Genomic DNA, 276,037 nt, shown 5'->3' with positions numbered 1-276,037 from the left:
CACACACACACACACACACACACACACACACACACACAAGCTCAATTATAAAAGACTGGTAATAGCATTGGATAAAGTACAAGGAATGTGTAGTAGTCACTTTGAAAACAGAGGGGCAGTATTTTTGAAAAGTTTGACATAGGGATTGATGAGATAGCATGGCAAGCAGGAAAGGTCATTTGATGCCAGACCTGACATCCTGAGTTTGATCCCCAGGACCCACATAATGAGAAGAGAGGCAACTCCCATTACCTGTCCTTTAACCCCAACATGTGTACTGCGACAGGAATCTACACATACATATACAGTAATGCAAGGAAAAAGTAGTTCAGTACACGTGTTCTCTGTGACCCAGGATTCTATCCACAGGCATTTGCTAAAAAGCAGTGAACACAGGTAGCCACAAAAAGGCTCTCAAGGGGACACTCACAGCCATCCATTTGTGTTCATAGTAGTTATGATAGCCCCGCTCTAGTTAGTTTGGACTGTCAACTAGAATAAGCCCCAAACTAGAAACAGCACAAATGACAAACAAAGAATGGTATAAAATACAGGTGGACAGGGTGAGCAAACAACAGCTAACAAAAAAGACAACAGACCGGGGGATGCATCCATCACATGACACAAACACCGTCTCCACTCAGTGACAGAGTCGTGAGTATAGACATTTGCCCAGACGCAGTGTCCTGTACTCTTAAAATCTGTGCATTTTTTTTTCTCTACAGAAAATAGATTGAGGAGCTGGGCATGAAGCTTGGAGACAGAGCACTCGTATAGCAAGCAAGTAGGTTCAATTCCTCACAACAGGAAAAAAAAAAAAACAGTAGTAAGCCAGAATGCTTTTAAACGTAGAAGTGGCTTACTTAAGACAGTGATCAGCAAACGCACTTTTCAGTTTGCTGGGTGGCAAGTGTGGGAAACTGTTAATGGTGTTCCATTTGCCTTAATGCTCAACTCTTCAAGGCAGCACTTGAATCCAAATAATTGCTTTTCTCATCCTGCTCCGGTCCCCTGTGGAGGCAATCTGAGAAAGCTCCGCGGAGCTCATTATAAGCTCTGCACTTTCAGAGGCTTATCAAAATGGACAAGAAATAAGAGATGGAAGAGGTTCTTCTTGGGGGAGAATATTTTATTCATGCCATTAGACTCTGGGACTGTGTCTCAGGGCCGTAAGCGAGACAAGTGTTGGTGTGGCCTGAGGTTTTCTCCTGCACTCCAGCGTCTCTAACAATAGGCTTAGAGTGCCTTTGACTTTTTGGGTTTTTGGTTTATTTATTTATCTGGACAGAGTCTCAGAGTCTGCTGCCCAGGCTGTCCCCTTGTCAGCTTCCCAAGTGCTGGGGTTATAGGTGTGAGCCAACACACAGAGCTAGCACTCAATCTCTCCCACCCTAGTGAAGTGCTGGGGTCTAGCCAGAGCCTCATGTAAGTTCATAAGCTCTCTAGCACTCAGCTGAGCCTCCGCCCTTAGGTTCTCTTTGTATTTGTCAGTTGGTTTTAAGAAAGGAAGAATTGAGGGAGGAGGGGAAGAAGGAGGCAGTGGTGGTGCTCGCCTTTAATCCCAGCACTAGGGAGGTAGCCTTAGGTGGATCTCTGTGGGTTGGAGACCAACCTGGTCTGCAGAGTGAATTCCAGGACAGCCCAGGCTGCACAGAGAAACCCTGTCTCGAAAAGCCAAAAACTAAAACAAGAAAAAAAAAAAAAAAAAAAAAAAAAAAAAGAACAGAAAGAAAAGAAGAGTTGGTTTGAGCTCAGCCTGAAGGCAGCTGGTCACATGATGAGATGCCAAATCTTTTTAAGTTCAGACTCCATTTTAGAGAAGCTGACCTAAGTTTGAATTCAGGTAAACTAACAGGCTGGTATCTAGCATTGGTTTCCAAGTTGCCCCCAAACAAAGCCCAAGCCTAGCTCCAGCCTCTAGGCTAATCCCCAACAAGACTAGTATTTTTAGGCTGCACCCTCAACAAGACCAGCATCTCCAGGTTATTCCCCTAGCAAACCTACACCCCCAGGTTACAAGGCCACCTCCTGCCTAACGATCACCAATGCAGAGGGGAGCAGAAGTTAAGCTTATATGACTAACTCCCAGCACCAGCCAATTATGTTAAAGGGCACAGGAGCTTTCCAATTAGATGCTTGCACACTTACCCCCTGCTTGCTGCTTACTTAAGCCTTGCTCCATAGATATTCAGAGCGCCCCCAACCCCACCAAAACCATCCTTTGTGACTATAGTGTGTTGGGGTAGGGTGTTGAGCTAGCTTGAATAGAATAAAGACCCTGCTGTGAGGTGCATCAAATTGACTGTTTTTTTGGAGAATCACTAACATTTCCCTGGCACTACAGTTACACAGCTGGTCACATGAAGCGGCTGGTTACATGACTCCATGGGTAGGAATCTGGTGTCTGCTGTGGCTGTCTGGCACAGCTTCTCTTTTCATTCAGTCTCGGGCCCTGATCTGTGGGATGGAGCCACGCACAATCACGAGTTTTCCGTCCTCAGTTAGAGCTTTTTAAAAACCCCCTTCACAGAGATTCTCAGAGGTGTGTTTCCTAGATGATTCTAAATCCAGTCTGCTTAGCAATGAAAATTACCCATAACACAACCCCGGTCCCCACCTTATTTCCCATATTTTATACCTAACAGCCCTTACTGGCCCTGAGGTTGTAGTGCTGGGTTACCGTGAATCCATAATTTAGGTCATGTGATTGCACACAGTCGTCCCAATAAAGCCCAGGAGTGCTGGCGTCTTCCCTAATCCACCATAACCCACTGTTAGGTCACACAGTCTTAGATGAAGGAAGGAAGGAAGGAAGGAAGGAAGGAAGGAAGGAAGGAAGGAAGGAAGGAAGGAAGGAGTTGTCAAGCCCCCAGCATCTCCCTGCCTTGTTTCCTTTTCCCCTCAACACAGACCATCTGCAGTGTGGCTACAATGTTTTGCAGCTACTCTTATAAATTCTAAGATGGTTTTGTCCTCCCTGAGAGAACATGCCAGAAATTGTGCTGGTCCAGAGCCTAGACCTAGGGACAGTCCTAGCCCCTGCCTTGGTCCTTTTGGAAAGCAACCCTGAGGCCATGGTGCCCTTAGGATGTCTGGGAGAAAAGACCACAGCAGTCAGCTGTCTGAGCTGCTGACCCATACCCACCTGTGCACGCAGCCATGAGTGAGCCTACCCAGGAGCAGAAATGGCTTCACCAAAAGCAAACAATTGCTCAATCAAAGCAAATATATGTACACAAAAGCGTAGGTTTTTGTTAGATGAGTACACAGATTGAATAGATTAATGAAAAGCATTCAAGGGGCTGGAGAGATGGCTCAGCAGTTAAGAGCACTAACTGCACTTCCGAAGGTCCTGAGTTCAAATCCCAGCAACCACATGGTGGCTCACAACCATCCGTAATGAGATCTAATGCCCTCTTCTGGTGTGTCTGAAGACAGCTACCATGTACTTACATATAATAAATAAACAAATAAATCTTTAAAAAAAAGCATTCAAGAGATTAATATGGAATAAAGTGATGTTGTCGCGTATGGACCTGACATGACCACACCACCCCCAGTGATGGGCCAGAGAGAACTTTGGCCCAGTAATGGTAAGCAGAAAATCAGCAGATCACAGTGATAGCTGGGCCTGTGGTGTGGGTGATGGGCTGTTAACACTCCCTAGTGAGCAGAGATTCCGCCCTCTACAACCTCTTGCTTCCCAGCTGCAAGGTGGTCTTGGGAGCACCTAGAGTCCAGCACATAAGACAGAAGACGTTAACTGACGGACCCCACGATATATCCACTGTGAAGAATCACCCATGGTGGGGTGACTCATCTGGGTGGGGTGTCACCCATACTCATGGAAAGCCCAATAAGCATACTGGCTTCCCAAGCTAGGCTTCAGTGGATCCTTTATCTGTCTTGGTACTTGGTGTAGTAAACAGATATTTGTTCATGTGCCCCAGGAGAAGCAACGCAAATCATGGGCTTCAGTTACTCTGCAATGCCCACAGTACTCCTTTTGTATCACAAGCACTCCTTGGGATGCGATGTCAGGAGGGAGTGGGTGAAGTACCACGGAGTTGAGAGTCCTGTGTGCCAGGAGTCCAGCTTCCAGTCATGGCCACTGCCTATGGACATAAAGACTCTAAAGTTACTTTGTTCATGAAGCTTGGGTTTGACATATCCCTTAACATAACCCCTCCCCCAGCCGCCCCTCCCCCAGCCGCGTACCCCAAATGCTCACGTTTGCCACTCTTGGAATACCTATATTCTTAGAATTCTCAAATATTTAGGGAAGGAGACTTTTGCAAAGCTGACTTGCTAAAATTTTATAGCAAACCCTTCCTTCACACCTCTCCCTCCTAGAATACAAAGTGCTTGATATTCTACTAAAAAATAAACTGAACTCTGGTTCTCTTGTTTCATTCCTAGAACCACAAGGCTTTCTCCCACACAGTTCCCCTGGGTGTCGCCCCCCCCCCCCCGCAGGTGAAATCTGTGTCCTGTAGAATTGACAGAACTCTGAAGTCCTGCTCTGTGAACATACAGGACTCATTTTAGATTCCATCTGTCCCATGGCTTACTCCTCAGATGACCCTCTGTCAGGATCTGTGTCATCTCCTTCCAACATACTAATCGCTCTCTCAGCTTTCATTTTTATTTTTCATTCTTTATACAGGGCCTCCAGTTGTAGCTGTAACTGGCCTCAAACTCACAGAGGCCAAGATCAAGGTGTGTGCCACCATGCCCAGTGCCTCTCAGCTTTTGTGGGTTTTTGTAAGGAATCATACTCCTGACTGGGCATTGTGGTTCATACACTTAATCCCAGCACTAGGCTGGCTGATCTCTGTAAGTTCAAGACCAGCCTGGTCTACATAGTGCAAGAACAGCCAGGTCTTGTCTCAAAAAAATATTAATAATCATAACATCATCATCATTGTCGTCATCCAGTAACTCCTTGTCATGGATATATGGTCACCATTTAAGTAATTAGAGAGTCATTCAGAAAGGACAATGATAATGTTATGCCAGACTGTAGATCCTAAAGGGCAACGTTTAGGAAATGTACAGTAGAAATAAGAAGTGTTTAGAAACAGAGCTACAGATTTGCTCTTGCTTCTGAGTACATGTGAGCTTTTTAAAAACTTTATTTGTTTATTTTATGTATGAGTGCACTGTTGCTGTCTTCAGACACACCAGAAGAGGGCATTGGATTCCATTACAGATAGTTGTGAGCCTCCATGTGGTTGCTGGGAACTGGAAGAGAAGTCAGTGCTCTTAATGGCTGAGCCATCTCTCCAGTTCCACGTGTGAGCTTTTAAAGAGCCTAGTTTCTTACTCTCCGTTCTTGTATGAATTACCAAGCGATCAGGCTTCCCACAGAAAGGCTTTTTCTTTAGCTGCACAGAGACTGTGGCTGTTGAAGGGAGGAGTCAGGACCTCGGCTGTTAGCTCTATGCCACAGTATGGTCAGTCGTACCTTGAGGCCTCCGAGGAAAGCTGTGCCATTTCCACGGGCGCCGATATGTCGCCGTGGTATCACTTGTAAACGCAACCCCGGTTCTCTTTGTGGTGTCAGACTGGACTCAGTTATCTCAAGCCTGCTCTCTGCAGGGAGGGTGCACTGTGAAATGGGCCCGGATTGAGAAGCTAGACGCTGAGTTCCTAGTCTGAGGCTAAGGTTACATTTTTTTTTTCTGGTCTCAGTTTTTGTTGCATGCAGTAACAACTCACTCAGACCGAGTCCATGCCTGTGAATCGTCAGACAATGCTTGCAGTTAATAGGAAAACACTTGGTTTAAGACTGACATTCCCCGCAGACGGGAGCGTTAATTGCTCTTCCCCCACATTACAGCTGGTGCCTGACTGTATAATAGCTTTTCAGCGCACTGTATCATGGCTTTTACATAATTGAATTCCCAGTCATCAAACCTTTATAACCAGACTCCCCGCCCCCTTCTCTCAGTGTGACCACAGGGGTGCCCTCCTGGGCTTCCAAGGCCTGCTGCCACCTTCCCAAGATCCTTGAGTCTTTTTTTCTTATGTTTGAGCCTCATTCCCCTTATCCGATACCAGCTTCCGCTTGCATTAGGGACCACCACTTGTCTTCTCTACACTCCACATCTCCTCTGCCTCCTTCTTCACCAGTAAGCGTCTGCTGTCTGCTGTCCCTGCAGCTTTTCTCTCTCCCTGCCCCTGCCCTGAAAGTGTTGCATTCCAAGCTGAGCACAGTAGTGCTGGCCTTTGATCCCAGCGCTTCAGAGGCAGAGGCAGGGAGGTCTCTATGAGTTCAATGCCAATCTGTTCTACATAGGAAATTCTAGGACAGCCAGGGTTACACGGTGAGACCCTGTCTCAAAGAAGAGGAAGAAAGGATGGGTTGTATTCCAGGATCCCACGATGTTGCTGAAATTTCTCTGCCTTTTGCTTTCCAACCTCTGAGGATTGTTGTAAGAGCTAGCCTGCACACCTTAGCTTTTGTAGTATGGTGGGTTTTTTCCCTGGCGTCTCTGGCCATTCCTTTCCTGGCTGATCCCCCTCTCCCCAACTGCTAAACATGGATGAGCCTCAAGGCTCAGCTCCTGTCCCACTTCGGGCCTCTCAGAGTTTCTCCTTGGAATGGATTTTTTCAATTCCTGCTGCAGTCACCACTCACACGGCTAAGACTAGATACTGTTTGTCCCCGAAGTCTCTCCTCAGAGTTTCAGTCCCTCCTATCCAACTCCCTACTAGGCATCCCCATCTGAATGCCACACAGGCAGCCCCAGTCTAAACACAAACCGAACCTTTTACCAGGATTTTCCTGTCTTGGCAAATGGCATAAGCAAGCCAAAACCCCTGGAATCCCCCTTACATCCAACAGCTCCTGTCCATTTTGTCTTCAGAGTAACTGAAGAATCTTGATTTGTGTTTCCCCAGGCTGGTCTTGAACTTATGACTCTTCTGGCTTGAGCATTAAGTGCTGGCATAGCAGCCCCTCTACACTGTACTAGCCAGGATTTTTTTTTTTTTTTGAGAATTCAAACACACACACAAATATGAATATATTTACCCCCATTGTCCCCCAAAACTAGGGTTAACTGAAACACAAATGTAAGCATGTTGCAGAGCTAAATTCCAGTGGCCTCTGATTATTCTCAGGCAACAGACCAGACCCTTAGAAGGATGCCTCTCCACGGATAACCGCCTGGGAATTTGTGCTGGCCACGGTCCTATTTACTCCAGGTAGTCTTCTGACAGGTACCCCCAGGGCTTACCTCATGCAACCTTGAAAACTCCACTTCCCAGCCCACCCCACCCCATCCCCAACTGCTGAACAGAAGTTGCCGCTGGAGACAGACCCCCATACCTCCATCCCCCACGAGGGAGGTCTCTGGCAGACACAGCCTCTCCTTGGACATTTCTGCTCTTGCTGGTGCCTCTGTGTTCTTGTGGCCACTGTAACGAATTAGCACTGACTGAGAGACACAGAACTGCCAAAACTGACCCTCTCACGGTTTGGCGTCAACACTCCAAAATCCAGCTGGAAGGCTGGCTCCTCCTGAGGATCCCAAGGGAGATTTCCGTGTCTCCTGCCCCACCACTGGGGGCTGCTAGCCACTGTGAAGTTCTCTGGCATTGCCCTCAACCTGACCTCTCATTTGTGCCAGTTTTGTCCTGTTTTCTCTGTGTGTGTTTCAGCTCTCCCCTTTGTGTTGTAGAGATGCCATTTCTTGGATTTAGGGACCACTCTACTCCAGAATGATGTCAATTAGATTTTATTACATTTGCAGAGTCCCTATTGCTAAATGAGGTCACAGTCTCAGGTACCTGGTGTTAAGATTTTAGTGCATCTGGTTTTCAGGGGGCATTGGGGTGGGCATTGACATGAAAATGTATCATGAAAATGAAAATTTCTCATGAAAATGCACACACACACACACACTTTAAAAAAATTTAGGGCTGGAGAGATGGCTCAGCAGGTAAGAGCACCCGACTGCTCTTCCGAAGGTCCTGAGTTCAAATCCCAGCAACCACATGGTGGCTCACAACCATCCGTAACGAGATCTGACTCCCTCTTCTGGTGTGTCTGAAGACAGCTACAGTGTACTTACATATATAATAAATAAATAAATCTTTAAAAAAAATTAAATAAGATACTCTAGAGCAGGTAAAATGTTTGGGTGGATAAAGGCACTTGCCACAAAACCCAATAACCGAGTCTGATCCCTGGAACACATACAATGGCGGAGGGAGGGGGGCTAGAGAGATGGCTCAGCGGTGAAAAACACTGACTGCTCTTCCAGAGGTCCTGAGTTCAAATCCCAGCAACCACATGGTGGCTCACAACCACCTGTAATTAAAACAAAAACAAAACCTACGGGCCAGAGTGATCAGGGCAGAGCAAGAGGGAGAAGGGAAAGGGGGCCAGGGGGACAAAGGCAGAGGGAAAGAAACAATTGACAAAGTTGTCCTCTGCCCTTCAAACACTCTCTGTGACATATGCACACTCCCCCACATTCCTCAACGACAGCTGCATCAGCAGAGCCCACCCCAGTGTGGCTGACAGTCCACAGAAGTTGGGAACCTGGAAGCTCACTGCACAGCCTGCAGGCAGCTCAAGGGGCTGGAGAGAGTCCCTTTCAGTAGCTCAGTTGCTCTGAGCCTCTTCTAAGCAACTTGGTTAATCTTTGTTTCCTCCTGATTTCGGTTGGCTTGTCTTCGCTTCTTCCAGGCTCTCAGTCTGAGCTTCTTCTTAGCAGCTCATCTTATCTGAGAATCTTCTTTGCAAACTGGTCTTATGTGAGAGTGATTCACGGAGTCTTCATTGCCCGTGTACTTCTGTGGAGGGAGGGATCAAGTGAATCTGCTTAGATTCAGGGACTTCCTGAAACTAGTTTGAGTCATTTATGAGCTTGCTGCCTCGTAAATGCTGTATGGGAATATTTTATCTCTTCTTCTCACGTCTGCATAAATAAACACCCTGTCCTAAAATACCCCATTGTTTTACTTCCCTTTTACGTCCTGTTTCTTAAGTTTCCCTCCAAGATGGAAGGCTTTAGTCAGAGGAAACTACTACACTATCAAGGGACAGTGCTAAATGAAATGGCGCAGGTTTTAAAGGATCCACAGAAGCCCACAGCGCAATCCACCGTCAGTGGGTGCTTTTCCGTGGATGTCTGAGTGGTGGTGAAGCTAGTTTTTCTCTAAGTTCTGACCTATGAACTTGACCTATCTTCCTAAGAATCATGGGAAAGGGGATTTCCTCAGTGGATTACATTCTCAAACTCATTTTTCACTACTCAGAGACACGGATCTGGGATAATGCATTAATAGCCAAAGAGAGCTGGAGAGTGGTCAAAAGCACGCTTGCTGCTGCTTACCCAGAGGACCCAAGTTCAGTTCCCAGGATCTGGTAACTCCAGCTCCAGGGGATCCAATGCCCTCGCTGGATGCTGTGACATCTGTGCACGCGTGCACACACACACACACACACACACACACACACACACATAAACAAAGACACACACAGACAGACACACAGACATACACACACACACACACACACACACACACAGACATACATACAGAGACACACATACAGAGGCATAAACATTCATACACAAAGACACACAGAGACACACACACACACACTTTTTAAAACACGATTTTATTATTTATTTATTTTTGTTTTTCAAGACAGGGTCTCTCTGTGTAGCACTAGCTGTTCTAGAGCTCACTCTGTAGACCAAGCTGGTCTTAAACTCAGAGAAATCTCTCTGCTTCTGCCTCCACAGTGTTGGGATTAAAGGTATGTGCCACCACTGGCTGGCTAAAACCCTATTTTAAAAAAGAAAGAAAACAGCTGGGCGGTGGTGGCACATGCCTTTAATCCCAGTACTTGGGAGGCAGAGGCAGGCAGATTTCTGAGTTTGAGGCCAGCCTGGTCTATAGTGTGAGTTCCAGGATAGCTAGGGCTACACAGAGAAACCCTGTCTCGAAAAAGAAAAAAAAAGAAAAAGAAAAGGAAAAGAAAGAAAGAGGCCAGCAAATCTCCATGCCTCCGGTGAGTATCAGAGCTGGCGGCAGGGTGCTGAGCAATCATCTCTGTGACACAGGTGATTGTCTGAAGCTCAGCAGGCTAAGCCAAAGGGTTGCGACAAGTTCATTCCAGAATTTTCCGAGCCATATCTGCTCTGGGAAATAGTCAGGGGCTGACAGGCAGTCACAATGTTTTGACAGTGTGAGAGAGGTTGTTTGTTTGGGGGGAGGGACCTCTCTTTCTTTTCCCCTCAGCTGTTCCTTCACACTGAATGGCTTTGTTTTTAGCTGCTTTAGCCTCGATATGTAAAGGCTTAGATACTCTTGCCCTCAGGACACGGTTGTTATTTTTGGAGCAGAGGTGCTTAGCCTGATCTAAAACAATTTCTGCCCTTTGTGAGTTCTCCAGCCCTGTGTGCTTAGGCCTGAGAGTCTTCTCTGTCCCCCAGCCTTGCTTCTGGAGGCCGGGATATGGACCAGCCCCCCCTGGAACGTCACTGCTCTGGTGTCCCACAGACTCCTTGGCACCCACAGTCCATTTGTTAGATTGTGTGCTTGGAACAGCCAGACCCCGTGCTGTAGGGTGGCCTGCTTCCTGTCTTTGGAGTCATGGAAAATTCCTGCGTCATTCAGAGCCCACACTCCAAGTTCTCTCCCTCGTTGATTTGGCCTTTTCAGCTCACATCTAATCACTAATCACATCTAATCACTAATCACATCTAATCACTAATGTTTAGGGTCAGGATGACCCTCTCTGTTTCATTTTAATGGAAGGTGTGTCAGGTCACCCAGTCCTCAGGCCCAACCCAGCTTTAGCTAGAGGGTGTCTGCAGGCTACTAGGATGTAACCTGTAGGGTAGAGCTGCCGTGCTGCCTGGCTAGCCAATAGTAGTCAAGTTCTAATGGAAAAATCCTTGTCTGCCTTGATGGGTCCCAGTCGCAGACCAGCTGCCCCATGGTCAGTCCCTGCATGTTGGTTAAACTCAGGCAGCATGTGGGCCACTTGGTACACAGCCATGGGGACATGAGAACCTAGACATAATGCTCTCTACTCCGCTGGCCTGCAGAGCCTAGAGTTCATTGCACAGGCTGTGGACAGGTACCCCCCACCCCCACCCCCCCCCCGCCGCCGCCAGGAAAAGGAACAGGACCTGTCAGGCAGTCACATGACCTGGTCAAGGTCCATGCCATGGTTCCAAGACATCTTGGCCAATCCCTTAGGGGAATGTCATCAAATGGGGTGGAACTTTTTTCTGGTTAATTGTCCCAGTGGTGGTGTGAGAAGGATGCCGCTCTAAGAAAATACACATCTTGAAAAGCAGGCTTGCTCTTTGTAAGGCAAGAGCATCATGGAGCTGCTCAAGGAAGTCAGGAAGTGAGAGAAAGGGGCGGGAAGAAGAGGGAGAAGAAGAGAGGAAGAGGATGAAGGGAGGAGCAGGAGGAAGAGGAGAAGGAGAGAGAAGGGAAGGAGGAGAAAGAGGAGAAGGAAGAGGGAAGAGAAGGAGAAAGAGAAGGAGGAAGGTGAAAAGGGAGGAGGAGAAGGAAGGGGGATAGGGGAGAAGACAGCAGCTGGGTACCAGCAGCATCCTTCATTGTCCTACTCCTCTGAGCTGGCCCAATTCCTAGTCCCACCACTTCCTAATTAAGCCTTTAAATCATAAGGCCGCCAAAGGGACTGACCTCTTGATTATATTAATGCCCTCATGATCCAATCACTCCCCCAAAGTCCACCAGCTGGCAGCCACATCTTTACCACACGAGTCTTCAGGGGACAGTTCAGATCCAAATCAGAACGTGGATTTCCCTCCAGCGTGTGGCTTTTCGTATCTCATTGTCTGAATATGCTGTGTGTCATTTATCCATTCACCTGTCAGTAGCCCCTCTGGGCTGATGTGTGTGTAGAGGAACTATGAACACTCATGGCAGATGCTGTTCAAAGAGTTACTTTCATTTTCTTAAGCATGTGCTTAGTAAGGGTGTGGGGAGATTTTGAGTCAGATGATAATTCGTAACCTTTAAGGAACCTCTGAACTCTCTTCCACATGTCTGCTCCACAAGCATTTCTTCGTGTCTTTGCCAACTGTTGGCATTTTCTGCTTTGAGTTGTTTTGTGTCGGGGCACGGGATGCTCGCCATTCAACCTGGATCAAGGCAAGCTCGCCACCCCAGCTCTTTCCTTTTCTTTTCCAAGCAAGCAGTTGTTCTTCTGGACTGACCTTCACACTTTTCTTCCTCTTCCTCTTCCTCTTCCTCTTCCTCTCTTGGGCCATCTACTTTTACTTCTTCCTCTCAATTTCTTCCTTTCCTTTTAGGTCTTTGGGTCCAAGTGAGAAATACTAGTAAGATATATGACCATAAAAAACTGGACAAGGAACAGGAAGGACGAGAGGGAAGGGAAGCTGGAGAAGAAGTGGTTGGAGAAGAGAAACGAGGAGAGGACAGCTGTCTTAGAAACGTGAACAGCGGGCTGGAGAGATGGCTCAGTGGGTAAGAGCACTGACTGCTCTTCTGAAGGTCCTGAGTTCAAATCCCAGCAACCACATGGTGGCTCACAACTATCCGTAACGAGATCTGACGCCCTCTTCTGGAGTGTCTGGCTGTGGACAGTGCACTTACATATAATAAATAAATAAATCTTTAAAAAAAAAAAAAAGAAAGAAAGAAATGTGAACAGCCTTCATCTCACTGGCCTTTGCCTTGGAGACAATTCCCATCTCAGCCTGGTCATGACCCTGATGGATTATGGAGACCTGAAGCTCCCCATCTTCAGTGTTATAGACACACCGTGAGCAGCACCTCTATGGTACGACATCCTGTACCCTGACCTGAGAATATACAAGCTAAAACAAAAGCAGCCAAACATGCCGTTTTCCTCAAATGAGAAACTGCGTCCACCAGCTCGGCCTGTGGGTAAGCTTATTGTGCATTTTCTTGATTTATGGTGGCTATGGAAGGGCCCAGCTCAGTGTGGGCACTGTCGCCTCTGGGCTTATGAACTTAGGTATTACCAGACAGCAGGCTGAGCAAACCATGGGGAGCAAGCCAGTAAGCAGCACCCCTCCATGGCTTCTATTCCAATTCTGCCTCCAGGTTCCTGTCCCGAATTCCTTTGATGATGGACTGTGATATGGAGCTATAAACTATTTCCTTCCCAGGTTGCTTTTGCCCATAGCGTTTATTGCAGCAATAGAAACCCTAAGATATGAACCATTGTAGTAACTGAATGACACAGATCACTGCAACCCTGTAGACCATTAGTTAAGGTTTCTATTGCTGGGAGGAAACGCTATGACCAAAAAGCAAGTTGGGGAGAAAAGAGTTTATTTGGCTTATGATTCCATATCACTGTTCTTCATCAAAGGAAGTCAGGGCAGGAACCTGGAGGCAGGAGCTGATGCAGAGGCCATGGAGAGGTATTGCTTGCTGGCTTGCTTTCCCCCAGTGTGGTAGGCCTGCTTTCTTATAAACCTAGGACCACCTGCCCAAGGATGAAACCACCCACAGTAGGCTGGGCCCTCCCAAATCCATCATTAAATAAGAAAATGTCCTACAGGTTTGCCTACAATCCTTTTTTTTTAAAAAAAAAAAAAGAATTATTTGTTTATGTCTATGAATACATTGTTGCTGTCTTCAGACACACCAGAAGAGGGCATCAGATCCCACTACAGATGGTTGTGAACCACCATGTGGTTGCTGGGAATTGAACTCAGGACTTCTGGAAGAGCAGCCAGTGCTCTTAACCACTGAGCCATCTCTCCAGCCCCTACAATCCTGATCTTATTGGGGGGGAGTGGATTTTCTCAACTGAGGCTCCCTCCTCTCAGATGACTTCAGCTTGTGTCAATCTGACATAAAACTAGCCAGCCCAGGACCTCTGGTGAGGGAGCCAAGGAGAGGAAGGGATCCAGAGAGAGTGGTGGGCAGGCAGTGCAGGCTGCTGTGTAGAGGCCTCACCCCAGGTGGGATTCACAAATGGGGAAGCCCAGGACCCTCAGCAAGAGCACTCACTTTGTGGATGGTGTCACTCCTGGGCAGATTGAGTGAGCCATGGAGAACAAGGCAGTAAGCAGCACTCCTCCATGGCCTCTGCATCAGCTCCTGCCTCCAGGCTCCTGCCCGGCTTGAGTTTCTGCCCTTAGTGCTTTTGATGATGAACTGTTCTATGGAACTGTGAGTGAAGTCAACCTTTTCCTCTCCAAGTTGCTTTGGCAGTGGTGTTTCATCACAGCAACAGAAACTCTAAGACACCATGATGTCTTCTGTTTTGTTTTCTTTTCTTTTTTGAGACAGGGTCCCTCTATGTAATTGTGTTTGTCCTAGAATTCTCTATGTAGACTGGGCTGGCCTCAAACTCATAGAGATCTGTCTATCTCTGGTTTCCGGGTGCTAGGATTAAAAGGCATGTGCCACTACACCCAGCTACAGTGCCCCCTTTTTAATGTCCTAAAGGGCTCAGTAAAACTCAGAAGGTTGGGCCAGTGAGATGACTCCATAGAGGCACTTACCACTGAGCCTGACAACCTGAGTTCTAAGAACTGACACAGTCAATGGAATGACTGTGTGCACATGCGCGCACGCGCTCATACACACACACACAAACACAAAAAAACAAACTCAAAAGGCTCTCTCTGCACAGAAGAAGGGCAAGTGGAGGAGGCAGGCTTGTGTGGGCTACAGCACAAGAAGAGAAAGAGGCAGCCAAGGTCCAAGTCACTTGCTTGTGTGTGCACCCACAGAGGAGCTGAGACAGGAATGCAGGCAGTGGGAACCCTGGCACACGTCCTTGGGCTGTGTGATGCTGTGCAAAGCTGGCCTCTTGCTTGACCTACAACTTGGCCTACCACCGGACTGATGAAACCATTTTCCACCATGCCCTCACCAAAACACTACAGCTAGCCGGTCCTCTGTCTCTGAATTCTCAGTTCCTGGTTGGCAGAGTATATAGTATATATATTATAAAGCACCTCCCTTCCTTCCCCTCTCTCTCTCCTTAACGATTACCTATGCAGTACAGGGTGATTTTGAATTTGGGATCCTTCTACTTTGGCTACTTCTACTGATATAATTTTAAAGAGAGAGAGAGAGAGAGAGAAAGAGAGAGAGAGAGCAAGCAAGCTCAGATAAAAAGGCTAGGTATGGTGACATAAGCATGCAATTCTAGCATTTAGGAGGCAGGTCAAGAGTCCAAGGACAGCCCCAGCAACGGAGAGATGGCTCAGCAGACAACAGCACTGGCTTCTCTTCCAGAGGATCTGGGTTCAACTCCCAACCCCTATATGGCAAGCTCACAACTGTAACTGGAATTCCAGGGGGATCTGACACCCTCACACAGACATAACGGCTGGCAAAACAGCAACACCCATAAAATCAAAGTAAATAGATTATTAAAACAAATGAATAAGGGCTAGATGGATGGCTCCCTGGTTAAGAACTCTGACTGCTCTTCCAGAGGTCCTGAGTTCAATTTTCAGCAATCACATAGTGGCTCACAGCCATCTTTAATGGGATCTGATGTCCTCTTCTGGTGTGTGTGAAGGCAGCAACACCATACTCATATTCATTTTATGAATAAATAAATCTTAAAACAGACAAACAAAACTCAGGTTAAGTAGGTGATAAGATTAGAATATTATTGTGCCAGTCTGGTTTGATATAAACACTAACCAAAGGCTTAACTGACGCTCCAAGAAGAGGAGGCCCCCGACCACAGTGCTGAGGTCTCAGATCCAGCCACCCATACACAGACTAGACACAATTAAACGTGGCCATGGTCATCTTGACACTCACTCTTTGTTTCTCCTCTATGTTTGTTTTGTTTGAGACCATGTCTTACTCTGTAGCTCAGGCTGGACAATGATTCTCCTAAGTGCTCTGATCACAGGCGGGAGCCACCATGCCCAGATGACATTCATTCTTAGTATCTTTGTAGTACCACTGCCTGTGCCTGGCAGACGTGGACATGCACACATGAAACTAACACAAATTAGTTTTCAGTGACTCTGGAGAAATGTAATCAGAAGAGTGGAGACACCGGAGAGTACACACTGGGGCTTTTAAAACTCAGCATTCTATTTAGGGAACAGTGACCTTCAGATTTTATTCAACGTGAGTCATACAACCTTGCTATTTTGTCAGGAATGGGAGTAAATTTGGAGCAGGAATTTAGCAGCTTGCCTGAAGCAAAGAACTGACTTCTTATATTCAGAGGGACCATGGGAGGAAGAGGGTGGCCATTCTGTTTGCTCTGAAGCGCCTGTTATACAAGGTACAGTGCTGAAGGTATTAGTAAATGAATGCTTGCAAGGGATATTAAGGGATATTGAAAGTCCCTTTGACCTACTTTTTTTTTCCTTTGAGACAGGGTTTCTCTGTGTAGCCCTGGCTGTCCTGGAACTTACTCTGTAGAACAGGCTGGCCTGGAACTCAGAAATCCACCTGCCTCTGCCTCTCAAGTGCTGGGATTAAAGGCATGTGCCACCACTGCTCGGTGAATGTTTCCTTTGAAACATCTACTCCCATCCAGGTATGTGGGAGATAGAAGATCAGGAATCCAGGGTCATCCTTAGCTACATAGAGAGTTGGAGGCCAGCCTGGGCTACATGAGAATCTGGTTCAAGAAAAATGGAACAAAGGAGAATTTACAGCTCTTGCCAGGTACGGTGTTACAGCTGCTGGGCTCAGACACAGAGCCTTAAACTTGCTAAGTAAGCATGCTACCATAAGCTACAGCCCAGCTCTCAGGATTGATCTCAATGCCCCTTCATTCAAAAGGCATCCACTGGTCCAGTCACTCACACATCCAGCTTGTAGCATCTCCTGCCCAACAGGACCATGCACGATGCTAAGCAGGATGCTAAAACAAAACCCTGACCCACTGATGCCTATGGTGCTTCCATCCGATAGAAGAGACAACACTTAATAAGGCATCAAAGTAGGCTTGGCGTGGTGTCTGAGGCAGGAGGATTATAACAATTTAAAGGCTAGCCTGGGCTACAAAGTAAGACCTTGTTTCAAAATAAAAATAACACACACACACACATCCAATGAGCATCTGATAAACAACAACAAATATCAAGTGAACATGTGATTCTAGTTTCAACAAACAAGAGAGAGTTGTAGACCTGACTTCCTAAGGAGGGTTTGACTTGATAATAATCAGTAAGTCAGTCAAACAGAAATTGCTGTCAGGATTACAATGGATAGGCTTTTTTGCTTGGTTGGTTGCTTGGGTTTTGAGCAAGTGTTTGTTGTTGTTTGTGGGAAGCCGCCCTCACATTTGCCATTATAAGATGGCGCTGACAGCTGTGTTCTAAGTGGTAAACATAATCTGCACACGTGCAGGGGCAGTTTTCCCGCCATGTGTTCTGCCTTTCTCGTGATGACTACTGGGCCGATGGGCTGCAGCCAATCAGGGAGTGACACGTCCTAGGCGGAGGATAATTCTCCTTAAAAGGGACGGGGTTTTGCCATTCTTTCTCTTGCTTTCTTGTTCTTGTTCTTTTTCTTGCTTTCTTGTTCTTTCTCTTGCTTTCTTGTTCTTGTTCTTTTTCTTGCTCTTGCTTTCTCTCTCTTGCTCTTGCTTTCTTGCTCTTGCTCTTGTTCTTGCTCTCTTGCTCTGGCTCTCTTGCTCTCTTGCTCTCTTGCACTCTTGCTCTCTTGCTCTCTGGCTCCTGAAGATGTAAGCAATAAAGCTTTGCCACAGAAGATTCCGGTTTGTTGCGTTCTTCCTGGCCGGTCACGAGAACGCGTGTAAGAGTTGTTGTTGTCCTTGTTTGTTTGTTTGTTTGCTTGCTTGTTTGTTTGAGGCAGGGTCTCTCTACATAGCTGGCCTTGAATTTGTGATCCTCCTGTCTGGTCTCTCAGATGCTGTGATTACAGGATGTAGCACCCAGGCCAGCAACAGGTAGGGTTTCACTCGGCACAGCAGAGGCGTTTCCATCCCCAACAAGCATCCCTGAGTCAGAATCTGAGACAGATTTATTCCTAGGAGGTTTGGAGGAATGGTATTCTTGTGGGTTGCAGCCAAGGCAGGCTTGTGCAGAGCGAGAAGGTGACCCCCGAGTGAGGAGGCAACAAAGCCACAGCGAATCCCTCAGGGAACTGGAGTTGGACAGCTCCTCTGAGCTGTCCCAAACTGAGGTGGGGTTCAGGCCTCCAGATCTCTACAGGACCCAGCCAATGACCTCGAGAGGGTTCAAGAGGGAGGAGGGAGCTTAAGAGACAGTTTTCTGCTGGAGAGATGGCTCAGCAGTTAAGAGCACTGGCTGCTCTTCCAGAGGTCCTGGGTTCAATTCCCAGCAACCACATGGTGGCTCAGAGCCACCTGTAACTCCCATATGATGCTCTCTTCCGACCTTTGTGGGCAACAATGGTCCCCTTAGTGCACACGTGTGCATGTAGGCAAAACATTTGTATAAATAAATCAACTAAAAAACCCAAACCCCAACAAGGAGAGTTTCCTTCTACAGAGGCCATTCTTAGTAAAGGTGCAGATGTGAGCTATGGGCAATTAGCCTCACCAGAACTGTCAACATAATGTGCAGTGCTCAGTATGAAAAGAAAATATGGTACCTCATGTTTATATATATTCATAAAGGGATATATATGTACATATATATATACATATATATTCCAAGCTCCAGTTACTACCCAGCCATAGTGTCTATCTCTCATTTAATTTTTATTAAAGATAGGGTCTCACTTTTGAAGCTTCATCTTCCAGCTTCAGCCTCACCATTCCTGGGATTACAATTCTGTACCCACAGGTTTGGTTTATTTGTTATTTAATGTTACACTCCCTCAAGCTCTGGAATTTCCAACCAAATGGATGGAAGAACTTTCACAAGCGCCCAGAGCACTGCTCCCAACTCTCACCGTACACTACTTTAATGCCAAAACTGATTTAAAACAAAAACAAAAACAAAAACGGCTGGGAACTAGACAACCAAGAATTTACTCTGAAAGCCAAGGATTAGGTAACAGGTAGGACCATGTGTTGAGGCTCCAAGTCCTGGCCTTCTGCTTCATGCCTCACTGGATCTCACTTAAAAAACCATCAATTCAAAGAAAACTCAATAAGATGCCAACAATGGCTACACAGCATGAAGCTTCAGTGTAGGAAAATGTGGCTAGCTCAGAGCCCACAAGACCGGAAGCTGTTTTGGACCCAGGTGGAGGAGGCTGAGAAGGATCCAGAGTAAAGGCTGTGGGTCCAGCATCCACTACAGTGGGGATCTTGTGTGATGGGAGCAGTCAGAGCAGGTGCCTCTGCTCTTGGGAAATGAGGAAAAGCAGTAATGTGCAGTAAAGCATCTGGATTGAACGAGGGCGGGGCGGGGGGCGGGGCTGGGTGGAGCCAAGCCCAGTCGAGCCAAGCCTGGCATTGCAAGCCCTGAAAAGGATTTCCGTTGTTAGCACCCAGCAGCCATGTAAAGCCTTTAAAACGATTTAGCCAGGGGTTCCATCTATCTGCTTAGCGTTTTGCTTTGCAAAGGTTATCCCCAGCTGAAGTGAGAACCGATTAGAGGGACTTAGGGATTGCTGTCATTTGGAATCCACTGGCTTGGATCAAGAGGCGGTCAAGTAGGCAGATCACAGTGGGTACCTTCAGGGATTAACTGGATGGTTGCGGGGTTAAGGGTATTGGGAGAGTCTATTACCCTTGTCTGGCTGCATCACTGGCCCTGAGTATACATGAGAGAACCAGGAAACATGTCTGTGGTTTCATGAAGCCTCAGGAAAGGGAACAGCCTGTCAATCAGCCGGCCGTAACCATACCTTTTCTGTTTACTGACCAGAAATGTCTGAGTTGAGATCATGGGAGAGCCTCCTAACCCACCATGGGTACATGGGGGGGTGGTGGTGGTGGTGGTCACGTGATCGGCGGGCTTACAGGAGAGAATGGATGACAACCAAGTAGACATGCAAAACGCCCAAGGTAGACTGACAAGCAGGGTTGATCAAGGCAAAGGAAGGCACAGGTGAGCAATCTTCTCTGTCGTGGCAAGGCCAAATCTCCAGAAGGTGTTGGGCAATGTCTGGAGACAGCAGAGACATCATTGGTTGTCACTACTGGGAATCTGTGATCAGCATCTACAGGATGGGGGGCTGGGGGTGGGTAGAACAGCCCAGCCCTCGTAACACAAATAAGCCAGCCCACAGTGGCCAGGGGCAGCTGAAGTACCCTGAGCTGTGAGGCCTGTAGCCCCGACACAGGACGAAGAGCTCTGCACCTGCCCAGAGCATGGAGTACCAGGTATGAAGGGCTGAACATGGGGCAGTAGCGTTTGCCCAATGGGTTCTGAGATAGCAATGAAGGCTTCTAAGCAATGAGATGGGAAGCCAAGCAACCCCCAAGCTTGGACTTAGAACTATTTTTCCTAGTGTGTGTTCTCTCATTTTGAGACGGGGTCTCATCTAGCTTAATCTGGCCTTGAATTCTACATAGAACAGAGAATGACCTTAAATTCCGATTCTCCTGCCTCCACCTCCAGAGTGCTGGTATTTCAGGCATGTGCCACCACACCTGGCCCTTATTTAACTCGGCTCTGACTCTACCTGGCCGGAGACAGCATCAGATCCCCCCTGACTGAGAGACTTCACCCCTCCCTACTCCCATTTCAGATGCCAATCACAAGCCTCAGTTTGTTTTTCTCATGTGTTGTGAGTATGGGTGTTGTATGTGTGCTTGGTATATCTGAGTATGTGTGTGTTTGTAAGTGTGTGTGTGTGTGTGTACATGTGCCTGACCCTTTGTACTCCCCACAAGGAGACCAGAAAGGGATTCTACTCACTGTCCACCTTTTCCCTGAGACAGGTAACCCTAGAGCTAGACTGGCAGCAAGCACCAGGAGTCTCCTGTCCTTGCCCTCCACAGCACTGTTACAAATACACACGCCCAGGTTATAACACTGCTGGAATTTGAACTCAGATCCTCCCGTTTGCACAGTGAGCAACCTGAGGCCCTCCCCCCACCCCATCAAGTTGTTTAATCTGTGTTCCTGATCTTCCTACTGAAAGTTCAGTTCCCACCGCCCCTCTGTGGTGTTGATTAATACGCTCCAGAGGCTCCTGGGCTGGGAAGCGCGCTTACTAGTTATTAGGAAAGATAGAGTAAAAACTACAGACTGAGAGCTGCCTGGGCAAAGAACGAGGAACAAGGGGACCGAGAAACTCCCGTGCTCTGTCCCGTCCTGACACCTTCACGAGCCTGCATGGACCCAGCTTGCTGGAAAGAAGCTCTGGACTCTGTCCTTGGGCTTTATAGAGAGGTCACTGAAGCATGGACAATGAGTGGAAATATAATTGGACAGAGGGTGTGATCTAATGCTGACACAGGGGTGGGAGAGCCATGAGGCTGTCTACGCAGGTTGTTTCTTCCTCTGTGGATGAGGCCCAACCCTATCATCTACTATCAGGTAAGGCAGGAGAGAGAGAGGGATGTGTGTGTGTGTGTGTGTGTGTGTGTGTGTGTGTGTGTGTGTGAGGATGAGAGGAGCCCCTGTCCTCCATCTATCTTTGCAGGAAAGTTTTGAACCAGGGAGTGAGGAGAAAAAGGAGAGGTAACAAAATCATCCTCAAGGGAGAATCAGTGAGAGGGGCTTGGGATGGGACTAAGGAGGGAGTGAAGCTGAGGTCTGGAGAACGGGGACAGACAGCGACAGATCCCAGGAAGCTGTGGGAGACTGCGTGGAGAGGCTTGCAGGGAATGATGGGAGAGGGCTGGCATGGGACATACAGTCTAGGTGCTGGCATTTAATTTCATAAAGACACAGGTAGGAAGCCTAGAGCATCCTTTTGATCACATCCGGTAAGTGAAGCGTGGTCCTGGATGGAGGAGTAGAGTCCTTGAGTGGCAGAATCCTGGTCCTGTCCCCTGGCTGCTGCATGCCGGATGGTAGGCAAGCTGACTCCTCATGAGGGATGCCAGGCTATGGGACAGGGACTGGGCTGACATCCAGCCAGTCTCCCCACTCAGAACCCATCAGAGTGTCTTCCTGATGATCACAGTCCTGCAGTGGCACCGGTAGTTTAAACACCTTCTCTAAGCCTGGTCAATAATGCCTATCTGTCTAGTCAGGCTGATGAGATGATTAAGAAACAGGGCAGCCGGATATGGTGGCACACACCTTTAATCCCAGCACTCAGGAGGCAGAGTCAGGTGGATCTCTAGAGTTCAAAGCCAGCCTGCTAGTCTACAGAGCATGTTCCAAGACAGCCAGGACTACACAGAGAAACCCTGTCAAAACAAAACAAAAGCAAAAACAAAAACAAAAAAAAATCATAAAAAGGAAAGAAGGAAAAGGGGAGGGGGCTCAAGTGATAAGTGTATAGCCCCCTCCCAATTTGGGAGTCTGAGACCGGAGAATTACAAGTTCCAGGCCAGCCTGGGCTACTTAGTGAGCTCCTGTTTCAAAAAGAAAGAGAGGGAAGCAGGAGTCATTGGAAGAGTGGATGTCTAGGATGCACAAAGCCTTGGGTTCTATTCCCAGACTGGGTATGGTGGGCACACCTGTGATCCCAGCTCTTAGGGAATAAGACGGGAATACCAAAGTTCAAGTTCATTCTTGGCTACATTTTTAGATTTGAAGCAAGTCTGGACTACCGGAAACAAGGTCTCAAGACAAACAAAAAGAAAAAGCAGTCAATGACAGCCCCATGGCCACAGTTCCCACTGCTCTTTTGGCCAGTGGTCCCTGCAGTTGCATCTCTGAGACCGTGAGCCTCCAGGTCTGAGCTAAGTGAATGCAGTTTGCCTAATGTTCGGGCTGAATCTGGGCACCTACAGTTGTCTTACCTCCTCTCAGCCAGGAAATGCAAGCACGTGGGGTCCCACTTCAGTTTTATTCAGCTGAATTAGAGGCACAGTCAGAAATCTGTAACATCCTCGTGGGATGGGGGTGGGGTGGAGGACTAGAGAGGAGGGAGGGAGAGAGGGGAGGGGCAGTGTTGATCCACAGATCATGAAAACACTGAGGAACGCTCTCGAGTGAAAGCCCAGCTGCCTAGCTAGGCTATGCCACACCCTCTTCTTCAACATAATCAGTCTTAAAGGGTTCTGTTTGGTTTTCTTGTGTCACTGAAGTAATCAAAACCCAGGCATAGTGACAATTGGCTAACACCTGTTGAGGGCCCCCCGTGGGCCAAGATTTGGGAAGGCATCCAAGACACTGTTGGCGCTTTAATCTTCCCTAGGTAGCTTCAGCCTCAGAGGGGTTGAGCAGCTGGCTGGGGGTGTGACTGGCTAGAAACCTCTAGAGCTAGGAACTGAACCAGGACAAACGGATGCCAGGAGAGACACATTCTCCCCCCAGACAATCGAAGTAGTATTACGGACACCCTTTTGTGGACTCTTCGTGGGATTCTATGAAACCACGTCCTCTCAGGATTGTCAAAGAAAACAGGAAGCCCCTCTGGGGAGGCTCACCCCCCTGTTCCCCAAGCCAGGAAGTGGCTGGCAGAAAGAGCGATACGTAGCAAGGGCAGGAGCACCCGGGTTGAGAGCTTGGGGCCGTATCGGGCGGAGCCCTGAGCCAAGTCCCCTGGGGTCCCAGGGCTACATTCCTCTGAGGTCTGCGGAGGCCACTGCTTAAAGGCGCAGAAGTGCAGCTGGGAACGAGAACAAAGCGGCCAGACCCCCCTCGGAGGAAGGAAGGAGCGAGCCCCAGGAAGCAGCTGATAGCGCTAAGCTCAGCTTGTTTTTTCCTCTGCTCAACAGTTCTCCTGCCACGGCAAACAAAAGACGTACGTTCTGATTCCCTTCGGTGTTTGGATTGCGGCCGCAGACTGGATCTGCTTTGTGAAGAGCTGAGGGTAGCTTCTGGCTCGACCTGCCGCTTGATGGCAACGCTGTCCGCCTTGCCTGTCCCCAGCCAGGAGCCCCACGAGGGCATTGCTCTAGATCAAGGGATGAGATGTCGAGATTTCTACCCGTTGACTCGTGACCTTGGCATTGAAGGACCTGCAGCGTAGGCCTTAAAAACTGTTAAGATAGGAACCCTTGTTCCATGGAGATGCCCTGTCCCCGCTATTATCTCAGCCAAGGTCACAGCCCGCTGCTGTGCAGGGCCACACTGGGACTGGTGCCACCTTTATCCCATGGGTCAAGGCAATGGCAATAGATGTCAGGTTCCTGGAGGATCGGGGTCCGAATCCCGGTCTGTCCGCCTTCAAGGTCACCAGTAAGTGACAGGTGGGTCTAAGCAATCCCCTGAGCATGATGAACGCAGAGACTTTGTACTCCCGGGTGTGAGCGGTGAGGGAGTGGGCAGACCTTGTCAGTGTCCTAATCCATAGTCTCAGGACAGGGACAGGCCAAGATGCGACAGCAATGCTGGGCATGGTTTGTTTTGCTCCAGCAGGTGTTGAACGTGTGGCTATGCCAAAGGCCACCAGCAAACCCACACGAAGCAAACACAAAGCTTCCACTGATGGGTCTGTGGGCTGCCGATTCTTGTGGGCTTTACAGTGCGGCAACGGCAGTGCTGGTCACATGGACCGAGAGACTGTTTTGATGCCAGAGACTAATGCTCCGATCCGATCCGTCACCACAGGAGTTAAAGGAGCAGCCAAGAGATCAGCGTGGTTGAACCCCCGCTCTAAGCTGCCTGCCGTTCTCTCCTCCCCTCCCACTCTGAGACTGCAGTTCACATGCCGAAGACAAATGGCATAAAGGGCAGGCAATTAATTTTTTCAGCTGGAGACTGATGGAATGTGGGTGTTTGGCATGCACCTCTGTCTCCAGTCTCCTCAGGGAAATACCTCCCGGAGGGCCCTTCAAATTCCTCATCTGCCCTTTAGGACCAATATGTAATTCAGTCCTGAAAAATCAGTCGGAATGGGTCTTGTGTCCACTATACCAAGAGCCCAAGGACTGCACAGACGACAGGCCCATTCGTTTATTTGTGGTTTTGGTTTGTTTGTTTTTGTTTTCTAACCCAAGGTTTCATGTAGTTTAGGCTGGCCTCAAACTCACTATGTGGACAAGGCTGGCCTTGGACTTCTGATCCTCCTTCTTGTTGGGGTTACAGGTGTGTGTAACTGAGGGGACAGTTCGTCATGACTTTCCTTGGAGAGAGAGAAAGGTCGTCTTAGAATATACCTCAGGGTCTAGATTCCAAGTCCCCAGAACCTCTGTTGGGTTGGACCAGGCCAGCCAACCTGGTGAACAAAGGCAAGCAGAGCATAAAGAATTTACTGGATAGGATGCAGAGAAGCCCTGGGGACGGGGTGCACACCTTTAATCCTAGCACTCCGGAGGCTGGGGCTGGTTGATGTCTGAGTTCTAGGCCTACTCTGGTTGATAGAGTGAGTTCTAGAACAGCTAGGGCCACACAGAGAAACCCTGTCTTAAAGGGGGGGGGGTGGCTGAGGAAGGGGGGAACCATGCAGGGAAGTGTATTAACATAACAGCCAACAGGACCTGGAACTGGAGAAAAACTACTGCATCCATGTTGATAGAGGTATGAAGATGTCAGAGGTAAACATACAGGCTCAGGCTGAGCAGGGATAAAACTCAATAGTAAAACACATATCTAGCAACACGGGTTTAAGGCCCAGAGCTGCTGCAGCTGCTGTGGCGGAGGCCGAGGCAGCTGTTGCTGTTGAAGAAGAGGAGGAGGAGGAGGAGGAGGAAGAAGGAAGAGGAAGATGATGTAGGTCTGTTGGGATGGGCTGTAGCTGTGTGTTAAAGCATGTGTTAAGGCTTGCCTTTGATTCCCAGAAGCGTATTAACAAGGCAGACAGGCATGGTGGCGCATTTCGGCATTTGGAAAGCAGGAGCCAGAGGATCAAAATTTTAAAACAAGCCTGGGCTACATGAGACCCTTAAAAAGAAAACAAATAAAATGCATTCTTCTGTTGGAAACTTAGGAGGGTGACCTCAGGCAATCTTTAATGTCTTTTGATTCTGTTTTCTAAGCTGCAAGATGGAGCGGCAGAGGTGGGGAGGGCAACTGTCTTGTAGGGTCATTACGAAGAATAAATAAAAACAAGACTCATACAAGCATTTAAACTATTTAGCATGTAATAAGCACCTAATTGTATCCAGTATTGTGTTCAGTTTTTCCTCGTAGCTCACAATTATTTGCACATGGTAGGCCAGTGCCCTGCCACTGAGCTATATCTAGGCAAGTCCCGTTATCTTTTGGAGATTTACAGTGAGGCGCCGACGACATGATGACTAGTTTCAGGGTCGGGAAGAGTGAGGCCATAGAAGGAACAGGACTGTCCATGCTTGATAATCGTTGAAGCCAGGTGAAGGGTGCAGTCTGTAAATCAGGTGCTCCACCAGCCCTCCCTTCAGCAACTCGGGCCCTGCAGCAGAGGTCATGACCCACCACTGCCAGAAGCAGCGTCTGTAGAGTTCTGCGCTTTCCTATGCAGGTTGCACCCTGTAAAAGGTCCACCTTTCCTTGTTCTCTTTCATTCTGTCTCCCATTCTCTCTCTTTCTCTCTCTCTCTCTCTCTCTCTCCTCTCCTCTCCAGTCCCAGACAGCTTTTCCCTCTCTCCCCTCCCCCACTGACCCTCTTTCATTAGATCTGTTGCAGCACTACACCTGTTTCTCTGCCTTTATCCTAACAGTCTATTCTAGACAGGCTATTTTCAGAATGTTTAAAATTTCCCATAATAAAATGTTTGTTTTTTTTAGGTAGAAGAAGTATATAAAAAGTAGAAGTTCTCTTCCACCTTAAAGGGTAAAAGGACCAAAAGTCGAAGATAGGAGTAAAAGCAAACATAGAGATGAGGTTTAGACTTCTTTTTTTTTTTTAAAGATTTATTTATATATTATATGTAAGGACACTGTAGCTGTCCTCAGATACTCCAGAAGAGTATCATTACGGATGGTTGTGAGCCACCATGTGGTTGCTGGGATTTGAACTCGGGACCTTTGGAAGAGCAGTCGTCTCTTAACCACTGAGCCATCTCGCAGCCCTAGACTTCTTTTTCTTAAGATAGAATCTGACTGTGTAGATCAGGCTGCCCCAGACTCAGAGAGATCTGTCTGCCTCAGCATCCCCAGTGCTGGGATTAATCACTAAGTTTGGGATTACCAAAAAGTTGAAAATTGCTGGATGGCGGTGGTACACGACTTTAACCCAGCACTAGGGAGGCAGAATCAAGCCAATGTCTGTGAGTTTGAGACCAGCCCATCTACAGAGCAAGCTCCAGGACAGCCAGGGTTACACAGAGAAACCCTCTCTTGAAAAAACAACCAAACAAACAGAAAAGCTGAAAATAATAAATGAACATTCACTCAGCTAAGTTTAAAAAATAAAAAGTTTTAAAAGGAAAACAGGAAAAGAACAGGAGAGAGAAAATAATGAAGTCAGGTAAAGAAACTGGGTTTTTTGGCTTGAGGAGTCCACCAAAACCCAGCACCAGATATGTAAGGAACAGCACTGGGCCGGGCGTGATGGCGCACGCCTTTAATCCCAGCACCTGGGAGGCAGAGGCAGGCGGATCTCTGAGTTCGAGGCCAGCCTGGTCTACAAAGTGAGTTCCAGGACAGCCAGGGCTATACAGAGAAACCCTGTCTCGAAAAAACAAAAACAAAAAGGAAAAAGAAAAAAAGAGCAGCACTAGAATACACGACCAAGAAATGTCATGACCTGAGGCACTAGGCTGCCTCAGACACCTCCCAGCTGCCCTCTCCCTTGGACCATCTCTGTTACAGCTCATCTAGGTCAAGTTGCCTTCACTTTCCCAACAGGATGAAAAACGCTGTGTTGAATGCTATGTCTGATTATACAGACAAGTTACCTTGGGGCATAAACCCTTGGTTTACTGTTCAGGAGGTGGAAGGGACCTGAATTCGCCCTCCGATCTCTCCTATGTTTCCTTGTTGTGCCACCTCTAGAAGAGTCTCTCCAGCCTGATGAATCAGCAGCCAGCCCAGCTTTGCGTATTTGAATATATATTCAATTTGTGTATTTGAATATATATTCAAATACACATGAAAATTGCCATATTTTCACACTCAGGATCTGTGAAATATATACACTCAAGAGTTTTATCATTGACACTTTTAGTCACTTTATTGAGCTGTAATTTTAAAATATCAGCCTATGGTAAGTCTGGTTTTTTGTTTTGCTTTAAAAAAAAACAAAAAACAAACACACACACACACACAAAAAACAAAAAAACAAAAAAAACCAAGCTGGGCAGTGGTGGCTCATGCCTTTAATCCCAGCACTTGGGAGGCAGAGGCAGGCAGATTTCTGAGTTTGAGGCCAGCCTGGTCTACAGAGTGAGTTCCAGGACAGCCAGGGCTACACAGAGAAATCCTGCCTTGAAAAAAAACAAAAAAATAAAACAACAACAAAAAAGTTATTTCTCTACTGCTGGTTAAATGAGCCCGTTCAAGCCAGATTATATTATATTAAAGGCAGGTTTATTGGGAAGTTCACTCGCTCTAAGGACAGAGGACAGGGAAGTAGACAAGAGGATGGGGGGAGTAGAGGAGGGAGAGAAACAGAAAAAGGTCATGTGTGCAGAAAGAGGAGAAAGAAAAAGAGCAAGAGATCAAAATGTCTGCATTATATAGGGGGTAGGTTATGCCAGGTAGGGACTCGGAATGCTGGGAGAAGCTGGAGGCCAGGTCTGCTTTAGTATGTAAAATATGCGCCTCAGTCCCTGGGACTGTAATCATAGAGGGTTGTGAGCCACCATGTGAGTGCTGAGAATTGAACTTGGATTCTCTGGGAGAGCAGCCAGTGTCCTTAACTGCTGAGCCATCTGTCCAGTTCCAAGTCTCTTTAAACAAGCATGAAGATGTGCAAATGCTACCAGAACCAATGTTAGGTCATTCCTTTGCCCCACCGCCAAGAAATCATGTACCTTTAGCAGTCCCTCCCACTCTCTCCCCCTCCTAAGCAACCAAAAGTCTACTTCCTGTATCTGTGGAATTGTCTATTTTGGACATTTGGCATGACTATGTTTATATAAAATACAGTCATTGTTGACTCGCTTCCTTTGTTGAAAATAAACACTTTCAAGGTCCATCAATGAATGGCATAGCAATTACCGGGTACTTTGTATAACCACACAATATTGTGTCTTCTGGCATTAGTAGACAGCTTGAGTTGTGCATCACCATCTATCTGTGTAGCCATCCTCCATCCATTTAAGCCACCCTGTGCATTTCCCTTTCCAGTCAAGCCCCTGCCCCTGTTCCCTACTCTTAGCATCGTCCACTTGCACACCTCTCAAAGCTAACATCACACTACTACTCAAAGGCACAAAAATGTGGTGAGCTGGTATCTTCGGACATCTGGCTTCTACGGTAGGTGGAACAGAGAAATGTGGAGTGGATATTTCTTTTCTTTTCTTTTAAAAGATTTATTTATTTATTTATTATATGTCAGTACACTGTAGCTGTCATCAGACACTCCAGAAGAGTGAGTCAGATCTCATTAAGAATGGTTTTGAGCCACCATGTGGTTGTTGGGATTTGAACTCAGGACCTTCGGGAGAGCAGTCTGTGCTCTTAACTGCTGAGCCATCTCTCCAGCCCGGAGCAGATGTTTCTATACTGGCAGATAATTTATCAGTCTTATCCACACCTTGAACTGTAACGGGTCCCCAGACCTTAGCACAATTGACTCCATGATGGAAGCACCATTCAGGCCACAAGACTCAGCAAGTGGACAGCACCGCCTGCCCAAACTAAAACAAAGACCGGATCCATCAAAATCTACAGTTCTGCGGAGGTCTCTAAATGTACTAACCTTGTTTTTAGACTTCTGTAGTTTCACTTCTGGCTAACAGTTCTTGTTAGTAGAAGAATGTCAGCCCAGGATATGACTTTTTGTGCTGAAAAGCTCATCTTGAAAAAAGCTCGGGGCTAAAAAAGGATCCCAAACACCCAGTGCTGTTGCCACCTAGCAAATAAAGACTTTCTGGGGGCTGAAGCCCATGTCTGAGCAGTCTGCTCTGGTGGATACCCCACCTTACAACTCCAGACTTCACATCCATCATAGCATGCCACAGACTTACAGAGTTTACATTCCAGAAATACAGATCCCTCAGAAGGTCTCTGGATATTTCCCACATTTCCCCTGATTCTTGCAATGCTGATTGCCTGGACAGCCTTTCAGGTGTGACAAGTCCACACTCTCAGCGTGATCCATGTCTGTGAAGTACCCTTAAAGCACTCACACTCACATGCATGCATGTGCACCCCCCCACACACATACACACACTCTCTCTCTCATACACACACACACACACACACACACACACACACACACACACACCCCTTTCTATCCCTGCTTCAAATTCCATTTTGCCATTCTACTTTATTGGATTGACCTTCTGACCTGCCTGGCTCTCCACCAGTGTAAATTATCAAAGGCAGAGTGAACCTTCTATGTCCTGGTGTCCTGGGAACTCATTGCGGAATATGGCTTAATAAATGCTTGCTGCACACTGACCTGGAAAATATCTACTTGCTGTTGTTTACTTAACAATCATTGTGTTGGACATGCACCAAGGAAAACTCTGTGCTAAGTGTCTGCGTTTGGATACAAAGAAAAATAGGGCCATCCTGGGCCTCAGAGATGCCCACGGGAATCTCTTGTCTGGACAAATGCAAAATCAGACGAAATGCCAGGATGGCAAATGTAAACTGGGACTGTCCCAGGCAAACTGGACTATATGTCACCCAAATTATAACCTAGCTGTGGTGACAACATCAGTGTCATCCTGATTCATGTCCCCTTTAGACCTAGTCACTGCCAGATTTTTTTTTTTCTTTTTCTTTTTAATGTGACAGGTCTCACTATGTAGCCTGGCTGGCCTGGAACTCTGTGTATACCAGGTTGCCCTGGAACTGACATATCTATCCATCTCTGCCTCTTGAGTGCTCAGATTAAAAGTATATTTTTAGAGAGAGGCTTTCATGCAACTGAAGCTGGCCTTGAACCCATGATGGATGGCCTTAGACTCCTGACTCTCTTGCCTCTACCTCCCAAGTGCTGTGTGCACATCACTATATCTGGTTTATGTGATACTAGAAATCATACATGTTAGGCAGGCCACAGTTCCAGCTTTTAGAGTTGTTTAAAAAAATATCCTTTATGTGGTGGTGGTACATGCCTTTAATCCCAGCACTCAGGAGGCAGAGGCAGGTAGATCTCTGAGTTCGAGGCCAGCCTGGTTTACAGAATGAGTTTCAGGACAGCCAGGGCTACACAGAGAAACTCTGTCTCAAAAAAAAAAAAAATCCTTTATTAATTTGCTGAGGATGTCATACAATATATTGTGATCATATTCATCTCCCACACTGTTCTCATTAACTCCTCCCACTCTACCTTACACCCTACTTTATATCCAGTTAGTTAGTTAGTTTTATTTACATCCCAAACGTTGCTCCCCCTCCAGGTCCCTCACTTACAGGTTCCCCCACTTCTTCTCTGAGAGTGTGGGCCTCTCCTTCGGCTTCCCCCACCCTGGTACATCAAGTCTCTGCCAGACTAGGTGAATCGTCTCCCACTGAGATGGAATGAGACAGCCCTGGAGACCAAGCTGCATGTCTGCTACATATGTGCCAGGGGCCTCATTCCTGCCCCTGTATGCTCTTTGGTTAGTGGCTCAGTCTCTGAGAGCTCCCAGGGGTCCAGGTTCGTTGACTCTGTTGTTCTCCTTGTGAAATTCCTATCCCCTTCAGGGCCTTCAATCCTTCCCCAAATTTTCCATCAGTGTCCCAACCTCCGTCCAGTGTGTGGCTGTGGGAATCTACATCTGTTTCAGTCAGCTGCTGGGTAGTCTCTCAGAGGACAATTATGCTAGGCTTTTGTCTGCAATCATAGCGGAGTATCATTAATAGTGTTTGCCCATGGGATGGGTCTCTAGTTGTGCCAGTTAGTGGTTGGCCATTCCTTCAGTCTCTGCTCCATCCCTGAATTTCTTTTAGACAGGACAGATTTTTGGTCGAAAGTTTTGTGGGTGGGTTGGTGTCCTTATCTCTCTATGGGGGTCATGCCTGGCCACAGGAAGTGGCCTCTTCAGGTTCCATATCCCTACTGTTAGCCATCTTGGCCAAGGTCACCTGCATTGACTCCTGGGAGCCTCTCCTAGAGGCTCTTTTTTATTTTTTGAGACAAGGTTTTACTATGTAGCTCTGGCTAGCCTGGAACTTGATATGTAGTTTAGGTTGATCTCAAACTCAGAGCTATATCTGCCTTTGTCTCCTGAGTTTGGGGATTAAAGGTGCTCATAACCTGGATCCCAACTTCTTTCTTTTACCTTAAAAACAAAAAAAAAAACAAAAAACAAAAAAAAAAAAACCCACTGTCTTAGTCAATTTTTTTTTTTTTTTTTTTTTTTTTTGGCTATGAGGAGACACCATGACTCAGGTGACCCTTAGAAAGCAAGATGGCATGCATGATGCTGGAGAAGTAGCTGAGAGCTACCTCCTTATCCACAGACAGCAAGCAGAGAGTTACTGGGTCTGGTATGGGCTCTTGAAACCTCAAAGCCCATCCCCAGTGACACACTTCTGAGGCTATGCCTCCTACTCTTCAAACAGTTTCACTCCCTGATGCCTAAGCATTCAAATATATAAGCCTCTGGGGGCAGATTCAAACTGCCACTCACACCAAGTTTAGTTTGTGGCTCCTGTAACTCCTGGGTGTCAGGCCATTCACTGGGACATGGTCTACTTTCCAGAGGCCACATAGCTAAAGAAAACTGACTCTCTACCCAAGAAGCCACCAGCTGCCCATCGTTCCCCAGTGTGGAGTGGAGGGTCATGAACTCATTCTCCTTCCATGAGCATGCTGACCGGTTTGATCTTGTACAGATCGTGTGCAGGCAACCACAGCTGCAGTCAGTTCACGAGGGCAGCAGCTCTGTCATAGCCAGAAGACACGGCTTGGCTTCGGTCTTCACTGACCTCTGATTCCTAGCTTTTAGGTTTTTAAGATGAAAAGAAACGGCGAGAAAGGATTTAATGCATCCCAGAAACCTGTAAATGCAGGAGGCCGAGGGCTTGGCTCAGCTGCAGGTAACACGGTCCAGACATCTGCCTTGGCTCCGGAGGAGACCACGACATATAGCAAACAACATCTCATTCCGATGAATTTTTACAAAAATACAGTGTTGGAATGAAAGTGTTGGCTTTCTCTTTCACAGAGCAGCTGTTCCCTGTAAGCTTTTCCAGAAACGTCACAAACAGTTTTATTTGAAACAGTCACAACAACAGACGCTTTCTGTGAGGGCTTCGCTCGATGAAGCTGCTGCTGGCAATGACCCAAGAAAACATTTTTTTTTTCCCTAAGGAAGTTTGTCAATATTTCATCTTGTAGGACCAAAGCATACTGGCTTGCTTTCTCTTTTTCTCTTTTCTTTCTTCCTTCCTTCCCTGATTGGGCTAACTGGGTAGCCAGTAAGCTCAGTATCTAGTATGTATCAGTAGGGTCAGAGTTGTTATTATCATTATTTAATTTCAATTTTAATTTTTTTGGTTCTTTTTAGACAAGGTTTTCTGTGTAGCTTTGGCTGTCCTGAAACTCACTCTGTAGATAAGGCTGGTCTGGAACTTACAGAGATCTGCCTGCCTCTGCCTCTCAAGTGCTGGGATTAAAGGCATATACCACCGTCACAGAGCTGAGTTATTTTTGTAAGGCTTCAATGTTTTGTTTTGTTTTGTTTTGTTTTGTTTTGTTTTGTTTTTTAAGATCTATTTACTTATTATATGTAAGCACACTGTAGCTGTCATCAGACACTCCAGAAGAGGGAGTCAGATTTCATTAAGGATGGTGTGAGTCACCATGTGGTTGCTGGGACTTGATCTCAGGACCTTTGGAAGAGCAGTCAGTGCTCTTAACCACTGAGCCATCTCTCCAGCCCCTTCAGTGTTGTTTTTGAGTCAGGGTCTCACACTATCCAGTGTGTTAATTACTTTTCTGTTGTTGTAGTAAAACGCCACGACCAAAAGCTACTTCAGTAAGAAAATGTTTGTTTTGGCTTATGGTTCCAGAGAGACAAAGTTCAATATGGCCAAGACGGCAGAGCAAGAAGCAAGAAGCAGTAAGTGGTTCTAGACCTTCAAAGCCAGACTTCACTGGCATCCTTCCTCCAGCATGGCCATATCTCCTAACGGTTCTATAACCACTCCCAAACAGTGCCACCAACTGGATGCAAATGTTAACTATATGAGTCTATTGGGGAGCATTTCTTATTCAAACCATCATACCCAAGCTGGTCTGGAACGCTACATAGTTAAGGATGACTTTAACCCTCCTGCCCTCCAGTGCTGGGATCTCTGTGTACAGGTGCTGGAGGCTGAGCACAGAGCCTCATGTGTACTATGCAAGAGTGTAACTAACTGAGAATACCCTAGCTTCTCTAAGGAATTAAAAGATTAGTCAGGCATGGTGGTATTCCTTTAATCCTAGTACTTGGCAGAGGCAGAGGCAGAGGCAGAGGCAGAGGCAGAGGCAGAGGCAGAGGCAGAGGCAGAGGCAGAGGCAGAGGCAGAGGCAGAGGCAGAGGCAGAGGCAGAGGCAGAGGCAGAGGCAGAGGCAGAGGCAGAGGCAGAGGCAGAGGCAGAGGCAGAGGCAGAGGCAGAGGCAAAGGGGTGTTTGTGAGCTTGAGGCTAGCCTGGTCTATATAGTGGGTTCCAGGCCAGCCAGGGCTATATAGTGAGATCCTGTCTCAAAAAAAGAAAAAAAAAAGATTGATTTTAAATTGTGTATATGTGTGTATCCAGGTGAGTGCAGATACCTGAAGAACTGAGAAGGGTACCTGGTTCTCCTGGAGCTGAAGATACTGATGATTGGAAGCCACTCAGCCTGGGTGCTAGGAATCAAATTTAGATGCTCTACAAATGTAGCATGTACTCTCCAGACTCAGACTTCTCTCCAGCCCTCAAAGCAGTCAGTTGTATGATTAAATTGTCTTTACAACTGAACTGGAATGTGAGAAAAGTTGCAATGTACATTGTTCTGTTAGAATGTTTCTTATTAAGGCTCCAGCTGTGTCGCCCAATCACCTTCCTCACAGAGAAAAGTCTGGTGAACCCAGAAAACGCCCCATGTCTTCAAAACGATCAACTTCTCTCGCCTGGAAGCCAGTTTAGTTGACGGGGCTGCTTGTGTCAGATCTTTATGTAAGACATACATGTCACTGATGCACCTGCGGAACTCTCCAGAGTTTTGGGTGACGGAATTCCATGACCAAGGTTCGTTCTTCTAGAGATTTGCTGCAGGTGCTTTCCCCATTGAGTGCCAGGAGGAAACAGCAGAAGCGGATCTCTGCAGAACGGAATGACCCCGCCGCTGTGCCGTCAGATTGTGGGAAGAGCAACCCACTGAGTCTGGAGTGTATTTGTTATTGTAAATTGTCCTCTGCCAGGCAGCAGCAAGCAGTGGGAGGAGGGAGTCTCCGCTGACACAGTTCTCCATGGTGCCTTGCTTGTTCCTAATGAAGGGCTCCCCAAGGAAGGCCTTCCAAATGAGGCCTGAGAATCAGAGGGACATTCCTATCCCAGGACAGTAGGAAAAGCAGGTGAGCTCACTACCAGGACACACTTCCCTCTTTCCCCAATGATGGAAGTCGGTGAGGTCAGGGTTTTCATTAGAGCCAGGAGAAGGAACCTGGTTTGTTTTAATAGTGGAAAGCAGATGTCTCCCATCTCCCTGCCTTCATGACTTACACAAAGCCCTGAGAGCAGAGAACAGGACCTTTGTGATGTACCTGGAAAGTGAGCATCTCCGATTCTTAGCAAACACTCATTTTACTGTCCCTTTGTGTTTCTCTCGCGTCTTCCAATCTGTCATCTGCTTCTTTGCTGGAAAAAGCATTTGAATCTGGAAATAGATGTTCTCCCCTCAAAAGTGTTCCAGAGCTTTGACAGCCCTAGTGAGGAGGCAGTGAGGGTGGACTTCCGTTATGGTCCTCTTTGGACCCCACCTCCTGTTTCCCTGGTAACGCCAGACAAATAAATTACCAGTTTTGCCACTCCTTGGATTCAAAATATCATAAGAAAAATTGGAGAGGTGGGGGTTGGGTGGGGGTGGTTTTAAACTTTCATTTTGTCTCAGGCGAATCTCCATAAATTTGAGGCCAACTGGGGCTGCAGAGTTGGCTCAGTGGTTAAGAGCACTGACTGCTCTTCCAGAGGTCCTGAGTTCAATTCCCAGCAACCACATAGTGGCTCACAACCATCTGTAATGGGATCTGATGCCCTCTTCTGGTGTGTTTTTTAGACAGCTACAGTGTACTTATGTACATAAAATAAGTAAATCATTTTTTAGGATTTATTTACTGTATTTATGAGTACACTTTAGTTGTTTTTAGACACACCAGAAGAGGGCATAAGATCCTACTACAGATGGTTGTGAGCCACCATGTGGTTGCTGGGAATTGAACTTAGGACTTTTGGAAGAGCAGTCAGTGCTCTTAACCGCTAAGTCATCTCTCCAGCCCAAAATAAATAAATAAATCTTTAAAAAAAATTTTTTTGAGGCCAACCAGTTATACAGTGTGACCCTGCCTAAGTAAATAAATGAATAAACAAATACACAGATAGATAAGCAAATAAATAATATTGAAGGACTACCAGTGTTGCCCTGCACAGACAGATAGATAACATTGAAAAAATCTGAGCTTTGCTGAGACACAGTAAGAGAAAGCTACTATCTAGTCAAAAGAACAGACTCTAAGCTCTGTCTCTGTTCCTAGGTAGAGCTGACATTCTACATTATGCAAACCATGACGTAGGATTGTCTTCGCTTTTGAGAGCTAACCCTACTGGACCTGTCTATCACCTGTCCTGGAAGGCCCCTGCCACCCTGAAGCCATGCTACAGAGACGGGAGGAATACTTATGCGTAATGGGATGTCCCCTCCTAAAAACCTCACTCAAGTCATGCAGACTCCTGCTGAGCTTCCCTCACGGGCACTGAGGCTCTCAAGTCCTCTCCCGGGTTATGCTGAAAAGTCTTTTCCTTCTTTTCTATGCTGGCTAAAGCCTGGGCATGCTTTCCCAGAGTCTCTCAAGTTCTCCACCAAGCACCAGCTCTGCTGTGCAGCCGCCCGTCTGCTATCTGGTTGCTTGGACCCAACTGCGGTAGGCATGTCTTCCTCGCTTTTCTCCCTTTCTCCCTTCTGGAAACTGCTGGGATTTACAACTTACCAGCTCTGTTGTTTTTCTTTCGAACTCTAATAAAACTGTCCCTGAGTGTTCTAGTTTGCTCTCCGTGGCTGTAATAAACACTCGGACTAAAAGTAACTAGGGGAAGAAAAAGTTTACTTCAGCTCCACGGAAAGCCTCGAAGGTGCTCTTCTTGCTGGCCTGCTCACAGGCTCGTCCTGCTTTCTTTCTCGTCCTGCCCAGGCCCACCAATCCCAAGGGTAGTACCGCCCACAATGGGCTAGTCCCACCCATATTAATTAACAATCAAGAGTTTTCGCCTCTGGTGATGGCCCACACCTTTGATCCCAACACTCTGGAGTCAGAGGCAGGCAGACCTGGAGGATGAGAGGCAGAGTCCAGATGTTGAGGCCAGCTTGGCCTACAGGGTGAGCTCCAGGACAGCCAGTACTATGCAGAGAAACCCTGCGTAGGTGCATATGAAGACCAGAGCAGGTAATAGAAAAACAAAAACAACCAAACCAAACAAAACGTAAAACAATCAAGACATCTCCACAGATATGCCCACAGACCAATCTGATCTGGAAATTTGTCTGCCAAGATTTCCTTCTCAGATAACTCCAGAATTGGACTCTGAAGGAAGCTCCGATGTTCTGAGAGAGAGAACCCCTATCTCCCTGGTAACAAAAGGGATGGATTATAATATTTTGGCAATATTTTAGATTATAGACTAACTTCAATTTAACCAACAGTTTCTTTTCCTTCTTTGGAGATAAATTCTTATCACAATAGTCAAACATTTAAAATCCGTTTATTATTTAGAAATAGGGTCTCATTTAGTAAAACTGACTTCAAACTCTACATCCAAGGATGACCTGAATCCTGCTGACTGTCTGGAATGCTGGGATTCTAGGCCTTCACCACCAACCCAGACTTATCCATTTTATCTTTCCCTTTTTGTTCATTGCTTTGGTGTGTGTGTTTGTATTCGGTAGTGAGTGGGTGCATGTTAAGGCCAAAGCAGGTGGAAGGTACCGTGCTCTATCCCCCCCTGTTCCCTGGAGAGGGGGGACCCTTTCTGACCTCAGAGCTCCCTGTTTTGCAGCCTGGCTGGCTGCCCAGCAAGCCCCATGGAACCTCCTTTCTGCTTACCCCTGCACCACCCCCAGCACTGAAGTTACAAGAGTTTACAGCCATCTCTGTTTTTATATGGGTGCGGGGGATCTGAACTCAGGTTCTCATGACTGGAGCAAGGTCTCTTACCCAGAGAGCCAATTATGTCTTAAGAAAGCTGGGTGGTAGGGTGAAATTAAATATAGATAACCAAAGACAAGCAGCCCAATTTAAAAAATGAATGGAAGTGGACCGTGGATGAGGCTTAGTTACTGGCCAGCTCGCTTAGCACACAGGAAGCCTTGGGTTTGATCCCCGGCATCACAGCGTGTGATTGGTTGAACTCTTTGTCTCTTGTCAACGTGACACTATTGGAGTCCCTTGGGAAGAGGGAACCTCAGTAGAGGAACTACCTCCATCAGCTTGGCCTTCAGGCATTACTATAGGGCATTTTCTTGACCAATGATTAATGTGAGAGGCTCCAGCCCACTGGGGACAGTGTTCCCCACCCCTGGGCAGGTGGCTTTGGGGTTGTATAAGAAAACAGGCTGAATACACCATAGAAGCAAACCAGTAAGCAGCGTTCCTCCATGGCTTCCCTCAGTTCTTGCCTCCAGGTTCTTGTCTTGACTTCCTACCTTGCCTTGTCTTGACCAAGGACTGTAACCCTTAAATCAAATAAACCCTTTCCTCTCCAAGTCGCATTTGGTCATGGTCTTTACTATAGTAAAGAAGAGTGGTGAGTACCTGTAATCCCAGTACTTGGAGGCGCACCCTACGTGGTGAGTTCGAGGGCAGCCTGGGCTACAGAGAAAAAACCCTGTCTCAAAGAAAAAATTAAAAAATAATAAAAGATGTAGGCAGATGTCTCATCAAAGGATAGAAGTGGTTTTTAGAAAGGGATAAGAGAGGAGTGGGCTGGAGAGATGGCTCAGAGGTTAAGAGCACCGACTGCTCTTCCAAAGGTCCTGCATTCAATTCCCAGCAACCACATGGTGGCTCAGAACCATCTGTAATGAGATCTGATGTCCTCTTTAGTGTGGCTGAAGATAGTGACAATGTACTCACATATATAAAACAAATGATTCTCTAAAAAATTGTTTAGAAAAGAGAGAGAGGAGTGTGGGAGGGGGTGAAATGAAGTAATTGTAACTTAAATTTAAATAAAAGAAGTTAAATAAAAATTAAAAATTTAAAAGAAAATATATTTTCTGTTGACTTTGGTGGTATTTTTAGGTTATAAACAGAATAAAGTCAATCAATATGCACTATAATATAGTCAATAAGCATTACTTTTTAAAAAAAGGAATCATTTTCTTAAAATTTTATTTTAGGGAGTTTTGTTTGTATGCTTGTTTGAAACAAGGTCTCATTGTGTAGTCCTGGCTGTCTCAGAACTCACAATGTTGACTAGACTGCCCTGGAATTCACTCTGTAGACCAGGTTGGCTGGGAACTCCTTTTGTCCCCTGCCTCTTGGTTTCTGGGACAAAAGGCATGCACATCCCCCCCCCCCACACACACACACACACTTTATTTATTTTTTAAAAGTAAAAAGCTTGGGAGGCAGAGGCAGGCAGATTTCTGAGTTCAAGGCCAGCCTGGTCTACAAAGTGAGTTTCAGGACAGCCAGAGCTACACAGAGAAACCCTGTCTTGAAAAACAAACAAAAAACAAAAAACAAAAAACAAAAACAAAAACAAAAGTAAAAAGTAACAGCAAGATGGTCCCACAAGTAAAGGCACTTGCTGGCAAGCCAGACCACCTGATTTTAATCCACGGAGCTTACATAGTAGAGAACCAACTCCTGCAAGCTGCCTTGTGATCTCCACACACAAAAATACTCATGTACGTACACACACACACACACACACACACAAAATGTAATAAAAATAAAAAAACATTTTCTTTTTAGATGTATTTATTTTATGTGTATGAGTGTTTTGCTACATGTATGTAAGTGCCTACATGTGTGCAGAGCTCATTGAGCTCAGAAGACGGCATCAGATCCCCGGGGCAGGAGTTACAATGGTTGTAAACAACCATGAGGGTGCTGTGAACTGATCCTGGATCTGCAAGAGCAAGAGATCATAACTGTTGAGCTGTCTCTCCAGCCCTGAAATAAAATATTTCTAAGTAAAAATGAACTTATCTTTGTATAGAAATGCTTAGTAAAGCAGATACAAACAAGGTGTGTTTATATAAAGAGAGAAGGACTGTGTTCTGTGGGGGTGTGGTAAGGTATGGGGGAAGTGGGTGCCTCAATGAGCCCATGCCAAGGCAATCCTTCCCCCTGAGGGACCAGCTGCATGATGGACGGTATAGTATAGAATAGAGTTTATTTAGGGCATGGGAGGGGAGTTAAGAGGGTAGTAGAGGCAGAGAGAAAGAGAGAGAGAGAGAGAGAGAGAGAGAGAGAGAGAGAGAGAGAGAGAGAGAGAAGTAGAGGAGTAGAGGCTGGCCATGAGCACGTGAAGGGGGGAGGGGAAGGGAATGGGGAAGGGGCCAGGGGACAGAGTGAGAGCAAGAAAGGAAGAGCAAGAGGGCAAGAGAGGGAGGAGGGACAAGTAGCCCTTTTTATAGTGGGTCAGGCCTACCTGGCTATTGCCAGGTAACTGTGGGGTGGGGCTTAGACCAAACACTAACACAAGGGACATATCTTTTATTATTATTATGTTTATTATGTTTATTTATTTCGTATGTGGGTGAATGCTTTGCCCTACCACATGTGGAGATCAGAGGACATCTGGTTCTCTTCTGTCACGTGGGTTCTCAGGGTCAAACTCAGGTCACCAGTCTTGGCAGCAAGATCCTTTACCTGATGAGCTCTCTTACCCATGGGTTTCTTTTTTATTGCTTGTTTGGGTTTGTTTTCTTTAAGAAGTTTTAAATTTATTCTTTGAGAGCTTCATACTTGTATACAATGTATCACTATCATATCCACCCACACTACCCCCAAATTCCTCCAACATGTCTTTCTTCAGCCCACATCTCTTCTTTCCCTACTCTTCTTCCTCTTCCTTTTATAACTAAGTCCAGTTAGTGTTGCCCTCCTGCTAGAGGCCTTGGGGCCATCCATCAGAGTCTGACAATGGTCACAAGCCTGAAGAAAAATGATTCCCCTCTCTTAGCAGCCGTGGACTGCCAATCACTCCTCAGTTAGGGGCAGAGCCTCATGCATCCTTTCCTATCCATTCTGGAATGTTGGCTGGCTTGATCTTGTACAGGCAACCATAGCTGCAGTGAATTCAAGAGTACAACAGCCATGTCATGTCCAGATCCGCATTTCACAGACTCCTCCCCATTCTCCAGTCTCTATGTTCTTCCTGCCTCCTCTTAGGTTATGAGCTTTGTAGAGGTTTAGGGCTTAGCAGTTCAACAGTCACTTACTGTCAACACTTTTGACCAGTTATGGGTCTCTGCATTAACCATTGCCCATAGCTTCTCTCTCCAAGGTGAAGAACAGCCCAGATCTAAGGGTGTAAACATAAAGATTAAGAAGACAATTTGGTGGCATGTGCACTTATCAAAGCAGCAGTAGTAACCTCTCACTCAGGGTCTCTGACCTCCTTAGCCATGGGCTTTTTTTTCTAATGAAATATTATAGAGTTACTATAACAATTTTCAATATCTTAAAAGAAATCAGACACTTTTGCTGAATTCTTGGATTATGTAGGAAAACAACTATAGATATTTCTATGTAGTCATCCTTTCAATAGATCTTGGTGCCTGGCTTGTGTCAGCCTCCATTTTGGTTTTGGGAGGTATGCTGGGTTGTGTCTCTTTGGAAGCGGTAAATTAGAAAATTCTTTAATGGCCCTTCTGTGAGGCAACAAATCTTTATACCTCTCTGAATGGACATGAATTCTAAATTTGCACATTTCAGCAGTTTCTACACAGAACATGTCTTTATATATAAATATGTGATTTAAAGCAAGAAGGGAGCCATCGTAACTGAGTGGGGTGAAGCACATGCCTGGGCTGACTGTGGCCACAGCCAGTCCCCACTCCCAAACGCCTCCCTTCCCCAGAGAACATGGTCCTGGGTCCTGGGCATAAGACCAAGACTCCGAATTCAAGCAGAAATCTCCCTGGACATAGCTAGCAGCTGGCACTCAAGGTTGGGCCAAGTAGTGATTGCACAATTCAGAACATGAACTATCTGGTCAGAGGTAAAGTTTTTTTTTTTTTTACTACAACTCCGAGAAATAAAATGAAGGACAATGTGGCCACCTTCCACACGCTTTAGAACATTTTTTATGGGTAGTTAAAATGTTCCTTTTAATGAACTAGTTGCAATTTGACATGAGTAGACACTGGAGACTGAAAGGCCAGCTCTCAAAAAAAAATTTTTTTTTAAAAATTTACTGACTCGTGTAATTTCAAAATGAACTCCTTCAGTGGAGTGACCTTGAACCACATTACAATTATAGGGAAACATTTGTGCTTGAACAGAAAACAATGCATGGTCTTCTAGAAACTTCAGAGCACTTTTCTATAAAAGGCAGGTTAGTAGGGCTGGGGAGATGGTTTATTTGGTAGAATGATTGCTGGTACGAGGATCTGAGTTTTATCCTGAGCACCCATGTGAAAAGCCAGTGCCATGACATGGTGGCCCATGCCATCAATCTCAGTAGACAGAGAGAGTTGGAGACAAAGGCAGGTGGGTCTCTGAGTTCAAGATGAGCCTGGTTTACCGCCAAGGTACATAGAGAAACCCTGTTTTCAAAAAACAAACCAAAGCTAAACATCCAGCTATAGCAGCCTGGGCCACCATGTGGTTGCTGGAAATTGAACTCAGGACCTCTGGAAGAGCAGTCAGTGCTCTTAACTGCTGAGCCATCGCTCCAGCCCAACATTCTTTTTTAATATTTCCTGAAACAGAGAGTGATTGAGGAAGATAGTGGATGTCATTCTCTGGCCTCTGCTTGTGTGAGTGCACACACACACACACTCACACACATACACGCTCACACATATACACATATACTGACACATTTACACATACACACACTCACACATAAATACACACACATAAACACACACACACACACTCACACACATACACGCTCACACATATACACATATACTGACACATTTACACATACACACACTCACACATAAATACACACACACACACACACACACACACACACACGCGCGCGCGCGGACACACGGACACACGGACACACTCACACTCACAAGACCAGATAGTAAATATCTGAGACTTTTTAAATGACAAGTTCTTATCTCTATTTCTGTAGCATGAAATGGCCATGAGCGATGTTTGAAGGACTGAGTATGGCTGGGTTCCAGTAAAACTTTACAGAACAAGGCAGTGTAGCTGGAGTTGATCCACACAGTAGCTTTCTACTTCTAGTTAGAAATTAACCTGTATTGGGATGTGCTTTAGTTTGTGATAGATTACCTAGCATAGGTGAGGCTCTGGGCTCAATTTCCAGCATGAGAGAGAGAGAGAGAGAGAGAACTCTTATTATTAACCTGACTGGGATATCTGGTTCTTTGGGTGATGTTCTACAGCCAATAGAAACACAAGTGAGTCTCATCGAAAACCCGCCTCTGTGTTGGTCAGCCTGGGCTTTCACAGACTGGGTTGCTTAAACAACAGAAATTAGGAGGCAGGCATGGTGGTACATGCCCGAGTCCTAGTTTCATTCTGTTGCTGTGATTTAAAAAAGAATCTGACCAAGAGCAACTTAAGAGAGGAAAAGGTTATTTCATCTCACCCTTCCAGGCACAACCCATCACAGACAGAAGTCAGAGCAGGCGCTCTAGACAGGAATAGAAACCATGAAGGGATTTTACTTGCTGACTTTCTCAGGCTCATGGTCAGCTAGCCCAGGGAATAGTTCTGCTCACAGTGGACTAGGCCCTCTTACATCTAATGTCAATCAAGACAATTCCTCATACATATGCCTACCAACTGATAAAGACAATTCACCCATCCTGGCTTTCCTGTCAGACAACTTTAGGCTGTATCAAGTTGTCAGTTAAAGCTAACTAGGATGGTTTCTAATCCCAGCTCCTGGGAAGTGAAAGCAGAAAGAACAAGAGTTGGAGGTCCTTCTCAACTTTGTAGGGAGTTTGAGGCTAGTCTGAGCTACATGAGACCTGATCTCAAAAACAAAAGGTGGAGAGATGACTCAGCAGTTAAGAGGGCTTATGGTTCATTCAGAAATCGAGTTCAGATCCCTGCAACACCAGTGAGACAGAGAGAGAGAGAGAGCGAGGGAGAGAGAGAGAACAGACACGCACAAAAAAAATCTTTAAACAAACCATAGACGCCTTAGCAAGGCCCTAGGAATGAGCCTGGCTTGAGAGACTTGACATCTGAGATTAGGGCTGGCTTCTGAGGCCTGGCTCCTTGCTTGGTCTTCTCCCTGTGTCTGCTCAGGATCTTCTTGTTCTGTGCAGCCTAATCTCCTCGCTTACGTTGGGTTAGGCCTCACTGTACTGACATTACTTAATTACCTCTTCGAGATTCTAGCTTCAAGTGCAGCCATTTCTGAAGTACCTAGGATTGCAACGTCAACCCTGGGATTTTGAGAAACACAGTTTGACCTCAAGACATCACCAAGCCAATTTCAGGTCAATTTACTCATGCATTTCATCATTGTTTTTCATGATTGTTTACTTTTACATTTTCGAGGTTATTGTAGCACTCTACAATTGGCTTCTATATTGAGTTAAGCCAAGCCTTTAGTATATGTTCACTTCAATTTCTGTATAGCAGTCATGACTGTATCTCTATTTGAAGGATAGCTAGGCACAACAGCCTAACATATCCCTATGAGGTCACAGAAGCCACGGCTTACTTTTGAAATCTTATTCCAAAGCAGAAGTTCTTAGCTCTCTCTTTCTGTTCTCATGAGACACACAGCAAAAACAAGAGCCCTTCAACAGAAGGGTAGAGGTTGGGGATAGTTGGTGACCACAGAAGACAGTCAGCATTTCCCAGAGGTCTTGGGTGAGGTGCATGTGGCCAGCTGACAGTTGTATATTTTTAAACTGGCCTGCCCCTCTGCCTTGCCAGCTGTCTAGTCCTTTCCTGCTGCTAGTCCCTACACGTAGCAAGAAAAGCAGTTGGGGTGAAGAAAGCAAGGGGGGAGAAAGCCAGGAGCCAAAAATACAAGGAAGATGTCAGTGGCTCATCCACTAGGAGTGCAAAGTGTGCAGAGCCCCAGGGCCGTGGTGTAAGCTGCATTCCAGGCACACCCAAGGCAGGTGTGGTTCCTGGGTCTGCTAAGCTTCAAACAAAAAAACCGCAGGGCGACCAGCTAAAGTAGAGTAGCAAGGAAACAATGAATGAGGCTTTTCTGTGTGTGTGAAATGTTGCATGGGTCACACTTAGAGAAAAAAAAAAGCCCTTCATACATAGATCAAGTAAGATTCAAGTTCAGTGCAAATGCAGAGGACGTTAATCCAGTTCTGGCACTGTGCCCTGTGGGAAGCCAGTCCTTGCATGCAGTTTCTCAGTGTTATGGTAGTGTGTGTGTGTGTGTGTGTGTGTGTGTGTGTGTGTGTATGTGTGTGATGTAGTTATCCATTCATCTGTGCATGTGAGTGGGCACATGCAGAGTTCAGAGGTGATCCTTTGAGAGCAGTTTCTTTCCTTCTGGGGATTGAACTCTGGTCACCATGTTTGGCAGCAAGCACCTTTACCTGCTGTGCCATTACGCCACCCCCATGCCCCCCAGCTTCTGGCTATTTTAACGGCAAATCCACTGGCATGGTTTCTTTCTTTCTTTTTTTTTTCCTAAAGGAAGTTGTCTGGTTGGTGCGACTGACCTCTCCTACTGCCAATGCTTTGGGCAGAGCCCGTCTAAGAGCGCATGCTTCATGGTAGGTGTGACACTTGGTCTAAGAGCACACGCTTCATGGTAGGCAGGGACTCGGAGCTTTTGAGGACACCACCTCCATGCTTCCAGCCACACTGCAAAGACCTGCTGCCAGCATTTTCACAGAGGAAGAGTGCAATGCTACAGAAGTTTGCTACCTGCCCCAAGACTGAGAAAGAGCTAAAATAAAGCCAAGTCTTTCTGACAGGGCTTGGGCACCCTAAGTCTGTGCATCTTTCTTAAAATATCTTCCATGGAGGAAGGGGCGGGGCTCAGCTTATAGGGTGCCTGCCTGGCATGCTCAAGGCTCTGGGCTCAACCCCCAGGACCACCTAATCTGGTCACGGTGGGACATGATAACTTAGGAGGTGGAAGCAGGAAGAGGATTATAAGGTTCTCGCCTGATTCACAGAAAATTAGACACCTGTTTCTTGGGCTGAGACCATGTCTAAACAAACAAAATAACAACAACGACAACAACACATCTTCTACAGATCAGACTTATTGGGCTAAGAGCAAATAAATGCTTGTTTTGAGACAAGGTCCCGTGTACTTGCTATCCAGTGTGAATAATCTTGAACTGTGTTGAGTTTAATCCATCCCAGGCTGGCCTGGGAATCACTATAGAGCTGAGAATGACCTTGAACGTCCAACCTACCCATCTTTGCAAGTGTTTGTATTACAGGCTTCCACCACTGTGCCTAGCTTCTCCATCGCTGGAAAGAACTCCCGCCGTAAACTCAGCTGCATTCTCAGTCCTTGTTCCTGGACTTCCAATTCTTCTGTTTCCAGCTCCCAAGTACTGGTGTGCCACTGTGTATCCTTTACTCAGTGTCGGGAATTGAACTCAGGGCTTTGGGCAGCCTAGGAAGACACTAGCGTAACCGAGCGATAGCCTCAGCCTCTGGTTTTTGTTTTTGTTGTTTGAGACAGGGTTTCGTGAAATCAGAACTAGCCTGGAATACCTGAGCCACCTGTTTCCTTTTTCCAAGTGCTGCTATTAAAGGTCTGCACAGCCAATCACAGCTTTACTGCATTAAAAACAACAACAACAACAACAACAAAAACCAACAAAACAAAACATTAATTTATCTTCTCACAGTTCCTCTTCCCAGTTTTAATAATTTGAGGATTTTATATATGAATACTATATTTACACCTTTTCCACCTTCTCTTGTCCTCCTGTGTCTTTCCTGTACCCTCTCAAACTCATGAGACCTTCTATAATTTAAAAGTAGTTTCTCACACACACACACACACACACACACACACACACACACACACTACTGAATCAAGTTACTGTTGCCTACATATAGGGCTGTTTAGGGCTGACTGGGAACCCTATCATAGGGCTCATTCCTTAAAACACCCTATTCTTCCCCTCTTTCAACAGCCATTTACTACCTCCAGCTCTTTTTCTAAGCATGGAGCCTTGTGAGATTCCCCACCACCACCACCCCCGCCCCCCCCAACGTGCCCCCTCTACCTTGGCATGTTGACTGGCATGTGTGGTCTTGTGTAAGCAACCATGTCATTGGAGTTCATGGGTGCAGCTTCCCTGCCACACCCAAAAGTCGCCATCTTACAGGAGACGTCCTGGTCCTCTGGCTCTTTCAATCTTTCTGTCCCCTCCTCTGAGATGTTCCGCGAGGTTTAAGCAAAGGAGTTGTGTTCTAGATGTTCCCGTTGGGGCTGAGCGCCCAGTGAGCATTTACTTTGTGTCGTTTGGTCAGCTGTGGATCTCAGCCGTAGCCCCCATCTACTGCAAAAGATGTTCCTTGAATGAGGGATGGAAGCTGCACTTGGGTGAATGGGTCTGTGTGTGTGTGTGTGTGTGTGTGTGTGTGTGTGCATGTGCGCGTGTACGTGCTTACACATGCGGGTTCGTGTATACACAAACTCACACACTTACAAAAGAACAGCTTTGGGGATCTGATTCTTTTTTTCTGCCATGTGCCTCCAGGGATGGAGCTCCGTCTGTCCGTGTTTGTTTGTTTGTTTGTTTTTGTTTTTGTTTTTCCGAGACAGTGTTTCTCTGTATAGCCCTGGCTGTCCTGGAACTCACTCTGTAGACCAGGCTGGCCTCGAACTCAGAAATCCACCTGCCTCTGCCTCCCGAGTGCTGGGATTAAAGGCGTGCGCCACCACGCCCGGCACGCACCACGCATGTCTGTCCGTCTTGTATTCACTGGGCTATCTCTCAGGCCACTTCCTGTAATTTTTTTATCTAACGCTTGTTATGTTTTAGTTGGTGCCAAATCCAGTTTCCTCTTTAGAAGAATTTCTTGAAGCTTCTGATGTAGAGTATTTGTCAGATTCAGGCTTGTAAACCCTCACAACACCCCCTCGAAAGTGGAAAGTTACAGCCAGGCTGAGAGACACAATCCAGACTGGGGCTGGCAAGCGTTGGTCTAACGGATGCCGGAAGGAGGAGGCTGATGCCACACAAGTCGTGACCAGTCAGGCGGCAGACAATGGTGAGAACAGCTCAAGCAGGAATGCCATGCCCTTGTCTGCACCCCACTCCTGGAGGGGGTGCCCTCCAGGCCTGGCCTCTTTGCCTGCTGGAGTTCTTGTGCCAGGCTTATAAAGGCGAGCTGACTCAGTATAAGGCATTGTCTCAACCTGTGGGTTTTCAGCATCGTTAGACTGCAAGTCTTCTTCAGCAACATTTAACCCCCTGCTTTCATGTCCTATCAATGCTCTGTCCCTCCAGACTGGTATGTGGCCTGGAGTCTATCATCAGGTCTTTCTCTCTAGCTACATCACTCACTCTTGGTCATTTTGCTCACAGCACTCATCTACTATGTGTAAGGATGACAAAAAGGAGAGAGAGAGACACAGCTGTTTGACTTTGGAGCAGGAACTTAGAAAGATCAAATCTGGGATTCGCTGAGAAGTGAGTCCTAGACTAATCAGCTCAAGTGATTGGCCACAGATGTCTCACTAAGTTCTTTGTACACAACACTGGAGACATACAGAAGGTACAGACATCCTTGATTGGGGGAATTGCTGTCTGCACCCCTTAATGAAGAAGCCAGCAATACTTCACAGAGTTAGGAGACAGAACAGGGGGAAAAGTAGAAATGAAAACATAGGCCCAAATCCAAGCCTTGCACGAAGGCAAAAATTCATAATCTCAGAACAAATACCTGGGAGGCAGCCACAGGAGGACCACATTTTGAGGGCTTCTTTGGCTGCATACGAGTTCAAGGCCAACCTGAACTACCAAACAACAACAAATCCAACCAAAAGGAAGCAAATTCCAAGTCCCAGGGGAGATATGAGGGTAGTTTCCTCTGGAGAAGATTGCAGGATGTTTAACTAGAGCTTCGATGTGTGGAGAAAGCAGTATGTCTGACACTTGGCCACTCTAGACACTGTGCTGCCCTTTTCCCTCAGGTGCACCGTGTCAGGGCATGGACCATTCTAAAGGGAAGATGTGGGTAGACTTGTACCATGAAACGCAAATCCTACACCAGCTTTTGTTTTCCTGGAGAAGTAGGTTATTTGGTTGGTTTTGTTTTTAATTTCTTGTGGTGTGTGTGTGTGTGTGTGTGTGTGTGCACCACAGCACACATGCCAGAGAAAAACCTCGTGGAGATGACTTGCTTTCCACCACGTGAGCCTCAGTCTCAGGTGGCGTCTGCCCTGGCAGCAGGCACCTTTGCCCACTCCAAGGCCCTGTTTGTTTTCAAGACGTGGTCTCCCATACCCTTGGCTGGCTCAAACTCCTATACAGCAAGGGTGATCTTGGACTTCTTTTTCCCCTCCCTTCACCTCCCCATTGTGAACTACCATGCCCACTGTAAGGGATGCTAGGGATCCAACCCAGGGTCCCACTCACGCTAGGCTACTGGGACGTATACATCCCAGCCCAAGAGGCAGCCTTCGAAATATGCACTGATTTGTCAGTTGTGCCTCTGTTCAGATTCTACCTCATGCTTTGATTTTTATCAGCAGATCACCCACCGGTGATCCAGGCCTAGGAGAGAAAACAGATAAGGAGTTGTAAGCTATTGACCACAGCTATTGGTTTCCAAGCATCAAGGCAGACATGTCCTAGGGATGTCCATAGAAGTGCAAGGGGATCAATAAACACAAGACAGAGTAAGGCATGAAAGCCTTGGGGCAAGACACGGCTGGAGGAAAACAGGCCCCAGCATCAGTAGCTTCGCCACGAAACCATTCTAGGAAACCATGGTGGTACCCAGCTGCAATCCCAGAGTTCAGGAGGTTAAAGCTGAAAGAGCACAGGTTTCAAGCCAGCTTAGGCCACATCTTAAGATGCTGGCACCAAAACCCAAAACAAAAACAGTCTATCTCCTGTCCAGGAGTGCTAGAAAGCACCTTTAGTCAGTCCTCGGCAATACAGAGACTAAAACACTCACCCTGAACTTGAGATGATCCTAAGCTGTTCAGTGAATTCCTGGGCTATACCGTGAGACTCTGTCTTAAACGTATGAAGGAACACGGGCCTGGAGAAGATGGGCCAGTGACTAGGAGCACTTCTAGGAGCACTTCTGGCTCTTCCCGGGGCCTGACCCTTCCCCAGCACCCACATTAGGTTCACAACTGCCCATGACTCCAACCCCAGGGGATTTGACACTCTCTTCTGGCCTCTTCAGGCACATATGCACCCATGGCATACTCTCACACTAACACATACACATGTAAAATCATGTGAAACTTTTATTTAATGCCAAGAACTTGAATGATTGTTTGGTAGGCTGGGCTCACTAAATGAGATGAGTTTTTGTTTTGTTTTGCTTTTGTTGCGATTGTTTTGTTTCGTTTTGTTTTCGAGACAATTCTCGCTCTACAGGCCTGGAACTCATAGTAAGCCTCTGGCCTCAGCCTCCCTGGGCTGGGACTACAGGCGTGCATCACCACAGGAGGCTTCAGTGTGTGCTTTGCTGGAAGTCGCTTTGTCTTAGGTGGATCTGGGGTCTTACCCATTTATTTCTCCACAGTTATTCCTCTATTTCTTTGGTTATTCTGTAAAGAAAAACTATGGATTTTACCTCAGAGCAAACCATCTCCCCTGTTTCCTGACCCTGAATTTGATCTTGACCCTGGCCTAGCCCAAGTACTTTGGTGTGGGAAGGAACGACAAAGAGAATTGAAAGGGTTCTATGACAGCTGCCACTTCCTCCTGCCATGCAGGTGACACACTATGGCAGGCAGTGTGGACTTGCCTATAGGGTGAATTTCTGCCTTACTGTGGGATTATTGTAACAATGAATGTCCTAAGCCCACTATTCCCCTTTATCAGTGATTGGTCTGGGTGTAGTCATGGTGTCTTAGTTAGGATTTTGTTGTTATAAAGAGACACTGTGACCACATGACCACAGCAACTCTTTTTTTTTTTTTTTTTTTTTTTGGTTTTTCGAGACAGGGTTTCTCTGTGTAGCCCTGGCTGTCCTGGAACCTCACTTTGTAGACCAGGCTGGCCTCGAACTCAGAAATCTGCCTGCCCTCTGCCTCCTGAGTGCTGGGATTAAAGGCGTTCACCACCATGCCCGGCTCCACAGCAACTCTTTTTTTTTTTTTTTTAATTAGGTATTTTCCTCATTTACATTTCTAATGCTATCCCAAAAGTCCCCCATACCCTCCCCCCCACTCCCACTTTTTGGCCCTCCACAGCAACTCTTATAGAGGCAAATATTTCATTGAGGCTGGCTTGAAGTTTCAGAGGTTTTAATCTAGTATCATCATGGCAAAAAACCCTGTGGTTGCATGCAGGCAGTCATGGTGTTGGAGAAGGAGCTGAGACTTATATAAATTGAGCAGCAGGTGTAAGGGTCTGAAAATTGCTGAAGGGAGACTCCAGGGTCAGACAGTATTCAAAGACCAAGAGTGTTCGTTCTGCAGAAACAACCCACGTATGGGGGTCAACCCTTTTCCAAAATGGCGACCCCAGATGAAGGCACACAAGCATTCTTATAGGGAACCAGGGGAAGTTTCTAGAAGGATTAGATAATCTAAAATTTCACTGGTGGGTGCTAGACCACGAGTGGTCTGTGGTGTGCAGTCCTATGTCACGAACATTTAACCATAGGATGACATAGGGCTGCCCAGCACAGATGGACCATTCTGAGATAAGATATCTCCCCATTTTTGTGACTATCTCCAGGCTGTTCTTTGGGAGGGGGTTTTATAACCTTTTCTGGATTTTATGGTCTGTTCCTGGAGCTGGTGCCTTACAGCCGTTTTTTTTTCAAAATCAGGCCTGGCCCTTAAATGGAGACAAATGGGGTCCTTAAATGGAGACAAATGGGGCGTATGCTGTTCTTCACAGGCAGCAGAAGGAGACTCTGAGCCACACTGGGTGTAGCTTGAACCTATGAGACCTCCAAGCCTGCCTCAACGGTGACACACTTCTCCAACAAGACCTCACCTACTTCAGCAAGGCCACATCTCCTAGTAGTGCCACTCCCTAAGGGCCAAGTATTCAGCATGAGTTTTTGGGGACCACACCCATTCAGACCACCACACATGGCAAAGGATGCTCATCAGATGCTATTGAGATGCTTTCTGAATGGTTTTTGCTGTATTTTGTTTTTCTTAATCTGGCATACAGATAGGTGGCAGCCACTTCTTCTTCCTTCTAAATGCATTTTCATAAGAGGTCAATGATGCCTGGCCCTGCAGACATTCAAGATCACAAGCGACGTACCTGCAGATAAGACCAGTATGCAAGGAAGGAAGCAGGTAGGCAGCATGGACCAGCCTGGATTTCAGATTCCATTCCTGACCTACCAAACCCACTTAAGCCAAGAAAATTCTTACCCTCTTCATACTTCTGAACACTATAAGCTTTAATATTTGTAAGTGTTATCTAGCCCAGGTTTACTCTAATCTTCCATCATCTTTCCTTTTCTAGCAAATTTGGGGATTGCAGGCATGTCTCACACCCAGTGTCTTTACAGTTTAAATGAACACTGGTAGCTAAATCTCTGAGTCTTTGAGGTCATTTAAAGAATAAAAGTGGGTTATGGTATAGCTCAGGGTAGGATGTACACACACACACACACACCTCAGCACTCATGAGTCTGAGATAGGAGATAGATGGATGGATGGAGAGATACGTAAATAGATAGTCTTAAAGGGTCTTTTTAATTTTATTGCATGAGTAAGTGTGTGTGTGTGTGTGTGTGTGTGTGTGTGTGTGTGTGTACATGTATTCAGATGTGTATGCCAGAGGTCAACTTCAGGCATCTTTCCTCAGGCTCTAGCCTCCTTGTTTTGTGAGACAGGGTCTCTTACTGAGATTTGCTAATTAGCCAAAGCTGTCTGTCTAGCAAGCCCCAGAGATCTGCCTCCCCAGCGCTGGATTAGGAACACATGCCACCAGACTTATTTTGTTTCTTGGTAGTTTTTTTTGTTTGTTTGTTTTTGGTTTTGGCTTTTTCGAGACAGGGTTTCTCTTGTATAGCCCTGATTGTCCTAGAACTCACTTTGTAGACCAGGCTGGCCTCGATCTTAGAAATCTGCCTGCCTCTGCCTCCCGAGTGCTGGGACTAAAGGCATGCACCACCACCGCCTGGCTTCTTGGTAGTTTTGTTTGTTTGTTTGTTTTGTTTTGTCTGTTTTGTTTCAAGATAGGGTTTATCTATGCAGTCCGGGTTGTCCTGGAACTTGCTGTATAGACCATGCTGTTCTCAAACCCAGAGATCCACCTGCCTCTGCTTCCCTAAAGCTGGGATTAAAAGTGTGTGCTTGCTAACACTGCCCCATTATCTCACTCATTTCTTTCCTTTCCTTTATTTTTTTTTTTAAACTATTTATTTATTTATGAATACACTGTTCCTCTCTTCAGCCATAACAGAAGAAGGCATCAGATCCCATTACAGATGGCTGTGAGCCACCATGTGGTTGCTGGGAATCGAACTCAGGACCTCTGGAGGAACAGCCAGTGCTCTTAACTGCTAAGCCATCTTCCAGTCACCCTCATTAATTTCTTAGTGAGTGCTTACAACAGTCATGGGTGTGCCCATGTGTGCATGCTTTAGCTTCTGCAGAGGTCCGAGAATAATTTAACTGTCATTCACCTCCTTTGAGACAGGGTTTCTCATTGCCTTGGAGTACACCAGTTGGGCTAGCCTGGCTGCTGGCCTCAGTGATCTTCCTTTCTCTCTCTCCCTGGTCCTGAGTTTGTAAACACGCACTCCTGTGCCCAACCTGTATGTGACGGCTGGGAATCAAACCCAAGCCCTTGCTCCTCCAAGGCAAGGGCTTCATTGGCTTTATTCATTTTTAACAGGAAAATGCAAACTGTGTAACTCTAGACTTTAAAAGTCAGCTTGGATCTTATATGTTCCGACTCTCTCCTTTCATAGACCAGAAAATTTAGACCTTAGAGCACACAGATAACTAAAAGCTACAATTCTGGCTGATTTCTGCTACAGGAGAGTTGTTTCGCCTTCCCGGTCTTGACAGTCTGTACCTAATATTTGTTGAGAGTTTCTTCCTTGATGTCTACGAGCTGACCGTTTGATCTCTCCCCACCCCAGGCCCCAGGCCTATAACATTGGTACAGTCCTAGTCTCATTTCACATACAAGTTAAGGGGCACTGAGAGTATGGGAGTGAGTTATCCAAAGGGCACAAACACATTGAGAATCCCATACTATGTTCTGGGCAGTTTTCCAAAGCCAGATGTAGTATTGTCATTTTTACTTGTTTGCGACAGGACTCATGTAGCCCAGCCGGCCTTGAACTTGTGACTCCGCTTCAGTCTCCTAACTTGCTGGGATTCCCAGTGTGTGCCAATACTCCCGGCCCATCCCTTAGTTTTTAATTGTTGACAGGTTTCCTCCCAACAGTTCTGAGGACACAAATGAGGACCTCGTATGTTCTGAGAAATGTCTATTGCTGAGCCCTGCCCTTAGCCCCTGAAAGAAAAATATCCTCTTAGGTTCCTTTCAGGCCAGGCTGGTTCCCACCCAGTTTTCCAGTAACACATGTGTGACTGGAGTCTTGTGCCTTTTTACACCGCCCACCCCAACACCTACCCGCTAGGCCCTAATGGAAAGATTCCAGTCTAACTCGGTGAATAGAAAACTGTCATTCTCTGAGCAAACTATGTCCTGGGCACCTTTGAGAAGCGTTCAAGTCCTCTCTGCTGAATCTGGTCAGAGTTGAACATCTAGACTGATGGCCCTACAAATGACAAGACACCCACTCATTTTGTGTTGTGAACAGTGCGGGTTGACTGCTCTTCCTGGGGTCTTCCTGTCTGGAGCGAAGCACCTGGGTTATTATTGGTTAAGACAATGAAAGTGCCCTCCATAGCAGCAAGTTGTTGCTGGGCTTTGGAATAATTCAATTGCAATGGGTCCTCTAAGTCTCTCAGAGCAAACCAAAGCAGGTTTTAAAAAAACTTCTTCCATCCTGATGTCCCTAAAGGTTGCAACACATACTGACCCACATGGCTGCCCAGGGGCCACTGTGGCTGAGCTACCGAGCTGGCCAAGGGGTCATGGCTGTGATCCTCCAGGGAAGGGCTGGCAGAGACACTGCTTATAACAAAGGCCTTTCATTGCTGCTCCTGCCTCGGTCCAGGCCTAACCTACACTTAAAATTCTGAAAGAGAATACGGTCATTAAAGAATAAGACAGCCTCAGGCAGATTGCAATCTTGGAATAATTGTATGTGTGTGTGAGAAAGGAGAACCCCACCTCGTGAATCATCCAACAATTGTTCTTTGTTGGTTTGTTTTTTTCTTAGCTTGTTTCCTTAGTTTTTTCAATTACCTGGTGTTTTGTTTTGTTTTGTTTTTCCCTGCATGAAGAAAAACTCTTCAAATTAATCTCCTCTGATGCCAAAGCCTGAACAGCAGCATAAGCCCTGAGCTGGGACCAGCAAGGAACCACCATGATGTGTTCTGTGATGTCTGAGACTGAGCTGGAGACAGAGATCAGGAACAACCTGGACTTTCTCCCCAGCCCTGGTGGACCTGCCACATGGTTCCCTGGCCACAAGTTCAGGCAATTCAGTCATGTCTAAGGGCCACCAAAAAGGAAATCTAAGAAGGGTGTTAGAAAAGAAAGGAAAGGAAAGGAAAGGAAAGGAAAGGAAAGGAAAGGAAAGGAAAGGAAAGGAAAGGAAAGGAAAGGAAAGGGAAAGGGAAAGGAAAGGAAAGGAAAGGAAAGGAAAGGAAAGGAAAGGAAAAGGAAAGGAAAAATGGGACAGAGAAAACCCTGAACACACCAATACCAAATACATTTTCTCTCTCTCTTAGATTCTAACAGGACAGCTCAGCCTCCTGTCACCCTAAGTAGCCTAGGCTAACCTGCATAGCCCAATTGGTAAATTCTCCTTACCTAGGTGTGCATTTGAAGGACTATTTGTTCATTTGTTTGTTTTCAAAACAGAGTTTGTCTGCATAGTCCTGACCGTCCTGGAACTCAGCTCATAGGCTCAGAGATCCACTTGCCTCTGCCTCCCAAGTGCTAGGATTAAAGGTGTGCGCCACCACCAGTTTAGTGGCTTTTTGGCAGATCTTGTGATATTAAACATTATTGTTCCATCTCTATGTGCAATGCTAGTCTTTAGCACCCTGATTTCTGGGGAATTGGGCCTGTTGCATGATTACAGCTTGCTCACGCTTTTGTTCCCTGAGGCCTGTGCCTATCAATGTTTCTCTTTCTTCAGCTTTCCACAGGCTTCGCCACCCCACGGCTGTTAAACAAAAACCTATACACGACTGTTTGATTTGGACTCAGTTCCCAAACTAGGCCTCAGCAGGTAAACTAAAAATGGAGTCACTCGTGCCCCACTTACTTTCCCAGCAAGCAGAAACTACGCTATTTATTCAACCTTCAGAGAAGTCAGGATTAGAGAGATCTGAGCCAAATTTCCCGGCCAGGCCAGTTTTAAGAGTCAGGACAGTGAAGTTCCCTCTGCCTTAATCCTGACACCAGACAAGCAACCTGAGGTAACTTGCTGCTTACCCACCTGTCACTTTTCCATTGTTCCCCTCCGTGTCCCTGACTTATAAGGAAAGCAAGTTTCAAGTGACCAGTCTACTTCCTGCTTTCTTTAGGCATTTTCTGACTTTACACAACTCACCTGTCAGGGCTGGGGTTGCGACACACTTGGCGGAGTTCTTACCCAGCATAAGAGAGGCTAAGTTCACACCTGACACTCCATTAACTGCATGAGATGGTCCAAGCCTGCAACCCCAGCCCTTCAGAGAGAGACAGGAAGACAGGAATATCAAGGCTATCCTTAGCTACACAGCTACTTGGAGGCCAACCTGGGGTATTTTAAAATGAACAACTTCTTCTACTAGCCTTGCCGGAACACTTAATTGTATTTTATGTAATGAAATGTTGCCCGATTCCAGACTCAAAACCAAAGCTCCGTAGGCTTGTAAAAGTAAACTATAACTGTGTCCTTTGAAACTCCATTTTCTCCCTGGGGACAGAGCAGGGGCCTTGACTTTCTGCAGGCCTCTGCCTCCCGGTTCTGTTTTGGAAGGTTACAATGTTGCATCTGCTGGAATCTTTCCATCATTTTCACAAGTGCAATCGGTAGAACATTTGTCACCAATATTTGAGGGCCAAGTGTGTCTCTGAAATGTGTTCTGAAAACTAACTTGCTCATACATTTAGAACTCTGGAAAATATAAATATGGCTGGCCTGTGTTCTGGAGCTTTGAAAAAAAAGTAATTAAATCAGAGAGAGAGAGAGAGAGAGAGAGAGAGAGAGAGGAGAATGGGCATGCAGAATTTAAATAATGGATCATGTTGCTACTTTTTGTGCCAGAGGCTTATGCATACCCAGAGGCGAATGAGCTAGGTGGTTGTAGGCTTATGTTTTTCCAAAACCTACTTTAATAAGTGTGCTTAAATGCTTTAACCTCCCTTCTAGCTCACCACCCACTGGAGATAGCGGAAGGGAAAGGTTAATAGGGCAAAGGAGGATAGGATGTGGGCCTGCTCAGAAATAGCTCTTTGGAGCAAATCCAATCTATATTGTCAGGGTACCAGCGGCTCAGTTCTCACAAATTAGCAGTGAGTGGTAGCTGGATCCTCTTGCTCACACCATTTAGGAATCAGCAATGGCAATTCAATCCAGAAGAAACTGCGAGGCTCTGCCAGAGGAATTGGCAAGAAGCTGCCAGAACACACCAGAAGTTCTTTGGTGTATTTCTCTCTATGAAGTCCTGACCAACAATGATCAGCAGAGAGTAGCAAGGCAGACCAATGCCGTAGCACTGTCCACGGTCTGTTGGGTAACATTTATAGCCTACCCAAACATCCCATGTTCTCTTGAGCATCTGCTCTAGCAAAACATCGCATGCCCCTTTCCAGGCGGCTTCCAGAAAAACACCACCTGTCTGTTCCCAGCAAAACATCCTCTCATAAGACAGTTTCCAGAAAAACGTCAGGCGACACAACTGAGTCTCCAAAGAGATCAGAAATTTCCACTTCAGGTGGTGGCATGCATCTGTAATCCCAGTTAATCGGGAGCTAGAGGCAGGAGGATTGTAAATTCAAGGCCAGTCTGAGCAGTTTAGTGAGACCCTCTTTTCTTTCTTTCTTTCTTTCTTTCTTTCTTTCTTTCTCTCTCTCTCTCTCTCTCTCTCTCTCTCTCTCTCTTTCTTTCTTCGATTTATTTATTTTATGTATATGAGTACACTATAGCTGTACAGATGGTTGTGAGCCATCATGTGGTTGCTGGGCATTGAATTCAGGACCTCTGTTCGCTCTAGTCAGCCCTGCTCTCTCCGGCCCAAAGATTTATTATTGTATCTAAGCACACTGTAGCTGTCTTCAGATACACCAGAAGAGGGCATCAGATCTCACTACGGATGGTTGTGAGGGCACCATGTGGTTGGTCAGGGATTTGAACTCAGTACCTTCGGAAGATCAGTCAGTGTTCTTAACCACTGAGCCATCTCTCCAGCCCCTGAGACCCTGTTTCATAATAAAACAAGCTAATGATGTAACTCACTAATAGCTTAGCATGTGTAAGAGACTTGATTTAACCCCCAATAAACACACATGTACACACACACACACACACACACACACTCACACATACACTCCTCACACACAGCACATCCTGCGCGCATATGCTCCGTTGGCTTTTGTCTGTAGGCAATTATATTCATCCTTCTTCTTATCTTCTACCAGCTCTGTAAACCCCTGCCATTCTCAACATAGAAACACCCACTTCCCTTCCCTTCCTGACACACTAACTTAGCATCATTTGAACCTGTGTCTCCCAAATTTCTGTTCCCAAGTGCCAAATAAAGTTGTTTATGTTTGAAATCTCTTAACTTCTAACTCATCTATACAAGTCATTCAAAGATAAAAGTTTTGGCTTATTCTCTACATTTATTCAGTTAGTTAATTATTTGGAAGGGATACATATGTCTAGGTGGAGGACAGAGCATATATCTCCTGAGAACTGGCTCTTTCTGCATAGCATGTGGGCTCATGTCGGCAGACTTGGCAGCAAACTCCTTTACCCACAGAGCCACCTCAAAATCCCTAAAAGCTTGCTTTTGAAAAGTTTAGATATTCCAGGCTACATTTCCAGAAGGTCAGGAGTCTTGCAAACAGCCCTTATCCTTGGTAAGTAACCCAGCTGGTTGGAGGGAAGGATAGTGGGAAGTGGGAAGCACACAGCCTTAAGAATCAGAAGTTAAGCCGGGCAGTGGTGTCATACTCCTTTAATCCCAGCACTTAAGAGGGAGAAGCAGGCGGATTTCTGAGTTCGAGGCCAGCCTGGTCTACAGAGTGAGTTCCACAGCCAGGGCTACACAGAGAAACCCTGTCTCAAAACTCCCCTGCCCCCCCCCCCAAAAAAAAAGATTCAGAAGTTAAAATCCCACCTTTTACCAGCTGTGCACTCTTGGCCTTGTTACTTTGTGGCTCTTAATCTGCATGGAAGTGGAAGAAACACACACTATTGCTAGATTATTGTGGGTTTTTGTATGTGTACATGTATGAATGTACCGCTGTGTGTACATGCATGTGGAGGTCAAAAGACAATCTTGGGTCCCTCAGGGGCCATCCACTTTTTGGATGGATTTGAACACAATGGTACTGTTGGGAGATACTGGGAGACAGGAAGTGGGCAGAGCTGGAGGAAGAAGCACACAGCCCTGGATGGAAGGAAGGACTGATTACTAAACTCAGTTTTCCAGCATCCTCAGGTTCCGTCCACTCTATTTGCTTCCAACACATGGGAAAATCTGTTCAATAGAGCATCCTCTGCCCCTCTCCGACATGCCTTTTTTTTTTTTTTTTAATTTATTTTCTGCTGGGCTTAGATTTCTGGGGTCAAATGATCAATCCATTTCAACCTCCCGAATGGCTGAGAGCACAGGTTTGCACCCCCAGAGCTGGGTGTCCTCTTTAAGCTGGAACAGTTCTCTTTGGTCTTTGCTGCCCTGTGTATTTATCCTTTATTATCGGCTTCACCCTTATCAGAGCTTGAAGCCAAATGCAGGACCTCCCCCATGCCAGGCAAGTGCTGTTCTGCTGACCCACACCTCTGACCCTGAGTGTAAGTGCCCTGAGGTGGCCCAGTGCTGTAATGATGTTGTGTTGTCCGGGTCTTTCTGTTTTTCTTTGACCTTCCTTCTGTGACTTGACACAGATTTACTGTCATCAGCCACAGTGAACAACAAGGGGAGACCTGGAGGTGTTGTAGCCTGAGAATGTGCCAATGTGTGACTTGCCTGCCCCAGAAAATACTCACCTTTTCTAGACATATATGGACACAAGAATATAAGCTTATGATGAGACATATAGCTTCTCTGAACTCTGAGGCAGGAGGATCAACTGAGAATCCTAAGACTCACCCAGGAATTCAAGTTCAGTCTCAGCAGTGTGAAGAGATTGCTGTATAAAAAGGAGAAAAAACCCACAAAGATATATGTATATATAATATATCATACATATCAGTATATATCATATATTACTATAAAAATAAAAATACACAAAGTTTAAGCTACAATATATCATATATCACAATATCACACACATATATATGTATATGTATATGTATATGTATATATATATATATATATATATATATTACAAAATGTAAGAAAAAAAGGATTGAAATATTTTAAATTAAAAATTGCATGTAGGTGGGCTTCAGTGGCACATGCCTTTAATCCCAGCACGCAGAAGGCAGAGGCAGGCTGATCTCTGAGTTCAAGGTCAGCATGATCTACAGTGCAAGTTTCAGAACAGCCAGGGATACATACAGAAACCCTGTCTCAAAAAAAACCAAACCTTGCTGGGCATGGTGGCACATGCCTTTAATCCCAGCACTTGGGAGGCAGAGGCAGGTGGATTTCTGAGTTCAAGGCCAGCCGGGTCTACAGAGTGAGTTCCAGGACAGCCAGGGCTACACAGAGAAACCTTGTCTCGAAAAACCAAAACCAAAACCAAAAAAAAAACAAAACAAACAAACAAAAAACCCAAACCAGGGCTGGTGAGATGGCTCAGCTGATAAGAGCACTGACTGTTCTTTTGAAGGTCCTGAGTTCAAATCCCAGCAACCACATGGTGGCTCACAACCATCCGTAATGAGATCTAACACCCTCTTCTGGTGTGTCTGAAGACAGATATAGTGTACATAGATGTAGTAATACATAAATCTTTTAAAAACAAAAACAAGACAAAACAAAACAAATTGCACATAATTTACTCCCAGGTCAAAAAATGGCTCATCGTGTTCTCAAAAAAAAAAAAAAAAAAAGTTTTTCTGTATGAAAAGGGGAAGGGCAGACACAGAAAGAGGCAGGAAATGAAGGAGTCACAGCTGCATGCCTCTGCCACCACCCAGAGCCACCAGACCTTCCCTCTACAGCGAACTGTACTTCCTCAGAGAGGGAGCCACAGCAAGTCCTTCCTCCTTTAAGTTGCCTTGGCAAGTATTTGGTCACAGCAACAAAAAGAGTAGTTTCGCAATACACTCCCCAGGAAAAGAGAAAGAGGAAGAACGGAAAGGACAAGAAGAGGAACTGAGAAGGGGAAGCAAGAAGGAGAAGTGAGAAGAGGACACGAGAAGGGGGAAATGAGAAGAGGAAGTGAGGAGAAGAAAGAAGGAAGAGGAAAGCAAGCAAGCTGATTGTGGTGTCTCGTGTCTGCAACCCAACACCAGAGACTGAAGCAGGAAGATCGCTGAAAGTCTGAGGCCAGCCTGAGCCACTTTGTTCCAGGCCACATGGAGATACAGTGAGAGAGAGACAGTGAGGAGGGGCTTGCCGATAGCACTCAGAAGCCCTCTCATGACCCTGTCTGCTCCTCTATGGAATTCACTCTCTTTTTATACTGCACAATCATGTCTGTGCCCTGTAGCTGCTTCTTGCCGGCTCCTGAAATCTTGCATAAACGGTGGCATTCAATAGGCCACCTTCTGAGTCAGGCCTTTTTCAGCTAATGATGTATTTGCAACAGCTTCCACGTTTGGAGCAAGGGTAGCTTGGGGTTTTCATCTCTGTACGGTAATCTATGGTGTGAAGGAGCCACAGAAGATTTCCTTGTTCTGGGACAACACAGAGCTTCCAGTTGAGACCGTGATGGGAAATGGTGCTTTGGCAGTTCCTCCTGTGCTCAAGCAGAGGTCATTTTTTTTTTTTTTATACAAACCCACAGGTGTTTTCTATCTCTCTACTTCCCAGAAACAATGTTTTCCCTCCAAACACACCCTTCCCCATTCCTTACCACCTTGTCTGTGGTTCCGCTGGAAATATTAAAACCCTGCTGCACAAGCCAGGGACCTTGGCTAAGTAGAGAAGGAGGGGGTCAAAGCCTTCCCGGAGGCCTCCCTTCCTCTCTGCTTCTGATTTCACTTACAATAACAATAGCAACACACACACACTACTTAAAAGCGCGATAAGAGTCTTATTCACTTCCTTCAGGTTTGTGGGAAATGGAGGGGAAAGTGCTGGGTTTTGTGGTATCCCTGATAATTGGGCCTGGGCTTTTAGAAACCTGGAGCTGGGAGAGAGGGGTCCAGATTGGCAGAGGGGAGGGGCCAGGAGAGGCGGTGAGCAGCCCATATCCAGGACCTAATCTATTTAGGTAATTTTAGAGAAGATCATGGAGCTGCAGCCCATGCAAGACAGGGAGCTGGGTGGGCGGGCAGCTTGCTTGCTGCACGGCTGGGCTCCTAAAAACTGTGTCTGAAGGAGCTGCAGGCAGGGTGCCCGAGCTAACTGAGCCACAGTGTGTGTGGCGGGCTCTCTGACCTGCCGGCTGTTTGTTGCTGAGCTACTGATTAAGGCTGGGTAGAGTAAGACCTCCCTGTAGGGACTGAGCCAGCCCCCTCACCCGCTCACCCCGACTCTCTCTGTAGCCACAGGCTTCCGGGGGTCACCCAAGAAAGGAACCACCCAACCACTAGGGCTTGTTTTGTGTTTGCAGTGAGTGCCACTCCTGGGTGGGTGGTCTTGGGACGTATAAAATAGCCAGCAGAGCAACTAGGAGTTGCCAGTCGTCAGTGTTCCTCCATGGTCTGTCTGTATTTCAGTTCCTGCTTCCAGGTTCCTGTCTTGAGTTAATACCCAGACTCCCCTCCGTGATGGACGGTTGTCTGCATATGTAAGATGAGATAAACCCTTTCTTTCCCAAGATGCTTATGGACGGTGTTTCATCAGAGTCATAGGAAGCTAATTAGAACATCTTTTGACCTCCACACACCCATAGTGGCTAGCACAGCACTCATAAGGCCTCTGTTTCATCCTTGTACTGCACACACACACACACACACACACACACACACGAAAGAGGAGAGAGACTTTAAAAATTAAACAAAGCAAACATTACCTTTTATATTCTCTTGGCCGGACCGGTTCACAGGAACACAGACCCCCCATCTATGCTCAATATGAGGAATGTCACATAACTTAACTTGCAGCCATCTGAAATACACCATAAGTAGTAAAAGGTAAACTGTGTATTCATATGACACAACAATACACAGCCAAAACAACAACAGAAAATGATTGTGTAATCTGATGGGGCTGGTTGTGTGGCAAGAGGAGAGCCGTTTCCTATGTGAGCTGTTTTCTCCCTGGGAACCTGCAGCTAGGCCAAAAGCTATGAGGGAGAACTGGAGGACTAAAGGGTCAGAGGTGGCCAGAGTAGCTTATGGGAGGTCCTTCGCCAGAACTCGGCAAAGTCTGACCTGAGGTGTCATTTGGTCATTCATTTCAAGAGCGGCAGGTCTGTCTGGATGCTTATCTGGTCCACCTTTGGCTGAGTACAGAAGGGACTTCAGCCCCCACCCCCTCACCTCCCACCCCGTCCCCACCCCTGGCTTTGCCAGATTTGGAAAGAGGGCAGGGGGTAGGGGTGGCAAAGAACTGAAAGCATGGTAAACAAACAAAAGAAAACTCAGAGAATAAAGGTAGTAACGTCTGAGACAAAGAAGGGAGTGTGGTCACCACAGAGCTAAGGGTTAGAAAAGGGGAGCTGGAAATACACAGAGAGCAAGGAGTTAGTTGAGGAGGGTGAGGCCGAGGTAACAGAGTGGGGAAGGTTTCCTGGTTGTCATAGTGTCTGATAGTGGGATGGCTTACTAGGTACACATCCATAGAAGCTGATCGATGTACAGAGAACCGCTCCAGCTTAGGCACACAGCAGCACACGGGTTTATTTCTGGCTTTCCAGTTGGTGTTGTGTGAGTTTTCCACTGATGCTGCTCCAGGGCCTCAGCACACACCTCTGGCACTCTCCATCTGGCTAGCAGAAAATGTGTGGGCAGGCAGGGGACAGCCTATTTCCTTGTCCAGAACTCAGCCACGCGGCCACACCTAACCAACGAAGGAAGAAGAGAGAGGAACAGATCCAGTGAGCAGTGTGGCCTCTGACACAGGTGAGAGGTCAAGATTGGGGGCAGGGGGCAGCAGCATGCAGTCACAGCCAAAGCAGTGGCAAGCCTGCTTGTGTAGATTGTGGAGTTACCATGAACTTGCAACAAGTGAAATCCAGAGAAGTGACCTCAGAGTTAACAAAGAGAAGTACTTCATAAAGAGCCACAATTAAGAGTCTCTCTCTACTCTCCCTCTCCCTTTCCCCCTCTCTCTCCCTCTCCCTCTCCTCCTCCCTTTCCTCCCCCCTGCCTCACCCCTGGGGTGTGTGTGTGTGTGTGTGTGTGTGTGTGTGTGTGTGTGTGTTGCTGGGGATGAAGCCCAGGCCTTGTGAGTGTTGAGTAAGTCCTCTACCATGGATCTACACCCCAAGATCCAAATGAGATCTTTGGATCAGGAAATATGGATAGCACCCCACTTTTAAGAGAGGAGAGAGTTCAGGCTGTGCAGTGGCTTCTGGGGAAGTGTGTCCTCACCAAAGGGTGGGGTGCACTGGGCAATGTCAGACAGGTTACTCACTCATTCTATCTGGGGTTCACTGTTTTACAATAGGGATAACAACAATACTGTCCTTAGATGGTTGCATAAAATATGGAAATACCTGAAAAGTGTTTGGCATGCATGCCATAACATCTTAGTGTTGTACTAAAGCATGCTGGGTCAGGTGAGATGGCACAGTGGGTAAAGATGATTGCCACCAAGCCTAACAAGTAGAATTTGGTCTCTAGGACCCAATGGTAGAAGAAGAAAAGACTAGATATCACAATCATACTGTGGCATACACACACACACACACACACACACACACACACACACTGAAACAGAGAGCAAGGGGTGGGGACAGATTCTCCTTTTCTGTTTTTGTTGAAAAAGGGCCTTTAAAAAAAAAAAAGAAATGATTTATTTATCTTATGTATATGAGTAGTACTCTGTAGCTTTACAGATGGTTGTGAGCCACCATGTGGTTGCTGGGATTTGAACTCGGACCTTCGGAAGAGTAGTCAGTGCTCTTAACCCCTGAGCCATCTCTCCAGCCCTTGAAAAGGGTCTTGTGTAGCCCGGCACGGCCTTAAACTTGCTAGCAGCCCAGGATGCCCTTGAACGCCTGATCCTCCTGCCTCTCATCACAGTGCTGGGACTGTAGGTATCGTAACCATGCCAGCTCTCCTTCACCTGTCGTCTTATTCTATCTACGTACTTTCCTCTGTACGAGCCTTCACTGGGCCTTCCCCTCAGAAAAATGAAAGCTGTGTTAGCCCTGCCTGCACTTTAGGACATGATTCACAAGTGAGCATGTCACTTCCACCTAAACTTGGGCTGCTACTCAGAGCAAAGGTTCAGTTTTGACATCCTGTAGAGAAGTTCATTGAATTTTAGACTTTAGTTTTTAAAAAAAAGAAGCCTATATCTTCTATAAATAAAACGGGAATCTCATTGTAAAAGGGCAGGAGGAAAAAAACGCTTTGTGTTAGAACAGGGAAGTTCTGGACGGGGTGTGGTTACTTTCCAGATTATAGTTCTTGAAGCTGTTCCCCCCGCCCCCCACTGCCTAACATGGACGTGTGTGTGTGTGTGTGTGTGTGTGTGTGTGTGTGTGTGTGTGTGTGCGTGTGTTTATGAGCAAAGGAAGAGTGAGCTTGGGCGTGTTCTCCAGTGTGCTGTGTTGTTTAAAGCCATCTCCTGAGAGGTACCCAGGCTATCAAAGGCTTCCTGTGATAAAGGAGACCTTAGCACTAAGTGGCAGCAAGGGACCTCCTTCCAGTAGAGGTTCAATTAGCACTCGCTGTGACTGTCGCTATGCAGAGGGGACAGTGTGCACACCACTCTTCAGCTTCATCCAGCCACTGCGGAGCTCATCAGAACTCCTGGTGCCATGGGGCTGTGTTATGCAGAGAGCTGCTGGTTCAAGTCCAGCCCCGGAGAGGAGACAGATGAATCTTCTGCCGCAGGCTAAATAAAAACCAGGGGAAGGGAGGTGACAGGAGAAAAAGCAACGCATGGTAAGTATGCAAAAGGCCCTGGATTTCACCCCCAGTACCACATTAAAAGCAAAACAGCAGGGCTGGGTGTGGTGGTTCATGCCTGCAATTCCAGAATGTGGGAGGCAGAAGCAGGAGGATCATGCAAGCTCAAAGCCAGCCTGCGCTACATAGTAAAACCCAAACAAGGGGCTGGAGAGATGCCTCAGCAAATAAGGCCACTGTCTGCTCTTCCAAAGGACCCGGGTTCAATTCCCAACACCCTCACACAGAGATACAGGCAGACAAAACATCAATGCACATAAAAATAATTAATTAAAAAGGTTTTAAAAAACAAACCAACAGTAAATAAAAAGAAACAAAGCAACAGCAAAATAGCTTGGTAGAAATCTTCATTATCACATTGTTAAAACAAACAAACAAAAAAACCAAAACAACTCTTGTGAGGGCCAGATGGCTCAGTGGGTAGAGGTGCTTGCTACCCAGCCTGACTACCTGAGCCTCAGTCCCAGGATCCATGTGGTAGGAGAGAACTGACTCCTGCTAGTTGCCCTCTGACCTCCACAAACGCTTTGTGCCCCAAGAATACCCTCCCATTTTATCATTAAAATAAATAAAAATGAAATAACAGCATAGGTGGTATGAAGTGGTCAGGGGAGGAGGTAGTTGGGGGAGGGAGGTTTTAGTGAGCAGAGGGATGGGAGGGTAGATCAGAGGAAGTGGGAGGGGAGGGATACCTTACACTAAGGATGTTTGAAAAGGTCACATGGTTGCATCTGAAGTCAGCTACAGTGTACTTATAGGGAAGCCTCCTATTTTATATTACACAGTAGAGTTTGATTGGAGTTAAACTACACAGGGTGAGCTATGTTCCTCCCAGCAGTCTTTAGTTGCTAAATAAAAAGCCCAGTATCTTTCTGAGTTGTTGATCAGAGGCATTTTGGACACCCCCAGAACAGTACAGGCTATCGCCATTGCTCCTGGCTGCCTAAAACAACTTGATAGTAAGGTGTTATTGCTGGAGACATCAGACACATTGCTCACAGGATATGGAGAAATCAAGTTGGTATGGACCAGGAAGCTCCTTCCCTGCTCGCTGTACTGGGAGATTCTGTGTAGGCCATTGTGAGGGAAAGACATCAAGTCTTACCTAGCTGTGAACTCTATGAATTACAATAATGACAGTGCAGTAAGATGTGCCCATAGGCACACAGTGGCACAAATATTACAGGGGGCATCCAACCACTTTCTGGTTGGATGTAAGTCCTGACTACAGGAAGAAGCACACACTATTTTCTACTATATGGACATAGTATAATTTCATCTTTCTCTGTTCGTGGACTAGGGCAGCACTCAGACCTCATCTGAGGCGTTGCTTTGTACAGTACAGGAAGGTTAGCAAGGGAACTCCTAAGTGGTCAGAGTGGAAAGAGTGAGTCAGCGGACTTGAGTTCAGTCTCAATTGGGACATCTGTATCACACACATGCCAGCACTGAGGAAGGAGACTGTTAGAATTAGAGGTCAGGAAGGACCAGATGAAACGGTATCTTCTGAACAAGCAGGACTGCTGCAGTCTTGGACCATGGCAGCCTTGTTGCCTATGCTAGATCAAGCCAGTGGAGAGATTCTAGCGTGGAGTGGAAAATGGTTCACAAGTGGCACCACCCACACTGAGGAGCTATGGACGGTTGATGGCTTCTGGGAGAGGGAAAGTCTGTTTTCTTTAAGAGTGTGACCCCCATAGGTTGATTATGCTCCAGTGGGTAGCCACACATCCAGGAGTATATGGGCAGCACAAATAGAACACCGTGGGTTGTTTAGAAAAAAAAAAGAGAGAAAACAAAGCAAACAAAAATGGGGACATGGCGTTGGGAGTGGAGGTGGGGTAGAACTGGGAAGAGTTAGGGTGAGGAATGGAGATGAATAAATATGATTATTATGATATGATATTGTATTGGGGGCTGGAGAGATGGCTCACATGTTAAGAGCACTGGCTGCTCTTTTAGAGGTCCTGAGTTCAATTCCCAGCAACCACATCGTGGCTCCCAACCATCTGTCATGGGATCTGATGCCTTCTTCTTGGATGTAGGTTATACACAGAGATAGAGCACTCATATACAATATACATAAAATAAATCTTTAAAAATATATTGCATGAGATTTTCAAAGAATTAATACAAAGATATTTTAAAAATTAAAATCTCTTATAAGTGAGTTACTAGGTTGCCAATCGGGGTATTTGACCCTTCGTGATGATTTAAGTGTTTCCGTTATCCATCAAGTCTAGTATGCTGAGAGATCTGACAAACAGAAGGGCAGGGTAGGATTGCTCAGCATCTCCCACTTAAAAAAGAAGTGAGAATGGAGTCTAAAGAATTCTTGGCATCTTCTGAACATGAAGTGTCTTAACATTCTGTGGTACTTCATAGCACCTCCATGTAAATTCCCTTCAAACCATGTCAGGAAGGTGTTCTTATTTATAGATGACAGAGAGATGTGTTGCTGTGGGTTGGTTTGGTTTGATTTGAGTGGGTAGGTCCTCCTTAGGTCACATAGTTCTGAGAGGTTGGCAGGGGCTGGCTCAGAGAGGTCTCCTTGATGTCATATCCTGTGTTCTTGCACAATGCCTACCCTGTCCTGTTATTAAAAACTAAACCAAAAGGACACTAAACACTGCTTCCTCTTCTTTCTCATCTTATGATGGAACTTGTGTGACCAGTGATTTGTCCCAAATAGTACCCAGTTGCTCAACTAAGAAGAAGCCACAGCCTCCAGTGGCTCTGGGTATCATTGGGCTTGTGAGTCTAACGCAGATAGAAGCAAACTGCTTTTCTGTGGCTTTTATGGTTCAATATTATTTCAGTATAATCCTGGTATATTCATCATCACTGACTTAGAACATAAGAAGACAGGTTTCCGGAGCCTGGGCACTTACTTAATTTGAACTTAAATTTAAGAACTTGGCAGGGAGGTAGAGGCAGGAGGATTAACGAAGTGAAGTCCTGGACAGCCTGGCGTACAGAGCAAGACTGTCTCAAAAAGCAAAGCAAGTCAAACACTTATTATATGCCCATAACCCCATAATTGGATATGGAGGAGGAGGGAGCAGTTTCTCATCCTTCGCTACATAGTGGGGGCTTTTGTTGGTTTGATTTGTTTTTTGCTTTTTGGTTGTTTGGTTGTGTTTTTGTTTATTTGTTTTTGTTTGTTTTTGAGGCTATCCTGGAGTGTGTGTGCCTCAAAAGGGGAAAAAAAAAAGAGGAATAAGAAGCTGGCATTAATCGCTTCCTCCTCCTCCTTTTCTGAGAAAGCAGTAGTTCTTATTTACAAAGTCCCATTTTACTGTTTAGCCTGAAGTTCAAGAGCCCACCTCATCCAGCCTTGAGCCACTATTCAAAGTTTTATTTCTTCTTTTCTTCTTCTTCTTCTTCTTCTTCTTCTTCTTCTTCTTCTTCTTCTTCTTCTTCTTCTTCTTCTTCTTCTTCTTCTTCTTCATGTTTTTCGAGACAGCGTTTCTCTGTATAGCCCTAGCTTTCCTGGAACTCACTCTGTAGACCAGGCTGGACTCGAACTCAGAAATCCACCTGCCTCTGCCTCCCAAGTGCTGGGATTAAAGGCATGTGCCACCACTGCTCAGTTCTTCTTTTAAAGATTTATTTTATTTATATAAGTACATTGTAGCTGTTTCGAGACACACCAGAAGAGGGCATCAGATCCCTTTACAGATGGTTGTGAACCACCATGTGGTTGCTGGGAATTGAACTCAGGACCTTTGGAAGAGCAGTCAGTGCTCTTAACCACTGAGCCGTCTCTTCAGCCCTTGTTTGTTTTTCAAAACAGAGTTTTACTCCATAGCCCTGGCTGTCCTGGAACTCACTATGCAGACCAGTTTGGCCTCGACCTCACGGAGATCTACTTGCCTCTGCCTCCTGAGTGCTGGGATTAAAGGTATGTGCCACCACCACCTGGCCAAAGTCCTAAATAGGTCTCTGCCCTCTCCTGCAGGTACAGCCCCTTGGGCTGGGTGCTATCCTTTCACCTTCAAACAATAAACTTCATCTGGGTGCGGTGGCACACTTCTGTGATCCCATTCATCACTTAGAAAATTGAGGAGTTGGACGGATTGCAAGCCCAAGACTGCCATGGGCTACGACGTAGTGAGTTCTGGGCCAACCTGATTATATCAGTGACTTTTCTAATGGTGACTGTGACAAAACACCAAGGCCACTTATTAAAAAGAAAAAAGATTTTACTCAGGCTCTGGTTCCATAAGGTTGGGATCTACAATGGCAGGGACATCATGACCATAGGCAGCAGACATGGTAGACAGGACTGGAAGCTGAGGGCTCACATTCTGATCCAAAGCATGAAGCAGAGGGTGAACCAGGAATGATGTGGGGCTTTGAACCCTCAAAGCCTACACCCCAGTGATGCATCTTCCTGCAAGGCCCCACTCCCTAAACCTACTCCAACAGCACCAGACCAAGCTTTGCGGTCTCTGAGCCAATGGCGTGATTCTCATTCAAACCACCACACTGGTCTACAGAGCAGACTGTCTCAAAATACCCAAACTCCTACCAGCCTACAGAGCTTTAATCCAGCTACAGCTCTAGAGCTCAAGCCCTCTACAGAAAGGAAGGATTCCTCCTTCCTGACCTTGGTGGTACCAAAGGTTTCATTTACTGTCTTATTGTGTTTAGTAACTAAATGACTATTCCCAAAGGGTTGTAAGTCCCTGGAGGTGTGTAGCTAGTCTTTTGTTTGTTTGTTTTGAGATGCTGGGGATTGGACCTAGGCACCTGATAGGCAACCACTCTACCACCAGGACAGTCTTATTGTGTCAGTCAGGCTGGCCTTGAAGCCATCATCTGCCTGCCTGTCTCTGTTTCCCCAGCTTGTGACTAACTGGCTCTGTGTGTCACCTAAGAAGCCTTTCTGCTGGAAGGGGATATTATCTGTGTTATCTATGGTTGTGTGCCTGATTTTTCCCCCCTGTGGTGTCATGTCTATACTCCAGAGATCAGCCCATTATCCCTGACTCAAGGATAACACCTGGTGAAACAGATTGGCTGTTTGAGAGGAGTGATAACAGTGGTGGCTTTTTCTGAGAGCGAAGAGGGCAGGTGGCCCTCCATTCTTTAGGAGTTAGGCAGCTGTGAGCTGCTGGGTGAGTCTGTTGGAACCAAATCCCTGTGCTCTGGAAGAGCAGCCAGTGCTCTTAACTTTGCAGCAATCTCTTAAATCCTAGGTATTCTGGCTTGTTTTTGTTTTTGACAGCCTCATGAAGACCAGGCTGCCCACAAACTGACCTTGAACTTCTGACACTCCAGCCTGCACCACCCAAATGCTGTGATTATAGATATTCATTACCAAACCTGGTGTAGGAGATACTGAGAGTTAAACTTAAGGCTGCATGATAGACAAGGACTCTGTCAGTTGATCATCATTCCAGCCTACAGTTTTGGTTTTTGAGACTGAGTCTCATGTAGCCCAGATTGGTTTTGAATTTGCTGTGTAGTGGGGCCAACCTTGAGTTCCTGATCCTCTGGCCTCTAGCTCCCAGTGCTGAGCTAATAGGCCTATGTCATTATGACTGCCTCAATGCAATTATTGGCTTAAGCCAGGATTATCAAATGACGTTAAAACCTATATGGATGGCTTTCTAAGGAAGCCAGACCAATTTTCCTGAAGAATCCTGAATATCCTCTTTTAGGCTTGTCTGTTTCTCCACATAGATGTTAAGCTAAATCCTCTATTTCATTTCAATAATATCTTAATAATAATTTAGTTACAACCAAATTCAGTAGTTTTGGTTAAAACACAAATGCATGATGGTGTGCACTTTACACTGCATGGCTCAAGCAAGATCTAATGGATAACACTAATAAAGGTGCTGAGGCCATCAGCTGTCACAGGTGCCATACTTGCTGTATAGACCAGGCTGGCCTCAGACTCACAGAGGTCTACCTGCCTCTGCCTTGAATGTTGGTCTACACAGCAAGTTCCAGGGCAATCAGGGCCTAGTAAGACCCCCGTCAATGAAGGAAGATGCCATTATAGGTAAAATGATAGTTTAAAGCCATAATTAGGAGGAATGCCTTGTTCATAGCCTGCAGAAACCAATTATAAATGACATTTGACACTTAAGGGGCTGGAGAGATGGCTTAGTGGTTATGATCACTTGTTCTTCTTTTAGAGGACCCAGGTTCAATCCCCAGCACCCACATGGTGGTTCACAAGCATCCATAATTGCAGTTCCAGAGGATCCAATGACTTCTTCTAGCCCTCACAGATAACAAGTATGCATATTGTATATATACACACACAAAACACATAAAATAAAAATAAATACATCTTGAAACATTCTTTTTTTTTTTTTTTTTTTTTTTTTTTGGTTTTTCGAGACAGGGTTTCTCTGTATAGCCCTGGCTGTCCTGGAACTCACTTTGTAGACCAGGCTGGCCTCGAACTCAGAAATCTGCCTGCCTCTGTCTCCCAAGTGCTTGGATTAAAGGCATGCGCCACTACACCCAGCTGAAACATTCTTAAATAAATAAATAAACAAGACAGTTGAAGTTAGGCGTTGTGGTGCTCACCTTTAATCCCAGCACTCTGGAGACAGAGGTAGGTGGATTTCTGGTCTACATAACAAGTTACAAACCAGCCATGAATAAGTGAGACCTTGTCTCAAAAAAAAAAGGACAAAATAGAAGTATTAAGTATGTATTAAAAGTATTAGATAGGGCTGAAGAGGTGGATCAGTGGTTAAGAGCACTGACTGATCTTCTAGAGGTCCGGAGTTCAATTCCCAGCAACCACATGGTGGCTCACAACCATCTGTAATGGGATCCGATGTCCTCTTCTGGTGTGTCTGAAGACAGCTACAGTGTACTCATATAAATAAAAATAAATCTTTTTTTTAAAGTATTAGATAATTTTTAAAAATAGTATTAATTTTATTAGATGAAAAAAATGGCACCCATTGCTGAGCATTAAAACCTAAAAAAATAAAGAAAAAATGTTATTTTGACTGTATTGGAAGATATTTTTTGCTTGGTTTGGTTTTAATTTATTATTGTATCTTTTATGTGCAGGGGTGTTTTGAATGCATATTTGTCTGTGCCCACATGTATGCAGTGCCCATCGAGGCCAGCCAGAAGAGGGTGTCAGATCCCCTGGAACTAGAGGTACAGATAACTGTGAGTCACCATGTGGGGGTGCTGGAAACTGACCTCTGGTCCTCTGCAAGAGCGGGCAATGCTCATAACTGTTGAGTCATCTCTCTAGTTAGCCCCATTATTCTTATTTAGAAATGCATATTGGATAGGAGGATGAGGCAGGAGGATTGACATTAAAAACCTGCCTTGGCTATACAGTGTTATGCTGCCTTTTTTAAAAAGTGAAGGAAAGAAAGACCTGTAGACAGGAAGGTTGGGGGTGTGGTCAGTGGGTCTGTACTTTTCCAGTGCACTCAAGACCTGGTTTCATCTCCAATACCCCTCCCCACCCCAAAACAGAGAAACACACATACGTGTGTTTAAGGCTCTGTAAGAAGTGTGCAATAAAAGTTACTTCTTACATTTCATTTATTTATTTATTGGTAGACACGTGCCAAGTTTGCGTGTGGACAAAGGACAACCTATGGGCGTGAGTTCTCTTCTTTCACCATGGGGGACCCAGAGATCAAACTGGATCACCAGCACCTTTACCTGCCAAACCATCTTACTGGACCTAAGTGAGTTCTTATTCAATAGATCTTAGGCAAGCTGCCACCCTCACTGCTGCGTATATCATGTGGAATGCGGGCCGAAGGGATAGCCATGTCTGGAACATGCTGGTGTGGAGCGGAAGGGAAATGGAAGATGATTAGATCTGGGGAGAAGGCTTGATCAATAAAGTTCCTGCTATGTGAGCATGAAGACCTGAGTTCAGGTCCCCAGGACTCATTTGCAGGCGTGGCTGAATGTGTCAGTGTGTTGGTCACCCTGGCTCTGAGCAGGAGAGTGAGAAACTGTTTTCAAAAAGTCAGCACCGTGTGCTCAGGGTCACACTCAGCCTGTGCTGAGACCCTGTCTCAAAATTTTTTTTTAATTTTAATTTTTAGTAATTATCTCATTTATTTTGAGACAGGGTTTCTCTCTGTAGTCCCGGCTATCCTGGAACTTTCTATGTTTCTATTTCTATTGAACTCAGAGATCTGCCTACCTCTAAGTGCTGGGATTTAAGGTGCCTGCCACTACACCCAGCTTTTTAAAATTTTTAAGGTGGAGAGCTGTCACAAAAGTCCCCTAACATCTCCTTCTGCCACCCACATGTGCACAGGCAAACCCCTTCATTTTGTCCTTCAAAAGGCAATGAAAGATAATGGAGCCCCACTTTATTTTTTTAGGGTTTTACTGGTTAAAGCCAGGCACACGGTGAAGTCTAGCATCGGTGAAGTAAAGAAGTGTAAGCTTCCCACAGGGAGGGGCAGTAGAATTATCTGGAAATCAACGACAAGCAGAACAAAGCATCCCAAACTCAGACATAGCAACATTGTTTATTAGGGAGAAAATTGCAATGTTAAATCCAGATGTTGGAAAGCAGCGAAGACTAAAAAGTAAATGAACTTGGCTTTAACCCCTGGACCCGGAATAGCAAACAGGAGAAGGAAGGAATTAATAGAGCAAAATAGATAATATCAAACAGAAAACCCAAAGCAGAAGGTCTAGGTTGTGTGTTCTGATAAGATCAGAATGTAGAAAGCCTTTGGCAACTATAAGCCAGAAAGAAAAAAGGCACACTGGCATGCCAAACAAAAACAGCATGCCAAGATATCCAGCCCCTTGAGATACTGTGCCCCCCGTATTTATCCCAGTGAACTTAAAGTTTTGGATCACCAAGAAAAATATAAACTACCAAAAAGGATTCAGGAAAGGCTGAATTTACCAGCAAGAAACAAATAATCCAAAATGTATCTTCAAAGAAAGGAATTCCTTCCCCCCACCCCCACCCTGGTTGGGGGGGATGGGGGGAGGTAGCGTGCCTGTAATCCAACTGCTCCGGAGGTGAAGGGGAGCGGGTCAGAAGTCTAAGATCATCTTTGTTTACAAAGTGAGATCAAGACCAAGCGGGGCTTTGATAAGATACTCAAGTTTCACCACTGTTTAAGGAAGGCATGGACCTCATCTGATAGGAAATGTCTCTTAGTGAGGGATTGTCTCATTACTGAATGTCTCATTAGTGAGAGATGGAACGCTCCTTAAGGGTAGGAATAGCTCTTACCTCAAGCTGCCACAGGACCAGGAGCTGTCAGTGCGCTGAAAGTAATCAGCAAAATCCAGCTAGGCAGTTGCCTTTGCGAGGGCTTCCTGTAGCTTTCCTGGTCATTTCCTCTCTGTCCCCTCACGTAAATTTGCCTTTTACATGCTGGTGACCCTCATAGGCGGAGTCTCGCCCCTGGGTACCTTTCATACCAGGAAGGGAAGAGATTTCTCCATAACAGTTACAGACGCTTTGCTGGCACATTCTATCTGTCCGTACTTTAGCATTTGCTTGCCTTGCTAGACATCACACACCTGAGCCGTATGCTATATGAAAATTTTCTCCATCAAAGAAACTAGCCCATCACTCCTGTATTCAGTTCTCAAGTTCTCACTCTGCCATGGGCAGAATGCTAACACATCCTCCCCCCCCCCCTTTTTTTTAGAGGGTCTCACTATGAGGCTCTCTGCTGGCCTTGAACTCACAGAGATCTGCCTGCGTCTCTACCTCCCAAGTGCTGAGTATAAAGTCATGCGCCACCATGCCGAGCTTGCAAATAGATTTCTCTTTTCTTTTCTTTTTAAAACTAGAACACAACATGAACGGCCTCTAGCCCAGCTCCCAGCAGAGTCGTTGTTCTGCATATGAAACCTCTGGAGTCCAACCTTAACCTGGACTGTCAAACACTTCTCTCTGCCTTCTTGTCTTCCAAGTTCCTATCGGAATGGCCCGTTAAGCTTGATTTTTAGCACTTTGGGGCTTTTTTATTTTATGTATGTGCATACACTGTAGCTGTCTTCAGACACACCAGAAGAGGGCATCAGATCCCATTACGGATGGTTGTGAGCCACCATGTGGTTGCTGGGAATTGAACTCAGGACCTCTGGAAGAGCAGTCAGTGCTCTTAACCACTGAGCCATCTCTCCAGCCCACTTTAGGGGCTTTTGTTGCGCATGACTGGAAACTCTTGTACCCCACACAGACCCCAACACCAGCCTAATAACCACATGATCAGGTTTACTGCAGCAACGGCCCAACTTCTCAGCAACGGTAATTTGTATTAACTGTCTGGTTGCCAGAAGAAAATTCATGACAGAAGCCGTCTACAGGACAGAGTGTTTAGCCTGGCTCACAGTTTGAGCAGGCAGTTCCTGGTGGGAGCCGTGGCTGAAGGAGTTTGAGGCAGCTAGTCACACGGTGTCTCCTCATGCAGCGAGAGCAGCCAGCAGTTCTGGCTGGTTCACTTTCTCCTTTTCGGTCTGAATAGGGCTCCAGCCCATGGGACGGTGCCTCCCATGGTTAAAGTGGTACGACATCAACACACTTCATCTATTTAGTTTCTCACAGGCATGCCAGCTTTTGCTTGCAGTGATTCTAGATCTTATCGGGTTGACCCGTCAACATTAAACATCAGTTAACCGTGCAGATGTGGAGTTTTCTGCTTACTAAACATTTCAAAGTGACGCTTAAGTAATCACTTGCTACATGCCCCAAGTGAAGAGATTAGTGCTGAAATGCCTTTTGGGGGTGGGTGGGTGGATGGGAGCCGCTAAGTGGCTCCAGGCCCAGGAAGTATGGCGTGTGAGGAGGTGATGACAAATCTATTTAATAAACCAGAGAAAACAGCCACCTTCCTGGGGAACTGGGAGGGCATTATAATCCCTGGGGATTTAGAAACTAAGCCAGGGTGAGCCAAAGATTGGGAAATGAAGCAGGCGCTTACTTGCTCGGAATCTTGAAGTCAAGGTCAGAAATAATGAGACGCAAAAGTCGCCATCCCTAGAGTTGTGTGGAGTTGGAGGCAGTAGGACTGAGCCTGGGGGGTAAGCAATAGAGTTCAGTTAAGAGCCAGAAACGGTCCCAAGACAAGTTCATTACCCGAGATACACTGACTGCTTTTCTTTCCAATCAATCTGAATTGCGGTCAGAAAAGGCTGGCAAGATACGCCAAGAGACGAAGTCAGCTCTGGAGAACACGCCTGCCCTCCCAGCACGAAGAATTGGAGGCAGGAAGACCCGGAGCTCCAGGTCACCCTTGGCTACATAGTGAGCGTTAGGTCAGCCTGGGCTCCATGAGATATGAAAAAGAGAAAAGAAGGGAGAGAGAGAGAGACACTTGACTTCCTGAGGTAGGAGGGACTGATCCTTGGAAGAACTTAAGAAGAGGCTAAGTCTTGGGTCTGGTGGGTACACCCACTGGCCAGCCTCCCGTTTAAATCCAGAAATCAAAAGGCACTCGCTTTAGAAAGCTGGTTCATCAGGGAAATCCAGAGTGTCTGAGGATATCACCTAGCCAGCCCTTCTCCCAAAGACTAGGCTAGTAGATGAGCCCCAAAGGCTGGTGAGCACAGAGGGTACAGGGGCATCAGATGCAGAAAGACCTTCCGAGAGATGGGCTGGAAGCCTCTTACTGGAGATCAGCCCTGTTTGTAAACGGAGGAACATAGAAGGAAGTTAATCTTGGCTGGCACTCCGTTCTCAAGAGACCGCATCCCTAAAGGCCAGAACCATCAGAAGTGGTCAGCTCCTGGGAAAAGCCCTGCAGTGTGCACATGGCCCAAGGCCAAGCTGGGGGTTTGGATTTCCTCTAGGCAGATTTACATTTGCCTTAGAAATAGTCAGGGGACTAGAGAGATGGCTCAGAGGTTAAGGACACTGGCTGGGCTTTCAAGGGACAGAGGTTCAGTTCCCAGCATTCCACATGGCAGCTCACAACCATCTGCAACTCCAGTTCCTAAGGGTCCAAAGCTCTCTCTCCTATCATTGTGGGCAATGCATGGACTTGGTATACAGATGCATATTCAGGCAAACCCCCATACACATAAGATAATAAAAGACCTGCGGTGACAAGCCATAAAATGCTTGGTTTTTTTTTTTGTTTTTTTTTTTTTTGTTTGTTTGTTTTTTGTTTTTTTTAAGCATGAGGACCTGAGTTTGATTCCCGGAAGCCCACATTAAACAGTTAGGTTGGTGTTGGTCTCAGGACCTCCGAAAGCTGTGATATCACAATAGGCGGGACCCGGAGACCTGTTGCCAAGGCAACAGTCACCATATTCCCAGAATCCACTTGGCTCACCTCCCACATTTACCGGTGTTACATCATCACCCATAAATAAAGGCCCCTCTGATCTCTTTCTCTCTCTTCCCCCTTCTCTTTCTACCTCCAACTTGCCTCTCTCTCTCCCAATAAACCTCTTACACGTGGAACTGCTTTAGCCTGGTGTGCTGTTTAGATGCAAGCCTCTATTCTAACACATCAGTTGGTATTGGGTGCTTGCAATCCCAGTGCTCAGGAGACAGAGACAGACAGGTCCCTGGGGCTCATGCCCTCCAGTGTAGCCTCATTGGCAAGTACCAGGTCAATGAGAGACCCTGTCTTAAAAACAAGGTGAGCAACTTATGAGCAACGGGTCCTTAGGTTGTCCCTCTGGCTTTCACACATACTACACACACATACACACCACAAGCACACACACACAAAATAATTAGACTTTTCTCCTAGGTGGCCATTTTCTCCCTCCACATCATCTAAAGGATTTCTGAGACAACGTTTATCACAGACCAGATGGTCTAACCTTGGTAGGAATCACAAGAGAGTTTTCTTCCCAGCGTTTTGCCAGCCTGCTATTGTATTCCGGCTTGTCTTTCATTCTGTTACACTTATTCCCAACTTTGCTTCAGGTGTGTGGTCCCTAAATGACATTAGAGCAGAGGCCAAAGCCTGCAGTGGGTTTCTCATCGGACACCAAGGAAAGGAAAACATACGAGGATCCACAGATACAGCGAGCTAAGACAGATACCGGGCACAGGCACGCACAGGCACGGGCTCTCCCCTCTTCACAGCTGTGAGGCAACTACTTGGGCCTTTCAGAATGCTGTTAAACAGGCCAGGCACCGTCCAGGCGTGGTTTCAGAAGAGCGGCTCTTGCCTTCTCTGTGTTTTCCCACAGGGAGCCTGAGGAGAGATCTTAGTCATCCCTTATCGCCTGGCAGCTTCCTGCTCAGGCAGCGGCAATGTCCAACATGTATGAGTAACTCTTGTGCCTTGTTTTATTTAACACACGCAGTAGATTTAGCTTGCTTTCTTTTCTCGAGCAAGGTCTTACTATTAAGTTCTGGCTGCTGTGGAACTCACCGTGTAGCCCAGGCTTCGCCTTAACCTCACCGAGTTCCACTTGGAACTCTGCCTGCCAAATGCTGAGATTAAAAGCGTGGACAACACTAAGTTGAACCTTAGTTTTCTGATCTAACTCCAAGCGGGGCTCAGTGGACCAGGGTGGGAATGGGGGATGGAGACCCCTAAATCCACCTGCTAAGTAATGTAACCACTTTATTACTCAATCCAAAAGTGATTTCTCCCAAGAAGTAGAATGTGGGAGCTTTCCTTGGTGGTTCAAAACACAGTGCTGTTTCAAGTATCAATGTCAAAGTACAATATCATCAATACTTTGCATCCAGAAAAGATTTGTCCCTTCACCTTCTTTTCAAGTGTTGGGAACCGAATACAAGCCTTGCATAGATTAGGCAGGCACTCTACCCTCAAGCTACACCGCCACTCGCAGGAAGAATCTAAGAGGGCTTAAGTTGTGAAAGGCATTCACAGTGGTTCTAAACCTGAGGGTGGCCTCCCTTTTGGGAGGTTAAACAATCCTTTCACAAGAGTCACCGAAGGCCATCGAAAAACACGGATATTTACATTACGATTCAAAACCGTAGCAAAATGACAAAATGACAGTTATGAAGTAGCAATGAAATAATTTTATGGCTGGGGGTCAGCACAACATGAGGAACTGTATTAAAGGGGCACAGCATAGGAAGGGCGAGAGCCCCTGCTGTAGAGGAGTCCAACAGCGAATGATGCACTAGGACGAGCCTGGTGTGGTATGTGGGTGCTGGCGGGTTGCTTCTTTTCCTTTCCCCCAAGAGCTGAAGATGTGGGGAGCCAGCCTAAAAATAAGGCCATTCCTGGAAGTCTAGTTTCCCTAGTCTCTTTCATGACACTGCCCCTCTTTTTTTTTTTTTTTTTTTTTTTTTTAATTGGTTTTTGAGACAGGGTTTCTCTGTGTAGCCCTGGCTGTCCTGGAACTCACTCTGTAGACCAGGCTGGCCTCGAACTCAGAAATCCACCTGCCTCTGCCTCCCAAGTGCTGGGATTAAAGATGTGCACCACCACTGCCCAGCCTAAGGTCCACTTCTTGCTGCTTACTCTCACACAGAAATGAGTGATCTCAAGGCAGAGACCGGAGAGAGACTCAGGAGTTCAGTGCTTTGCCTAACATGTCTGAGGCCCTGGGTTTGAGCCTGAGGTAGAGGGATAGCTTCGAGACATTGTATGTTGTGAGACTTAAAGAAAAGGTTGCCTTAATGGGTCTGCAAATACGCAAGTGACTCTGGGTTCAAGTGCTGCTCTCTCTCTCTCTCTCTCTCTCCCTCCCTCCCTTCTTCCCTCCTCCCTCTCCCCGTCCTCCCCCCTCCCGCCCATGTGTGTTTGTGTTTGTGTGTGTGTGTGTGTGTGTGTGTGTGTGCGCGTGTGTGTGTGTGTGTATGTGTGTGTGTGCTGGGGATTAAGCTGGGGTAAGCACTCTACTATTGAGCAACAACGTCCCAGTCCCTGAGGCATTTAAATAGATTATAGGATTCCTCTCTCCTTTCTTCTTAACACTATTTCAAAGCTCTGAAGCATCCTACAGGAGTCAAGAGTAAACTCTCTCAGGCTTTCCCATTAGCACTCCTCCCCCACTCTGGTGTCCTCAAGTGCTGTACATGAACACAGGACCTTAGTCAGGGCGACCGAGGTCAATGACAGGACACGTGGGAGTTTTGAGAGTTTGTCTTTTCTGTGTGAAATCCTGCAGGCCTACAGACTTCTGGAAATAAATGATGAGGCAATGGAACAATCAATGGAAAGCAAGATTCCAGGATTTGTTTAGAGCGCCTGGACCTCGAACCAAACCTTTCTTGAAGCCCGTGACCTCTGGACTTTCCAGCTGTGTTCACCTGTAAGTTCCCTTTCAATTCAATTCAATTTCATTGTCTTTCCTGTTTCTTTTTCAGTTTCTTTCAGTTTATTTTCTCTTCCTTCCTTCCTTCCTTCCTTCCTTCCTTCCTTCCTTTCTTTCTTTCTTTCTTTCTTTCTTTCTTTCTTTCTTTCTTTCTTTCTCTCTTTGCTCCTTTCTTTCTTTACTCCTTTCTTTCTTTCTTTCTTTCTTTCTTTACTCCTTTCTTTCTTTCTTTTTACTTTTTATGATTTCATACTTGTTTGTCATGACGTAAAATATTTTGATTGTTATTCCCAATTATCCTGTCTTGCCCAACACACTTGTGTGTGTGTGTGTGTGTGTGTATGTGTTTTAAACCTCTGAAGCATCTCTCCACATCCTAGGGTTGTTTTCATAAGCACATTTAAGGAGTTATTCTCCTTTGCAGGGCTGGGGAAAAAATATCCCCACCCCCACCAAACATTAATTCCACCCCTCCCTAACAGTTCCTTTGGGAGGGGTGGAGTCTCGTGTGCCCCACCTCTGTCCTCACACAGTACTGACAGGCCCAGTCACACTCGAGCATGTAGCATGTGCAGAGTTGCAGCTGCTGGGAGTTATGAATGTAGCAGCCGTGTCAGGTTGGGAAGACAGCATTCCATAGCACCCCTTCTCTATCTCTCTTACAGTCGTCTCTCTGCTGCCTCTTTGACATTCTCAGAACCCGGGAACAGGTGATGCAGACTTCTCATGTATGGCTGAGCCCTCAACAGACCCTTGGGCCAGTTATGAGTCTTTGCAGTAACTGTTGCCACGACAAAAGAAATGTCTGTGGCCAAAACCAAGAGCAGCACTATGGAGTATGGACATGGCTGTGGTTTGCATAAGGTGTCCCATCATCTTGGGCATTTGAATACTTAGTCCCAGTTAGTGGTGCTGTTTGGGGACACAGGAAGAGTGGCCTTATTAGAGGAAGTATGCCGTTGGAAGTTCAGAGATTCGTGCCATTTCTAGTTTGCTCTCTGTTTCTTGCTTGTGGTTCAAGGTGTTAGCTCCCATATCAGTTTCTAGCTCCAGCCTCCCTGTGTGCCTACCCGCTGTCATGCCTCCCCATCTTTATGGACCATAACTCACCAGGACCATACGCCCAGATAAATCCTTCTTCTATAAGTTGTCTTGCTCATGGTATTTTATCAAAACAATTAATACAAATAGAAATATATAGAAAGCAGTTTCACCGGAACTTGATCTTGATTGCCCGCCAGAATTGGGTGACAAAACCCAATTGTTGAAGACAGCACACACGTCGGTTGCAGAACGTAGAGAAAGCAAGCTGGAGGCTTCCTTCTTGCTGTCTGGCTCTCATAGTACTGGGAGTGGGGAGCTCCCAGTACTATGAGATCTTTTTTTTTAATCAAACCAACATCATCATCTCCTAAGCCGTGAACAATTTAAATTCACTTAAACAGGGCCTGGAGAGATGGCTCGCCAGCTAAGAGTGCTGTCTGGGGTTCCAAAGGTACTTAGTTCAATTCCCAGCAACCACATGGTAGCTCACAACCATCTGTAATGAGATCTGATGCCCTCTTCTGGTGTGTCTGAAGTCAGATTACTCATATACATATAAATAAATACATACATACATACATACATACATACATACATACATACATACTTTTAAAACCTTTACTTAAACAGTAAGTGGAATTATCACCTTGTTTACGTCATCAGGCACACATTCCTTCCTGTGAAGCAGGTCACAAGTTCCATAGGAAAGCAGTTGTTTGCCTCCATAACAGTGGTGCCACCATTGTGCTAGTGTGTATACACACCTTTCCCGGAAAGTCATTAGTGCAACCTGCAGAGTCCCAGTTGAATAAGACTGTTGATGACTCCCCTCGAGCTCCCCACTCCCAGTACTATGAGAGCCAGACAGCAAGAAGGAAGCCTCCAGCTTGCTTTCTCTACGTTCTGCAACCGACGTGTGTGCTGTCTTCAACAATTGGGTTTTGTCACCCAATTCTGGCGGGCAATCAAGATCAACGCTGTCTTGGTGTCTGTTCTATTGCTGTGAAGGGACACCATGACAATGGCAACTCTTTTAAAAGAAAGCATTTAATTGGGGCTGGCTTACAATTTCAGAGGTTCAGTCCATTGTCATCATAGCAGGGAGCACGGTGCTAGACAGGTAGATGTGGTGCTGGAGAAGGAGCTGAGAGTTCTACATTGGGATCCACAGGCAGGAGAAAGAGAGAGCCACTAGGACTGGCTTTGGCTTTTGAGACTTCAAAGTCCACTCCCAGTGATACATTTCCTCTAACAAAGCCATACCTTCTCCAACAAGGGCACAAATTTCATAATCCTTTTCAAGTAGTTCTGTTTCCTGATGACTAAACATTCAAATCTATGAGCCTGTGGGGGACTTTCTTATTCAAACCATCACCAGTCTCAATGGCCGTCTTACTTCGGTAAGGGTAGAAGATACAGGGGACAACTCATAGGTTGGTACCTCACCCATGGTACTGGGATGTTCAAGAATCTGTGGTTTATGTACTCTCTGTGTCTTGTTAGGGAAAGATAAATAACAAATACATATTAGTTAGGGTTTTAGTGCTATTGACAGACACCATGACCAATGCAAGTCTAATAAAGGACATTTAATTGGGGCTGGCTTACAGGTTCAGAGGTTCAATCCATTATCATCAAGGTGGGAACATGGCAGCAGCCAGGCAGGCTTGGTGCAGGAGGAGCTGAGAGTTCTACATCTTCATCTGAAGGCTGCTAGTGGAAGACTGACTTCCAGGCAGCTAGGGTGAAGGTCTTAAGTCCATGCCCACCACGACACACCTACTCCAACAAGGCTGCACCTCCTAATAGTGTCACCTCCTAATAGTGTCACTCCTTGGGCCAAGTATGTACAACCCATCACAGAATACAACTTTATATGATTCTTAAGAACATAAAACACAGTATATTTTTATGGAGTTTTTTTTTGTTTTAGCTTCCAAATCAACACTTAACCAAAAGACATTTTTTTTCCCATTAATTTTGCTTGTAAGGTAAAGTTACATATTTATAGGTGGGGTATTGAAAACCAGTGGCTATGTATAAAAGTAATAAAGCATGTGACTTCAGCATGTGACTACAAAATAATTAGAATCTAGGAACTGGAATTTCCCACTCAAGTCTCTTAGAAAATAACATGTTGGCCAGGTAGTAGTGGCACACACCTTCAATCCTAGCACAGGGAGGTGTTTGAGGCCAGCTTGATCTATAGAGTGAATTCTAGGACAGCCAGGGCTACGCAGAGAAACCCCATCTCAAACAACAAATCAAGAAAACAAACAGAAAAGAAAAGAATATGCTGATATTGCCTAAAGTGTTATTTAAATCTTCCCGAATGTTCCTCTTACTGAGATTGTGACAACTTCCTGTGTAAAATGACAGAGTCACTTCTATGTCATAATTATTTTTCACTGAAAACAAAACATCAAACTAATAGGAAGTGATACAGATTACACAATCACCTGGCAACCTCCTGGCAACTGAAAAATTGGACTCAAACTTCGGCTTGCTCCAGCTTCCCTCTAGTCTAACAAACCAGAAACCTGTGGCTTATTTGAACAAGAAGAAAAGGACCCTCACCACCTGAAACCGTCATCTCTGCTTGCTAGCTTTCCTGGTACTGGAAGGTTCTATGCACACTCCCAGGGGAGAAAAACTATCAGTAGACTTACCCAGTTGTGAACCCTGCAAGCCACACTAACGACTAGCAAGATGTGCAGTCGAGGTTCACTTGGTGGCACAGATGGTTTTGGAGTAGGCAACCACTCCCTGGATTTAAAGCCTGCCCCATGAGATGGAACTTTCGTCCTTGGTATCATTAACTGTGGCTGGTCCTAGACCCTAGGGGAGAATCTAGTACTATATTACTCTGCCAATCAATAGTAAAATTCCTTGTAAGTTCCTATCTTTTTTTTTTTTTTTTTATGTTTAAGGTCGTTTAGGCCAGATCTGTCATGTACCACATGTTTGCAGTGCTAGAAAAAGATATCAGATCCCATGTGTCTTAGTCAGGGTTTCTATTCCTGGACAAAACATCATGACCAAGAAGCAAGTTGGGGAGGAAAGGGTTTATTCAGCTTACATTTCCACATTGCTTTTCATCACTAAAGGAAGTCAGGACTGGAACTCAGGCAGGTCAGGAGGCAGGAGCTGATGCAGAGGCCATGGAGGGATGTTCTTTACTGGCTTGCTTCCCCTGGCTTGCTCAGCCTGCTCTCTTATAGAACCCAAGACTACCAGCCCAGAGATGGTCCCACCCACAAGGGGCCTTTCCCCCTTGATCACTAATTGAGAAAATACCCCACAGTATCTCATGGAGGCATTTCCTCAACTGAAGCTCCTTTCTCTGTGATAACTCCAGCTGTGTCAAGTTGACACAAAACTAGCCAGTACACCCTGTAACTGGGGTTACAGATATTTGTGAAGTGCTATGTGAGAATTGAACCTGGGTACTCTGGAAGAGTAGCACGTACTCTCTTATTGCTGAGCCAGCTTTCTTTTTACATACCTACCTTCCTTCCTTCCTTCCTTCCTTCCTTCCTTCCTTCCTTCCTTCCTTCCTTCCTTCCTTCCTCTCTCCCTCCCTCCCTCCCTCCCTCCCTCCCTCCCTCCCTCCCTCCCTCCCTCCCTCCCTTCCTTCCTTCCTTCTTCCCTTCCTTCCTTCCTTTCTTCCTTCCTTCCTTCCTTCCTTCCTTCCTTCCTTCCTTCCTTCCCTCCCTCCCTCCCTCCCTCCCTCCCTCCTTCTCTCCCTCCCTTCCTCCCTCCTTCTCTCTCTCTTTCTTTCTTGCACAATTGATTAGTTGTGTGTATGCACACACACACACACACACACACACACACACACACACACATGCCTGAATCATGCCTGAGTTTATGGACACCATTGTTTATGCAGAGGCTGGAGGTCGTTGGATACTGTGGATCTGGAGTGATAGCAGCTGTAAACTCCCTAACATGGGTGCTTGGAACTGATCTCAGGCTTCTGGAAGAGCAGCAAGCACTCTCAATCACTGAGCCATGTGTCTGCGTACCCTCTTTGTAGTTTTTGTACTATAAAATTACAAAATTGAGCCAGTAAGTAGCTCAGTAGGTAAAGGTGTTATAACCAAGCCTGACAACCTAAGTTTAGTCCCTGGGACCTATATGGTGGCAGGAGAGAATCAATCCTGAACGTTGTCTTTGACTTCCATATGTTTGAGCCGGGAGTGGCACTATTAGAAGGTGTGGCCCTGTTGGAGTGGGTGTGTCACTGTGGGGGTGGGCTTTAAGACTCTCATCCTAGCTGCCTAGAAGCCAGTATTCTGCTAGCAGCCTTCAGATGAAGATGTGGAACTTTCAGCTCTGCCTACACCATGCCTGCCTGGATACTGTCATGTTCCTACCTTAATGATAATGGACTGAACCTCTGAACCTGTAAGCCAGCCCCAAATATATATTGTCCTTTATAAGACTTGCCTTGGTCATGGTGTCTGTTCACAGCAGTAAAACCCCAGCTAAGACAGACCGTATCCATATAAGAATATAAAGTAGCAGATAAAAAATTTTTTTCAAGACAGGGTTTCTCTGTGTAGCCCTGGCTGTCCTGGAACTCACTCTGTAGACCAGGCTGGCCTCCAGCTCAGAAATCTGCCTGCCTCTGCCTCCCAAGTGCTGGGATAAATGTGATATTTAAAAGTTACAAAGTTAAAGTTATGTATGGGTGCACTTTCATTTCTTTTGCTGGGCACTTCAGTTCCTTTAGTCTGAAAATTCCTGTATGTTCCTGTGCTTCAGGAAATTTTCTTGTTATTTTTCTCTTTCATTTCCTTTTCTTTTTCATTATAATGGCGCACGCCTTTAATCCCAGCACTTGGGAGGCAGAGGCAGGCGGATTTCTGAGTTGGAGGCCAGCCTGGTCTACAGAGTGAGTTCCAGGACAGCCAAGGCTACACAGAAAAACTCTGTCTCACCCCCCCCACCAAATCAAATTTACTAAGAGTATTTTTTTTCAGCCTTTTAAAATTTTTTTTATTTTTACTTTGTACTTCATTTTTTTTTAATTAGGTATTTTCCTCGTTTACATTTTCAATGCTATCCCAAAGGTCCCCCATACCCACCCCCCCCAATCCCCTACCTACCCACTCCCCCTTTTTGGCCCTGGTGTTCCCCTGTACTGGGGCATATAAAGTTTGCAAGTCCAATGGGCCTCTCTTTGCAGTGATGGCCGACTAGGCCATCTTTTGATACATATGCAGCTAAAGACAAGAGCTCCCTGGTACTGGTTAGTTCATATTGTTGTTCCACCTATAGGGTTGCAGTTCCCTTTAGCTCCTTGGGTAATTTCTCTAGCTCCTCCATTGGGGGCCGTGTGACCCATCCAATAGCTGACTGTGATCATCCACTTCTGTGTTTGCTAGGCCCCGGCATAGTCTCACAAGAGAGAGCTATATCTGGGTCCTTTCAGCAAAATCTTGCTAGTGTATGCGATGGTGTCAGCATTTGGAAGCTGATTATGGGATGGATCCCTGCATATGGCAATCACTAGATGGTCCATCCTTTCGTCACAGCTCCAAATTTTGTCTCTGTAACTCCTTCCATGGGTGTTTTGTTCCCATTTCTAAGAAAGGGTAAAGTGTCCACACTTTGGTCTTCGTTCTTCTTGAATTTCATGCGTTTGGCAAGTTGTATCTTATATCTTGGGTATCCTAAGTTTCTGGGCTAATATCCACTTATCAGTGAGTACATATTGTGCGAGTTCCTTTGTGATTGGGTTACTTCACTCAGGATGATACCCTCCAGGTCCATCCATTTGCCTAGGAATTTCATAAATTCATTTTTTTAATAGCTGAGTAGTATTTTTTTAAACATTTTTTTAAGATTTATTTATTTATTATATGTAAGTACATTGTAGCTGTCTTCAGACACTCCAGAAGAGGGAGTCAGATCTCGTTACAGATGGTTGTGAGCCACCATGTGGTTGCTGGGATTTGAACTCTGGACCTTCGGAAGAGCAATCGGGTGCTCTTACCCACTGAGCCATCTCACCAGCCCTTAAATTTTTTATTTTGTTTTTGTTCAAGACAGGGTTTCTCTGGGTAATCCTGACTATCCTGGAATTTATCACTCTGTAGACCAGGCTGGCCTTGAATTTATAGAGATATGCCTGCCTCTGCTTCCTGAGTGCTGGGACCAAAGGTGTCCACCACCACTGCATGGCTTGGATTTTATTTTATTATTATTATTATTTTTTAAAGATTTGGTGGTTTTGTTTTTTATAATGTTTTTGTTGTTGTTGTTGTTTTTTGAGACAGGGTTTCTCTGGGTAGCCTTGGCTGTCCTGGAAGTCACTCTGTAGACCAGGCTGGCCTCCAACTCAGAGATCTACCTGCCTCTGCCTCCCAAGTGCTGGGATTAAAGGCGCGTGCCACCACGCCCAGCAGGATTTTATTTTTTAAATAAAAGCCTCCCCTACTGCTATTCCCTGATGGGAGTCTTCAGGCTCTGCCCCACTGTCCTTACCCCATCCATTCCTATTGTCTTGACTCCTCTGGTCCTTTTAGTTGACTAGTGTCTTGCGAATTAAGCGTGTCTCTGGACTTATGACATTTCTTTTGTCTTTTCACCTCACCTTTAGGAGTCCTATGAGTTTTTCTTTCAGTCCTTAAGTTTGTTTTTCTTTCTTTCATTTTTTTTAGGTAAAGGTTTCTTGGTAGCCCTAGTTGACCTTGAATGTGTGGCTATCATTTTGTTTCTGTCTCCTGAGTACTGAGACCAAAGATGTGCACCCCTGTACCTGACCTGTTGTTTTTGGAACTAGTCTCCTGCCCATGTTGGCTTGGGACAGTATATGGCCTTGAACTCCTGACCCTCCTCCATCTACCTCCCAAGTGTTGAAGCTAAAGGTGTGTGACACCTATGTGGTGCTGGGGATTAAACCAGAAGCCTCATGCAGGCTATGGTAGCATCCTATAAACTAAGCTACATCCCCAGCCTCACAGTAGAGTCTCACAATAGAGGGTTATGTTTTAGCTTAGTGGTAGGGTGTCTAGCAGTTGCTAAGGCCCCTTCCATTTTTAGTACCATATTCATGCGCACACACTATTGGCAGCTGTTAACTACCCATGGCTTCTTGACTAGTGATGGGATCTCGTGCTCCCTTTAAAACAACAACCACCACCAGGAAAAAAAAAAGCCTTTAACTTTATAGCTCCTTCTGGCTATTTTTCAACTAAGTGAACCGAAAAATGCATATTTGGGAGGTTGCCTGTTTCAGCCCATATATGGTCCTAGGTTTAAACTCAAGATATTATGCATGCTACTTAGCACTAGTAATCTCTGAGTACTGCAATGCTTTAAAAGGGTCTACTAAGGGACATTTCAGTAATACACGAAGCAAATATTATCCTTTATTTACCCCGAGACTCTCTCACATTTATTCAGGCTTGCTTTAAACCTGAAATCCTCCTGCCTCAACCTCCTATGTAGATGCTATTCCAGGCCTTTATTACCAGGCCCAACTAGAGGTTACATTATTCTAAAATTAAAAAGAAAATCAGGGCTGGGGCTGTAGCTTGGTTTGTAGGGTGCTACTCTAGTGGGTGTGAGGCATGTTTACCTGTGTAAAATATAACAACCAAATTCACAGGACCCTTATATCCATCCACCCCTTCAGTAAACCAACACCCGTGGTTTACCACCCCTTAGTGCTGTAAATAACCTCCCACATGTGGTGGGTCAGTCATTTGGGCTTATTTCTTGTTTGTTAAGTTATGTCTGATTATATCATGAACCTGTTGGTTTTGTTGCTGTTTGTTTGTTTGTGTGTTTGAGACAGGATTTCCCTCTATAGCCCTGGCTGGCCTGGGCTTTGCTATGTCAATCAGGCTTAGCTTCAAATCCAGACAGATCCTTCTGCTCCTCTTCTCAAGTGCTGGGATTTCCAGCGTGTGCTACCATACCTGGCCTATATCATGACTTTTTTTTTTTTTCTTGTGAGACAGCAAACACAGTGGTTACATGTAATCTGATTTAAGTTGCTGTAAACAAAGCCCTGAAGCTGGCTACTTTATAAAGAAATTAGGTTTATTCAGCTCACACAGTTCTGGTGCTCAGGAGCAGAACACGGACACTTGACACTTCTTGTGATATTCTGGCTGCATTGTGTGGCAAAGATAAGACTTTGTTCACTTGCAAAGGGGGTCGCCTTACCTTAAAGTACTTGCTTCTGAAAGAACTAAACTTGGCCACGTGGAAAAGGCATCAGGCCTGCAAGGTAGGCATGCATATGAGCTAATACCTTCCCCTTCCTCTGTGCCCACCCCTCCCCCCTTCCTCTCCTCTCCTCCTCTTTCAACTCCTTTTTGGCTGTGTTGTGTTTGAGCATCAGGCATCTGTGTGCTAAATGCTCTACCACTGAGCTACCACTCCATACTTGGGCTCTGTTTCTTCTTTTCCTTTAAAAAGACTTTATTAATTCCTTGAGAATTTCAGACGAACATATGATAATGATCATAGTCACCCCTCCCCCCTTCCCCTAACTCCTCCCAGGTCTTCAATATTCTCACAGCTTCATGTTTTCTTGCCTCTTGTTTTCTGCTTTGAAACTAATCCACCCCTATACTCCTGGGTGTCAGACTATTCACTGGAGTGTGGTCACCCTACTGGGGCCCACACCCTTAAAGGAAATGGACTCCCTCCCTTCCAGAAGCCACCAACTGTCAACAGCTCATCATCCTCAGCTAGGGTGGAGGTCTTGTGAGCCTCTCTCAATGCTGGATTGTTGACTAGATTCAACCACGGGGGCTTCCAGTCCACAAGTGCCCAGAAGACACTTCCACTCTGGCCCTCCCTGACCTTTGCCTCTTACATTCTTTCTCTTCCTCCTCCTCCAAGGTCCCTAAGTTCTGGAAGAAGGGACTGTGGTATAGAGGTTTTAAGTGTGGCTGCTTGCTCTATAGACATGCATTCTCTGTGTTTTGGCCAGGTGTTCGTTTCTGTACTGCCATTCATGCACAAAGAATCTCTGATGAGGTCTCAAAGTTGTGCCAATCCACAAATAGAGATACCAACTTAGAGGGATAGATACTATGGCCATCTAGCACAGTGGGTTGTGACCCCTTTGTGGGTCAATCGACCTTTCATGGAGGTACATACCAGATATCCTGCATATTGGATATTTAGGTTATAATTCATAACAGTAGCAAAATTACAGTTGTGAAGAAGAAACAAAGATAATTTTATACTTTGGGGTCACCACACCATGAGGAACTGTATTACAGGGTCACAGCATTAGGAAGGCTGAGAAGCACTGCTCTTGTTGAATAGGTAGTAGGCTAGTCCCAGGGCTAGCCTCTGTTTCTTAAAAGTTCTACTACCTCAACAACGCTGCTGTACCAGGAACACGGTCCTGTGAGAGAAACCCTCTGACCACATCTTCACCATGCCAGCAGCTGACAATCATAACAATGATGCTGGGATGTGATCCAGTGAAGGGGACTGCCTGCCATGTGTGAAGCCCTGGGCTCCATTCTCCACAATATGGTGTGGTGAGTAGAGGTAACATGGCATGTGCGTACGTGCACACACATAAAAGACAAATTAATGTGATATGAGAAACACAAGAAACCCAACTCTAGAACTGCAAATAATAACTCTCATTTTTAGGGTACTTTACAAACCAGATACTGTACTCATGCCTGAGTGGCTGGAGGATTTGTGGCCTCACACGCATGCAAAGGTCAGAAACTTTATGGGGCTGGTTATCTCCATTTTTAAGAGGCTTTACCAGGATTGGACATGGGTTTCAGATTTGTGCAACAAGTACCTTTATCTGCTGAGCCATGTGCATTTTAAAAATTTTATGTTGAGCCATGTGCATTTTTAAAATTTTATGTTTTGTGAATAGGTTCTTACTATGGCTGTCCTGGAACTTGCTTTATAGCCTAGGCTGGCTTGGAACATAGTATGTATCCCATACTGCCCTCAAATATGCAGCAATCGTTCTGTATGGTAATCTGAATGGGAACGGCCCCCCACAGGTTCATGTGTTTGAATGTTATGTCCCAGCTGGTGGAACTGTTTGGGAAGGATTAGGAATAAGGGGTGGTCTTATTGGAGGAGGTATGGTGCTGTTCGCTCTCTTTCTGTCCTGTGCTTGCTGATCAGGTAAACTCTCAGGCTGGGCCCCAGCACCATGCCTGGCTGCCTGTTGCTATGTTCCTTTCCATGATGGTCGTTTCTCACCCTCTGAAACTTTAAGCTTCTACATCCTGATTCTTTCTTTTGTAAATTGCCTTGGGTCCTGGTGTTTTGTCACCACAATAGAAAAGTTAAGTAACCAAGACTCTTTCCAACTGCTGGGATTAGGAGTTCAAGTCACCATTCCCTGCTGCAGCACATGCCTTTATTTTATTTTTTATTTTTTTAATTTTGAGACAGGGTCTTACAACATGGCTAGGGCTGGCTTTGAACTCACCATGGAGCTCAGGCTATTCTTGAACTTATAATCTTCCTATCTTTACCTCCCAAATGCTTGGCTTACAGGCTCTGCTTAAGATCATGAACATTGCAAGTCTCTGTCCTGTAATCTGTAAGAATGCAGAGAGGTCATCTGCAAAAGGTTTATTTAAAAGCACCCGGTGTTAAAAATCAGTCAAGTAGAAAATGCCTTTTCGGGGGCTGGTGAGATGGCTCAGTGGGTTAGAGCACCCGACTGCTCTTCCGAAGGTGCAGAGTTCAAATCCCAGCAACCACATGGTGGCTCACAACCATCCGTAACGAGATCTGACCCCCTCTTCTGGAGTGTCTGAAGACAGCTACAATGTACTTACATATAATAAATAAATAAATTAAAAAAAAAAAAAAAAAAAAAAAAAAAAGAAAATGCCTTTGCTCTGTGGAAACCATATATGAACGTTGACTGTCGGAAATAGTAAGATGTCAGCTCCGTGTTGTAAGGAAATCTTGTTCTGTTGTCCAGCCTCTGTAGCCAAGGCTGACCTTGAACTCCTCCTGATGCTCCTGCCCGCCTTGTGATGAGAATAGAGGCAAATGCCTCTGAGCATGGCTCAGGACATTTTAATATCCATTCTCTTCCAGCAACTCACTTCCAACATCCTGTCAGTTATAAAGTTGATGTGGTTAGAAGATGGCAACCCCATCTTCTATACATGCTTCTAAAATTCAGGAATGGACTTAAGATTTTCAGCAAATCAAGGGCCAATTGATCCTATTGGCATTCATAGAAAACAGGCAATGAACTTTGCAACCCAGTAAGTGGCCTGCAACTGGGTCTTTCTTCCAATTCCTTCAACGTGGTGACTTTTCCCCAGGTTCCTTCCTTGGGCAGCAGAAGAGAGGCTTTTTGACCATAGGGGAATTGGTTTTCTCATTTATAAAATTAGGCAAATACTTCTAGATTTAGTTGGTTTTTGTGTGTGAAAATTATGAAATAAATCACACTTGCCACCTAGCCCAGGGCGAGGATCTCAGTGATCTACTCGAGATCATTATTACAGTGAGAGTCATATGGGTAGGTAGGGCTGTCAGATTCAGCAAATAAAAATACTGAATAATGAGCTAAAGTTGAATTTTACCTTCCATCCATAATTAATCAATCATAAAAACAAAATGAAAATAAGGAGCTGGCTCAGCAGTTAAGAGCACTTGCTGCTCTTCCAGAACCCACGTTCAATTCCCACTGCTTAAATGACAGCTCACAACTGTAACTCCAATTCCAGGAGATGCCCTCTTCTGTCCCCCATGGGCACTGTACACGTGTTACACAGACAGTGCAGGGAAAACATCTACACATATATAAAAAAAAAGGGGGGGGGGAATTAACAATACAAGATGTTCATCTCTCAAATTCAAATTTATGTATCTTGCTTTTTTATCTTGGTAAAGCAATTTCTCTTGTAAAGCTACCTACAAGGAATATAACTGACCAAATTTGATATTCCATCTGCTCATATTTGGCAGGCTAATATCCCAAGATAATCAGTGTTTACTCTTCCAGGCCATGCTCAATTATCTCGGAACACAGAAACAAAGAGGTCCCATATTGTTCGAGTATAGTATTTTTGCCAAATTGAAATCCGTTGAAACTGACTGCCATACTGACTAAACTAGCCATGAGTTTTCAAAGTGTTTACTGAATTATATTTGTATTTAAACCCTTATTTAGAAAAACCACAGAACACTAAGTATAAAAGCTGTATTTATGGCTATTAAAAACACAGAGACTGAAACTCTCAGCTGGCCACTAACATCTTTGAAATGTCATTTCATAACATTGTTTTCTATGTATTAGGTAATTATTTCTTAAAGCATGCTTGTTATACATGCACACACACAAAATAAGCAGATATATTTTTATATTTTATCCCAGATAGATGATGTATCTTTCATCGGTTTGCATATATAAAAAGCTCATAGTTAATCCTATCAGTATTCTAGCTACCCTAGTGTGCAGTTCAGGTTTTGAGGTAAAATTATTTCCATTCCTTAGCTTTTAGCCTTACCTATAATCTAGAGAAGCATTCTAGGCTTCTTGTGTAATATTTTGGTATTTCTAAAATCAGCTTCATGTCAAACTCTACAAATTGCTTCTGAAAATTTTTTTGGTGTTATTAGACCAAAAAAGTAACCGGAGGCAGAGAGAGGTGAGTGCAGGCCTTTAAGTCACAGCACTCCAGAGGCAGAGGCAGCACTCTGTGATCTGGAAACTAGCCTGGTCTGCAGAGTGAGTTCCAAGGCAGCCAGGGCAACACAGAGAAACCCTGTCTTGGAAAACAAACAAATAACTGGAGGGCGGAGGATGTAGTTCAGTTGGTGACATGCTTGTCATGTGCATGGTCCTTGGTTCCCTCCTCTCCCAATAACCCTAACCCCAGAAAAACAACAGTTGAAAACAAACAAAAATCCCCTGTAAATCAGGCATGGTAGCACATGCCTGTGATCTCAGTACCCAGGAAGTCGAGGCAGGAGGACAAGAGTGTGGGATACACAATGTCAAGTCAGCTGAAGCTACACAGCAAGATTCTGTCACAAACAAAACCAAACTGGATTTTGGATAGTCATAAACGTATGGGTGGGCGTGGTTAATGAAATTATTGCAAACAAAATGGGATTGCATTTATTCATTCATTATTGCTATTTAACAGAGGTTATTTAACATCTCTTTTCCGGAAACAAAAACAAAAAATCAAAATAACCTCACCTTCTGTTCAAACTTCCATTTTGAGTCTTTTAAAATCCCATTTATGGTGTTTCAGAATTTCAGAATGCAGCCTGAATTCCTGGCTCCGCCTAGGCGTAGCGGCCACCAGTGGCAAAGAAAACACCAGCCGAGTGGTTCAGGCATCTATCCCTAACTCTAACAACCTTAACCTTGTACTCCATCAAGTATTGTAGTTAACAATTGGAGTGACCGAGCCAGAAAAGAAAAAAAAAAAAAAAAGCAAGGCTTTAGTGAGCGGAAATCTTGGGAAAATATTTATATTGATTTCATTGATATGCTCGACTGAATCTGGAGAAAAAGTATACTGTACTCCATTTGGTTAACGATAGCATATTTAGAATAAAACTGCCATGACCCTCAGGCAACCCAAAAGCAGCTAGTCCACACTAGACGCTACAAACGCTGCCCGAGGCCCTGCAGCAGGTGCCGTTTAAAGACGTCACAGAGCCCCAAGGAGAACGCGCCACGGCGTATTGCAGAAGGCTCCGGGGCCAAGTATGTGCTCCAGGCTTTGACCACTAAGTCTCAGGCTGGGCTTCCACTAAGCCCAGCCACGGCCTGGGCTTCCAGTGGAGAGCGCTGTAGCCTCCTACGCCCACCTTCCTCGGGCCACCACCCTGCCGGTCAGTGTGCCCGGCAGACTTCCGCCCGCAGCCCCGCCGCGCTGGCTTCCTCGCACCTGGGCGGGGGCTACAGGGGCAAGTAGCCCGGCTGGGGCGTGGCTTGGCTGGGGGCGTGGCTCTGGCGTCAAGGGCGGACCTTGGAGATGTGGGCGTGGCGTGTTGTCGGGGGCGGGGTCATCCGGGCGGCTCTGGGCCTTTGGGCCGCGCCCAGCCGGGCGGGAGGCAGCGGCCGCGGTGCGCGCCAGCGGCGCGGGGATTGGCTGCGGCGGGCGGAGACGTCAGGCTCCCGGGGCCCCTGCGGCCGCCCGGCGCGGCGCGGCGCAGTCGGCTCTAGTGGTCTCGTAACGAAGAGTTGTTCCCGGCCGTGCCGTCCTCCGCTGTTGTCGCTGGGCTGCGCCGCCGCCGTCGCCAGGACGCGCCGCCGAGCCCCTCGTCGCCTCCAGCCCCGCGGCCTCCGTTCACCTCGACTTCCACACGCCCATCATGACGAAGACTGAGAAGAAATCCTTCCACCAGAGCCTGGCCGAGTGGAAGCTGTTCATCTACAACCCGAGCAGCGGAGAGTTTCTGGGGCGCACCTCCAAGAGCTGGGGTGAGCGCGCGGCGGGGCGGGCGGCGCGGCGGACGGCCCCATTCATTGCGGGCGGCCCGGCGGTCCGGCTCCGAGGCTGGGCGGCCGCTTGGCCAGCCCGAGCGGGGCACACGTGCTGCCGGTTCCCGCCGCGAGCGGCGCCGGAAGCGGGACCGGCCGGCCGGGCCGGGCCTCCTTTGTAGGGCGCGCGCCCTGGAGGCGCGGGCCGCGCGGACTGGGGAAGCCGGACCTGCCCCTCGCCTGCCTGGGGAGAGGAAATTTCCACTGCCCGCTATCTTGTGACTCGGCGGCGCTGCCACCCAGACGGCCGGGACAGTGCGGGCGAGCTCCGGGCGTGTGTGGGTTGCAGGGACGTGTGACGGGGAGTTAATCACTGGGGCACATTGTCCGCGAAAAAGCACTTGAATTCCGACTGAGAAAGGCCGGCTCCGAGAGGGCTTCTTCCTCCTCCTCCTTCTCCTCCTCCTCGGAGATCACAGCGCTTTTCTGCCTTGCAGATTTTGCTTTGGGGAAAGACGGTCCTATTAAACACCCCCTCCTCCCGTACCTTCAAAACATCCGAGTGGTGGTTGAATGTTAACAGATTTTCTCTGTGCGAACTCATTGTTTTAAAACGAAATAGTGAATCCGAGTTGATCGGTCTTCTGGGTTTTGTGCTGCTTTTAAGGTGAGGGGTCAAAAAAAATGTTAGTGAAGGTGGACAAGTGTATTCCATTTATTGCCTTTCTATTTAGACAATTTTACCTTTTTGAAATCCTTTTTTAAGAGTATTTTGTTAATGGGTAAGGACAGATTTTTTTTTTTCCATTCTGAGTAAGAATGGATTTTTAGAGCTGAGAGCCGTTGGGGCATGGCATTTTTAAGAGAAGCATTGAAGACCATAAGTGAGATATGGCTCACAAAATGACTTGTTCACTGAAGTGAGCTCCTCTAGGGTGCAAGGCTCTTTGACACTCTATCACAAGCTGAAAGGAGCCATGGAAGGTTTGGGGGGTTTTGTTTTGTTTTCTTAAATTCCAACCTCTAGTTCAGAAATGAAACCCAGAGGTTGTGATTCTTTGTAAAATTACATATTCCATGGGGCCAAGAAAAGAGCCCAGTCTCCTTTAATCCCAGTCCAGTGGTTGTATTATTTTACGTATGCCTTGCCTGACTGCCCAGTAATCATGCACAATTTTTATTTAAATTGCTGTCTTTTCTTGAGAGCTCTGTATGTGCTCAAGAAATAAATCTTCCACCGCGGTTAAAGGGAGAAGGATGAAGATAATTGCTTGTTTCCAGAGAGCACTTTGAACTGAAGAGATTTTTGGGTGGTGGAGAGAGGTTCATTTTTGTAAGCTGCCTTTTGCCTTTCTCTCTTGCCTTCTCACTTCTAGAGTCCATTATCTTTACTTCGACGGTAGGGCTTCTCCTGCAGGATCTTCCTGTGGCCTCGACTGACCTCTGATTAACTAATTGTTGGTGGCCCTCTTGCCTCAGTCACTTACATGAGTGGACCATCATGGCAGCTCCAACAGTGCTGTTTTAACCTTTGTGTTAGGATATAGGTTTCCTTGGTAATATGCATTTAAGCAGAGAACCTGTACAAAGTGGGAGTAAGGATAAAGTTGAGGTTAGCCTAGGAAGAACTAAGCAAGACCTCTTTATAGAATCAGTACTTATCCTTGTGCTCACATAGTAAATTTTGAGTTCATTATAGTAATCCTAAACCAGTGCAGAAGATCCCACCCCGCACAGAGACATTAAGAATGTGTGTGAGAGGAAGACAAACTAAATCCTCAGCCTTGAAGGCTGTGTCTCTAGACATGTAGGGTCTGCCATTGAGAGGCCGCCTACATGCAGACTCAACATCAGTTTGGACATCTATGTGCCTGTGGGGCGTTCTGCCGAGACGGGCGCTTTTTACTTAAAATCGTCAAGGCCCTGGAAGAGGCAACTGCCTGACCCACCGCTAGCATTCCAGTATGTCTTTCTGCAATCTGTATAATGTTTCTTTTTTTAAGCAAGAAGGAATCATAGCCATATAAGTATGTTACAAACACCATCCCATGTTAATAAAGGTCTATATCCCCATTATTATTAATAGTTTACTTGACTACTGTCCCACTGCATATATACCGCTTTCCCCTTCATTATTGTGTGCACTGGCCCTTTCCTTCACCTCCTCTTCCTGTGTATATATACATTTTCCCAAATTTATTTCCTTGGGATCTGTTTGCACTTGTAGGATAGCTAGGCAGCATACAGACCTTTTAGAGTTCAAAGCATGTTGTCATGGTGCCTTGCTGGAGATTTCTCAGTATATTCCCACCAGCAAGGCTGTGATGGTGTTTTGCCTTCAACACTGAAGCTATACTTTGTGACTGCTTTTATATTTTCTGGCTTTTTTCTCCCTTGGAAAAAAACTCTTTAGATGGGTAGATATTTATTTCTAGTTGTGTCCCCACTCCTCCAACATAAATTTAATGTTGGGTGGTAGTAAAGAGTTACAACTTTTTTTTTTTTAAACTTTGTAAAGTTGCTCAGTCTGTTTTGTATAAAGGCCTCCCAAGATTCTATAAAGATGTCCACATTGTCTGGTTTTATTATACTTAGGTCTGCAGTATGTTCCATCTTGATCTGAGGTGTTTCCCTTATTTAAGTGCACTAAATACGTTAAATCTTAGTTTTTGCTGTAAACATTTTAGAGAATGGAAATTCTGCCTGTCACATCACATTACTGTATTGAAAACAGCTGTCTGAAGCTCTCAAGTAGCCTCTGCCATATAGTTTGTCTTCATAGTATAGCACAATGGGTTACAGTAGTCTCAGAATGCCTACGTGCACCTTATTTGGCTTCTCTAACAGTCCTTAAGTTAAGCAAGACAGTCAGGGATTGAAGCAGACCTAGAGTTAGTTTCTCAAGATGAACAGTAAACACAACACCAGAAATAGGTAGTTGCCATTTCTGACAAATAAACAAAAAATTTAGTGCCTGGTGGCTGTTTTTGCAATCATTAAGCCTGTGCATTAAATACAATTAGAGCCAATGTAATGAGGTTTGGATATCATCTAGTATTAAGGTAGGCAGTGTGCCATGTGTTCCAGTTAAATTTTATTGGTTGTTTTGAGTCCAGCTGGTTTTAAACTCAAGGTCTCCCACCTCTGCTTCCTGAGTGCTGAGATTATAGGCATTCTCTACCACATCTAGCTTACAATTAACATTTAAATGATGGCGTTTAATAGCAAAAAAGTGCGAGGAAGAATATTGTTTCTTATTCTGTATTTTGTATGTATAGATAAAAAATAGATTTACATCAGCTATCAAATACTTTTCCAGCAGAGACTGTACACAAGATGTAGGTGAGAAAAGTCACTGGGTGAGCTAGTGAGGTGAACAGAGTTTTTTTTTTTTTTGTAATTTGTGCCACAGTATGGTGTCATTGAAGATAAACACTTGGGAATCTTTGGAGATTATTATCTTATCTAGGATGTCTATTGGATAGACATCATAGATTAATATTAACATACAATTCAAGATTCTGATTTCTAAGCATAACTTCTAATCCATTTCTAGTAGCTGACTGCATCTTGTTCATGTGCCTCTTCTTTCATTGTAGGTCCATGGAGTGCCAGTTTGACGGTCACTTGCTTCCATTCTGGGCCATGCTTTAGCAAAATGCTCTTTCCAGGAGAATTGTTTCTGTCTCATGGTAGTTGTGTAGGTGTAGAGGAGAAGGCAAATATGTGGTTATCATTCCAGTGTTATGTTGCTTTTTAAGATGGTGGGTTTTGCCCAGTAAGTAGGACACCTGTGAAACTTTACAAATATGAGCGCTTTTGAAAACGTTTCAGACTTGCCTTAACTTATGTGCAGGTTATAAGTGTAGGACAGTGGGGGAGGGGTGGCCCCAGAGCAGGGCATGTCACCCAGCAGTAGTAAGACATAACTCCTAAATTGTCCAGGAGACAGTTTAGACCTAAAGGTGATGATAGGGAAGGATATCATAGGAACCATTCAATAGTCGATTATATGTGTTCTAATATTGTTAAAGAACCTCACTCCCAAAATGGTTTGTTAGAGTTTTCTTTTTCCCCTTCCCCCAGGGTTGATTTCTGAAATTTTTACCAGAATTAAAGTTGTACTAAAGGGTGACTTTTTAAAATTTGTCTTTTTTCCCCCATTTTATCTTATTTTTAAAAGCTGTTTATAGGTCAGTGTGGCAACCCACATCTGCAGTTCCATTACTTGGGGATGCAATTGCAGAGGCAGGAGGATAGTAATCCTTATAGTAATAAGTGCCAGGCCTGCCTAGTTTACATTTTGAGTTCATGGACAGTTAGAGCTACATAGTAAGACCCTGTCAAAACAAAACAGAGGCCTAAAGACCTACCTACAATAACGACTTTGCCATGGTTTATCATTACATGTGGTGAAGGACTAGTTAAACACTGATTGTATTAAAGAAAAACATTACATTTTTTTACATTTGCTATTTAAAAAAAATTTAGATTATGTGTATTTTGTCTGCATATGTGTGTGTGTATGTATGTGTATGTCTGTGACCTTGTGTGTGCTTATTAGCCTGTGTGTAAATTCTGAATTCTGTGTGTAAATATCTAAACTATTGTTAGCTGATTTTCTCATTTCCATATTTAAGGAGAATGACATAGTGTGTCTTTTCAAACCTTAGCTAGTATATTTTAATATATTAAGTATTCTCATCTACTACCTTTTTTCTTATTTTTTAAATTACAGTTGTGTGTGCTCATTTGTTCATTCATGCGTGCCTGTGCGCCTGTGCACAGGTAGAAGAATAAGAAAACTTGTTAATGTTGATTCTCTCCTACCATTGATCAAACTCAGGTCATGAAGCTTGGTGGCAGGTGCTTTTTAAAGACGGTTTTACTGTGAAGACTTGAACTTGGTAGTCCTACTGCCTTAGCTTCCAAAGTACTAGGATTACAGGCACGAATGACCGTGTCCCGCTTTTTGTTAAAGTTACCACCTATGTAGTTGACCTTGTGATAGTCACCCTCCTCTGGCTCATCTCTCTCCTGTCAGCTCTTCAGTGCTCCCAGTTGTTCTCTCCAACCCCTCCATTCCATCCTGGGCTGGCTACTTAGATGTCAGCTTTGATAGCCTGGTCTCCAGAGGCAAAAATAAGCTCTTTAACCTCCCAGACCATGTTAAGTTCCTGTGTCTCTCCTAACACTGTAGTAGCCTTGTGTGGCCATCACCTACCTCCCAGAACTGTCTTGTACTTGATAAGCAAGCACTCTACCAATACCCCGCAACTTCTTCACTGGCCTTTGACCCTTTATATGTCATTGCTGCTAGGTAGCTAGACCATGTGCTGACTTCCCCCCCCCCACCTCCCCCCTTCCAGTGCCGGAGCCCCAATCCAGGGCATTGAGTACTCCTATGACGGTGCACCCCTAGCCCTGCTATAAAACTACTTGATTATTTATTATTATTTTATTTTATCTTATTGTTTTACATGTTGCTTGAGTTGGGTGGGTGGGTTTGGGTGGTGGGTGTATACTCGTGCACAGGCCTAAGTGTGTGCTCACTTGTGAAAGTCAGAGGACAGCTGGTGAGTTGCTTCTTTCACCGAGTGGGTTCTGGGGATTGAACTCAATTTGTCAAGCTTGGTGGCAGGCATAGTTACCTCTGAGATAGCTGTTGGCTCCTTGTAAGGATTTGTTAGAGAGAGAGACAGACGAGAACGAAAGAACGAGAACACGTGCGAGCACACATACATGCAGAGGCTAAAAGTTGGATTCCCCTGGAGTTGGGTCAGTTGGTTGTGAACCTAATGTTCTGAATGTTGGATTGTTTAGATGTCCCATGGTATAATTGTACTACCAGTGTTTGGACATTTTTCTCTCTTATTTCTGCTGTACTGATGGTCTTTTCTAGAACTTCAGTTCAGTGTTTTTAGTTTTTTGTTTTTGTTTTTGTTTTTTTTAAAAACAATAACAAAACAACCTTAGAGCTGAGGGTATAATAGCCCAGTGCTGAGCTATGAGACCCAGCCAGGGGTCCGTCTCTATCAGTGGGGTAAGAGGCAACTCTTAAAATTTTACTTAACTCTTTGTTGTTTTTGAGGCAAGGACTCATAGCTCAAGCTAGTCTCAAACCTTGATCTATCTATCTATACTTCCCAAATGCCAGGACTAGAGACATAAATCACAACTTCACTCTTGAAGGGAAGCCTAGCTAACTTTGTGACTTGTGTTGAGTTGTGTGTCTGGTTAAAAGGAATAGAAACAGTTATTATCCAGGGCTCTTGCTTCTCAGCGTCTGCTGACTTTCACTGACTTTCATAAGTCTCTTCCACCCCAGGTTATCTACCTGGGGGTTTATTTAATGGAGCTTTGTTTAAAAGGTGGGAGCCTTCTCTAGCTTCCATGTGCTTATTTGAACTTGAAAGTTAGTTATCAGTGAAGCTAATTTATCACTAGCTCTTAATATCACCCTGTCCTCAGTTTTGAGGAGTTATGCAAACTCCATGTACCTCTAACTTATAATTTTTCAAATAATTCTAGTTTAAGAAGATAACTGCTTTCCAATGTCTGCCCAGTGGTAGAATGCCTGCCTGGTATTTTTATTAGTGTACCTGGGTTAACGTTCATCACTTAGGGTGTGAGGGAAAGGACAGAATCCAGCAGCAAAACCAGCTGTGATGCGTGTCCAGGAAGAGCCAAGCAGTCAGCTCCCTGCCGGCATTGTGATCTAAATCACCTTGGCCTTACTGCTACCAGATCATCTCCTCTCTGCAGCCTCATTGACTGCTACCGTCATTGATTGGCCGCCACCACCACGAGGAAGCTCTAGGTAGCATGGCATTCCAGACTTCTCTATTGATGCTATTTCCAGCCTTATATCCTGTGATTTCTACCTTATTCCCTTCCCATCACAACACCCCATGTAGTAGCCAGCGTGATGTATCTGGGGCTCCTGGTCGGAATGGCCAGTTTATTCCTTGCCATGTCCATTCTCTGCATACATTCTCCTTTATAACATTTCTTTTGTGTGTCAGATCTGCCACAAACCTGATGCCCTCTGATCAGTGAAAACAAGACCACTTATTTCTAATAATATCTAAACCCGTTTTTACACATGCATTTATGTCCATATAGCATCTACTATGTTGTCAGGACTTTTTTGAGCAAATAAAGTTTCAGCTTGTGATTTATTTAGTCCTTGAGGCAAAATTGAGAATATTGAGTTATTTGTTTTAGCTTTATACTCTTAGTTTTGTGGCATTCATTGTACTAGAAGGCATAATTCAGTCTGCTAGATTACTGTGTGTGCCACTGAATTCTGCACTGATTTTGAGGTTTCCAGCATCATAATAAAGGTGAACCTGTGCACAGGTGTGCTATTTGATGTCTTTGAGAAGTTCCCCAAGATGAGCAGACTGGAACAGAATGCAGACCTGAATTCCAGTGTCTAAGCTTAGATTTCTCTTTGGAAAGCCTCTTGGCCTTAGTTTCCCCTATAAAGGGAAAGGGTATGTAATTTCAGATGTCACTTAGGAAATTGTCCAAATGCATTCAGCTAGAAAGCAGCAACCCTCGAAGGACCAGGTGAATAGTGTAGGCTTTGTCCAAGTGGATGATAGTTATATGAGCTTCTCAGTTTTTTATTTACAAAAGTGAGTTCCAACTGTTGACACTAGACAGACATTAAAGTCGGAGGTCATTGTATAGACTGACTTGGGAATATTGAGATGTGTCAGGCTCAGTAGTGTACACCTGTAAATGTAGCAACTGGGAGGTGGAAGCAGGAGAATTAGAAGTTTAAGACCATCCTTTGTTTCACAGCAGAGTTTGAAGCCAACCTGGGCTACATGAGACTAAAGAAGACCAGGAAGGAAAGGGGGGAAAAAAAAATCCTGAACTGGTCTGAATGGCATGTAGACTCTTTAACAGAAATAGCAACATTGTTTACATACAGTTTTGCAAACACAGTTATCTATCAGTAGATCTGTTGCTTCCATCAGCTTCTCTGGGCAATCACTATTAGCTGTGTTAGTGCTTTTAAACATGTGATACTTGGTGTATCTATTTTGGGTAGAAGTCAGGCAGCTTCTTATAACAGCACTTCTCCTATGTGTTTACCCAAGAGAAATGAAAACATGTTCACAGAAACACTTGTAGAAGAATGTGCATAGTGGATGCTGCTCTAATCTGGAAGCAGCCCAGGTGTCCATCAGTAGGAGAATAGACAAACACGTGTCTGCACAGTGGAATACAACTCGGCTGTAAGAAGAAATGTATTACAAGCATAGAAAACAAGGATGTTGCAGAGTGTGGTGGCACATGCCTTTGACCCCAGCAGTTGGCAGTTTGAAGCTACCCTGGCATACATAGGGACTTCAGACCAACCACAGCTACACTGTGAGAACTTTTAATTAAACAAACAAAAACATAAATGTCTTTAATCCCAGCAGGCAGGAGGCAGAGGCAAGTAGATGTCTATGTGATAAAGGCCAACTCAGTTTACAGATAAAGTTCTGGGATAGCCAAGGCTACTACACATAGAAACCTTGTCTCAAACCACAACCAAAATAAAATTCATAATTTGGTTGGGAAAGAAAGCTTACCTGAAGAAAGTACATACTAAATGATTTCATTTGTATGTTGTAAAAGTGTGCAGAATGCGGGCTGGTGAGATGGCTCAGTGGGTTAGAGCACCCGACTGCTCTTCCGAAGGTCCAGAGTTCAAATCCCAGCAACCACATGGTGGCTCACAACCATCCGTAACGAGATCTGACTCCCTCTTCTGGTGTATCTGAAGACAGCTACAGTGTACTTACATATAATAAATAAATAAATCTTTAAAAAAAAAAAAAAAAAAAAAAAAAAAAGTGTGCAGAATGCATCTATACCAGTGGGCATGGAGGTCTATGGGAAGGCTGTCTCCAGTAGGACTTGGGATCATATATATAGATGCATGATTTTTTTGTCAAATCTGATGATCTGTTGGAGGCTTATGTATTTTCTTGAATATAAACTTTGTCCTCAACTTTAGCTAGTAGGATGCTGAATTGTTTGAGGGAAGAAGGACATTGACACCTCCTATTTGAACTACATTCAGGAACCAGACATAGGACAGTACATTTGGTAATACAGACTCTGGGTTTCTGGGTGTTCTCTGTTAAATTTCATTCAATTTGCCTGTGCATTTGTAAATAATGTTGATTGAAATGTCATCACCAGTTGTTTAAAGGAATTTCAGTTTTCCCACCGGCCTGTTATTTTCTACTTTTATATGACTTGATAGAGCTGGAGTTTTGCTTATTTTTTCCCTCTTTACTATGTCTTTCCTGTGTTTCAATGCTAGTATATGTAAATTTGGTTAAATCCTTTGAATAAAATTCCATAGTGTAGAGATTTTATAGATTGCTTTTTCTTTTCTTTTTTCTTTCTTTCTTTTTTTTTTGGTTTTTCGAGACAGGGTTTCTCTGTATAGCCCTGGTTGTCCTGGAACTCACTTTGTAGACCAGGCTGGCCTCGAACTCAGAAATCCGCCTGCCTCTGCCTCCCGAGTGGTGGGATTAAAGGCGTGTGCCACCACATCCGGCAGATTGCTTTTTCTATGTTTTATTTAGTATTTGTGTTCTGCATGTGAAGGTTAGAGGATTCCTTTATTGAGTTGGTTCTGAGGATTGAACTCAGTAAGACTTGCTTAGCAAGTGTTTAACCCACGGAGCCACTTGCCAGCCCCCAGCTTGTTTTTTGTGAGCCAGTCTCTCACTGACTTGGAGCTCAACAAGTAAATATGATGACCAGGTGTGAGCTCCAAGGTTCTGCCTGGCTGCCTCTCTGCAGAACTGGGATTTCAGACCCCCACGGCTCCTGTGACAGACAGCCTTTATATGTGTGCTGTATGCATGTGAGCATAGAGTCCGCACTCCTGTGAGGCGGGGTGCATTTGGAAGCTAGAGCAGAATGCTGGGTGTCTTCCTCTGTTACTCAGCCCCTTACTGCCTTGAGATGGTGCCTGTGATGAACGAGTCGCTCATGTTTTGGCTAGGTTGACTGGCTGGCTACCGGCCAGTGAGCTCCGGGTGTCTGCTTATCTCTGCCTCCAATGCTGGGGTCATAGGCAAGAGCAACACCCAGCAAGCTGGAGGCTTGAACAACGGATTATCACCTGATGAACAGCTGATTGATAATCACCTGATGAACAGCTCTTAACTGATTGAGCTGCCGCTTTATGTTATTGCTGTACATTTGATTTTTCTTTTTTTAGCTATTTGCGCTTTTCTTTTTTTAATATTTAAATTCTACTTTTTAGTTTAGTGTGTGTGTTTTCATTCGTTGATTGTTGGAAATTAAATTCAGAGTTTCGTGCATTCAGGGTAAGTGCTGTACTACTGAGCTCTATCCCCACTGGCTCTGAAGACCAGGTGACAGCACGGGCCGGCTACCGTGCCCACCTGCACACATTTGCGCATCACGTGGGTGTCAGTGCTCAGCACTGCTGCTTCTCTTCAGTTTCTCATTGAGTGTTTTGGAGACAGGGTTTCCTGTGCAGCTCAGGCTTTACTCCTGTGTTCCTACCCCAGAAGTCTCAACTAATGTCTATTTTATTTTTAACCTAAGTGCAATCTTGTAGCCCAGGCTGTCTGGAACTGAAAATAACCTAGGATGACTTTGAACTCCTCCTGCCTTTACCTCCAGAGGCTTTTGCTGCTACGACTGGCTTCGTGCTGTGCTAGGAGCTGAGCCCTGGGCTTCATGCTGTGCTAGGAGCTGAGCCCTGGGCTTCATGCGTGCTAGGCAGGCACTCTACAAATTAAGCTGTATTACATCCCCAGTCGGATTTACTCTCCCACTGAGAACCTGACAGTTGTTCATCTTACTTTTCTTACTCAGTATGTTTTTACGTTTTGCTTTGTTTTGTTTCTAATCATTTTTAATGTGTGTGTGGGGGTGGGAATATACACGAGTGAAGGTGTCAGGACAGATCCCAGGCATCAGATACTCCTGGAACTGGAGTTGCAAGTGGTTGTGACTGACTGTTGTGGGTGCTGGGAACTGAGCCTGGGCTCTCTGGAAGAGTAGTGCATGCGGAGGCATCTCTCCAGCTCCACTGAATACATTTAGACTATAGATTTTACTGTGGCTTGTGATTTGACTACATAGTTTTGATTTTCTATTATTTCAGTATTCTGCAGTTTTTTGTTTTGTTTTGTTTTTACATTTATTTGTGGGAAAGTGCACGTGTACCATAACATACTTGTGGAAGTGAGAGGACTTGATTTCCTTCTTCCACCATACAGGTTTTAGGGATTGATCTTAGGTGGTCAGGCTTGATGGGAGGCGCCTTTTAACTGCTGGCCTCCCCTGCCAGCCCTTCTAGGTTTTGTTTAATGATAGTGGTATTGAACTTAGGGCACATTAAGCATATGCTTTGCCATAGAGTTATATTCACAGCCCAGTTTTTCAAAATATGTACTTTAGCCTAATGGTTATTTCAAGAGACCACTTTTTAAACTTTTATTGATAGTACCTAATTCAATTTAGATGAAAAGTTTCCTTGTTTTGTTTTTTGCTTGTTTTGTTTTATTTTTTTCTTTTGAAACAGGATCATTTGTAGCCTTGGGTAGCCTCAAACTTTGTAGCCAAGGATAACATTGAGCTTCTGCCACAGTCCCTTAAATACTGGGATTACAGACTGTTATGCTACCATGCCTTTGTTGTTTGGTTTGGTTTGGCTTGGTTTGGTTTGGCTTGGTTTGGGGTTTTGGTTTTTCCAGATAGAGTTCTCTGTATAACACCCCTGGCTGTCCTGGAAGCCACTGCACCTGACTGGTACTTAACTTTTTTTATATATATATTACTTTTTTTTTTTTTTTTAATTTTTTTTCGAAACAGGGTTTCTCTGTATAGCCCTGGCTGTCCTGGAACTCACTCTGTAGACCAGGAACTCAGACATCTGTAGACCTCAAACTCAGAAAAACGCCTGCCTCTGTCTCCCAAGTGCTGGATTAAAAGCGTGCGCCACCACCGCCTGCCTGGTGATTTATTTATTATTATACGTAAGTGCACTGTAGCTGTCTTCAGACTCATCAGAAGAGGGCGACAGATCTCATTATGGGTGGTTGTGAGTCACCATGTGGTTGCTGGGATTTGAACTCAGGGGCTTTGGAAGAGCAGTCAGTGCTCTTACCTGCTGAGCCATCTTGCCAGCCCTTAACTCTGTTTTTTAATTAGAATGTTTAAAAATAGTTTTCTTTGGGGTACAAGAGATGCCAGGGTTGAACCCAGGGCCTCACATCTGCTGAGCTGAAGTTTATCACTGAGCTACACTCTTTGTCCCTAGGACTGCAAATCAGTAAATCAAAATGCTAAACAGGATTGAAGGTATGCTCAGCTAGAGAGTGCTTACCACACCACAGGGCCCTTGGTTGGATCTTGAATGGGGGCAGGAGGTGGGAGGTGGGGAAGACACCTTACTAAGTATAGAAGCACATATGACCCAGCAGTTGGACTTGGTGAAATGAAACAGTGATACCCATCATAGCATGTGGGAACATTCTAGCTATTTTGTAGTGGTAGTTCAAAGGTCAGTGAAATGTACATCGTACAATAGAATAATAGCCACAGAAAAGACTGAAATGCTCATAGATGTTTAGATGTATATGAACCTAAAGTCTGATCTGTAGGTAAGTTTATATAAGAATTTATGCGGTAGATTAGTGATTGCAGGGGCCTGGAATGGTAGAGGATAGAGAAAAATGAGTATGGAGGGGGTGGGATATAGATCTTGTTGAAAATAAAATGTCTTAGGGTAAAGATTGCATGAATCTGGTCATACTAGAAACAGTTAAACTACATAGTACATTTGAATGTAAGCGGTAAACTAGATCCTGATAACATTTTTGTCTTAGTTTTAGATTTTTTTCATTTTTCCATTTTTGTTGTTTAAAGTCTAATAGCTTGCATAAAACCTCACAAATCAGTGGGTCAGCATTCTAGTAGCTGCCCTACAATAACGTAAACAAGTGAAAGGAGAGGGTGGGGGATAGGATAATGTGACGGGTACATGTAGGAAACTCAGACTAAAAGATTAAAATTTTTGATACACTAAACATTTTAAACATAATGTGATCTTTATAATTACTTTTAAAAAAACAAATTAAGTATACATGCCTCTGCCTTTAAAACATTTTAAACTATAAACAGAATGTTTATTTACCAAGAAAAGTTTCTGGGCCCAGAATCATGTGAAGAAAACTTTCATGTCAGGTTCCTGTGGGTAACTAGAACATTTACAAAGATGAGTCAAACCACAAGGCTCAAAATGTGCTAAGGGCGTGTGCCCAAGTCTGCTTTTGTTTTGTTTTTGTCTTTTTGCGGGCTCCATTGCCCAGCCCACTAGATGCTGGCACCACAGGCAGTGTGTATCCAGGGTTTGAAGAAGCTGTATTTTGATTTCTGACATAAAATGTAAACTCTGGGGTTTTCTGGGAGATAGTCTTTGTTAAGCTGATGAGGAAATTAAGTTAGGTTCCTGGCTTCAGAGTGAGAGGGCTGGTTCCCTGCGTGTATAGGGACTTGTAGTAAAGGAACTGTGTGTAAACAAGAGTCCCTCATTGAGCAGCTAGGATTCAACCAAGCCTCACTAAAAGATGAAACCCTGGATAAACTAAGCGGCTTAGTGGTCTCCAGGGAATGGCCTGATAGAAACACTGTATCTCTTCCTGTGTTTCTTTTATGACTCAAAATCCCAAGTACAGCTCTCCTAGTTCTGTTGGGGCTTTCGAGTGAGGGATGGAAGCTGAGGGCTGAGGAGAAAAGTGCTTCCACATAGTAGAGGCCCAGCTGCCTCCTGTGGATGCATTCTGATGGAGCTCCTGATGCCTGTATCCACCTAGTGGCGGGACTAAATTTTACAGTTAGAGCTGACCCTGAGTTGCAGGACCGGACTGTCTTTTCTGTTTGTTTGTTTGTTTGTTTGTTTGTTTGTTTGTTTCTTTCTTTCTTTCTTTCTTTCTTTCTTTCTTTCTTTCTTTCTTTCTTTCTTTCTTTTTCTTTTGAGACAGGGTTTCTCTGTCTGTCTTTTCTGTTTCTTTGCAGATAGAGATATCTTGCTTCTTAGTTATAGGCAACACATGAACTAGACCTCAAGTGAGCCTTTTTTTTTTTTTTAAAGAGTAGATGTAGTTGATTAAGTTAAACTTGAAACTGTGTTTGCTATGAGGCCTCATTGCAGTTCCATTCCAAACATGTTTCTAGTTTGTTGTTGGCCCTCTTCCCTCAGGAGTTTTGTATTTAATCTTATCAATTCAGCAGCTGAAGGCATCCCCTGAGTTTGAACCTGAGACCCACATGCTGGACAAGAGACAGACTTCTAGAAGTTGTTCTGCCAGTCATAGACATGACTTGACACATGCACACAATAGTAAATAAGAATGTAAAAACAAATCCCTTGGCTTTCTGATTTTTTTTTTTCTTTTCTGTAAAATAAATACTGATAACTTCTTTTTGTGGGATGTGGGGTGGGAGTGGAGGTCAGAACACTAGTGCAAGATCAAAAGTAGGCAAAGCAAGACCTGTGTTTACAGCCATCTACCCTTGCTCGCTGGTTCTCTCCTGCTTGACCTCTGACCTAGCTCTGTCTTTTCATCAGAATGAAGGGAGGGGCAGTTTGAAAACTGGACTTCTCCAGAAGAAAAGGAAAAATCTAGCCTGGTAGTGAAGTACTGGCCAGTTATCTCTGAGGCCACTCTGGGCTCAATCCCCAGTGTGACAGGAAAATAGAAAAAGCAGGGGCGACTCAGTACCTACGGAAGAGGGGCACGTTTCTAGCTGTACATACATGATGACGAGCAGAGATCACAGAATAGAATCAGCAGGTATTAGAAGGGAACATTTGTGGGACTGCTGTATGTAGCAAGAGTGGCTTTTACAGAGAATGCTGCTTAGTAATAAGGTTTACCCCTCCCCCCTCTCTCTGGCAGGTCCTGCTATTGTAACCTTGGTTGTCCTAGATAGAACTCTATGGAGTTCAGCTAGCCTCCGTTCTGTGACTAGCTCCCTGCTGCAGTCCTTGTGCTGAGATCACAGGTGTGAGTTACCAGGCCTGGTGTCACAGTTCTTCAGAGTTTTAAAACATGTGTGTTTCTAGAAAAAGAAGCTAAGGAAGGCTGTGAACCACCTATGTAGGTATTGTGACTCAAACCTGGATCTTTTTATAAGAGTAACAAGTGGTTTTAACTACTGAGCCGTATCTGTAGCCCCATTTCTTCAGAATTTTTAAGTCCATGTTTCTTTTGGTTGTTGTTTTTTGTTGGTGATGGTGATTTGTGCTTTTGAGGGAGTGTTGTGCTATGTGTTCTGGGTAGTGTCCACTTGTCATCCTGCCTCAGTCTCAGGTGCTGGTGTTACAGATGTGCACCTTTATGGTCAACAGTGTTAGTTTCTTCCATTGGATAATGACTTAAAAATCTCTGAAGGATTTTAAACCAGTGAATGCTTATCTGTAATGTGATATAATAGTTTATTATTCCCTGCTATGTTACATGACCAAGCAGGTAGCACTCTGCAAAGGTCCCACACAGTGCCTATTAACTGATTTGGATGCTCTAAGTAGAGCCCCCTCTTTTAATTTTAGCCCATCTGTAGACTTAACTCAATCACTAGTTTAACTACGTCTGTCCTAAGACACGAAGAGTAAGTTACAACTTACGTTTCTGTCTCCTGCCGTTCTCTTCTTCATAGAAGAGAGAAGGTGGGGTGGGTTGTGGAGCAGGGTGGGGTGGTTGGAGGGGTAGCGGACTTTTGGGATAGCATTTGAACTGCAAATGAAGAAAATATCTAATAAAAAAATTAAAAAAGAGAGAGAGAAGGTGGTTACATTGAGAGTGTCAGGACCCTTGCTGAGTAGTCTTAGATGATATTTATAAGAGGGTAACTTTACTTTTTAAGTTCTGGGTTTGGGTTTTGGTAAATAAGCACTAAAAATAACTCATTTCCTAGTACAGGGTGGGGTGGGGTATGCTTTAAGACAGAGTCTCATGTATCCTGGGTTGGTTCTAACTACCTTGAGTTAGAAGCATGAACCACCACACCCAGTGTTTGTGGTGCTGAGATGGAACCCCCTAGGAATTTGTGCATGTTAGACAAGCACTCTGCTGCTGCGCTATATCCCCGACCCTTATCCTGTGTATATATTTTATTAATCTAACTCTCTGTGAAGTTTTAACACTTACTTTTTATTGTGTAATGATTCTTTAGAAAGTAGATTGGGATAGTTTGTTCATATTTGTAAGTTTCATGTACACTGTTTTTCCTGGAAATTTGAAAATGTAAGAACATTTTGAGATGATTTTTAAGCACTTTTCTTGCAGTGCCTTCAGTTTCATACATACTCCCCAACAAGCTTGTCTGGCAGAAGCCTGTTGCTTTTGTCAGTATGTGTACTAGAATACAGACTCTCCTTAGGCTAAGTGTTTGACTCTACAGGTGGTTTTAGGATTTCATGCGATCACCTGGGTCTGAACATCACTCTGCTGTCTCTCTGGAGGCCGTGGGTTCTCTTTTCCCACTGCAGCACATGGCACACCCTGGGAGATTGGTGGTTGTTGGTTTTTTGTTTTGTTTTGTTTTGTTTTTCCTTCTCTTTTTTCTTTTTCTGCAGCAGGACCGAAGTGGGTAGTGGGAAGTAATGCTACCTGGAGGTGACATCTGTCTCTTTTCCTCTATCTCCTGGTAACTGGGAAAAGGGTGTGATCTAGTTTCAATTGTTGGTTAGACTATCTTCCTTTGGATGATTCCTGGCCTGCAGCTGAAAATTTATCTATCTAAGCTTTGGGTATAATCTGTTTTGGGATCTTGTTCATTGATAATTAGAAGAAAGTTATGCATCAACTTGGGGTGTGGGTAAATATGTTCAAAATTTTTTTTTATTGCAGAAATTTATACCTCCTTTGAATTTGTTTCTGTGAGAGTCCTCTTAGGAGTCCTGGCCTGTCTCTATTAGGTCGGGATTTAGATGAGAGTAAAGCTGGAAAGATGTTAACTCAGTGGAGTTGAATATTCCTTAGTATTTCCTTAGCATCCCCATCACTTATTAAAACATTTAAGTATAAATAAAAGACTTCAGCTATATTCTGAGGTATAATTTTGAGGATATTCATTTCTGATGTTAGAAGTTTGAATGTAGATGATGAGGGAAAAAAGTACTGATTATTTTTGGTGTTCCCAAAACAAATCGTTGGCTTGGGATAGACCTAAGTGTTTCCCAGTTATGGGGGAGGGATTAAGTCTGGGTGTTGAAGCCTGCCTGTCACTAGTGCTTTGTGCCTGGCTGCAGAGCTGTGCCCTGGAGCGCAATGCTTGCTTCTCTTGTCCTTTTTGCATGTTTGCATGAGCCCTTCTACTTAACCAGTGTTTTAAAGTTTTTATTGCATATCATCTTTATGATTTTTTTTACTTCTGCACATTTCTTGGTTATTTTTAAATCAACTCACCCTTTAAAATCTACATATCAAGACTTTAGTCTCAAAAAGGCTAAAAAAACAAAACCACAACAACTTTAATGTGTATAAATTGTCTGAAATACAGGTATAGTGGAGGATGTTTTTTTAACTTGCTACTTAAAGAAACATGTAAGTATGTCCAGGGAGGCTTTCCCACCTAAAATCATCTTAGTTTTGAGGGTATAAAATTCTTCTTGAATGAAATACTTCCCCATGTGCTGGATATTTAAAGCTCTGACTTTAGCCGGGCGTGGTGGCGCACGCCTTTAATCCCAGCACTTGGGAGGCAGAGGCAGGCGGATTTCTGAGTTCGAGGTCAGCCTGGTCTACAAAGTGAGTTCCAGGACAGCCAGAACTGCACAGAGAATCCCTGTCTCGAAAAACCAAACCAACCAACCAACCAACAAACAAACAAAAGAGTTTTTAAAAAGCTCTGACTTTGAATGGGAGTATGAAGTAGTGAAAACTTTGCTGGAAGAACAAGATGAAAGGAGGATTGGTGGGAGCTGCCTGCCAGAACAACCCTTACTTACTTAGGTAATGTGAGGGAACTTGGCTGTGCATGGCAAAGCGTGGGCTCCTAGCCTTGCAGTGAATAGTTGGTTTGCTCTTTACCAACAGTGAGTCTGTGTGTATGTCTACATCTCACTCTGTTCATCTCTTCTGCAGGTCTGATCTTGCTCTTCTACCTAGTTTTTTATGGGTTCTTGGCTGCACTCTTCACATTCACAATGTGGGCCATGCTCCAGACTCTGAATGATGAAGTTCCGAAATATCGAGACCAGATTCCTAGTCCAGGTAATTGTGTTGAAGTTATCATAGCTTTTAAAACAACTTGGGTTACTGCTTGTCTTTACCACAGAGCAGTTTTATATCACAGCAGATGAAGAAAGTTAAACTTTAGAGTTGGGTAATGCCAATGGTTTATTTCATATTTAGATTCAAGACCTTTAAATCATTTACTGGTAAGTTTTGGGTCCTTTGACAGGAATAAGCAGAAATGAACATTGGAACCGTTCTAAAGAGGTGGAATGGTTTTGTGAAACTGAAGCACGTTGGCTCTGGTTTGAGTTACACCGTTAGTCTTATAAAATAGATTGCCTGTGGTTTTAATTGGTTGGTATGAAAGTGGTAAAAATATTGCATCATTAGAGAATAAAATCAATGTGTTCTCTCTTGTCATTTTAAAAAAAAATCTGTTATACTAGAGAATACACTTTTAGCAAAAAAACTCTTACCTGAAATGTTGGTACATTTTCCACGCGTGATTTTACTTTCTTAAAACAATCTGAATGCCAACTCTGCCTCAGGAGGTGAACATGGTCATGGCCTCATGGTACTGGCAGTGCTTATTTGGTAACACTGGAAATCAGACCCAGGGCCCCTGCAGTGCTAATAAGCAAGTGCTTTAGCACCAAGCTCCATACCTAGCCTGGTCCTGGTCTCTGCAGCACACTAAATACTTATTAGGAAAAGTGAAAAAAGAATTCCAAAAAGTAAGAATGATTGTGAGGGGTGAGTACCTGGTCTTGGAGGCATTTAGAGAGTAAAAGTAACACAAGGGATTCCCAAGTGTAAGCAAGTGTTGTAGAGACAGCAAGAGAGCAGGGAAGCGGCAAGGAGAATGAGAGGCCGGCCGGCAGCTGGGGACATGGAGGCTGTTCCCTAGAGCACTTGGGCTTTAGCCACGTCTGAGGTGTCTTCCAGGGACCACCTGCAAATGTCTGGAGTCATTGTTAGCTATTAGAACTTGAGAGGTACTGTTGCCAGTGTAAGCCAACGATGCTGCTGAGCAGGACAGGCCTTCCTTCCCACAGAATTAACCGGTTCCAACTCACCATGCTGAGGCTAAGGAACCCTAGCCTATATTCTGCTCGATGCGCAGACTTCTGAGCCACACTGACTTTCCCGTCACTTTTTCACAGAACCAGTCTAATCATTTCTTTTTTGATTTTTCTTGTTTCTTTTGTTTATACCTAATTATTCCTTTTTGCCCTCTGCCTATACTAATTTAAAGTTCATTTTCTTGTCATCTAAGTTATACATGACTTTGTTTTTATCAACCGTAGTCTGATCTACTTCAGAAATGCTAAGCTGTCTGTAAAATATCTATGTTTTAGATATGTTTTGTATAAGCCATCTAAACAGTAAAGTGTGTTCAAAACTAAGTTCTATATAAAATTGTAGTTTTATAGTATAAATAAGTAAATATATAAACATACATATGTGTATTACAAAGTTTTTAGCTATGAGAAATGTTTGCATTAAAGTTGGGAGCCAGATTCTTCTATGTAGAGAAGTATATTTGCCTTTTCTTTGCTCTGTTACATGGGTATCAACTCCTGCTATGAAATTGTTACTGATTGTAATTTAGTTGGTATATCAGAAACATATTTGGGTGGTGGAGCGATGCTTAGTGAAGGGAAGGTGTTTATCATAGGGTTCGGAATGGAATGAAACTCTTCAGTTGAACACAGTTGACTATCTTTTCTATGTTTCCACACAGTTGTATTTTTGAGTGAAAAAGCGATTAGACCGAGCAGGTGGGCTCCTGTCTGGTGGCTTTTACTTACAGTCTTAGTATTCTGGTATGCTCAAGTTTTTTGGATTTTGTTTTGTTGCTTAATCTGTAGCAGCAAGCATACAGAAACAACAAAACCACAACCAACCAACCAACCAAACAAACAAAAATCCCCAAACCTCTAAAATGTTATTGATAAGAACCTGAGTTTAGAAAGTCCAAGTAAGAGCCAGAGAGATAGCCCAGTGATAAGAGAACTCACTGAGTAAACACGAGGACTTGAGTTTAGATTCCTAGTATCCACGTAAAATAAGCCAAGCAGTGCCACTTGGGCCTGTAAGTCCAGTGAGGAGGGCGAGGCTCGCTGAGCAGCCTCCTTAGCAGAAAAGCCACCAGTTCCAAATTCACTGTGTGGCACACACAGAATTCAGAGTAAGGAGTGATGGTTATAATTAACTGATAATCATCAAGTTTGGAGACTGTTTCTAACTTGATACTGTCTAAAAGGTCTTAAAGATTTGAGTTCTTTTAGGTGTCTTTCCAAATTGGATCCAAATAGAGAGTTGTTGATAACTGCAACATCTGTGAACACACGGCCCTTAAGGAATAAAAGTAAGGGGCGAGGAGGACTTCTTACTGTCACTAACACTCCCTGTCTGCTTTTAGGACTTATGGTTTTTCCCAAACCGCAGACTGCCTTGGAATATACATTCAGCATGTCTGAGCCACAGACTTACAAAAAGTTGGTTGAAGACCTGGAGAGTTTCCTAAAGCGTAAGTGTGCAGGCCTAGAAGGTGGAGGAGAGCTTGTGCTTACACAGAGCCCAGTGCCATGCCATGCCATGACTGCCTTTAGAAGTAGCATTTTTAGAGTCTGTTTTACCTTTTTGTTTTTCCCCTTTCAAGCACAGACAGCTGGGAAGATCTGCAAGTAAACTCAGTTAGATGTAAGAATGAAGCCAAATCTGTGTCGTATAAAACAGTGCCTCTGAGTATCAGCACTTTGCTGGGTGCTGGGGATGGGGCAGGATGTCCAGTGCTCGAAGGTACTCTGCCACGCCTGTGCCACAGCTCATTTGGGATTTTTTTTATATCCAGGATAGTACCTAAGTGGGGATGGCATAGTTGCCATTTCTGAAAGTTGGCCTATGTCATTTTTTAAATGTATTCGTCTTTTTTAAGAGTGACCAGTATGTAGTGCTTTTAATAAGCATTGTAGCCACGTCCTCCTTGTTGTGGCTGGCATAACCATTCATAGAAATGATGCTACCAGTCAAATGAGTGCTAAAAGCTTCGGTTTACTGTGATCACCTTGTCCCCTTCTCAATCGTATTATACCACGATTGTTCTCTAAAGATGCCAAAGCCACCAAATAAACTTTCCCAGCACCACGGTCTGTCTGTCTGTCTGTCTGTCTGTCTGTCTATCTTGCTTATTCAGCTTTCTTCGAATATTCTGTGCTAGTGGCTCTTGCTGTTTGCTGATGGTTTCCTAACCACCTCAGCCTCGTTCCTCAGTATTCTTCCTCATCTAGTTTATTAACATGATTTTTTTACTTTTACAGGACTCTAAAATTCCTTGTCTTTAAGTGTGCCAAATACTTGTGCAGAACCCTGCTCTGGATAAAAGCACATAGTTCCTGGATTAGGCTCCTTCTTCTCTCCCTGCTTAGAGCAGCCACAGGGTGAAGACAGAACTAGGTGGTAGTAGACCCCACCTCGCTCAGTGGGCACGAGCCATTGCCTTCCTCTGGTGACTCTGATGGTATGGTTGCTGGCCTTTGCTCAAGCCTCTGACCTTTCTCCTTCCCCTATAATTCACCTTCATATAGCACAGTATCTTCCTTCAAACACTAAAAGGAAACTGGGCTGTAGCTGAGTCAGTAGAGTGCTTGCCTAGCATGAGGGCACTGGGGGTTCCACCTCCTTCTCTGCTAAATCTGGCCTGATGCCTCCTTAAAACCTCAGCACTTGGGAAGTGGAGGCAGGAGGATCAAAAGTCCAAATTATTCAAGATCATCTTAGTTAAACAATGAATTCAAGGCCGCCTTGGGCAACATGAGACCCAGTCTTCAAGAATGAATGAATGAAGAAAGGAAGAGAGAGAGAGAGAGAGAGAGAGAGAGAGAGAGAGAGAGAGAGAGAGAGAAGAGATAATAGAAGTCCTTAGTTCATTCATTGCTAGTAAACACCCACACTAGCCACCATGTTGCTGGTCTTGTTTCTTCATGTGAGGCCACTTGCACGTCTGCTCTTTGGCTCTGATCCTTCTCTGTCTCAGAAACATCATCCTTGGTCTACTCCCTTTATTGAATTCTTGTCAACTTAGACACTCTAATTTCTCTCTGTCTTGAGAAAAATCCTCCTGATCTCTCCCACACTGTCTATATCTATCTTCTTAAATCGCTTTGCCTTACTAGTTAATGTGTTTATTAATTAAATAATTTCAAACATTTTATGAACATATTTTCTGTGTTTTAAAAAATATAATGGTAAGAGCCTGCAGTGAAGGCAGTAGTAATTTTTCGCTGTATTCCTTTTAGCTGAGCTGTTGTTTGTCAGGGTTATAGGAGTGTAGTTGGGCCAGGCACTTGCCATCTAGCAATAAACAAATCTGTCTTACAGAACTTTTAGTCTAGTAATACGTTAGGAGGGAGTTGCTGAGGTGAGAAACACAGTAGAGAAAGGGTGGGGGAGGTTTCTCTATTCTGGAACTCACTCTATAGACCAGGCTAGCCTCAGAACTCTGCCTGCCCCTGCCTCTGAGTGCTGGGATTAAAGGTGTGTACCATCACTGCCCTGGCTGGGCTGTTGGTTTTTAAAGGGTGCTCTGAGAATGTCTAAAAGTTGGTGCGTGAGAGGGAGAAGGGCGCTGCATACACTAGAGCAGGCTCCTGGAGGGGGGTACCCATCAGACCTCCTTTCCTTCCTGCCCCTGAATGCCCATAGTGCACTGGCACATGCATTTCTCTCCTTTCTTCCTTTCTGGTTTCTAAACATGTTATTTCTTTGTTGTTTAACTGTATCTTCTAGTCTCCATCTGCCAACACACTGTTTGCAGCTGGCATCTTCTCTGTGCTGCACCAGGAGTCTGTGCCACTTCCTCCATCTCTTTATTCTTCTCTCTGTAGCATAAATGTACTCCTAACATACGTGCAGTCACATGACCACTTTGACTGGTATAAAGTCTTTTAGTGAGTGGATCATCATGGTGGTTTTGGCAACCCTTCTCCTCAGTTCCTAACACAGTTTTTACAAAATGTACATGGTTCAGATTCTGCCCCCTTTATCCTAGCAGCCACTGTAGCTCACACATCCCCTCAGCTTTCAGGTCACTAGAGCCCCTTGTCATACCCTGCAGCATTCAACCCATGCTGTTTTCCCTACTAGACTGAGCTCCACAGGACAGGAGCCATAGGGCACGCTTTTGCTGTTGTCTCTGAGGTTGGGCACATGAAGTGTTTTCAAATAGTTCTGTAGTTGTGGCTTGCGCCGGGTGCTCTTGGAAGCAGGATGCCTCAAAGCTCTGCTACCAAGTTATTCTCATTGCTGTTTTATCTTTGAAAAATACTTGTTTGGTGAATGCTTTGACTTGTTTCTTGCTGGGTTTGGTATCCTTTCTTGGCTGATGTGGTGCACATTTGTTTCCTTTTTAGCATATTCTGTGGAAGAACAGAAGAACCTCACAAGTTGTCCTGATGGAGCGCCTTTTATTCAGCATGGTCCTGACTATAGGGCATGTCAGTTTCCAGTCTCCTTGCTTGAAGAATGTAGTGGTGTGACTGATGCTAATTTTGGCTATTCCAAAGGACAGCCTTGCATCCTTGTGAAAATGAACAGAGTACGTACTTGCTTTCTCTCTGCTGCTGCGTGTCTGACAGGCTGTACATGCGGTGCTGCTGCTTTTCTTTGCTGTGCTTGTGGTGAGGCCTGCCTTAGTGTCATCTCATTGGGGCAACTTAAAAGACTAGCAGTGCTACTTAATGCTATGACAAAAAGATTCATAGTTCAGTGGTAGACTATATATAATCTAAATAATGCTAACGCATATGGTGTGATATGTAATCAAGTACTGGGAATAGAAATAAACCTACATACTAATGAGCACAGTACAGTGTTGTAGTTATAGCCAAAGCTAATGGGATGTTTTAACAAGACATAACTAAGAATTAAGCCCAAAAAAGTAAGCCAGAAGGAATGTGGAACTTGATCTATGCTTTAAAGTGAGCTCATATGTTCATTTTAATGGGGGATGTCTTCAGTTACACTGGCCTGCAAGGTCTGTCCTCACTGTATCTGCTGTAGTTGCTGAAAATGTACTCTAGTCAAAGGGCCACCTTCTGGGTTTATTAGAAATGGGCCTTTACATGATGGGACAGGGATACTATGCTTGCTTTATAGGCAGGCTTTGGGGGTGGAGGGCGGGGGTGGGATAAGCCCGGATGAGGACAGGCCAGCGACAGATTCGACTGGCAGGGTTTTCATCTGTGGGCACCTAGAGCTTTCCACGGGTGGGAGACTAGGGGCTGCTGTACGTACCACTCTGTGGGCTTCAGCTCTCTACCTGTAGGCATCTATAGGTTTAGGCAGCCTGACTTTTGGGGGCCTCTCCTCTGTACATCCTGGAAACCTGGACCCAGAACTGCATCTGGATTCAAAATGTAAAACAACAACAAGAAGAAAAAAAACTTAGAAGACAGGGCCAGTGGTAAGGGACCTGGCCACCGCCGGAGCTGAGTTTGATCCCAGGACCCACGTGCTGGAAGAAGAGCAGTTTGTCTTCCATATTCCACATACCTCCCCCTATGCGCACGCACACGCACACGCACACGCACATGCACGCACACACGAGAATAGTTTTTAAGTAGACAGGTGACCACAAATAAGATAGTAGATGGAAAGGCTGAGGTTAGAGCTCAGATTTAGTGCTTTGTTACCACCAGAAGACCACGAGTGTGGGGGAGAACATCATTTAGAATTCTTCTTAATACTTGACTAGGGGGAGAGATAGCTGTGAACGTATTTTCATAATGAATATTTTATTATAGATGGGAGTGGTGATGCACAGCTGTGATCCCAGCGTTTGAGAGGCTGGACTGTCCCCAAGGCTAGCCTGGGCTGTGAGCAGGACCCTAGCACACATAATGGTTTATTACATTATGTAACTGAAGGGTGTGTTGTTTTAAATGTGGCAAGTGTGGCTGAGTTGAATATATAGAGTAGTTATTGATCTCAGCTGCTGTGCCCCTGATCCCCAGCAACACATAAGGTTGGTTAATGGAGAAGGTTCCATTGCATTCTGTGTGCTGACTTACCCGTGTTCTTAACCTTAGATAATCGATTTAATCCCAGACGGATATCCACAAATATCGTGTTTGCCAAAGGTTAGTATTCAAGTCACTCAACCTTTCATGTTTCTTAAATACTTAAAATATCACTAGGCTTTCTAGGGTGATCCTGTCTTTCCTAATAGAGAATTGAAAAAGGACATTTTCTGTTTGTTTTGTATACACTTTTTTCATATACACTGCATTTCATCAATTTTAGGATATATGTTTTCCATAGTTTAGTAATGAAGTTAGCATTACAACCCCAGGTGTCGTCCTGATGTATATCAGGATTTTTTTATTTCCAGTGTAAAATTAGTTGTGCTTATTATCAGTTTCACCTGAGAAACTGTTAATGAACTATGCTGTTTTTCCTTAATATACAGGCATTCTTCCTCTTTCCTCTCCTCTCTCCCTCAGAGTGCTATGCATTTCATCCTATAGTTTCTGTTCGCTTTGCATGCTGAAAATAGAATTAAGAGAAATGTGCTAACAATGGGTAAGACTTGTAAAGAGACACAATCTCTAACTGTGTCATTGTGCTGGATACTAGCACTTACTTCCAGGGTGATGCAGAGTGGGCTGCCTAAAATGTTGCCTTGAACTCTTTTTTTTTGAAGGTATATTTATTTTATACAAATGAGTACACTGTAACTATCTTCAGACACACCAGAAGAGGGCATCAGATCCCATTACAAATGGTTGTGAGCCACCATGTGGTTGCTGGGAATTGAACTCAGGACCTCTGGAAGAGCAGTCAGTGCTCTTACCCACTGAGCCATCTCTCCAGCCCAGCCCAGCCCATAATTAAGTTTCTTACTTGGCAGTAACTTCTTACTTGGGCTGAAACTTTTGCAAATGTCACTCTTTACAATCACTTCAGTTTCTTGTCCCCTGCTCCTATCCTTTCTGCCTTAATAGGTCTTTGGGAAGGTCCAGCATTTGTGCTCCTGTGAGCTGCTGCTTTGGAGCTGCCTTTTCAATTGTTAGAGTATTGTCCAGTATTTAGAGTGATGGGAACAGTCTATAGCTTCTCTCCCAGGTGGGTGTGAACATGCGCACGTTCGAGGCACTACCTCCTTGTGCTACACTCACTTTTCCAAGCAACAAAAATAGAAAACCAGAATTTTAGCTGAGCATGGTGTTGCACCCGGGAAGATGAGGCAGAGGATTAAGATTTTGGAGCTAACCTGAGCTACATAGTTATGATCCTACTTTAAGCAGGGTGTGGAGGTTCTTGCCTTTAATCCCAGGACTCGAGTGATCAAGGCAGGCAAATCAGTTTGGGGCTAGCATGGTCTGCATAGGACAGCCAGACCTATATAGTGAGATCTTGTCTCAAAAAGGAGGTTGATTTTAAAATACAACTAAATGCATGTCACATGTAAGCAGATTTTGTTGTTTGTTTGATGTTTGTATTTATTTCTTTATTTTGGTTTTTCGAGACAGGGTTTCTGTGTAGCCCTGGCTGTCCTGGAACTCACTCTGTAGACCAGACTGGCCTTGAACTCAGAAATCCGCCTGCCTCTGCCTCCCGAGTGCTGGGATTAAAGGCGTGCGCACCACTGCCCGGCTTTGATGTTTGTATTTATGTTTGTGTGTGTACACTTGTGTAATAGCACACGTGTGAGGTTAGGGACGAGTGATTTTCTTTACTGTACGGGTTCTAGGCGTCAAACTCTAGTTTAGTCAGTCTAGGCAACGAGCAGCTTTATCCACTGGGCCATCGCATTTGCCCAGTAGGTGGATGTTTCTTGATAAATTATTCTAAAAATCCAGTTAACATACACTTTTCAGCTCTTAACATGAAAACATACTGTTTCTTGTTAAGTCACATTAGCAACATATTTAAAGTAAAAATAGGTTCAGTGAACAATTAATATATTAATGTAGCAAAACATTCATCGGTGTGACTTTTTTCCTTCATGTTAAATGTAAGATTTTAAGTGTTTTCTGTGCTAGAGATTGAGCCGTTTGCACTGCCGCATAGCACACAATGCTGGAGCATCCCTTTCAGGGTGGCCATTCTTAACTGTGGCCATCGATTCTGAGGTATTATCTACTGCTTTCCCATACCATTTCATCTGGATCATTAGAGCTTGGGTTTTCTTGTCTTTTGTTGTTACTGTTATTATTTGGTTGGTTTGCTATATGGCGATAAAGGTCTATAATCCAATCAGAACTACATAGCCAAGACAGAACCCAACAGAACAACAGCAGAACTGAACAGTTCATTGGTGTGCCTGATGCCTTCTCTGTCTGCCTCTTCTGAGTGGCGATTGCGTCCCACATACATGGTCTCCCAGCCATGACATAAAGAAAGCAGAGAGCAAGGAGAGCAAGCTGGTTAGTCAGTGTGATTCTGCCTTGTCTTCTGTGTGCTGGGCTGGAATCCCCAGCACACACGGATGTCTGTTAGTTCATCCAGGTTGAATACCTGCCCCCAGTCCCTTTCTTCCCTATGTTTAGTGATGCTCATCAGTTTGGGTTGGCTTCTGAGGATTTGTGTTTGCTGCAGTGCTAGGGATCCACTCAGAGTTCCTATGCACTGAATGTGTCTATGCAGATATTTAGTGGTTGGCATAGAGTTTTGGTGCTTTTTTTACTCCTGTTTATTCATGGGAACTATGAATGTTTTTTCTGTTTGTTGCATTACAGTTTATCCTGATTACAGTTCTTATGGTTCTGAAGAGTAACCTCTACCTACCTCTGAGTGTGGCTGCTGCTTTCTTGACTGGTGACTGTGGAAGCACATTGCTTCACTCATCTTGGGAAAAAAACCTCAGCCCACACTTAACTGCTGGTGTATTTTTGCTTTCATTGGTCAAACAGCTGGCTTTGTACAGATAGAGGGCAAATAGGCAGTGGTTCCTAGGCAGTGGAACCAGCTGTGACTGAGAAGAGACTCCTAGGATGTATCCGGAAATGGAAGAAGAACCAGGATAGCTTATATAAACATTTAATCATGTAATATTTATAATCCAGATGAACAGCCAGGTATGTGCTGAAATCCCAGCACTTGGGAGACTGATATGGGCAGATTACCATAGTTAAGACAAGGCTGGACTACACTGTGAGACCTGTTTGAACAGTGACGACAAACATTTCTCAGAAACACAGTTGTAATTCATGAGGCTGAAGAATCATCTCAGCCTCTGCAGTTTCATCATAATCAATAACTGTCAGTAATTGTAACATTCTTGAAAAATCTTTACCTTGGCCTAAAAAGGATTTCTTTTGCTTTTAACTCTAGGAAGAAAACGCAACTATAGCAACTTATCCTGAATTTGGAGTTTTAGACTTAAAGTATTTTCCATATTATGGGAAAAAACGGCATGTAAGTATTTAGGGTCGTCTCTTATGAAACTGCGTATCGAGATAGCCTGTGTATGGTAGGTGCACACTGTCTTTTGCCGTTTGTACATCGCCCACATGGTTGAGTTTATACCAAGTGGGGCAGGGGATGGAGACTCCGTGAGGACAGCGGAGCAGGTGCTCAGCAGGCTAACTGGATGCTTATTTTCAGAACACTGGCTTTGCTTTTTGGAAAGCAGTAAGTACTCTGTTAGATGTAAAAACTCATTATTTAGATACAATAGTATTTTGTGATTTTAAACTTTTGAAGTGTATGTGTGTATATGGATATATGTACATATATATACATATTTTATAAAATTCTGTCATACTAAACTTTCAAAAAAATTTTCCCAACTCAAAATGACAAGAGTAGAGTATTTTCTGAAAGCACATTACCACATACTATTATCTTTACCATCTATGTATTTTTTTTTTTACTTGTGCGTGTAAACTCGCCCCTAATGATGCCTTTATTCTAAAGCTTGCAATATTCATTTCCTAGAAACAAGGGTACTAATGCCTGGTGCGTGTGCCATCAGTGGGTGGTAACACTACGCTGTCCACTTACCTGGTCTACATTCTTGAAATCTATCCAGTTGTCCCAGCAGTATCCTTCATAGCACAATAAGAAGTGTCTTCCATGTGTGCAAGGCCTTGCTGCGGCAGCTCACAGCCTGTGGTCTGGAGTAACTCCCCCACCGCAGCCCCCTCTCTTTGGTGTTCTTTACGCTTTAGAATGAGTCTGGGACTTTGGGGGACTTAACAGGAGTTTGTATATATGGCACAGTTTTTTGTTCTTGGAATTATTTTTCTCATAATTAATTCATTCATATTTTTGGAGGCGAGTGAGCGTATTCTTCTCAGAATTCTGTAGGAAGGGCTTTACTGACTGATTCTATTGTCTTGTTGACCGTTATCTTTTAGGATGGTCAGCCAAGCTTCCATGCTGTAAAATTACATTTTGTTGTTGTTCATCAGGAGGACATAAACTGTGTCTTAGCTTTTCTGCAAAGCTTCAGCATTTGTTCTTGCCAGAATCAGTTGTCAGTAGACCTGTTCCTTGACTGCATATATCCTCATTATCCTATGTAAAGGGTGTGTGTTAAGTGGAATAGTCAGAGTCAAATGTGGTAATATGTAACCGAGCCCATAGCAAATGGACATCGTGAACATATATGGAGCAGTTAGACATTCTTAAGTGTAATACATTAATCAGTATGTTAGGATCAGAATACAGCAGTGCTGTAACTTTAGGGGGGGGGGGCTACACTGCAGGGGCAGTGGAAACATTAAACAACTGGGAAAGAAACAGGGAATTGCCACGAATCAGTACATCCAGAGGATGAGGCAAGTGGCTGAGTCACCAAACCAGATACCCCTCAAAGCCGTGCTAAGGGAGGAGCCATAGCAAGAAGGAAGGTGAAGACTATAAAATAATAAGCTAAGTTCAAAGACTTAATCTTACACAGTAGATCAGGTGCTTCGGGGCATGTTTATTAACCCTGACCTTGGAAGGAAGCTAAAGCCAGAGGTTTGAGAAATGTGAGATCAGCCTGGGCTACAAATTAAGACTGCTTCAAAAAAAGGAAAGTTGAAACTGACTTCCTGAGTGCAGGCAAAGTTACCAAAGAATTGGAACTAATGTTTGTTCGTCCATTTGCTAGGTTGGATATCGACAGCCCCTAGTTGCCGTACAGGTCAAATTTGACTCTGGTCTTAACAAGAAAGAAGTAACAGTTGAGTGCCATATTGCTGGAACCAGGAACCTAAAAAACAAGAATGAGCGTGACAAGTTCTTGGGACGTGTTTCGTTCAAAGTCACAGCACGAGCCTAGGAATAGGATGTCTCCACAGAATTCATGTTGTGTTGTCGCCATTTTGTATCAGCTGGACCTGCCATTCTAGGATTATGAGGCCACCTTGGAGGAGGAAGTGGTGTGGTACACACTTGGGTGACATCATAACATGCTTCCAGATCATAGTGTTCAGTGTCCTCTGAAGTAACTGCCTGCTGCCTCTGCTGCCCTTGAACCCATGTACGGTCGCCAGACAGGGACCAGTGAGCTCCCGACCCCAAACATGCAGAGTGGGGGCCCTGTCTTCTTTGTGTGTAATTGCCAAACGTCTAAAGCTTCATGTGCTGGGCTGTGTACATATTTTATGGATTTAACACTGGTAACTGCATATTTTGATGCCAACAAAGTTTTAGGGATACAATGGTACCTTGCCAACATCGAGTGACTTTAGCTGGAAGAAATGTCTGAGAAGCTCTGTATGTGAGGAGGGAAAAGGAAAATAAAGTGGATCTGAAAGTAGACTCTGCTTCTGCGCATGTGTGAGTGGTGCCTGTCCGTATGCTCCAGACTGTTTCTTACAAGGTGAACTAGACCATATCTGATTTTGCTGAGAGGACAAACTTTCTGTTGTAGTACATATTTAAAAATACTATTGGGCTGACTTTGAGTGTTGGAATCAAGTCTTCCACATTCGGGTATCTTAGACACAGGGATGAAACAGCATTTAAATTAGGTGAATGTGCACCGATTTTTGTTGTTGTTGTTGTTTTGTTTTTTGAATGAATGAAATTCCCAAGATATAAATTGTATAGTTTTTCAAACTGTCTTGTTAAGTGCTTTTATTTAGTAGACTGTGGACCCTAATAAAAACAAATTGTGAAATACAAAAACTTCAAACTGATTTAAAACTTGGAACACATGATGGAGTCTTCTTTCACATCCTGACTGGAGCCCTGGACTGTCCTTGTCGTCTCGGGTGGATTCTTGCTGGAACTGTAGTAACTGGAGCCCTTTCTGTTCTGAGGAGAGGGCCTCCATTTGACCCATGGGTTTCATTCACACGTATGTATGTATGTATGTATGTATGTATGTATGTATGTATGTATGTATGTTTGAATGAAAGCTTTTTGTTTGTTGGTTTGGTTTGGTTTGGTTTGGTTGGTTAGCATGCATGTATGTGAGCTGCCTGAGCTCCCGGTGAGTGTGGAGGCCAGAGAAGTGTTGAATCCCCCTGTGACTCAGGGCAGTTGTGAGCGGTCATGTAAGTACTTGCTCTTAAGCCTACATCCTTGGATGGAGAGCTCAACCACTGAGCTGTCTCCAGCTTCTCATTTATGGTTTTATCTCTCATTTATTATCTTTTTTTTTTATGTTTACTTATGTATATGAGTACACTGTAGCTGTCTTCAGACACACCAGAAGAGGGCATCAGATCTCATTACAGATGGTTGTGAACCACCATGTGGTTGCTGGGATTTGAACTCAGAACCTCTGGAAGAGCAGACAGTGCTCTTAACCACTGAGCCATCTCTCCAGCCCCCTCATTCCCCCCCCCCCCCCCCCCCCCCGAGACAGGGTTTCTCTTCTCTGTGTAGCCCTCACTGTCCTGGAACTTACTTTGTAGACCAGGCTGGCCTTGAACTCAGAAATCCGCCTTCCTCTGCCTCCCAAGTGCTGGGATTAAAGGCGTGCGCCACCACCGCCCGGCTATCCTCATTTTTCTAAGAGCTGTTTTTTATCATGGATGGTGCAGAGCCACATTCTGAGGCTTTCAGTGGTCTGCAAGCCAGACCTGGTGGGGCAAGAACCCAACTGTCTCAGGTTGGCTATGTGGGAAAGCTGAGGGAATTAGGTGGCCTTGCCAGCCAGGTGGCACCGCTGTACTTTGGAGGTGGACATTCTCCACTTTGTCATCAACAAAACTCCGTGATGCCTGAAAATTTAAAGGTGACCTTTCCTGGACTTGGACTTTTCCTTTGTGCTTTTTCTGTCTCTTGATTTTGCTGGGTGGTTTCACATGGCCTTGGATTAAGTCACTGTTCTGTTGCTGGGAAGAGACACCATGGTCAAGGCAGCTGTTACAAGAGAAAACATTCATTTGGGAGCTTGCTTATAGTTACAGAGGTGCTCTGGTGGAAAGCAGCGGGCAGGCACTGAAGCAGTGACGTCACACCCTGATCTGCGGGCAGAAGGAAACATGGAGTGGCATGGCCTTTGAAACCTCCAAGTCCACCCTCAGTGACAATTTCTTCTAAGAAGGCCACACCTGATCCTCTCAGTGCCACTCCCTGGCGACTAAGCATTTATATATATGAGCCTCTGGGGCCATTACTCAAGCCACCACAGCCATCCTGCCTCGGCTTCCCAGTTCATATTGAGAAAGTAAAGTAAGGATGGATAATTTGTAGCCTGGCACACGTACCAGACATCACCCTGAGCAACAGTTCTGTGAGACCAGGCTGTCCTGGTCTGCGGAGTAGGAACGGCAGGCCTGCAACCGAGCGGTGCCGACAGTAGGGCAGATCCTGAGTCGGCAGGTTTGGCTCAGGCACCATTTCATTAAATAGTTGTGAACTTAACTAAAGCCTAAGGCCTGGGGATGTTAGGTCAGGGCTTGCCGAGTATGTATGAGGCACGGGATTTGACCCCAGATACATGGGGCTGCAGTCTCGGAGCTAGTGAGTGAGTGCAGGAGCTGGAGAGACAGGCAGCAGAGAGCAGCGGGGACCTCCCAGAACCACCCACAAAGTGGTTCACAACTCCACTGCCAGAGGGCATCCTTCTATCCTCTTCTGGTCTCCTCAGACGCCATGCACATACGTGACAAAACGTCTAAAGTTAAAAAGTTTAAAGCAGAGTAGATCTGTAACCGAGAGCAAAGCTGTCATCTCGAGGTGGATTTTGAAGACTTGGGGCATAGATCCTAAGTCTTAACTGGTTTTCTTTCTGGTTCAGTTTTTGGACTTGGTCCAGTCCTGCCATGTGACTTCAGCTGACCTCAAGTCTTCAGGTTGTTTTGTTTTTTTGTTTTTTCATCTGCTGAACTTAGGAGTGCCTGCTTAACTTGAAGCATACTGAGTGAAAGGACACAGCCTATTCGAGTTCATTAACCCAAAGGGAACAAGAGAGGGCCTAGGAGTTAGCTCGGTTACACAGATGGCAGCGCTGGGTATGGGCAGAGGTGGTGCTCAGGAACAGGTCATTCCAAATGTCCCTCTGGATCTATTGTGGAAATGTTTTGGGAGGCAGAATGAGCTGGGTCTATGTCCTGTGGGTAATGAGGTGGATTTAGGAGTGTAGGGTAGTTGAGTCTGTGTTCTGTGGATAATAAGGTGGACCGGGAATGGGAGCCATAGGCCAATTGGCATCTGCTCCAGGCTTTCCTCAGAATGTAGGATATACACAATGTTGTCTGTGCATTTCGCTCTCTGGCGTGGTATGATTGATCCAGCAGCCTCCTCTGCAGGCTGTTCCCTCAGACCACAGAAAAGGATGACCCAGTCAGCTTGCACTTCAGTCACTGAGCCCAGCACTTAGCCCAACTGGACAGGAGATGGAGAAGGTTTGGTGTCCGTTAGTTGATTGAATCGTGGTATTTTGAAACAGTGTAATATTCCTAATGAAAGGAAAAATTGGGGGTACTTTTAAAAAGAGTTCCAAGCTGTTTTCTATGTGGGTCTAGGAGCTGGAAAGTTTTATATTGGTTACAAAATTACTGTAATCCCCCTTTGACTACTTGGGCTTCCAGGTTTTTTCTGTTTTTTGGAGCAGGCACCTATCTGTGTGCTTAGTCCTACCCAGAAGGCTCTACTAGGATTCAAAGTAGTTTCCTTCAGGTGTTTGGATCCAAGCCTTGCGGGGATGCCTGGCACTGAAAGTAACACCTCCGTGGAGGCCATCCCACAGTCGGGTCATGAGACAAACAGCATGCGCCAGCTTCCATTTTGAACAGAAGTAGAGAACTGGCTATTCCATTTGTTTGCTTAGAAATCTTGGGCAAACTGCTTAGCTGCTGCGCTACAGTTATCTGCAAAGTGAATCCCACCATTGAGAGTAGTCAGAGCACACTGTGACATACACACTCTAGTGCTGCACCTCCTTTTGAGGCTGTGGGTTTGCTGAGAGCATCCTCCTGCAAAATGAAGATGACCCTGCTGTTTGGCTGCTGAGACGGAGTGTTTGTTGCTTGGAGAGGTGAGTGGGGCCAAAGACTGAAGCAGGCGGATCTCTGAGTTTGAGGCCAGCCTGGTCTACAGAGCGACTTCCAGGCCTGCCAGGGCCACACAGAGAAACCCTGTCTCCACAAACCAATAGAGAAAAAAGAAAAATCCTTTAACATAAGCAGTTAATAAAAATCTCGATGATTCCATTCTAAACAGGTAAAGACAGTATCATAGGTGCTCTTTGTAAAGTAGCCTTCTCCAGCACCTCCCAGAGGCTAGAGCAGGAGAGGGACAGATGGATACAGAAACTATGTTAGGGTCTCACAGATGTCCAGTCTCCCAGAGACCAATTGCCTCTGCCTCCCAAGTACTGGGATTAAAGGTGTGAGCTACCACCGCCCGGATATATTAAAGGATTTTTCTTACGAAACACATTGGTAAATAATGTTACAGCTTCGCATACTCCGGTATAGAAGGTAACAATGGCTTCTGATTGAAACTGGCTGGTACTGGAGCAGGCTTGGGGTAGGAAGAAGCCCTTTCTGATACTTGAGACTCATGGACAAGTACACTCGTATCTTCAGGGTCTTTATGGCTACAAACATAACCATTCTAGTGGAAGGGAAAGTGTGTTCTGCAAAGGGACCCAGGAAGCTAGAAAACACCTCAGACAGGAGCCTGGCCTTGGCCCTTCCCAAGAACACCTTCCTCTCCTTGGTTCCGCTCATTTTGTTGCTATTCTGAGCCGGTCACTTTTGGAGACAGGCAAATGCCATTCATACAACTTTATATGTTTTTTCACCACCTTGGACATTTAAGACCCCCCAAATGAAACTTCTTACCTGCTTCCCTCACCCCGAGGAAGCTAGAAAATGAGCAGGGTGAGAACTGGCTTGAGCACAGGGTGAGTCTGCTTGGCAAGCAGCCATGATCTCTCCCTCATCTTCCAGGTGGCCTCAGCAGAGAGCCAAGTTCTTAGGAAATCCCCATCCACAAGGTAACTGCACCAACTCAGGACAATCAAGACAGGACTCCAGCCAGGGTGTATAACACCCGAGTCCACTTTTCCTCTACTGAGAGTGGTGGTTTTTTCCTTTAAATTTTGGGGCTGGAAGCTGGGCGGGGATGATGGTGCACCTTTAATGCCAGCAGTCGGAGGGCAGAGGAAGTGGTTCTGAGTTCAAGGCCAGCCTGGTCTACAGATCCAGTTCCAGGACAGCCAGGGCTACACAGAGAAACCCTGTCTTGAAAAGCCAAAAAAGTGGGGGAAGGGGCCCGGGAGATGGCACAGTGGTGCTTGCTGTGTAAGTGTGAGGACCTGAATTAGGATGCCAGCACCCACATAAATGCTCAGTGTGGGACCGAAAGAACTTGTGCTTGCAGTATGTCAAAGTTTGATTCCCAGCATCTGCCCAGTGGCTCAGAACCATCCATGTCTCTAGGTCCAGGGGATTTCACACCCTCATTCCGACTTCCATGATCACTGGGCACACATATGGTGTGCATACATATGTGTAAGCAAAACACATATTAAATTTAGCCAGGAAGCAGTGGTGCACACCTTTAATTCCAGCACCTGGGAGGCAGAAACAGGTGGATCTCTGAGTTCAAGGCCAGCCTGGTCTACAGAGTGAGTTCCAGGACAGCCACTGCTCCGCAGGAAAACTCTGTCTCAAAAACTAAAAAATAAAAAAATTGAAAAAGCCCAGACTGGTGTGGTGGCATATGTCTGTTATCCCAATGGTGAGGGTGACTGGAGGATCCAGGGGCTTGCTGACCAACCAGAGCTCAAGGGGCAGTGACATGGCCCCACAGGTAAAGACACTCCACCTAATCCTGGAGACCCGAGTTCAGGCCTCAGCCAGCATCTGCGTGAAAGCAGAAAGAGGAAACAGACTCCACAAAATTGCCCTCTGACCTCCACACATGTCCTAGCACTCAAATGCATGCGCACACAAACACACCACACACACACACAAACAAACACACACGGCCTGAATTGTAGCTCAATGGTAGAGCACTTGCCTAGGACAAGTGAGGAACGATGCCATTCACAGCATCCCCCCCACGCCCACAGAGACAGACAGACTGACAGACAGATTGCCAAGAAATGGCCTTTTCTCCTCTTTCCCGCTCCCTCAGCCTCTCCACTGCTGGTCTGTGAATGCACCACCATGTCCACTTGAAAAAATAGGATTATGGATTACTGGAATACTATAAACAGCAAATTTAAAGGCTGCCATGTGGTAACCAACCTCACAGATCTTTTTCTAGATTAATGAGCTGTTTTGCTAATCCACTGGTTTAGCCAACAGTGTTTTAACAACCGGGAATGCATATAGCAGCAGTAAGTATCTGTTGAGGCTTGCAAATGAGACCTGATAAACAGAAAACAGACTTCTCCCACCAAGGGCTGCCAAGGACGCTGGAGCCTTCATCTTGACAGAAGCGCCAACCTCCCCTCAGGACGAAGTCCAGCAGAGCTGGCTTCTAACTGGTAAGCCGCTGTCCCCCAGAGCCTACATGGCCAGCAGTCTACTGTGCGACCATGGCTGCTTCCTGTGTTTCTGTCCAGGCCTTGGCACTTAGCCTTCCGAGGCTCTCCCCATCTGCCCCTTGTGTCTCTTTGCCTCAGTGACTAGGAGTGGTCACAGCTTGCCCCAACAGGCACCTGCCTCCTTGGCCAAAGCCCAGCCCTGCTTTGTTTATGCGTTTGCCCTCCAGCCTCTGAGAAACCTTTCAGGAAGGATTTGGGGTAAGAAGGAACTAAGGGGAAGGTCTCTGTCGGGCAAGCGTATTTCTCTGGCTAGGCTTGTCTTCTGCACAAGTTCCTTGGCACTAGCCCAGCAGGGAGGTAGTAACAGTCATGCTAGTGACCTTCAAGTGATGATTTCCAGAGAAGCCTCCTGAGAAACTGCCTTCCGAGGCTCTGGAAGCCTGGAGCTTGGGCTGCTGAGGGCATCTGGAACTCAGGAGGATGGCGCCAGAGCCTTGAACCTTAGCTGCTCCCCTTGTCTGGTCTGCTGCAGAAGTCTGAGTAGACATCTCTAACAAAATACAGCAGCCAGCGAGCATACTGGTTTGCCTATTTGTGCTGGGAAAGAGCATGGGTGTACTGAGCAGCCCCTGGGCAATATGACCTCACCATGGGCATCTTTTCATATGCCTTTCTTTACTCTCAACAAGGCTTAGTTTGCCTGCCTTCCTTTTTCTAGAGGTATCTTATGTAGCCCAGGTTTGAACTCAAGATTTTCCTATTTTAGCCTCTTGAATCCCAGGATTATAGGAATGCATCACAATGCCCCACTCAGTTTTTGTTCTTAAGAATAATTTCAGCTGGGTGTGGTGGTGCACGCCTTTAATCCCAGCACATGGGAGGCAGAGGCAGGCGGATTTCTGAGTTCGAAGCCAGCCTGAACTAGTCTACAGAGTGAGTTCCAAGACAGCCAGGGCTACACAGAGAAACCTTGTCTCGGGGGAAAAAACAACAAACAAACAAACAAAAAACTCAAAAGAGTAATTTCCACGGGTATATAGTGAAGTAAGATTATCATTCTTCCCAGGATTGGTACCCTTTATGTAGAATGGCCATTCACTGCTCCACAAGTGAAATCATATTTATTTGTATGATTCATCAACTTGGATGATCTGAGAAAAGGGAACCTTAATTGAGAAACACATCTATTAGATTGGCACATAGGCAAGTCTGTGAGTAAATCTTTGTTTTTCGAGGCAGGGTTTTTCTGTGTAGCCCTGGCTGTCCTGGAACTTGTTTTATAGACCAGGCTGGCCTCGAACTCTCAGAGATCAGGCTGCTCGACCTCCTGATAAGAGCCCAGGTCACTGTGGACAGTGCTGGAAGACAAAGAAGGAAAAGGAGAAAGGAAGGAGGAAGAGGAAGAAGAGAGAAGAAAGAACAAAAGAGGGAGAGAAAGAAGAAAGCAAGCTGCGCAATCAATCCACTGGAAGTCCTATGTTTTAGTGCCAACCATGTACAGGCTGAGGATCTAGTTCAGGTAAAGTGTTTGTCCAGCAGGTACAGGGCTCTGGGTTTAACCCCCAGGCATGGCGGCACATACCTTTAATTCCAGGTGGGGGCAAGAGGTTCAGAAAATCATGGTTACTCTCTTCTACAGTGAGTTTAAGGCCAGTTTGGGGTATATGAAACCCTGCCTTTAAAAAAAATGATGAAAAAAAAAACAACAAACCCTGATTATGAAAAATTGGATGGGCATAGCCTCTGCCCAGGGTTCCTTCACAGTGCATTTTATACTCTGGTGTTTCCTGGAAGCAGGCTTAAGCAAGAGGCTGGACAGGACCTTCAGAACAGTGGCTAAGCTGGTGACAGTACTGGGATGCGCCAAGGAACTAGGCGATCTACCGCTGGGAGAGGCCAGGTGATTTCCTGTAGGCTCGGGGAGGGTCGCCTGAATGAATGGAAGGAAGCAGGAGAGAGAGAGCAGCAGCTGCTTCCTGCAGAGACAAACCAGTCCTAGGAGCAGCAGCAGGAAACCCCTGCGCTCCAGCAGGCACTGCAGTCAAGTCTTTGGGCTCTGTAGACAGATATCCTGCCTGTTAGCAGCAGGTCCAACGGCTACTGATGGCCAGCAGTTATTCTGCCGCATGAGTGAGTGGTTCAGTGGTCATGGCTACAGCCCTTGGATACATTAACCAAAAGACACATAGTGGCTGCTAGCCAGCAGATGGAGCAGACCCACACCAGCTTGGGCTAGTCCAGCAGGGAGTCTGTAGGGAACGAGGATCCCTCCCCCTCCCTTGATCTGGTCAATGGAAGAGCTGGCACAAAGTGCCATTCACTCCCAGGATTATGTCTGTCTGTATGTCTGGACCATCTGCATGCCTGCTGTTCATAGAAGAGTGTCAGATCCCTGGGACTGGAGTTAGACAGCAGTAGCTACCACATGGTTGCTGGGAGTCAGACCTGGGTCCTCTGGAAGAGCAGCCGTGCTCAACCCAAGCTGGCTCTCCAGTCCCACTGAGTTTACGGCCTGCTGGCACGGCTGGGATCCTTTAACTGCCCACCTCCTGACCCTGTGGATTGAAGTCACCCGATCATCTCCTCCCTGGAAAGGTGGTTCTTGCATTGAGAGGGATGGTGAGGCCAGATGCTATTGTGCTGTGGCTTGGGGACACCACTGTTCCTGTTGTTTTCCTAAGGCTGACAGTATGGGGACAATGCGAGGGCTTCTTCCCTGAACACTGTTACTGATTTTTTTTTTAAAAGATTTATTTATTTATTATATGTAAGTACACTGTAGCTGTCCTCAGACACTCCAGAAGAGTCAGATCTCATTACGGATGGTTGTGAGCCACCATGTGGTTGCTGGGATTTGAACTCCTGACCTTCGGAAGAGCAGTCGGGTGAGCCATCTGAGCCATCTCACCAGCCCGTTACTGATTTTTATGCTGCCTTCAAAGTACACTTTGAATTCATGAGTCTAACTTAGAACTCTTTCCAGGTGGTAGGTGTTATACAATGTGAGGCTGTACTCCCTGGGAAGCCTCTGAAACAGGAGTGTAGCTGAGTGGCCTACTGACCCTGTTCCCAGAGGTCTCAGCCAGGCCTCTGGAGAGCTTTGAGGTTGGGGTAGCCCTTCAGAGACCCAGAACTGGGGCAAGGGGGGTGGGCGGGCCTTGTACCTCCTCACTAGCTAACAGAGAGCTTCAGTACTAAACAGCATGAGGTAGAGAGCGCCCCACAACACCCACAGCCACCAATTATGACACCAACATTATTTTAAATTATTTATTTTTTTCTGTATCTCAAATCACAGAATATATGATACAATTTTCCTCAAGCTCAACATACTCATTTCAGATGTTTTCTTCTCTTACAGCAATGGACAAAAATGTGTGGATTGATGAAAAAAAAAAAATCACTCAGCTTTTTAAAACTAATGCTTCCTAGACACACCCTGAGCTTCTGTCTGGAGTGGGTAGAGGGAGTAAAAAATTTCAATTCCCCGTCTGTTCTGGGTAGGTGGTCCCTGAGTGACCGTTAGTGGAGCACTGCTTAAGACTGTCGGTTACCTACGGAAGGCATTTCAAAAAACACAAATAATTACATATACAGAAATAGCTCTTCTGTAAAAAATTCCATACAAAAATAATAGTATTTATGCAAAGTCTGAGATACTACAAAATAATATATTAGCCTATGTACTTCAATTCAGGGAGGAAACGCTTACGAGGCAGGCAAGATGTGGTCTGCATTTTCCTTTCCCTCATTTAAACTACTTAGCGTGTTGACACCAGAGTATGTGTGCTTCATGCAGAAACAGAGCAAAGTTACACTTTTCTGGAGACAGAAGCTGGCGGTGCACAAGCAGAGCAAAGCGTCTCCAAGTGGAAAGTGAGCTCCCTGGTGACTGGCAACAACCTTCTCCCTTCTGGTGAAGTGTGACAGGGTAGATGGGAACCCAGGCCTCCTGAGCAGTCAGAGCAGGTGGAGAACTGGTCCCATTGCTCAGGACACTGGCCTTGTACTACTGGGAAAAAACAGAACGGCACCCTGTAGAGAGGCCACTTTCACAGAGAAGTATCTGGACCAACGGAGACACTTGAGTATGAAGAACAAAAAACCAAAACCAAAACCAAACCAAAGCTGAGAGTCTGAACTCGGGAAACTAGCACGGCTTTTATATCAGGTCATGACTGAGGTGGAGTGACTGAGTTTGGTGTCAAGCATAGCAAAGGGATGGCTTCTGAAGCCCAGATAATTTGGTTGGAAACAAGCCACCGAGGCCCAGATGGCAGTCCCACCTCTCCGGTCCCGACAATGTACAGACTGAATGGCCTCTTGCCTGGAGAGGGTTTCTTGTGACTGGGACCACCTACAACAGGAGTCCCGAGAGGCCCCAAGCTGACGCTACTGACGGGCTTGGGGGAAGGGATCCCCTGGGTTCCTGGGTTCCTCAGATATTTGGCACTTGTTGGCAAGACTGGAGTTGTCCGGATGGAGCGTGGTGAAGATGTGCTTTGTTGAGCCAGGGCTTTTGAGCACACTGCTATAGAGGCTAAGGGATGCCGGGCCACGAGGCTCTGAGTCAGGGGGTCCGGAGAGATGTTCTCTCTCTTTCTGAGACCTCAGTAGAAAAGACACAAACCTTGACTTTCCACTGTGGCTACAATGGCTTCTAAAGTAGCTTTCTAAGCAGGGAGGACCAAGGTCCACTCTGCTAGCATGAAAGTGGCCAAAGCACTGGTTCTACAGGGTTTTTCTACATTAAAAAAAAAAAAAATCCCAAGCTATTGTCATTATCTGAGAGAACTGTACAGAACAGACAGTATAAATGCGCGTAGCTTTCCTCTGGACACCATGTGGGATGGCTACCACCACATCAGTGTTTGTACCCGTCAAGGACATCCAGGAAACATATACAATGCTCAAGTTTTCTATCCTAAATTTTTTTTTCCCCTTAGCATACTGTGAACAAAGATGTATGTAGGAAAACTGGATCTGACAAATGAACTAACTTTTCAGGTATTTTCCTAATATGTAAGAGGCTTGCTTCTTCCTGAGGCTTATTATAATTTATAAAAGCCTTTTAGCACTAAAATGAACAGGAAAAAAATTGAAGGATCAATCTTCATATTAGGCTGCCCTTCGCAGGTGAACGGAGCACGGGCCAACTGAGTTTGTGAGCTGGAAGGGACATTTCTGAGGATCACTTACTGTGTGCAGATCTTCAAAAACTTGGACTAATGAACATTAGTGCCCAGAGGCACTGCCCAAGGTGCACACAAAGTAGGGAGCCCCACTGGGAAGCTGGTTCTTAGGTATCTAGTCTGCATTTCACCAAAGACACAGACCATACATACCATGAGGATCATCTTCCATGTGTTCACAGGCTTTCTGTATTATGCATCTTTATGAATTAGCAGTGTAAAGATCATGTGATCTCAGATTTGGGGCCTGCAGTGGAGGTTCAGCTCTAGGGAATGAGGCTCACTGAGAACTTCATGGGCTTGCTAGAGCCCTCACCTGCCTTGCAGGTACTAACTAGCTAAGTTCTGGATTTTAACATCCTCCCCCCAAAGCAAACCATGCCCCATGCTTACCACTAAAGGAGCAAAATTCCAAGGCCTGCCTATGTCACAGGTTTTTTGAATGACGATAAGCCATTTTGGTTGGGAAGGGAGCTTATAAAACTGAGCAGGTTTCTTGCTCTAGGCATGGTTACAGCACAAACTGCTGAAACCATTTCTGTCATCTGCTTATTCTGCCTGCCTGTCTGTCTGCCTGCCTGCCTGTCTGTCTGTCAGTCGGACGAGCACACACACTCTGTTCTGACTGTCTCGGGGCACAAATCACACTGTACTTAAACACTGTTCAAGAAATCGGTTAAGATTTAGAAACGGCATAATTAGGAATCTATGCAGGGATATATAGTGAGCCACTTCTTCATCTGGACTATCCAACAGGGTACTTTCTTGCTGAGAACAGATCTGGGAATTACCTTCTAAAATTGGCAGAGTACTGCTACTGCTTTAAGTATAGTTTTGTTAACAGGAGGAGTTATCGTCATTCATTCTGGCAAAACAACAAAAATGACAGGTTTTCCTCCCTACACTTCTTTAAAAGAATCAAATAAGAAAGATGCAAAGCACATGGCCACCAGCCTGTTTTCTGGGGGACTGTTTAGAGGGAGGAGGGATTCAGTTGAGTCCCTTCCTTCCTATGTAAGGCACAATAAATACAAACACTGAATAGCCTTCCAGCAGGGACACGTGACGGGAAGCCTGCAAGCGCTGAGGGCTGAGCATCTCTGTGTAGCCTGCTGGAGCTCTTCTTCACATGGAGTGAGCGGGCAGCTACACGTCATCAGGGAGTGACAACTGACTGACCTCGGTGCTGTATACTTGAGAAATAACAAACTGACCCTCAAGGGGGTGGGGGGAGCCTCTTCAGCGCCTCAGTAAGCAGTGTGACCAGCACCTTTGCGCTAGGGAATGGCTGTGTGCAAGGGACCTAAGTGCCCTCCTACAAAGAAACCCACATGCTATGCTCCCCGTGGCTTCCATTTTGATTCCTGTGTTAAACTATGATTTAGTGTTGTTGGACCCAGAGCAATATAAACACAGTTTAGAAGAGATAAAGAAGATCAGAACTCATCTTTTTCTACTTAGATCCCTCCCTCACCCCGCCTTTTCTTGGTGTGTGTGTGGGTGGGGGCGGCTGATCTCCTTATGGAGCCCTGGCTGGCCTCAAGCCTCTGGTGACCCTTTTGCCTGTCTAGGATTACAAGTGTCACCACCACTCCTGACTGAGTCTAGTATTGAGATGTCCTTAGCAGTATATGTCCAGGGGTGGGGCACACAAAGATGGAGTCTTTCGGTTAGCTTGCCCACCTCCTCCCCTGGACAGGGTGTCATGTAGCCCAAGCTGGCCTTGACTCACACTATGTAGCCGAGATTGACTTTTAAGATCTAACCTTTCTGTCTCTGTTTCCCAAATACTAGGATCAGAGCCACACAACATGCTTTCCATGATTGCCAACTGAAAACCCAGGTTCTGTCAGTGTAAAGCACAGAACACAGCAGCAGGGTGCAGATCAAGCGAAACAGTTCCTTGAAACCTCTTGTGAGGATTTGGTAATATGGTAAACGGGATGGGTGTAACACATGCATTTGCTTTAAGTCTGAAACATCTTAGGACCAGTAGCTCGGTATTCTGAAGACTAAAAAAGCATCTTATGGACCCTGACATCTCCAATCTTCAGGTCTTGCTACCTTCCCAAGGACAGACATTGTAGTGGTTACAGGAGGTAGCTCCTGTTGCATTCTGGATCACTTTGCTCTGACAGCCTGAGATGTGTTCCAGAACTCATGCCAACACAAAACCCTTTGTAACCTGCCAGGACCTTGGCGCCTTTGAACACTCTGGGCTCGCACTACAGTTTCCTTCGGACAGAATATGTTTCCTCTTGAAGAAACCTAAGCCATATCTGTATATTCATACTTATCAGTGTTAATGGCCTCAATCACATAAGCCAGCCAAAACTTTTTATGTTCAGCTCATAACGGTCAAGTCTCAGAAAGGCATCATGAGATAAAGCCGGTCCTTCCCCCACAGGACTGAAAAGAATATCATTTTGGGCTGAACTTGGTGCAGGACTCACAGAAACCAGATACAACAGCTGCAACTTTAGCCGGTGTCAGAATTGATTCTCCAGCCACTCTCTGCTCCCTTTCAAGGCCGTAATGTATTGGTAAGTTGAGTTTGGCGTGGCAGTGGATGTCCCATGCTCCCCTACATGGAGAAGCAGAAATCACAGCCATACTGCAGTATTTTCATGGCATCTTTGGCTTTAAGATCATGTATGATATACCACACTAGCACAGATGCAGTCAACTGGAGTGTTCAAGGTTTTAACAAAAACACTGAATATTGAGTTAGTTTGAAATGCAATTTACCCAGGAATAAGTCTGATATGGTCATTTTGATAATTAAAATATGGAAAAGAACATGTATAAGAGAACAGTGATGGCCATATTCTTGAAATAAAGACAAAAGTAGTGACATCTGGTTCATTTTACAAATTGCACATGGGTAAAATCATACAGTACTGCAGACAACTATAGACAAGCAATTTGGTCAAAGGAATTTGTTTCTTTGTTTCATTGTAAATTAAAAAGCTGTATGAAATGCATAGCTCTGATTAAAACTATAAAAACAGTTTCCTTCTCAGTAAAACTCCAAATTTAGAATGCTGGCAAAAGGCAGTGCTGGCGAAGTTTTTAATGCACATGGAGATGCTATTCTATTTTGGCTTCCAGAAGTAGCCCTAGTAACTCCTATGCACCAATGCATTGACAAATGGTCATTTCAGTTTACTGTAAATTTTTCTACATGTCACCTAGGTACGTAAAAGCTTGCTCCGTTCTAGAAGCTAAGGCAGCAGATGCATGAGGGGACCGGCTACCCCTGGACTAGCTCAGCAGTCCACCGGCTCCTCAGGCGACAAGGATCGCAACCTACACCCCTCTGATCCCACTGTGACTTCCAAGTTCACTTTTGCCTACCAAAGCCAGCCAGGCTAGAGAGAAGCTGTTACCACTGCAGACTCCTTGCAGCCGCCTGCCATCTAAATGCTCCCACTGGGGGTCTTTAAACCCTACCTCCCTGAAAACAAATGACCTTCGTCACTGCCACTCTCCACGTCCTCAGAAAGCACGCTTTGTTGGCCATGTCCTGCTGCTCTGCTGCTCGGTTTCATCCACGCTATGGGAACTTTCAGTTCAATCATCTCAGCCTTCAAGTGATTTGCTTATTGTGTTTCTCTAGTTTTCACTAAACACAAATGCAAACAAAGGCAAAGACTGAAGCAATCATTTCAAAACACAAGAGCTCACACTAAAGACACATATGAGCATCAAATATTAAAACATGAGTTCTCTCCTGTCTTTATTCTGGGGAGGAGGGATCCTCCTCTTCATCTTCCTCATCTTCATCGTTGAATGAACAGGGGGTCTCGCCGCGGGACTCCGAGAAGTGAGAGGCTGCACTGCTGGACTGGTGACTGTTTGAGGCAGGGAGCTGCCCAGTTGCTAAGGCCACTTCAGCATCCAAGCACAACCCTTGGTTTACACTAGCAAGCAAGTTAAGAACACACAGGCTCGTTAATTCAGGGGAGACAGCGCTTTTCTTTCTGCACAACATAGGAATAAGAACTAAGGAGGTGCTGCTGGCAAGGTCTGCTTGCTCTCAACCCGAGCCACTTGTTGCAGCAGCAACACAGCAGCGTCAGGTCTCTCTCTGTGGCTTGCTTTTCTCACCTTGAAAAAACTACATACCTTGATTGGGGTACAGTGGCACCGGTGGTCGGGTCTAAATTTGAAACTGATTGGGTAGAGTTCAAAAGTAGTCCCTGATTTAACCAAGAAGGTCCTGTGGAGATATCTGCAAGACCAAACAAACAAACACTATAGCAAACTCTTGTGACTGTTCTGCTGTGGTCTGAAGTAAACTGGGTTTTATGTCTTGGTGACAGCTGGACAATTATCCTGCCCCGTGAAGAAATTAGTGTTCTTCATTGGTTATTTGGGAGGCAGGGCAGGCACAATAAAATTTTGAACAAGAATGAGGAAAAAAAACCCAAAAAACTATAGAAAGGCAGACTCCAGAGAGAAAGAATTCAAAGTAACACCTTGACTACTCCCCTTTCCTTCAATGCTTTTTTTTTCCAAGACATTTTCTGAAATCATGTGTGAAGCCCTGAGTTTCGGGTGAATGGATAAGAAAGTAGGTACCCATGGAAGAGGTGTGGATTCCCCTGGATATGGGAATTGTGATCTGTCCAATAGGATCTGGACTGAAAGGACAGTGTATACTCTTAACTACTTGGTCGTCTCTCTAGCTTTCTTCATGTAAGACCTGGTAAGGTAGCTTACGGGGTATAGTGGTAAGAATGTGAACTGTCTTGGACATCTGATGTCCTCATCGTGAAACCCCACGACTGTGATATTAATAGTCAGGATTGCGTAAGTCAGAACCATCTTTAAAAAGAATGCACATCTTATGGGTCAGGCAGATGTTCACACCCGGCACCCCTTCCCTTGCCTCTCACTTTGAGTGCATGTATGGTGTGTGTGCGAGCGTGCGCACAAGTAGATATGTTCCTGAGATAGGGTTGCTCACTGAGACTTAGGGCTTGCTAATTAATAATTAGGCTAGGCCAGCAGACCAGCCAGCCCCAAGGGTCCTGCCGTCTGTCTCCCTAGCACTGGATATTACCAACTGAACCAGCTTCCCTCCCTGGGGTACTGCTTTTAAGCGTATGCAGGTGAACTCAATACCACTGCTCATCAATGATCTATGCTTTTTCCTAACTAGTTCCCTGCGTGGTGCCATGTGCTTTATCATTCAAAACAGTCCTTAGTTTTTAAAAGGCCATGCTTTTAATGAGGGATTTTTAAAAAATAATGCGATCATTTTTTAAATTTATTTTTATTTTATTGTATGTGTACGAGTGTTTTGTCTGCATGTGTATCTGTATAACAGTTTCATTTCTGGTACCCATGGAGGCCAAAAGAAGGCATTAGATTCCCTGGAACTCAAGTTAGAGGTGGTAGTGAGCCACTAAGTGGGTGCTGGGAACGGAACCTGGGTTCTCTGGAAGAGCACTGCATGCTCTTAACAACTGAGCCCTCTCTCCAGGTCTGCATTCATGGCTTTAAAGGTGAGACAGACATTACAGGAAACCACGAGAGTATGACCTGGCCATCTCCTTTTTCCTAACAACAGATCAATTCTTACTATACTGTTACTTGAGTGGTTCTCCCTATACAGAATATTAGCTCAAAGAAAACTGGACCTGAATGTCTAGGGACCTCAGAATTAATGAATATTTATAGTCTCTCTCTCTCTCTTTAAAAAAGATTTACTGATTATATGTAAGTATACTATAGCTGTCTTCAGACACCCCAGAAGAGAGCATCAGATCTCATTATATCTCATTATGGACGGTTGTGAGCTACCAGGTGGTTGCTGGGATTTGAGCCCAGGACCTTTGCCTATAGTCTCTTTTAACAGTGGCCTTTAATAAAAAGTAAAAACTTTAGAAACACAGCCATAAAAAAGATCTCACATTGCAGGGCATGGTGGCACACACCTTTAATCTCAGCACTTCAGAGGCAGAGGCAGGCACATCTCTGAGTTTGAGGTCAGCCTAATTTACAGAGTTAGTTCCAGGATAGACAGGGCTACACAGAGAAACCCTGTCTCAAAAACCAAAAAGTAAAATAAAAATAAAAAGATTCTCATATGGCAAAATCTAATGCATACCCAGAAAATATACTTTGCTTAAATAAGCTTTTATTGTACTTTTAAACTTACACTCGTATATTATATTACTTTCATTTCTGTGTATGTGTGTGGCTGTGCATGAGTGTGAAGTCCAAGGATAACTTTAAGTGGCTGGCTCTTTCCTTCATAGATGTAGGTACTGGGGGTCAAACTCAGATCATCAGGTCTGATGCAATCACAAACCCACCAAACTATCTTGCCAGCCCTTGAGCTCTGTGTGTGTGTGTGTGTGTGTGTGTGTGTGTATGTGTGTATATCTGTGTGTCTATGTGAGTGTGGGCATGTGTGTCTCTGTGTGTCTGTGTGAGTGTGGGTATGTCAAGCCATACCAAAGTGTGCTTGTGGAAGTTAGTGGGCTCTGGAGTTGGTTCCGGCCTTCAAGCTTGTTGAAGCAGGGTCTCCCGGTTCCTGCTGCTGCACTGCATTCTCCAGGCTAGTGGCTCTGAGGCTCTGAGAGCTATTGGCCAGTTCTGCTTCTACCTCCTCATCTCCCTGCAGGAGCTCTGAGAGAGAAGAGGCATACCACCCATATGGCTTTTATGTGGGTTCTGCGGATGAAACTCAGGTCAGGCTGTGCAGCCAGTGTCCATACCCACTGGGCCACGCCCCAGCCTCTGTATTACACTACTTTTGTAATACAGAAACTGTTTTACTGTGCAGAAACCAATGGAGCTATGTGGTAAGGTTAGGACCCTGTCTGGTCAGTTGATAGACCGTTCCCACACAGCAATGAGGAACTGAATGAATGGCTACATGAATTTTACACCAGCCTTGTGAGCCTTTTTCTCCACAGGCTGAGGCAGCTGTGAAAAAAATAAAAGACTTCAATTCTAAGAAGGATAGCAGATTATGAATACATTTAAGAAGAGCAAGTCTGAACAAGATGTTGAAATTAATGGTGAATTCCTGTGCTGAGTTGGAATTAGTACCCAGCCCTGTGCCAACTTTCTGCTGGGTTACAGCTATTCCGTTGTGAACATTACAGATTATCTTTCCTTTCTACAATGGACTTGGGAAGCCTCCATTTCTTTCCCATTATTCTGGGCTGTGCCTGGTGGTTCTCACACTCCTGTCCACGGGTCATTCCCTCCCTCCCTCTCCATACTAAAGCTGCGTGTCCCTTTGAACTGACAAGAAAATCTGCAGTTCAGTCTGCAGATGAGGTCATGAGGAGATCAAACCACAGAGCCTACTAATCGCTGCGAGCCTTCACCAGTGAAAATAACGTTCTGGTAGTTTGTTGAGTAAGCCTTTTTCATTCAGATACTGCTAGGCTTCCAGTTCAGTGAGGCTATAATGAAAACAGCAAGATCTGTGCCTGGGAGCAAAGGGAGCAGGGACCAGTGCGTAAGTGGGACACAGACCAGCTGAATGCAGGAGGGAAGAGGGGTCACGCTTGCAGACGGTACGTGGTACTAACTTAACACATGAAATACAACATAAATCTCAGCCAATAAACTCAGTGAGCAAACAGACAAACTACCTTTTTGCTTACATTTGATTTTATAGACCTTTTTTTATTGGTTTTTCAAGACAGGGTTTCTCTGTTTAGCCCTGGCTGTCCTGGAACTCACTTTGTAGACCAGGCTGGCCTCGAACTCAGAAATCCGCCTGCCTCTGCCTCCCGAGTGCGATTTTATAGACCTTACCTAATATTAGAGCTCTGTTGAAGAGATGTACAGTGATGTGCACCTTGGTCTCAGCTACTCTGAAAGCCTAGGCAACAGGGTCACAAGAGTTCAACTCCAGCCTGGACAACAGTCAAACCTTCTGGGGGAATTACCATCCCTGACCTCAAGCTGTAGTACTGAGCAATAGTGATTAAAAACTGCATGGTATTGGTACAGGGACAGGTAGGTAGATCAATGGGACAGAACTGAAGACCCAGAAATGAACCCACACACTTATAGCCACTTGATCTTTGACAGAGGAGCTAAAACCATTTAATGGAAAAAAGACAGCATTTTCAACAAATGGTTCTGGTTCAACTGGAGGTCAGCGTGTAGAAGAATGCGAATCGACTCACTTTTATCTCTTTGTACAAAGCTCAAGTCCAAGTGGATCAAGGAGCTCCACATAAACCATACACTGAAACTTACAGAAGTGAGAAAGTAGGACAGAGCCTTGAGCACGTGGGCACAGGGGAAATTTTCCTAAACAGAACACCATGGCTTATTCTCTAAGATTAAGAATTGACAAATGGGACCTCATAAAATTGCAAAGCTTCTGTAAGGCAAAGGACACTGTCAATAGGACAAAATGGCAACCAGTAGATTGGGAAAAGATCTTTACCAACCCTACATCCGACAAAGGGTTAATATCCAATATATACAAAGAACTCAAAAAGTTAGACTTCAGAGAAACAAACAACCCTATTGAAAGATGGGTTAGTCAAAGAGCGAATCAAAGAGTTCTCAACTGAGGAATACCAAATGGCTGAGAAGCACCTAAAGAGATGTTCAACATCTTTCCTTAGTTATCAGGGAAATGCAAATCAAAACGACTCTGAGATCCCATCTCACACTAGTCAGAATGGCTAAGATCAAAAACTCAGGTGACAGTAGATGCTGGCGAGGATGTGGAGAAAGAACACTCCTCCATTGTTGGTGGGATTGCAAGCTGGTACAACCACTGTGGAAATCAGTCTGGAGGTTCCTCAGAAAACTGGACATAGTACTATCTGAGGACCCAACAATACCACTCCTAGGCATATACCCAAAAGATGCTCCAACATATAACAAGGACACATGCTCCACTATGTTCATAGCAGCCTTATTTATAATATCCAGAAGCTGGAAAGAACTCAGATGACCTTCAACAGAGAAATGGATACAGAAAATGTGGTTCATTTACACAATGGAGTACTAGTCAGCTATTAAAAACAATGACTTCATGAAATTTTTAGGCAAATGGATGGAACTAGAAGATATCATCCTGAGTGAGGTAACCCAGTCACAAAAGAACATTCATGGTATGTACTCACTGATAAGTGGATATTAGCCTAAAAGCTTGGAATACCCAAGATACAATTCATAGACCACAGGAAGCTCAAGAAGAAGGAAGACCAAAGTGTGGATGCTTCAGTCCTTCTTAGAAGGGGGAACAAATAACCATGGGAGGAGATACAGAGATAAAGTCTGAAGCAGAGACTAAAGGAAAGGCCATCCATAGACTGCCCCATCTGGGGATCCATCCTATATACAGTCACCAAACCCAGATACTATTGTGGATGCCAACAAGTGTTTGCTGACAGGAGCCTGATATAGCTGTTCCCTGGGAGGCTCTGCCAGAGCCTGATAAATACAAAGGCAGATGTTCACAGCCAACACTGGACCGAGCACGGGGTTCCCAATGGAGGGGTTAGAGAAAGGTCTGAAGGAGCTGAAGGGGTTTACAGTCCCATAGAAGGAACAACAATATCAACCAAGCAGACTCTCCTGAGCTCCCAGGGATGAAATCACCAACCAAAGAGCTGGAGGAACCCACGGCCCCAGTTGCATATGTAGCAGAGGATGGCCTTGTCAGACATCAATGAGAAGAGAGGCCCTTGGTCCTGTGAAGGCTTGATGCTCCAGTGTAGGGGAATGCCAGGCTGGGGAAGGGAGAGTGGGTGGGGGGAAGGGGGAGTGGGTTGGGGAACACCCTCATAGGAGCAGGGGGAGGGGGGATGGGATAGGGGGTTTTCAGAGGTGAAACCAGGAAAGGGGAGAACACTTGAAATGTAAATAAAGAAAATATCTAAGAAAAAAGAAAGAAAGAAAGAAAGAAAGAAAGAAAGAAAGAAAGAAAGAAAGAAAGAAAGAAAGAACAGCAACAACCACCAAAAAATGTGATGTGAAGTTTTAGATGAAATGTTCAAGTTCCTTTGCAAAATAAATGTTAGAATTAGGAAAATCGGCCTTGAATTATTAGAGAAATTAAATAAAAATCACCATGATTTACCACTTCATGTCCAGAGTGTGAAACTATAAGGACAAACAGGGCTGGAAGGAACTTGGTGGTAGGTTGTATCTTTATCATGCAGAGCCATGCAGTCAATCACTAGTACCAAACTGGGGTGGGGAGGATAGTGAGAAGGATGTTTAAAAAAAAACCAAAACCCAGAAGCCTCATACATTGCTTAGGAGGATTGTACAATGGTATAGTCATTGTAATAACCATTTGGCACTTAAAAAAAAATCCAAGTTTTACTCCAACAAAGCCAAAAATATGTTTATAAAACAAAATGCTTATAAAAATTTTTAAAAGAGTTATTTATTATTATATATAGGTACACTATAGCTGACTTCAGACACACCAGAAGAGGGTGTCAGATCTTATTACAGGTGGTTGTGAGTCACCATGTGGTTGCTGGGATTTGAACTCAGGACCTTTGGTAAAAGCAGTCAGTGCTCTTACTGGCTGAGCCATCTCATCAGCCCATAAAAATGTTTAAAAGTAGTATCATTCAAAATAGCCCAAAATCCTAAAGAACCTAATGTGTACCAACTGATGAATGGATGAAACTGTGGTACATCTATAAAGTGGAAGGAATTGGTACAAATTGAGAAATTTCAAATCTGAAATGTTCCAAAATCTGAAAATTTCTAAGCACTGACATAATGCCAAAAGTGTAAAATTGGAGCTCATGTGACAGGCCACAGTCAAAGCATAGGTTATATTAAACTAGCCTGGGTCCCCTGGGTACAGCTGTATATAACGATACATAAACCTTATGTTTAGATGTGGGTTCCATTTTTCAAGTAACAAACTTAACTATAAAAAGTACTAAAGGATGCCCCTGGTGAAGCCAGTCCTGAGTCTCTAAATTGCTGCATTCTGTGTGAAGATTTAACAAGTGAGTGAGAGGTTCAGTCAGGGATCTGTTAGTGTGGCTAGCATACCTGTAATATAGCCTTCTAAAGCTTTTGGAACCAGGGATTTTGCGATTTTCAGATCCTCCAGAGAGCATTTGCCTGACTCCAGACCAAAGGACATTCCCATCCGCTTCAGTACCTCTATGTCGTCGTGGATCTCAAAGGTGTTATCAAAATTAAAAAGGTATTCAAATCTGCAAAACAGAGCAGGTACAGGGGTGAGGGAGGTCAAGGTGCCAGACAGGGAGTTCAGTGCTTAGATCACATGTACACACACACATACACACACACACACACACACACACACACACACACACACGCACGCACGCACGCACGCACACGCACACCCTAAACACATCATCAGTTTGTCTTTAAGAAATAAAGGAGGTTTGAGGGTTTTGGTGCTACAGAGAAACTCTGACAGATTTTATATCCTATGCTTTGTTTAATTTACTTTTTGTGGTGCAAGGAAGGAGCCCAAGGCCTTATGATTGCTTGACAAAAGCCTTCTGAACTATACCCCAGCCTTTTCTGCACTTAAATAATGGAACAAGAGCCTAAGCTCAGCCGCCATAAAGAGCACTTAGAACAGCAGCAGGGCACACGGCCATTCTCAAGCAAAGCCTTCGTAACCTTTCCAGGTCAGCTGGCCACACAAGTCCACTAAAGCCCCGGTAATGTTACACGAGGGGAGAGAGAAACTCTGTCCTAGAGACAGTACTCTCCAAAGTTGTCTACAGCTTTGCTATAGAGAAAAGCCTTTCTAACTTGGTTTGTATCTCTAACAGACTGGTTGATTGGTCTTGAGGAACCATTTTGGATGCTTAATTCATTTTCCTGAGTCACAGGCTAGACACAGCATACTTCTGTCAAGCATAAAGACCTTTCTTTTAAGATGGGTTGTACCACACTGTAGTTTAAACTTAAACTCCTGGACTCAAGAGATCCTTCTAGATAGTTGGGACTTGAGGCCCTTGTGCTAAACATACTTGAATTAAATGGAAGACATTTTTAACAAACCAAACCCAGTTAATCCTGTCTTGAGAAGCTAAAGAATAAATCTTGTCAGTGTCACAGGGCTGAGCAGGGTGGCTTGTACTTGAAATACCATCACTTGGAAGCCTAGGCTACAGAGTGAGAATCTGTCACAAGCAAATAAAAATTACCATATAAAAAGTACACAGCACCAATCAGGACTTCCTTGAAAGGTAGTCAGTTCAGATGTCTAGCTATACAGAACAACAATCAAGAAGCAAAGATAGGGACAGCAAGAAATAGCTGAAGCTTGATCCCCAGGACATATTCTGTGGAAGGACAGAACTAACTGACTTCCAGTTCAGGCCTCAAGTAGTGAGTTTTACCTTGTTATGGAATTCTCTAGTAAAATCATGTGAAGTTGAGATTTCATCTTACTACATCTTACACCAGGAAAAATCTATAACTTGAAGCAAAATGCTAAGTATATGAGTCTGAATAAAATACGTTACCAAGCTTAAAGTTCATCTGAAGTGGGTACCTTGCCAGAGGGCTGATTTCAGGCATCCCTTCCATATAATGCAGATGGCTTTGTAAACTTAATTTCACTGTGGGAAAGCCTCCTGGCTAATTAAGGGTAAGATTGCTTCACAAAGCAATTGACAGACAAGATTAGTGACCTACCTCAAACAACAAGCGTGTACAAGCTATTCATGAATGGATGCCAGGCAAGGCATGAGTCAGCGACCACCCAAGGCACAGAACCAAAATAGATTCTAGCCTGGGTGAACAGTGCCCATAATCTGCTAAGGTCAATGGTTCCCAATTTTCCTGACACTCTTTATTTTTTAATTTTTATTATTTAAATTGTTTTTCAGACAAGTCTCTTACGCAGTTCTCCTGGTTGATCAATGCTGACCAGCTTATCCCAATCCTGTGCTCAACCTCCTGAGGTTATGTGCTACACGCTCAGCTGCTGAAGCCCTTCAACCTAAGAAGGTAATTTCATATTCCCTCATAAAAGACGAGACTAGCTTTAGAAAGTAATTGCCGAGATGTGTTACAGTCTGACATTTATAGGTTGCTTCCAGAGATGTTAGCCGTTGTGAAGACTTTGGTGTTAGGATGTTAGTTAGCAGTCCTTCCTGACATAGGTTTCTGAAGTTGGTGGCTGTGAATAATAATCTTGACACATAACATTTTACTGGGCTAGATATTGTGTGAATTTATCTCTAGCTTTTATAAATTATAAAGTAAATAACTGATTTTAATTTTTTAGTTCTTGAATCCATTTTATTTATTTATTTATTTAATGCATATATGTAGCTGTCTTCAGACACACCAGAAGAGGGCATCAGATCCCATTACTGATGGTTGTGAGCCACCATGTGGTTGCTGGGAATAGAACTGAGGACCTCTGGAAGAGCAGCCAAGCACCTTTATCTACTGAGTTATCTTGCTGGCCCTAATTTTTTTTTTTTTTTTTTTTTGTGGAGGAAGCAATGAGATCTCAAGAGAGGCTAAGAAATTTAAAGAATGAAAGCTGCTGATCCCCAAGAACAGCAGCTCACACTAATAAAACGATGCAATGAACAGGACTGTTGAAAAGTATTCTCGCAGCCGAGGGCAGCGGAGGGCAGAGAGGTGAGAGAGCTGGTTTTCCTCCACCCTGCTCCACAGAGCAGGCAGAGCTGCAGCTCTAACCCACAGCCGGACTCATCTCATCCTCTGTGTACCTCTAACTTCTGCCAGAGGAAGGGTAAGATAGAATGAACGCTCTACTCTGAAAAGTACTATCTCTTACTTGCTAAAGTGAATGGTGTCAATTATTTAAATTGTTAAAAATATTTTCAAAGCTCCTCTGTTACTTTCCACTTATTTTTTTATGACAAGTTTTCTCACTGAACCTGATGCTTGCCGTCTGCCTGGCCGGCAAGCCCTGGCGAACCTGTCTTTGTTATCATTATCCTCACCCACCCTGCCCTACAGCTAGGGCTATAGTAAGCCTGGGACACCAGCTTTTATGTGGGCGAGGGGGATCCACACTCAGGGACTCCATGTTTGTGGGGTAAGCACTTTACGCACTGTACCATCTCCCCAGCCTAAAGCAGGAGTTTACTGTTCACGTAGTGAGTAATAAGCAAACGCAGCAGGTGCTAAGGCACACACTTTTTCATCTGAGCACATGGGAGGGGTGGAAGGAAGATGACGTCAATGAGACCCCTTTTTAATTTAATTTTATTTTTTGCTTTATTTTGAGAGAGGGTTTCTCTGTGTAGCCCTGACTGTCCTGGAACTCGCTTTGTAGACCAGGCTGGCCTCAAACTCACAGAGATCTGCCTGCCTCTGCCTCCCGAGTGCTGGGATCAAAGGTATGCGCCACCACTATCAGGCAAGACCTCTTCTTAAAAGAACAAAATAAATAACAAATAGAAGCTTACTTAAGTATAACACAATAAAATGAAACAGTTGATTTAACACCATGTATTGGTCTGATATATTTTCATAATAACCTATAACATGTAACTTACCAATGAACCATTTTCCTCCTGTGCCCTTCGTGATGGTCTTACTTACTGCAGTTACTTGCTCAGTTACCACACATGTCACAAGCAAGTCTGACATGGAGGAAGGGTCTGTGAAGGATGGAGCTCACTCCAACTGAAAACGCATTTCACATACCCCATGGAAGCCATTCTTAAAGGGCTGCATGCAGTGGAGTGCGCCATCCTTACACGGGAGAACAGTAAGGGAAGGCCAGCCCTTGCCCTCCCCGGCTCCCCACTCACTTGTCACTGGAGATGCTGCAGTCTATGACTGTTTTCCTGCTTGTATTAATGATTATAAATGGCAGCTGAATGGTGGAATTCACAGCTGGAGGGCCCTGGTTTTGTTGTTCATTTTGTCGATTTCTCTGTACCAGGTTTTTAAAAGCAATTTGCTGTAATGTTCAATAAACAAATGAGGTCATTTAAAATATGAAAAAGTGACTTGGAATTTAAATGAATTAACATAATACATTAAAAAATCTATTTCAAAATTAGAGTATTTAAACAGGTGGCCTGTTCTGTACTACTGAATAGAAAAGTTAAACATGATAAAAGATTATGATGGTTAAATTCAATAAACATATTTCAAGGGTAAAACACATATATTGTGTTTGTTTCTTTTTCAAGACAGGATTTCTGTGTTAACAGCCTTGGCTGCCTTGGAATTCACTTTGTAGACCAGGTTGGCCTCAAACCCATATACAGAGATTCTCCTGCCTCTGCCACCTGAGTGCTGGGATTAAAGACGTGCACCACCACACCCAGCAAAACACATATATTTTGACGATGTCTAACTAAGTAACTACTGTAGCCTCTGGTTTCCATCTCCCAGAGAAACAGGCTCTCAGAAATACGGGAGAACCCGCAGCACAGGCAATAGTTCTTTTCAGAATGATCCCAAGGAAGCTTTGATTTGATTTATCTCATATAGCATCCTAAATTTAGGGTTAAATACACCTCATCTATAGTATCTAGCCCAGGGATATACACAATTCCTTAAAACCAGAATTTCAAAAGGATATCTGGGACACTCAGACGGTCACAGCACCAGTCTGGCTAGCTGCAGGAGGCTAGGCTTCAAGCCCTTGCCAGCTGTGCCCCAAATCTCTACCATAGGTCCCTAAGGTTTACATAGCTCAGGAGCTACTCTGGGTGCCGTTAGAATCCAGCCCAAGCCTCCCTGTACTGAAGCTTGGGCTCACAACACACAACAAGAACACTGTGCACTGTCTATGCCCTCACACCATGCAACACAAACAATCACCTCAGTCAACAGAACTTTCTAATATGAACTGCAGTGTTTTTACTCTATAGAGTTTTCTACTCTTATAGACAATATAATCAATTATGGAAAACAAAGACTTGTAATATTTTTCTACCACCATTCCTTGGCATGTAAATATACAATTAGTTTATCTTTGGATTAAATTGTGTTACAATGCTTGATTTTAAAGATCGTTGCTTGAGTTGGATATGGTGGTACACATCTGAAATCCCAGCAGCTGGGAGGCAGAGGCGGGCAGATTTATGTGAGTTTGAGGCTAGTCTAGTCTACATAAATAAGTTGCAGGACAGCCAGAGGCTATGTAGAGAGACCCTGCCTCAAAACAGTAACAACAACAAAAAGTTTCTCGAGATACAAAAAAAAAATCATTATATTAATTTTGGCTTGCGATTAGGGTAGAATTTTAACAGTTTTTCTAATATCATAAACATATTTCTATCATCTGGTATGATGTATTTGTTCAAAGCGGCATTCTCTGAAAATTATAAAATCAAAATGACAATCAACTCTGAAAGACGTTGAAGATACTTTCTGACCTGCAATATCAAATACTTACCAATTCTGCCAAATACAAATCTTACAAATTCTGCCTCTTTAAAATAATAAAATGTATTATTATTGTATGTGTGTGAGGTCATAGGGCACCTTTGGGGGGCTGGTCCTCTTCTTGTACCTTATGTGGTATTCTAGGAAGTGAACTCCGTTTGCCAGAGTTACAATCAAAATGTCTTTACCCACTAGCCATCATGGTGGCCTCAAATTTGATGTAAAAATAAAGAGTAACATTCATCACCTATATCCAAATATGCTTTTGTCTTTAATAAAAGGTAAAATTATTTTTAAATGAAGAATAAAATACTTTGAAATGAAATTTCTTTATCAACAAAATTATCACATCATATACAGGCTCCTCATAGAAGGGGTCACTTAGTGGAAGGTCCTGAACTAGATCACAATATCTTGGGAGCTGTTTGGATACTCTACCCAACCTTGTGGCCCCCATGCTGTGGGAGAGCCTCAATATATGAAGGAACATAAATGGGAATAAGGAGAGTCCTTACGTACTTACGACTCACTGTTAGACAGCATCAAACTTGTAGATGATGATGAAAGCAGTGGGAACAAAGGTAATTTAGTCTTTTTTATTTTTTTGGCATGCTGGAGATTGAACTAAAGGCCCGTTCTCACCAGGCAAGAATTCTACCACTGAGCTATACCCCTAACCTAATATTGTTATTTTCATAGTAAAAATAAAATTACCTCCCATGTACTGTGGACTGACTTCCTTATTTGTGGCCCCTTTTTGACTCCCTTTGGCTTTTTGTTCTTTTCAGACTCAATACCATCTGTTCCAGAAGCTGAACAGCATTAAGTGTCCCCCTTATGGGGACAGTTTAAGGCAGGAAAAGACAGTTATATATATGTAAAAGTAACATATGAGCCATCTATACATATAATGTAGTCAACTACTTATCTCAACTGTCAGCTTGACAAGAATCACCATGAGATGGACTTCTGGGCATGCCTGTGTGGGACTCTTGATAATATTAACTGAGGTGGCATTTTGGTTATTTTCTGTTGCTGTGATAAAATATTCTGACCAAAAACAACTCAGGGAAGGAAAGGGTTCATTTCAAACTCCCTGGGTGAACTCAACAGGAGCTCTGAAGAGAAACCGTGGGAGACTATTCATGGGTTTGTTTGCAGATCCACACTTTGCATTCTTCGACAGCCCAGAGCACTGGTCCAGGGAATGGTGCCATCCGTAGAGGCCTGGACTCTCCTACATCATTAACAACCAAGACAATCCCTAACAGACTTGCCATCTGATCTGGGCAACCTTGAAAACTATAGTTAAACCTAACTAGAGCACGTGAAAAGAGTGACTAATAGTTAACTTATGTCATAAAACAATGAGCTATGACACTAAGAAAAACCAAGCCAGTTCAGCTATAACAATTAATGTACAGGGACAACTTGGATAATTTATTTCCTATGATTACTCTGTAAATCTCATTTAATAAAAGGAATAAAAATGAAACATTAAGAGAAATTAAGTTGTATGTCTACAGAAAAGCTGCAGTTACTGTTTTTAATAATAGCTTGAGTTTCATTTATTGTCTGAAGCTACCTAATTCTATAAAATGTACCAGGCTACCCTCAGGTTAAAATCTATACATGTTTGGCTTGAGAGAAAGTAGAAGAAAAAAATTAAGACTTACAAATGATGGGCATATTTCTGGTATAAAGATAAGTGAAGGACAAGAAATACTCAACCTCATTCTTTGTGCCAGGCACTGAAACATTTGAAAGCCCTGTTTTATTTTATTATTGATTAGGATAGGGTCTCATGGCCTTGAACCTGCTATGTATTTGGCTTTGAACGTCTGATTCTACTCTTCTACTTCCCAAGTGCTAGGACTATAGGTATGTACCACTAAACCTGCTGGGGACTGAACCCAGAGCTTTGTGCATGGCAAAAGCTAAGCAAGCACTCTACTAACTGCACCCCTGTCTGGCAGTCCTTTTGTATGAGGACATTCCTGTCTCGCATTGCTCACTTTAACACAGGGATGATTACAGCCATGTCCTTAGAACTGATATCCCTTGCAGACAGATGCCTACTAGCTGCACTACAAACTTTTCTTCTCTGATGATCCTTGGGACAACGGCCATTTTTCTCCCCATTAGATAATTCTTGCCACACCAGCAGTGGCTTTAAGCCATTCTTTACTGAGGAGCCATCCTCTCTGTCTGATACTCTTCTTGCAAGAAAATAGATGGCAAACCAAGTGTTTTCAGGGATGAGGGCATCAAAAATACGTGGCCTGGGACAAAAGGGTGATATGGCCCTACATAATCAGACTACAGGAGAGAACTAGGAGATGGCATGAGCCTGAGCCACTGGCAGTGCAGAAATCCCTGTACCTGAACTAGCCCCTTCCTGGGACAGATTAGACAGTACTAACTGTCCTCTGTGAACAGGCTGGAGATGCCCCTCCAGGTGGACTAGGGAATTCAGGTAGGGGAAGGGAACCCACCACCCAAGACTTCTCTGTCTTTTCTCCTCCTTCATGTTACACATAGGATAAAATGGCTGTAAGAGTCTCTGAAGTTGCTACTTGACTGCCTTCACAATGGGCAGAATTAGATTTTCAGACACTTAAGACAGAAAAGGTTCTGATAGTCCCAATAACTCCTGGATGCTGGTTAAAAAAAAAAGAAAAAGAAAAAATTAGATGCCTTAGCCGGGTATAGCACTCTGGAGGGAGAGGCAGGTAGATGTCTGAGTTTGAGGCCTGCCTAGTCTCCATAGTAAGTTCCGGGGCTATATAAAGTGATCGGGTCTTTAAAACAAACAAACAAACAAACAAACAAACAAACACTGGCCCAACTCTGCATGAGAGGGAGGATGATCTAACATTCCTATCAACTTTCTTTTATTTTCAAGACTATCTGAACTGGCCCACAATTGTCCTGCTCCTTTGTCAGCCTCTGTGGTTTGGCTCTGCACCTCTGAAATCAAGAGAGCCACTACCCAGCCCTATAGCCCTATCACCGGAGTCTTGCTGCTGACAACTCAAGACTATAGCTCACCTAAAAAAAAACCATGGGCTGGGACCCCTATCACAGGGTATGTTTGCCTCTTCAGAGCAGCATGTTGCTGGCGCTCCAGCACCCCAGCAGTAAGGCAGACACGCAGCCTGATACCTGAGTCTTCTTTTCTTCAAACCCATATATTCTAACTTGGCAGTCCTGGTTCCCTGCTACCCTGCCCATCGTACCACAGAGGAACTCAAGAAGACAACCTTGAGGCCTCTAGCGTGGTTCCCTTGCAGGAGAAGAGGGGAAACTTTAGACCCATTCTTGTTAGCAGAGCTTAAAGATATCAAAAGGGGAATTAGGTAGTTTCCCTGAGAATCTTGGTCAGCGTGTACAGACATCGTAGCATCTAAACAGCCTTTACAGCATGGCCTGGAGAGAGTTCATGCTCATTTCAGACAAGACCTTGACCTTGGAAGAAGAAAGACAAAGGCCAAGAGTGGCTGGTAATGACTACTATATGGCCCAGATCCAAGATGCACAGGACCAAGTTCCCACAGGAGTCCAGGAGGTCTCTCTGAGTGATCCATCCAGAGACTCCTGTGGTCACTGGAAGAGAAAGCAATTTATCATACTTGAGAGGATTTAAGGAAAGCGGAGATCAAATCCATAATTACTCTTAGTGAAGGCCATTTGCCAGAGAGAAGCAAACCTCCTTTTATTCTCCAGAGGGGAAAGAAAACATAAGAAAACATACTAATCTAACATTGGATTCTCCAGAGGGGAAAGAAGACATAAGAACACATACTAATGTAGCACTGGAATGCTGGAGGACAAGGTCCTCCTGAAAGACAAATTCGTCACCCAACCATCCCCAGATATCCATAGAAAACTTCAAACCCTGCTGGCTAGGCGAAGAGCCTGGACCAATCTGTCTAGACTACCATCTTAGTGTTTTACAAACAGAACCTGGAAAGGGAGCAGTAAGAGGACAAATGACAATAACCTCCTGGCTGCTAGGAAAGCTACCCGAGGAAGGCCCATCCTGAAGTACTCCTCTAGAACAGGCTTCCTCTGCGGCCAGCCAGGGTAAGACGAGTTATGTCTCACCCCTTCCTCAACCCTTTCCCTACTGCTGAGGCAATTCCTGGAGGGCGAGATGGCCCATGAGCAACAAGAGCTTGGAAGCAGCTCTCCATCCGAGCATGGACGGGTCCTCTGGAGACTCACCTCTCCAGAACCAACTTGAGGAGCCCCACATAACTTTATAAGATGGCACACCATGAACTTCCTAGTGGATACAGAAACCCGAGGCTTCATGTTGCCCTTTTCTCCAGGTCCCCAGTCCCAGAAAACAGCCAGTTCAGGGCCAAATTGGGCCAGCTCTGGAGATGTGTTTACACAGCTGCCAGCCTGTCAATGGAGAAGCCTTCCTTTCCAAAACTCGTTCCTCATTTTGCCTCCTCTTTGTGGCAGAAATAATTTCTCTCAGCATGAAGTGGGACTTGTTCTGCCTCTGATAGGGAACCTATATCTGCCTCTGGTGGAAGACAATATACAACTTTTAGTACAGACTACATGAAGAGACTATAGAGGTCAGGCCAAAAAGGCTTGCCAGTTCTGATACATCTGAAAGAGCCCATCTTAGGGACAAAACAACAAACAGCAAAACTCCTCCATAGTTTGACTTCTGGGTAAGAGTGAACCCGCAAAGGGAGCTGCTGCACCCAAGGTGGACTTGGGAGTTAGGGATGAGGGTAAATGTGACAGATGGAGATCCAGAAGGGCTGAGCATTCACAATCAGTGAGCAACAACTTGTGTGGCTGTTGATATGCTTCCAGATAGTATCTGATGACACTGTAACTATCAAACACACTGGCTTTAGGAGCAAACAGGCAGAGAAAAATATGCCAAATCTTTACCTGAAGGAGAAGTTCTTGTAGCTGGGCTCGCTTCTGCTTTATCCGTTCTATCCGCCTCTGCTTCTCGATCTTTAAAACGTAAGTTATAAAAACAAACAAATCTTTAAATCATTCTTTAAACATTTATTTTTACTTTATGAGTGTTTTACCTCCATGTGTGTCTACGCACCACATGTATGCCTGATGTCTGGTTTCCTTGGAAGCTAGAAGAGGGCATTAGATCCCCTGGAGTTATAGATGGTTCTAAGCTACCATGTGGGTGTCAGGAACTAAACCCTGGTCCTCTACAAGAGCATCGAGTGCTCTCAGCCACCAAGTCACCTCTCCCGCTCCCAAAGAGAATCTAAAATAAAGTTGTTCTTTCACCTTTTGCTGTTGTGTTTTTTGAAACAGGGTCTCCCTCTGTAGCTCATGCTAGGCTCAAACTCAACATCTTCTTGCCAACCTTTGCTTCATTTCTTCTTTGACATATCAAGTAAATAGCCTTTCTCACTGCTTCAGCCATATTTCCTGTTTGCTCCTCTGATCTATACTAGGAGTCCTTTTTCATAGTTCTACTAACCATTACTGCCCTTTGTATTACTTAAAAGTCATGTGACCATCTATCTGTGGGACACTGCGCTAAGAATAAAGGCTACGCCCTCCCTGCCAGTTATGCCCACACCCATCCTTTCTCTAATGTGCCTCTCTGACCTACTTAGCTCAGACCATATCCTTCCTTCTCTGTTACATTTCCCCCTTCTACCAGGTATGTTTTATTTAAAAAATCTTTTTTGAGACACAGTGCTACTATGTCACTCAAACCTGACAGGATCTTGTGATCCTCCTGCCTCCACCTTCTAAGTGCTGGAATTACAGGTGCAGACTGTTGGATCCAGCATTCTAAAAATAGCTTCCCACTGTTTCCAGATCAGGCCTACGCTGTCTAACATTCAGAAATGAGTGTATCACTTCTCTACAGCTATGTATCTTGGCCACATTTAGCTATAAGCACACTTTCTTGTGCCTGTCTTGGTCCATGAAACAAATGCCCTCTCCACCCTTAAGCATTTGACAAATTTCTGTTCTCCTCTCCCCCTCTTCCATCCATCCCTGCTTTCATGGCCATGCCCTCCCTGCCTCCTCCTTAGATAGAATCAGGGCCCATTCATACACGGCAAGAGCTCTAACACAGAGTTCTTACCTTGAGCCCAGATTAAATCACATTTTGACAACTTTTCTACTTTTCATCTCCTTTAATAAAGGAACTGTTCCTTAGGGTCTTGATTTTAGTGCTAAACTTTGTCTTTTCTGTAGTTAAGGACATGGTAATGTTAGTGGATTTTAGCTTATGGGTCTTTAGTATCACCTTAATATTATTGATAATGTAATTAAAATGATGTTCAAATTTTACTTAGGAAGAAGAGAAGGGAGACACTTCTACTGTAGCACATAAAAACACTACCCTGTAGCCTTTGATGAATGTCTTTTTTTTCTGTCATTAATAATAATAACAACAACAACAATTCTAGGTTGGGTGGAGTACTGAGTAAAATTTGAAACCAACTGTAATTATCTCCATGAGCCACTGTTAACCTCAGTTTATATGGTCTTAACAGTAAAATTACAACAAACCAAGTTAGAAACACTGTGACAGGAAACACTCATTTAAGGACATTTTTCTACAGTGCTTAAAATTAACCAAGCTAAAATGCTTTTAAATATTATTCTAGAATTAATGAAGGCCACATATGACACGCTGCCCCGTCACTTACTAACAGTGAGTCAAAGGTAGATCTAACTTCCATAGTTATCATTAGGATATTGAATAAACAACACAGGAAACAAGCCACCAGCTTGAGCTATTGTTTGTATAAAATAGATTTACTTTGCATCAAAATAATCAAGTAAGATTAGATTTGCAGGGCAGTGGTGGCGCATGCCTTTGATCCCATCACTTGGGAGGCAGAGGCAGGTGGATTTCTGAGTTCGAGGCCAGCCTGGCCTACAAAGTGAGTTCTAGGATAGCCAGGGCTACACAGAGAAACGCTGTCTCTTGAAAAACAAAACAAAAAATTAGATTTGTTAGATAACCTACCAAAATTCATTGGCAGATACTTAGATTTATATTAGAATAAAAGGAGGGCTGGAGAGTCGGCTCAGCGGTTAAGAGCACTGACTACTCTTCCAGAGGTCCTGAGTTTGATTTCCAGCAACCACATGGTGGCTCACAGCCATCTATAATGGAATTGATGCCCTCTTGTAAGAAATGACAAAAATGAAACCCATTCATTTAACTTTGTTGATGATCTTGTGTTGGTTTTTCATTGCTGGTCTGTTTTGAGACAGGGTATATACTAAGTCTAGCTTTGAACCAAATAATTGAGATGATCTTGACCCTCGATCCTCCTCCTGCTTCCTAGGTGCCGGGATTAGAGGTATATGCCGTCATCACCTTCATGCCCAACCCACTCATTGACACTTTGTTCCTCAGTTCCAGGTTTTGTAAATAAACTGCGAACTGTATCTCCAAAACTCCTCCAGTTCAAAATATTCCAGAGTCTTAAAGTAATGTTAAAGTAAAGCAAACATGAACAACTAGGAACATTTTAACATCACATAATTATATTTCTAAATGGAAATGTCTTGCATGCAAAACCCAGCTAACTATCTAGGAGCGCTCCTCCTTACTTCCAGGTTCTGGCATTCCTGAGCAGAATTGGTAGGCAGGCCAATCCACTTGATTTCTTTTTTTTCCTTTGAAATTATGTTCATCGCCATTAGTACATTTAAAGCATCATAAACTCTTCGTCTAATGTTCTTCTGATCATAAGCCTGCTAAAAAATGTTTTTATTAAGTGGTGAATTTTAAAGGTTATCTTTCACATGCTGTTGATATTAATAATAGTATCTCCCAAGTATGGAAAAAATTCTATGCCCAGTGAAAGCATCTTCAGAATGTAATATGTAACTAAGACACTTGTAAACTTTTTTTTATACATCTTTACTTGTGTGTGTTCTTGCTATATTGTCTCTGTAGAGTTCCAAGGAGCACTTGTGGAAGGAAGCCCAATGTCTTTCCCATCGCACGAACCCTGCGACTGACCTCAGGCCATCAGGCTTGCTAGAAAATGCTTTGTCAGCTTAGGCATCTAAGCTGCTCTGAAGACACTTTTCATTTATTTGTCTATCTATTTTTCAGATTGTTCTGAGGGTTGAACCACGGGCCTCATGCATGCTAAAAGAGTGTTCTACCACTGGTTATAGCTCCAGCACTGAAGCCACCTTTAACACAAACAACCTCAGAAACAAACATTATACTACCACTACACTGACAAAAAACTACAGGGTTTTCTTGGGTGGGAGAGGAGGACTAAAAATGGAAGCTTGGAGAGGTAGAAAACATAAAGATGTAGGTAAGTTTCAGCTGCATAAAAAGTTCTTTTAAGAAGTCCAAGATAGGGGGCTGGAGAGATGGCTCAGCAGTTAAGAGCACTGACCGCTCTTCCAGAGGTCCTGAGTTCAAATCCCAGCAACCACATGATGACTCACAACCATCTGTAATGGGATCGGATGCCCTCTTCTGGTGTGTCTGAAGACAGCTACAGTGTACTCATATAAATAAAATAAATAAATCTTTAAAAAAAAAGAAATTCAAGATATATAAAAATTAATATCTATAACAAATGTACACATAGAGAGGTAAAGTATTCAAAGTGCCTGCATTATTAGGAAGAATTTTTTTTTTAAAGATTTATTTATTTATTTATTATATGTAAGTACACTGTAGCTGTCTTCAGACACACCAGAAGAGGGCATCAGATCTCATTACAGGTGGCTGCTGGGATTTGAACTTCGGACCTTCAGAAGAGCAGTTGGGTGCTCTTACCCACTGAGCCATCTCACCAGCCCCTATTTGGAAGAATTTTATACGTTAAAACCACCAGGGGCTAGGGAGATGGCTGAGTAGGTAAGTGCTTGCGAGAACCTGCGTCTGGATCCCTATTGCCCATGTAAGAGTTTGCATCTGCAGCCCCAATACAAGGGCGGGTGAAGACATATAGACCCTAGGTGTTCACTGGCCTCCCAAGCTAGCCAATCATTAGGCTTCAAGTCTAGTGAGAAACGCAGGCTCATGTGAGGATGTCAGGAATGGTACTGTCTTTCATCCCAGCACTTGACAGGAATGAAACTATGTCTTTAATCCCAGCACTTGGGAGGCAGAAGCAGGTGGTGCTCTATGAGTTCAAGGGCAGTCTGGTCTGCTCGGTGATTCCAGGCCAGTCAGATATGCAAACTGAGACCCTATCTATAAACAAACAAACACACAAGAGGGCATTGGATTCCATTACAGATGGTTGTGAGACACCACGTGGTTGCTGGTTGCTGAACTCAGGTCCTCTGGAAGAGCAGTAAGTGCTCTTAACCACTGAGCCATCTCTCCAGCCCAAGACTTTATTGAATGAATAAATTTACAGTGATTTGTATCATGAGGTTCTTATCTTGTTGTACATAGGAAGTTCTTAACAACAAAACAAATCAATTAAATGTGATAATAAAGGATAGTGGGGACCACTGAGCCCATTGAAATATAAAATGAAATCTAAATCAATAAAAAGTTTAAATTATGGAACTGAATATAAATATTGTATTTTATTGTATTATAGGGTTCATTTAACATTATTTTCTGGGTAAAATCCTAGGATTCTGAACTTTTCTATTTTTGTTTATTTGACATGGCAGTGTGTGTGTGAAGGGGAGGGGAGTCTCACTATGTAGCCCAGGTTAGCCTTATGCTCATTATACTGTAAGCTGGCTTCAATCTCCTAAGTGCCCCAAAATTTACATGACCTCAATATTATATTTTAAAATATTGCCAGAGTCGGACAGTGGTAGCACACACCTTTAATCCCAGCACTTAGGAGGCAGAGGCAGGCAGATCTCTGAGTTTAAGGCTAGCCTAGTCTACAAAGCAAGTTCCAGGATAGCCAAGACTAAACAGAGAAATCTTGACTCGAAAAAACAAAAAAGTTTATCTTTGTGGGCTACTGACACTCACCAGCAGGGTAAAGCATTTCCCATGTGCTCCTGATGAACTCAGGTGAAGGTGGAAGGAGGAGGCTGATCTCACAACATTGTCCTCTGACCTCTACAATTGTCCTCTGTCATGGTATGCATGTGCCCACAAATATCACATACACAAACATACAAATAAATAGGGAATTCTCACTTAAAGGATTTCCAAGTGTCCAGATTCCTCACATCTATGATATAAACCAATAGATATACTGGACACAGGACTCACACTCTGTGCATAATCCATGATCCACTTACCGAATCAGCTGCCAGATGGTTATTTGAGTTGGTAAACTCAGATACCAGCTCATCAGCTACCTCATTGTATGACGTTGTGCCTTTCCGCTGAACTTTCTCACACACCTTCATTGAAAAATGTCTCAAGCCTTTCCCATTTTTATCTCCTTTTTTGCTTCGTTTACTAGAAGAGAAATAGATTGATGAAAAAAATTAATGTTCTATTATACTTAGAGACTTCCTCTACAAAACTATGTAAAAAAGCCAGAAGATAATCACTTTGTTTCTGTTACAAATGAAGAAAATTTAAACTGAATAGAGGAATGTTTTCAAATTTAATTTTTATCTTAAGAACTTAACAATACATAGAATGCTTTTCTATAATTTCATTCATTTAGTAAGCAAGTATTGACAAAATTATTGCTATATGCCAGTCACTATTAGATACTGGAAATAAATTTGTAAAAAGCTATAGTAACTCTACCTCCTAAGCTATAGTAACTCTACCTCCTAAGCTATAGTAACTCTACCTCCTAAGCTATAGTAACTCTACCTCCTAAGCTATAGTAACTCTACCTCCTAAGCTATAGTAACTCTACCTCCTAAGCTATAGTAACTCTACCTCCTAAGCTATAGTAACTCTACCTCCTAAGCTATAGTAACTCTACCTCCTAAGCTATAATAACTCTACCTCCTAAGCTATAGTAACTCTACCTCCTAAGCTATAGTAACTCTACCTCCTAAGCTATAGTAACTCTACCTCCTAAGGTTATGTGATAGTTAATACTTATCTTTTCTTTGACATTAAAACTATCACTATCTCAGTTCTTACCCATTATACGAGCATCATACACACACACACACACACACACACACACACACACACACACACACACACACACAAACTGTTTTAGGGACCAGAAATATAACAATGCCAGTGAAATTCTTTTCCTCAATGAGTCGTAGAGCATGATGATAAAACACATAACGAAAGGTAAAAGTGCCAGGCCACAGTTATTGCAATGCTTTGTGGGAAGTGTGAAGATGGACAGCTATTCTAACCTGCAGGAAAATGACTTGCAGGGAGAGTCACCGACATTGAGCAAAGGCCAAAGGAAGGATGTGAGGTGAACTTTAGTCAGGAGAAGCAGCAGAAATACAGAACAGAGAAAACAGATAATACACAAAATAGTGAAAACAAGTAGGGCAGAGTCAGTCAGTACAACATGCGAGGTAAGCCATCACAGACACAATGAAGACCAGGCTGTGCCTTAACAATGAGGCAAACGAATCTGACTTCATCCCATCATGATCATCAGCATAATCTGACTTATTAACAAATTATTTACATGTTCTGTGTTATGTACAAAAAAGGCACTAACCATGTTCTTTCAAAAAGACATCTTCCTTCATTTCCCTACATTCCTGCTGTGATTGTCAACTTGACTACATCTATAATTAACTAAACCCAAGCTGCTAGTTTTCTTTTCTAATTTGTATTTCTTCAAACAGGGTCTCACTAGGTATCTCCGGCTAGTTTGGAACTCACTACATGGGGAAGGCTAGCCTCAAACTCATAAAGATCCAGTTGCATCTGCCTTCAGATTTTTCCTCCCTCCCTCTTTTTGTTTTGTTTTTTTGAGACAGGGTTTTCTGTGTAACAGCTTTGGTTGACTTGGAATTCACTCTGTAGACCAGGCTAACCTTAAACTCAAGAGATTAAGTTTCTGCCTGCTTCTGCCTCCCGTGTGCTGGGAGCAAAGGTGCGCACCATCTTGCCAGATCATTGGGATTTTCTTAGTCAGTCTATTTGAAACAAAGAGATTCACCATAATTCTCAGCCACACCTTCTGGTGGCAGCCCAGATAAAGAACATGCAATACGGAAATTCTGCCTTTTGCCTGCTTGTCCTTGATCTCACTGGCAAGCTCCTCTGTCCTATGGCTGAAGCATTCCTTCAATAGTTTTAGATCCAATTCCTTCAGGATTTCAACATTCACCAAAGACCAGTAGCTCTCCAGGAACCTTCCAGAACTCCAGCTCCAGACTGGAGGGACTCACAGACTGAATTACTATGTGCTTCTTGGCTTTTTCCACTATGAAACAGCCATTGCTGGACTACCCAGACCACACCCTATAAACCAGTCTAAATTGCTTTTTAGTGTGTGTGTGTGTGTGTATTCTTTCTAGTACTTCTGTTCCTTTAGAGAATAATAACGAATACAATTAGGAAAGACTCATTAATGGATCCCAAAGTACAGGCACTGTATCTTACAGGCTACTTTTAAAATGCAGTGAAACCACTAAGTGGTTTTTGAGTTGCACAGTGAGATACTTACTGACTTATGCAGAAACTCTTGTGTTAAAGTGAAAGGTAAATTTATGGGAAAATAGGAGGTGAAAGAAAAGTCAGCTAAGAAGCCAACTACAACAGCTGAGCGGATGACCTGGAACTGGGTCAGTGGAAGGGAAAAGGGACAGACAGAACTGCAAAAAGTAGTGAAACTAAGAATCTGATTGATATGGAGAGAAAGAAACAGAGAAATAGCAAAGTCTGAATTGAGTGCTTAAGTAGTAGTAGGTACACTCTGAGGGGCTGGTGAGATGGCTCAATAGATAAAGGTGTTTGTCTCCAAGTCCAATGACCCCAGTTAGACCTGGACCCCAAACAGGAAAATAACTGATTCCATTAAATTGTCCTCTCACTTACATAATTGTTTAGTGGCATATGCACACCAACACTGATAAACACAAAATCAATCAATCAATCAACCAATCAATCAATGTAATTTTGAAAATGTTAGGGCTAGAGAGATGACTCAGCAGTTTCCAGCATCCACATCAGGCAGCCCCTAGCCACCCCAACTCCAGCTCTAGGAGATCCAATGCTCTCTCTGGCCTTCGAGAGCACCCACATGTATGTGACATACAAGCGCGCGCGCGCGACACACACACACACACACACAGAGCCAAGCACAATGACACAAATGACACATACCTGTAATACTAACACTTGGAAGGCTCAAAAATGAAAAGCAAAGAGAAACAAACACACACACACATACACACACACACACACACCAAAACACACACACAAAACCTAAAATTTTAAAACCACCAACAAAACAGTCCCCCCAAACCCTTATTTCATTAAGTAGGAGTGTGTGTGAGAGAGAGTCTAGGATAGTTAGGTAGGTCCTCTGCTCTTACAGAGGACCCAGTTTGGTTTCTAGCATCTACTTGGTAGCTCACAACCATCTGTTAAACTCCAGCACCAGGAAATCTGACGTCTTCTCGGCACAGAATGTGTGTGTGTGTGTGTGTGTGTGTGTGTGTGTGTGTGTATGTGTGTGTAGGCAAAACAGTAAATACATCTAAGGAAACTTTTAATATTTATGGGTATATGCATGAATTCCTATTCAGCACATACTTACAACACTAATAAGTCAATCTATATTTAGTTTTATAGATGTGCCAACTTCCAAAAATTATTGTAATAATTTGTCCTGCCTTCAGTAGCACAGGAGCACTTTAGGTGCTTCATATTCTTGCAGAAATCAATACTGTCTTTTTCCTGGTAGCGATTTGGTAGATACAATGAATACTACATTGTGATTTTCACTTGTTTTTATTTTTTTTTTACTGACTAATGCTGATGAGTATTTTTTAGTAAGTTTGTTAACTATTTCTATTTGTTGCTAGAATAAGATTCTATTATTTTATTTTTTCAGTTAAGGAAAGGGTCTCACACTAGCTCAGGCTGGCTTACAATTCCCTAAGAGCTAGGGATGTTGTAAAAACCACTGGCAAGGCTTTATTAATGGAACAATCATCTTATCAGGTCAATGGACCCTGAGATGACAGCTCACATTTTAATACACTGTAATACTATTATGGTACCTAGTACAGTGGGCAGCATGCTGTTTTGAACTTAGGCTAATACAAGGGCTCTAAGCCAATAGCTCTTCTCTTTTTCCTCCTGCTAGTGCTGAGAATGGAACTAGGACTAATTAACATCATACAGAGCTGCACTACTGAGCCATATTCCCAGCTCTTTAACTGATTAGTCCTTAATGCCAGAGGTAACTGACTTGAGAGACATTTATACATTATGTGCTTCTGATACACAATCAGGAAGGAGAATCATGCACTGATATTCTAAGGAAAGATGACCTCATACCCTGAAAAGCAGCTAGAGAAGTGTTTACTGTGATCTAAAACTATTTAAAAGCAAAGCAAAACAAAACAAACAAACTAAAAAAAGTCTCAACAACTGTTTAAAAGTTTGGATAAGTTAGGGTACTATGGAGTGTACTCGCTTTGGAAGAACACTGTCTTCCCCAAAACAAGAGAGGGGCCTAAATGACAAATGTCACAAGCTATCTACTGAAACTGCAAATCAGAGAATTGAAAATCTCAGTGTAGAATGAAATGATGGTAGAAACTAAATAAAGTTAAAGTTGCAAAGGAAACTCCCCTCTTTCCATAGTGAAATATGAAACAAAGCAGACTTATACTCACCTTTCTGAAAAATCAGAGTCTATAAATTCTCTAGCTCGTTTTCTATCACTAAAAAGACAAAAAGATAGCTTAAGCACAACACATAAACACAACTCTATTTCTTAAATAATTTATTATAAACTGTCTCACTCTACACTGAATGTATACAAAAGAAAACTTATTTTCACAAAGATAAAGATATGACAATATAATAATACAAAATTGGCATAAGTTCAATGAATACTTGGGGAGAAAAACAGTATAGATTTACAAATTAATTTTTATAAAACTGTTTTGTCTTTATAGTATATGAATTGAATGTACGTCTGTCAATGCGTATATGGCATGAAGCATGAAGCACTTGACAGGGCTGTTACTGCAATAGCTAGTGTAGCCTTGAAACGAGGTGGGTTTTACAGTTTGTTTGTTCCACATTCACAGGCTGGAACCAAAGCAGTACGTCATCAAGTATTTAACTCCTCAAGTAATAAAACTTCAACAGTGATAAAAATAAGGTTTGGAGTATTACTTTAATATTTTCCTTTCACCCTTTTAATTTTTATGTATGTGTGTGTATGTGTTTATGTGTGTCTAAGCCACAGGAATGTGGGTGCCCACAGAGGCATATGTAGTGTCAGATGTCTCGGAGTTAGGTGGTTATGAGCCATATGATGTGGGTGCTAGGAACCAAACTCTGTGCCTTTGTAAGAACAAGTGTTCTTAAGGACTTCGCCTCTTCTTCACCTTTGCTTTTCTTTCTTGCAAGCTTCCACTCTGCCCCACCAAACTCCACCCCTGTGAGAGAGACAAGGTTTTCCTATGTGACCCAGGCTGCCCCCAAGAGCTCTCATTTTGCCTCTCTGGTTATCTTGCCTCAGTCTCCCCAGTTCTGGGATTACTGCAATGCACTCCTTCCTGTTAATTACCTTTTATAGAAGATGGGGTGCTGAGGAAACAGAGAAGAAAGGCTAGCAGAAAGCATTTCATAAACAAAGATGAATAGGGGTTTGGTAGTAATGGTGGTAAAATGGTAACAAAAGAAATATTGCCTATATTTATTTTTAAAAAATTGAGGGAGGTTTTCATGAAAATGTTAATACATTTGTCCTCTTTTCCTAGTTTCTTTCCTGAATTTTAGGAAAGTTGAAGGAAGACTCATGAATGAAAACAACACTGAACATAACTCCTTCCTGATGTGTCAAAACAATGTAAAATTCATTTTTATATCTCCAAAGCAGCTAAATATTATAATCATAAAAGTAGTCCTATTTTAGAATTTTAAAGTCAGGAGATCTAGTTGTAAGTTAAATTGTTTTTCTCAGCTCACACATGGTTGTACTCATTGGGCATGCAGGAACCTGCCTATGGGCAGCTCCAGGCTGCAGGCAAGCTTGGGCTACAGACTGAGCCTGATTATGATTGGCGATTTTAAAGCAATATATTAGTTTGTAAAGATCTAAACCAGTTGGGTATCAGAACAACTAACTGTAATCTCAATGTTCAAAAGGCTGAGGCAGAAGGGTCACTGAGAGTTCAATGCCAGTTGCACTATGTATCATGTACCAGGTTAGCCAGAGTTATATCCCAAGACTCTGTCTCAAACAACAAAAACCACCAAATTCTGAGCAACCTGTAATCCCAGAAGGTACAGGCAGTCTGACCAGGACACCATCTTAAGACCTCCCAAAACAAAATAAATAAATCCCCCTCCCAAAAACCAACCAGTAGAACTAGATTAACAAAACAAGAGAACACAGGGCTGGAGAAAAGGCTCAGAGTATAAGACACTTGCCATGCAAACCCAAGGACCACACCCTAGCACTCACATAAAAGGTATGTCTTTAGGGTGACCTGCCTGTAATTCCAGCATTTACTCTAGAGTCCAAGTTAGGGGATTATTGGGGCAAACTGGTGAGGTAGATTAGCCAAATCAGCAAGTTGACTTCAAGAAAAAACTACCCCTTAGTAAATACAATGGCAAACAATCAATGTAGACACCCCATGTCAACCTCTGGCCTTCATATGTGTATATACACACACACATGTATATTCACAAATACATATGCTCATGCAAACATAAACACATACATCACACACACAGACACAAAACTTTGAAAAAAGAACTTCTGGCGGGGCAGTGGTGGCTCATGCCTTTAATCCCAGTAACTCAAGTGGCATAGGCAGGTGGATTTCTAAGTTCGAGGCCAGCCTGGTCTACAGTGTGCGTTCCAGGACAATCATGGCTACTCAGAGAAACCCTGCCTCAGAAAACCAAAAAAAAAAAAAAAAAAAAAAAAGCCGGCGTGGTAGCACTTGTCTTTAATCCCAGCACTCGGGAGGCAGAGGCAGGGGGATTTCTGAGTTCGAGGCCAGCCTGGTCTATAAAGTGAGTTCCAGGACAGCCAGGGCTACACAGAGAAACCCTGTCTCGGAAAAACAAAAACAAAAACCAAAAGAACCTTCTGGAGAGACAGCTCTGCTGTTAAGAGTCCATGCAGATTTCTTAGGGACCGCAGTTCCCTAGTTTCCAGCATTAGCGTTAGGTGGATCACAAGCGCCTGTAACTCCAGTTCCAGGGAGCCAATGCTCTTTTCTAGACTCAGCCGGCACCTGTACCCTTGGTCACATACTCCACCCCCTACATACACACATATACATAATTACATCTCTGGGTGGTGAGATGACAGATAGAGGCACCTGATGGCAAGATGGGGAAACTAAGCTTGATCTCTAGGACTCACACAATGGACAGAGAACTGACTCTCAAAGTTCTCCTCTAACTTCCACACAGACTCCATTGTATTATGTGTGCACATTTACAAAATAAATACATGTAAAATGTAAAAAGAGGGAGTAGGAAGAAGATAAGACAGCAAGCTAGTAAGGGGGTGGGAGGCTTAGAAACAGTAATTTCTGACACTCTTACCTGGGAACCCAGCCAGCAGCCTCAGCTATGTGAGTCTGAGTGACCATTGCGGGTGCAGGGGTATATGGATTCCCAATCAGAACACTTCCTGAATTGGCAATTCTCTGCGGTGTGCTTATAATCTGTAAAGTTGGTAACAAGAAAATAAAATTTTATTCAAGCCTTTAATTCCAGCCCTGGGGAAGCAGAGGCAGGAGGATTTCTGTGAGCCTGAGGCTAGTCTGATCTAGAATTCCAGGCCAGCTAGGGCTACATAGTGAGACCCTGTCTCAAAAAAATAAGCATATATATTTAAAAGGCAACTTTTTAAAAAGGAAGGGGGAGCTGGAGATGGAGTTAAGAGCACTGGCTGCTCTTCCAGAAGACCTGGTTTTGATTCTCTGTACCCACATGGTGATGGCAGCTCACAACCACCCGTAATTCACCCACTCCAATTCCACGGGTCCAGTGCTCTCTTCTGGCCTCTTCAGGCATCAGGTACACAAATGGTGCATAGACACAAATGCAGGTAAAAGACCCATATAATAGACAGACAGACAGGATGCTTTTGGCTAACATGTGGGGAAGAAGTGCCGTCAAGAGCTCTTAATGATGATCATCTAAGCAATCACTAGTATCTTTGGTTTAATTCTATCTTAGCATCTTAGAACAGCAGTACCCTGACTCCTGACATGATGTCACAGTGTAGATTCAAGTAAGTGATCAGCAATTGAGGATTAACCTGACAACTGACAATTTCTTACTGTCAGAAAAATGAACAGCTTTTTTCCTACGTGGTAAGCACTTTGGGAGCTGGAAAGATGGCACCCTGGTTAAGAGTGCTTGCTGTGTAGCTGTAAGGTCAGGAGTTTGAATCCCATCAAATAATAAGCTGGGCACACCATGCATACTTACCTGTAAGCCCAGTTCTGAGGGAATTAGGGAGAGAGGAACTGTTAGTGCTTCTAGTATAGCTGAAAATATGCATGCTCCAAGTTCAGGGAGATGCCCTGCCTCATGCATTCAAATTAGCAGAGAATATAGCAAGGTAACTGATGCATGTTCCTGGCCTTCAAGCACACATGTATGTAACATGCCCGTACACAAATCAGCTTTTAATCCTAGTACTTGGGAGGCAGAAGTAGGAGGATGTTAGCAAGTTTGAAGCCAATTAGGGCCACCAAATGAGACACTATACTAAAAGCAAGCAAGTAAACCCTCCAACCGGTACCCATAAGAGGGAAACAAAAGCTTCATTTGAAATTGAGTCTACAATTGTAGTAGAGCCTGATTTATGTGACCTAGGAGAACAGTAAAGTAGATCTTCAGAACTCAATATACATACAAAACCACTATACAATCTGGATTGTTATACGATGCAAAATCTAAGTTCCTTGAAAAAGCCAAATGGGGCCTGGAGAGATAGCTCAGCAGTTAAGAGCACTGACTGCTCTTCCGAAGGTCCTGAGTTCAAATCCCAGCAACCACATGGTGGCTCACAACTATCCTAACAAGATCTGATATCTTCTTCTGGCATGTCTGAAAACAGCTACAGTGTACTTACATATAATAAATAAATAAATCTTTTAAAAAAAGAGAGGAGAGGAGAGGAGAGGAGAGGAGAGGAGAGGGGAGGGGAGGGAAGGGGAGGGGAGGGGAGGGGGGAGGGGAGGGGAGGGGAAAGGGGAGAGGGGAGGGGAGGGGAGGGGAGGGGGGGAGGGGAGGGGAGAGGAGGGGAGGGGGGAGGGGAGGGGAGGGGAGGCGGGGAGGGGAGGGGAGGCGAGGCCAAATGTACCTTCTGTACTGATCTGAACTTCAGAATTTCAAGTCAGTGGAGAGTTAGAATGTTACAGATAGAGAGCCAAAATGATATTGGAGTATTTTTGACAGTCATTTATCATCAACCTCTGTATCTGGCTGAACACCCCTTTTGGCTTCTGAGAATCCAGACTTAGAGCCTGAGAAAAACCCCTGTGTTTCCACACACCTCCTGGAGCAGTTTCCTAGCCTGAGAGGCTCTTTTAAGAGGAGGCCCATGAGCTAACTCAGCTGGCGGGTACTGGAGCCTCAGAGCATCTCCCAAGCACAACAGGGTTCCAGAGAAGGGTTGGAAAGCATGAAAACGAGAGCTAGGCAGCCAGTGGGGAAAACACAGCCTGAAGCAGTTCGGAGTCAGACAAAGAGAGGGACTGACCAAAGGGGTGGAACAAGAAGCTAACAGCCAGTGCAAAGAGTTAGCTGAGTGGCTGGGAGACTTGGCAGGCACCAGCTACAGATACATGGAAATAGAAAAACTGAAAACTCAACAGACTTCATAAGATACTTGGAAAGTCATTAAGAAGAGAAAGATTAAAAAGAAAAATGTCTCCTGCGTTAAAAAATGGAAAACACAATGACACAATGCATCTAGACCCCATCACTTATCAGCATACAAATAATTATTTTTCAATAATAATTGCAATTTTATATATCCCTTTTTTAAAAATCAAAAGAAAGCAAACTTACAAATGGAAAAGATTGAAATATTAAATGCCAGTGTTAGCAATAATAATAAACGGATTGTAAAATCCTCTCAGAAAAAGGATCTTTGGAGGAACCCAATCCAAAGCCTACAGAGCCACCTTGTGACAAGATTGCAGAATGCCAACCTATTAAATTCCTAAATAAAGAGACTATGCTGAGTTAAGAATAAAGATTATGTTCAGAACAATGTCATACAATAGATTATATATTTCATTTTATAGAGTTTGGAGAATTAATATATGTATATATTTTAATACATCAAACAATTGGTAGTCAAGATTTTGATGTTTCTGCCTTGAATTCTAAAAAGGCTGATTGTGAGACTGCACATTTATTAGAGATGGTGGCTATCTTGGAAATCCTTTACAGACTAAAGTTGATGGTACTTTAATATATGTATTCTTAGAATACGATATTTTAGATATTATGGCAGAAAATATATTACTGGCATATCTCATAATCCTACAAGTTGGACAATTGTGAAAGGATTTAGCTATACTTCAAAGGAGTAAAACACAAGAGCTACTGAGAGACATTGGGCTATGGGGAAAAATTGCCGAAATAAACCAACCTATATATTATAAGGATGTCTTTAATGGAAATAAACCAACCTATATATTATAAGGATGTCTTTAATGGAAATAAACCAACCTATATATTATATGGATGTCTTTAATGGAAATAAACCAACCTATATATTATAAGGATGTCTTTAATGGAAGGTAGGAAATACGTTACGTTAGAGAAGAGGTTTTGCCTTGGTTTTAACAGAAGAAAAGCTAGGGGTTCCATCATAATAAAGATTAGATCTGACAGACCTCCTGAAGGTCCCATCCTGCCTATAGCCTATAGCAGGATGGGAGAAACCAAGAAGAATAAAACAGGTAAAGTTTGTGCTGCCTCTGGACGTGGGAACATTTCTGAGACAGGCTGACACATGACAGTGTCTCTGTAAAGCCAACAGATCTTGTTGGCTACAGAATCTTCAGGAATTATTACATGCCATCCTTCAAATGGCATCGATGAAAATTTGTATTACAGGTTGGTTATATAGTTCAAACTAACTTTTGCCTGCTCAAAGAATCACCTTTAACATGCCAAACATGCATTCATGCAAAAATGTGTATTACAGTTAAAAGCTTGTAGGTTCACAGAGACAAACAACCAAACCCCAGTGATGTTAGAGCGGCCCTGACAAGACTCACCCTGAAGGACGCTGAGAAGGATGCTGAGACATATTTATTCCAGCATCCTGCTACTTCCAGCCAAACAGTCAGGACTTCATTTAAGCCCTGCACTTTCCCATCACAGAGGGACTGGACAACAAATGTTACAGCTAGCTTTCTTGAGACTGGCCATGTCCCAATTTTATACAGACTCCTAAAAGGGGCTGACACCCCCAGATTGCAGGAAGCAATTTTAAGAGAATGGCATCTCATTCCCAAAAATTGATGTGGGTGGATTTGGTTACTCAGTGGGAGGATTATTAGTGGTCTTGGTCAGAGAGGTTAGATTCAGGGATTTCTGTTTCTTTCCTCTGTCCGTCTCTCTCTCTCCTATCTAGTGTTAGAGAAAGAGAGAGAAGTTAGAAATAATAGGATAAAGGGGTAGATTGTTGAATCTACTTTTAGACCAAAGAATATTAACGAACCAAATATTTTACATTTGGGAGCCGGGCGTGGTGGCGCACGCCTTTAATCCCAGCACTTGGAGGCAGAGGCAGGTGGATTTCTGAGTTCGAGGCCAGCCTGGTCTACAGAGTGAGTTCCAGGACAGCCAGGGCTACACAGAGAAACCCTGTCTCAAAAAAAAAAAAAATTTACATTTGGTTTGGATTTTGTATATTGATACAGATTAAGGCTATATTTCATTACAACATACTATGAATATATGTTTCAACTCTTGTTTAAGGTGTTGTATCTATGCAATGCTTCAAAATGCAATATTAAGTTCTAGTTTTTTAAAGATGCTATTATAAACTGTTCATGTTAATTAAGAAATCCAAGTGAATAGTTAGTCCATCAAACTTATGGTCATGTTAGGTACGAGCTTATTAGTTAATTAACTGGAGTATTCCATCAGCTTCTTTACTGCTCTGCTCCTACAAGAGGAATCTTCACAAGACTATCCTAAGTACTCTATGTCTCACTTGTACAGCATTGTTACTGAAGAATTATTTTCTGTTATTAGAAGCCTGGAGCTTAGTGTTACTGATATAAAAGACTTTGAAAGAGGATGAGAAAGAAAACATAAGAAAAAACAAGTTTCTTTATTGAGAATAACACTGGATATTAATTAGCAAAATTTATTTTACTTCTCAATATCAAATTGTCACATTTTACACAGCAGTTTCTTGACATTCTCTCTCTCTCTCTCTCTCTCTCTCCCTCCCTCCCTCCCTCCCTCCCTCCCTCCCTCCCAACTTCCCTCTCTCTCCCTCCCTCTCCCTCTCTCTCTCTCTGGCTGGAATTTGCTATGCAGGTCAGGCTAGACTCGAATTCACAGAGATTTGTCTGCCTCTGCCCACATGTCCTGAGATTTTAACATTTTCTGAGTGGACAAACCAGAGAGGTTGAATCTGTAGATTAGATTCTGTAATGGAGTAGAAAAGAATCTGTACTGCAAATTCAAAATGCATATTCTTTAAAACTAGGATAATAACAATATTACTAAGAATCAAAACAAATGCTGGGTATGCTGCCACACACATTCAATCCTAACACTAGAGGCACAGGCAGGGGGATCTCTGTGAGTTCAAGGCAGCCCAGTCTACATACTGAGACTCTGTCTCAAAACCAGAAGAAAAGAAAAGGTAGACATGGACGTGCAGCCCCTGATACCAGCTGCATAGGCGGCTGAGGCAGGGGAAGAGCTTCAGCCCAGGAACTCCCAGCCTGGGTAACAGAGCAACACCTCATCTCAAAGCAAGCAAAACCAAGACAAAACAAATAACAAAACCAAAAACGAAAGAAAAACTCAATCTACCCCCAGTGCAGAAAATAAGTTACATAGATAATGAGTCAAAGCATACTTTACCTCCTTGAACCATAATTTTGAAGTTCCAAATTTAAGTAAGAATTAAAAATATACCTCTAGGAGGAAAATACCTAATAAAAATATATATGTATATTAAAAAAAATTATATATACCTCTACATTGGCAAGAAGGCCATGTTGGGTAAAGGTGCTTGCCACCAAGCCTAATGACCTGAGAGAGTTTAATCCCTGAAAACGCACATGGTAGGAGAGAAATGACTATTGGAGTTGTCTGAGCTCCACACGTGCCTTTTACCTTATTTGGACAGACATGTACACATATGAAAATAAATTAATATGTAAGTGTAAACATACTTCTAACATTCAGCTAAGAAAAGGAAAAGCCATTTTAAATTTTAGAATCAACTATTCTTCATACTCCAAACCTTAGATCTCTTTAATCTTGCCTGTCATTTCTAGGACGACTGATTAGTTAGGCTAGGAAGAATCAAGAGCAACTAAGCATCCCTCCAACAACACAGTTGAAGGACTGCTGCCATCTATGGGTAGAACAGCTGAAAACGTATTTACTCGGAAAAGGAATTTTCATAGTTATCAAGTATTATGTTCAATTGCTGTGACATTTTTGTTTTCACTAAGTGTGTAGTAGTTTCTCTTCTTCTGAACTAAAATAGCCAGGAGTGAAAAGCCATACTAAAGCAAGCATTGCTAAGCTAGCTTCCCAGGTTGAAGGATGGCTCAGCAGTTACTTGCTGCTCTTCCAGAAGACCCAAAGTGGGCTCTCAGCAACATCTTTAACTCCACTCCAGTGGTCCAATGCCTCTTCCAGCCTCCAAGGAGACTGCCACATGATGTAGGTCACACACTCACACAGATACACATGTATACACACAAATAAAAGTAAATCTAAATTAGTTTTTACAACCAATGAAAATTCTTTTCATAAGGACTTTTAAAGGGGGGGAGGGGTTGACGGGGTGGGGGGGAGGGGTTGACGGGGTGGGGGGGAGGAGCTGCCTGCATGCCACAGAATATGGACATCAGAAGACAACTCTCAGGAGTTGGGTCTCTCCTTTCAACCATGTAAGTTCCAGGAATGGATCTTAGATCACAGGCTGGGCAGCAAGTATATCAACCTTCTGAGCACCTTTTTTGAAATATCTAGCTTCCAAGAGTTTTAAAAGGGAAGGGCACAAGAAACAAGACTTTAAGGAGCTGATGAGTCAGGCTGGAGAGATGGCTCAGTGGTTAAGAGCACTGACTGTTCTTCCAGAGGTCCTGAGTTCAATTCCCAACAACCACATGGTGGCTCACTGTTCAATGCACTCTTTTGGTATGACTGAAGATAGCTACAGTGTGCACATATTAGATAGATAGATAGATAGATAGATAGATAGATAGATAGATAGATAGATAGAGAGAGAGAGAGAGAGAGATTTTTTTTTTAAAAAGAAGCTGATGAGTCTGGGAGGTGGAACAATAAACAGGATATATTATGTGAGAAAAAAATCTACTTTCAATAAAAAAGAAAAAAGGACGATAAGTAATAGTCTGGCCAAGAATTCTCTACTTAAATAAGAACTTTTTAAAACCCTAGATGAGGGCCTGGAGAGATGGCTCAGCGGTTAACTTCTTCTAGAAGTTCTGAGTTCAATTCCCAGTAACCACATGGTGGCTCACAACCATCTGTAATGGGATATGATTCCCTCTTCTATTGTGTCTGAAGACAGTGAAAGCTGTACTCATATACATAAAATAAATAAATTTTAAGAAAAAAAAATCCTAGATGAGAGGGTCACCTTCTAATTAGAGGGACTAATTGAAGGTCAACCCTGATGCACAGGAAAATAAACCTCTTGCTTTTGCGATTAGAAAAAAATCCTAGATGAGGTCAGAGGTGAAAAACGATGTTGTTTTTTATTTTGGTTTGCTTCCCCCAACCCCCCAAGTTCTGGGGAATGAACTCAAGACTAGTGCATCTAAAATAAGTATTTTATCACTGATCTACACCCCTAGGCTAGACTAGATGAAAGCAGCAAGAAGAGCTGGAAAATGGCTCAGCAGGTAAAAGTGCTTGATGCCAAGCCTGACACACAGAGCTCAATCCCTGGGGCCCATGTGGTAGGAGAAGTGACTCCTGCACAGTACTACCACCTCTACTTGCACACTTGAGTGTACACACACACACACACATATATACAAGGGTAGGGTGGCGGGGGAGGAAGGGAGGAAGGGAGGGTGTGTTACAAAAACCAGAGTAACAAGCCAGGTTTGTGGAACATGCCTTTACTCCCAGGTGAATCTCTGAGTTTGAGGGAAGCCTGGTCTAGACATCTCTAGATCAGCCAGGGCTCCATGAGACCTGTCTCGTTTGCTTATCTAATGGATGTTTTGCTTGTATATATGGCCTGCACCACTTCATTCCGGGTGCCCGTGAAGTCCAGAAGAGACTTCTGATCCCCTAGAACTAGAGTTATAGAAAGTTCAGTGCTGCCATGAAGAAAGATACTAGGCACTGAACTCAGGTCTCCTGCAAGAGCAACCAGTGCTCTTAACCACTGAGTCATCACTCCAGCCCCCCTCCCAAAAAATAAATTAATCTTTATTAAGATAAAGAAATAAGGTGACAAAGGAATCAAGGAAAACAGAAAAAAAATCTGTAACCCTAGTACTTGGGATGTTAAAGCAGGAGGGTTCCAAGTTCAAGGCCAGCTTTGGCTACTTAGTAAGGAAGGAAAAAAAGAGTAATGAAGAAAGGGAGACGTAAATGTGTTAGTCTATTCAGGCTATGTAACAATACTTCTGACTAGATAATTAATAAAAAATAAGAACACTGAAATTTATTGCTCATTGTGATACAGAAAAGAGTTCTGGCCATAGAAAAGCAAGCAGGCTATAGGGAATCAACAAACTGGCAGACTCCTGGACACCTTATGGTAACATTTGCACTGCTTGTAAGTGGACAGAAAACCAGATAGCTACAGACAACTGTTAAGACCAGTGACCATCAAGGTGACTATCCATGAACCTCTAGAATAACTTGTTGTAATGTCAGCATATAGTAAGTTCTCTGTTCAGAAGAGAAGCTGGAACACAAATACAGGCACATACAGGGAGGTCATGGTGCTCCCCTTTAATCCCAGCACTTGGGAGGCAGAGGCAGGCAGATTTCTGAGTTCAAGGCCAGCTTGGTCTACTAAGTGAGTTCCAAGACAGCCAGGGCTACATAGACTCTGTCTCAAAAACAAAACAAAAAACAAACAAAAAGAACAAACACATGCATATTTTGAGCAATATTCAAAAACAGTACACACACACTACATTTTTATAGCTCTTCCAACACCACGAGAATTCAAAAAAAAAAAAAAAAAAAAAGCATGACTATTTTAACTCCCACAAAACATCTATCCACCTTTGTTACTCTGTCCCTGAAAGGGACACCCCCCTCCTGTGTTTTCTCTTCTCACTGCTACTCTACTTCTGGGGCAGTGCTACTGCACTTCTCTTCTGCAATAAATGTTTACTCTTCCTTTACTTCAGAACTAGTCTGTGTCTCATTTTCAACCTGCAAGGAGCCACGTATCCAGAAAACAGTCTTAGTAATGAGAAGTTTTACATCAAAGTCCCAGCATATTCAATGACTGGAAAAGCCTGGGTCTCTGCTTCTAAGATTTTTTTGAAGGGCTTGGGGTTCCTGTGAAGTAGCTAGACACATATGGCAGGCAGGTTTGGAGGTCACTGAAGATAGACCCCTGTCTCATCATCAACTTTGAACCCCACCTACTACTTCCCTGGAAACACTACCAAGGAAATCTCTCCGTAAGATTTTAAGATATTGAGCTGGAGAGATGGCTCAGTGGTTAAGAGCACTGACTGCTCTTCCAGAGGTCTTGAGTTCAATTCCCAGCAACCACATGGTGGCTCACAACTATCTGTAATGGGATCCAATGTCCTCTTCTAATGTGTCTTAAGACAGCTATAGTGTACTCATATATAAGATAAATAAATAAATAAAGATTTAAAATATCATAACAAAAAATATACAAGAGATTATCATGGTTCAGCCCATTAAAGGAAAGCTACAAATTTTTTTGGTCAAACAACAACAACAACAAAAACTACACAATGACTTCTATTTCATCCTGAATAAAAAAAAAAAATGCTGCTCAGATCATTATATATTGTTGCCCCCAACCTTACGTGTTACTGCAACTGGGGGCTAGAAAGAAGGAGTATTGATGAAGAGCACTGGGTGCTCTATCAGGGGACCTAGGGTTCAATTTTCAACACCCACGTGACAGCTCTCACAACTATAACTATAGTTTCAGGGGATCTGACAACTTCTTACCTCCCTGAGTGCTGTACACAGATGGTAGAGACATATATACAGGCAAAACAGCCACACACATAAAAGATAACAATGTTTTAAATAAACTACATTATTCCAACTGGATCTGTCCAGTCACCTGGCCAGGAGACCATTCTTTAGAAAAGTTCATTAGCCTGAAGATAAGTTAAGAAGATGAAAAAATTCCCACCCCTTTTTAAACAGGGTTTTTCTGTGTCCTGTTCTATGTCCTGTGATAATATACCCGTACACCTGTAGAACCTCTCCTTGCATACCTTCACTGTTACAGCCCCATATAGCTCTAGCCAAAGGCAATGTGGAGGATATAAATTGTGCTAAGCTTGACTTCTGGGTACCAGAACTCACAACTTCCCTCAACACTGCCAACTCCTTGGAGCCAGAGACCTTGGATTAAATGTAATCAAAGAAGGAAAACAAACAAAGCAGCTTAGAAGTGGATACACACATTTCTGATACTGCCTTGACCAGGTACACTGCTGCACAGCTAGAGATAAACCCCAGAGCCTCCAGCGGCTGCTTCTGTAATAAGGCAGAGGCACTACACAGCTTGCTGAAATCAGCATTAAATCAGAGTTAACTGCCTTTACCAATTTGCTCCTGAGGGATTTGATGTCTGTAAGGTCCCAGCCTACACCATCTCCCCATGGGGCTGTAGGATCTATACTGTAGAATGCTTTTTCTCTACACCTCTGAGGCAGGAAAGACAGGGAAATTTGGGGGACATGAGTAGCTACCACCCAGGATTAAAGTCTCCTGCCAAATGAAAAGTAAGAAAGTAAGAACTCTAGCTCATCAGCATTTGCTATGAAGGTTACGAACACAGAAATAATTTCTTCATGTAGTCAATTTTATCTTAAGGTAACAATAAACTAGGCCTAAAGCTTAAATGTGTATGGCCTTGGGTAGGCCCCCATCCCATTCCCCAGACTTTGCCTGAGAACCTCAAAGAAATTGTTTCCTGCATTGCTGTGGGCTAGGATTTTGTTTGTTTGTTTGTTTTGGTTTTGGTTTTTTGAGACAGGGTTTCTCTGTAGAACTCAGAAAACCACCTGCCTCTGCTGGGATTGAAGGCGTGCACCACAAAACCCGGCTTTTTTTTTTTTTTTTTTTTGTGGGCTAGGATTTTATCTTATCAACTATCAGGTGCCCCTCAGGAACCACCCAGTTATAACAAACTAACTTCAAATCCCACAAAAATGCTTCATCTAACTACTGTGAGCTGCTACTCACAGAGCACCCTATAGCATACTCTCCAATGTGCCTTACTTGATTCTGCGCATCTCCCTCCTAACCCTGATGTTCAAACCTGTCATAGAATATCTTTAATAGTGCGGCTGGAGGGAAGACTCATGGTTAAGAGCACTTACTACGAGTGGATTCCCAGCACCTGCATAGTTACTCACAACAGCCTGTTAACATCATTTCTGGAGAACTCATGCCTTCTTCTGACCATCATGGGTACTGCTTGCACATGATGCACAGATACACACACAAGAAAAATACCCATTCAAATAAAATTCTATCAAAATACAGTATCTATAATAAAATCTCCAATTCTGCTTTATACACTAATTAGGCCTAAAATTCTTTTCAGTTTAGAAACTATAAATTCAGGTTTAACCCCAGTAAAGTCCTTAAAATTCCAAGGGAAGTATTCAAGTTGCTAAGGTGGTGGCCCTGTTTATTGCTGGTGGCAATTAGTTTGAGGGTGGCCCCATTTCCATAGCTTCCCCTCAGCATTCTAATGAGGTCTCTTTTCAGTGGCGATAGCAATAGTTCTCTACCTAGTCCTCGAGGCTCCCTCAAAGGTTCTTTAAAATCTAAGTGGCATCAGCATTCTGTAGCCTAGTGGAGATGGCGCATGGATACTGCTACCAAGGTGGTGCCATCTGTACCCTCTGAAGGAGTGACTACCATGCCTGCACTGTACAAGGCACCTTAGAGCCACACAGGTGATGACTAAGGAATTTTAGTATTTACATAATTCTATTTCAAAGTACAGACTTTAGCTAAATGTCTTATCTGTATCTACTGTAGTGGCTGAGAGAAGGGCACATGCTGAACCACTGTTTGAATCTTTCCTGAGCTACTTCCAAGTGGGGACAATTTATCTGAGTCTCTATGGGGTCTAGAGCTAGATCACATTCTTCACATACTTACAGTAAACTGTGTTTTATCTTTAACTTGAAAGTTTCAGATGATTAACAGTCTTTAACTGACCCTAGGAAATGTCATGCTTATAATACCTTAAAGACTTCCTGAAACCAGTAAGAATGTTAAAAGATAGTTCTATTTAAACTTTGAATTCAAAATAGTCCACAGAATGCTGTGTCATAAGCAAAATATATTGGTACTGTTCTGTAAGTGAGAATTACTCTTTAATATTTACGTATTTGAAATGATTCACTGGGAAGGCACTGTCACCAAGCCCGACAACGTGAGTTCTGATTCCTGGAAAAAACACAGTGGAAGGACAGAACCTATTCCTGCAAGTTATCTGACCTCTACACATGTTGTATGTTGTGGCATGTGTTTAAGTGCACATGTATACATGCAGTAAATAAATAATTTAAAATAAAAATATTAAGATTTAAGATAGTTTACTTTTTTTGTTAGTCTGTTTGTTTTTAACGGTAGGTATTTTCTATGTATGGGTATCTTGCCTGCATGTACATCTGTGCACCACTTACATGCCTGATGCCATGGAGGCCAGAAGAGGGTGTTGGATCCCCTGACTATCAGATAGTTGTGAGCCTCAGAAATAGGGGCTGGAAATCAAGTCAGTCCCTCTGCAGTAGTCAGTGCTCTTAAGGACTGAGCCATCTCTTTAGTCCCCTGTAGTAGGTGTTTTGAGAGAGTCCTCCTGGCTTCAAATGCACTAAGATCCTCCTGCTTAGTTTCCTAAGAGCAGGGCTTACAGGCAAGAACCATCAAACCTGAGCAGAGTGATTTTGTTTTGTTTTGTTTTGATTTTTGGAGACATGGTTTCTCTTTGTACTAGTCCTGGCTGTTCTTGAACTTGCTTTGTAGACTAGACTGGCCTGGAATTTACAGAGATCCGATTGCCTCTGTCTCCCAAGTGCTAGGATTATAGGCACGCGCCACTACACTTGGTTGGTCAGAGTAATCTAATGCAAATGTAATTATAAACAAGGTTTTCTGAGAGGACTACGTATTTCAAGCTCTAGCAGGAATAATGCTTTTAAAGAAACATACACATACTTATTTTTCATCCAGTAATTTTAGGGTTGAGAATTAAAATGGCACACAGTTGCTTCCTTGGTTATTTGTAAGCACGCAAGTTCCTTTCTCCCTGTTCTCTCCCCGTCTCTACCCCATGCCTCTCTCTCCAGTCAGGGTTTCGCTATGTAATTCTCTGGATTGGAACTCACTAAATAGACTGGTTATCCTGGAACTTGTGGTGATCCTCCAGCCTCTGCCTCCCAAAATGTGAGTACACGCATGAGTTTACCTATAATAATCTTTAATCATTTAATTTAATGAAAAACCTGAAATCTATAACTCCAAGTATAAATTCAACTACTCAGTTATAACTCAATTTATATGTGCAAACATGGTTTCCACAAAAGTTGTAAGACTGGTAGAATACAATAGATTTCAAGTTAATTAAACAACAAAAGTTAAGAAAGGCCTCGTAAGGGGAGAAAAACCTTAATATTACACATTCAGAACCCACAGATTGAAATGTTAAAATTAAACATAAGAACACAAAAACATTTATTAATATAAATTAATACTTAATTATACTGAGATAAAACCAAAACTTTTATTTAGGGTAAATGAGATAACTAAAATTAAATAGAATATTTGATCAAACATCTTCAGCATAATTATCTATAAATTAGTCTTGCCTGAGAAAAGTGTCAATTCTGAAATTTAATAATTTTCTTACCATTTGGGGTCCAACATTCACATTTATTGGCCCTAAGGTTTTCGGTAAAATCTTTGTTGGTGAGTTGGTGCTTGAAACTGGAAAGGCAACAAGTGAAATGTTACCTGAAAGACAGGTAAGTAAGAAGTCAGTCTTCTGCGGTATCAAGTGCACACACACACACACACACACACACACACACACACACACACACACGCGCGCGCGCGCGCGGTCCTATTCCATTCTACTAATCTACATTTGGAGACACAGTATACCTGGGGTAGTAGAGCACACTTTTAATCCCAGCACTGAGGAGGCAGAGGCAGGTAGGTCTCTGAGTTTGAGACCAGTCTAGTCTATAGAATGAGTTCCAGTATAGCCAGGGATACAGAGAAACCCTATCTGGAAAAACCAAACAAAATAAACAAAAACCAAAAAGTCTTAATTGAAATACATACAAACCTTATCAGCCCAGACTGGATTCCCTAAGTTTTCTAACTGGATGCCAAACTTCCTATCAAACAGCCTAAATTATATCTTTATTTTCTCAATATTGATGATGTACATGGCAGTGTATTCCTGTAATCCTCCTATAGGACATTACAGTGGAAGGATCTAGAATTGGAGGCAAGATGGCTCAGTGAATTAAGGTACTTGTTGCTAAATCTAAGGACCTAAATTTGACCCCCAGGACTGGCATGGTAAAAGGAAAATGAGTGCATATATAAACATGTGCACACGCACGCATAAATGTAATTTTAAAAAAATCTGCATGCAGGCTCATCATGCCAAGAAAGAAGCTGCCCGGAGGTGGGCACTGTTGCTGCTGCTACCTCTTAGACAAGAAAAAAAGAGTCGAAAGCCAAATAACGCCTCATGGCATCCAGCTAAGGTCTGAAGACGTCCGAGTTTGTCTGTGGACCTCCACACCAAGAACCAAGTTGCAAATTCAATAGGTCATTTTGGATCAGAAGGTCAATTATGAAGCACCTATAATTTTTCAATTATATAAATTCTCTGGGTTCTGTTGTGGCCCAGATAACAACTTTTTTTTTTTTTTTAATTGTGGGCTGATGCGTTTTTAGAATTTTATGCAAGAGACTAAGCTAGGTTCTAAAACACAGTAAGGGCAGCCTCGTTCATTGACTGTAAAGCTGCAAGTAGAGAAGTTTTATGAGATGCCCAGAGGCCTGTCCAACACCTGACCACAGAAGCTCGGCACAAGTTTCCAGGGTAAGATGACATTTAGAGTAGAGGTTCCTCTATAGAATAGTGTACAAGTTACTAGCTTAATTAAACTTCAGTTTTTGTCCCCGCATCCCAGAAATTGGTTTTGATTGACCCAAGACTTAAGTTTCTCAAATAAAGCTGGGCAGTGGTGGCGCACGCCTGTAATCCCAGCATTTGGGAGGCAGAGGCAGGTGGATTTGAGTTCGAGGCAAGCCTGGTCTACAGAGTGAGTTCCAGGACAGCCAGGGCTACACAGAGAAACCCTGTCTCGAAAAACAAAACAAAACAAAAAACGAAAAAACACCCCCCAAAAAAAAAAGAAAAAGAAAAAGAAAGAGAAAAAAGTTTCTCAAATAAAGGAAATAAAATCTCCATAAATATGAAAAAATCTGCACGCAGAGGTTTCAGTTTCCCAGTCTAAACCAACCTACAGTTCTTAATAATAAGTATAAATTGGCTGGGTGGGGTGACGCACACCTTTAATGCCAGCATCTGGGGGGCAGAGGCAGGTAGATCTCTGAGTTCAAGACCAGCCTGATTTACATAATGAGTTCCATGAGTATACAGAGAGACTCTGTCTCAACAAACAAACAAACAAACAAACAAACACAGTTTAAGGTGATAACTTGTTGGCCCAGAGTCCACACCTGTAATGTCAACACCCTTGAGGCTAAGGGGAATGATTGCTGTGAGTTATGAGTTCTATAGTGGCCATAACTAAACAGTAAGACCATGCCACAAACAAAGTGGGACCAACATTATGGTGTTTGTGGAACTAAAAGTCCAATCTAAGAAGGGCTAATTATCTTGTACATTAAATTTATATATATATGTATATGTATATATGTATATATATATATATATACATATAAATTATTTTTTTTTTTTTTTTGGTTTTTTGAGACAGGGTTTCTCTGTATAGCCCTGGCTGTCCTGGAACTCACTCTGTAGACCAGGCCGGCCTCGAACTCAGAAATCCTCCTGCCTCTGCCTCCCGAGTGCTGGGATTAAAGGCGTGCGCCACCACACCCGGCTTAATTATATATTTTAAAAATTTATTTATTAATAATAATTAGTGGGGTGTTGAGTGCACATCATGGCACCTGTGTGGAGTTCTCAGAGACAGCTTTGTGTAATCCGTTCTTTCCTATCACTTCTATACGGGCTCCTGGATGCCTGGCTTATGCGTTAAGTACCTTCACCCATCAGCCATCTGACTGGACTGTAAATTATACTTTTATATACCAAAATGAAGGAGAAAGCCAGGTGTAGAGACCCATGGCTATAGTCCCACTTCCTGAGGGCAGCAGGACTAAGAGTTCAAGGACATCTTGAGCTACAAAGCAAGTTTGTGACCAACCTGGTCTATAGGAAGACCTGACTTAAAGGGAAAATGGTATAAGCAAATTTATGTTTATTAGTAAAAAGTGTAATATAGGTCATGCATTTCTCTTAGCTTTTCCTTATCTGTTACTTCAACCAGCTCTATTATTTTTAAGCCAGCTAATTTATTTACTTGTCAACCAGCTCTATTATTTTTAAGCCAGCTAATTTATTTACTTGTCTACACCATGTTACTCTAGTCCCTTTAAAGGTCTCCTGAATCAGAACAATCTTTCACTTTACTGGATCGATCTCAGCACACAAACATACATTATTTCTTCTATCTTGAAAGCAAACAAAACAAAAAAATCCAACTTTTCTTAGCCACGCATAATGTGACTCAGTGCCAGCAGCTTACATCATCACCATCACAGCCAGGTTTGGGGCACCTCCTTCCACTGTCCTGTGAGTTTCATATTTTCCTAGGCAACTTGCACACCTTTAAAAGGACCCTGTTGACATCATGCCCCCTCCCAATTCTGTCTGTATCTCTCTTATGTCCCCTTTGTCCCTCTCCCCCCAATAAACCTCTTGTGTTAGATCGATTGCAAGGCCCACGAAGGTACTTTCTGCCACTTAATGCTAAGAGCTACAGCTACCAACCCATTCCTCTTGACCTCCACAGTCAAACTACTCTCAAAATCTATGGACATTTACAGTGTCCACTTCCTCCATTGCTGATTCTCTTGAACCCCTTCCCATTTTCCTCTTTAAAATTTCACTTAAATAGTTCTTATCAATATCTCCATGTTGCTGAATCCAAGATTAAGTCTTAACTTTCAACTCAAGTTAACCTCTCAGCATTGTACATGATTTTACTACATCCTGTGAAACGTTGTTTCTCATTTGGCAATTGGGTCAAGCCTCTTAGTCTTCTCCTAGCCAACTGGCTATTCCAGTTGTTGATGGCTGGCGTTCCTCTCTGAACTGTTCTGAAGCCCTAGGCTTCAGTTCTCCAACCCCACTTATCAACCTTTCCTTATTGGATAAACTGATCTCAGCCTCATGCCTTTAAATACACTCGAGTCTGATGTTCCTCTGGATTAAATTGCTGAATTTAGATCCAAGTCCTGGTTAGTTTGTCAACTTGACACAATTAGAGAATCTGAGAACAGGAATCTCAACTGAGAAAATGCTTCCATAAGACTGGCCTGTAAGCAAGCCTCTAGAGCATTTTCTTGATTAATTACAAATGCTAATGGAACCAGCCCATGGGTGGAGCTCGGTTGTATAAGAAAGCAGACTATGTTCAGAGGAATAACACTGTCCTGTCTGTGGAGGTCTCTTGCCAGGCACAGCTAGATGAGCATATAAGGAGGTAAAAGAATCGCCTGGACTACCATATTTCTGTACAAGGAGCAAGAGCATATGATAGGCTGGTGGAAAAGCATGTGGTGCAGAGCATTTCTACACAGCAGGAAAAGGAGACCATTGCCAAGTGCACTGAAGAGCTAAAGCTACCTGCAGAGGCTCAAGTGCAGCCAGTTATGTGAATGTGTCTACCTCAATTGAGACAGCCAGAGAGAGTTAACTTAAGTGAGAACTTGTTAAGAACTCTTCCTGTATTGCTGTCTATTAAAATTACAGTATACCTTTCCTAAGAAATGAACGAGCCACTAAATTGTTAGTGGCTTAGCCCTATTGGCCAATAAGACCAGAGTTACATAGTGATCACATTTAAATAAGCAATTTGTAGCCACTTGCTGCCTGACTAAAATTACCAAGTTATAGTTTAAACCTGTAATTAGTTATACCATTTTGCAATAAAATGACATTTGAAACAGAAAAAAAAAGCCTTAAGTTCTTATATAAAGACTGTACCATCTGCAGCTCTCGCTCCTTCTTGTTATGTCCATGCCCATTCCCACCATTTCAAGCGGTTCTCAGAGGCTAGGCACTTGCTTCACTGCGCACTAAACAACGTGTCTATATGTTCAAACCATTCGCCAGAGAAGTGGATGTCTTCTGGCCTACGTGTGCCACACATGCATGCATGCATATATTTTAAGTAGATATAACCTATTATTTACAACAACCACAAGGAAGGAAGAATACAAAAAAGGCTGGGCATAGAAGTTTATAATCTCAGCACTCGAGTTGAAATAATTTCAACTCCAGTATTTGCTACATAGTGAATTTCAGGTCAAAATGGGATACAAAGTGAGATTTTTGTCAATCAATCAATCAATCAATCAATAAATAAATTTAAGGTAATACAAAGGATGAACTAGCAAGACGACTTAGCAAATAAAAGCACATACAGCCAGGTTTCCCCTGAGGAAAACAGTAGAACAGATTCTTACAAGTCCTAACTTCTACACTTTTTACCACTGTGTGTTTGTGTGTGTGTGTGTGTGTGTGTGTGTGTGAGTATGTGTGAGTGTGTGTGTGTGTGTGTGTGTGTGAGAGTGTGTGTGTGTGAGTGTGTGTGTGTGTGTGTGAGTGTGTGTGAGAGTGTGTGAGTGTGTGTGTGTGTGTGTGTGTGTGTGAGTGTGTGTGAGAGAGTGTGTGTGTGTGTGTGTGTGTGTGTATCTGAAAGTGCACTGTAATCTCGGCAATCAGGCATTCAAGGCCATTCTCAGCTACATGGGGAACTCAAACCAACCAACAAAATAAAAGCTATATAATGATTTTTCCTAAGAATTCTCCTGTCTTTCTACTAGTTGTTAGTCACTTATTGTAGGATCTCTTCAAATAATGAAGGAATAAGATTATTTTGTTATGCTTGCAGCAAATGTTTTTTCCAATTTTATAGTTTTTGCTGTGTGTTGTTTTTCCCCGAGACAGGATCCCATTTCGTAGTTTAGTCTTTCCTAAAACTAGATAGATAGCCCAGGCTGTTCTCCCAGCAACTCTCCTGCCTCACTCAGCCCCCCGTAAGTAATGGGATTACAAGGTGTGAGCCAGCAGGTCTGTCTTTCCCTTTCCTTTTTGAGACCTGCCTTGCCTTGGTGCCCAGTAGTTCTGTCTCAGCTCCCCATGCACTGGAATTACAGGATGAGCCACCATACTCGACAGGTTTTGTTTTATATTTAATTCTCCACATATTGCTTTGGAAGTAGTCAACTTTATAAACCTTTTCTCTTAAATTTTTTTAGTATGAAAATGAAGGAGGTCAAAGTAATAATGATTACTTTTGTTCTCCAATCTGAAGTACACATTATACGTGGGTCGACGGATGGAGACGCAGACAGGGATAGGGGTGCAGGCACGCTCACACACAGTCACAGACTCCTTAACAGTTGCATTTCTGATTGCATGCTATTCTTACAAACCACTAGTACACGTACAAAGGTTTATTAAGAAGGACGAGGCACACGTCTAGTCCTCGCTTTAACATGGTAAAGTCACTCTCCTCCAAACACTTGCCTCGCCCACCAGTAGTCTGCTGTACCTCCTTCTTCACTCCATTCTTTATACTTAGTCAAAACGTGATTTTGTTCTTTTTTCTATTATCTTATTCAGTCTTAGAAATACTTAATTCTTAATTTTCCATGTCTCTTCCATCAGCCTGATTAATACTTATTTTGGTACATCATTTGCAGCCTGGCTCACCTAGTCCATTCTAACTGTCCTTCCCTATGTGTCTGGTTACACTGTGCACTGCACAGGGAGTGGTGACATGAGTTCTCATTCAAAATGCATTTCAGGGATCCACTGGACACCTACTGAGCCAAAAACTAAGTAGAAATTCATGTTTTTAAAAGAGCTTCAACTGATTGGGAAGAACTACTGTGTTTCAAATTAAGAAAATAATAGTTTTTCTACCCCACTGAATTTACTTTTATAAAAGAGAAGGTGCTTGCTTAGTAATCCGTGTCTCCAATCCCTTTGTACATGTTCTAGGGTCTCAATGCTCATCCCATCTCTAACCATTCTGTGGCAAGTTAGCTTTGTTCCTAGGCCCCGTGAAGAGAAGGAACAGAAAGCAGCGCGTTTTATCTCAGACAAACAGCCACTGAGTGGCTGCAGGAGATGGAGGTGGCTGGGTGTGACCACAGGATCAGAACTTATGGCTGTAAAAATGCTCAAAACTTAATTGGAAATTAATCTCACAAAGCTTATGAGTTCCTCTCAGATGGCATCCAGATTGTATAAACAAATAAATCGTTCTTAATTTACACTCAAGTAAGAGATTTTCTATTTATAAAAGTTTAGAATAATTAGAAATAGATCTTAAATTAAAAAGTTGGGATCTAAAAATTTTCTAATTTAGGACATAAGTTCAAAACAGAATAAAATTATCCATGAATTAGGAGTCATAGGCATTTCTTCTCCTTAGAAAATAAAAAAGGGATCACTGTGATCCATAGTGTCCTAAGTAGGTCACTCAGACTTCTGAGGGCTATTTGTGTCCTCACTGACAAGAAGATCTACACTACAGGAAGATCATTGAAGCTTCCTATAGCAACAGTTCTTTACATACATACATACATACATACATACATACATACATACATACATACATTCATTGCAGGAGTGCTATAAGCATGGAGATCAGACGACAACTTGCAGTTGTTTCTCTCCTTCCACCACATGGGTTCTAGAAAGCAAAACTCATCAGGCTGGGCTGGGTGGCAAACACCTTTACCCACAGAGCCTTTCTGCCAGTCCTGTATTTTTAGAAGACTACAAAAAGCAAGAAATCTTATTGTTATAGATCAACATCAACAAAATTTATTGTGTACAAAAACTTATTCATACCCAGGCCTCGTGAAAGGCCTGCAATCCTAGCTACTAGAGACTCTGAGTCCAAAGGATTGACGTTTGCAGGTCTGCCTAAGCACTTACTGAGGTCCTTCCTTAAAAGGTAAGAGGCCAGCAAGATGCTTTGATGGACTGAAATACCCGCCAACCCCATTTTGATCCATGGAAACACATTTTTCTCTGACCTCCACACATGTGCATAGTATGCTCATGTACAGACAGAAACATACAAGACAAATGTTTAAAAATACTTTTTTGTTTTGTTTGAGACAAGGTCTATTATGTAGTCCTGGAACTTCGTATGGAGACCAGGCTAGCCTTGAACTCACAGAGATCCACCTGCTTATGCCTCCCAAGTGCTGGGATTAAAGGTGTGCACCACCACATCCAGCTCAAACAAACAAACAAACAAACAAACAAACAAACAAACACAACCTTTTTTTTAAGTGAAAAAGGATGTGTCTCAATGGTCAGAGTTCTTGACTAGATTATACAAGGCTATAGATTCATTTTAACATATTAAGGGGGAGAGAACCCACATCTGCATTAAATGATATTCTCGGTAGGCTGTCACATTTCCATAATCTATCTGTAACCCTAGTAATTAGAAGGCTGAGGCAGGATCATGCGTTTGAGACCAGCCTTGAGGATATAGCAAGTTCCAGGCCAAACTCAGTTGCATACTTTCATTATAAATTCTGTCTCTGAGACTGGAGAGATGGCTCAGTGGTTAAGAGCACTGACTGTCTTTTCAGAGATTCTTAGTTCAATTCCTAGCACCCACAACCACCTAAAACAGGATCTAATGCCCTCTTCTGGTGTGTAGACAAAGCACCCATATATATAAAATCTTTTTAAAAGTTCTATCTCTCTTATCTTTCCCTGAAGATTTATACACACTTAATGGTTGATAGTAGAACAAGAACTTTTTTCCAGGGCTGGTGAGATGGTTCAGTGGGTAAGAGCACCCGACTGCTCTTCCAAAGGTCTGGAGTTCAAATCCCAGCAACCACATGGTGGCTCACAACCATCTGTAACAAGATCTGACGCCCTCTTCTGGAGTGTCTGAAGACAGCTACAGTGTACTTACATATAATAAATATAGATGTCTGAAGACAGCTACAGTGTACTTACATATAATAAATAAATAAATCTTTAAAAAAAAAAAAAAGAATTTTTTTCCAGCAATACAGCCACTTTGTAAGGTGCACATGTTTCCTGTAAACAAATCCTCATTTATGTTTCTGTAGACAACCCTAAGGAAACCTACTGGGTCACGCAGACAAACTGAGGTGGGTGTGTAGAAGGCAGGTAAGTAGGGAAGAGGAAAGGGATTAGAATTAGCAATGGAGATACAAAGGTAAGTTGGAGGCAAGAGATAATTATGATCAAGATATATTATGTACATGTGTAAAAATGTTATAATGAAATCCATTATGTATAATTAATATACACTAATAAAACATTAAGAAAAAAGGTTCTCGGGCTGGAGAATGGCTCAGTGGTTAAGAGCACTGCCTGCTCTTCTGAATGTCCTTAGTTCAATTCCCAGCAACTACTTGGCGGCTCACAACCATCTATACAGGATCAGATGTCCTCTTCTGGTGTGTCTGAAGACAGTGACAGTGTACTCGCATACATTAAAAAACTTTTTTTTAGCTGGACAGTGGTGGCGCACGCCTTTAATCCCAGCACTTGGGAGGCAGAGGCGTGCCTCTGAGGATTTCTGAGTTCAAGGCTAGCCTGGTCTACAAAGTGAGTTCCAGGACAGCCAGGGCTACACAGAGAAACCCTGCCTCGAAAAACAAAAACAAACAAAATAATAATAATAATAATAATAATAATTTTTTAAAAAAAGTGCCCCTCTTACTAGCACACAGAAAGTACTCCAAGTCCGTGGGTTTTGTAGCATCAAAAATCTGCCAGATTTTCACCACATGTGAGTAATTTACCAAAACCAAAGTACTGTGTTGTTAGATTCCATGTTTAGAGCTGTCACCTAAAAATTCACTTGAAATTCTGTTGGTAGAAAACAGTGTTACTATACAATAAGCTCCTGGGTCCGTCCTCACCAGCACGGCTGCAAATATCTGTAATCCCAGCACTTGGAAAACCAAGGCAGAAGGGTTGTAGGAACTTTAAAGGCCAGCATGGGTTATGTAACATGATTATGTATATACAAACACACACACAGACAGACACACACACAAACATAGACACACACAGAGTGTCCATGTATCCATTTAAAAAAAAGCTACCTGAAATATAGTATCTATGTATTCCTGAACAATAATGTAAAAGGTTTATTTGAATAAGAAACATAAACAGCATGAAAAATTTCCCTCTTACCCCTATCCCACCAATGAGGAATTCATAGGCAGTCATCAATTATTCCAAGTTGTATATGCCTATGTAAGATAGTGAGAATAACTACATCAATTGGTCTCTGAGGATACTATTTCTGACTTCAGAAATAATAAATAGGTAAACATGGCTTCTCTAAGATATTAGTTTTATGATGAAGAGTTCACAATGAAGACAAAGCCACAAGCACATCTTATTCCTAAAGTCTTCTATCATCACATGTTTTGAACAGTATACTAACTGTGGTAGAGCTTATTGGAAATTAAAGGATGATGACATATGCCTATATCTCAATCCTACTACTCTGGAGGCTGAAACAGGAGGACAGTGGCAAGTCAGAAGCCAGCCTGAACTCTTTATTCATTTGTTGGGGGGTGGTGGTGCTGGCAAGGTTATTAATCGAGACCTTGCCTTAAAAAAGTAAAGTTTTCTATTTACAAGCTGAATGTAGTAGAGCTCAATTATTACCCCAGCATCTGGGAGATGAACATATAAGGATCAGAAGTTCAAGGCCATCTTCAACTATATAGTAAGTCTGAGGCCATTCTAGACTACTAGATATATAGAGATGGAAAGAGAATATGAATGAATATGAATTAAGGAATATATGTGTATAAAGAAATTATTTCGGAGCTACATCGTGAGTCAGCCTGGGTTATAGAAGAAGACCTTGTCTCAATAAGCAAACTGCTGTATGGTGCTTGTTTAACAAGCATGAAATCCTGGGTTCCACATCTGGACCACATAAAACTGAGAGTAGTGGCCTGTAATCTCAACCCTAACAAGGAAGCAGTTAGTATTAGATGTTTAAGGTTGTATTTAACTATATAGTTTGTGGCCAGCCTCAACTATAAAAGAGCCTGTCTTATAAGTAAATGAAAGGATATAACTCTATAGTGTAATAGAAACTGTTTTTTATATAGGGTATATGTAGATATACTCTGTATATATATACAATTATATAGATATAGGGTATATAGATGTAGAGATAGATATATGGGGGATATATATCTACACATATATCCTATATATTATAAATATAAATAAATGTAGGCCAGCAGGATGGCTCAGCATGCAAAAACATTTGGCACACAAGCCTGACAAGCTGAGTTCAGACCCAGGAACACACATGAAGGTAGAAAAAGAGAACGCGTCCACAAGGTTCTCTGTACATCATATATATGGTGTCATGTATACATATCATACATGCACACACATTATATGTACAACACACAATGATTGTATAATTCACTCCTACAGAGATAGCAGGTGTTCATCTTAAGATAATTCAGCTGATGTGCTTTCTACTACCTATGTGGTAGACTTCACATGAAATGTTGACGTTCCAATGACTTCTGCACCGCTGCTGCTGCTTTCCTACTGCAGGACCTGGCATCCTGTCTGCACTACAAAATCGACACTGATACCTGCAGTGGAGGGGTTCAAGGTTGTACTTACATACACAGTTTGAGGCCAGCCTCAACTTCAAAAGAGCCTATCTTATAAGTAAATTAAAAAGTATTTAAGTATATTTAAATATACTTAATGTATACTTTACTTAAAATATACTTTACTCAAATATAAGTACATGAAAAATGCTATTACAGTTATATATTCTACATGAGGCCAAGCACTTTTTTTAAAGGTTATTTGTTCACTGAAATTTATATTCTTTGATCAAGATTGCTGTTGTTATTCCTTTAAAGAGTATGTAAATCAATCTTAGAATTTTATCTTAATTAGAGCAATCAGTTGATAAACTTCAAAGCCTCTAAAGTCTGTCATCCTTATTTGAAGAATACCTTCAAGGAAACCTACAGATCCTAGCTAAAAACAAGAAAATTTTTTTAATATTTTCCTTTATTGTTGAAGTTATTTCCAGTCTTCTTAGGCCAATTAAATATTTAGAAGCTACATAATATTTGACCAATGCATAAAATTCAAAGTGTAGCTAAAGATGTTCTGGCAACTAAATATTACTACTAACGTTACAGAGTAAGATTTGGAAAATAATAAATGTTTAGCATAAAAGACCTGGTGGTGCTGGCGCTGGAGAGGTGGCGTAGCGGTTAGGCGTACTATCTGCTCTTCCAGAATTCAGGGATCTGATGCCCCCTTCTGGTCTCCATGAGCACCAGGAATGCCAAGTGGTGAACAGAAATGTATTTGGGCAAAACACCTATACATATAAATTTTTTTTAAAAGATCTGGTGCTTTAGCACCAGTTTTCAAAAGTCAACTTTGCCTGGTGTCGTGGCACATACTTTAATCCCAACACTCAGGAAGCAGAGGCAGGTGGATCTCTGTGAGTTCAAGGCCAGCCTGGCCTATACAGTAAGTTTCAGAACAACCAGGGTTATATAGAAACCCTGTCTCAAAAAATTAAAAACTAAAATCCAATCTAAAATTAAACAAATAAACAAAAAGGCTAACTTTAAGAAAAATATAAGGAGGCCCAAGATATGCATAGCCTAGTGGGTACAGTGTTTTTTCCTCAAGGCTGATGATCTGAGTTCTATCTCAGGGTCCAGGAGCCAATAAAGTTGGGGGAAGAGAGCTGACTCCAAACATATGCTATGGCATTCATGGCCCATCCCATTAATAATAGTAAAAAAAATCTTTTTAATTATTTATTTAATGTATATGAGTACACTGTAGCTGTCTTCAGACACACCAGAAGAGGGCATCAGATCTCATTACAGTCACCATGTGGTTGCTGGGGATTGAACTCAGGGCCTCTGGAGGAGCAGTTAGAGCTCTTAACTGCTGAGCCATCTCTCCAGCCCAGTATAAACTTTAAGAAAAATATAAAGGCCAAGCGGATACAGCTCAGGGTAGCATTCATGTCTAGGTTCAGTCACTAAATACTTCCAAGGCTAAAAGACCCCCATAAAGTTAGATGGGAGTGGTGGCATATTTCTATTATCTTAGCACTCTGGGGACGGAAGCAGGAGGACCAAGAGTTCTAGGCCAGGCCCAGCATGGTGGCTTACACCTTTAAAACTAGCAGGTCTTTAAAACCAGCATGAGAGAGGCAGAGGGAGGTCGAGCTGAGTTCCAAGCCAGTCAGAGCTACATAGTGCAACCTTGTACCTGCCTCCACCCCCACCCCCACCTCCAAAGTTCTAACAGACTGAGCTACATATAAGACCATATAGGTCCCCCCGCCCCAAAAAGAGTAGCTATAATATGTATAAGTGAAAATTATATAAGAACACAGAATTCCCCTTTGTGTTACTTGTTTATACTTTATTCATAATGAATCTGATTTACTTTTAAAAAGTATACGACTGCTTTCATTATGTTCATATTATCTTCCTTCCTGCTCTTTCCAGCAAATAAACATCACCCTTTTTTCCATGAGCAACCAACCTAAGCTTATGATTTTTTTCAGACAAAGTGAAACATATCACTTCAATTATCCAAACATGTCTCCCATATTTTTCATCCAGAGAGTCTCTGGTGTAGGTCTCATGTTTCCTGTAGAAATGGCCTATCAACATGCACAACTGGGGTTCTCTACTCCATTCGAAGCCTTTTTGCAATTACAAACTTCTGCAACTAAGCATTTTCTATATATTTTATTTGACTTTTGGTTTTAAGAGTTAAATCTAACATAATGTTCTATTTCCTATAACTTAAATGCACTAAAACTGTTTTCATTACACAACTTTTAAGGTTTCCTTTTAAAAAACTCTTTAACAAAAATGTATACTCATTTTTGTTATGTTGATTCTCAAATCCTGACTATAAAGGATGAATTTTAAATAAATGATAAATGGCTGTTTTATTTATTCACCATTTAGGTCGGATTTATGACCCCCCTCTCTCTCCTCATTTCAGCTACTGTTGAATTTTGAATGAAACAACTTCAATTGTAACAGAAGAAACATCTGTTGCTTCATTTTCCTCATCAGGGCTTTCCTCACTGAAAGGAAGGCTCTGCCCCTCTCCAACTCCCCCTCCCTCCCCACACTGAGTTCCTTAGACTTCTTTACTTAAAATATTGTCATAGCCATTAAAATGTTACAGCTAAAAAATTATTTATTTCCTTATTAAAGCAAAAAGAATAATGTTTAAAAAAACAAGATATGTGCTTCACAGAATATGAATTGTAACCATAATATAGACTTCAAGGGTATACTTGAAATGATCAGCTCAATCAAGCTGTTACACATTCGCGGCTAAGAATTGTTTAGGAACAGGATTTTCTTCACAGTATCCAGAGTCTGTATAGCTTCTTGCATGCTATATTTTCTTTGCCAATCCAAAGCTAACATAATGGCAGTCACCACCCCAAGAGGCAGACACCAAATGGTGCCACCCCCTCTCCCACGGCGCCTCATAATAAACCGTCAAGCAGTGGAATGCACCGGCTCCTTTATGAGCAAACAATGCCGGAGCTTCATTAGAATACAGCTGACATTTTCAAAGCACAAATACTTTGAAGAAAATTGTACTAGGGGAAAAAAGGAACGAAATAACTACAAAGGCTGAATTTTTTTCGTCTGTCAGGTTGATTTCTAAAGATTCTGAGGAAGCATACTTTATTGTTGACAATTTGAAAGTTTTCATAAATGGGAAAATATTTAATAAGAGGAAACCTTATTTTATTTATTGGAAAAAAATGAAAGTAAAAACTACCACTAGAATTGTTTCCACGAGGAATAACTATGAAGTACCTCTAAAATGACTGATGTCTTCAACTGCTTCTTTAACTCCTAAATAGAAAAAACTGAATCCCAGAATTATCTCTGCATTGTAATTAATTTATATAAATAGCTGAGGATAAACTAGGATAACTACCCCTCCCCCCACCTTCCCCCCCATGCTCTGTAGTTTTTCTATCTGTAACCAGCAAGGACGTCTTGAAATCAGCATGTTCCTGGCTACTTTTCTATTTAGCCTGGCAGCAGCTTAACAAATAAAAACACAGTAAAAACTCACGAGGCTATGAGAAACAAACTGGCCTCTCTTACCTGGTCTAAGGAAGCATGCCTCTCACTGCAGTACCAACAACACTCTACAGTCTTTGTTACCATTCACTGGAAACTTGAGACTGTGTCAGACGTAAGCAATCGAGCTCAGACAAGCTCAACTTAAAATACTCAATAAAACTAAAAGATGCTCAAGAAAAGCGGTCAAGATGTGTGCTGCTGCCCAAGAAAGAAAGGCACATCCCAAAACCTCAAAACACAGGTGCTAAGAAAGGAGCTTTGCTGTATGGAACCTGGCTTTCTTACTAAATTACAAAGGCTGTTTAAAATTTAAAAAAAAAAAAAAAAAAAAAAAGCTTAAAGGTAAAAAAAATGATAAAATGCCTAAATCCAAGCTATCACTTTTCTAAATGCCATCTGAATTTTAAGTAGTTTAAAAATAAAATTAACTTACTCACAAGACCTGCATAATTCGAATTGTACATGTCCGACTATCTGCTGGCTCCAAGGCAGTCAGTTAGAAAGCAGAAGACCTTACCGCATTTTGAAGGCAGAGCAAATGCACCATGAATTTCCCAGTAAAAGGGGAGGAGAAACTCCTGAAAAACTGCTCAGAGCTCTCTGAGCTTGCAGAAACTGCCCAGCCCTTGTGGGAGGGAAGAGTCCTGGTCCTGCCCCCTGAGATAGGCCATGCTTCAACGCCAAAGTGAATGACAGGCTGGTTTCTGATATCAACAAAGAGCAGCTTAGCTGTGCTCTTCGCCCTCCCACTTTCCCACAGTTAGTCTTAAACGTTTTGGGTTAGTCTTTTACATCCAGGGTTAAGTACCTTTCTCCATTTTCTCAGGAGAGCAAAAATTATGTTGACCTCTTTTTTAAATGATTAATTAAAGTTACTTACATACCTAATCATCTTACTCAATTTTCCAACACAGGAAATTTAACAAAAGATGACCTTTTAAAGTTCATTTCCAAGTCTACTCTTTGTAATGTCAGATAACCATAAGATTAGCTACCAATATTAATACACTTTTATTGCAATAATATTACAAATAAGGCAATGAAAATAAAATTTCCAACTGCCAAGATGTAAAAAAAAAAAAAAAAAATTAAAGCAGGTATCTGTGAGTATGTAAATCTAAAACAAGCAATTTCATCAACATGTATTTACTGAATATTGATCATAAGCCAAGTGCTATTTTAGAGCCTGGGTATACAGTAGTAGTGAAAACATTCAAAAGTCAAAATTAAATCCCTGTCTCCACTGGACTTACTGGCATGTCATGTTTCCGCTGCCAGTGAGTTCCACAATCCAACATAACTAAGGTGTCTGTCTGTCTCTTATCACATACGCATCACCTACACTGGAAGAATCCCCCTCTGAAAAGGGTTTCTTGCTTCCTTGCTTGCTTCTCTCTACCCAGAGCTGGACAGTTCAAATAATATTAAAGTTCAAATATAACTGACCTTGTATATTGCTTGGGACAGGCTCCTTTGTAGCCCAGGCTGCACTACAACATGCAGAAATCCTATCACAGCCTCCTAAGTGTTGCAGTGAAAGGACTGAGCCACCAAATACATTTTTGGATGTATTTCTTGACAACAGGGCAAGACTTTTGTGCTTTGCTTTTAGTACTGTATCCTCAGCATCTTAGACACTACCTGTCTGACATTCCAATCAATACTGACTGAAAGAGACTAGATAACTCTTCTTATTCGAACTTGTCTTTTGCTAACACATAATACACTAAAATACAGACGTGTGCCAACAATGATATGATACAGGGTATGAGTTAACTTGTCTTGTAAACATGTTTTAAAAAATTGAAACTACAACCTATAGAACTCTGAATCTTTTCATTCTTATACCTTAAAGTACAGCAGTGAGGGTACTTACTGTACTTGGGCAATCTATTAACATTCAATGGACGGGGGCCAGGCCGACTCAGTGATAGATAGGAGCATTTGCTGCACTTTCTAAGGACCAAGTTTGGTTCCCAAGTTCAGTTTCCAGCATTCATATTGGGCAGCTCACAACTGCATGTAACTCCATCTCCAGGAGAGCTGACACCCTCCTTCTGGCCTCCATGGAAACATACGCATACAAATAAATAATTTTTTAAAAGTTCACTGATGGGGCCGAGGAGATGGCTTAGTAGTTAAGAACACTGGCTACTCTTCTAGAAAACATGGATTCAAGTCCCAGCACCCACATGGCAGCTCACAACTGTCTTTAACTCCAGTTCCAGGAGATACGGTGCCCTTACAGAGATACATGCAGGCAAAAACACCAATGCACATGAAAAAGATTCATTTAAAAAACTTGGCAAGCAATAGTGATGCAAGCCTTTAATCCTAACACTCAGGAGGAAGAAGCAGAAGGATCCCCAAGTTCAAGGCCAACCTGGTCTACCCAGTGAGTTCCAGGACAGCCAGGGCTACACAGAATAACAACCCTGTCTCCCAACAGATTAATTAACTAATTAATTGTTTGATTCAGTTAACTAAGTTTATATGGCAAGTCAGATTTCAAATGTTTTTGAACAAAAGATAAAACTTTATAGAATCCATACACATGTGTGTGTGCACGCGCATGCACACACATATACATATTGTACTTTTAAAAGCTTTGAAGAATCCTCTTCAACGATTTCTTCTTAATCTTTTATATATAAACTCTATTTGACGTTAGAGAACTGGCACGATTAAGGTTCTGACTGCTCTTCCAGAGGACCCAGATTTGGTTTCCAGCACCCAAATGGTGGCTCACAACTATCTCTAACTCTAATTCCATGGAATATGATGCCCTCTTCTGGTTTCTGTGGGTGGGCACCGTATATACATGGTACCCAGACATATGTGCAGCCAAAAGACCTACACACAAAAAAAGTTTAAATCTATTTATGTATCATTAATTTCAGCTACTGACTAGAGAACACCAGATGGTGTTCTCTTCTAGGTTTGTATGTTGATTTTTTTGAATTTGTTATGTATACTAGTAACATGACTAACTATTCACATTTAATGACAGACTTGTGATTTTATAGGTAGGATGATACTCACAGATTGCTAGTTGGCCACATTAAGAGTGGCAATTAGTCAGCTTGAGCTTGTGCTTGCTCACTTACAATGTCTAATCTTAACCAGTGTAAGACCAAACCAAAGGATCCATGAAACTACTTGCTTGAATAAATATTTCTTTATTGATTTCTTTTCTGAGACAGGGTTTCTCCGTGTAGCTTTGGCTGTTCTAGAACTTGCTCTGTACACCAGGCTGGCCTGAAACTCAGAGATCCACTTGTCTCTTCCTTCCAAGTGCTAGGATTAAAGGCATGCACCACTACCCAGCTAATACTGACTTCAATGTCACATAGTAAACAGATTACCTTTGTTTGCTCTATGTCCTGTTTTTAGTGAGGGCATCTTCCAAGGTTCTACCCTTGATGTTTGCTAGAGTCTAGATCTACACACCTATACTTTCCCTCAAAGGCACAAAGTTAAGCTTTGGTACTAGCTGGGCATAGTAGCACATGTTCACTTGGGAGGCAGAGGTAGGTGGATCTCTGTGAGTCTGAGGCCAGTCTGGTCTACATAGTGAGTTCCAGGATAGCCAAGGCTACATAAAGAGACCCTGTCTATAATAATAATAATAATAATAATAATAATAATAATAATAATAATAATAGTAATAGTAGTAACTATTCTTATTATATTATTATTATTATTATTATTATTATTATTATTATTATTATTGTGTTTATAAAAGGATAAAGAGAGAGGGGATATGCTTGGTGAATGTGTAGTTAGGTATGGGGGAAAGTGGTGCCTTGGTGGGCCCATGCTGAGGCATCCCTTCCCCCTGAGGGACCAGCCACATAAGAGTATAAAATAGAGTTTATTCAGGGCATGGGGAGGGGAGTTGAGAGGGTAGTAGAGGCAGAGAAAGGCACACAGAGAGAGAGAGAGAGACCGACCAAAGAAGAGGAGTATAGAAGTAGAAGCCGGCCATGAGTACATGGAGGGAGTGGGGGTGTGAATGGGGAGAAAGGGGGGGGGGAAGGGGCAAGAGGACAGAGTGGGATCAAGAAGGCAAGAGCAAGAGAGAGAGGAGGGGGCAAACATCCCCTTTTATAGTGAGTCAGGCACACTTGGCTGTTGCCAGGTAACTGTGGGGTGGAGCTTAGACAAAATGCTAACAACAACAATAATAATAGCAACAAGAACAACCACCACCACCACCACCACCACAACAACAACAACAACCACAATAATCTTGGTCAGCCAGTAATGTTGTTGGGAGGTGCCAGCAAGTTTTAGATAAGGGCCTAATAAGACACACCTTTAAATGGGTTTTGGAAATACCAAACCCTGAAGGTTGGGTTCCCAACTGTGAGGTGAATGAGCTTCTGAGATGCCGGTGCCGCACTGCACCACTACTGGTTTCTCAGTTATAAACTAAAACCTTCAGAGTGATGAGCCAAAACAAACTCCTCTTCTCTTTGAAGTACTTCAGATGTGTGTCATAGCAATGAGGTGGGGACACAACACTGTTTTCCTAAAAATGTGTACTCCTCTTCTGCAGGGCATCTATCACTTCCACATAGATGACTACTAAATTCTTTAATGATCTCCCGGGCTTTTCCATTCTTCTCTAAGCTTTAATTCACAGCTGTTTATTGGTCAGCACTGTATATCTCTAAATATCCATTAACTCTCTCAGTAGTTCACTTCTCGTTGTCCATCTCAAATCAGCACATCCTTTTATTCTCTTAACCTTGTTAAAGCACCAATATTCAGCAAAGAAAGTAGATTCTCTTAGCTAGACATGGTAGTAAACACTGTACTCTCAGCACTGGCGAGGCGAGGCAGGACAACTGGGAGTTCAAGATCATCCTAGGCTACATTATGTGTTTGAGGCCAAGCTGGGCTGCATAAAGTCCTATCTCAAAACAAAACAACACAAAGAAGAAAGTGATTCTTTCCTTATATATGAACGTGGTCGCTCATACCTGTAATCCTAGCACTCAGGAGGCTGAGGAGGGCAGACTGCCATGAGTCCAAGGCCTGCTGAGGCTATGGAGTAAGTTCCAAACCAACCTGAATATTTGAATAGGTTAAAATTTAAACTTAGGATTCACTTTCAGATGGCTTAGTGGTTTGAAAGCACTGACTGTCCTTGTAGAGAACTTGGGTTTGTTTCCCAGTCACCACATGGCAGGACACAGCTATCTGTAACTTCAGTTCCAGGGGACCTAATGACTCTTCTGACCTCTGTGGGCCCTTGCATTCACATGGTGTATGTACATGCCCTTGGGCATACACACATATACATAAATATCAATACATTTTTTTAAGCTTCACTTTTTTGTGCCAGGTGTTTGTGGTACTTGAATATGCTTGGCCACGGACAGTGAGGCTTTATTAAAGGAGGTGTGGCCTTATTAGAGGAAGTATGTCTGTCACTGTAGGGGTGGGCTTTAAGCTTAAGCTACACCCAGTGTGGAAAGAGCCTCCTCCTGGCAGCATTCTGACCAAAATATAGAACTCTTGGCTCCTCCAGCATCACGTCTGCCTGCACAAAATGTCCACTTATCTCTCTCAGTAGTTCACTTCTTGTTGTCCATCTCAAATCAGCACATCCTTTTATTCTTTCCACCATGCTTTCCACCATGATGATAAGGGGCTGAACTGTAAGGCAGCCCTAATTAAATGTTTCCCTTTTTAAGAGATGCCTTGGTCATGGTGTCTCTTCCCAGCAATGGAAATCCTAACTAAGACTGTGTTCAAAATGTAGCTACTAGTGTATTAACGGATAGTGCAAATATATAGAACATTTCCCTCACTGCAGAAAGTTCTGTTAGATACACATATAACTGGCAGTCCCGGGCACTTTGACCTTAGTATTATCTATCCCTAGTCAAAACAAGAGCCTAACCAATTTTGTTCGAACTAGTAATTAGGGCAAGGTCACTGTTCCTTTAATTCCAGTTACTCAGGATTGCCAGGCAAGAAAACTACAAGAGCCTGGAGTCAGGGGGCCAGCCTGGGCAACATGATGAGCAGAAACACACACTGTAGAATAAGAGATCTGACATAGTTATCTACTGATCTCCCCATACATACCATGTTGTGAAAGCACGTTCACACTCACACATATATATACACACACAAATAAAAATACTTATTTTTTAAAATTAAAGAAACAATAACAACAAAGAGTATTGACTCCAGCATTTGGGAAACAAAGGCAGGCAAATCTCTGTGAGTTCAGGGTCAGACTGGTCTACGTAATGTATTCAACGACAGCTAGAGGTCAACATAGAAAATCTCTGTCTCAAAAAAGCAAATATAAATATATACATATACATATATCTACATACATACACATATATATTTTTTTTGAAAAAATTCCGTATGTTCTAGTTCATTTTCATTACTACAAGGAAATAGATGAAGCAAGCACGTTTTATAAAGGCTTAAGGAGGTTTATTTGACTGAGAAGTTCTGGAGGTGCCAAGCACCTGGCATATCAGGCCTTGGGACCCTCACAGAAGTGAAGTGGTGAGGCAGGACAGAGAGACAGGAAGTTTAGAGGGAATCAGGGAAGGAGCTTCAGAAGAAGACGAAGAAAAAAAAGAACTAGAAAGTAATGAAGGAAAAGACCTGATGTTACCCTCTGGATTCAATATGTAAACATACGGGACCGGCAAATATTCATACTACAAACAAGCACACAGTTCAGTTAAAATAATTAAAAAGAAATAATACCAACACAATTAACATTTCCTGTGAAGATGGCCTACATAAAGACAATATTCCTTTAATATATGAATATTTTCAAATAAGAAGAGTTAAAATAGTTTTGGACCATACTTAAGACCTAACTATATAATATGACCTTATCCTTTTTCTTTATCAGAAATTCTGGGAACTCACAAACAAAAGTATCAACTTTCATTTATACTCACAAGCATGTCTAACCATTTAACTGCAACATTGTGATGTTATCTTCAAAGTTCACACTCAAGAAATGCATAAGTGACTGGTAAGAAGGACACATGCTCCACTATGTTCATAGCAGCCTTATTTATAATAGCCAGAAGCTGGAAAGAACCCAGATGCCCCTCAACAGAGGAATGGATACAGAAAATGTGGTACATTTACACAATGGAGTACTACTCAGCTACTAAAAACAATGAATTTATGAAATTCCTAGGCAAATGGTTGGACCTGGAGGGTATCATCCTGAGTGAGGTAAACCAATCACAAAAGAACTCACACAATATGTACTCACTGATAAGTGGATATTAGCCCAGAAACTTAGAATACTCAAGATACAAGATACAATTTGCAAAACACATGAAACTCAAGAAGAACGAAGACCAAAGTGTGGACACTTTGCCCCTTCTTAGAATTGGGAATGAAACACCCATGGAAGGAGTTACAGAGACAAAATTTGGAGCTGAGACGAAAGGATGGACCATCTAGAGACTGCCACACCCGGGGATCCATCCCATAATCAGCTTCCAAACGCTGACACCATTGCATACACCAGCAAGATTTTGCTAAAAGGACCCTGATATAGCTGTCTCTTGTGAGACTATGCCGGTGCCTAGCAAACACAGAAGTGGATGTTCACAGTCAGCTACTGGATGGAACACAGGGCCCCCAATGGAGGAGCTAGAGAAAGTACCCAAGGAGCTAAAGGGGTCTGCAACCCTATAGGTGGAACAACAATATGAACTAACCAGTACCCCCCAGAGCTCGTGTCTCTAGCTGCATATGTAGCAGAAGATGGCCTAGTTGGCCATCATTGGAAAGAGAGGCCCCTTGGTCTTGCAAACTTTATATGCCCCAGTACAGGGGAACACCAGGGCCAAGAAGTGGGAGTGGGTAGATAGGGGAGTGAGGGGGGGGGTATGGGGGACTTTTGGGATAGCATTTGAAATGTAAATGAAGAAAATACCTAATAAAAAATTAGATTAAAAAAAAAAGAAATGCACAAGTGAATTACAAAAACCAACAACAAACCCTCATAATGTTAAACATGGTATGGTGGTGCATGCATGTAATTCTAGTACTGGAGGTAGAAGCATGAGGATCGGAAGTTCAAGGCCATCTTTAGCTACTCAGTGAGTTCCAGGTGAGCTCGGGAAAGCTAGGATTCAAAACCAAACCAAACCAAATCAAAATCTCATCATGTTTTAGGTATGTTTTCCTTATGTTGAGGCAGATTCACAGCGACCCTCAGCTGTATGCAGGACATGCCTGCTACACTAAATCATCTTTACTTCTTGCACAATACTCTGACCCATGGTCTTTATCAACTGTAATCCTATATAATGCATGTCAGAAATCACTCTATCAACTCATTTAAGTTTCTCAGCAATATTTCAACGTTTCAAACTATCGAAGCCACCAAAATGGTATAGATGACTACTATACAGACCTTTAGGGAAAATTTGCCCTTGAAAAGCCCACACCACACCTGTATGTGTCTTAAGTTTCCCCTAAGCACCTTTCTTTTACTCTTGTTTGGGTGCACATGTGTGTGTATGTGTGTGCGTGCACATATGATGTAAAAATCTCTTCTTAGACTTCACCTCTGCTTCATCCCGACTCAGTCAGAACTTTTTCTGTGATGCAGTCATGAATGCCCACTTCACCTGAGTGGGGGTCTTGGAAAAGAACTGTTTAGGCTGAGCTACACTGCCCCACCCACCCATCCCTAGCAATGGCAGAGACAGACACAAGAGCAAAGGGTCACATAGGAAGCAATGACGCCAAAGACAGCCAAGGTTCATTCTCAAAGGACAGACTTCAGGAGAATATTTTGCCTTTTGAGGGAAGAAGCACTTCAAATGATCTAGGACTTCATTAGGTTTGAAGTCTTAAAGCTCTGCTTAAGATTAAGGTTTCAACAAATGAACTTCTTTCTGAAGATTTATTTTATGTGCATGGTTGCTTTGCCTGAATATGTATCTGTGCACCGTGTATATACAGTACCCATAGAAAACAGAATAAGGGCTGGCGAGTTGGCTCAGTGGGTAAGAGCACTGGCTCTTCTGAAGGTCCTGAGTTCAAATCCCAGCAACCACATGTTGGCTCACAACCATCTGTAATGAGATCTGATGCCCTCTTCTGAAGACAGCTACAGTGTACTTACATATAATAATAAATAAATCTTAAAAAAAGAAAAAGAAAAAAAGAAAACAAAATAAGACAGATATCAGATCCCCTGACATTAGAGTTACAGTTATTAGTCAACCCTGGTTTGAAAACAGGAAAAACAGCTAAGCCATCTAACCAGGGCTCCCTTCATAACTTTTTCTTAATGAACTCATGCCAAAGACTTTTTTTTTATTGGGGGGGGGGGTTTCAAGACAGGGTTTCTCTGTGTAGCCCTGGCTGTCCTGGAACTCACTTTGTAGGCCAGGCTGGCCTTGAACTCAGAAATCCGCCTGCCTCTGCTCCCAAGTGCTGGGATTAAAGGCGTGCGCCACCACGCCCGGCCAGACTCTTAAATTTTGGGGTGTGCGTGCGCACATGTGTGTGTGTGTGTGTGTGTGTGTGTGTGTGTGTGTGCATGTGTGTGTATACATGCATTCTCTCACATGCTTTCACAACATGTACCAACCATTGCATGTATCTGGGGTTCCAGAGGACAAGCTTCAGGACTTTCCTTCCACTGTGGATTTCATGTCTAAGCTCTGTTATTAGGCCCCTGCATTTTACCCACTGAGGCATTGCACAGGCCCCTAAAAGATAAACCTTTGAAGAACAAACAAAATCCATTTGCTTTAACACTACAGCAAAAAGCTTTCTGAGTTTATATTGTATAGGACTTTGCCTTAGTTTAGATATGATTGTGTCCCCAAAATGATCATATGCTGAAAGATGGTTACCAATATAGCACTGGAAAGAAATAACAATATCTAAGGGATGAAAACTTTCAGAGTTGGTTTATAGGCTCAAATCTCATCAACGCTGGCCTCAAAGAATGGTTAGGTCTTAATTCTTGTGTGAACAGACTATTATAAAAAGATGACACTTGATCTCCCCAACTCCCTTCCTTCTTATCTTGCCCTGAGTTCATATTCTCCCTCCTTCTTTCCTTCCCTCCCTCCCTCCCTCCCTCCTTCCTTTCCTCCCCCACCTCCCTCTTTGCCTCTCTTCCTCCCCCTTTTCTTACATGTCATTTTACCATCTGGTATACTATGATTGCAGACTTACCAAAAGGCCAGAGTTGATTTTGCAATTGTGGCCTCCAAAACTGTGACCTAAATACACCTCTTAATTTTATTAAGTATTTAGGTATCTTGTTATAGCCACATGAAATGAACTAAGACAGACCTGAAAAAAATGCACACCGTTTACTGATTGTCTTCTCTGCTACTTCCAACTAGTCGTTTCTTTACATATGGATATACACTATGTGTATAGAGAACTATGGTCACTAAGGTAATTAGAGAGAAAAGCAGGAGAAAGAAATGAGCTATAGAAAAGACTTTACAACACAAGGAGCTACAAGCAGCTAAACAGAAAGAGCCCACTTCCTTACATTTGCACGTACACCTTGTCCTTGATATTCTGTCTCAGAATCTTTAGTTTGGTTCATGAAACTTTCTTCGGGAGCCTGATCTTTTTGTTTGTTTGTTTGTTTGTTTGTTTGTTTGTTTGAGACAGTATCTTTTTGTGTAGTCCTGGCTGTTCTGCAACTTGCTATGTAGACCAGGCTTGCCTTGAACTCGCAGAGATCCACCTGCCTCTGCTGCCCTGCCCTGCAATCTGTCTGTTTAAGACAGGGCCTCACTCTGTAACCAGCCTTGAGGTGATGCTCTTGCCTTATCCTCCCAAGCGCTAGCATTACAGGCAGCAGTCACTACACTCGGTAGGCTGGTGCTTTCTTCCTTTTTCCTTTACAACTCCCCCACCTCACTGCCCCAGCACTGTGGAGTATTCTCATTATATAATACTGAAATCATTAGATATTCACATGTAAAAATAGAAAATTTATCCCTCATCTCATTCCATATACAAGATGAGTTAAAACTTTACTAGATTTAAATGAGTTATAATTATAAAACTTCTAAATAAAAAGGTAGGAGAAAGTGTTAGTAAAATAAGCTCATATTTTCTTTTGTCTCAAGACACAATTTGGCTATGCATCCCAGAATATCCTAAAATTGACTGTGTAGCCTAGGCTGGTCTTAAACTCTAGGTCTTCCTACTTCTGCCTCTAATTACAAGCATGTAATACATGCTTAACTTTAAAGCATACTTTTAGTTGGTAAATTTTACATTAACGTAAAAATAACTGCTCTTCAAGAATGTAGTTCAAACCTAAAAGTAACAGGATAGGAGAAAATGTTTGTTATATTCATATGATAAAGACTCATATCCAGAATTAAACAGTAAGATAAACAAGCCAATACAAAATTAAGGAAGGGGTTGAGGCTGTAGCTCAGCTAGTAAGAGTGCCTTACTTGCATGCACAAAGCTTTACTGTGATCACCATAAACTGGATACGGTGTCACCTGCCTGTATTTCCATCACTCTAGCAGTGGAAGCAGAGGAATTAAAAGTTCAAGGTCATCCTTAGCAATGTAGTAAGCTCAAGACCAGCCTAGGATGTGTGAGGCCCTATTTCAAAGAGAAAGGGATGGGGTAAGGAGAGACTCAAAAAGTAAGCCAATGGCAGATGGCTTGAGTTAAATCACTGGAACCCACGAGGTGGAAGGAGAAAACTAACTCCTGAAAGTTGCTCTGTGTTTTACATGCCTTTGGTGTGCCTACTTCCAAATAAATGTACATCATTCCAAATAAATACTTCTGAAATTTGTTTATGTGTAGGAGTATTTACTTACATGTGTCTGTGTACCATGTGTGTACTTAGTGCCTGTGGAGACTAAGAAGAAAGTGTCAGATCCCCTGTAAGTAGAGTTACAGATGGTTGTGAGCTGCCACATAGGTGCTAGAATTCAGCCATGTCCTCTGCAAGAGCAGCCCATGCTCTGAACTACTAAAACAATCTTTCTAACACTGGTCCTCAAACCAAGAAAAAGTAAGGAAGGCTAAGTAAATCTTGAGATAGCAAATTCACTTTAACAGAATAAAGAAAGCAAACAAAATCAATCCCTGACCATTCAAAGGACAGTAGAAAGGACACTAAAAACATTGCTAATTGGGATATCAACTTAAATACTTTGGGAAACATGCTTTGTGATTTCTTAAAAAGTTAAACACATACTTACCGTATGACCCAGCAATTCCACTTGTAGGTATTTATTTACCTTTGGAAAATGAAAACGTGTGTCAACACATAAACGTTTATTTGAAGCTCACAGCAGTCTCACTCATAACAACCACAGTTGGAAATACGACCAGTGTTCAACTCGTGAGTGGATAAGCAAGTTGGGCACACTGTCAAACTGAAAGATACTAGCACAAAACTTTCTGAAGTTCAGCAACGGCAGAACCTCCCTGGAATCCCAGCACTGGATCAGGAGTTCAAGGCCATCCTCGGTTACAAAGTCCAGACTATACTATAAGAGGCCCTGTCTTGAAAGAAAAGAAAAGGACAAAAGACAGGCACAAACCTTTATTTCAGTACTCAGAAGGCAGAGGCTGGTGTATTTCTATAATTCCTGGGGAGGGGCAGCCAGTCTGTCACTTTATTGTGGGCCAAGCAATAACAAGCTACATTACCAAAGTTATCTAAAGGGCTATAGAAATGGCTCAGCAGTTAAGAACACTTATTGCTCTTGTGGAGGAGCCAGGTTCAATTCCCACATGCTCAAGGAAGCTTACAGCTATCTGCAATTCCAGTTGCAAGACATCAGACACCTTCTGACCTCGTTGGGTACCATGCAAGCATATGTACACATACATATGCAGGCAAGACACACAGAATAAATAAATCTAAAAACAAGCAAACAAAAGGACTCTTGTATTTATACCTCTAGAATATATGGCTAAAAACTAGACCATTACATAATTCTACCCACCCCAATATAAGCCATGAAAGCAGTTAACAGAGAAGAGAGTGAGTGACCAGTCTCTTTTACTTAGGTCTTTTCTTCTTCTTCTTTTTTAAAATCTTTTGTTTTAAATTGGAATCTGCTTGGATCTTCTTTTCTTTCTCTTATTCTTTGGTATATGTGTTTGTTTTGCTTTTTGAGATGGAGGTCTAACTCTGTAACCCAAGTTTGACTTTGGATACCTGATCCTCCTGCCTCACACTTTCAAGTGTAAAAATTACTAGCAGCTGCTACTATATCTGGCTCTCGATTTTCACTTCCAAAAGTGAATTCTCATTTATTCTATTATTTAGTTATGTAACATGACAGACCTATCATTGTAATTTCAATATACTTTATCTTGAAGATAAACAGAAAATATAAGTGAGGAAATTAGTAGATCACATCCTTTAGGAAAAGACTACAGTGAATAGGTCCATAGATAAGACTACTTGTAGAATAGTTTGCAAGAGTCTATGTTCAAATCATTGAGATATTTTAAAATATCTTGAAACCAAATACAGACTCAAGGACTAAGCCAGATCCATTCACTACGTTCACTAAAATACAACCTCCACCAAGCCTCGCCCAGTAAGGAAGAGGCCAAACTCACCCTAACATGACCTTATCTTCAGAAGTCTGCCAAGGAACTGTTATAGAAATAGCAACCATATGCTATTTCCCTATTCCTCAAAGTAGTACAAAATAAAGCAGAAACTTTAGTACTAAGTATCTCAGGGCTTGATTTATCAAATAAAGAAAAGAATATGGTTCTGGGCATAGCATGATTATAATCCCAGAACCTGGGAAGTGGAGGCAGGAGACTGCTCAAGGACACTGTTGGCTACACAGAAAACTCAAGGCCAGTCCAGGCTATGTGAGATCATGCTCTCTCTCATGCACACACACAGGAATAGATCAGCATCTGCTGAACTGACCATGGAACTCTATCTATGTAACCCACCACATCACCACATTTGTTACGACTCTGACCACTGCTGGGCATGGTAGTGCAAACCTCTAATCCCAGAGTGCGCAGGATGCAGAGGCAGTCCAAATTCAGAGTTGGAGGACAGTCTGGCATACATTATGAGTCTCAGGATAGCCAAGGTTAGAGAATTACTAATAATACTTTTAAGTAGCATTCAATGATTCTCCCACAATCATCTCTTAAGATAATAAAGGATTAAAAACACAACAACAATAAAGGTTTTACTCAACAATACCCCAAATGCAGAATTAGAAATTTCTTTTATAGCTGTTGGGTAGTGTTTTGTTATGCTGAGATAGAGTCTCAGTCTGAAGCCCAGGTTAACATTGAACTTATGGCAGTTCTCTTTTGCCTTAATCTCCCAAGTGCAAGGATCACAGGCCTCAGACACGACCCAGGTAACTAAATGGTCTTACCTAAGAAATTCAAATTTGGTATGAAATATAAAAACCTACCCAATTAACTTACCATATTAATGAGCTAAAAATATCCTATCACACAATCATTGCCAGCCTAGCCAAATCAATGACTTTCAGGTTTAATGAGAGATCCTATCTTCAAACCTAAGAAGGATAAGAGCAATTGATAGACCTAACCAGTGAAATTAGGAAAGAAACAACGGAAATGCAGAAATAAGATGTCTTTAATCCCGGGTGGCATGGCAATATAGGTTACAGAAGAGCTACTAGAACAAATAATGGCTTTCCCAGGGTGGCAGGCTATACGATCACTTCTATGCTTTCAATTAACTACAGTCAAGAAGTCAACTGTGGTACAAAAGTATCTCAAATCCAGAAGGAGGTAATACGTCCGATCTTGGATTCTCCCCCAGTGTATCTATCTGTGCTGCAGATGCTATCCACTCACCACGGGGAGCATATAATGAGCCTCAGTCTTGCCCTAACTGTACAACTAACTTTTAACCTTCCAACTCTAGAAATACTTGTCTCAAAACAAAAAGGTCAGACATGCTTCTCACTAAGTACATTAACATTTTGTTTTAAAAGTAAGTGCTTGAGACACCTCACTTCTCAAAAGTTAAATGACGTGATAAGAACTAGGAGTAGGTTACAGTAAACAAGCTCTTACAGTTCAATATTTACTAACTGTAGACTCTTAATGAGACTCTGAAAGTGAAACGAGAAGCCGGACCCTGCCCTCAGGGAGCTCTCAGTCTGGTAGGAGAACCGTAATGAATGGCAATCATGTGAGAAGGCAGTGATGAGTGTGCACAGGGTCCAAAGGTGGCACACAGTGCACAAGACAAGGAGGGGCTGAGCCAGATTTCAAGAGTACATACACGTTTGGCCAGTGGTTAAAGTACCTACAGGTAGATAGCATAAATTCTTTCAATGTTCCTACTTTGAGAAAGATTCTATAAGATAAGACTTTCGAAATGTTTGTCCTCTAGGACAGTGATGAATGCAATAATGAATAAGATAAAACTCTCTAACCTCTTAACTTGCAATCAAGTGATGAAGACCAGTGATTCCATTAAAATGCAGCCTGGTACAGTGAAGGGCACTTGAGGTAGAAGGGGGAGGGCCATGAGTTGAAAAGACAGCCTGAGCTACACAGCAAGACCTCATCTCAAAATAAGTATGTGGACAGACAAATGTGTGCTTTATACCGTCTGTACTAGATAGTTTTATGTTAAGTTAGCATGATTTAAAGTCGTCTGAGAGAAGGGAACCTCAGTTAGGAAAATGTTTCCGTAAGAACAGGCCGTAGGCAAGCCTCTAGGCCACTTCTCTTAACTAGTCATTAAAGAGGGAGGAGCCAGCCCATTGTGAGTGGTTCCATCCCTGGGCTGGTGGTCCTGGGTGCTATAAGAAAGCAGGCCGAGCCAGTCATGAGGAGCAAGCCAATAAGCAGTACTCCGCCATGACCTCTGCATCAGCTCCTGCCTCCTGATTCCTGCCGTTTGAGTTCCTGTCCTGATTCCTTCAGTGAAGAAGGAAAAGTGTAAGCCAAACAAACCCTTTCCTAGCCAAGCTACTTTGATCATGGTATTTTATCATAGCAACAGTAACCTGAACTAAGGCAAACTGGTGCCAGCATTATGGAATATTGATGTGATAACCTGACCATGTTTTGAAAAGGACTGTGCAAGGAGTTTGGAAATCTGAGCTAGAAAATCCATTGAGTGTTGAGAGCTCTGTGGAGCTTGGGAGATAATGTTGAGAGCAATGCAGATGATAAAGGCCTGGCTTGTGAAGTGTCAGAGGAAAACAAAGACTCCACTAGGCCATTTGTGTGAAGACTCTGAGTTATCTGATCAGCTGGAGCAGAACAATCAGCCATGTTTAACAGGAGACCAGAACCACTACAATACACCCCCCCCCTTTTTTTTTAACTAGGACAATTGATGCTGGTCATCTGGAGCTAAAAATTACCAGTGATTAAGAAGAGACCAGCATCACTGAGGTGAAATCTGGTGAGTGTTCCCTAAAATTCATCACATTGTAAGACGTGTTCCGAAGTGGCCAAGGTTATGCCTTGCAATAGCAGTCAAACTTGATAGTCTAAGAGTCTCCAGGTGGTACGGTTTTGAAGTCATGAAGGAGTCGTGGAGAGCAGGTGAGGCTTGGAACTGTGAGAGGCCAGAAGAGGCCATTGGTGAAGGTTCTGCCTCAGTGGTAGTTGAAGGACAAGGACTGAAGTGGGGGTGGGGGAGCATGGGCGGGCATGCCGAGAAGCTAAGGGTCAGCACCACAAAGAGAGCCTTGGAGGGGCTGTTGGTGAAAGTGCAGAACAGCTGCAGTGAAAGATCCCAGAGTTTTGAAGATGCTGGTACCACAGGAGGACCACAGGAGGACCACAGGAGGACCACAGGTGTGAAATGGAGCTGGCCCAAGCTTAGAAAATAAGTTCTGTAGGCTGCTGAGGGTGGAGCTGAAAAAGTGATCCCAGAAGATCATGCGTGGATCCCAGACATTGAACATGGTGCTATATATACTGTTGAGAGTTTGGTTTTCTGCTGATCTGATTGTGGTGGTGCCCTGGTTCTTCCCTCTTGAAGTAAGAAAGTATTTAACTTAATTTTGACTTGCACAGGAGCCCACAGTTGAGAGATTTTGGCTACACAGAGTAACAGTCTCAAAAAAAAAAATAAAGTTTTTGGACTTTTATACAGACTGAATATTTTAAAGGGAATGAGCTTTTTAAAAAAAACTAGTTACTGATTTGTGTGTGTGTGTGTGTGTGTGTGTGTGTGTGTGTGTGTGAATTTCCCATCATGCACCCCAACCCCACTCACCTCCCCATCCCTTCATATCCACACCCACCCTTGTACACTTCCCTCAAAAGACAAAGACAAATCTCTAGAGTGGAAGCTGTGGTGTGTCACAGTGTCACACAGTGTCCCCTTCTGTCCTAACAGCTTTACTTGCAAATGTTCATTGCAATGAGTCACTAATCTGGTTAGAGGCCCCTGGCTTCTGCTACACTATCAACTCTAGGGCTCCTCTCAGATATCCTGTTGTCGCCAGTGTCATGGAGATCCTGAAGCTTTGCTTCCGCAGGACTGCCCTTCACTAACTACTAGCAGTTCATCAATTGGGTAGATTTGGGGGTGGACCAACTCAAAGCCCGGGATCTCAGCCTGGGTGGGAGCTGAGTTGGTCAGCCTGCCAGCTCTTCTGTGTACTTGTCACCAGAGCCAGCTATCCTGCTTTGCCCAGGCGAGGGGTGGGGCTATTTCTACACAGCCCTCAGTTATCAACATAGTCACAGGTGGCAGCCCAGACCAGGAATGTCCTCATAACCTTTGGTGGTAACATGGACCACAAACATCAATAAAGCCCCAGGCTGCTGCAGGGCTACAGACCAAGACATGGCCGTCCATGGCAGTAATCACCATGGCCTCAAGTGGCACACAGGCTACTCACATCATGCTGTTCCTCACCACCCTCATGTCTCCAGTTCCATCTCTCTTCACATTGCACAAACCATCCTTGCTTGTCTTTCTCTCCCATCTTACCACCACACGCATGTTCACCTTGGCGATGCCCACCTCTGGGCCTCTGGGCCTCTGGGCCTCTGGGGTGCTTCCACCTGCCCACGCTGCATGGTGACCGTCTGCACTAAACTTTCAATCTGCTGGAATTTGTATTGAATTGAAGTTGTAAAAACTTTTACATTGTAAACGTGTAAATAACTTTTAAAGTTATTTGTTTTTAATGAGATCTTAGGGATGAATGAGAAAGAAAAGGTTGTGGCTTAATGGTGATTTTTTTTTTGTGGCGTTGACAAATGATAAATTGTGACAGAGAGTTTTATGTCAACGTGACACAAGTTAAATTCATGAGAGAAGAGAACATCAATTTTAAAAATGCCTCCATGAGATCAGGCTGTCAGCAACCCTCTAGGGCTTTCTTAATTAGTCATCGATGTGACAGGGCCCAGCCTGTTGTTGGTCATGCCATACTGGGCTGGTAGAAAGCAGGCTGAGCAAGCCAGTAAGCAGCACCTCTCCATGGCCTCTGCATCAGCTCCTGCCTCCAGGTTCCTGCCCCATTTGAATTCCTTCCAACAGTGGGTGATATGGGCCTGTAAGGCAAAGAAACCCTTTCCTTTTTTTTAAAAAATTTTTATTTTTTTATATATATTTTTTATTTATTTATATATATAAATATATAATTATTTATATATATTTATAATTTATAATTATTTATATATATAAATATATATTTATTTATATATTTATTTATATATAAATATAAATATATATATAAATATATATATTTATATATATATTTTATATATATATATATATATTATTACGTATTTTTCCTCAGTTACATTTCCAATGCCAAAAGTCCCCCATACCCTCCCCCCCCCCACTCCTCTACCCACCCATTCCCACTTTTTGGCCCTGGCGTTCCCCTGTACTGGGGCATATAAAGTTTGCAAGTCCTATGGGCCTCTCTTTCCAGTGATAGCCAACTAGGCCATCTTTTGATACATATGCAGCTAGAGTCAAGAGCTCCGGGGTACTGGTTAGTTCATAATGAGAAACCCTTTCCTATCCAAGTTGCTTTGATCATAGTGTTTCATCACAACAATAGCAACCCTAACTATGACCCTACTGTTTTTATTTAAAGAATTTTAAATTTTTCTTTAAAAAAATCTCATGACTGTGCATGTTTTGCCTGCATGTGTGTGGTGCCCCAGCCCCATAGAAGTCAGAAGAAGGCACTGGATCCTCTGAACTGGAGTTACAGGTGATTATGAGCTGTCATGTGGTGGGAACTGAATCTGGATACTGCGCAAGAATAGGGAGTGCTCTTAGCCAGCAGCCATGTTAACAGCTCCCACACTATTTAAAAAACAAAGGCATTGTGTGTGTGTGTGTGTGTGTGTGTGAGAGAGAGAGAGAGAGAGAGAGAGAGAGAGAGAGAGAGAGAGAACATGCATGCCATAGTGAGTTTGTGGGCGTCAAGGAATAAAAGGACAGCTGTGCAGTCTTTTCTCCCCTCCGCATTTACAGGGGTCCCGAGGACTGGGCTCAGGCCATCAAGCTTGCACACACTCTTAGAGCCATACAGCCAGCCCCTCACACTATTTTGGTAATCTCCTGTAAACCTAAAACTGCTCTAAAATTAAGAGCTTTTTTTTTTTAAGCTGCTAACAAGGTCAAATGCTATTTTTTTTAAAAAAAAAAGTGGTGTATAGTTGCTCATACCTATCTCCAATGCTCTGGAGGTTGAATCAAGAAGCCTGGGCTATACAGCAAGACTACCTCTTTCTTTCTTTCTCTCTCTCTCTCCCCCTCCCTCCCTCCCCTTCCCCTCCCATTTCTTCCTCCCCTAGTCCCTCCTCTTTCCCCCTCTCTCCCTCCCTCCCCCATCCCTCCCCCTCCCCCACCCTCCTCCTCTCCTTGTCCCTCCTCTTCCCCCTCCCTACCTCCCCACCTCCTATATACAAAAGTAAAACAACTATTTCTTTCAAATATTTTTCTGTAGTCATTTTATACAGTTATAATCATATTACATTTGTTCCTAGTATTTTGAAGTATAAGAAACATATTTTGGGGCTGGAAAAATGGCTCAGTGGTTAAGAATACTGACTGCTGCCAGGCGTGGTGGCACACGCCTTTAATCCCAGCACTCGGGAGGCAGAGGCAGGCAGATTTCTGAGTTCAAGGCCAGCCTGATCTACAAAGTGAGTTCCAGGACAGCCAGAGCTACACAGAGAAACCCTGTCTCAAAAAACCAAAAAAGAATACTGACTGCTCTTCCAAAGGTCCTGCGTTCAATTTCCAGCAACTACATGGTGGCTCACAATCATCTGTAATGGGGTCTGATGCCCTCTTCTGGTGTGTCTGAAGACAGCAACAGTATATACTCACATTCGTAAAACAAATAAATAAATCTTTAAAAAAAAAAAAGAATGGAACATATTTTGACAATTGGAAAAACTACAGTATTACATGGTAGGCCAATTATTTAATGAGAAAAACATGGTTGTTTTAGACAGGGTTCTCAAGAGAAACAGAACTACAGGGTAGAGTGAGTAAGTGAGCATGTACGTATGTATGTATGCATGTATGTATAAATATACCCATATAAGAATTTATTAAATAAGCTTTAAAATAGTAACAACAGCTAAACCACACCTGAGAAACTAGTAGGTATTCAGTCCTTGAGTGTAGAAGGCAAAAATCCCCTGAGCTCATAGATCAGCCCCAGGGAAACCAGGAATGTGTTAAAGGCTCTTCAATGGAAGAGGTGTATGCCCTGTTTTTGGTTTTTTGTGGGTTTTTTTTTGCCCAGAAGGCTGGGAATGGATGTGGTTAATAGCTAGTGACCTCTGAACTACCCTATGACTGAGGCCACATCTGTTTTCCCCAGAGTCTTACAAACAGAACCAGAGGTGATTAATAGCTTAGGTGACCTCTTGCTCTCTGTATGAGACCACACCAGATCTTCCCCAGCCCTTTAGGATAATACATGTAGTCTATCAACAGAAGCCATCTTTATGGAAGAGATGACATGAACTTGCAAATGAGTCTCAATGTAATTATGCCTTAAGCTTTATTGCGCACATGGGATTGTGTACCAGAAAAAAAAATGCTTTTGGAAATTGTACTGTAATTAAATATGCTTAAAATAAAGCGCTCAGTGTCAGACTTTTGAAGTTTGAACCAACACAGGCTACTGAGTCCTGCTGAAGCAGACCTCCTTCTTGCCTCACGTAGATTGTTACTCTGCTGGCACTGCTGTTTGCAGAGACATCCCTCACACACACTTCAAGCTGGATGCCTCAATAACACCAAACAATCCTATTGCAGATAACTAGAAATTCCACATTAAATATTTTTTGGATTTTCTAAAATTATAGAGAGATCAACAGTCATGCTTGATCAAATGACAACAAAAATATAGTATATTCACCATATTTTATGACTTTTAACTAAAAGAAAAAGCATCAATCTATATGCTCTGCTAAACTTCCATAAAAAAAAAAATGGTGTCCCTGGCTCAAAAAAAAAAAACCTAGAAAACAGAAGTTTAGACAAATATGTCTGGTAAAAAAAATGATGGTAGAAAATGGGAGAAGAGACCCAATCAGAAGGAATTCTTCACCTCCTGTGTATAAAATGCCCATTCTTTGACTAAGTCTCAAACCATACATACATGAGGCAGATTCCAAGTGCCCAAATAAAATTAAAATGTATATAAGCTAAATGAAGCTAGATATGGTAGCACATGCCCTGTAACCTTATCACTTAGGAAACAGAAGCAGAAAAATATGTCAGTTCAAAGCCAGTCCATGTGATTGTGAGATCTACTTCTAATCTGGATCTTTGAGGTAGAAGAACACACCTTTAATCCAGAGCTTTTAAGGTGGAAAGACTCACTTTTAATCTAAACCATACCCTCTGCTGGAAGCCTATAGAAAGGTCATGGAAGAAGCAAGCCTCGGCTCTTTGCCTGCTTGCTCTTGTCCTCACTAGCAAATCCATTCCTTCACTAGCACTAGGGACTACTTCTTTGGGATTCCAGAGTATACTGAAGACCAACTGAGACATCAGCCTTGTGGACTGAATAAGTATTGGATTGCTGGAACTCCTCTTCATAGGCAGCCATTGTTGGACTTACAGGATCATAGCCTGTAAGTTATTCTAATAAGTCCCTTTTCCAAAGAGAGATTCATTCTGTAAGTTCTGTTACTCTAGAGAATACAGATTTTAGTAGCAGTAGTGGTTCTAGAGTAACAGAAGGATGAATATTTTAAGTATCTGGAATAGGCTTTCCAATTCGCCAACAACTATAGTTACTCAAGTTCTCCTGCACGCTCAGAGAGCACTAAAGTTTTACAGACTCAGTGAGACAAATGCATTTGATTATCCTGATTAACCAACTGTGAGGGCAACAGATTTGGTAACTAGGAATATAAAACTTTTGACAAGTTGTAGAAAAATAAGGAAAATGCTGCTGTTTCTTGGCTTCTTCTAGCATCTCTAGATAAACTGACAAAAGAAAAGAACTAGCTCTGTGATAAAACTAACCAACTTCTAGATTCTCAGGATACGGTGAAGGACTTAGTAACAAAACTGACTGGCTTCAGGGGCATATAAACAGTCTAAAGTTTTCTAAGTGTGCCTTGGAAGAGGATCTTCTCTCCAGCACCCACAGAGCTCAAGTTGTGGAAAAACAAACCACAGCCCTCGTTATAAAGTTGGTTGAATTACAGCAAAAATTCAAGTCCCAGCTTTGGAGGTGACAGTAGCTAAAGTAAGAGCATTAATTGGTAAAGAATTGGTCCTGTAACTCGGGATGCAAATGTGTGGGAGGATGCTATTGAAGCTAAGAACTTTAAACCCTCAGATTCTCAAGAGTTTATCTCACCTAAGGAAGTAGTCTCTGCCTTCAGCAAAAGATATACACACCCCATCCTCTGAAAATATTGCCCCTTTCACGGTTAAGTGAGGTAATTAATACTACATTGTCTGCTAAACCAGCTGTGACTTTCTCTTAAGAGATACCAGGCAAGACAACACTGATGTTCCTCAGGGCCCACCAGTTGTTGCCTCTAGACCTATATACTAGACTCAAGGTTAAGCAGGCTCCTAGAGGTAAAGTATAAAGTGCAGCCATGAGGACGTGTGCTACACTACTACAGAGCTTAATGAGTTTGCTAATTCATTTAAGCAGAAGTCTGTGGAATGTATGTGGGAACGGATTTTAAGTGTTTGGGATAACGGTGGAAGAAACATAAAACTGGATAAAGCTGAGCTTATTGATATGAACCCTCTTAGTGGAGATTCTAGGTTTAATACAGATGCTTAGACAGCTAAAAAAAAGGGGGGGATCAAAAATTTGTATGAATGGTTGGCTGAAGCATTTGTCAAAAGATGGCCTACTGAAAAACTGAAGATGGCTGATATCCCCTGACTTAATAAATTGATGCAGAGATTTTAAAGTGGTGGAAACTGCAATGCTAGAGTGGGTACTCTGTATAAAACCTAATCCTCCACGATGGGAAGGCCCAGAAGACATATTCTTCACCAATCCTGTAAGATGCAAAAGGTGAGAGGGCACCAGCACATTTGAAGAGCTTCGTTGATGCCCTTTTCCTTGCATCCAACTTTTGCTTGGTTGGATGAACTCAATGCAATGGGTTTAATTGGGCTTTAGGTCATAGGGGCCAGATGGCAGCACTGAATCACCAAATGGCAGGTCAGACAAAGCTGTGTCCACAATGCCTGACCTGTAATGGTCAGCACAGGCAAAGAGAATTTTATGGTAGCATGACTCATAGAGACCTCTGGTACCAGTAAACAGTCATGGTATTTTCAGGCATGCAATAGATTAAAAAAAAACAAAACAAAAACAAAAACAAAAAAACTACTGAATTTTTGTTTGACCTATATAAGCAGAAAAATTCTCAGACAAATGAAAGAAACATTGGATCATGGCAAAAGATAATCTTGGCTTGTGAACCCATTTCCAGACTTGAGCCAATTTGCTGACCCAAACCCCTTGACTGAGGACAGCCAAGTTCCCCCGAGGAAGGATGATAAAATACCTAGAAGTTTTACTGTTAGACTTTCTCCAGTTCTTCCCGAGAGGGACCTCAGCCTTTACCAAGGGTAGCTATACATCTGGAAGAAAAGAAACAAGCAGACTTTCTGGGGTCCACTGGATACTGGTTCTGAATTGGCACTAATACTGGAAGATCCTAAGACACACTGTGGCTGAAGTGCAACTCACAGCAGGTCCAGCTGCCCTGAACTCAACCTGTGGGTATCTTCCACGTTCAGAAGTATAATTGGGATAGATAAACTTAGAGGTTAGAGAATCCTGACTAACAACAGGGATTAGAAAATTTCAGGCTATACTGGACTATCTAGCAAGATCTTATCTCAAAGGAAAAAACAAACAAAAAACTCACCAAAAAATGAAATTAAGGTTTGAGTTGATGGGGGCTGGTAAAATGGCTCAGCAGGTAAAAGTGCTTGACACCAAGCCTGATCACTACCTGAGTCTAACAAAATCATGGACTTTAGAAGAAAACTACAACCACCAGTTTACTAAGCCAGCATAATTCCTAACTACATTCAAAATACTTACCCTTATACCCACAGATAAGAGTACCTCTCATCTCTCATCAAAGAAGCATCCTTTGCAACAGAGACCACTAAACACACACACACACACACACACACACACACACACACACACACACACACACACACACGAGATTAATGAGGAGAAAATAACTAATTGCGGAAGGCTCAGCATCAACACAACTCCTGCACCCAAGGCTCAAGACTTCATGGAAGAGAGGACAGAAAAACTAAGAATCAGAGGACCAGGAAGTCTGCTGCTGTAAGTGTCTCCTAGCTGGGTGAGGATGGCACACATCTTTAATCCCAGCACCTGGGAGGCAGACACAGGTGGATCTCTGTGAATTCCAGGCCAGGCTGGTGTACAGGATGAGTTCCAGGACAACCAGGGCTACCAAAAAAAAAAAAAAAAAAAACCCAAACCAAAACAACAACAACAAAACTATCCCAAAAAAACGAACCAACCAAACAACTAAGCAAACAACCAACCAACCAAACAACCAAACAAAAAAGATAGTGATCTCCTTCCACCTATGGTTTGGGGTGGCTATGAGCTCCCAGGTATTATACGTATGACTTTTAACAGTCCTTTTGTTTAGCCCTAGTGCATTCAAAAAGTAACCAGTAATGGTTCTATTACCGTTTTCTGTATATGACATCATGGGGGTGGGGTGAGAAGCACCAAGACTTAAAGTATTTCTCAAATACTTTAATAGCACATAAGCTCTCAGAGTAACTCCTACTGACTATTAATATTATTTACTAAGTTAGATATTTTTATGTGAGGAACAGATTTCAGTAGCCTCTATGACACATCTCAGACAGTACACAAATCTTTTAAAGAAGCTGGCATTTTCTCAAAACTGGAATACAGTGGCAATATTTTGTTCTTAGTCTGTACAATGGAAAATGTCAAGCATCTACAAATCAGGAAAGAGAAATAATGAAACCCCACACAGCCGTCACCCAGTCTGAATACTCAATCACCTTATAAAGAATATCACTTTATCTGTAATGTCATGTGTTCTAATCTCAGAGTAGACTATTCTGAATCTAACTGCAGACATTCTATCGTTTCATCCATAAATATTTCATCACGTATGCCTACATTCTTAGATGGTGAGTCAGATTTCTGATATTAAGTAAGTAACCCAGAAAGTCATGCATTACAGAAATTTATCTGTTAGAAAACAGATATATTACTTTTTTTTTAACTGCATTTTCTTACAACTTAACTTGAAAGTAGAAAATTGGGGGAAAGTTTTTAATTTTTAAATGTTTTACTAGCCTATATTAACGATACATAATAATGATTTCATTGTAAGTTTATACATGTATAAAATGTATGTCAATCACATCTGTCTCCCTGTCACAGCATTTATCTCCCTCCTACCTCTTCTAATCTCTTCCCCTTCCCAACTAGTCTTCTTCCTACTGTCATTATTGTTTTAATGCTTTGGTTTTTGGTGATCCAATAGCTCTCGTTAAGGTTGTTTCAGGAGCATGGGCACCTGACACGTCACTACACCTCTGAAGGAATTGTCTTTCCTTCCTGTCTTTCCTCAATCAGCCAATAACTACAAATGATGGGAAAGCTGGGGCCCACTGGGCCTTTTAACTCCCATCTAGTTTTGTTTGGTTTTTGAAACAGTTCAAACTAGCCTGAAACTAGGTATAAAGCCCACACTGGTCTCAAACTCATAGCAATCCTCCTGTCTCAGCTCCATAAACATTACTAACTATAGCCACACCAAAAAAAAAAAAAAGTAGATTTGAAACATGTCAACAGGAATAAGATCACTAGGGCTTTGAGACTACTAAAGAAGGAGATAGAGAAAAAGATACACAAAGACCTTCTACCTCTTACAGACAACTGACATACGAGTTGGTATGTGATAACATCCTAACATTATGTACTATTATACGCAAAGGAATTCTTATAATTGTATATGTTATAGGAAAACTTCAAAAAAATTAAATCCAGAAATGTTTATTCAATAATCCTTACCTTTCGTTGGACTGAAATTCTGATCTATAAAGCCCCTCAGCTCTGCATTTGTGGATGGCAAACCAACCTGAATAAAAAAAAATTAATACTCGATCTGAAGTATTGTAAAATTATGTAATAAAATATTTTATATTTTCCACCAGAAGTCTGTATCAAGTGTTATATGTAGTCTTATGAAATAAACTAATTATATCATCCATAGGAATATGTTACTAAAAGAAAAATGCTGCTTGAAATGGGAAAACTACGAATTTTAGATTAAAAATTAATGGAATGCTACTTATGAGTTAAATCAAAATCCACAAATTTTCTAAATACTTTGAAGGCAAGTAATACGCAGCTGCCAACAGATAAATCACACTTCCATCCCTAGGGCTGGGGGCTTGGCTCAGCAGCAGAACACTTGCCTAGCATGTGCAATGCCCTAATTTGCTCTCTAGCACTATAAAAAGAAGAGTATAAAACTACATCCTCATTGCTGTCCTTAATTTCTCATGCTCTTAATCATTCCCACAATGATTTTAAGAACTACCACATAAGTACCACAAATACCCTAAGTACAAGGACAGCAGCCTCAAGTCATTTATCTGGGTCCACACTGGATTACAGAACCCACTGCTGTGTGCCTTAGTCAAGCCATTCAAGTTACAAATTGGCAAAGTAGAATGTGCTTCCAGTCCTTACTAATTCTGGTTGTGAGGAAGACCCAAGGGGATGAGTATGCACAGTACACGGCACAGTACACGGCACACATTCTTCAATCTGTGTCAACATTCACTTTTTATTAGTTTGTCTCAGTAATCTCTACAGCAAGTAAGTTTATAATCTCCCTTCAGATGGTTTATTTCACTTAATATAATATTTTACACGGCTACCTGGAATCTTAGATGAAAATGCCAGTATCATAAGAAATATTTGTTTTTTGTTTTGGATACAGAGCCTCACATACCCCGGGCTGGCCTCAAACTGTATAGCTGAGGATTAGTCTTCTGATCCTCCATCCTCTATCTTGAGAACGCTGAAATTACAGGAATGCATGACTACTCTTGATTTCCATCAGAATTTTAAAATTTGCTTCAGAGCCTAGGGGAATCCCCATTTTGAAAACATGGCACACAAGCCATTAAGATGGCTCAGTAGATAAAGTGCTTGCTGAGCCAGACTGAAGATCTGAGTTCAAACTCAAACCCACATAAAGGTAAAAAAGGAAAAATTTCACCAAGTTGCCCTCTGACCTTTCCAAGTACACCCTGGCATGCAGATAGTCCCCCACACCATATACACACAAAATATTTTTTTTATTTAGCTCAATATCTGAGTCCTGGTCTACAGGACAGCCAGGATTACACAAAGAAACCTTGTGTAGAAGAAACAACAACAACAACAACAACAACAAAACAAATGTACAAAAACAACTTAACTCAAAGCAAGTTATAATACATGGACTCATTACTATACATTATGGTTTTATACACTAAAGAGTTGTAGTCTTACAATATTACAAACTTGGAATATTCTGTAAACTTTCAACATTTCAAATTTGTAATTTGGTACCTCAAAACTTCTTTTCAAAGATACATTTAAAAGTTTACTGTAATAAAACTCATATGGTCTCAAACTATTGATCATTATCTTGATATTTTGATACATGTCTACATTGTTTTTATAAGTTTTTTATTTATGTGTAATGGTGTTTTGCCTACATGTATGTCTTTATGAGGGCATCAGATCCCCCAAGAAATGTAGTTACAGACAGTTGTGAACTACCATATGGGTGCTGAGAACTGAATCTGGGGCTTCTGGAGAGCAACCACTGAGCCATCTCTCCAGCCCACCACCACCACCACTACCACCATCATCATCACTGGTTTTTTGAGACAAGGTTTCTCTTTGTAGCCCTGACTGTCCTGTAGACCAGACTAATGTCAAACTCAAGAGACCCACCTGTCTCTACCTCCCAAGAGCTGGGATTAAAGGCACGTACTACCACGGCCCAGTCCATGTCTACATTATTAAATAATCACTACAATCATGCTAGTTAACAAATTCTTACTTTTATGGTATGTTGTGTGTGTGCATGAGTCTATGTACTGAGTAGATTTAATTTAGTATTAATCTGTGCTGGTGTATAGCTCAGCAGGTTTTAATTTACACGTCAAAATCTCTGGGTTCAATTCCCTGAACAGCCCCTCCTCTGAAACAAACTATTCTAATCCATAACATAAGGTTGGGGGATGGTTTTGTGCACTGTGTATTCAGATGCTGATTTCTATGCCCAGACATCTGGTTGCAAGGTCAAGCATCTCTGGTCTCAGTGTTATGTAAAAATTGTTTTCTATCATCTCTGATTGGTTAATAAAAGGATAAGCCAACTAGCTGGGTAGAAGAGAATAGGAGAATAGGGTGGAACGTCTAATCCCAGTGAGAGGGTCCCAGAGAGAGGAGGGAGGACAGACCAACAGACAGACAGAGGGAGTAGAAGGTAGAGAGACCATGAATATGAACTAGGAAGATTCGCTGTGAGGTAGCAATGAGAAAGCAGTCATAGGAATGTAACAAATTAGAAGTATGTAACAAATTAGAAGTATACAATACAACAATGAACATCACTGTGCTGCAAATCAGTTCTTCAGTAATTTGAAAGAATTTTAAGGTTTAAATGTAAAGTTTTAAAACTTTGTAGACTTGGCTTTAATAAGTTTTTGTTATTATTTTATATGTATGGATATTTTGCCTGTATGTACATCTATGAACCATTTGTGCCTGGTGCCCACAGAGGCAAGAAGAGAGTATGAGAGCCTTTGAAACTGTTGTTACAGACAGTTGTAAGCTGCCATGTGGGTGCTGGAAATCACACCCAAGAGTTCTAGAAGAGCAGCTAGTTCTCTTAACTGCTGAGCCATCTCTCTAGACTCACAATGGACTATTTTAAAAAACTATGTAATGTTTTACATTATATATCCTTCATAAGCACATACTTAGTCCATTACAATTGAATAGTTTAAGAGCTAATGGTTTCATTAGTCAGTGGTTAAAATCCTTTACTAAGTGAACTTGCTTTTTACCAAAACATTTCTATATACATTTAACACAGCCCAGTAATTCTGAATAATAGATAAATGGCACCTAAAATCAAAATTTTATGACAGAAATTGACACTGAGATGAAACTAGCTTCTCAAGTCTATGTAATGGTGTGGATACTTTGCACTGAGATTTAAGTTTAGTTAGCTTTAAACAAACAAACAAAAACCCCCACTGCAACCAACAGCCATATCATGGCTCCCCTGTACTACTCACAAATATAACGTTAAACATTTAGGCAACTGAGCATCTGTTGATGTGTGCTGTCGTTACTAAGACGCCCACCCAACATCATAAGCAAGCACTTCTGCTACAAAGAGAAAACAAAACTTTAGTCAGTCCTACTTCGAAAAGAAAGCAAAAATGACAGACATTTTTAAAATATATTCATCCCATGATTAATATTAAATACATATAACTTCAGAAGAGTCATTTACATTTTTCTTATTTTATAAAAATAATAGTTTAAAAAAAAACCAAACCACAACAAAAATCACATGTTCACAGTAGAGGGTTATTACTGTTAGGTTTTAACACTGTTCTTCATGCCGTTTCTGCAGCGTAAGCAGCAAACAAATCCACAAACTTAGACACCCATATCTTGGGGGCTGGAGTGATGGCTCAGCAGTTAAGAGCACTGACAGCTTTTCCGAAGGTCCTGAGTTCAAATCCCAGCAATCACATGGTGGTTCATGACCATCCGTAATGAGATCTGACGCCCTTTTGTGGTGTGTCTGAAGACAGCTATAGTGTACTTACACCCATATCTTAACTGTACAGTTAAAAATTAGATAAAGGCCAATTGAGTCTCACTATGACAGCCTAAGTTTTATCTTAGAAGTAAGGTATTAATTTAACGTTCCTAAAAATACTGCCAAAACCCATTTAATAAATTAAAGTACATATTAAATTCTGTTTTTATTCTTTGTAGTTTAAAGACTCAAAGTACAGTACTTAAAAATAAAAAAGTTGGCTAGGGAAGACATTTTAAAATATTCTTTCCCAGGCTGGAAAAATGGCTCAGTGATTAAGAATGTATATTATGCAGCTCCATGTCAGGCAGCTTAGAACCATCTGTACCTCAAGCTCCAAGAAATCCAGTGACTCTGGCCTCCACAGGCATGTGCACTTTGCAGGGCCCAGTGGCACAGTCTTTAATCTCAGCACTCAAGGAGCAGAAGCAGGTGGATATCTGAGAGTCTGAGGCCAGCCTGGTATCATAGTGAGCTCCAGGACAGCCAGAGCTCTGGAGGACCCTGTCTCAAAACACACACACACACAAACAACAAAAGTATTATTTCCTTCTATTTAAAAAAGAATTAAGGACTGGGATAAAGTGGTACTAGCCCTTACTCCCAGTGCTTGGGAGGCAAATCTCTGAGTTTAAGGCCATTCTGGTCTATACAGTTGAGTTCTGTCTTGGTTAGGACCCAGAAGCAAGAGACTGAGGTGGATATTTTACATATCAAAATTTTACAGACCTGGCCTCTCCCAGCATCCCTCAGTCCCTACATGTCATACCCTGCCTTCAACCTTGAACTTTCCATCCCAGGGGCTGAGGTGCCCTTCCCTCAGAGGCTCCTCCCTATATAATCCAGACAATTAGGTCTGTTTCTCTGTGTCTGTCTGTCTCTGTCTCTGTCTGTCTCTGTCTCTCTGTCCTCAGACCCTTATTCCCTTTCTCTCTCTCTCTCTCTCTCTCTCTCTCTCTCTCTCTCTCTCTCTCTCTCTCTCTCTCTCTCTCTCTCTCTCTCTCTCTCTCTTCTCCTCCCCTAGCCCCTCTATCCCCTTGGCAATTCCTCTGGCCTCAATCCTTGGGGCCAGTGAAATCACCCAAAAGCAGTTTCTAAATAAACCTGCCTTTAATATAAAAATCTGGTTTGAATTGGCTCATTTCACCAGCAGAGAAATAATCTATCAAGTTCCAGGCTAGCCAGGGATAGTTAGATCCTGTTTCAAAAAGACAAATAAGGAATCATAAGGTTAGAGAGAATGAGCAAAAGTGATCACTGCTCTTGCGGAGATCAGATTTGATTCCCAGCATTCAAGATGGTGGAGCTTACAATCTCCTATAATTCCAATTCAAGACATCCTGCAACCTATTCTCCACAGACATATGCACACACGCACATGTATAGTCACGTGTACACACACACACACACACACACACACACAACCAATAAAATAAATCTTAAAATGGATTAATTAAAATAAAAAAGGAACTAAAGTGGGCATGGTGATACACATCTGTGATCCCAGAATTTGAGAGGCTGACCTAGGAGGAAGCCAAGATCAAGGCCAACCTTACATAGTGAGTTCCAGGACAGCCTAAGCTACACAGTGAAATTCTGTCTCTAAACCACAACAATAACAACAACCAAAAAGAATATTTCCTTGAGCAAAAGGAGGGGAAAAAAAAGAATCCATAACTCATGTTATACTCTTTGCCTAATCAGATAAGAGATACCTTCTCCCTAGGTATTTCACTATAAATTTTCTTAATTAACTTAAACAAGTTTGGGGCTGGAGAGATGGCTCAGCGATTTAAGAGCACTGACTGCTCTTCCAGAGGTCCTAAGTTCAATTCCCAGCAACCACATGGTGGCTCACAACCATCTGTAATGGGATCGGATGCCCTCTTCTGGTGTGTCTGAAGACAGCTACAGTGTACTCATAAATAAATAAATACATAAATCTTTTAAAATTTTTTAAACAAGTTTAATGGGTTTAAGGTATAAACATGATATAAGATAAATATATATGAAATGATATCTGGGTATTACAATGCTGTACTACAATCTGTGAATAATCACTAAATGTATGCTAAATAAAATAACATTATTTTTAATAATCAAATCATAAATAAGAATATTACAAACTGTACCAATATTTAATATTTCTGATATAACTTGGAAAACAATTCAAATGAGATGATTTGTACCTAAAAGTAAACTCTAACTTTCACAGGCAAGATGATTTTGGAATGCAATGGTGGTACATGCCTTTGATCTTAGTCTAGGAAGGCAGAGGCAGATGGATTTCTGTAAGTCTGAGGATAGCCTAGTCTACATAGTGAGTTCTAGGACAGCAGGGCTACACAGAGAAACCTTGTCTCAAAAAACTAAAAAAACTAAATATGTAAATAACAGAACTGAATATTTTACATCAAACAATTGTGCATATTTGCTTATGGTCAAGTTATATTTGTTTTAGTTATTATTCAAATGCCAATAGATTCCAGTTTCAACATATGCAATTTCCAAACAGATATGGAGATAACCAATAAATGCATAGAATATAACTAACCTAACTAGTAATCAGAAAGAAACAACATATAACTTTTTGCTGGTTAGAATGACAAATATTAAAAATAAAAACCTGTAGATAGTACTCTTGCTACTGTTGGGCTCACTGCCCCCTCAACATTCTCTTTCCATTATTTTTAACAGAGGAAAAGAAGATTTGTGTGTGTGTGTGTGTGTGTGTGTGTACTTATGTGTACGCATAAAATAAGAGACATGTTATTTTCACATATTACTGGTAAGTAAATAAACATGCAGTCTTTAGAAAACACCATTTAGCAATATGACTCAAGCAAGGGCTCAGAGTACAGTTCAGGAATAAAGCACTTGCCTCGCATGCATGAGGTCCAACATTCAATCTCTCTGCTGCTACTCAAGAATGGGAGAAAAATAATGTCTGGACAAAAGTCATACATACTCAGAAATAGGACTTTGTAATTTTCAAAGATTTTTGTCTGATAGAAATAATCTGACAAATGAGCGAAAGAGAACAAAATGTTCGATGTCACATGTGGGGTGTTTCCCTATAACCCCTAGAAAGCGAGAAGCAGGAATATCCTGTCTTAAAAATTAAAGGCCAAGAAAGATGGCTCACACTTCCTACCAGTCGGAAGACTGCAGCCAGACAACTGCCCAGCTGCCATGAGTTCTAGCCCAGCCTAAGCTACATAATGAGATCCTATCTTAAATCAAAACTCTTGGACAACAATGCTATAGTGGTGCTTGATAGTAGTCTGAGGGTTTGTGAGGCAGAAGAAGCATGCAATGCAAACCTGGGCTACAAAGACCCTGCTTCAAATTACAAATATGACCAGAGAGACGGTTCAATGGGTAAACCCACTCCACACAAGACTGGTGACCTAGATTCAATCCCGGCAGCCACACTGGAAGAAGAGAACCAATTCCAGAAAAAGTTGTTCTCGGACTTGCACAAGCACCCTGTAGCTATGTGAATGCCTACCCCTATGCACACACACGCGCATGCACACACACACCAAACAATTAATACAGATACACCCATATACTCAATTAGCACAGATACACCCAATCAACAAATAAAGTTTAAAATTTTGTAAAGGATAAAAACATTTAAAAATGGGAAAACCATGACTAATATTAGGAAACTAGTATATTATCCATACCATGAGTAAAATAAAACAGCATCTTAAAATGTAACAGAAGTATTAAAATAAGCAAAAGTATTCATTATAGGGTTTATAACTTCATTTTATTTGATATATTTTGGTTGATAAATATGTAAACACTGTGCATTTATATATACTAAACATCTTCCTGAACAAAATCGTGCTAATAATCTATTGGCTAATTTTTTTTGCCTTCTATTTTCTATAAAAAATTAACAAATATGTAAAAAAAAAGTTTCATTGACAAAGCAAAAAACAGTATACCTTGGATTATATTGCAAATTATCTTTTGTGAAACAGGCATGTTCCTGCATGTCTATAATCCCAGCACTTAGAACACATTTGCATAAAGACTGTGAGTTTGAGTGGTTGGCTTGGCTTAGATAGCCAGACTGTGTCTCAAAAAGAAAAAAAAATCTCTTTTGTATACTAGGGTAACTTAAAATGGGATATACCTAAGTTTTTGGTTTAGAGGACTCATTGGATAGTAAGCACTATTTGAAGAGATGCAGAGAATATATGTCAGTACTTTATCTCTCACTCCCTTGGCAAAAGGGTCCATCCTATACCCTGCGTAATTCTGGTAAGAAACATGAACAGGAGAGGCTCCCAGCCCAGACCTCGTACTTCTGACATCCCATTTACTCCCACACACTGTTTAGACCCGTGTGTGAGCCAAGCAGAGTAATCAAACCGCCTCTATAGAATTTAAAATTGATAAAAAATAGAAAAATAGAAAGTTCCTTATTTTCTTATAAACCGGCACTACAGGACCCAAGTAAGCCATTATGCTACCATACATACAGCCAAAAGATGGGACTGGGCCACACACACGCACAGACAGACTATATGATGTCATTCTTAAATCCTTAAAGCTAGAGATATTTAAAGCCACAGAAATCTAGACTTTTCAATTATACAAGTCAATACATTTGATCTTGCTGTGATGACTGGTTGTGTTTGTTTGTTGTTTGTTTGGAGACAGGGTCTTGCTATATTGCCTCAAATTTATCCTCCTGCCTCAACCTCCTGAGTAGTTGGGATTACAGCCATACACTTCCATAACTGGCTCCTCAAGGCTTTTGAATAGGACTTTCATTATCCCTGACCCTAACTATGATCTAAAAGGCAAAGGTAACTGCGCAGACACAAACACATGCACACACACAAACAAATGTTCTCTGACCTCCTAAGAGAAACACTTTCCCAAAGAGTCTGCAATTAGCGGGAACAACAAAAGATTGTCAGACTGCTTTTTTCCCTTCCTGCATACCTCTCTCTAACATGCAGATAAAGGATGGAGAGAGGCTAGCTATGGACCTAAAACGATCTTCAGTGGGGAGGAGGAAGAAATGAAGACGATAGACAACATCCAGAAAGGAGTGAACTATGAAAACAAATCCTGTTGCAGTTCCTGACAGACTCCAGGTTTGAGGCTCGGATCTTTCTAGGGGGTACTAAATTCCTAGTTGTGGATTCCTAAGACATTCCTTCATCTTTATAATAGAGATATAAAGAAATGACAATTCAAAAAAAAGGGAAGCAATTCTAAAACTTTTCCAACAGTTCTAGAGTTGGTCTTGAGGGAACACCTCAGAGAATGTAGCAACCTGGTTCCAAACAACATCAGAGCACACACACTTCCCTGAGCAAACACAAGAGGGGAAAAACAAGCCAAAGAAACCAGAGATGTGCTCAGTAAGGCCAAGTAACTCTCTAGCAACCAAAACAAATTTGTAACAGTCCCCAGAAGAGGAGCCAAGTTGGAAACTTTCTAGAGATAGCTACTTGCAGCTGTTGAAAACGAACAACTTGGCACCAAACTACAAGAATCCGATAATGGCCATAAAAATACTGTATTCAATAGTATTAAGTTTATCTCACACACCACACAATCAAAACCAATTATAAATCTAGGCAATGTTTTGAATTTTGTTAACCAGAATAGTGAGAAAATCTGTATAGCAAAACAGCATAGGCTCACTTTAAAAAGTAATTTTTAAAAATTACAAATACTTACATTTTTTGCCGTCATGTCAAACAGTATTCTGTTTAATATTCTGTAAAGCCATTAAAAAACACACAAAAATAAAAACCTTCGTCTTCAACAGTTCTTTAAAATATCCTGTTAAAGGGAAAGAGAGGGAATAGCAATGTAATAACAGGCAATGTTTGCGTCACTTACTGAGACATGTACTTGCAAGTGAACTGTCTAAAGTAAACCTTAGAACAGCACCATGAAAATATGTATCTTTATTATCTCCATTCCAGATAAAAACTGGGGTTTTAAAGCAGTTAAGTAATTTGACAAGTCAGCTCTTCTCTCGAGGGATACAGCAGAGATATACTATGTTGCTTTAGATAATGCATTGAAAGAAACATCAGGGCTTCATGGAGAAAGCACAAAATTAAGAGATAATAGAGGAAAGTAGAAAGATCAATAGAATGCCAACTAGTAAGTATAATGAATTCTACACTTGGTGAAACTCCACCACAACCATCATAATAAGCCAATTAAGGGAAGAATCATCAACAAAGGTTAACACTAGTTACTAGAAATGTGCAACAAAATATTAACATAATATTGAAATAGCTACTTATAAATATCTTAATACAAAACTTCCAGTAAAGAAAACTGACACACAGTGATCAGAGTTACTAAATGGCCAACAACAATCAGACAAGTCATCAGGAGTCTCAGGTGAACTGAATGGATGCAATATCATTTCTGAGATACCGCTGTCCAACAAGCAAAACCGAACCATAAAAACTATCAGGGACATACACAGTGAAAGCTAGTCTTCAAAATAATGGCCTAAGCTCCTCAATTCCATTAGTGGAGACTGGGGGTGGGGGGCGTGGGGGTGGGGGGGAGATGGCGCAAAGGAAGCTAAGAAAGCATCCATATTTAACAAAACAAACAACCCTGAAAACTCAATTCAAAATTGGGATAACTGGAAAAGTCCACATACTAAAATATGTATGGTTTTTTCCTCCTTTCTTTTCCTTCCTTCCTTCCTTCCTTCCTTCCTTCCTTCCTTCCTTCCTTCCTTCCTTCCTTCCTTTCTTTTCGGATAGGGTTTTGCTACTGAGTTCTGGCCTGTCTAGAATTCTCTTGTCTCAGTCTTCTAAATGCTAGGATTACAGGTCCAAGCAACCAGGCCCAAATTTCATTGTTGTTTCTGAATATTAGTCCATAAACTATAGGGTCTTTCTATATGTTAAACATCCTTTATCTTAGGGAGAAAAATAAACTGGAATACTTCAGGAGGTGAGAGGCATCATAACAAGAACTTACTTTCAAATGAGACAGAGAGGAAACGGAAAAAATAAAGCAGGTATAAACTGTTATAATCGGTGAATCTGGGCAAAGGCGTCCAGCAGTTCTCTACCCTGCCTCTGTAGCTCTTCTCATTTTTGTGTGTTTATTTGATTTTTGGAGAGAGAGTTTCATATAATTTTTCTTTTAAAATCATCACACCAGCCATGGCAGCTCATGCCATAACATGAAGACTTGGGAGTTGAGACAAGGGAAATTACAAGTGTGAGGCCAGCTTAGGCCACGAAGTAGCACAGTGAGATCCAGACCAGCCTAATCCATTCAGTGAAACTATGTCTCAAAAATAACTAAATAAACAAATATTAGATTATCTTAAAACAGAAGTGAAATCTATTAAATTTTAATATAGATTTTAAAGCACTAGAGTTAAAAGAAAGGCACTCAAAATGAAAAAAGAAGAAAAAAAAAAGACACACCTGAGAATGTAGAGATAGGAAAATCAGTAATTAAATGCCAGCCTTGGATGACAGCAAGCTCCAAAGCAGCCTGAGCTACATGAGACCCTGTCTCAAAACACACCTGACCAGAGAGACAGATGAGAGGGCAAAGGTATTTACTGAACAGCCCTGGAACTTAGGCAAAGGTAGGAGGAGGGACTGACTCCACACAGTGGTACTCTGATATTCATATACACGCTGCACCATGTCCACCCACATACATCACACACACTAATAAGTACAAATGTCTCTTTCAATTTTCCCACACCCATGCACATACAGCCAGCATGAACTGGACTCAGTGCGATATAAGAGAAATTCATAAAATAGAAAAGAGCACCTGAATGGTAAAAATACATCACATATATATATATGAAATTCATATATATATATATGAAATTCATATATATATGAAATACATCACATACATATATATGAAATTCATATATATATAAAATTCTCAAAAATAAAATACTCTAAAATATTTAAAACATAAATAACATCACAAACACACACAATAACAGAAAACAAAAAATTAAATTACTTTATAACCTACTAAAATACATTTATGACAGGAAATTAAGTCTTTCCCACAGAAGACATGATTTTAACTCATTAAGTTTTATGAGCTTTCTATGTACAGATTCTGGGTAGATATTATTCCCTATTATTTTCCTCTCACTTAAAAAGTTGAAGGTAGCAATGTGTTCACTAAAATGCTCTCTTCTCCTTCCTCACAGATGGTTTGTCCATATAATGTATGACTTAATGCTGCCAACAAGACATAAGCAGATACTAATGAAGTGAGCTAGCAGATCTGGCTACAAGGATCCCCTTTTTTCTCCCTCCCTGAGCCCAGAGCATGGCTGAAATGACTACAGCTGCCTGTCTCTATGCATCTGCTTCATCTCTGTGCTCAATATTCAATACTGTATCATATTTCCTAAAAACTAGGCTACTGAACAGCACTGTGGTGTTCAAGCAAATAAAAAGAAACTGATGAAAGACTGGAGATGTAGTTCAATAATTAGAGGGCTTACCAGGAATCTGGACTATATCCCCAGTATCATATGGAGAGAAGGATAGTTAAAAAATTAGGAAGTTAACAGAATCTAACTATTTCAGAACACCAAGTAAGAAGCAACCAACAAAAAAGATGTTTGCCACATCAATGAACCTGAGAGCCACGTGCGATCCTGTTAGTATTCTCTGTATCATCTTAGCAAAGTGTGGCACAGACTGATTCTCTAAATGCTGCCTAAACAATAAATGCTTAAAATAAAGCCAAAGGAGCTTATGTTTATTGAAAAAATGTATCATAATATTTCTGCACCTCAATTTCTATTTTCTGCCAAGTATTAAAGGCAGTTTACACTACACTGAATAAGATGACACATATAAAGTTAATAAAACACTACCCAACACAGTGTAAGCAATCAACACCAGGGCGAAATCAGTGCTCATTTCCCATGAAAACTTGATGCTGCTTCTTCCAAAGTAAGTAATGAATAATTTATAAAGGAAAAATAAAAAATACAACACAAACTGCAATTTTAAAACAGGAGAAAGCTGGACAGTGGTGGCACACACCTTTAATTCTAACTCTTGAGAGGCAGTGGCAGGTGCATCTCTGTGAATTCCAGGCCAGCCTGGTCTACAGAGTAAGTTCCAGAACAGCCAGGGCTATACAGAGAAACCCTGTCTCAAAAAACACAAAAACAAACAAACAAACCAAAAAAAGAAATGTTTTCAATTACGATTAAAAAGGTTAAGTATCTTAAATGCTTTTAAAAGATTTTGTTTTCCTTTTGTATTGACCAATGTTAAAATTACCTGCAAATTTTTCATATGTGGCTTTAAACTTTCCAAAATGTCAAGAAGATAATGGGACACTGAATGTTTTCAGAAATTGCTATCTTTGGCAATACTGGTGAGTCTCAGATATAACCCAGCCATGTGTGCTGAGGCATGGTGTTTATCCACACTCAGCAACTGCACACGCCTTCCTGTTTCCAAGTCTTCTGTTAGTTAAAAACATAAGTTCTTCTTCCAGCTTCATGAGCACATTATGTCAAGCTCAAAAAGTCAATCTTTTGACCTCGCCATCTGCCATGATCTCTTGTCAACTTTCAGACAATGTAGCTCCCACAGATGGTCTCAACATGCAAGCCCTTTTACATTCCAGTCACAATTTAGAGGCTCCAACATAAACCCAAGGTAATATGCTAACCAAAATTCAGGCAAGAGCAAGCAATATCACTTCAATCACAATCTGTAGGCTTCTTTTATCAGCATATAAGACAGAATTCTAATAGTGCCAGTAAAAGAAGCTACGAAATTAAAGTTCATCAAATAGAACATTGCATTACTAATTTTAAATTCATTCTCATGATTAAAAGTTTAAAAACATGAAACTCAGTGGTAGAGCACTTGCTTAGCATGTGGGAGACTCTGGATTGAATACCCAGCACCATAAAAATACATACATAAACAGAAAAATTAATGAATAAATAACAAAGCCATACTAAGAGTGTAATTGTGTTTAGATTGTGTCCTAGGTTCTTACTGAACCATAGCCCATATACCTTATTGATCCCATTTCACTACCTTTAAATGTGGAAAAGGTATTATTATTCTGTGTGTGTGTGTGTGTGTGTATAGGCACACATGTGACACATCACACATGTTAAAGGAATTGGCTCTCTCCTTCCACCATGTGGGATCAAACTCAAGTCATCAACCTTGGTGGTAAGTTCCTTCACATATTGGGCTACTTCTTTATTACTTTAATAGCCTTTTTACAATTCTTCATATAACTTATTCTCCTGTCTCATGGACTCTGTACAGGCTGTTTCTCTGTCTGAGAGTTTCTCTGGTAAATTCCTCTTCAGATCTCTTCTCAGATGTCCCTCCTCAAGGAAAATAATCCCTTTTCCTCCTCCCAGACTAGGTCAGAGGCTTCTACTTACTGTTTAGCTGCTTTCTCTTTTCATAGCATAGCCTGAGTTGCCGTAATATACTTATTAATGTGATTATCAGACTGTGGCCTATCTCTGCCAACTAAAGTGTAAATTCTATAAGACCAGGAGTCCTGCTCATTTAGTTCACATATGTGTGTGTATGTATGTATATACATACACAGTAGGAGATATATACATGTGTCAGTATTTTAAAATACATGAAAAATCTATTCAATACAACCTAGCAGTGGAAAATGAAAACAAATATTTAGCACATACGCATATCTGGAATTTCAGTAAGCTACAAGTAGAATTCTGGGTATCATAGTCTCATCACAATAAGCAAAAGGATTTTAAAACAACATACTTGTGATTGATAACTTTTTAAAGATTTCTTTATTTATTATGTATAGTGTTCTGCCTGTATGTATGCTTGCATGCCAGAAGAGGGCACCAGATCTCATTATAGGTGGTTATGAGCCACCATGTGGTTGCTAAGAATTGAACTCACAACCTCTGGAAGAACTGCCAGTGCTCTTAATGTCTGAGCCATCTCTCCAGTCCCTTGTGTTTGGTAATTTTTAAAAGTTATAATATAAAATATATTTGTAGTAGAGAACATTTAACTTCACTGTTTGAGAGAGAATCTCAATTTCTTCATTCTAGGCTATGTAGAATTCATTTTGTAGCTTGTGCTGGTCTTAAACTTGTAATAAACATCCTGTCTATCCCTACTAAGTGCTAGGATTACTTGCACAATCACTGCATTCAGCTTAGTTTTACTCTTAATGTAAAATGGATAAGACATAAAAATTCATTTTTTAAAGACAAGGCTGTGGGGGAAGGGGGGAGGGCTAGACAGATGTCTCAGAGTAAAAAACACTGGCTCCCCTTCCAAAGGATCTGGGTTCAATCCCCAGCACCCACATGATAGCTCATAGTAGTCTGTAATTCTAGTTCCAAGGGATCTAGTGAGGTCCAGGGCAGCCAGGGCTACACAGAGAAACCCTGTCTCAAAAAAAAAAAAAAAAAAAAAAAAAAAAAAAAAAATCTATATAAAGGGCTGGAGAGATGGCTCAGTGGTTAAGAGCATTCATTGTCTGCTCTCCGAGAGGTCTTGAGTTTTCCTGTAATTCATATATGTGATCATAAGAGGGAAGATGGATATGTGGAACCTCTCTGTAGTAGTGTACAACTTCTTGAGTCTACTGCCATTTTAAAATAAAAAGTAAGGGCTAGAGTTGATAGCTCAGTGAAGATCCAAGTTCAAATCCCTAAAACCAACATAAAGCCAAGCATACAGCACATGTTTATTATCTCAGTGATTCTTCGGTGAGATAGGAGGCTGAGCTAAGAGGATCACAGCAGTGAAAAAACAAAGAAATCTGATTTCAAACAAACTAATGGAAAACATACACCAGAGGCCATCCTCTGACCTCTACACACGTAGCACAACACATGCACACCCAAACATACATCATGCATACATGCATACACATTATACACAAACACACATACAATAAGAATCAGATATGGTAGCACAGGCCTGTAACCTCATACTTTGGAAACTAATCTCGGAGACTCATAAGTTCAAAGTCAGCCTACACAAAGTCAGCTACACAGAGAGACCCTCTCCCAAGAGAAAGACAAATGGAGACAGAAATTTGACCATGTAATTTTCTCTTATCTTTATTTGTTAACATACTATCAAGGCAAAAAAGAGAAGTCAAATGATATAAAACAAAACAAACAAAAAACAAAAACAGACAGTGAAATGCCGCTTCCCAGAACCTTTCTGTACTTCCCTATTCCCCACCTACCCCACTATTTCTCTGCGCAAACAGTCATCATCCTGGTCTTCCTATTTCTTATGTATCTGCTGTAGGTTCCTTTTGTTCTTTCTTTTCAAACCAGGGTCTCTTATGTAGCCTTGGCTGTCCTAAAACTTGCTGCCTAGAACTCACAGAAATACACCTGCCTCTGCCCCACTAAGCGCCACTTGCTTGGTTTGCTCAGGTTTCTTTAACAAACAAACAAACAACATAAAAATATTATGCTATTGCATATTTTAAGGGGCCTGAGGATCACATCAAGGCCATGTAGCTTGGACGGTAGAATATTTACCTGGCATATACAAAATGCTGAGTTCTATCCCCACCACAGATGTTAAATCAGATGTGGTGGCACACACCTATAATCCTGATACTCCAGAGGTAGAGGCAAGAAGTTCAGAGGTTCAAGGCTATCTCTGGCTATAGAGGTAAGGCCAGCCTGGGCTATATGAAACCCTGTTGTAGAGTAAAATTATGCTTATGAAACATTACAATGACCAGCATGGTCAGATATCCCCAAAAGTTCAACAGTGGTACGTACATCTTGACACTAACCAACAGCCCACTGAATAAAAGGTACTTTGTGCCTAGTATTATACACCTTGCCAACTACCCATGGCTGGTAAGGAAAATGGAACATAAAGAACCTTCTAGCCGGGCGTGGTGGCGCACGCCTTTAATTTCAGCGCTTGGGAGGCAGAGGCAAGTGGATTTCTGAGTTCGAGGCTAGCCTGGTCTACAGAGTGAGTTCTAGGACAGCCAGGGCTACACAGAGAAACCCTGTCTCGAAAAAACAAAACAAACAAACAAAACCTTCTGCTGCCACTTTCCCAAACTAGGATAATTTCTAACTGCATTCTTACTATTTATCCTCATCTTAGCGCTTTCCCACAGAGAAGAGCACCTCTGACTCCATACCAAAGAAGCTTCTTTTCACAGACGTCACAAACAGAAAGACACAAATGGTCAAAATGCAGAAATCTGTGGGTGCCCAGCCTCAGTGGATACATCTACAACATAACTCCTACACCTAAGGGTCAGGGACCAGGAGGCAGAAGGACTGTAAAAACCAGAGGAATAGGATGTCAACTATGTGTGAGACACTGTCTTCTATACATAATAGAGAAGCTAATCTTATGTAACCTCTACAATATGACTGCTTAAACAAAACTCAAACAATGGCTCCACCAGCTCACATGACAATGAGGATGAAGAGACATCTCACAAGGCCCCAATGAACAGCTGCAGGAAATTAATGACAGCTGAGAAAGGGAGAATCCGTCTTCCCAGGGGTGAGCTGCCCTAATTGGTTATCCAATACCAAATGGGCATCCCTAAAAACATCCAGAAAATACTACTAAATGGACTTAGCAGGTTGCATTTATACATTAATTCACACACAGAGACACACATTATGTTGGTTAGGTTTGTTTGTTTGGTTGGTTTTTGTTTTTTGTTTTTTTCTTTAATCAACTTGAGACAAGCTAAAGAGATGAGAAAAGATACCTCAACTGAGAAAATGCCTCCATCAGACTGGCCTGTACCCAGTTTTCTTGATTGACAGATGATTGATGTGGCAGGCCCCACACCACTGTGAGCTGTGGCATCTCTAGGCAAATGGACCCACAGTGAATAAGAAGGCAAAGTGACCAAACCAAAAGGAGCAAGGCAGTAAGCAGCGCTCCTCCACAGCCTCTGCTTCAGTTCCTGCCTCCAGGTTCCTGTCTTGAACTCCTGCCCTGACTTCCCTCCATATGGACTACAACTTAAACTGAAATAAACTCCGTCTTTCCCAAGTTGCTTTTTTGGCCATGGTACTTATCATGAGAACAGAAACCTAACTAGGAAATACATATGGAAACACACACACCCTCACACCCACACAAATTAGACAAAAGGGGGCCATCAATTTAAGAGAGAGTGGGGAGGGGAACATGGGAGGAAACAAAATGAGGAGAAGGAGCAGGGAAATTATACAAATACAGTATCCGTGTTTTTTATAACTGACTTTATTTTTCATTGCTTTCTCTTAGTTACCCTACAAAACTTCCTGGTAAAAATCCTGTTTCTGAAGACACTGACTACTTGAGTCACAAAACATACAGAAATGAAGCTGGTCCTACCTTGGAAGCCCCACCTATGGGCTAACTTTCACAATGCTGGAAGGTGCTATGTGTGCTACCAAAGCAAAAGCAAAACAAAACAGAATCATCAGCCTTACTCCAGCCACGAACCCAGGAAACTAGCCCTGGAAAGACACGCCCACTGGTGCAATACAGGTATCAATATGACTGGATTTAAGGCCTACAAGACAGAACCCATATTTGACACCATTATAGGGCCAAAAATCTGTGGCTAGATAGGTCCTGGGGGAAAATCTACTCTTATTATTCTGCTGAATGGACACAGTATTTAAATGACTCCTAATGACTTATTGCTATACATATAGATTAGTGAATCTCTCAACCCTCATTAGGGAAGCTGTTCCTCTCAACAGATAATAGATAATAGCAGAGGCTCACATCTGGTCAATACATAGAGACCCTCATCTGTCAATACATAGAGACCCACATCTGTCAATACATAGAGACCCTAATCTGGTCAACGCATAGAGACCCACATCTAGTCAACAAACAGAAAGTAAGAGAATAAGGAGTGGTTCAGCTCTAAATGGGACATCTATATAATCTGTTATGTGACACAATTCTTGGAGTGATGTGAACAAAGATCCACTTGCCCCAGATAAGGAACTATCAACAAAACAAAGTGAGGATACTACCAAAGTTCAACCTGGTGAACCAGTGAGTTTTTTGGTTTTGGTTTTAGTTTGGTTTGGTTTGGTTTTGGTTTTTCGAGACAAGGTTTCTCTGAATGGCCATGGTTGTCCTGGAACTCACTCTGTAGACCAGGCTGGCCTTGAACTCAGAAATCCATTTGCCTCTGCCTCTGCCTCCCAATTGCTGGGATTAAAGGCATGCACCACCACTGCCTGGCAGAACCAGTGAGTTTTATTGGGGTTAATTAAAGGAACAGAAATGACTCCAAAGACAGCTACATCACCAAGAGCTCACCACAGCTCATGAAAGCCGGAAACCTGGAGTTCACTGTGCAACTTGCAAGTAGCTTGGCAGGTTGGAGACTATCACTTTGAGGAGTCTGGCTGCTCTGAGAGTCTTCTAAGCAACTCAGCTGTTCTGAGAGTATCTCCCAGCAGTCCTGACTGCTTATATAAGCTTGGGGAGGAAGAGCTCGCTGAATCTGGTCAGTGTCAGTGGTTCCATGAAACCTTTGGGTTGTTTACTTTCTGAGCTTAATGCACTTCCCTACAAGATGGAATATTTTACTTTCCTAATTAGCTTCCCTCCAAGATAGAGGCTTTCTCTCCAAGGAACTGTTACACAACACACCCTTCTCTGCAAGGCTAATGGATCACAGAGGAAGAGGGAATGACAAAAGGACTGTAAGAGCTGGAGGGTGAGAGCTGTAAGGGAGCAGTGTTTTCCAGACACAACAGGGCAGCGCACATAGGAGTTCACAGTGGTTCTCACAGAATGCCAAGATCTGCCCAAGTTCTAGCCAGGCAAAATCCTAGCAAGGAGAGGGACAGGTGGGCACAAAGTCCCCTTAGGGGCAGACACTGACAATGGATAGCTTCTTGGGGAAGGAGTTGGTTTTCTTTAAGAGCATGACCCCAGGTAGGCTGACACTCCAGTGCAAGCCCCACATGCCACTTCTGGAGCAGCAGGAACTGGAGCTCATGCGTTTTAAAAAGACAAAAGTTGAATGGGTAGGGACATAGAGGTGAATCTGAAGGATTACGGGAAGAGGAGATAAATATGATCAACATACGCCATGGGAGTGGGGGGAGAAAGTGCCCTATGATCCCAGCACTCAGAAGGCTGAAAGAAGAGGATTGTTGGGGGTTCCAGGCCAGCCTGAACTACAGTGTGAGACACTATCTCTAAACAAACACCAAGAAAACACAGAATTTGAGAAAAAAAATTCTAAATCAGATATATAGAAACTAAGAATGAAAACAGACAAAATAGTTCTAAAACAAAAAGACATGAAACAAGAGATCATTAAAGAAATAGCCAGGTATGAAGGCACAGTCCTGTAATTCTAGCACCTGGGATGTAGTGGCAGAAGAGTTAGGACCTGTAACCAGCCTGGTTTGCCTAAGACCATCTCAGAAGGCAAAACAAAGGAAAAGTCATTAAACTGGATAGAAATGTAGAAACCAATAAACACAAGGCGATTTCCTATCACATCACAGAGTAGAAAAAACTCACACTCAACACTGCACCTTTCATTAGCTTCTAGAACAGTGGCAAATAAACAAAAGAGTAGGGTGGTCCTCTTCCAAGAACTGAACACACAAGGAAAAGACCTACAATGACTGGACTACGCTGTGCTAAGCCTTGGGTCTAACTGCTTTTCATGAACAGAGTTCTTCCAGGTTCCCACTGCCTCACTCTCTAGTCTCAACAAATGACCAAAGGTTTTTAACCCATGGAGGAAAAACTATAATATAGCATGAAATAAAGAAACTAACAAAACAGGAAACACCAAAGTAATAAGCAAAACGTGTACATATGGCAGTAGGGACAAAGGTTGATAAACTGAGCTAGGTATGGTGGCACACTTGTATAGTTTCAGTACTCAGAAGGCTAAGACAGAAGAACTGAGTTCAAGGCCAGTATGGGCTACATAAGAAATACTTAAAAAACAAAAACAAAACAACCAACCAACCAAACACTCAAACAAAAAACCCAGGCAAACAAAAGGATAAACTATATTCAATAAAAACTTATTAATTTCTGTTCAACAAAAACATGCTGGGGCTGGAGAGATGGCTCAGTGGTTAAGAGCACTGACTTCTCTTCCAAAGGTCCTAAGTTCAAATCCCAGCAACCACATGGTGGCTCACTACCATCTGTAATGAGATCTGATGCCCTCTTCTGGGGTGTCTGAACACAGCTACAGTGTACTCACATACATTAAAAAAATAAATATTTTTTAAAAAAGAATATGTTTAAACAAAACAGAACACAAACCATGCTGACAGGGGCCAGCAAGCGCTGGGTCAGTCCTTTACCTGAAGTGAGTGAGCGGCACAGTGTGATGAACAGAGACCACTGGGTCCCTGATGCTTGCTGCCCAGCCAGCCTAGACAAACGGTTGTTCCAGGGTAAGTGAGAGACCTCGTCTCAAAAACTAAGGTTAAACAAAAGTGAAAAAGACATCGAATGTCAACTTCCAGCCTCCACAAGCATGTACATACACACATACAGGCATGAACACACACACACACACACACACACACACACACACACACACACACACGACAAAGGATTACTCTTCAGAATATATAAAAGATTCTTAAAACTATACTCCAATAAGAAAGCCCAATTTTAAAATGGGCAAGAATACCTGTGGTCTCAGCTACTGATAGGAAGCTGAGACCACTTGAGCCTCTAAGTCAGGATCCAGCCTGGGCAACACAGCCAAATCCACCTAATGGGAGGACGGTAAACACAAAGGACTCAGACAAAAAAATATACAATATATATAAAGGCCCAATAAGAACATGAAAAAAAATGCTCACTACCACTAATCATTAAGAAAATACAAACTACTCCTTGTACTAAGGTAAAATCTAAGTGGATTAAGGAACTCCACATAAAACCAGAGACACTGAAACTTATAGAGGAGAAAGTAGGGAAAAGCCTCGAAGATATGGGTACAGGGGAAAAATTCCTGAATAAAACAGCAATGGCTTTTGCTGTAAGATCCGAGAATCAATAAATGGGACCTCATAAAGTTGCAAAGCTTCTGCAAGGCAAAAGACACCGTCAATAAGACAAAAAGACCACCAACAGATTGGGAAAGGATCTTTACCTATCCTAAATCAGATAGGGGACTAATATCCAATATATATAAAGAACTCAAAAAGGTGGACCCCAGAAAAATCAAATAACCCCATTAAAAAATGGGGCTCAGAACTGAACAAAGAATTCTCACCTGAGGAATACCGAATGGCAGAGAAGCACCTGAAAAAATGTTCAACATCCTTAATCATCAGGGAAATGCAAATCAAAACAACCCTGAGATTCCACCTCACACCAGTCAGAATGGCTAAGATAAAAAATTCAGGTGACAGCAGATGCTGGCGAGGATGTGGAGAAAGAGGAACACTCCTTCATTGTTGGTGGGATTGTAAGCTTGTACAACCACTCTGGAAATCAGTTTGGCGGTTCCTCAGAAAATTGGACATAATACTACCAGAGGATCCAGCAATACCTCTCCTAGGCATATATCCAGAAGATGTTCCAACCGGTAAGAAGGACACATGCTCCACTATGTTCATCATAGCAGCCTTATTTATAATAGCCAGAAGCTGGAAAGAACCCAGATGCCCCTCAACAGAGGAATGCATACATAAAATGTGGTACACTTACACAATGGAGTACTACTCAGCTATTAAAAGGAATGAATTTATGAAATTCCTAGGCAAATGGATAGACCTGGAGGGCATCATCCTGAGTGAGGTAACACAATCACAAAGGAACTCACACAATATGTACTCACTGATAAGTGGATATTAGCCCAGAAACTTAGGATACCCAAGATATAAGATACAATTTGTTAAATGCATGAAACTCAAGAAGAACGAAGACCAAAGTGTGGACACTGTGCCCCTTCTTAGAATTGGGAACAAAACACCCATGGAAAGAGTTACAGAGATAAAGTTTGGAGCTGTGACGAAAGGATGGACCATCTAAAGACTGCCATATCCAGGGATCCATCCCATAATCAGCTTCCAAATGCTGACACCATTGCATACACTAGCAAGATTTTGCTGAAAGGACCCAGATATAGCTGTCTCTTGTGAGACAATGCCAGGGCCTAGCAAACACAGAAGTGGATGCTCACAGTCAGCTATTGGATGGATCACAGGGCCCCCAATGGAGGAGCTAGAGAAAGTACCCAAGGAGCTAAAGGGATCTGCAACCCTATAGGTGGAACAACACTATGAACTAACCAGTACCCCAGAGCTCTTGACTCTAGCTGCATATGTATCAAAAGATGGCCTAGTCGGCCATCACTGGAAAGAGAGGCCCATTGGACTTGCAAACTTTATATGCCCCAGTACAGGGGAACGCCAGGGCCAAAAAGTGGGAGTGGGTGGGGGGGGGAGTGTATTGGGGACTTTTTGGATAGCATTGGAAATGTAAATGAGGAAAATACCTAATAAAAAAATTAATTCTAAAAAAAAAAAAAGAAAAGAAAAGAAAAAGAAAATACAAACTAAAACCACAATGAGATACCAACTCACACCCAAAAGAATGATCAAAGCTTGTGCATACATGAACATATATGTATCCATGTCCTGCTTCAACATGTATTTGAACACTCATGTCCAAAGTAGCATTAATCACAATAGTTAAGATGTAGAAAAAAAAAACTAAGTATCTACTGAAAGATGAATTTATAATCACAATGGAACATATAAACGTAATACATTAAAAAGAGCTTTAAAAAGAGTGAAATTCTCACATATGCTGTAACATTAATGAAGCCTAAGGACATTAACACAAGTGAAAACACCCAGGCATTTTATGACTTAATGAGGTAACTAGAGAAGCTGACTTCATAAAATAAAATGGTACTGTTAGGCCTTGGGGAAAATAAAATGGGGAGCTATTATTTAACTGATACAGAGCTTCAGTGCTGGGAGATAAAAGACCTACTAGAGAAGGTCTGTGGTTGGTGACTTTACAACAGAATGAACAAACTGGAAAACACAAACTGGGGGTTTGTTTGTTTGTTTGTTTGTTTGTTTGTTTTGAGACGGGGTTTCTCTGTGTAGCCCTGGCTGTCCTGGAACTCACTCTGTAGACCAGGCTGCCCTCCAACTCAGAAATCTGTCTGCCTCTGCCTCCCAAGTGCTGGGATTAAAGGCATGTGCCACCACCAGCTGGTTCAACTGTGTTCTTAAAAACGGTTAAGATAGTAAATTAATGTTACATGTAGTTTATTTTTTAAAAAGTGGAGGACTAGGTTCATATCTTAACAGCAAAGTGACTGCCTAGAATAGCATGGGAAAAGCCCTGGGTTTGGTCCCTGGGATTGGGCAGGGGGTGAACCTTGGACCAAAAAGCAGGCAGAGAGAAAAACAGATTATCTACAAAGGAATGACACACTACACAAGATCTCTCAACAACAGGAGAAACAAAGTAACTCCCTCAAGGTACTCAGGAGGATTTGTATCAAACCATAATAGCAAATTGGTTTTCAAAATGCCAGTGGGGAACTCGAGAGATGCTCAGTATTAAGATCACTTGCTGCTCTTGCAGAGGACCTGGGTTTGATTCCTAGCACCCACATTATAGCTCACAATAGCCTGTAACTCCAGCTCCAGGAGATCTGATGCCCATTTCTGCCCTCCTCAGACACTTTTACACACAGGGCATACAAACACATATCCGTATACAGAAATTTTTTTTTAAGTCTATTTTTTAACTTAGGGAAATAAAGACATTTTCAAAAGTTGAGTTTCAACGTCAAGTGTGGTGGCGTACAGCTGTGATCCCAGAATTTGGAATATGGGCAGTAGGATCAAGAGTTCAAGGCTATTCTCAGCTATAAAGTGCCTGAATGACATTGAAGTCTGTCAAAAAAAAAAAAAAAAAAGTTGACTTTCAACAGACATTCATTCAACCCTTCCAATAGCAGGTACGGTGACAAACACAGGCAATTCCAGAACCCAGAAGACAGAGCAGGACAAGGCCATCCTCAACTATTTATTAAGCTCAAGGCCAGCCTAGATTGCAGGCGCCGCCCTTCTACAATATGTGCTTCCAGAACAGAAAATACTAAAAATTCAAAGCTAATTCAAGAGAGGGGACCACAAAAGTAAAAAGAGACAAGGCTATGTAAACATTCACCAGTTCTGTGGGCGGTTACTAGTTTTAGAGATAAAGCAAGAGGGGAAGAGAGCTACTCCTGGCACTCTCTTGTGCCTCCTGCTGCAGTCTGTTGAACAGCTCTGGTTCAGTGTGTGTGTCTTCATGTGCAGGTGCCCACAGAGAACAGAGGTGGGGTACTGGAGCCCTTGGAGCTTCTGGAGTTACAGGCTCTTGAGAACTGCCTGGTGAGGGTGCTGGGGACTTAACTCTGGTCCTCTAGTAAAACATGAACACTCAACCTCTGAGCCATTACTCCAGCTCCCCCTAGGCACTTCTTAATCTGAAGGAGTTGGTGATCACAATTAACCATCACAAACTCAAGAGACAGCTCAGTGATTGAGAGCTGCTCTTCCAGAAGACCTCAGTTCAATTCCCAACACCCACATCAGCCATTCACAACTGCCTATAACTCCAGTTTACCTTCTGGCCTCCACTGGCACCTGCACCAGACACTAAAACACAATTTTTAAAAAAATATATTTATTTATTTATTTATTTATTTATTTATTTATTATATGTAAGTACACTGTAGCTGTCTTCAGACACTTCAGAAGATGGCATCAGATTTCATTACGGATGGTTGTGAGCCACCATGTGGTTGCTGGGATTTGAACTCAGGACCTTAACCTGAGCAGTCAGCACTCTTAACCGCTGAGCCATCTCACCAGCTCCACAAAATTTTTTAAAATTAAAATTTTTTAAATAAAAAAAATTAACCATTACACTCTTGGTAGTTACAAAGTCATATATAGTTAAACAAAGAGTATTCTGAGAACTGTATTGTTAGGTCTCTGTTTGAAACATCATCACAGAGCTAATCAAACCTAGATGGTTCAAACTACACACTATTTGCAAGTGTATGAATGTGCACACGTGAAGCAATTAACATTCATGATCAACACAAAATCTGAGGCTGGGGACAGCATAACAAGGCGTTATAGTATAGTTTTACAGTATATGTTTTCTCAATAAGTAGAATAAAGATACTCTAAAATGAAGATGAAAACGCATAATGCATCAAACAGACCGGTATCATGATTCATTGTCACTATCAAGCTATTATGTATTATACACAGCTATATGCATTATATTCTGACTAGCATCTCTACCAATATATGAATAAAGTGCTAACCTACAATGGACTACATCACTAAGTGATAGGAATTTTTTAATCACCATAATATCCTTATAGAACCACTGTCATGTATGTAGTCAGCTGCTAACTGAAACATTATGTAGCTCATGACTCTACAACAGTTATGTAAAGCTGTTACTATTGAGGCTGGTGAGATTCTAGTCATCACAAAGCATGAAGATCTGACTTAGGATCCCTAGCACCCACGTACAGAAACACACGTCTGTAACTGTAGCACTGGCAGGGAGAGGGGGTGACGCAACAGGTGGATGCCTGGGGCTTGCTGCATACATACACATGAAAACACACATGCACAACATATACAAAAAAATGTGTTAACACTAGTGGAAGTGGAATAATGACCAACACAAATATTTTACATTACCTTCATAACTTTCTTTTCTACTTTCTATGACCTAAAATTAGTTCAAAGTGAAACATTAGGGCTTGGCTAGGGCTCAGTTAGTGGAATACTTGCCTAGGATGAATAAAGCTATAACTGCCATCTCCAGCAGAACACAAACACAAAGCAGGGACAGTGGCTCTAGTCTATAATCCCAGTACTCAGGAGGGGACGGAAGAAGGAACAGAAGTTCAAGGTCCTCCTCAGCTCTACAGTCAATTCAAGGCCAGCTTGAAATCTTGTCTCCAACAGAAATTATTGGGGCTGGAGAGATGGCTCAGGGGTTGAGAGCTTCCTGTTCTTCCAAAGGACCCACATTTGATTCCTAGGACTTATATCAAGTATCCTGGAACTGCCTGTAACTTCAATTCCAAGAGATCCAACACCCTCTTCTGGCTTCTTGAGGGTAACTGCACACACACAGCACACAGCACACACACACATAGAAATAAAAATAAAATGATGAATCCTTATATATACATAAAGATATAGCATATTCTAGCATGTGCAAAGCTCTGCTATTCCTAGTACCGTAGAAGTGGGAAGGAGGGAGAGAGAGGGGAAAGAAAGAGGGAAAAGAAGGGAGAAGGAGAGAAGAAAGGGAGGAAGAGAGGGATCAGGGTTACTACCAACAAAGACATTTAAAAAGCGGGAAGGATACAGATCTAACCAGTCCCTAAGTCAATATAGTCTCCCTGAGAAGAAAGGGCTCAGGACGAGACAGAGGTGCTACAAGGGTGCTGGTAATTACTGCTTCTGGTCTGGACAGGTAGTTACAGTTAGTGAAAATTCATCAACTGGTGTAATTATTAAATGTAGAATTTTTAAAATATATCATATTTCCCCCAATTAGTTTAATTTTTAAAAAAGAATGTATTTATTTTTTGTATATAAGTACACTGTAGCTGTCTTCAAACACACCAGAAGAGGACATTGGATCCCATTACAGATGATTGTGAGCCACCATGTGGTTGCTGGGAATTGAACTCAGGACCTCTGAAAGAGCAGTCAGTGCTCTTAACCACTGAGCCATCTCTTTAGCCTCAAAGTATTTTAATTTAAAATAATTTACTTATTTTTAAGTATACTCGAGTTTTGCCTGTGTGTGTAGAATAAAAGTGGAGCCAGAAGAGGGCATCCAATCCCCTAACTAAAGTTGTTAGCCACTGTATTGATGCTGAGACTTGAACCCTGGTCTTCTGAAAGAGCACACGTGCTCTTAACCACTTTTTAAGAGTTATTTACTGGGCTAGAAAGATGGTTCAGGGGTTAAGAGCACTGACTGCTCCTCCAGAGGTCCTGAGTTCAATTCCCAGAAACCACATGGGTAGCTCACAGCCATCTGTAATGGAATCCGATGCCTGTATTCACATACATAAAATAAATAAATCTTAAAAAAAAAAGGAGTTATTTACGCGTTCGAGTGTTTGCCAGCATAGATGTATGTACATTTATATGTACGTATGTACACCATGTGGTTGCCTTTTGCTTTGGAGGCTAGAAGAGGATGTCAAGTCCCCTGGGACCAGAGTTGCAGGCAGTTGTGAGCGACCATGCTGGTACTGAGAACTGAACCCAGGCCCAGGCCCTCTACAAAAGCAGCAAGTGCTCTTAGCCACCGAAGTGCTTCTCCAGCCTCCACTTCAAGTATTTTTAAGATGGTTTTACCTCTAGGAGCAAAGATATTAGGAAGATTTAAAATTCATTCAATTTAAGGTAATCCAATACTAACATAACAAGTCAAAAAGGTGAATCAAGGCCACTAGGCCCAGCAGAGTCCTGAGAGTAAACTTGGCTTACTACTCTCCTCATTTTGGACACCAGATCTCCTGTGTTTTTAAAGAACTACAGAAATGTACACAAGATAATCAAGAGCTGAGAATAAGAGTAGACAAGACTGAGTGCCTAACTGGAGAGCTGTCCAACGCCAGTAAGATTCACCATCTGTGAAGACTGTGCTGAACTGACAGGACCTAGAATACCAAAGAAACAAGGCACTGGCTAGGTCTCTGAAGACCTCTCTGGATAAGGTAACTGGGGTAGGAAGGCCCATCCTAACTGTGAGCAGCACCATCACTGGGATGGGGTCCAGGCTGCGTAAAAGGTAGAAAGCGAGCTCTCTACTTCCTGACGGCAGCTGTGACATGGCCAGCTGCTTCAAGTTATTGCTGCAGTGACTTTTCCTCCATAACAGACTGCTGATCAAATAGTAAGCCAGAATAAACCCTCCCTGAGCTGCAAGAATGTCTCAGTGGTTAAGAGGATTGCTAGTCTTCCAGTAAGCACCTAGCACCCACATCAAGTGGCTCATAACTTCCATAACTCCAGCTCCAGGAGAGCTGACATTCCTTTCTGGCCTCTGCAGGTATCCACAATCACATGGCAGAAACACAAGCACATAATAGACAGAAGAAAGAATAAAATAAATCTTCTTAAACATAAAACAAACCTTTTCTTCCTTAAATTGCTTTTGTCAGGTATTTCATCACAACAATAAAAAAAAGAGAGAAAGTAACTGAGACAGTAGGTATTGCAACGTACAAACTAGAACTGAGCACGGTGATTTACTCTACAATCCTAGCACTCAGGAGGATGAGGTGGGCAGATCTCCGTGAGTTCGAGGCAGCCTGTTCTACATAGGAAGTTCCAGGCCAGCTGAGGCTATATAATGAGACCCTGTCTCAGAAAAAAAGAAAGAGGGAGGGGAGGGGAGGGGAGGGGAGGGGAGGAGAGGGGAGGGGAGGAGAGGGGAGGGGAGGGGAGGAAGAAAGAAAGAAAGAAAGAAAGAAAGAAAGAAAGAAAGAAAGAAAGATAGATAGAGGAAAAAGGAAAAAGAGAAAGAAGGAGGGAAGGAGGGGGAGGGGGAAGGGAGGGAAGGAAGGAAGGGAGGGAAAAAGGGAGGAAGGGAGAAAGGAAGAAAAGGAGGAAGGAAGGAAGTGAGGGAGGGAGGGAGGGAGGAAGGAAGGAAAGAAGGAAGGAAGGGAGGGAGGGAGGAAGGAAGAAAGGGAGGAAGGAAGGAAGGAAGGAAGGAAGGAAGGGAGGGAGGGAGGAAGGAAGAAAGGGAGGAAGGAAGGAAGAAAGGGAGGGAGGGAGGGAGGGAGGGAGGAAGGGAGGGAGGGAGAAAAAAGGTTTCAGATTTTACACATAAGCACTTCACTAAAAATAGGTTGGTTATTCAAAACAGATACAGATTAATTATGAATTCATCCAAGTGGCTACCAATATAACAGAAATCGGTCAGGGAGGAACCATTACTATGTATACCTACTGCTGTAAGAATCTACTGACTAGATTCACACCAAAAATTCCTCTGTCCTTCTGTAATAGAAATAAAAACTGAAAGCTGTGAGACAGCTCAGCCAGTAAAGTGCTTACCATGTAAACATGGGGGTCTGCATTCAGATCCTCAGACCCACAGGGAAGGGCCAGGCGCACACACTCCCAGCACCAGGAAGGCAGCCTCGGGGCTTGGTGAACAGTAAGTCAAGTCAGTGAGCTCCCGGTTCAGTGAGAGACTGACTCAAAAAACAAACTGAAAAATGACTGAGGAAGACACGACACTCACCTCTGGCTTCTACATTCATGTGCCGTGCCTGCATGGGCACGTCCACATGAACACACACAGACCGAAACACTCAGAAAAGGTCTTCACCCAAGAACAATATTCATTCTTTGTATGTAAGTATGTAAGTATGTATGTATGTATGTATGTATGTATATTTGTATTTAAAAATAAGGTCTTACCATGTCACCCAGTCTAACTTTTAACCTCAAAATTCCTATGTGGCCCGGGCTGACATGACTCATACTTCAATGTCCTGGATGATGGGAAAACAAGTTTCAAATTCTTCTCTGTACAGTGGTTTTATTGTATATGCATATGCTTATATGCATGTATGTGTATTTACATAAATATGTAGATATAGATATAAAACACATACACATACATACCTAGTCTATCAGGGCTCTCTCTTCAGCAGTTTGTCAGAATGCTTATTTTAACAGAAACCTAGAATAAAGTGGAAAGAGAAAAAAAATTTCTGTTTTTACAATAGAAACATATATAACCTCTAGTTTTTAAAACAAACCATTTTCATGGTTACATATTTAACTTACCACACATACCGATATCCCTGTGGATAACAGCAACATTAGCCACAGCATTTTTATGAAGTATTATCACTAGTAACAGAAATGGCCATTATGATTGCTATTGTATTTTTATTGTCCCTCTGAAATATACTTAATTTTTCTTTTCTTTCAATAGCTTTGACGTTTATACAAGCTGTCTTGGGGGGTGCACGCATGCTGCAGCACCCATGTAGAGTAAGTTCTTCTTTTACTTTCACGTGGGATCTGGGGGTTGAACGCCTACCATCAGGCTCACGTGGCAAAAGCCTTTGCCTGAACTATCCTGTCAGCGCTTCTCCCACAGTTTTTAGGCTTTATGTCATTTCATAATATTCCTCTTTATTTTTGGCTTTCACCAACTTAATTTCTAATAAGTCAAACCTATAATGTAGCAAGAGAAAAATGAAGCTTAAATATCTTTGTTACAAAGAAATCTGCTTGGGATTGAGAAATCGTTCAATGATTTACTAGTCTTGCAGAGGACCCAAGTTCAATCCCCAAAGGGCTGCTCACAACGGCCTGTACTTCCAGCTTCAGAGGTCTGACGCCTCTGGCTTTCTCTGACAGCTGCACGCAAACGGAGACACACAAACAAAGACACACTCACATACACATAATTTTCAAAAATTCAAGTAAGCCTTAAAAATTAATGTATATGATGGGGGTGGGGGGTGGCACACGCCTTTGACCCCAACATTCAGGAGGCAGAGGCAGGCGGAGCTCTGTGATTTTGAGGCCAGCCTGGCCTTGACAAAGCTACACAGAGAAACTCTTTCTGGGGGATATGTATGTACACATGTATATATGTACATATATATGTACATATGTATGCACACAATGTATACATTTAAATTTTTTTAAGCCTGCTTAACAATATACATCTAAGTATAAATTCCTGAGAGGAAGAGATGGCTTCTCTCCATCTTTCAGCAGTGGCTTCTGTTTTTGCAGAGGACTAGACACAGTTCAGTTCCCTGTGCCCTGTAGGCTCACAACTGCCTGTAACTACAGTGCTGAAGATCTGATGCCCTCTTCTGATCACTGTAGGTGCCCACACACAGGTACATTCACACATGGATACACTTATAAAGAAACGTCATTAAGTTTAAAAAGAGAACTGGCAGGACCAGCCATGGCGGACTGTGCATGGAATTTCAGCCAAAAAAAAAAAAAAAAAAAAAAAAAAGTTGAGTTTAAAGAAAATAGCAAGACCCTATTTAGTTGGTTCTCTATTGAGAAGTGCTGGCCCATACTTGAGTGTTTACAGCTGTCTTTTAAAAGCCCTCTTCTATTCCTTAAAATAGAACTTAAAATCCTATGAGATAACTAACATTAATCCCATTTTTCAGACAAAGAAACTGAGGTTTGTTGTACACCCAGGATTTAAAAAAAAAAAAAAAAACAAAAAACAAAAAAAAAACCATATCCAGGATTTATCTTCTTAATTAATAAGAAATAAAAATTTTAACTTCTGCCTCAGGCACTTAAACCTGTAATGTCAGAACTCATAAGGCTAGGGCAAGAGGACTAGCACAAGTTTAGATCAGCCACACAGTAAGTCCTAGGTCAGCCTCTGCTACAGTATGAGGCCCTGTACCAAACGAACAAGAGTTTAATTTATGATTATGAATTAGCAGGATGTGACTGCCAAAAAAGCAATTCTACTATTTTAAATGGAAAGCTGGGACTAGAGGCTCACATCTGTAAGCCTGGAGAAAGAGAACAGGGGAGAGAGAAGGAGGTGCATGCCTGGCAAGCCAGCCGCTGCAGCCCACCAGTGAGCTCATGGTTCTGTAAGAGGCTACTTCAAGTAGCCAGAGTGGAGAGCCCTGAGCAAGGGGCTGCCCCCTAGGCTCCATATGTGCACACGCTCACAGATGATGGCATCTGCTCACGCACATTCACACTAAACAGAGAGAACAGTAAAACCCAAAACGAAGTCATTGGTCCTGTGAAGAGGTTCAGAAGAAAACAATGACAGAAAAAAAAATCCTTTAGAAAAGTTTAATGATGAAAAATATTTTGTCAGCCATGTACTGTAGCGCATGCCTTAAATTCTAGCACTCGGTAGGCAGAGCAGGCAGAGCTCCGTGAGTTTGAGGCCAGCCTGGTCTACATAGTGAGTTCCAGGACAGCCAGAGCTATATAATGAGACCCTGCTTGGAGGATCCGGGATATTATTTTGTCTAAAGAAGAAGAGACCTGCCAGGTGTCGAGTGCACACATGCAATCCAAGCAAGATTTCTGTAAGCTCAAGGGTAGCCTGAGCTACCTACTGGGTAAAAGGCCAGCCTGAGCTATCCAGCAAAACCCACAGAAGAGAAAGGAAAAGGAAGAGGAGAAACAATGGATTGTAAACATCTTGAATTATCTGAAATGAGCATACTGTGAGATACAATTTCCAGTTCAGTAAAAAGAAATAACTTGGGTTGGAGAGACGGCTCAGCGGTTAAGAACACTGACTGCTCTTCCAGAGGTCCTGAGTTCAATTCCCAGCAACCACATGGTGGCTCACAACCATCTGCAATGAGATCTGATGCCCTCTTCTGGTGTGTCTGAAGACAGATGCAGTATACGCATATACGTAAAATAAATAAATATATCTTTAAAAAAAAGAAATAACATAAAATAAAAATCTTTCATGTGGTGATGTATGCCTGCAACCCTAGCAACTGGGGGGTAAGCATAGGGCTAAAGCATTAGAATTGCTGCAAATTTGAGGATAACCTGGGCTACATAGTAAGTTTAAATGCAATATATGGCAAGAACCTGTCTCAAAACAGACACAAAAAGTTAGTTATTCAAGTTAGTTGTTCAAATAGTTTTGTCTTAGAAACTATGACAGTGAACTCAAAAAAAAAATGTAAAAATAGGGGGCTGGAGAGATGGCTCAGCAGGTAAGAACACTGACTGCTCTTCCGAAGGTCCTGAGTTCAAATCCTAGCATTACATGGTGGCTCAAAACCACTCATAATGAGATCTGCCACCCTCTCTAGTGTATCTGAAGACAGCTACAGTGTACTTATCTATAGTAATAAATAAATCTTTGGGCCAGAGTGAGCAAGGACTGAACAAGTGGGGCCGACCAGAGTGAGCAGGGTTGACCAGAGTGAGCAGAGGTCCAAAAATTCAATTCCCAACAACTACATGAAGGCTCACAACCATCTGTACAGCTATAGTGTTCTAATATACATAAAAATAAATAAATAAATAAATAAACAAACAAACAAATCTTTTAAAAGTATAAAAATAAAAGTTATCTTGCAAACCATTTCTAAGGGTTCATTAGCCTTCAGAAATCCTTAAAGTCCTGTTATCACAGGTTAAGATAGAAAGGTATTAAAAAGCAAGTACATTTAGTTTTGGGGGGAGGTGTAGGGGGTTGTTTGTTTGGAGGAGGGCACAGGTGTGGAACAGTCAGAGGATAACGTTCAGGATGAGCTCTGTCCATCCACACTGTGGATCCCTGAGACAGACAGAGATAAGGTCAGCAGACTTGGAGACAAGCACCTTTACCCACCGAACCATCTCGCCAGCCCCAATTTATAGTTAATCATCTTTAAAACCCTTACAACCCCCAATCTAGTTTCTTCTGAGGGCCATCATGACACATACCAAAGTAAACCTAAAAGATGAAGAAAGGAGTGCACAGCCTATTTCAAAGTGAGGTCTTGTTACTGCTGTTTTATATTTCCGGGGCTGGGCGTCAATCTAGGTTTAGGTAATTACCCTACCACTGCGCTATTGATGCCCCAGCCCTCAAACCGTACTGGAGGTCAGTTAAGAATTTTGGCTGCAAGGGTAAAACCTGCACACGGCAAGGACTACATATTCGCAAGGGGCGAGGGAAGGGAATTACGGCCACAAAATAGTAATATGAATAACTAAAACTACTTTACTATGCCTGGAATTAAGGCAACAGAAGGGTTTACTAAGTCTCGGGACTTTCTTAACAAATGTTAAGTGCTGCATTCCTGACTCTGCAACCACATGCCAGCACTGGCTACTGACACCATATCTGCCATAACACTAAACTAGTTCCAAGGCACAAGATGTTCTAAAACTAACTCTGCCCAGAGCCAGTACACAAGCGTGACAGAACCTGGGGTCTGGCCGGCGCCTTTATCTCCTGATGCAATTTGAGAATGGACACTTACATGAATTCCAGCAATGGGATAGTGGTAAAGCCTTAGTAAATCGTAAGATAATCAGTGACTGGAAGAGGCAAGATGCAAAACAAACATTTTATACTCAACTTTGAATTCTGCCACAGTGGAAAAGAGGCTAATGACTTAAACCATACTGCCTAGTTACGATGACTTCAAACCATTAGGAGAACAGAAAACAAATGACCCAGAAAAATTCTAAGTCAAATGAAACACAGCAGCTGGCTCTGTAGAGGGGTGTTTTCTAACCTGTGGGTCATGACCCCTTTCTAAAGGGAGTCGTTCTTGCCTAAGACCATCGGAAAACCTAAATATTTACATTGCAATTCATAACAGTAGCAAAATTACAGTTATGAAGTAGCAACAAAATGCTTTTATGGTTGGGGTCAGGTCACAGCATTAGGAAGGTTGAGAACTGCTGGCCTAGAGGAGGCAGGATAAGGGGTTGGAGCCCCTTGAGATGAAAGGAGGAAAGACAGAAGTCGCCAAAGGCTCAAAGGTACTTTCAACGAATGCTATGGAAAAAGAATGCAAAGTAAACATTTTGCTAGGCCAGGCTACAAGCCTGGTAACGATTTCAGCCGAAAAGGTGAAACAACATGGGGTCCAGAGTCTCCTCCAGCATCCAGGGTTACGTTATGCATTTAGTAGAAGTGAGCTTTGTTTCAAGTGCATTCCGGAGATTAGCCCTTTTCTCTCTCCCAACACCCTCCCCGTCCTCGCATAGGCAGATGTGGCTCACAGATGAACAAACTGAGCCCACACAAAGCACCGGAACACGGGCGAGTGAGTGTCCACGCACTTCACTGTGCCACCTCTCGGCGGAGCCCACAGTCACTTTCCCGCTGCTCTGTGCACAGCAACCAGGGCCTTGTGCAGAATTCCTCCCAGAACTTGGGCCGAGAAAGTAACCTCTACTTGAAAGGAAAAGTTCTCTTGGGGGAACCTGGGGGTCTTCCAGGTAGGGAGAGCTTTGGAACTCTGCAAAAGCACCCCGCAGAAACAGACTGGAGGATGGTGGATCACGAAGGGAGGAGGGAAAGTCAGAAGATCTGAGTGAGAAGCCCAAGTCAGCCCTTGCCCTTCCTGATCCCGGGTGATGGCGAGCCCGCGGGCTCCGGAGCCTCATCAGGTATTCCAGGGTTGCTTGGCCCCGCTGCAGAGAAATCCTGAGGACAAGCTGAGACTCCCGGGACAGGGCAGGGGAGAGCCGGCCGGCGGGGGGCCACGCCCGGTCCAAAGGCCCCTGGCGCGCAGGCCCGCGCCCTTTCCGGGACCTTACCGCAGCTTGGTGCAGAGGGGCCGCCGCCGGTCCACACAGCCCTCGGCCCACTCCCGGGGAGACGCTTCTTCGCGAGCCGCCGCTCCTCAGGCAGAGCCAGGTCCGCTCGGAGCAAGCTCCCGGCCGCGCAGCCGCGGTCTTCGCGCGCGTCGGAAGCCTGCAGTGCAGGAAGGGTCAAGGCGCGCCCCGCGTGCCAGGCAGCGACGGCCGCACAGCCCAGCGCGCCCGACGCCGTCCGCCCTCAGCGACACGGCCGCGGCGGCGCCGCTTCCCCCGCGCTCGCTTTGGCGGCGGAGCAGCACGGTGAGCGCCGATTGGCCCTCGGCTGGCATGACGCGCGCCGACGCTCTCCACGGATTGGCCGGGCCGCAGTGCGTGTAGGGAGTAAACAAAACCCGCCCCCAGGCTCGCCCCCAGGGCCAGAGGCGGAGGTGGGCGGCGGGCTTGCGGGAGCCTGCCCTGGTCTTTTGACCTCCAAAGCCACTCTCCGCTAGGGGCCGCCCTGAGGCTCTGCCTGCCGCTGGACCCCTGCCACCTAGAGGGCAGCCAGGCTCGCCCTTCCCCCTCCACCACATCAGCCCCTCTCCTCACCTCCACCCACCACCTCGCTTCTCTCAGCTCTAAAGTATGGTTCTCTTTTCCATCCCATCTCTCGGAAAGAAACCGGAACTAGGTCCTTACATCTGGACCATAGACCTCTGATGGGCCACTGCTCCAGGAACACTCGGAAGGCAGAGGGATAAGTGACCCTGAGGCCACACGTGGACCACTGTGGAGGTTGGTCATGCTTCAATTCCTGGGAAAGTGTAGCAATAAATTAAGGCCAGATGCCTTAATTTCGAAGTTGAACCGAAAAAGTTGGAGGCACACACTCTCAAATACCCAGTCATTTATTAAGAAATTCAGGTTGGCTTAGTGGCTCATGTCTTTAACCCCAGCACTCCTGAGGCAGACACTAGCATATCTCTTTAAGTCTAAGGCCAGCCTAGTCAACACAGTGAGTTCTGAGCCAGCCAGGGCTAGACACTTTGACCCTGCCCCCACCCCTCCAAAAAAAGGTGTTTCCCCCTTTCAAGTGCATGGATCCTGTATGAACTGTAGCTAATGTGGACGTTTGGAAGTAAGATAAGAAAATCCGACTTTAAAATACTTTGATCTTTTTCATTTTAATTTCCTCATAGCTCTATGAGCCAAATACTATTTATGATGCTAGGGCTGTGTGTACAAAAGAGACAAAAATTCTTGGCATAATTGAGCTTATGTTCCAGTGAGGTAGGAAAGATGCTTCTTAAAGTTCTTTAAAAAAAAATTCAGTGGTGTGATAAGGGAAACAACTCTGAGAGGGGGCTATTGATGTAAATACCAGCCCCAGAGTGTCAGCTCATGGTCTGGGTGGCAGAGTCGGGAGTTTAGACCAACTGAGTCTACATGAGATCCTTTCTCAAAAACATTAGATAGATAGATAGATAGATAGATAGATAGATAGATAGATAACAGTGAGATCCTTTCTCAAAAAATGATGATGTACATAGGTAGAAACTAAGGCAAGCAGACAGAAAAAATGCATAATGAGGTGAGGAAGCCAAGAGCAAACACCCTTGGCTTTCTCTTTGGAAGATTTGGAGACTATTTCTAGACAATTGTTATGGGTAAAATCCCAAAATTCCAAACATACAGTAATCCAAAAGTCTCAACTGAATGATTGCCTTTTGCACTGACAAGTGAATGTGGATTTATTTAATTTCCGCAGGAAACGTTGTTAAGGTATTGTGTTAAGCTTATTTAATAAATACTTAGCATGCTAGGTAATCGTGGTGAGCACCGTTAGTCCCAGCACTTGGGAAGCAGAGGTAGGTAGACCTCTGAGTTTCAGGCCAACCTAGCCTACAAAGTGGGTTCCAGGACAGCCAAGGATACACAGAGAAGCCCTGTCTCAAAACAAACAAACAAACAAACAAATTAGCAATCCTAGCATTAAGGATAAAAAGTCAGCATGACAGAAATAAGTCTTTACTTCAATCCAGTAGTGAAAAATTATGAAGCCCCTCAACATGTGTAGCCACAAGAGAGGCTGGCACATTAAATGTTTGGGTTAATGTGGAGAAAGGAATGCCCAAAATCTCATTACTTGTCAACTAAACACTACATGCCCATGCTAGAATGGGGTGGGGGTGGGGATATAAAAGTGTAGAGATCAAAGGACAACTTGCAGGAATTGATGCTTGTCTTCTACTGTGTGGGTCTTGAGGATTAACATAATGTTTTCAGGTTTGGAAACAAACGGCTTTACCCTCTGATTCATCTTACCATATTCCCTTAATTTCTTTCTAAAATGAAAACTTGAAGACAAAATTTCATTTGAACCAGTCACAGTGGTCCATGCCTTTAGTCCCAGCACTTGGGAGGCAGAGGCATGTAGATCTCTGTGAGGTTCAGGCCAGCCTGGTCTACATATTGAATAGGCAAGTCAGTGCTACATAAGGAATCATGTCTCAAAAAGTCAAAAAACAAAACAAAACAAAACAAAACAAAAACACAAAGAAAAAACAACCAAGATAAAACAAAATAAACCAAAAACCAACAAAAGAAGAACTAAACCCTAAGGTGAGCAATATGAAGTTACTATATAGCTTGGTATGCTCTTGTGAGAGTTAGCATGAGATATGCAGCGCACACAGTGTTCAGTAAGTAAGCCAGTTATCACTCTTTAGCATTGCCTTTGAAAGAGATCACTTAAAAGTCCACATTCCACAATATCTTCCAAGGCCCCAAAGTAAAATACACAGTGGAAGGTTTCAAATTTTCCATACCCTGGTTTGATCTAGCTGTGAATTTCCATGACCTCAGGACCGTGTGCTGCAGAAGGCGAGAGCAAACACTGGTTTCACAGCAGGCCAAAAACTCAGAACATGGAAGAACAGCTTGGCTTTGAAGCCAGATACTCAAAGTTCTCTGGTACAGAATAAATTGACTTGCTCCAGGGATGAAAATTCATGTAAATCAATTTTTCATTCCCACTCATAGTTTCAGTTTAGCAATGTGCACCAAGAGCTGTCTGTCTCCCTTCTCATTCCCCCGTTAAGGGATTCTGTTTCCTTTGAAAAAAGAAATTAAGTCTGTACCATCTCCAATGCCAGGGAATAGAGGTCTGAACTTCCGTGGTATATTTATTGACTCAGCACTTATTAGGCACTTACTGTGCACAGATGGGAAAGACGAGCATAAATGTCTCAAGAGCTCTTAAATGGTGTTTCGTGAGCTTACAACAACCCCTCAGCTCACCCAGTTAATTGTATATCTTATCAGCTAAACTTAACTTACTCCAAAAAGGACTCTCTTGACTGACCACCTCCAGCTCTTTCCCCATAAAATTTTGTCTTCCTTACTAACATTTATGAAAGCTGCAATAATTCACTTGGATCTGTAGCCTGGGTGGCTCTAAGTGCCTTCAGAGTCAGAGCAATTCCTTTTCAGTGCCATTATTGATAAATATACAGCAGCTAGCCAGTAAGTATATTCGGATAGAGAAGCAAAGTATGAACAAGGCCTAGTAGTACGTACCTGTTATACTAGGTATACAGAAGACTAAGACTGGAGAGTTGTGAGTTCAAGGCTAACCTTAACACTTAAAAGTCCACATTCCACAATATCTTCCAAGGCCCCAAAGTAAAGTTCAAGGCTAACCTTGAACTGGGGTACAGAGTGAATTTAAAAACCCTAGAGGTTTAGAAACTCTGTTTTAAACTGATATTAAAAAAAAAAAAAAAAGAACAAAAACTGTATGTTCCTCACTGAGAGAGCGTTGCCTGTGGCATATAAGACAGATGGGGACATATACAGATAAAGCCACTGTTGGTCAGCATGGTGGCTCCTGCCTGGACTAGTGAAGCAGAGATGGAAAAATCAGGAATTCAAAGCCAGCCTCTAGTACTTCGTGAGTTCAAGGCCAGCTCAGCTCAAAACTAAACCCAGGGCCAGTGAGATGCTGAATGGGTGTCTTAGGGTTTCTACTGCTGGGATAAAATACCATGACCGGAGAGCAACTTGGGTAGGAAAGGGTTTAGTTGACTTACAGCTCCACATTGTAGTCTATCATTGAAAGAAGTCAGGACAGGAACTCACAGAGCAGGAACCTGAAACCTGAGCTGATGCAGAGGCCATGGAGGAAGTGCTGCTTACTGGCTTTCTCCTCATGGCTTGCTCAGCCTGCTTTCTTAACGGAACCCAGGGCCATCATCCCACAAATGACCCCACCCAAAATGAGCTGGACACTCCCCTATCAAGCAGTAATTAAGAAAATGTCCTAGAGCTGGGTCTTATGGAGGTTTTCCCTCCATTGAGATCTCCCCCTTTCAGATGACTCTAGCTTGTGTCAAGTTGACATAAAACTAGCCAGGCCAATGGGTAAGGAGGCTCTTGCCACACACACATCAGATGGCCTGCTGAAGAGTTAAATCCGCAGTACTCACGGTGGAAGGAAAGTGCCAAGAATTCTTGTCCTCTGACCTCCATGTACATCATAGCACATACAAGTCCACACATAAGCACACACGGTAATAATAAATAGGTAAACTTTTACAAGTCAACCTCCCCTCTGGCACTCCTGAGGCAGAGGCAGGTGGATTTCTGTAAGTTCAAGGCCACCCTTGAACTACTGAGTAAGTTTCAGGACAGCCAGGGATACTCAGAGAAACCCTATCTAGAAAAACCAGAAGAGGAGGAGGAGGAGGAGGAGGAGGAAGAGGGGGAAGAGGAGGAGGAAGAAAGTCAACCTTTTTGGTAAGTGTGTATGTGGGCTTTAGAATCATCAATGGAAAGGGGGCTATGGAAACTGCAGCCTATTAAAGTCAAGGGATTTCATATGATGTGAGTCTCCTGCTGTGTGTGGCTTCCTGGTCTCCTCGGACTTTAATGTCCTAGGAATCACCTGGGGAATTCTCATTAAACTTTATATTACAAGGTGTGACCTAGATTCCACATTTCCTACAACCTCACAAAGGGATGCCATTGTCACCTCAGCCAAACACACTGTGAGCAGAAACAGCCATTTATGACACCTTTTTCATCACCTAGAAAATTTGCTGTCAGATCAGTTCCAAACATGATTTTGTTGTTGTTGTTTTGTTGTTTAAAGCATCCTCTTCTATGCCCAATCCATTCAATGACTGAAGAAAGAAAAAACACATTAATGGGAATGTCCACCTAAGGGTTGTCCGGCAGCTATAATCCTAGTGTGTACAGATTAATCACTGTAACAGAGTAAGGTGGAATGGAAGCCTCAAATGTGAAATACAGCCTCTCCCCCCAACCCTGTCCATTTCTGAAAACTGGAAATTAGGGCAGTAGACCAATTTCAGTTACTTTTTTTTTAAAGATTTATTTATTTATTATATGTAAGTACACTGTAGCTGTCTTCAGACACTCCAGAAGAGGGCATCAGATTTCATTACGGATGTTTGTGAGCCACCATGTGGTTGCTGGGATTTGAACTCGGGATCTTCGGAAGAGCAGTCGGCACTCCTAACCACTGAGCCATCTCGCCAGCCCTTCAGTTACTCTTCATGAAAGCAAGTTCTTAATTTCACACATAGTCCTTTTATTTATCTGCTTAAAAAGAATCTCACCACAAGAAAATCAAGAAGGAAGACCAACGCGTGAATACTTCATTCTTCCCTAGAATAGAGAATAAAATACCCAGGGAAGGAGTTACAGAGACAAAGTTCGGAGCTGAGACGAAAGGATGGACCATCCAGAGACTGCCCCATCCGGGGATCCATCCCATAAACAACCACCAAACCCAGACACTACCGCATATGACAGCAAGATTTTGCTGAAAGGACCCTGATATAGCTGTCTCTTGTGAGGCTATGCCAGTGCCTGGAAATTACAGAAGTGGATGCTCAAAGTCATCTATTGGATGGAACACAGGGCCCCCAATGGAGGAGCTAGAGAAAGTACCCAAGGAGCTGAAGGGGTCTGCAACCCTATAAGGTGGAACAACAATATGAACTAACCAGTACCCCTAGAGCTCGTGTCTCTACCTGCATATGTAGCAGAAGATGGCCTAGTCGGCCATCATTGGGAAGAGAGGCCCCTTGGTCTTGCAAACTTTATATGCCCCAGTACAGGGGAATGCCAGGGCCAAGAAGAGGGAGTGAGTGGGTAGGGGAGTGGGGCCGGGAGGGTATAGGGGACTTTGGGATAACATTTGAAATGTAAATGAAGAAAATATCTAATAAAAAATAAAATATCCATTAAAAAAAAAATCTCACTCTGTAGCCCAGGCTGGCCTGGAACTCTGCATCCCTCCAGCTTTTCTGTCTTAGATACTTGGAGAATTCAAGTCTGGCCTGGGCTAGCATGGGTCCCTGTCTCAAAAAGCAAATAAAGAAAACATATGTATAAATGCTCTTGCTGATGAACATTCTGTTGTTTTACCCTTCCCCCTCTTATGTGGATGCCCTGAATCTCTGTGTACACGTTTCTTGCATCTGTAAAAATGTTTTCAGAGTTTAGATCATTGGAGAGTGAGAGTCAAAATATTTAACAACTAGCAGTGCAGATCTAAGTTTGTCTGTTGCAAACATTGTGACAAAAAAAATCTTTTAAAAGAGAACTTTATTTAGTGTGTGTGGTATATGCATGTGTGTGCACCTGTGAGCAGGCATGTTCCTCTACACAGACCCGTGCAGGCCAGAGCAACACTGGATGTATTTTTCTATCGTACTTTTTAAGACAACTCTCTTACTGAGCTAGGCTGCCTGGCTGGCAAGCCAGCCCAGCGCTGGGAACCACCTGTCTGGGCCCACTTCCTGACACATAGTTGTCTGTAGCCTCACCCAGGGTTTTTCACATGGATACTAGAGATAGAACTCAAGTAGGTCTCATGATTACATAGCAAGCACTTTACCATACTGAGTCATCTCCCCAGTCCTCTACAAAAACAACTTTTGGTTTTTTTTTGTTTTGTTTTGTTTTTTGTTTTTTTGAGACAAAGTCTCACAATGTAACTATGGCTGTCCTGGACTCCTTTATGCTAATAGTCAAAGCTAGGGTGCTTCTGCTCAAAGATCTGCCAGCTTCCACATACCAAGTGCTGGGATTACAGGTGTATGCCACCTGGCCCAGCTTGTCATAAATGGTTACATTCTGGTGGTTTATTTGGGGATATGGCTACAAAGAACAGGAGTGGGGGAATAGCTAGGCGAAGTCAGTCCAAGGATGTCATGAAGACAGTCACTGCTGGAGGCTACTGAGCCTTGATCTCAGGGGGACTGTTTAAGGAGCGTGAACTCCTTATGGCTCCCAGTTCCATTCTTACAGTTACCCAACATGTCAACCCTCTACTTCATTCATATTTGGCCTGGGTGAAAATGCTAGGGTGGGGGTCTGGAGAGACGGCTCAGCGGCTAAGAGCACTGACTGCTCTTCCAAAGGTCCTGAGTTCAAATCCCAGCAACCACAAAGTGGCTCACAACCATCTGTAATGGGATATGATGCCCTCTTCTGGGGTGTCTGAAGACAGCTACAGTGTACTTAACAAATAAAGAAATCTTGGGGCTGGAGTGAGCAGGGCCAGAGAGAGAAGAAAAAGTGTCTGAAGACAGCTACAGTGCACTTATATATAATAAATAAAATCTTTAAAAAATGCTAGAGTGGGTTCAGACACACATGCCAAGCTCGTCTTACAATGCCATAGAAGCGTTTTACTACACAGTAGAACATCGGTAATCCCAGCACTTGGGAGGCAGATCAGGGGGTCCAAAGTCATGAATTGAATAGTTAATATAAGGACTCTGTCTTAAATAAATAAATAAATAATAAATAAACAAACAAATAAACAATCAAAACATAACACCAGGGAAGTTTATTAAAATATAGAATTTCATTCTTGAGATCTGAGATGCTATTTTAAATTTTCTGTGTCCGTGTGTGTGTCCGTGTCCGTGTGTGTGTTGTGATAAACCTAAGAACTCACTTATACTAGGTACACACACACACTTTGTATTGTTTTGTTTTTTGAGATACAGCTCTAGCTCTCCTGGAAATTGCCATGTAGACCAGGATGGCTTCAAACTCAGAGAGATCTGTCTGCCTCTGTCTCCTGAATGTTGGGGTTAAAGGTGTATCCCACCATGCCCAGCCTATACATACTTATTCAAACAGGAAAGTGCATGATCAATAATGAATATCTTGATGGGAGGTGATTCTATATGGAACATGTTGTAGTTTCAATTCCTATTGTTGACAGAACACTAGACAAAAGTGCTATAGGGAGAAAGGGTTTATTTTGTTCACAATTCCAGGTTACAGAGCATCATTTTGGGGAAAAGAAGGCAGCAGGTACACCCAGCAGCTAATGAGATTACATCCATAGTCGATGATGGAGTAGTAGAGATAGCTCAGGGTTTGGGAATACTTTCTGTTCTTGAAGATGACCTGAGCTATGTTCCGAACACCCACATAGTGCAGTTCCAGGGGATCTGGAACGCCCTCTTCTGGCTTCCAAGGACACCTTACTTGAACACATATAGCATACACATATACATAAATAAAAATAAATCTTTGCTGGGCGTGGTGGCACAGGCCTTTAATCCCAGCACTCTGGAGGCACAGGCAGGCAAATTTCTGAGTTCGAGGCCAACCTGGTCTACAAAGTGAGTTCCAGGACAGCCAGGGCTATACAGAGAAACCATGTCTCGAAAAACCAAAAAAAAAAAAAAAAATCTTTAAGGCAAGCTCACAAGCCAACCTAATCTATAGAATTCTAGATAAGTCGGTCCCAGATAATGTCTTCTTATCTCTATAATGGCTCTGTCCATCCTCCTTGTTGGGAACTAAAAAGGGGGCTCTGGGGGAAGAGAGGGAAGGGAAAACCCACACCCTGCCAGAGGTTTTTTTTTTTTTTTTTTTAATTTATTATATGTAAGTACACTGTAGCTGTCTTCAGACACTCCAGAAGATGGCATCAGATTTCGTTAGGAATGGTTGTAAGCCACCATGTGGTTGCTGGGATTTGAACTCAGGACCTTTGGAAGAGCAGTCGGCGCTCTTAACCACTGAGCCATTTCACCAGCCCCCCTGCCAGAGTTTTATCTATTCTCTGGTCTGTCAGGTGTGGGAGGGCTGCTATCTACCTTCCACTCATCCCCGGGTGGGCATCTAAGTCTCTGACCCACTTCGGGGGGTAGTGGCAAGAGGCAGTCCTATCTGGAAACCCCGGAACTATTTTGCTCAAGCCACCAGGGTTGTAGGAGAGAGGGATGAGGGAAGAAGCTCCCAACACTGAGAGTGAGCGCAGCCTTGATGAGCAGAGACTGTCTATGGTTTTAGAACTTTATTATAGAAAGGCAGGGGGAAAGAGAGAAGGGAGAGAGAGAGAGAGAGAGAGAGAGAGAGAGAGAGAGAGAGAGAGAGAGAGAAGAGGAAAGGCTAGAGAGAAAGAGAGTAAGAGGGAGAGAGGAAAGGAGAAGACAGAAAGGGTGAGAGTGAGGGGTAAGAAGTAAGAGAGAAGTAAGAAATCGAGGTGGGGCTGAACAGCCCTTTTTAATGTATGCTATCTTATCTTACTGTTGCTAGGTAACGGAAGGAGTTTAGCCTGAAGGTCAGAAGCTTGGGCCATTGCCTACGTGGCTTCTAGCCATGCTTCTATTGTGGGGGCTGTGGGGGCCAGTAACTTAGGCAGGAGCCAGAGTTCCAGGAACATGAGAGAACGCCTACCGTGTCATGTAGGTGAATTATCACCATTTTCGGGGTTCAGACCTCAGCTCAACTGGAGACGAGTCTGCAATTCCCCACACCTCCTTATTAGACTATCTCCTTGAAAACACAATACAAACTCCCTTCCTTTCTTCAAAGATCTCAGTATTTACCCAAATGTCCCAAAGGGCTTCTCAACCTGTGGTCTCGACCGACCATCAGAAAATACAGATGTTTACACTGTGGTTCATAACAACCAAAATTACAGTTATGAAGTAGCAATGAAAATAATGTTATGGTTGGGGGTCACCGCAACACGAGGAGCTCTGTTAAAGGGTTGCAGCTTTAGGAAGGTTGAGAACCACTACACTATAGAATGATACAATGGGTTCAGAGAAAGTAGAGATGTCACTCTGGTTAGGGAACCTGACTAGATAATCTGGCTGAATCTACCACCACTCAGTTGTTTCTATGTATGCAAACTCAAAGCAACAAATGAGATACACCCAACTAAAGTGGCTTTAACATACCAGCATTGACAGAGCAGTCATTCACTGTTTCATGGTAGTTTCCTAAAACATTTTAAATTATAATTTTCAGAGGGATTGTAAAATCTGTAGGACTAATATATCAAATTACCTTTCTTTCAGCTATTTATATAATCTTTCTAAATATTTTTACAATAGTATAGCTTTACAACAACTGATATCTCCAATCACAAAGAACAGATCATCTTCTCTGGTAATGTCCTTTGTGCAAGAATGTAAACTACAGGGTTGGAAAGGTGGCTCAGTGGTTAAGAGAACTAGTAGCTCTTCCAGAGGACCCTGGTTCAATTCCCAGCACCCACATGGCAGCTCACAACCATCTGCAACTCTTGTTCTAGGGGACCTGACACACTCACAGAGACAAAATGCAGTCAAATCACCAATGTAATAAAATTGAAATATATATATATATATATATATTTCAATTATATATATATATATATATTTTTTTTTTACAAAGCCATGCATGGCAGCTCATGCCTGTAATCCTAATGTGAAGAGAATGAAACAGTACTACCACAGGATCAGTGCCAGGCTGGGCTTCATACTGAGTTTGAGGTCAGCCTGGGCTAAAGAGACCTAGTCTCAAAAACAAAACAGCAAACAAAATGAACAGAATCCAAATCCATAAACTAAAATAGATAAAAAATATTCTGGAGAGATAGTTCAGTTCGTAA

At 43.1% G+C, this 276,037-nt stretch overlaps 2 protein-coding genes and 3 long non-coding RNA genes across 59 annotated transcripts; 2 read left to right on the top strand and 3 right to left on the bottom strand.

The window, feature by feature from the left end:
* Positions 1 to 61,689: 61,689 nt before the first annotated feature.
* Gm40550 lies at positions 61,690 to 76,259 on the bottom strand. The gene is made up of 3 exons (XR_871039.3): positions 76,173 to 76,259; positions 64,638 to 64,871; positions 61,690 to 63,977 (listed from the first exon to the last, which is right to left on the bottom strand). It is a non-coding gene; the product is annotated as a predicted gene, 40550 (long non-coding RNA).
* On the top strand, positions 64,816 to 83,558 carry Gm39409. 2 transcript variants are annotated; one of them, XR_871040.2, is made up of 5 exons: positions 64,816 to 64,933; positions 74,003 to 74,095; positions 74,513 to 74,643; positions 82,007 to 82,150; positions 82,819 to 83,558. It is a non-coding gene; the product is annotated as a predicted gene, 39409 (long non-coding RNA). The 2 variants fall into 2 exon arrangements; XR_871041.1 differs by lacking the exon at positions 64,816 to 64,933 and adding an exon at positions 73,145 to 73,207.
* Positions 83,559 to 97,242: 13,684 nt separating this feature from the next.
* On the top strand, positions 97,243 to 129,019 carry Atp1b3 (ATPase, Na+/K+ transporting, beta 3 polypeptide). 7 transcript variants are annotated; one of them, XM_030244030.1, is made up of 8 exons: positions 97,477 to 98,295; positions 114,274 to 114,341; positions 115,781 to 115,909; positions 118,299 to 118,406; positions 121,288 to 121,472; positions 122,965 to 123,015; positions 126,212 to 126,295; positions 127,980 to 129,012. In XM_030244030.1, exons 3-8 carry the CDS (start codon positions 115,843 to 115,845, stop codon positions 128,148 to 128,150), a joined length of 666 nt encoding a protein of 221 aa, XP_030099890.1. In that variant the 5' UTR covers positions 97,477 to 98,295; positions 114,274 to 114,341; positions 115,781 to 115,842; the 3' UTR covers positions 128,151 to 129,012. The 7 variants fall into 7 exon arrangements, with proteins under 7 accessions (NP_031528.1, NP_001344141.1, XP_030099890.1 ...); NM_001357213.1 differs by having other exon boundaries at positions 97,959 to 98,295; positions 114,274 to 114,356; positions 127,980 to 129,019; NM_007502.5 differs by lacking the exon at positions 114,274 to 114,341 and having other exon boundaries at positions 97,243 to 97,628; positions 127,980 to 129,019.
* A 9,008-nt stretch (positions 129,020 to 138,027) lies between these two features.
* Positions 138,028 to 265,428, bottom strand: Tfdp2 (transcription factor Dp 2). 48 transcript variants are annotated; one of them, XM_006510976.4, is made up of 15 exons: positions 265,114 to 265,362; positions 259,486 to 259,543; positions 238,476 to 238,580; positions 228,926 to 228,992; positions 214,586 to 214,624; positions 187,732 to 187,835; positions 173,952 to 174,073; positions 171,047 to 171,094; positions 166,547 to 166,709; positions 163,904 to 164,047; positions 161,234 to 161,302; positions 154,723 to 154,874; positions 150,986 to 151,152; positions 144,092 to 144,197; positions 138,028 to 143,886 (listed from the first exon to the last, which is right to left on the bottom strand). In XM_006510976.4, exons 6-15 carry the CDS (start codon positions 187,732 to 187,734, stop codon positions 143,703 to 143,705), a joined length of 1,158 nt encoding a protein of 385 aa, XP_006511039.1. In that variant the 5' UTR covers positions 187,735 to 187,835; positions 214,586 to 214,624; positions 228,926 to 228,992; positions 238,476 to 238,580; positions 259,486 to 259,543; positions 265,114 to 265,362; the 3' UTR covers positions 138,028 to 143,702. The 48 variants fall into 48 exon arrangements, with proteins under 48 accessions (XP_006511039.1, XP_030100045.1, XP_006511033.1 ...); XM_030244185.1 differs by lacking the exon at positions 214,586 to 214,624 and adding an exon at positions 229,875 to 229,943 and having other exon boundaries at positions 265,114 to 265,257; XM_006510970.4 differs by having other exon boundaries at positions 163,904 to 164,050; positions 265,114 to 265,206.
* On the bottom strand, positions 176,405 to 178,181 carry Gm39408. The gene is made up of 2 exons (XR_871038.1): positions 177,065 to 178,181; positions 176,405 to 177,024 (listed from the first exon to the last, which is right to left on the bottom strand). It is a non-coding gene; the product is annotated as a predicted gene, 39408 (long non-coding RNA).
* Positions 265,429 to 276,037: the final 10,609 nt, after the last annotated feature.

The sequence above is a fragment of the Mus musculus genome, chromosome 9, assembly GCF_000001635.26.
Source record: "Mus musculus strain C57BL/6J chromosome 9, GRCm38.p6 C57BL/6J".
Classification (NCBI taxonomy): domain Eukaryota; kingdom Metazoa; phylum Chordata; class Mammalia; order Rodentia; family Muridae; genus Mus; species Mus musculus.
The sequence above is the reverse complement of the archived record's forward strand: the minus strand, read 5'-3'. Positions and strand labels throughout refer to the sequence as shown.

What these genes read in the sequence shown, in the direction of transcription:
- Tfdp2 (XM_006510961.4), bottom strand. An exon ending in TGAATGTTGGACCCCAAATG is followed by an intron (nt 174,074 to 187,731) that starts GTAAGAAAATTA and finishes CCAACTTTACAG; the next exon opens with ATTATAAGCACACCGCAGAG. An exon ending in TGCAGCATCTCCAGTGACAA is followed by an intron (nt 151,153 to 154,722) that starts GTGAGTGGGGAG and finishes TCTGTTTTGCAG; the next exon opens with ATTTGAATACCTTTTTAATT.
- Atp1b3 (NM_007502.5), top strand. Translation starts at nt 97,520, where the DNA reads ATGACGAAGACTGAGAAGAAATCCTTCCACCAGAGCCTGGCCGAGTGG. An exon ending in GCGCACCTCCAAGAGCTGGG is followed by an intron (nt 97,629 to 115,780) that starts GTGAGCGCGCGG and finishes TCTCTTCTGCAG; the next exon opens with GTCTGATCTTGCTCTTCTAC. An exon ending in ATTATGGGAAAAAACGGCAT is followed by an intron (nt 126,296 to 127,979) that starts GTAAGTATTTAG and finishes TCCATTTGCTAG; the next exon opens with GTTGGATATCGACAGCCCCT.